The 288,358-nt window shown below is 45.4% G+C and overlaps 4 protein-coding genes across 4 annotated transcripts in view; all 4 read left to right on the plus strand.

The window, feature by feature from the left end:
* LOC149445421 (uncharacterized) overlaps window positions 1-3,062 on the plus strand; it is a 4,427-nt gene extending 1,365 nt beyond the window's left edge. The window contains exons 1-2 of the mRNA XM_089653857.1: window positions 1-203; window positions 301-3,062. The exon at window positions 1-203 is cut by the window's left edge and continues 1,365 nt beyond it. Of these exons, the coding sequence (XP_089509983.1) occupies window positions 1-203; window positions 301-469 (372 nt within the window). The 3' untranslated portion in view covers window positions 470-3,062. The remainder of the gene's footprint in view (window positions 204-300) is intronic.
* A 23,583-nt stretch (window positions 3,063-26,645) lies between these two features.
* On the plus strand, window positions 26,646-28,333 carry LOC149445422 (uncharacterized). Its single transcript, XM_089653844.1, has one exon. It carries the CDS (start codon window positions 26,755-26,757, stop codon window positions 28,123-28,125), a length of 1,371 nt encoding a protein of 456 aa, XP_089509970.1. The 5' UTR covers window positions 26,646-26,754; the 3' UTR covers window positions 28,126-28,333.
* A 26,298-nt stretch (window positions 28,334-54,631) lies between these two features.
* Window positions 54,632-55,994, plus strand: LOC149445423 (uncharacterized). The gene is made up of 2 exons (XM_089653850.1): window positions 54,632-55,078; window positions 55,571-55,994. Exons 1-2 carry the CDS (start codon window positions 54,914-54,916, stop codon window positions 55,856-55,858), a joined length of 453 nt encoding a protein of 150 aa, XP_089509976.1. The 5' UTR covers window positions 54,632-54,913; the 3' UTR covers window positions 55,859-55,994.
* Window positions 55,995-71,605: 15,611 nt separating this feature from the next.
* On the plus strand, window positions 71,606-233,727 carry LOC149445424 (uncharacterized). Its single transcript, XM_089653855.1, has 5 exons — window positions 71,606-73,916; window positions 130,875-131,473; window positions 155,286-155,293; window positions 192,770-193,357; window positions 232,759-233,727. The coding sequence occupies exons 1-5, from the start codon at window positions 71,632-71,634 to the stop codon at window positions 233,254-233,256; spliced, it is 3,978 nt and encodes a 1,325-aa protein (XP_089509981.1). The 5' UTR covers window positions 71,606-71,631; the 3' UTR covers window positions 233,257-233,727.
* Window positions 233,728-288,358: the final 54,631 nt, after the last annotated feature.

The raw sequence follows: 288,358 nt of genomic DNA on the forward strand, positions 1-288,358 counted from the left end.
CAAAGATCTCACGTGGGGGAGAAGCCATATTCCTGCCCTGAGTGTGGGAAATGTTTTTTAGCTAAGACCAGTCTTTCCATTCATCAGAGATTTCACACGGAGGAGAAGCCACTTTCCTGTCCTGACTGTGGGAAATGTTTTTCACTGAAGTCCAGTCTTTCCAACCATCAGAGATCTCACACGGGGAAGAAGTCTCACACAGGGTAGATGTATTCTTGTCCTGAGTGCGGGAAATGTTTTTCATGGAAGTTCAATCTTTACACACATCAGAAATGTCACACACTCAGAGATCTCACACAGAAATTCCTGTTCTGAGTGCGGAAAATGTTTTTCAGTGAAGTCTAGCCTTCACACACATCAGAGATCTCACACAGGGGAGAAGCTTTATTCCTGTTCTAAGTGCGGAAAGTGTTTTTCATGGAAGTCACATCTTCACACACATCAGAGATCTCACACAGGGGAAAAGTGATATTTCTGTCTGGAGTGCAGGAAATGTTTTTCACAGAATTCCCACCTTTTATAGACATTAGAGATCTCACACGGGGGAGAAGCTGTATTCCTGTCCTGAGTGCGGGAAATGTTTTTCATGGAAGTCGCATCTTTCCAAACATCAGAGATCTCACATGGGGAAGCAGCCACTTTCCTGTACTGAGTGAGGGAAATGTTCCTCACTGAAGTCCTGTCTTCCTGTACATCAGGGGTCCCACACAACCCTGGAGGTGTATTAGTGCCTTGAGTGCGGGAAATGTCTTATAGATGAATGTTGCTGGACATCCCAGCTCTCATGTGGGGAAGAAGCACACCCTGATATACACCTCAGATATACTCCATGGCTGATCTTCATCATGGAAGGAACAGTTCATAAGGAGATGAGAGGCCCCCAAAGACATGGATGAAGTGCAGTAAATGTTGGGGTGCAGAGTGGTCAGTAGATCCTGGAAATGAAGGACACAACTTCAGCCCTTCTTGGGTGTCGGAGTTGCGTTTCCTGATAATGATATAGCGGGTTACAGAGCTAGAAGCCGGGAGAGCCCAGATCTCGTTATCGGGGAACTTTACACAGACAACAAGAACTTCTGAAGTTGATGTCCTTCATTTCAAGGCTCTACAGAACAGTGGTGACCCCGAAGCGTCTCTCTGTCTTCAGTCCATCCTTCTCCCATCCCCCAACAGGAGGGAAGGAGAACTCCGCCCCAAACTAGGGGGGAACTTTCCTCTCATTATTTCCCTTGGCTTCTGTGTGGGTTTGGGTGGTTGGAGGAGTGCGGCACGAGAGGGAACACCGCTTGTTGTTCTATGTCTACATATGGGGTCTGGGTAGAGGGGATCCACCGGAAAATATTTCTACTCTTTGATTTTGTGCAAATCGTTTCTGTTTTCACTTTGAAGGGCGATATTATGTGTGGTTTGTAAAAGGGATTGGCCCAATAGATACCGCCCCACTTAGAGAATAGATGAACTAATATGACCAGCATTCATTCAGCCATGTCACATGTTGGTCTTTTCATACAGTGATTTCCTATGATCATTGGCTCCATCTAGTGGCCATAATGTGGTATTGAACTGTTTTTCCTGATTGAGGTATTTTGGAAGTAGTACATCATTATGGCCACTAGAGGGAGCTGATGATTATAGGAAGTCACTGAGTTTATTAAAATACGGCCAGAATTTGTCACGGCTGGACACATGCTTGCCACACTCCCCCAACATATTTTTCACATAGACCCCTTAGTTTACTGTGTCAGGGGTGGTTTCATACAAATACCTGAGATCACACTCATACATTTTCAAGTACAGTAGACATTGAAGACATAAATTACATAAAACCACAGAATTAAACCATCCATTGATTTTAACCAAAAATACCTCAATTGGTTATTAGATGACGCTAAGTATCCTAGCAATTAGCACCATCTAGTGTCCAAATTGTCAGGGAACACCCGAACAATTGATTTAGTCAGATAAATCAATCAAATCACAGTGTCTCCAATACAAAAAAATTATTTATAAAAATAATTTAACTGACTTAATTATTCTGAAAAATTCTTTAAGAACTCAAAGATCTGTGTAGGTATAGACTGCAGAGTATGAAAATCAATATTTATTTACATAAGTCACTTACAAACACCATAAATAATAGTCAGATTGTGATTTAAACTGACACTAAGATGTTTCTGTAAAAGCTCTAAAATAGAATGAATTAAATTCAATAATCAGTTTCTTCCTGTAAACATCATAACCAATGAAAACGGACAATAGTCTGTCTCCTGCAGAAGGAATAAACTATGCAGAATAGTCCACCAGTATGGCCTAAGAACAGGAACATTTTTATAAATGACTTAACTTGAAGTGATGTTATCATGGGGAGAGTTATTAGGTTACACAAAGGAATGTGGCAATTGACTTACTAGTCTAAACAAGCAAAATCAACAGAAAATATATAATTACCCTCCAAGTATCAGGTCATCTTTTAGAGAACTGATGATCAGACTCAAAGATGGCTGCTGATTAATGGGTGGATTTGAGCTTCTACAAAATGGCGTCTCTTCTTCAGTTGATGAGTGTCTTTAGATGATCTGAGTGTGAGATGATGTCTACCTTCCAGATGGCTGTGTAGATGGTCCTCCCTCTGTGAGTGTTCCTGCCGGTTTTATCTAGTTATGACTTATACTCTCATCAAATCTGAATAAACCTGGCCCAGAAGGCGGAACCTTCTCTGTGATTGGGGAATCTGATTATCTAACCCATGTTTACTCAAGCATTACCTCCCATGGCCACTGGGTGTCACCCTTGGATAAGAATTGTCTGGTCTGAGTTTATCTGGGGACAGAAGTAACTAATCTGTGATCGGGAAAAATGAATATTTCACTATAACAAATTGTCCCTTGTGAAATCTATAGAATGCCTTGGAGAGTAGATATTATTCCTCATTTACAATGATTACGTTTTGGTGTAACAGTGATTAAATGGAGAATTGTAACTATCAGGAGGTTGGATTACATAAAGTGATTAGAATAATAGTTGTACACACAGAGGAGAGATAATAAAAAGAATAATTTGTATACTGATCTACTGATTGATTATGACTTTGGTAGCATGCATACAATATTCCTAACAATACCGATAAACTCCAACATACTAAATATATATCATGGGATTACAAATCAACAAACATACTATAATATACTTCCTACATTCTTATGAGACAATCTGGTATTTTATCCCCATCACGTCTTTTCGTATAATCTGAAATATATGGAAACAGGGAGGTTCCTTTTTGTACCTTTTCACCAAAGCTAAATGAGTCTCAGCAGTGTTACTGGAGTCACCTTGTTACATAGTTACAGAGTTCATCTGGATGGAAAAAAGACACCAATCCATCCAGTCCAACCAACAGAAAAAACAAAACACACAAATAGAACATTACATGAGGAAATGCACATCTTACTGTAAAGGTCTCAGTAATCTATAAACAGAAGAATCCAGAAAAGAACTCTCACAGATCTGCAGCTTTGTAGAGTTAGCATTCATAATACACGGCTCAAAAAATGAAAGGGAGACTTAATCCGAGTCTAGCATCAAGCCAATTAAACTCCTGGGATATGGATCTGGTCAGGTAAGTCGCAGAGGGGGCTGTTCATCAGTTTCAGCTGCTTTGGTGTTAATGAAATTAACAACAGGTGCTCTAGATGGGCAACAATGAGACAACCTTCAAAACAGGAATTTACAGGTGGAGGCCACTGACATTTTTTTCCCTACTCATCTTTTCTGACTGTGCTTCACTAGTTTTGCATTTGGCTAGGGTCAGTGTCACTACTGGTAGCATGAGGTCATACCTGGACCCTACAGAGGTTGCACAGGCCTTCCAACTCCTCCAGGATGGCACATCAATACGTGCCATTGCCAGAAGGTTTGCTGTGTCTCCCAGCACAATCTCAAGAGCATGGAGGAGATTCCAGGAGACGAGAGCACGGAGGAGATTCCAGGAGACGAGAGCACAGAGGAGATTCCAGGAGACGAGAGCACGGAGGAGATTCTAGGAGAAGAGAGCACAGAGGAGATTCCAGGAGACAGGCAGTTACTCTAAGAGAGCTGGACATGGCCAAAGAAGTTTCTTAACCCACCAGCAGAACTGTATCTGCTCCTTTGTGCAAGGAGGAACAGGATGAGCACTGCCAGAGCCTGACAAAACGACCTCCAGCAGGCCACTGGTGTGTATGTCTCTGATCAAACAATCAGAAACAGACTTTATGATAGTGGCCTGAGGGCCTGACATCCTCTAGTGGGCCCTGTGCTCACTGCCTGGCACCATAGAGCTCCATTGGAATTTGCCATTGAACATTAGAATTGGCAGGTCCACCACTGGCACCCTGTGCTTTTCACAGATGAGAGCAGGTTCCCCCTGAGCACATGTGACAGACATGAAAGGTTCTGGAGAACATTCTGCTGCCTGTAACATCATTTAGCATGACCGATTTGGTGGTGGGTCAGTGATGGTCTGAGGAGGCATATCCATGGAGGGATGCACAGACCTCTACAGGCTAGACAATGGCACCCTGACTGCCATTAAGTAACGGGATGAAATCATTGGACCCATTGTCAGACCCTACACTGGTGCAGTGAGTCCTGGGTTCCTCCTGGTGCATGACAATGCCCAGCCTCATGTGGCAAAAGTGTACAGGAAGTTTCTGGAGGATGAAGGAATTAATACCACTGAATGGCCCCCATGCTGGCCTGACCTAAATCCAATAGAACACCTCTGGGATGTGATGTTTCAGTCCATCCGATGCCACCCTGTTGCACCTCAGACTGTCCAGGAGCACTGTGATGCCCTGGTCCAGATCTGGGAGAAAATCCCCCAGGACACCATCTTCCATCTCATTAGGAGCATGGCCCAACATTGTCAGGCATGCATACAAGCACTTGGGGGCCATACAAACTACTGAGGACCATTCTGAGTTGCTGCAATTACATTTCGGTAAAATGGATTCGCCTGCTGTATCATTTTTTTCTTGATTTTTGGGGTGTTTTTGTTTTTAGTCCTCTGTAGGTCAATAATTTTCATTTCCATCAAATGATGGGGCATCCTTACATTCCTAACACATTATCCAGTCCATATCAGTATAGAGATCCAGCAGCAGATTTGTCCCCATTGAGATATGATGAGTTATCAAAGTCTTCCTTTAATTTTTTGTAGCAGTGCATAACATAAATTTAAGAGTTGGGTAGCTGAGATGTGATCAGTAGAAATATGTAATTGTAGATCTAGATTAATTCCATGTTATTTCAGATCAGTATTCAGTAATCAGTCAGACACATATGTTCTCAATTAGCATCTGAAAGGACAGAGCATCTTCTAGGCTGGAGGTGACACCTAGATGTCAATAAAATATTGTCACCTATGTAGCCAGAGTTTGCCACTTTCTTGAACCTAGAAGAAGAATCCTAGTCATTTTGGCTACAAGAGTCAGCAGGAGACCGTGAGAAGGCTCTGAAGTGTTTGTCAGCTTTGATTTATATCCACAAATCAAAGGAATTTATTTTATCTCTCATAAAAGCTAAAATATTTGTTGCAGAGGGATGAAAATACTTCTTTCTGTTTGGATACACTGTAGGCTACATCTGCATGTAAAACTGTATTTGTAGCCCCTGTGGAATCCCAGTGTCAGGGCTCCCAGGTATGACCAGAGGTGTGTGACTGAAGCAGGGAAACGCAGACTTCAGAAATGTGATAAACAATATAATTTATTAACACTAACCATACAAACATAAACGCAGGGCAATACTAAACATAATACAGTGCAAACAAACCAAACCAACCACCCACAGATAACAGTATATACAAGCAAGCGTCGTCAGGCAGGCCGGGTCAATATCAATTGGGCAGGTAGGTACGGGGGGAGCAAGCAGAGAATGGTCGGGGTCACAGGCCAGGTTCAGCAGGTAGCAAGCAGCGAGGTACAGAGGGTCAGACAGAGGGGTGGTCAGGGTCACAAGCCAGGATCAGAGCAGGAGAAGTCAGCAGCAGTTCAGATCAGGGTCAGCGAAGGAACAGAAACAGGATGCAGGACAGATACAGGGCCCAGGACAAACACAACACCAAGGCAGAGTCTGCAAGTCTGGCCATCCCTTAAATACCCCAGTATCATCAGTTCCAGGTGTTAGCTGGCTGAAAGGTTGAGTCTCTGATTGCTGGGAGCACCCGCTGGCCAGCCCTGGTACTGCAGATCAAAAAGGCAGGTGAGTCCCACCATTGCTGGCCAGTCCATTCCTAACACCCAGAGAAACACAAAACGGTTCTATGGTGCCTAATTGAGACCGCTGAACAGCGATTGGTACTGTTCTGTTCAGACTAACACACTGGTGTTGGAAATTCTATCCCTGACCAAGTGATCCAAACCATTCCTGGCCCATTCAGCTCTGGGCACTTCAGAACCCAGAACATCCTGTGGTACAGGAACACCCCCCAGGGTTGATTGGCCAAGGGCTAATGTGCAGCCCACATCCATATTTTAATAAATTGAGGACCCTGAGAAATGGACGGGGTGATTCGTACGGAGCCGGTTCCATGTGACTGGTGAATCATGGACTTTCTCTGACTTGCTCCAGTCACAGGATAAATCTTGGTAAAAGTTCTATTTCTGTTTTTATTCCCTTTTATTTTATTGTGAATAGCCAATTGTGTGCATTTTTGTATTTTCTGCAACTTTTTTTTTCTTTGTACATATTTAATGCATTACCCACTTTCGGGATATTACATCATAAAATGAATAAGTGACTTCTGTGTACTAAGCTCGGGCTCATATCTCCGGAGAGATTGTTGTATTGTAGAGTCTATGTGCTCGGTCTAAGTTCATTGCCAATCTGTATGCAATTGCACTGTGTGTTGGCAGATTGTCTGCAGATTGTAACATAGCAGATCTGCCAGACGGAGAGCTCTGTGTGTGTGTAGTGGACCAGCAGACGAGTCTGTGGACAAACTGTTGGTTGGTGGGAAGCTATCGTTTGTTGTGTGTCTGGTGTGGGGGGTGTGTGGACAGTGGAAGAGTCACGGGCTGACCATGCCTTGGTTAGCTAGTCATTGTGGGTGTGTGCTTTATCTGTGACACAGTGTATAATCCATGATGTGGGACTTCTCTTGTCCTCATTACATTGGAGGACAGAAACTCTTCCATTGTGATAGAATAAATATAAATCAGCACACGTATATATATAAAATCCTCAGAAATCCCTTAAAGTCATATCAATATCCTTCCCCTGAAGTACTAATAAAACATATATTCATTGACTTAAACCCAAAAACCCACAGATCCTTGTTGACAAAGTCCGGAAGAGACGAAACGCGTCCAGGGCACGTGACGTTCCCAGAAGTGCTGCGGCAGCCATTTTGGATTCTGGAATCCCCTGTGTGTTGGAGGTCTGGAGAGTAACGGTGCACTTCAGGTATCCCCCTGAGCTACAAAGTGATAGTGCTGGATAGGAGTAGCAAGGGGGAATTATCTGGTGATCGGGAGACCCTCTACACACGGAAAGGGGATCGTATACTGGGCATGAGGAATTTGATGCTGTCTTGCTGATCTTATCGTTTTTATATGTAAGTGGCTACAATACATTTTATATATGATTATAATTCACATACTGATTCCTGGTCTGTTTGTGAGGTCCTGAGGAACAAGAGGATACCAATCTAAGGACACTCTGTACATATGTGGTTGATTACAAGCTGGAATCTGTTTGTTTTAGGGTAATTATGCACTTTATATATAGTTTGCAGTGATATTTATTAATTTTCTTTTCACATGAGTGCTGTGACACTGGAGTGTTTTTTTGCATGATACACGTGTGGCACTTTAGTTCTGGGATTTAAAAGGTAATATACTATGTTGAGATTTTGTTTTTTGAGGTATTTGAAGAGCACCTGTAATTGATTTGCATCTTCTTCTGTGGAGTAGGAAGCGTCTTCCTATCAAGAAATTGATCTTTGTTTGGACACATTATTTGGACTCTTTGCATATTGGAACTTTATTTTATTTTTGTTCTTTTATATATATTTTATATTTTTTATTTTTGGGTAATCTCTTTGGGTCTTGATTTTTTCACTATAATTGTGGGTTTTTGGGTTTAAGTCAATGAATATATGTTTCTTCCATTGTGATGTTTATTCCCAAGCTCTCCCAGAATCCCTCAGCTTGGAATAATGGTCCCTGTGTCTGCAGAAACGTAGAGAATACTTCCATATACCGCGTCTCTTCATCTTGTTCATCCTTCTTGTTGGCAGAACAATGACATCTCAGCTAGACTAGAGGATGTGGGGACCACCACGGGATTATTTGGTGTTTGTAATCACCCCCCTTGTTCCTGCACTGAGGGGTCCCGGCTTCCATTCCTTCTCTATACACAGAACAAAATACTTCAGTTGGGGAGAAGTTTGTCCCTTGTGGGACTTGAGACCTGAAAATGACCCTTGTCTATTATTTGGTTTAAAAACTCCCATGGTTCAACCCGGGGAAACGATGAAAATATGATCTTCCTCATAGAAATTCTAAGAAAATGCAACATTTTCCATTTTAGGTCAAAAATCATTTTAAATTGTTTCCCATCACACAGAAGGAATGTACATGCTTTGTCACTGAGTGGATTGCTAGACAAATGTTTTTATCAATAGACCCCTAAATGTCAGGAGATATACTGTATTCTATTATATTGTATTATATTATGTTATGTTAAATTATATAAAGACGGGAACAGATTCAAACATGATAGTTCAATCAAAATATGAAATCTAAATATACATATAAAGTGCTTAAAAGGTGAAAATCTAATAAAGTGCTTGAATGGTGAAGAATCACTACGATGTGATCGGAATATATAAATTCTATTTGAAAAACACGGTGATCCACCTTAACTCAATGTTCCTCCACCTCAAAAATCGTATGGATGGCCGCTCTCCTCCTACCATGGACCTATGAATGAATACAGGTCAACCAAGCCTGGTAATTCCGATGCTCTAGATGTCAGCAGATGACAGGCACCACCTTCCATAATAATGTAAAACGGAATTCTTCTCAGATGATAGAAGCAGTAACATAGCGATTTGCATTTCAAAACTCCCGCTCTGTAAAAAGCTGGCAATTATGTCACTAGGCTCCGCCGCCACGCGTTACACCACCAACCACGTGGCTTCGTCAGGGAAAAGCCCATATATGCATCTAGGTAACCATGACTACTATTCCTGCTTCATTCTGTAGAGCCTGCAACATCCCACAGCTACATTCCAGCACATAAACTCCCCCTTCTGTCTTGTATGTAATACAATCTCTCATTAAATCACCTTTATTTGTACTTGTTGCTTTAAAATTAGTTCTTTTCTGATTAATCCCTTAGTTCTTGTACATCCATAGCATTTTTTGCATGGGAAAAATCCTTTACCCGTGAAGAAAGAAAACTCACTTTTCTTAGGGGGATTCACCACATTTTTAACTATATTTATCAAAATATTTACCAACCCAACCAAAGTTTGTATATAGGAGAGCCCCAAGGTTGTGTGACCGCATAGCTAAAAATGTGTTGAATCCCCCTAAGAAAAGTGAGTTTTCTTTCTTCACAGGTAAAGGAATATTTTGTTTTTTAATTGTATTGCTTTTTACCTGTTTACTGACTAGATTGGATATATGTCAGGTATTCTATTTCTCGGGGGTTAGGAAAATTTCTTATACATGTCTGTTACAGACCCCATGGTGCTGGGAAGCGTCTATGTGATCTTCCTAATTGGAAGACTCCCCCCACTGCTATGCTTTGGTGGAGACTCTTCCATTCCTTGACCTTGTGTCTGGGTTATTTGGTGTTTTACTGTTTTATGCTGCATATTGTTGTTTTACCACTTGAACTGACGATAGCCATTTTCTGGGTGTCTTTTGTCTCTCCCCTATTTCTTCCTTATTTTTTTATTGTTTTTTATTGAGGGTCATCTTGAGAATTTTTATTTGGTCCTGGATTCTTGATCTCCCCTATGGGGGGATGTGTGGGTCTCCCCATCGCTGTCTTGCATTTTTCTATGTCCACCTTAAGACCTAATAGTGGCGTTGTTCCCTTACTCTCCCATAATGTGCAGGTTCGGGATTCCCCTCTAAGCGTTTCAAGGTTTTTTCTCGTTATAAGTTCCTCGGAGCTGATATACAGTAGGTGCTCTGCAGGAACCCCATTTTGTCTCCTCTTTCACACCACGGTGTATTCATAGAGATTTCCCTGTGTGCTTTTTTGCTAATGCATCTGGGAAAAAACAAGGGGTAGCGCTCTGTTTGGCCCAGCGGTTATCATTTACTGAATCTAAAGTGATACGAGACAAGGAAGGGCGATATCTATTGGTTAAAGGCCACTTGGGGGGAGACTTAGTGACTTTCCTGATTTACTACGCCCCTAATGTGAATCAATTAGACTTTTTTCGATCCCTGTTTCAATCTTTAGCTCCGCAACTGGAAGGCGATGTCATTTTAGTGGGGGATTTGAATTTGGCTTTAGATCAAAGGCTTGATAAATCGCATGCGACCAAACTTGTGTCCCCCCAAAACAAAGTCACAAATTTGCTCAACTTTTATATCGCTATAATTTGGTGGATGCATGGAGAGAGGCCAATCCTACTTCTAGAGACTACTCTCATTTCTCTAGAGCTCACAACCGGTATTCACGTATAGACCACATCTTTCTCCCTATGGAGTTGCTGCCTAAGTTGTGTTCGGCTAAAATTGTATGGACACCCTGGTCAGATCATGACCCGGTGATGCTAACAATCTCCAATTTAACTGCCAATCTGGCCAAGTCACACTGGCAATTGAATGAGTCCCTTCTTAGCAATGAGTCAACTCACCTTGAAGTGGTGGAGCATTTGAACTCTTACTTTCCCATTAGTACAGCGGAAGACACGACCCCGGCTATTAACTGGGCAGCTCATAAAGCTTCTATATCAGAGGTTTTTTTATCCAACAAGTCTCTAGACTAAAGTGATCTCATGAAGAGTTGATTTCTGCCAAAACTAAGGAATACGAGGCTTTACTGGCCCAACATAAAATTTCTCCAACCCCGGACTTGTTACTTAAGGTAGAACAGGCTCGTTTGGAGCTTAATCTTTGTCTCACCACAAAACTGGAAAATGATGGAGGAATCATAACTTCTTCACATGGCGAGACAAACCGGATTCTAAACTTTCCCCTAAACATACTTACTCGGCGCTTCCTAAGCTTAGGCTTCCTGGAGGTCACATCTCACAGGATCCTCAGAAATCCTTCAGGAATTTAATACGTTTTATTCTACCTTATATAGTCCACCCCAGTTTGTTGAGCCTTCCATGCTTCAAGATTTTTTAGGACTCTTGCATCTCTCTTCCCTTGTGGACGCCCTGTCAGGAATGGACTTGCCAATAATGGTGGGACTCACCTGCCTTGTGGGCTGCAGTACCAGGGCTGGCCAGCGGGTGCTCTCAGCAATCAGAGACTTACCCCTGCAGTCAGCCAAACACCTGAAGCTGATTGCAGGGGTTGTATTTAAGGAATGACCAGACTCACAGTCAAGGCCTTGGTGTGTGCTTCTATGGGCCCCTGTATCTTGTATCCTGTATTCCTGTTCCTGTTTCTGTCTGACTTCTTGCCGACCCTGCCTGATCCTGACCTCTGCTGACTTCTGCTTGATCCCTGGCTTGTAACCCTGACCATTCTCTGCCTGACCCTCTGCACCACGCTGCCCGTGAGTTACTGAACCCAGCTTGTGACCCCGACCACTCTCCCGCCTGTTCCTGGTACTCCATTTTGCCCATTTGCTACTGACCCGGCCTGCCTGACGACTCTTGCATTGTATGTATTGTTATGTGTGGGTGGTTTGGTTTGGTTTGTTTGCACTGTGTTTATGTTTAGTTTTGCACTGCGTTTTGTATTGTTAGTCTTAATAAATTATATTGTTTATACCATATCTGAAGCCTGCGTTTCCCTGTCTCAGTCCACACACCTCTGGTCATACCTAGAATCCTGACACGCCCACAGGGAACTTATGGAACGACCTATAACTAGTGAGGAACTTGGTAAAGTTATTAAAATGCTAACATCACATAAGTCCCCGGGCCCCGACGGTTTACCAAATGTTTACTATAAAACCTTCTCTGACCATCTTCTCCCCCATATGGCTCTTTACTTCAGTTCCTTGAGAGAAGACGGGTGATTCCTTTAGATGAAAATAAAGCAGATATTAGTGTTATTCCTAAACCTAATAAAGATGCGACTGATATCCTTAATTATCGGCCTATTTTGCTAATAAATTGCGACCTGAAAATATTGACAAAACTTTTGGCCCTGCATCTTAATTCCTTTTTGGCGAAGTATGTTCACAAAGACCAATCAGGTCTGATTGCCAAACGTTAGATCAGATTTGAAGGTCCGTAGCTTTGATTTCTGCTGTTCGCTCTAATTGGGATGCCCCTCTTTCTTGGGAATTGCTGATTCTTTCTTTGGACCTCCATAAAGCTTTTGATAGCTTAACTTGAGAATATTTGTTTACTGTTTTGCGAGCTTTTGGATTTTGTGCTGCGTTTCTTGTGCTTTTGAAGTCATTATATAACACCCCCTCAGGTCAAGTGTCCATTAGAAGTTACAGATCCCCTGTGTTCCAAATTTGATGTGGCACTAGACAGGGTTGCCCACTCTCCCCACTGCTTTTTGCTTTGGCAATAGAACCCTTAGCTATGGCGATCCGCTCTCATGCCGGAATCCACAGGGTCCTCTGTGGTCATCAGAAACATAAATGCTCTTTATTTGCTGATGATGTTCTCATGTATGTTACATCCCCTCTGGCCACTTTACCTAATCTATTATCTCTCTTGAGTCACTTCTCTGAACTTTCTGGGCTGACTCTAAATTCTCATGAAACGATAGCCCTTAATGTTTTGTTACCTTCTTCAATGGAGCAACGGCTTCAAACTCTATATGACTTTCAGCAACTCCTTCCCCTATTTGGGGGTTAATTTGACGGCCTCAATTGAGACCCTATTATACCAAGCGAACTATCCCCCTTTTTTCAAATGACTTCGGGAAGATCTTCATCGTTGGGCTGCTTACTCTATATCTTGGTTTGGCAGGATCAACTCTATTAAAATGACCTTTTTAACTCGAATATTATTCTTCTTTTGGACCTTACCGGTACCAATTCTGAGACGCGAGCTGCGGCTCCTACAGGCAGAGGTGCTTCGTTTTGTGTGGAACGATAGAAGATATTATACATAAATTTTCAGATATAATCAAATTGCCACTTTTATCTACTTGAAAATTGTTTTACTAGATGGAGCGCCCATTCTTACCAGTTTTGAACTTTCCTGTCAGCATACGAATCTCTCTAGAGGCCGTATTTCTGTGGTGTACATCCTTCTTGCTGATCCAAACTGTAACTCCCCTATATGGATCAATGGGAACGGGACCTGAATGTTAGTTATGATCTATCTGATTGGCAAGACATAGCCCTGGAATTATCTAAAGTTTCCATCATTACTACCTGAATTGAAGCTAACTATAAAACTATTGCGATGGTACCGGGCCCCAACTCAGACAGCGAGGAGGCATCCTTCTGCCTCACCAATGTGCTTTCAGTGTTGCAGCCAGATGGGTTCTATTCCACGTTTGGTGGCAATGTCTGATAGTTACTAGATTTTGGATCTGCATGTTTAACCTTATCTATAGGGTGATGGGGGTTAATGTTGGTAGGGCCCCGGAATCCGCCCTCTTCCATAAATTTCCACTTACAGTACCAAAAAAGACCCTTAACCACTTGCTGACCGCAGATAGCCGAATGACGGATTTACTTCAGTCGGCCAGTTCTGGGAGGGCATCATATGATTCACTCGCCCCCGGAGCACGCACTCTGCGATCTCCATGATTGCTTTGTTCTATGGACACAGCTGATCACATGATGTGGTAAAAGGCCAATCACAGCGGCCTTTTAGCACGTGATCAGCCATGTCCAATGACACAGCAGATCACCGGGAAATGCAGTTGTTAGTTATTGGCTGCACTTTCCTCACACTGTCACAGCATGAGGAAAGTACTGCTGATAACCAGCAATTGTCAGAGGAGGGATCAGCACCGATCATCAGGGCACTGATGATCAGTGACCTGATGATCAGTGCCAAGCAGTGCCAGTCACCTGTGCCCTGCAGTTCCGCCCACAAGTGCCCAGAAGTGCTAGCCACCTGTGCCCATCAGTGCCCACCATTGATGCCCAGCAGTGCCACCCATCAGTGCTCAGCAGTGCCATCAGTCAGTGCCACCCATCAGTGTCACCTCTCAGTGCCTATGAGTGCTTCCTATCAGTGCCCAACATTGTTGCATATCAGTGCATCATCATCAGTGCCGCCTATAAGTTCTGCCTATCTGTGCCACCTCATCAGTGCCCATCAGTGCTGTTCATCAGTGCTGCCTATCATTGCTGCACATCAGTGCTGCCTATCAGTGCTGCCTATCAGTGCAGTGTCATCAGCACACATCAGTGAAGGAGAAAAATTAACTGTTTGCAAAATTTTATAATAGAAACAAAAAAAACCCTTTTTTTTCAAAATGTGTGCTTTTTTTGTTTATAGCTCAAAAAATAAAACCCCCAGCGGTGAGTAAATAACATCAAAAGAAAACTCTATTTGTGTGAAAAAAATGGTAGAAGTTTCATATGGGTACAGTGTTGCATGACCGCGCAATTGTCATTCAAAGTGCGACAGTGCTGAAAGCTGAAAATTGGCCTGGTCAGGAAGGGGATAGAACTGCCCGGTAGGCGAGGGGTTAAGTGTCTTACTTCTATGCTGTTAGCAGCGAGAATCACTATTGCTGAATATTAGAAGAGATCAATTATTCCGCTTCAATATGTTCACAACAAATGAGATTGGATCCTGATTAACGACAGACTCACCTGTGTTTTACATCATAATACCAACATGTGTGATAAAACGTGGGATCCGTGGACTCCATACATCTCCGTGCCCTAGTACTTCCTGATTTGGCTCTCTTCTCCTCTCCTCTCTTCTCCTCTCCTCTCCCCTCCCCTCCCCTCCCCTCTCCTCTCCTCCTCCTCCCCTCTCCTCTCCTCCTCCTCCTCCCCTCTCCTCTCCTCTCCTCTCCTCTCTTCTCCTCTCCTCTCCCCTCCCCTCCCCTCCCCTCTCCTCTCCTCCTCCTCCCCTCTCCTCTCCTCCTCCTCCTCCCCTCTCCTCTCCTCTCCTCTCCTCCTCTCTCTTCTCTTCTCCTCTCCTCCTCTCCCCTCCCCTCTCCTCCTCTCCTCCTCTCCTCCTCTCCCCTCCCCTCTCCTCCCCCCTTCCTCTCTCCTCATCCCCTCCCCTCTCCTCTCATTACTGTTACCCTCCTTTCTTCCTTTCTGCTGTCTTTTATTTTCCCATGTTCTGGTGCTAGTGTAGTTCCATGTTGTATGTGTTGTGCACTATGTGTGGTGTGTATGATGAATGCTCTGTGTGATCCATATGTCTCCTATTATTGCTTCCCCTGTACAAGGTGGACTTAATGCTGGGAATGTTCTATGTGACGTCTCCAGTCATTATTGCACACATTTCCTGCTTCCCTGCGGGATGTCTGTTGTTTATTCATCCGCCTGTTTGTTGGGGATATTTCATACCTTATTTTATAACATGACACTTGTCTATTACATTTTCTGTAACTTGAAAAAACTTCAATAAAAATATTGGAAAATAAATAGTTGGTTGCATAAGAGCTAGATTTATTTTTTCTCAGATTTTTTTTTTAGTTATTTTTGATCTTTCATGGAAACCACAGGAATGGATATTTTATTGTTTCTTGGGGCTGCAGTTCCTCTGAGATCCACAAGGTGGTGATCTCACTTCTATCCAGAAAGGAAGTTATTGTAGAACACAGACAGGAAGTGATGTCAGGCAGAGACAGGAAGTGATGTGAGGCAGAGACAGGAAGTCATCTGGAATAAAGACAAGAAGTTCCATACCATATGAAGTGGTGAGGAGACGGTGGAAGTGGCAGCAGAGGAGGTAATAAGCTGTTATGTTCTATTTACACCCAGTAACCCCCCGTCAGGTCCGTCCTCTTCCTCCATAGTCACGCCCATCCTCTTCCTCCATAGTCACGTCCGACCTCTTCCTCCATAGTCACGTCCGACCTCTTCCTCCATAGTCACGTCCGTCCTCTTCCTCCATAGTCACGTCCGTCCTCTTCCTCCATAGTCACGTCCGTCCTCTTCCTCCATAGTCACGTCCATCCTCTTCCTCCATAGTCATGTCCGTCCTCTTCCTCCATAGTCATGTCCGTCCTCTTCCTCCATAGTCACTGTGACGTCTTTTATCTCCAGCAGATGATGATACACACATATAGAGTGTGGGAACCCAGATGAACCCCTTCAGGGGCACAACATTCCCCCACTTCCGGGGCCGGAACATTCTCCTCATTGTGGAGATAAATTCTAGTAATATGGTCCTCTAAACAAACAGCACTGACAATAAATAGACAAGACAAGGACCATCCTGACCATACATGGCCTACAAAGGGCAATGATGACACTACACAGGCAGCCAATGGGCAATCATTATTATTATACAGGATTTATATATCGGCAACAGTTTGCTCAGCGCTGTACAAAATGAAGGCAGACATTACAGTTACAATACAATTTGGTACAAGAGGAAGCAGAGGGCCCTGATCCTGAGAGCTTACAATCAAGGAGGAAGGGTTGAGTGATACAAAAGGTAATAGCTGTGGGGGGAGGGGCTGATGGAGGAAATAAATGGCAGTGTCAGGGAATGGGAAGATCGCCGCAGCGATCGAATCTGCACATGCGTAGAATCCTGACAAAACGTACAGGCAGGCAGGCACTAGGACCCAGGCGTGCCTGTCACAAATGACGGGCTAGGCAAGCATTAGGACCCAGGAGCACCTGTCAGGAGTCGGGTGGACTATTTAAACCCGGCTCTTGCAATGCTCAAGTGCCGTATGGTCTTATCTGTGTTCCTGAGTTCCTGTGAGTAGATTGTTTGTTGCCGGACCTGCCTGACCCTGATTTGCTGTCCGTCTCCTGCTCTGATCCCTGGCTTTGTCTGACCATTCTCCTGCTTAACCCTGTACGTTCTGACCTCCTGCTAACAAACCCGGCTTGTGACCTGTTTATCCCTCTGCCTGCTGATTTTGTACTACGCCGCCACCACTGTTACCGACCCGGCTTGCCTGACGCTGCTCCTGTTACCTCCTCACATCAGACTCTCACCTGCTATACACCTCCAACGGTGCTTCTACCACAGCTGGGTGAACCCAGGGGCCGCGACCTGGTCTCGGCCTGCTCCAAGTCCATCCCCACCATCAGGGGCCCTGGTGAACAAGCAGGTCGGAGCTTAGATTCCGCGCCTTGGGGGAATCCAGTCTGTGGAGTGCTAGAGGCTACCGCAGTGGGGTCCCTGACAGAACCATACGGCCATGTCAGAGTCTGGAGGAGGACCTTCACCCTGGGAAGAGATGTGCCAACATCTGGCGGCACTCACACAGGCAGTGAAGACCCTGGAAGAAGGATACAAGCACCTGGAGGGACAGGTCCAGAGCCTGGCCGCACCAACACCCACAACTCCAGGCCCAGTGGGTGCGCCTCCGACCATGGGTGCAGCGGGGTCTGCAGTTGGAGCAGCATTTACCATCCCCCCGCCAGAGCCAAGAGTGCCGACCCCTGAGCGGTTCAGTGGGGACCGAGGGAAGTTCAGGGCCTTCCAAAATTCCTGCCAGCTGTACTTTGACCTGCAACCCCGGACCTTCTCTTCTGAATCGGTGAAGGTAGGATTTGTCATATCCTTGCTGCAGGGGGAGCCCCAGGGATGGGCTCATCGCCTGATGGAGGCCCACCACCCACATTTAAATACTGTCACCACATTCTTTAAGGCGATGGCACAACTGTACGATGACCCGCATCGAGCCGCCTCGGCCGAAGCAGCTCTCTATTCATTACAACAGGGACGCCGGGCAGCAGAGGACTATGCCGCTGAGTTCAGGCAATGGAGTGGAGACACACAGTGGAATGATGCAGCTTTACGCCACCAGTTCCGGTTGGGACTGTCAGAACCATTGAAGGACGAGTTAGCGAGAACAGAAATTCCAGACTCCTTGGAAGGTTTAATCGATCGGGCCATACAGATCGATCGCCGGCTGCGGGAAAGGAGACAGGAGAGGTCCAGCCAGGGGCAGAGAACTTCATGGATGATGCCTAGAGTACCAGTCATGCCAAGGGTCAGTGTCGGCAGTCGGAGCTCCGAACCGTCCGAGGGGGCCGAGCCTATGCAACTCGGCCTGATGCGGCCTACTCTTTCTACTGAGGAACGACAGAGGCGTCGAGCCAATAACCTGTGTCTTTACTGCGGAGCAGCGGGTCATATGGTGCGTTCCTGTCCGAAGAAAGACTGTAAGTTCTCTTCTATTCCTTGTAATATATCTACTGTATGTGAAGGCAACCCCACTCACTTGGCTGTACCTGTGTCTTTTCAGCTTCCCGGAGGAAGCACACAGGTGATGGCTATCATTGATTCTGGGGCCTGTAGTTGCTTTGTCGATCTCGGTTTCGCTACCCAGCACCAAATACCGTTGCTCGCCAAAAAACACAGGGTGAATATTTTTCTGGCGGATGGGTCTCGGATAAAATCGGGGACGGTAGACCGGGAAACCCCTCCTATACATACCACAGTGGCGGGTTATCACCAGGAGTTTCTCCGCTTGGACGCCATCGCGTCCCCCCTATTTCCAGTTATTCTGGGGCTCCCTTGGCTACGAGCTCACGACCCCCAAATTGACTGGAAGACCGGGTCAATCCAGTTCCACTCACGATACTGTCAGGAACATTGTCTACCTAGGGCATCACTAGATACCCCGGCCTTATTAACTGTAAGCTCCGAGGCCAAGTTAACTCAGATGGTACCTGCAGCTTACCACAAATTCCTAGACGTGTTTAGTCCACGGGGGGCAGAGGTTCTTCCCCCACATCGGGCCTATGATTGCCCCATCGATCTGCTCCCGGGCTCCGAGATTCCTTTTGGCCGCATTTTTCCCTTATCTGAGCGGGAACTAGGGGCTTTAAGAGAATATATTGATGAGAGCCTCCGGAAGGGATTTATCCGCCCTTCCACATCCCCGGCCGGGGCAGGGATTTTCTTTGTTGAAAAGAAGGACGGATCCCTAAGACCGTGTGTTGATTACAGAGACCTCAATAAGATTACTGTCAAAAACCGCTACCCCCTTCCTTTGGTCCCAGAATTATTTCAGAGATTAAGGACGGCATCCATCTTCTCCAAGTTGGACCTCAAGGGTGCCTATAACTTGGTTCGGATACGTGAGGGAGACGAGTGGAAAACAGCGTTTCGCACTCGGTTCGGACATTTTGAATGTCTTGTCATGCCTTTTGGGCTATGTAATGCACCGGCCACCTTCCAGCACTTTGTCAATGACATTTTCAGGGACTTTCTGGATATCTTTGTCATTGTCTATTTGGACGATATCCTGATATTTTCCTCTTTCCTGGAAGCACATCGGGGACATGTTAAGAGTGTGCTGGAACGTCTCCGTCAGCATGGCCTTTATGCGAAAGCCGAGAAATGCTGCTTTGAACAGGAAAGCATTTCATTTCTTGGTTTAATAATCTCCACTACGGGGATCGCTATGGACCCACAAAAAATCTCAGCTATCCTGGAATGGCCTGCCCCCACGGATAAGAAGGGAGTTCAGAGATTTATTGGATTCGCCAATTTTTATAGAAAGTTCATAAAGAACTTCTCAGGCCTGGTAGCGCCCATTACCCAGCTCACCAAGGTAGGAGTTTGTTTCCAATGGACTCCAGCTGCAAAGGTAGCTTTTGACGCATTGAAAAAACTATTTACAACGGCTCCCATTCTGAGCCACCCTGACGCATCCCTACCCTACATACTAGAGGTAGACGCATCAGAAGTGGCTGTTGGAGCAGTATTGTCACAGAGGGTAGGGGCCAAGGAGCTAATGCATCCAGTGGCTTTTTTCTCCAGGAAGCTATCCCCTTCTGAAAGGAACTACGATATTGGGGATAGGGAGTTACTAGCCATTAAGACAGCTCTGGAGGAATGGCGTTATCTGCTAGAGGGGGCCCTACACCCCATTCTGGTCTATACTGACCACAAAAACCTGGAGTATTTAAAAACAGCCAAACGCCTCCGTCCACGCCAGGCCAGATGGGCACTGTTTTTCGCGAGATTTAGTCTTCACATAACGTATCGTCCTGGGTCAAAGAACACTAAGCCTGATGCCCTTTCTCGGATGTTCGAGGATCCTAGGGAGACGCCCCAGCCAGACACCATACTGCCGGCAGGTAGCTTTCTATTGCTACAGTCAGAACTGCTGTCTAAATTGCAGGCGGCCTCCAACCGGGTTCCTGACCTGCCCGGGGTCTCCCTGCTGAACAAGGAGGGTCTCTTTTGGAGAGGGGAACAGGTCGTGGTACCCAAGGAGGTCCAATCCCTGGTGTTGGGGTTTTGTCATGACCATCCCCTAGCAGGACACTTCGGGATACATAAGACGTTAGAGCTGACACGACGCACATTTTGGTGGCCAAACATGGCCAAGGACTGTGAAGCATATGTGAAATCTTGCCCCGTCTGTAACCGAAACAAACCCACCAGAGACAAGGCCTGGGGCCTATTGAAACCACTGCCAATATCTGACCGACCCTGGAGTATGATCTCATTAGATTTTATTGTTGACTTGCCACCCTCACGAGATCACACTGTGATCTTTGTGGTTGTGGACCGCCTGTCTAAAATGGCCCATTTTCTGCCACTAGCCAAGACACCATCAGCTTCCGAAACAGCCCAAGTATTTATCAAAGAGATTGTGAGGCTGCACGGAGTGCCAAAAGAGATTGTCTCGGACCGTGGAGTACAGTTTACTTCCAGATTCTGGAAAGCATTATATGAGGGGCTGGCGATTAAGTTATCTTTCTCGTCAGCATATCACCCCCAGACAAACGGGCAGACAGAACGAACTAATCAAACGCTTGAGCAATACCTGAGATGCTATACATCTTTCCTGCAGGATGACTGGCTGACACTTCTACCAATGGCAGAATTTGCATATAACAATGCGAATCATTCTGCCACCAACCAATCCCTGTTTTTCGCTAATTATGGGTTTCACCCTACCTTCCTCCCAGACCTGGTTCCTGAGAACTCAGTCCCAGTGGCCCAGGACACCTTAGAATTCTTCACTGCCAATAACAAGCTACTACAAGAGACAATGGCTAAGGCCCAAGAGGACAGTAAAAGGTTCTGTGACAGGAGGAGAAAGGGAGAATTGGCTATACATCCTGGGGATCGGGTTTGGTTATCAACGGTCAACCTGAAACTGACTTGCCCGTCCAGAAAATTGGCACCCAAGTTTGTGGGGCCCTTCCAGGTAGAACGTAAGGTTAACGAAGTAGCGTTTAAATTGACTCTCCCTGAATCCCTCAAGATACACCCAGTCTTCCATGTATCGTTGTTGAAGCCTGTGGTTGCAGACCCCTTTTTAGACCGCAGGTCTAGACCTCCAGAAGCCATAGACATCAATGGGGAGGAGGAATTTGAGGTGGAAGCAATTTTGGATTGTAGGAGGAGGGGTGGTCAGGTACAATATTTAATTAAGTGGAAAGGCTATGGGCCGGAGGAAAACTCGTGGGAACCTGCCCAGAACGTCCATGCCCCCAGATTGATGCGGGAATTCCTACGTAACCAGCCTCAAAGGAGGAATCGGGTGGGCATCCGGAGGCTGCCCGTAAGGGGGGGGCAATGTCAGGGAATGGGAAGATCGCCGCAGCGATCGAATCTGCACATGCGTAGAATCCTGACAAAACGTACAGGCAGGCAGGCACTAGGACCCAGGCGTGCCTGTCACAAATGACGGGCTAGGCAAGCATTAGGACCCAGGAGTCGGGTGGACTATTTAAACCCGGCTCTTGCAATGCTCAAGTGCCGTATGGTCTTATCTGTGTTCCTGAGTTCCTGTGAGTAGATTGTTTGTTGCCGAACCTGCCTGACCCTGATTTGCTGTCCGTCTCCTGCTCTGATCCCTGGCTTTGTCTGACCATTCTCCTGCTTAACCCTGTACGTTCTGACCTCCTGCTAACAAACCCGGCTTGTGACCTGTTTATCCCTCTGCCTGCTGATTTTGTACTACGCCGCCACCACTGTTACCGACCCGGCTTGCCTGACGCTGCTCCTGTTACCTCCTCACATCAGACTCTCACCTGCTATACACCTCCAACGGTGCTTCTACCACAGCTGGGTGAACCCAGGGGCCGCGACCTGGTCTCGGCCTGCTCCAAGTCCATCCCCACCATCAGGGGCCCTGGTGAACAAGCAGGTCGGAGCTTAGATTCCGCGCCTTGGGGGAATCCAGTCTGTGGAGTGCTAGAGGCTACCGCAGTGGGGTCCCTGACAGGCAGTTTACTAAGTAGAAGCAGGATAGGTTTCTTTAAAGAGGTTTTCAGGGATCGTCTAAAGGTGGATAGATTGGGAGACAGCCGGACAGATTGTGGTAGGGAGTTGCATAGGATTGGAGAAGCTCAGGAGAAGTCCTGGAGGCGAGCATGGGAGGAGGTGACACAGGAACTAGAGAGTAGAAGGTCTTGGGAGGATCGAAGAAAGCGGTTTGGTTGATATTTTGAGACCAGGTTGGTGATGCAGCGGAGGGCAGAGTTGTGGATGGATTTGTAACTTGTTAGTATTTTGGGTATAATTTGTTGGGTGAGTGGAAGGATTGGCAGAGAGGGGTAGCAGACAGTGAATAGTTGGTACACTACACAGGCAGCCAATGGGCAATCATTGCAATATGCAGCTAACCCAATGATGGAGTGCCGGGGTCAGGAGTATGGAGCATAGAGCCCCTTACATTGCTGCTCAGGAGGAAGAAAACATTCCCCAGCCGGCCATGAAGAATATGTTCCATCATTGGTGTCAGAGGGAGGGAAATACTGAGGGGTCTGAGGGAAGTAGAGGAGCTGAGGGGTCTCTCAGGGGGTACTGAGGATGGGAAACATTGGGGCCCCTGAGGGAGTAGTGGAGTTCAAAGGCTTTTAGGGGGTAGAGTAGCTGAAGGAATCTGGGTCTTTGATAGGGTTGGCGGGGAGCAGGGCTCTGAGGAAAGAAAAGTTTGTCAGGCTCAGGGGGACACTGAGGCAGGGAGGGGGGCTCTTGGTCTCTGATTGTCCTCTTACCTGCATTTACTTTCCAGACCTCCTTACAGAACTCCTACCAGGAAAGGAAGACAACCTTCACCTTCTTACCATCTCACTGGTCATATATTATTTTCCAGTATACCAAGTGGAATGAAGAAGGACAATCCTTCACCCCTTGGTGGGCACTTGTTCTTAGAGGTCTGTTGGTGCATTATCGACTAAAAGGTAGTCAGGGGTCAGTGCTGAACATCTTCAGGAGAAACTCCAATACCTCCCATGACACAGGTTCTGGCAGTGCCCGGTGCTGGAATTCAGAGCCCCAGGAACCCACCACCACTCTGTACAATGTCCTGGATATTACAGTATACTTGGGAACCAAACCCCTCCCCCCCTGCTGTCCTCCTTCTACCCACACTGGGCTGTCATTGGAGGGAAGAGACAGAATTATCCTGATTAGCCAGGAAAAGTCATCAAGTTCCCCTTCCTGGACCTCATGATGAGCCGACATTGACCTCACAGCACTGCCTCAGAGCAAACAAGTCATAGGAAGGATCGTATTTATCATTCCTTGTCTGCAGATCTAAAACTCATCAAAACCAGTTCAGAGACCAAATAAACCCAACAGAGAAAAGGGGATTTCTGATCTGGCAGGACAAGAGGGTCCCGGGACCTCAAATATGCATCAAACACTAAACAGTCCAAACTAAATGTCTTCCCATGGGGGGAGTAGTTCTTCACTGTCCAGCAACCCTCCTATTCCCCCCTCACATCCACATCCTATTATTGTGTGACCAATACCATCCAAATCATTCTTACTTTCATTTCCCAAAGTTATCCGTCTACAAGGAGACCTGTATAGATCACATGATGGCACCAATGAGGATGGAGGAGGACCGGAGTCACATGACTGAGAAGATACTAAACCTCACCCTGGAGATCATCTACCTGCTGACCGGAGAGGTGAGGAGGATTCTGGGTGGTCACATGACATCACTCTCATCTCTATTAATAAAACACAGACCTGACTGGAGAGGTGAGGAGGATTCTGGGAAGTCACATGACATCACTCTTATCTCTATTAATAAAACACAGACCTGACCGGAGAGGTGAGGAGGATTCTGGGAGGTCACATGACATCACTCTTATCTCTATTAATAATACACAGACCTGACCGGAGAGGTGAGGAGGATTCTGGGAGTCTAACATTATATTCCTATTGGTTCCTCAATACAGAGATTTCCTCTTCTGAAGTCAGGTGATCATATGACCATCACAGTGCCTCCATGTGACTCCCTAAACCCTGAGAGACACAACATGCAGAAGATTCTAGAAGTCACCAAGAAGATGATGGAGCTGCTGACAGGAGAGGTGAGCGGTGCCGGGAATTCTGGGACATTCTCCAGTAACAGACAAGGGATGTGTCTGGATGGTGACTGTATCATTGTGTGTGTCAGGTTCCTATAAGGTGTCAGGGTGTCACTGTCTATTTCTCCATGGAGGAGTGGGAGTATTTAGAAGGACACAAGGATCTCTACAAGGACGTCATGATGGACAATCAGCCGCCCCTCACATCACCGGGTAAGAGGAGACTTTATTGTAAAGGAGAGAGCAGTACGGAGGATCCACCTAGATCCCCCATCATCTGATAAACACATAGAAACAATGGATTCAGTCAGTGTGTGTGTTTCCTACAGATGGATCCAGTCATGGGAACCCACCAGAGAGATGTCCCCGTCCTCTGTATTCCCGGGATTCCACACAGGAAGGTCACACCATCCCTCACCATCATCAGGTAGATGATGACAATTATTGGTAGTTGTGATTTATACACAGCATGTTTTTTACAATGAATGTTTTATTATATCTTTCAGAGTGGAATCCTCGGGGATGAGAATATTGATGTTAAAGAAGAGTATAAAGAGGAGGATGAGGAGTATGGAGTGATGGAGGAGTTTTCAGAAGGACACAAGGATATGATGGAGCCACCTAATACCAGGAACCCACCAGAGAGATGTCCCCGTCCTCTGTATTCCCGGGATTCCACACAGGAAGGTCACACCATCCCTCACCATTACAAGGTTGGTGGGACTGACCATTTAGAACATGAACTTGTAAAGATGATGTGTGGATTGTTTTATGTGACCTTACATTTTACAGATGATATTTTCTCTCATTTCCTTGATTTAGAGTGGAGATCCAATCGATATAGAATTTGAGGTGAAAGCAGAAGAAGAAGAGGCGTATGTGAGGGATGATCAGCAGTCTATGGAGGAGGATGGAATAACGGGGACATTTATAGAGGAGGACACTCCTACAGAGATCAGCACAGGTGGGTCATGAACACTAAATCCATTCCTCCACCCATACTGCTCACTGATTGGTCCAGAGTAGGGCGGGGACTGGGTGATATCAGCCTGTAATCCCCTGGTCACTTTCCTGAGCTGTGTTCCCCGTCCTGTATTCCTGGATTTCTCTCGGATAATCTTCCTTCTCTGTGCTGCAGACACAATTTATGTATCTAGACTGGATTTATGGAGGTTCTGGGGTTCAGCTGGCAGAAAAATGTTCATTTTCACCATAAGTGTTACTAGACCTAGGCACCTGGGGTGTGTGCTTTGAGTCTTCTTCCCTATTTCTGGGTCTAGTAAGATCTCTGACAGAACAATTCTCCCAGGGTTCCTTGCTCTGTTATCTGCTGGCTGTGCCGGGTGGAGGGATATGTCTGTATAGTCTCAGACCCAAGTCACTGAGTGCAGTCTCAGGAGATGGGAGGCAGCGGTGTGGGATCTCTGCAACTTGTCTACAGTAAACATTTAATCTTCCACTGATTACTGAATACCAATATTATGAGTCCTGACCCTTATACTATATAATTTATATTGTACATTACATACTCCTGACCCCTGCACTATATACTCTATGTTGTACATTACATACTCCTGACCCCTGCACTATATACTTTATGTTGTACATTACATACTCCTGACCCCTGCACTATATACTCTGTTGTACATTACATACTCCTGACCCCTGCACTATATACTCTATGTTGTACATTACATACTCCTGACCCCTGCACTATATACTCTATGTTGTACATTACATCCTCCTGAGCCCTGCACTATATACTCTATGTTGTACATTACATACTCCTGACCCCTGCACTATATACTCTATGTTGTACATTACATACACCTGACCCCTGCACTATATACTCTATGTTGTACATTACATACTCCTGACCCCTGCACTATATACTCTGTTATACATTACATACTCCTGACCCCTGCACTATATACTCTATGTTGTACATGACATACTCCTGACCCCTGCACTATATACTCTATGTTGTACATTACATACTCCTGACCCCTGCACTATATACTCTATGTTGTACATGACATACTCCTGACCCCTGCACTATATACTCTGTTGTACATTACATACTCCTGACCCCTGCACTATATACTCTATGTTGTACATTACATACTCCTGACCCCTGAACTTTATTCTCTATGTTGTATATTACATACTACTGATCCCTGCACTATATACTCTATGCTCCTGTCTAGTAATCCTCTTTGTCTTTGTATTTTAGTCCATGGCCGGGAGATGAGGAAAACCTCCGAGGATTGTCTCACTTTGTCTCCAAACTGGAAAGTAGAAGATGAGGACATCACACAGTATAGTCCAGGAGAAAATCCGGCTCCCTCCAATGTCCATCCGGCACCACCCAGTGTAGATGGACCATCGGATTCCTCGTATCCTGAGGAACCTCAGACTGTGCGGGACCGGGCCGGCCTTCCAAAAGGGAGGAGCTTCTCCTGTACGGAGTGTGGGAAAGGTTTCCATTTTAAATCCCATCTAAATATTCATAAAAGATCTCACACGGGAGAGAAGCCGTATTCCTGTCCTGAGTGCCGGAAATGTTTTGCACTAAAATCAGATCTTGTCAGACATGAAAGGTCTCATACAGGGGAGAAGTCGTATTCCTGTTCAGAGTGTGGAAAATGTTTTTTATTGAAATGTCATCTTTACCAACATCAGACATCTCACACGGGAGAGAAGCCATATTCCTGTCCTGTTTGTGGGAAATGTTTTTCAGTGAAGTACCATCTTTACAGACATCAAAGATCTCACACAGGGGAGAAGCCATATTCCTGTCCTGAGTGTGGAAAATGTTTTTCAGTGAAGTATCATCTTTACAGACATCAAAGATCTCACACGGGGGAGAAGCCATATTCCTGTCCTGTTTGTGGGAAATGTTTTTCAGTGAAGTCCCACCTTTACACACATCAAAGATCTCACACAGGGGAGAAGCCGTATTCCTGTCCTGAGTGTGGGAAATGTTTTTCAGATAATTCCAATCTTTACAGACATCAGAGATCTCACACGGGGGAGAAGCCATATTCCTGTCCTGAGTGTGGAAAATGTTTTTCAGTGAAGTCCCATCTTTCCAAACATCAGAGATCTCACACGGGGGTGAAGCCGTATTCCTGTCCTGAGTGCGGGAAATGTTTTTCAAGTAACTCTAATCTTTACACACATCAGAGATCTCACACAGGGGAGAAGCCATATTCCTGTCCTGAGTGTGGGAAATGTTTTGCACATATGTCCATTCTTCACAAACATCAGAGATCTCACACGGGGGATAAGCTATATTCTTGTACTGAGTGCGGGAAATGTTTTTTAGAGAAGTGTTATCTTTCCAGACATCAGAGATCTCATACAGGGGAGAAGCCATATTCCTGTTCTGAGTGCAGGAAAGGTTTTTTGCAGAAATCAGATCTTTCCAGACATCAGAGATCTCACACGGGGGAGAAGCCGTATTCCTGTCCTGAGTGTGGGAAATGTTTTTCACAGAAGTCCGATCTTTCCAGACATCAGAGATCTCACACGGGGGAGAAGCCGTATTCTTGTCCTGAGTGAGGGAAATGTTCCTTACTGAAGTCCTGTCTTCCTGTACATCTGGGATTATAATGAGGTAGACAGATCAGACTGGGGTCAGTACTTATTGGGGGGTGGAATGGGGAAAGATGGGGGAGGAGGGCTATGGCAGATTGTAAGAAGGTTTCCATGTTACAAACAACCAATGGAATTGGTACCATTTGTATGAAAATAAAAAATACACAAATTCCGTATGGACAAGGTGTCAGTGAATGGACAAGGTGTCGGTGAATGAACAAGGTGTCGGTGAATGAACAAGGTGTCAGTGAATGGACAAGGTGTCAGTGAGTGAAAGTGTTTGTTCCCCAATGCCAGAAGTGTGCCCAGCACAATAGGTGAGTTGGAAGGTTTGGTGCATGAAGAGAACTAGGATTGAATTGGTATTGCTGAATCTTGGCTTCATTCCTCACATGACTGGGCCATTCATATTCCTGGCTAGGTTCTCTTTCGGAGAGACGGGGGAAATAGGAAAGATGGTGGTGTCTGTCTCTATGTGAGAAGTGATCTCAGAGCGAGTGTGAAAGAGGACCTAGTTGATGGAGAGTGTGATGAGGCTGAAGTATTATGGGTGGAACTGCACATGGGGGGCGGTACTACAAAGGTCATCATTGGCGTTTGTTATAGGCCTCCCAGTGTTAATGAGAAGGTAGAGACTCAGCTTCTCCCACAGATGGAAAGGGCTGGGACAGTGATAATAATGGGGGATGGTAACTACCCAGAAAGTGACTGGAGTAATGGTACTGCAGGAACAGTTAAAGGGCAAACATTTTTAAAACTACTACAAGACAATTGTACTGTGCAGTTCATAGAGGCCCCAACTAGGAATGGTGCTCTGCTGGACCTGGTCATCTCCAACCATGCAGAGCTTCTTACGAATGTCCATATAAAAGAACATCTGGGTAGCAGTGACCATAACATGATTTCATTTATTGTTAGCTGTAAACAGCAAGCACATTTGTGAAAAATAAAAACGCTCAATTTTAAGAGAGCTAATTTTCCAAGGCTGAGATCTGCTCTCCAAGACTTCGACTGGGAGGGAATATTGGCATCGATGAACACAACACAGAAATGGGAGTTCTTCAAAAAGACTGTATGTGACCACACTGCAAAATATATTCCCATGGGCAACAAGAATAAAAGGCTAAAAATCAAACCTATGTGGCTTACGGCCAAAGTTACAAAAGCTACTGTCAGGAATGGACTCAGCACTGGTGGTGGGACTCACCTGCCGTGTGTGCTGCAGTACCAGGGCTGACCAGCAGGTGCTCTCAACAGCCAGAAGCTCACTCCTGCAGTCAGCCAACACCTGGGGCTGATTGCAGGAGGTGTATTTAAGGAATGACCAGGCCTGTGATCAGGGCCTTGGTGTATTGTTTCCCATGAGTCCCTGTATCTGGTATCCTGTGTTCCTGTTCTACTGACTATCTGATTTGTTGCCGACCCTGCCTGATCTCTGCTGACTTCTCCTGCTTGATCCCTGGCTTGCCTGACCATCCTTCTGCCTGATCCTCCGGTACCTCGCTGCCCGCACGTTGCTGACCTGGCCTTCCTGACTACGCCTGATGCTACCCAGACGAACCATCCATCCATCCCGCATGGATCTGTCCCTGTTACCAGGTCTGCCAGCCTCTTCACGTCAGGCTTTCCCCCGGTACATACCCTTGGCGGACCCCTCTACCACAGTTGGGTGCACTCAGGGGCCGCGACTTGGTCTCAGTCCTGCGCCAAGTCCATCCCCACCATCAGGGGCTCTGGTGAAAAGGCAGACTGGGGCTTAGACTCCGCGCCCTGGAGAATCCCATTCTGTGGGTACTAGAGATCCCGCCGGGCGGTGCCTGACGGTACCTTACGTCCTGCCTCACCATTCCACCTCTCCAGCCCTGACTACGCCTGTGTTCCTGAAGCCTGCTGCTTCCCTGTGTCAGTCCACACATTTCTGGTCATACCCAGATCCCTAACAGCTACAGATAATAAGAAAAGAGCTTTTATTAAATATGAAAATTAAGGAGCGAGATCATTGTTTACACATTACAAAGAATAGAACAGAAGATGCAAAAAAGAAATAAAGGCAAAAACTGAAAACAACAGAAAGATATCAGGACGACCCCAAAACATTCCTCCAATATATGAATAGTAGAAAGGTCCGGTCCCAGCATGTAGGCCCTTTACAGAACCATCTAGAGGGGGTGACTGGGGACAAAGAGAAGGACAATGTATGAAATCCCTTCTTCAGCTCTGTGTATACAAAGGAGCATGGGGGGGCTCTTGTCCATAATGGGGGGTGGTACTGACACCCCCCAGATGATCCACATTGGCTCACAATTGATATGATCCAGAAATATTTAGACAGAATAAAGGTGAATAAAGCCCCTGGACCGGATGGCAGACACCCACGGGGCCTTAAAGAATTCAGCTCTGTCATCTCACAGCCATTGTTTCTCATTTTTAGGGCCTCTTTAATGACTGGCATAGTACCACTGGATTGGTGTAAGGCCAATGTGGGGCCAATATTTATAAAGGGGACAAAATCTTTCCCAAGTAATTATAGAGCTGTTAGTGTAACTTCTATAGTTGGGAAGATACTGGAGAGTTTAATAAAAGACCACAGAGAGGAGTTCTTGCTGGAAACAAATATTGTAACCGGCAGCATGGAGTCATGAAAGATAGAAGTTGTCAAACAAATCTGATTTCTTTTTATGAGGAGGTAAGCAAAACCTTGGACAGAGGGGTGGCGGTGGTATACTTGGACAGGGGGGTGGCTGTGGACATGGTATACATGGACAGAGGGGTTAATGTGGTATCCTTGGACAGAGGGGTGGCAGTAGACGTGGTATACTTGGACAGATGGGTGGCAGTGGTATACTTAGACAAAGGGGTGGCAGTGGACGTGGTATACTTGGACAGAGGGGTTGCTGTGGACATGGTATACTTGGACAGAGGGTTGGTGGTGGACGTGGTATACTTGGACAGAGGGGTGGCGGTGGACATGGTATACTTGGACAGAGGGGTGGCAGTGGACATGGTATACTTGGACAGAGGGGTGGCAGTGGTATACTTAGACAAAGGGGTGGCAGTGGACGTGGTATACTTGGACAGAGGGGTTGCTGTGGACATGGTATACTTGGACAGAGGGTTGGTGGTGGACGTGGTATACTTGGACAGAGGGGTGGCGGTGGACATGGTATACTTGGACAGAGGGGTGGCAGTGGACATGGTATACTTGGACAGAGGGGTGGCAGTGGTATACTTAGACAAAGGGGTGGCAGTGGACGTGGTATACTTGGACAGAGGGGTTGCTGTGGACATGGTATACTTGGACAGAGGGTTGGTGGTGGACGTGGTATACTTGGACAGAGGGGTGGCGGTGGACATGGTATACTTGGACAGAGGGGTGGCAGTGCATGTGGTATACTTGGACAGAGGGGTGGCGGTGGACGTGGTATACTTGGACAGAGGGGTGGCGGTGGACGTGGTATACTTGGACAGAGGGGTGATGGTGGACGTGGTATACTTGGACAGAGGGGTGACGGTGGACGTGGTATACTTGGACAGAGGGGTGGCGGTGGATGTGGTATACTTGGACAGATGGGTGGTGGTGGACGTGGTATACTTGGACAGAGGGGTGGCAGTGGACGTGGTATACTTGGACAGGGGGGTGGCGGTGGACGTGGTATACTTGGACAGAGGGGTGGCGGTGGACGTGGTATACTTGGACAGAGGGGTGGCGGTGGACGTGGTATACTTGGACACAGTTCCCCACACATGGCTAATGTGTAAGGTAAAGTCTATGGGCTGGAAAATCTGAATGCAAATGTTCAGTGTTTGCATTCAGTGTTATTAGTGGGGTACCCCAAGGTTCAGTGTTATTAGTGGGGTACCCCAAGGTTCAGTGTTATTAGTGGAGTACCCCAAGGTTCAGTGTTATTAGTAGGGTACCCCAAGGTTCAGTGTTATTAGTGGGGTAACCCAGGGTTCAGTGTTATTAGTGGAGTACCCCAAGGTTCAGTGTTATTAGTGGGGTACCCCAAGGTGCAGTGTTATTAGTGGAGTACCCCAAGGTTCAGTGTTATTAGTGGGGTACCCCAGGGTTCAGTGTTATTAGTGGGGCACCCCAAGGCTCAGTGTTATTAGTAGGGTACCCCAAGGTTCAGTGTTATTAGTGGGGTACCCCTAGGTTCAGTGTTATTAGTGGGGTACCCCTAGGTTCAGTGTTATTAGTGGAGTACCCCAAGGTTCAGTGTTATTAGTGGGATACCCCAAGGGTCAGTGTTAGTAGTGGGGTTCCCCAAGGTTCAGTGTTATTAGTGGGGTACCCCAAAGTTCAGTGTTATTAGTGGGGTACCCCAAGGGTCAGTGTTATTAGTGGGGTACCCCAAGGTTCAGTGTGATCAGTGGGGGACCCCAGTGTTCAGTGTTATCAGTGGGGTACCCCAAGGTTCAGTGTTATTAGTGGGGTACCCCAGGGTTCAGTGTTAGTAGAGGGGTACCCCAAGGTTCAGTGTTATTAGTGGAGTACCCCAAGGTTCAGTGTTATTAGTGGGGTACCCCAAGGGTCAGTGTTATTAGTGGGGTACCCCAGGGTTCAGTGTTATTAGTGGGGTACCCCAAGGTTCAGTGTTATTAGTGGGGTACCCCAAGGTTCAGTGTTGGGCCCCTTACTTATTAATATATATATAAACAATATGGGGTGTGAGATTATAAATCCCATTCCAGTCTTTGCAGATGACACCAAGCTGTGCCGGGGAATAACGTCCTTACAGGATGTCTCCAACTTACAAGCCGACCTCAATGCTCTGTGTAATGAGATGTTGTAACCTGAGTCCTCTACATATAGTGGGGACCCCCCATTGTTGGACACCACTTTTGGATGTTCTTATCAGTAATCCATCTCTAATACTGAATTGAGATTCGGATGTCACTAATAATTGGTGGTCTTCTCTTTGGGCGTAGTCTTCCTCCAATATAGGGGTGTTACAGGGTCTTCTATGTGTTTATTATTATTATACAGGATTTATGGCACCAACAGTTTGCGCAGCGCTGTACAATATAAGGGGGCGGTACAATTACAATACATTTCAGTACAGAAGGAATAGGAGGGCCCGGCCCGTGGAGCTTACAATCTGAAGGAAGGGGGAGGTGATACAAAAGGTGATAGCTGCGGGGGATGATCTGGTGGAGGTGATTCAAGTACAGTTCTTAGGTGGAGGTGGGGTAGGTCTTCCTGAATAAGTGAGTTTTCAAAGATCGCCTAAAGGCAGACAGGGTGGGGGCTGACCGGACATGCTGTGGTAGGTAGTTCCAGAGGATGGGAGAGGCTCTGGAGAAGTCCTGGAGGCGAGCATCGGAGGAGGTGATGGGGGAGGTAGAGAGGAAGATATCTTGGGAGGAGCGGAGCGGGCGATATGGACGATATCTGCAGATGAGGTTGGTGATGTAGCTAGGGGCAGTGTTGTGGATGGCTTTGTAAGTTGTGGTTAGTATTTTGAATTTTATATGTTGGGTTAGTGGAAGTCAGTGAAGGGATTGGCAGAGAGGGGCAGCAGTCGCTGATCGGTTGGTAAAGTGTATGAGTCTAGTATGAGTCAAGTTTTGAAGGGCCCAGACTGTGGCTAGTAATGCTTTCTCACAGTCATTGGATGTGATGTGTACAGGTGACAGGGAATTACTGGCATAGGCAATGATTGGTTCAGATTGTCTTGTATTTGATCCAGTACAGCATTGATACTGAGGTTTGTGAATCCAGTTCCCAGATAGAAGGGTTTTCCTCCTTCTGGATAAGCCAGGCACGGGGCTTGGGTGAGTTTCCTTGTCAGCTCATTCATGGCTCGCTCCTGAGCCCCCCCCATGTCCATGGTATATTCTTCTTTAGTAATGTCAATAAAGGTTTCCTGATTTCTGCCTAGTCATCAATAAACGTACGTGAGTAATTCATCACACCCACAAATGATCTCACGTCACTGATGTTGGGAAGTGTTTTACACTTCATCACGGCCTCCACTTTCTTCTTTTGTGGATTTAGGCCTTCAGAGGTCACTTCATGTCCAAGGAAGGTGACTTTGGTACGGCACCATTGGGCTTTCTGTAATGACATTGTAACACCTGCCTCTCTCAGCTGATTTAGCCCGTCTCATGTTTTGGATATGCTTTTCAACAGAAGTACTTTTCAATAAAATATCATCCACATATGTTACATTTCCTCTCTCTGCAGCATCAGGCATGGCCTTATGTAAGAACCAGCAAATTCATGGCCTGAGTTTATGTAACCTAAAGGCATACGGGTCCAGGTATATTGTTCTTTATCCAAGGTGAAGGCCAGTCTGCATTGGTCTCCAGGACTTATCCTGACTGTCCAATAACCTTGGGCACAATCCAGCGCAGTAAAGATCTTGGCTCCCTGCATCTGTACCAAGCATTGGTCAATATATGGGACGGGTCAGCCGGACATATATACACATTTGTTGAGCTGTGTGAAGTCGGCACACAGACATCATTGACCATTTGGTTTAAGGATCCCTAAGACAGGATTATTATAAGAACTGTGCACCGGTCTTATCATACCTCTCTGTAAGGTTCCTTATGATTTCTGACAACGAATCGTAACACGCTAGAGGAAGTCCATATTGCTTGATATAGACGGGAGGTGCATCAGGATCAGTCTGGATCCCGGCTATGTGAATGTCTGTAACACCAGTCATAGGAATCTTTACAAACATATCCTGGAATCCCATAAGGACTTCATTTAGCCGTTGGTGCTCTGGGTCATTAGATCATCCATCAGTGAAGGATATTTACATTTTCATCGTCTTCCTCAATCCTGTCAGTGAGGTCATGATATTCCTTTGTTCATTAAGAGGAGGATTAAATATAAGAGAGGATTCCTCCACCTTACAAGTACCTATCTCAGAATGGAAAGCAGACATTGAGCGAATGGTGAACAATCCTTCAGGAGAAGAATGAAATGTTTGCTCAACTATCTGTTCCTCGGTAAGGAATTGTTCAGGAATAAGGCCAATACTTGTATTATGAACCCCAAAGGTGCAAGAATAGGAATCTAAAGCCAAACCAATTATAGTGTTTTGGGGCAAAGAGATTTCATTTGGGGCTCCATTATTAATAATTATTTGGGTTTTCAATGGCTGGATATTCACCATTGGTGTAGGATTTACCAAAATTCCCAATTGTTGCATCTTATTTGAGAGACATATAAACGCATCAGGATTCTTTTTGTCCTTTTTGTACCTGTATAGGTACATCATGTGGTACTAATATGTTTCCTGCATATGGCACTATCTGGGATGATTTAAGGGCTTCATGTTCATCTATACATTTACATAGATCCCCTTTAATCTGGTCCACAATGTGGAATTTACCAGATCCATGTGTATGGCAAAGTGATGTACTACATCGTTACCAATGTAAATCTGATACCGGGGCTCAGTGATTACCAGGAATAAATGATTGGCCGTTTTACCCCCAACTGAAATGGATAACATGCATTTGGCAATAATATTATGACTTTTGGAGTCATTATCCAGATCATGGATCCAGTTATCCTGAGGGTTGGGATACCTGACTACTTTAGGATTAGACATTTGTTTTAGTAGATCTCTACTAATGTAACTATTTCCCGGCGTAAAGCCAGTTTAGCCTTTTTAGTACTTCCCAGGTCATTGACTTTGAAGGGAAAGAACACATCCTCATTCACCTTTCCAATCCTTGCCAGGAATTGTGTATGATTACTGAACCCAGTAGAGTCAGTATCTTCTCTATGGAGGTGAATAGAACGTCCCCTTCCAGGCAGACATCTCTGACTCTTTCAGGGGACACACATATGGTGTTCTCCTCCTGTCCACATAAGGTGGAGGTAGGTGTTGCCTGTAAGAAGGAAACATCTGGAATTTGGCTTTTCCTGAAATGGACCTCAATAGAGTCCGGTCTTTCCTCCATCACGTGGCAGTTACACGGATTGTGATAGGATTGGGAGTGCTCATAATTAATTGGCACATTGACCTGTGACCATATAACCTCACTGATAAAATCAATGACAGGGTTTCATCTCTGAAGGAGATCTATAGCAATAATTAGGGGTCATAGGGCAAACCAACTAGCAGTGTGGGATGGCAGATTCTTTTATTTCCCACTATGAAATGTAGCCAAGCCGTACCTGATACCTTCATGGCTGTACCGGATACACTCACAGGTTTTGCTGGGAAACTTTTCACCTTTATATTTCCCTGAAGAGAAGTCTTGGATTTGTTGGAAATCTTTCTGAGTTCTAATAGTTGCTTGGCTCCCCGTGTCTAATAAAGCCATGATCTTTGGTAAATGATGATGTCATTCCACTTCAATGGAATACCTTTTGTCAATGTCCTGTAATGGGCAGAGGTACCTTGGGTGAGAAGTGAAGGTGTCTTTATGCTTTGTCTCATCCGCTGACCCCCCCTTCTTCTTCACATGGAAGCTCCTTGGACGGCTTGTCACGTTTTCATTGTGGAGGATTCTGTGGGCTGTAATACAGAAACACAAACATTCTGCCCCCCCCTTACCTTTTGGTATAGGACAGGTTCCATCCTTCTCAGACATACAGGCACTTGGCTTCATTTGTGCTCTCTTGTTTATCGGGACATTACAGGCATTATCATTGTTTGATGCTTTAACCTGTTCATTCCTGCTTCCTACTGAGGACGATTTTCTGCAGGATTGGGATTCCCGAAAAAAGGATTCTTAGTGTTAGCAGTGAAGAAATTGGTTATTTCCCCATTTGTTCTGCTAATACACTGAACTGACCTGCATCTGCTCCAGGCTTCATATAGATTACTTCTACTTTTCCAATGAACTTTTGGGTTTGGAGTTTTGGAATTGGATGTCTGGGATCTGACAGAACTTTCTGTTTCAGAACCAGATTGGACCTTTTTCTGGTTGGACCTGTAATTCCGGTAATAACCTCCCTGATTTCTCCTGTCGCTTAGTAAATTGATGCTTTTTGTCTGAGTTGTCAGTGACGGGGACCTTCTTGAAATCCAGATTGGGTTTAGACTTCTTCTGACTGAGAGGTCTGGAGCTTCAACAACTTCAGCATAACTCCTTTTTGGGGATTCAAACTTTCTGGGATCCTTTTTAATCTGAGCCTCAGCTAGGTTTTCTGTGGGCTTTGTAAATCTCCTGCCCTGAGACTCTTCCCCATGCTGTAATCCAGCGTAGAGGGCGGTCCTCTCTGTCAGTAGCCAATCCAGAGTTTTTCTGGGATTGTAATCTCGGGCCAAAATCATTTCTTTTTTATTTGGGAAAGCATCATAAAACAATTGGACACATTCAGGGCTGTCATAATCAGGATCTTTTCCAGCCAGGCTGTAGGCATTCTTGAGAACTGACAAAAACTCTCGGGGACTTTGATTTGGCCGACATTTTAAAGACAAAATGTCTCTTTTATCAGCAGTAGCTGAGCGGTAGGGACCAAATTCTGCTTTTATTTCTGATACCACTTCAGACCATCTTATTACACCCGTGTCTCTGAGGCAAGTCAAGAAATTCCTGTGCTTTGGCTGAGACACCCATGGGACAAATTCAGTTTTCTGTTTGTCAGAATTCAAACTTCGGGTCATCATCGCCTCCTCGAAGGTTTCTGTGTGATCAATTATAGAAGGGATCCTTTCTTAGTAAAGAGGCCCACAGTTTCTGTTAGGAATGGTATCACTTTGGTGGTATCATACACAGGCCTCTGGGATTTTCTCTCACTTTTGGGGTGTTTATGAAGTGAGATGGGTCTTAATTTAGGAAGATAATGTTCCCTACTGGAAGGCATTTCATCCTCATCTGGGGGGTCACTGTAGTTACTCTCAGATTCTGAAGCCTCTGATTTTAATGGGATTACAATTTTAGGCCTCATAGAATGGTCTGGGTGTGAGCTGCTAAAGGGTTCAATGACATTTGTAGTCTGCCAAGTAGAAGGTGTAACCCTTGTACTGCTGGCTTTTAGCTCCTGTGTCTCTGGTACCAATTGCTGATATGTGCGGTTCTGGACATCTACCTCATGCTGGAGATGGGTATTCGCAATGCTCAGCTTTTCACATTCTCATTTCTAAAGTTGATTTTATCCCTTTACAATCAGACAAATCCTCAGAGATCTGATCTAGATTCTTAACCACCTCCCATCCAGCCGTTGTATATAAACAGCCAGATGGTGGCAGTGTCATGTTTCACATGACTGTCATATGCCTTTAAGTGTTTTCTATATTTTTTCTCTGCTCCTCCCTTTCCTTTGGTTTAGTTAATGTGGTATAGATAGCCCTCCCCCTTTCCCAGGAATACATTGCAGCTCTAGCCTCATGGCATGAAGCAGGAAACATTATGATCTTTTTGACCTATTAAATGTTCATTGTTGTAAGAGTCTCTCAGTTTATGGAATAAACTTCACAAGATCTACAAGATGTCTTATTGATTGAGTCACTGACTGTGGTATCCAGCTGAGGTTGAAGTTATCGCTATCTCATCACAACTGTAAGTTACAGAGATCACACTATCAATGCTTAGATTGGAGAGACAGAACAGGCAATGCAGAGGCGGGTGGCTGTTTATAATCAGCCTCCCCGCCCCCTGCTTGTGCACGCTCCCTGGGAGCATGCAGCAATGCGATCCGGTGCCCGCTGTGTCCTCCAGACACAGTGGAACACCGATCGTCGTACGGGACCTCTGTGTGAGGTCCCAATCATGTGATCACCGATTGGCCAATCAGTGATCACATGCAGAGTAGTAAGCTAGATGTCACTTCTGACATCATTGCTTACTATGTGTGAAATCTGTGAATGATCACAGAGGTCACATGGTACAGGGCCATTCACAACAGCCTTGTACCATGTGACAAGCTGTGACCAATCACAGCTCACGCAGTATTTATCAATGGCTGCAAGAATGCAGCCAGAGTGAAGGAGAAATGATTGCTTTTACAGCCTTTATGGGTGTAAAATAATCAGTGTAAAAAAAAAATCTTCATCATCCCCCACAAGTAGTACAGTGTCACCATGGTGACACTGTACTGCTAGGGTGACAGTAGGTAAAAAAACATAAATAATATTCTAAAAAACATTTTTTTTTAAATTATAATTTTTGGTTATACACTAATTTTGTTTTTTTTTTTTACTAAAAAGATAACGGAATACATTTTGTCAAAGTTTATGATGAAATATCAGAGGTCCTCCTCCTCCTAGACCTCTCCGCGGCCTTTGACACAGTCGACCACCCCCTCCTCCTTAATAAACTACTCTCCCTTGGCATCAGAGACACCGCTCTCTCCTGGTTCTCATCCTATCTATCCCAACGCTCCTTCAGCGTTTCCTACAACGGTGCCACCTCCTCCTCACTCCCCCTCTCTGTTGGGGTCCCCCAGGGCTCTGTCCTTGGACCCCTTCTCTTCTCCATCTACACCTCCTCCCTTGGCAAACTCATACACTCTCATGGCTTCAATTACCACCTCTATGCTGATGATACTCAAATCTACCTCTCCACCCCTCACCTCACCCCCACATTCTCCGCCCGCATCACTCACCTCCTAAACGACATCTCTGACTGGATGTCGCTCCATTTCCTCAAACTCAACCTCTCCAAAACCGAGCTTCTCATCTTCCCCCCAGCCCGCGCCCCCCCCCATCCTTTCCATCACTACCAACAACACCACCATCAATCCCGCCCAACAAGCCAAGGTCCTTGGCGTCATTCTGGACTCAAACCTTTCCTTTCAACCTCATGTCAAATCTCTCACAAACACATGCAGACTCCACCTCCGCAATATCGCCAAGATACGCTCCTTCCTTACCCCAGACACTACTAAACTACTCGTACACTCCCTGATTATCTCACGCCTTGACTACTGCAACTCCCTCCTCACCGGCCTACCCCAGTGCAGGCTCTCCCCGCTTCAGACCATCCTGAACTCAGCGGCCAGACTCATCCACCTCACCAGCCGCTCCACCTCTGCCACCCCCCTCTGCCTCTCCCTCCACTGGCTCCCCATTGCCCAACGCATTAAATTTAAATTACTCACCCTGACCTATAAGGCCATTCACAACACTGCCCCTAACTACCTCACCGACCTGATTCCCAGGTACCACCCTACCCGTACCCTTCGCTCTTCACAAGACCTCCTTCTATCTTGCTCCCTGGTCTCCTCCTCCCACGCACGCCTGCAAGACTTCTCCAGGTCCTCCCCCATCCTCTGGAACTCACTACCCCAATCCATCAGACTGTCACCTTCCCTCCTCACCTTCAGGCGCTCCCTGAAAACCCACCTCTTCAGGGTAACCTACCCCACCCTCACCTAACAGCCGCTGCCCTTCCCTCCTCCTACCACTCCATCCCCCACAGCTGTTTCCTCCTGTGCCTCTACCCCCTCCCTCCTAGATTGTAAGCTCGAAAGAGTAGGGCCCTCTAACCCCTCGTGTGCTGTTTGATGTTACTGTTCTGTTTCATGTATTGTCCCCCCTCTATTGTACAGCGCTGAGCAAACCCTTTGGCGCTATATAAACTCGATAAATAAATAATAATAAATAAATATTATTTATTTGCAAAATTTTATAAGAAAAAATATTTTTTCAAAATTTTTGGACTTTTTAATTAATATAGCAAAAAAAATAAAAATCCCAGTGGTGAATAAATACCATCAAAATAAAGCTTTATCTGTCTGAAAAAAATGCTAAACAATTCATATGGGTACAGTGTTGCATGACCGCGCAATTGTCATTCAAAGTGTAACAGTGCTGAAAGCTGAAAACTGGCCTGGACAGGAAGGGGGGGAAAGTGTCCGGACTGGAAGTGGTTAAAGAAGCGATCAATTCTTTATTTTGCAAATAATGTTTCTTAAAATTGAACATTTTATCTGACAATTGTTCCATCTCAGCAGAAATGTTTGTAGATTGAGTTTCTATCTCATGGAGTTTTCTCTGTAAGTGTTTAACATTCTCAGCCTCTGGCCTGATATCCAATTTTGCTTTATTTAATTGTTCTGCCAATTCAAAAATGACATCAAGAAATTCTGGCCGAGATTTATGCAGCCGTGTTTCTTTTTCTTTCTTTGTTTTATCCTCAGCTATTATATACAGATAGCCAGCAACACGTGAATCATCAGAGCAGATATCATTTGTATACCCTGGAATCCTACTCCACATTTCAGTTACCCAATCATTCATATCCTGCTTAATGTCCAACTTATCTTTCACAAAAGACATCCCCTGAAATGTCACCAATTCTCTGACATCTCTCTGACTCAGAATAGCTTCAGATTCGGCACCAGAATGGCTGCATCTACTAGGAACACTTCTCACATCACACATTTTCTGTATTTGTAACTGACAACAGCGCTTTCAGAACCAAGAAAATGACAATAAAATATCTGTACTTGCACCATTATATTTTTCTAATGTAGGCAAATCTTGGTGGGATCTCCGAAATATGACAGAACTTTATCTGTGAGGAAATAATCCGTATACAATTCATGGAAACAGGCGGGATCTGGAATGAAGGAGATTCCCTACTAATTCTCAAAAAGTAACCGACATCCCAGTTCTGTATTTGTGATAATTGGAGGACAAAATAAAAAGCAATAATGTGCAAAAATATATATTTATTAATAATATAAATCAGTGCAAAATGGGGATGAAATATAATAGGTGATGATAAATAATAAACAATACAAGATAACAGTACAATGATCTAATCCACAATAATGGGGAGAAATACAAGCCAGCAATTACTTCCAAATATTAATGAATTACATCCAACTGTCTGGAAATGTCGTGTAAGAAATCAGTAACTCAGCAACATGTGACAACAGATATACAAATCCCCCCCGTGATCTCTCTACACCCAGATATTCAACGCTCAATGTGTACCTTGCCATGACTTGATCTGGAATCCCATACACAGGCCAATCCAATCCGCTTACAATCTGAGATGAAGATGTAATGTTACATGAAGTAGTCTACCTTGTCATATATATACTGTATACATCCGGATAAACCATTGACTAGAAGACAGAATCAGCTTCAGGGATATGTAAAATAAATCTTCCCCAGAGGAGTGAAATGATAATAATTTATACTGCAGGTAAAATGACGTCACATCCCCTCCTGTGCTCACCAGAACCGTTATCGGACTAAACAATGTATCTGGAGATATAAGGGGAGTACAAGTTATCTGAGGAAAATGAAAGTTCTAGTTCCCAATATGGACTGTATGGTGTCAGTGATGTCAGCTTTCAGTGCGCTCACTTCAGGGGGTGTCTGTGTCCGTCTGTTGTCCCTTGTCTCCTGTCTTGTGAGGTCTCTTTGGTGATGTGGTCTCCTCCGTCTCTTACTTTTATCCCCACATAAACCTAGGCAGGCAAAGCTTATCTTCACCTAAAAGTGACCTCAGACTAGGTGTCATTTCTCTATATAAAGAGTTCAATGACCTGAAGGGGGCAGTATAGGATTGGGAAGGATTTGGGTCTTCTGGAACATGACAAGGTCTGGAAGGAGGAGTAGAAGATTCCATTATTAGCTGAGGGCAGGATAGGCTTCCCTAAAGAGATCGGTTTTCAGAGATCACCTAAAAGTGAGCAGAGTAGGCGATAGTCTGATAAATTGTGGTAGAGAGTTTGAAGATGGGGAAAGCTCTGGAGAAGTCCTGCAGATGAGCATGGGAGGAGAAGAAAAGGGAGCTAGAGAGCAGGAGGTCATATGCGGAGTGGAGAGTACGGTTTGGGTGATATTTAGAGACAAGATCGGTGATGTAATTTGGGGCGGAGTTATAAATGGCTTTATATGTTATTGTTAATGTTTTTAATTTTATCTGTTGGGCAATGGGAAGCCAGTGGAGGGATTGGCAGAGAGGGGTGGAGGACACTGAATTGAGACCAGTGGAGGGATTGGCAGAGAGGGGTGGAGGACACTGAGTGGAGGCCAGTGGAGGTCTTGTCAGAGAGGGGTGGAGGACACTGAGTGGAGGGATTGGCAGAGAGGAGTGGAGAACACTGAGTGGAGGTCAGTGGAAGGATTGTCAGTGAGGGGTGGAGGACACTGCATGGAGGCCAGTGGAGGGATTGGCAGAGAGGGGTGGAGGACACTGATTGGAGGCCAGTGGAGGGATTGGTAGAGAGGGATGGAGAACACTGAGTGGGGGCCGGTGGAGAGATTGGCAGAGAGGGGTGGAGGACACTGAGTAGAGGCTGGTGGAGGGATTGGCAGAGAGGGGTGGAGGACACTGAGTAGAGGCCAGTGGAGGGATTGGCAGAGAGGGATTGGCAGATACAGAACAGTTAGTAAGGTGGATGAGTCTGGCAGCAGCATTCATGATAGACTGAAGAGGGGATAGCCTACGATGAGGTTGGCCAATGAGGAGGGAGTTACAATAGTCAAGGCGAGAGATAACAAGGGAGTGAATAAGTTGCTTAGTGGTTTCCGAGGTTAAGAACAGGCATATCTTGGAGATGTTGCGGAGGTGAAGTCTACAAGATTAGGACAGCGATTGGATTTGGGGGTGAAAGGACAGTTGGTTAGTCTAGGATTACACCTCGTACCCTGGCAGGAGGGGAGGGACTGATGGTTGTATTATTGGTCTTGATGGAGAAGTTAGTAGAGGGGGCACGGGAGCTCAGTTTTGGAAAGATTGAGTTTGAGGAAGTGGAGTGACATCCATGCCGATATGTCACTTAGTAGGTTAGTAATGCGAGAGGAGACTGAAGGGGTGAGGTGAGGAGGAGACTGAGGGGGTGAGGTGAGGAGGAGACTGAAGGGGTGGGGTGAGGAGGAGACTGAAGGGGTGAGGTGAGGAGGAGACTGAGGGGGTGAGGTGAGGAGGAGACTGAAGGGGTGAGGTGAGGAGGAGACTGAAGGGGTGAGGTGAGGAGGAGACTGAAGGGGTGAGGTGAGGAGGAGACTGAGGGGGTGAGGTGAGGAGGAGACTGAAGGGGTGGGGTGAGGAGGAGACTGAAGGGGTGAGGTGAGGAGGAGACTGAAGGGGTGAGGTGAGGAGGAGAAAGATAGATTTGTGTGTCATCAGCATAGAGATGGTACTTAAAGCCATGGGAGTTTATCAATAAACCAGAAACCATGAAATAGAATATACAGAACAAAATGGCTTCCAGCATGTCCATGTAGAGATGATAAGTTCAGCCTTCCTGTTTCATTCTGTGAGCCCAGAACAGTTCTGACAACCTGGTGATCTATGATTGGCTCATATCCCTGTGGGGTGGTAACCTGTAGGCACCTGCTGATCTACAATCGGCTCATATCCCTGTGGGGCGATAACCTGTAGGCACCTGCTGATCTATGATTGGCTCATACTCCTGTGTATCCTGTTCAGATGATGATTACAGAACTCCCAATGTTGTTCATGTAATGGAGTGCACAGTGTGTTCCATCCAAGAAGGGCAGCAAGGTAGAAGCCGGCAATTACAGGCCAGTGAGTCTAACATCGGTGGTAGTCAAGTTAATGGAATCACTCCTGAAAGGAAGGATCATTGATCATCTAGAAACACACAACTTGCTGGATCCAAAGCAGCATGGCTTTACTGGGGGCAGACTCGACTGATTGGACTTTTTTACTATATTACCAATGATTTGGACCAGGGTGGTGCTGTGGACATAGAATATCTTGACTTCAGCACGGCAAGTGATACAGTTCCACATAACTATCTAATACAGAAGTTGGACAAGCTAGGACTTAGCCCTTGGGTGGTTCAGTGGATGTGCAGTTGGCTAAAGGAGAGATACCAGAGTGTGGTTGTAAATGGGGTTCACACGGAACAGAGACCAGTCACTAGTGGTGTACCCCAAGGCTCTGTACTGGGTCCTGTTCTATGTAATCTATATGCAAGTGATAGAACTAAAGGGTTGTTGGGTAAGGGGATGTCTCTTTGCCGATGACACAAAGGTGTGTAATAGGGAGGATATCCCTGGAGGTGTCTGTAACATGGAACAGGATTTAGCATTGCAGGAAGATTGGTAAAAAAGTGGAAATTGCAGTTCAATATTTCAAATCTAAAATAATGCACCCAGGAAAAAAGAATCCCTTGAGAAAGTACAACATTGGAGGTACAGTGTTGTCCAGCACTTCAGAAGAAAAGGATTTTGGGTACTTATTTCAGAAGATTGCAAAATGAACAAACAGCATGGCCAGGCAGTGGGGAAAGCGAATAGAATTCTAGGATGCATCACTAGAGGGGTCACCAGCGGGAGGAAGGTATGACAGAATGCGGCATCCGACCTCAGCCCTTCTCACCAACTCGTGACCGAAGGACCAGCCGATCTGCCACTTGCGTAACAATGCCACTCTCAGTTGCGCCCTGAACAAAGATTTTCCAGCTTGTGGGACTACAATCTATGTGCCAGCAGCCTGAGAGCGATTGTTACTGGTTAATTACGCAATTAACCCTTCACACTGCCACCACCACCTTTTTACAGAGAAGGAGGAAACTCACAAATCTTAGCAGTAACACTATGATATTAGTATAAGTGTCTGTAATACACACTGTCACCTCAGACAGGGATATCAGAGGATTATTACATACAGGAACACTCTTCCAGGGACAGGGAAATTCAGAGGATTATCACATACAGGAGCACTCTTCCAGGGACAGGGATATTCAGAGGATTATTATATACAGGAACACTCTTCCAGGGACAGGGATATTCAGAGGATTATCACATACAGGAGCACTCTTCCATGGTCAGAGATTCTTTAATTTGCATTAAAAGCTTTAGAGACAGTTCAACACTTTTCAGAAAATAGGATTTATTACTAAAAAGGTCAAAATGGTGCAATAAAAATATTTAGAAATAAAGATGTAACAAAGATATAAAGAGAGCAATAAAACAACAGAGAAATAAAAGAAAGGAGTTCAGAAGACAGAATACTTGCAATATCCTTGGTTTTAGCAGAGTCCAATTGTCCGAACAAAAAGATTGCCTTGGCTCTCAAGTCTGTTAGATGTTTTCTGATTGATGTTAAATGAGAGCTGTCTTCTCCAGGCTGTCAGTCTTTTTCTACCATATTAAAGGGGTGTCTCCTGAGAACAAATGACCAATCATCCAGTTTGGGGATGGGTGTTAGGCGGTAACCAAGGTTATGACCAAATCCCTTACAATTTTATACTAAGGTCAATAACCTTCAATAGGTACAGGTAGCATCCTAGCAACTGGCAGATTAATATTTAGAAATATATTCTATACCAGTGGCAGACTGACCATTTGGAAACTCGGGCACTGCCCGAGGGCTCGGGGTGAGTAGGGGGCCCCATGAGATTCCCCTGGTACCTTTTTCATAGGCTTTTTTGAGTTTGGGCAAGGACACAGGGGCCCCATGATCCCCTATTGCCCAGGGGCCCCATGAGTTGTCAGTTCACCCCTGTTCGTAACACAAAGATACCAAACATAGCATACCCTTGTCACCCAGGAGGAAAGAGACTGCTTCTTCTCTCTTGTAGGCACTAACATAGTAATGTAAGGTCTTGTGTGACTCATATTAAAATGATCTATCTGTATATATACTTCATATTAATGTGCCCAGTTCCTGCTGAAGTTTATAAATTGTATGAAAAATGACTCTTGTGGAATGTACGTTTTATGGCACGCTCTGCCCTAATAGCCTAACAGGTCATGACTGACTGAGTTATTGTTTTACAACCGGGCAGAGGGAAGTGGTTTTCCAGCAAACCCCCTGGAACCAGACTAATTAGAGGTGTACAGCCCTGGAGCTGATCTATCTGTGTTTTATTTAGGATAAGAGATCCTGTTGACATCCGTCAACTTGTAGCTATGCATTCCATGGACAAAGGGATGAGGGAGGACAGAAGGGAACATGGCTGAAACCTAACAAGATGGCTGTCATGTACAACATCTATGCCTCTATTGCACACAATCATCACAGAAGGAGGTCCTGATTCCTCTATATAGATCTTTATATTGCTAGAGGGGTCACCGGCAGGAGGAAGAAGGTCCCAATTCCTCTATATAGATCTTTATATCACTAAAGGGGTCACTGGCAGGAGGAAGGAGGTCCTCATTCTATATAGATCTTTATATCACTAGAGGGGTCACCGGCAGGAGGAAGGAGGTCCCGATTCCTCTATATAGATCTTTATATCACTAGAGGGGTCACCGGCATGAGGAAGGAGGTCCTGATTCCTCTATATAGATCTTTATATCACTAGAGGGGTCACCGGCAGGAGGAAGGAGATCATGATTCCTCTAGATAGATCTTTATATCACTAGAGGGGTCACCGGCAGCAGGAAGGAGGTCCCGATTCCTCTATATAGATCTTTATATCACTTGAGGGGTCACCAGCAGGAGGAAGGAGGTCCCGATTACTCTATATAGATCTTTATATCACTTGAGGGGTCACCAGCAGGAGGTGGAAGGTCCTGATTCCTCTATATAGATCTTTATATCACTAGAGGGGTCATGAATCATGCTGAGTCCTCTCTGGGTAGTTATGTCTGAGACTGCAGAAGGACCCATGGCTGTTGAGACATCTGACTTGGTTGGTAATTGGTTTTCCATGTGCTCAAGGATTCTTTTGCAACCTCTGCACCATGTAAGACAAGGCAGAGATTGATTGCAGATGTCCCCTATTGCAGAGGCCTCCCTTTCAGACTCCATCATTGGCTGACTGGTACTGTCATGTACCTGATGGGGGACTGAAATGACGAGATTGGCCTTACTTGTGTCACTAGCCCTGACCCCACTGGAAGAGGAACAGAGGGTGTCTAGGGACCAGGGGGACAAGAGCGCCAGCAGGTGTTGTTTGCAGCTCTTGCAATTGGAGACTTTGGAAGACTGATGAACCTCCAATTGAGGCACAGTAGTGATATGCAGAGCTGGTATGGTAGATCGCCAGGTGTGCACCAGAGCAAGGCAGGAAGCAGGCATGGGAGACAGGAGCAATGTCATAGGAATAGCCGGGGTCATTAATGGGCGGACAGCAAGGTACCAAATCATAAGCAAGCCAAAGTCAGGAGCAGAGCCGAAGTCAGGAACCAGTATCAAGCAGGGGAGTAATCAGAGTCAGGTCAGGAACAAGCCGGGTCAGCAACAAGGAAATCACACACAGGAACGAGCAGGAAACAGGGAACAGCTGAAGACCAGTCAGCACTCAGCACAGGCAAAGGCACCTTTTAAATAGTCCACCTGGAGCCAATCTTCACCGTGCATGATCGTGCATTTCTGTGCACATGCGCACGTCTAATCACCAGCCGTCTCACGGGAATTCCCTTACAGAGGGGTCACCGGCGAGAGGAAGGAGGTCCTGATTCCTCTATATAGATCTTTATATCACTAGAGGGGTCACCGGCAGGAGGAAGGAGGTCCCGATTCCTCTATATAGATCTTTCTATCACTAGAGGGGTCACCGGCAGGAGGAAGGAGGTCCTGATTCCTCTATATAGATCTTTTTATCACTAGAGGGGTCACCGGCAGGAGGAAGGAGGTCCCGATTCCTCTATATAGATCTTTCTATCACTAGAGGGGTCACCGGCAGGAGGAAGGAGGTCCCGATTCCTCTATATAGATCTTTCTATCACTAGAGGGGTCACCAGCAACCTCATTTAGAATACTGTGTCCAGTTCTGGAGACCTCACTTACATAAAGGTATTGATAAGATAGAACGAGTCCAGAGACGGGGAATACAAATAGTGATATCAGGAGAGACTTCAGGAACGTAACATGTCCAGTCTGGAGGAGAGAAGGGAAAGGGGAGACATGACTGAAACCTTTACATACAACAAGGGAGTGAATAAGGTTCAGGAGGGCAGGATTTTCAATATGAAACCAAAATGAAAAACACGAGGACATGACCTCCAACTAACTGGAGGAAAGTTCACAACTAATCTCAGAAAGTACTATTTTACTGAAAGAGTAGTTGATGCTTGGAATAAATTTCCAGTAGAGGTAGTGAGCCAGTGACAAATCACAGAGATCATCACAATAGTACACAATGAATGGTTATGAATGAAAGCCATTCATTGTGTACAACTGTCATATGATCACTGTGATTGGTCATAGCAATCACATGGTACTGGGCTGGCCAGATAAAATGATCTGTCATTTGGTGGACACAGCAGGTGACATATCAAGATATAGCAGAGCCACTAGACTTGGAGGACTTCATATGATGTCCTCCCAGGATGGGAAAGATCCCGCTCAGCTGTCATTCTGCTATAGGCCTAGTGGGAAGCAGTTCATTACAGGGGACACTGTACAGGTTCTATATGTAGTCTGGGGGGTCCCTGTGGAAGTCCATGTGTGGACATTTCTACCTATGATAAATGACAGGCTAAACCCACCTGGAGTCTTTCTCCACACCTGGAGTGTGCTGAGTTCTTGGAGAACGTCTACACAGTGTTTCCAGATTGGCTTTATCACCCCAACGAGCTCGCTCCAGTTCATGGATGTCATCATTATGTTTGGAGGATCTCACCAGTCAGGAGCCTTTCCTGTCATCCTACATGTTCCCTTCTGAGGATTGTTCTATCCTTCCAAACAAATGTATGAAATCATGGATGAGTCCTCCTTCTATGTGATCTAGAAGATCTTCAATCACAATGTCTTTATGGATGAAGTGGATGGCCCAGTTTATATATTATTTATTGCTTTACAGCTTTATTCCCTCCAGGATTCATTCTTTATTTATAGAACCATTCAAGGAAGTGTTCTTACTGTGAGAGATCTCCACCACCATTCCTCTGTGACCATTACATCCTTGTCATTTATGTCTAACATCTTCATTATGAGTGCATTGATATATATTATTATACTTTAGGATGTATTTTTGTATTTTTTTTACCCAAAAAGATCTGTTTTGGAGGTCTCTGTTTTATTATGTATTTTGTTTTTATCTTGTGTTCTGTGTCTTTAAGACTTTTCTATCTGTAGTAAAATATATTATATAAACAGTTGGTTGCATAAGAGTTAGGTTTATTGTTTCTTACTTTTTTTAGTTCTTTTTGATCTTCCCTGGTATCTCTGTAAGGTAGATACAATGCAGGAATGGTTATTAGGGGATGTTTCTCGGGGCTGCAGTTCCTCTGAACTCCACAAGATGGTGATCTTATTTCTCCCCAGACAGGACTTCTCTATGGGATACAGATAGGAAGTGATGTCAGGTACAGACAGGAAGTGATGTCAGGTAGACAGGCCATTCCGAGAGGTGAGTGGGGAGGAAGCAGATCAGAGACATTGGTGGACGTGGCAGCAGAGGAGGTAATAAGATGTTATTTCCTATTTACACCCAGTAACCTCACCGTCACGTCCGTCGTCACGTCCATCCTCTTCCTCCATAGTCACGTCCGTCCTCTTCCTCCATAGTCACGTCCGTCCTCTTCCTCCATAGTCACGTCCGTCCTCTTCCTCCATAGTCACGTCCGTCCTCTTCCTCCATAGTCACGTCCGTCCTCTTCCTCCATAGTCACGTCCGTCCTCTTCCTCCATAGTCACGTCCGTCCTCTTCCTCCATAGTCACGTCCGTCCTCTTCCTCCATAGTCACGTCCGTCCTCTTCCTCCATAGTCACGTCCGTCCTCTTCCTCCATAGTCACGTCCGTCCTCTTCCTCCATAGTCGTGTCCGTCCTCTTCCTCCATAGTCGTGTACGTCCTCTTCCTCCATAGTCGTGTCCGTCCTCTTCCTCCATAGTCGTGTCCGTCCTCTTCCTCCATAGTCACGTCCGTCCTCTTCCTCCATAGTCACTGTCAGGGCTCTGGGGTGTGACCAGAGGTATGTGACTGACGCAGGGAAACGCAGGCTTTAGATAAGTTATAAACAATATAATTTATTAAAGACTAACAATACAAACATAAACGCAGTGCAATACTAAAACATAACACAGTGCAAATGAACCAAACCAAACCACCCACAGATAACAGTACATACAATGCAAGCGTCGTCAGGCAGCCCGGGTCAATAACAATCGGGCAGGTAGGAATAGGGGGTCAGGCAGAGAATGGTCGGGGTCACAAGCCAGGGATGAAACAGGAGAAGTCAGCAGAGGTCCGGAATCAGGCAGGGTCAGCAACGAATCAGTCAGACAGGAACAGGGATGCAGGTAACAAGATACAGGGCCCAGGAAAACCACACACCAAGGCAGAGACTGCAGGTCTGGCCATCCCTTAAATACACCTCCGTAATCAGCTTCAGGTGTTTGGCTGGATGCAAGGTTGAGTCTCTGATTGCCGGGAGCACCCGCTGGCCAGCCCTGGTACTGCAGCCCACAAGGCAGGTGAGTCCCACCATTACTGGCAAGTATATTCCTGACAGTCACTGTGATGTCTTTTATCTCCAGCAGATGATGATACACACATATATAGTGTGGGAACCCAGATGAACCCCTTCAGGGGCAGAACATTCCCCCACTTCCGGGGCCGGAACATTCTCCTCATTGTGGAGATAAATTCTAGTAATATGGTCCTCTAAACAAACAGCACTGACAATAAATAGACAAGACAAGGACCATCCTGACCATACATGGCCTACAAAGGACAATGATGACACTACACAGGCAGCCAATGGGCAATCATTACACTATGTAGCCAACACAATGATGGAGTGCCGGGGTCAGGAGTATGGAGCATAGAGCCCCTTACATTGCTGCTCAGGAGGAGGAAAACATTCCTTTTTAACAGAAAATGTATATAAATCTGAGGCTCTTTTAGGAATATCTGGGGTTTCAAAAAGAAATGGGGCTTTATAGCGACTAAAACATTTAATATGTGTAACATTGTTCTGTTTATCTCCTCCTCCCCTCCCCCGCCTGTCTCCAGCACCGCACCCGGGGACTAGTAGGGAGGGGAGATTCCTTGCAGTGTAATGAGAACCGATTGGCTGCTCCTCAGGAAAGGGGAGTGTCCGGCTTATCTTTTATCCCTTTCACTCCCAGAGCCATTTTTGCATTTTTTGCACATTTAAAAAATCATTTTAGCCTGAAGATGACACAAAACCCCCAAAATATAGGTTTTCTAAAAGTAGAGACTTAAGAGAATAAAATAGCGGCAGTTCTATTTTTTTATGTCACAAAATATTATCACAAAGTCTAGGAAATGCCAAATTTCACTAAAAAATACACTTAAGTTAATTTCAGGGCACAAAAAAGCAATAAATGACCCATTTATGTGTAAAAATATAAAAGCCGAGGTTGCAGCGAGTAAATAGATATCCAACATGTCAAACCTTAAGTTGTGTGTGCTGAAATGGTGACAACCTTTAGTCCCGGTATTATCTATAGGGGACACATTTATAGCCCCTTCTAGGTCATCAGTATAGAGTACGGAGGAGGTCTGCTCCTAGAATTATCCTCTCATTCTGGTGTGACCGGCGATATGTAACGTGTATCACAATCAATGTTATCACGTGTAGGCGCTCCAGCGTGTGCTCTTACGTTTGGGTGTGCATATATGTGGGGGAGGGGGGGCCTCAAAATGTTTTAAGGGGAGGAGTTATGTACTTGGGTGTAACTTTAATTCTTTGCATTTAAAAAAAACATTTTTACTTAAGGGGACAAAGTCCTCTATGTGATGACTTTTGATGACAGGTTCTCTTTATTGAGACATCCAGGGTCTAAAAGACCCCCAATGTCTCCCCTGTACTCCATTGGATGGAATGTAGCGCACATCGCACCGCATTACATTCTTTGCCGGCCTCGATGGTCGGGAAATCTGTCATAACGTCACTTCTGGGTCAGGACAAGAAGGGAGTGAACGTGTCCGCTCTCCTCCATCCCCTCTACCCTCCGACACCCGCTGACCCGGGCCCACAGATGGGCAAGCAGAGCCGGGGAAGCATAGTAGGTACAGGAGAGGATCACACACACGGGGTGGCAGAGGCTGGCACCTGAAAGGAGAGCCCAGCGGCTTGCCCTCAGCAGGGATAAAGATTAAAAACAATACTTGCCCGGCCCCCAGAACTACATGTCCCGGGCGTCGGGCGATGTAAAGTGACCATCCCTGCATGATGAGCCGACATTGACCTCACAGCACTGCCTCAGAGCAAACTAGTCATAGGAAGGATCAGATTTATCATTCCTTGTCTGCAGATCTAATACTCATCAAAACCAGTTCAGAGACCAAACAAACCCAACAGAGAAAAGGGGCCCCGGACCTCAAAATTGTAGTAAACACTAAACAGTCCAAACAAATAGTCTTCCCATGGGGGGAGTAGTTCTTCAATGTCCAGCAACCCTCCTATTCCCCCCTCACATCCACATCCTATTATTGTGTGACCAATACCATCCAAATCATTCTTACTTTCATTTCCCAAAGTTATCCGTCTACAAGGAGACCTGTATAGATCACATGATGGCACCAATGAGGATGGAGGAGGACCGGAGTCACATGACTGAGAAGATACTAAACCTCACCCTGGAGATCATCTACCTGCTGACCGGAGAGGTGAGGAGGATTCTGGGAGGTCACATGACATCACTCTTATCTCTATTAATAAAACACAGACCTGACCAGAGAGGTGAGGAGGATTCTGGGAGGTCACATGACATCACTCTTATCTCTATTAATAAAACACATACCTGACCGGAGAGGTGAGGAGGATTCTGGGAGGTAACATGACATCACTTTTATCTCTATGAATAAAACACAGACCTGACCGGAGAGGTGAGGAGGATTCTGGGAGGTCACATGACATCACTCTTCTCTATTAAAAAAACACAGACCTGACCTTAGAGGTGAGGAGGATTCTGGGAGGTCACATGACATCACTCTTATCTCTATTAATAAAACACAGACCTGACCGGAGAGGTGAGGAGGATTCTGGGAGGTCACATGACATCACTCTTATCTCTATTAATAAAACACAGACCTGACCGGAGAGGTGAGGAGGATTCTGGGAGGTCACATGACATCATTCTCATCTCTATTAATAAAACACAGACCTGACCGGAGAGGTGAGGAGGATTCTGGGAGGTGACATGACATCACTCTTATCTCTATTAATAAAACACAGACCTGACCGGAGAGGTGAGGAGGATTCTGGGAGGTCACATGACATCACTCTTATCTCTATTAATAAAACACAGACCTGACTGGAGAGGTGAGGATTCTGGGAGGTCACATGACATCACTCTTATCTCTATTAATAAAACACAGACCTGACCGGAGAGGTGAGGAGGATTCTGGGAGGTCACATGACGTCACTCTCATCTCTATTAATAAAACACAGACCTGACCGGAGAGGTGAGGAGGATTCTGGGAGGTCACATGACATCACTCTTATCTCTATTAATAAAACACAGACCTGACCGGAGAGGCGAGGAGGATTCTGGGAGGTCACATGACATCATTCTCATCTCTATTAATAAAACACAGACCTGACCGGAGAGGCGAGGAGGATTCTGGGAGGTCACATGACATCACTCTTGTCTATTCTGGTCAATAGACCATTTTATTTTTGCACACATTTAGATGATGTCAGGTGGTTGATATTGTTTTATTTGTCTCCTGATCTGTAGGATTATGTTGTAAAGAAGAAGTCTAGTGGGGAGCCAATCTCAGGAGGATGGAGCAGAACCCAGAGCCTCACCATGGTGCCTCCATCTCATTCTCTGATACCTGAGAGGGAGAAAGAGCAGAAGATTCTGGAACTGACCACCATGATGGTCCATCAGCTGACAGGAGAGGTGAGCGGTGCCGGGAATTCTGGGACATTCTCCAGTAACAGACAAGGGATGTGTCTGGATGGTGACTGTATCATTGTGTGTGTCAGGTTCCTATAAGGTGTCAGGGTGTCACTGTCTATTTCTCCATGGAGGAGTGGGAGTATTTAGAAGGACACAAGGACCTCTACAAGGACGTCATGATGGACAATCAGCAGACTTTGGGTTTTGTGAAGATTGTAAGGAAGGAATTTCCCCGGAATGAGACGATATTGAAGCTCACCCTGGAGATCCTCAGCCTGCTGACTGGAGAGGTGAGTGTAATGAAGGGGTTAAATCTGACTCGGCTGTACACTGGGGGGTATTCAGAGTCACTTGAAGTCTTCTGATGTTCTGTAATCAATAACGACATCCACACAAGTACTATGAATACATAAAGTGTCCGGGCTCTATGAGATTTGGTTATAGCACAAGATGGCGGCATTGGTTATAGAAGAGAACAATCTCAGCCTTCGTCCAATCAGGGAGACCCATGATTACCAGCATGCCACGCCCACTGACCACTAAATCCATGGGTGACATTTCCTGGTGGGTCAGTGAGCCTTACTAGTAAACCATTAGTGACTCTATTATATGACTTCTAGAAGGAGCTATAAATCTGACCCCATTGTCATCATATCATTGGATGGAGATGTCTGTCCTTTGCTGAGTCGGCACATTGTGGCCAATCCCTGGAGAATAAATCTAGAGCTGACCATAGAAGTGAGGGATTATGGGAGAGTGAGATTTATCTTTGTATCACACAGAACTGTACAGGAGTCATGAAGAAATCTACCGACAATGACACCAGAAGGAGATCTCATCGTATGACCACAAGATCCTCGAGAATCCAGAATCCCATCATCATCCCCCCACCTCCATCCCTGATCCCTACAAGACAGAAGACACAGAAGATTCTAGAAGTCACCAAGAAGATGATGGAGCTGCTGACAGGAGAGGTGAGCGGTGCCGGGAATTCTGGGACATTCTCCAGTAACAGACAAGGGATGTGTCTGGATGGTGACTGTATCATTGTGTGTGTCAGGTTCCTATAAGGTGTCAGGGTGTCACTGTCTATTTCTCCATGGAGGAGTGGGAGTATTTAGAAGGACACAAGGATCTCTACAAGGATGTCATGATGGACAATCAGCCGCCCCTCACATCACCGGGTAAGAGGAGACTTTATTGTAAAGGAGAGAGCAGTACAGAGGATCCACCTAGATCCCCCATCATCTGATAAACACATAGAAACAATGGATTCAGTCAGTGTGTGTGTTTCCTACAGATGGATCCAGTCATGGGAACCCACCAGAGAGATGTCCCCGTCCTCTGTATTCCCGGGATTCCACACAGGAAGGTCACACCATCCCTCACTATTACAAGGTTGGTGGGATGGAGAATCTAGAACATGGAGATGATATGTGGAAGTGTATGTGACCTTACATTTTACAGATGATATTCTCTCTCATTTCCTTGATTTAGAGTGGAGATCCAATCGATATAGAATTTGAGGTGAAAGCAGAAGAAGAAGAGGCGTATGTGAGGGATGATCAGCAGTCTATGGAGGAGGATGGAATAACGGGGACATTTATAGAGGAGGACACTCCTACAGAGATCAGCACAGGTGGGTCATGAACACTAAATCCATTCCTCCACCCATACTGCTCACTGATTGGTCCAGAGTAGGGCGGGGACTGGGTGATATCAGCCTGTAATCCCCTGGTCACTTTCCTGAGCTGTGTTCCCCGTCCTGTATTCCTGGATTTCTCTCGGATAATCTTCCTTCTCTGTGCTGCAGACAAAAGAATCCAGGACTTTCCTACAGCAATCCCCCCTTATCCCCCCTTATGTATTATACATGGTGATCATATCCCCCCCTTATGTATTATACATGGAGATCATATCCCCCCTTATGTATTATACATGGAGATCATATCCCCCCTTATGTATTATACATGGAGATCATATCCCCCCTTATGTATTATACATGGAGATCATATCCCTCCCTTATGTATTATACATGGAGATCATATCCCCCCTTATGTATTATACATGGAGATCATATCCCCCTTATGTATTATACATGGAGATCATATCCCCCCTTATGTATTATACATGGAGATCATATTCCCCTTATGTATTATACATGGAGATCATATCCCCCCTTATGTATTATACATGGAGATCATATCCCCCTTATGTATTATACATGGAGATCATATCCCCCTTATGTATTATACATGGAGATCATATCCCCCCTTATGTATTATACATGGAGATCATATCCCCCCTTATGTATTATACATGAAGAGCATATCCCCCTTGGGATTTTTAATATCAGACCCAATATTGTTTATAAATATATTAATAAGTCGGGGTCCCAACACTGAACCTTGGGGTACCCCACTAATCACACTGAACCTTGGGGTATCCCAAGTATACCACATCCACCGCCACCCCTCTGTCCAAGTATACCACATCCACCGCCACCCCTCTGTCCAAGTATACCACGTCCACCGCCACCCCTCTGTCCTAGTATACCACGTCCACCGCCACCCCTCTGTCCAAGTATACCACGTCCACCGCCACCCCTCTGTCCAAGTATACCACGTCCACCGCCACCCCTCTGTGCAAGTATACCACGTCCACCGCCACCCCTCTGTGCAAGTATACCACGTCCACCGCCACCCCTCTGTCCAAGTATACCACGTCCACCGCCACCCCTCTGTCCAAGTTTACCACGTCCACCTCCACCCCTCTGTCCAAGTATACCACGTCCACCGCCACCCCTCTGTCCAAGTATACCACGTCCATTGCCACCCCTCTGTCCAAGTATGCCACATCCACTGCCACCCCTCTGTCCAAGGATTTGCTCACCTCCAATCTAACCTGCTTCATGATGGTTTAATCCCAGCTCACCTCTACATGTTGTCTACAGTAAACATTTAAGCTTCCACTGATTACAGAATACTAATACTGTGAGTCCTGACCCTTATACTATATACCTTGTACATTACATACTCCTGACCCCTGCACTATATACTCTATGTTGTACATTAGATACTCCTGACCCCTGCACTATATACTCTTGTACATTACATACTCCTGACCCCTGCACTATATACTCTATGTTGTACATTACATACTCCTGACCCCTGCACTATATACTCTATGTTGTACATTACATACTCCTGACCCCTGCACTATATACTCTATGTTGTACATTACATACTCCTGACCCCTGCACTATATACTCTATGTTGTACATTACATACTCCTGACCCCTGCACTATATACTCTTGTACATTACATACTCCTGACCCCTGCACTATATACTCTATGTTGTACATTACATACTCCTGACCCCAGCACTATATACTCTATGTTGTACATTACATAGTCCTGACCCCTGCACTATATACCCCATATTGTACATTACATACTCCTGACCCCTGCACTATATACTCTATGTTGTACATTACATCCTCCTGACCCCTGCACTATATATTCTGTGTTGTACATGACAACTCCTGAGCTCTGCACTATATACTCTGTTGTACATTCCATACTCCTGACTCCTGCACTATATATTCTATGTTGTACATTACATACTCCTGCTCTATATACTCTGTTGTACATTCCATACTCCTGACCCCTGCACTATATACTTTATGTTGTACATTACATACTCCTGACCCTCCCCGCACTATACACTCTATATTGTACATTACATACTCCTGACCCCTGCACTATATACTCTATGTTGTACATTACATACTCCTGACCCCTGCACTATATACTCTATGTTGTACATTACATACTCCTGACCCCTGCACTATATACTTTAAAGGCAAATTTGTCTTTTTTAGATTTTGGATCAAATCAAACATTACATAACAGGAAAATTATAAGATTATCAACAATAAAATGGGCAAGAATAAAGCACAATATAGGTAGTAGTATGATTCATGGGGATGGAGAAATACGTATCCAACCAGAGCTACAAAAGAGGTGTCCCCAAAGAGGTGATATTCAACAATAACAAAATCATACCATAAAGCCTAGAAAATATACCCAATCAGAGAGCAAGGGAGATAAGGGGGGAGGGAAGGAGAAGGGAGACATCAGATGGAAAGATATTGAAGGAAGAGAGGAAAGTAAAGGGAGAGAGTCAGGAGACAGGCATGGTGACAAGTGCAGACAAGGGGGGAGGGAAGGAGAAGGGAGACATCAGATGGAAAGATATTGAAGGAAGAGAGGAAAGTAAAGGGAGAGGGTAAGGAGACAGGCATGGTGACAAGTGCAGACAAGGGGGAGGGAAGGAGAAGGGAGACATCAGATGGAAAGATATTGAAGGAAGAGAGGAAAGTAAAGGGAGAGAGTCAGGAGACAGGCATGGTGACAAGTGCAGACAAGGGGGGAGGGAAGGAGAAGGGAGATATCAGATGGAAAGATATTGAAGGAAGAGAGGAAAGTAAAGGGAGAGGGTCAGGAGACAGGCATGGTGACAAGTGCAGACAAGGGGGGAGGGAAGGAGAAGGGAGACATCAGATGGAAAGATATTGAAGGAAGAGAGGAAAGTAAAGGGAGAGAGTCAGGAGACAGGCATGGTGACAAGTGCAGACAAGGGTGGAGGGAAGTAGAAGGGAGACATCAGATGGAAAGATATTGAAGGAAGAGAGGAAAGTAAAGTGAGAGAGTCAGGAGACAGGCATGGTGACAAGGGCAGACAAGGAGGGGAGGGAAGGAGAAGGGAGACATCAGATGGAAATATATTGAAGGAAGAGAGGAAAGTAAAGGGAGAGAGTCAGGAGACAGGCATGGTGACAAGTGCAGACAAGGAGGGGAGGGAAGGAGAAGGGACACATAAGATGGAAATATATTGAATGAAGAGAGGAAAGTAAAGGGAGAGGGTCAGGAGACAGGCATGGTGACAAGTGCAGACAAGGGGGGAGGGAAGGAGAAGGGAGACATCAGATGGAAAGATATTGAAGGAAGAGAGGAAAGTAAAGGGAGAGGGTCAGGAGACAGGCATGGTGACAAGTGCAGACAAGGGGGGAGGGAAGGAGAAGGGAGACATCAGATGGAAAGATATTGAAGGAAGAGAGGAAAGTAAAGGGAGAGAGTCAGGAGACAGGCATGGTGACAAGTGCAGACAAGGTGACCATCCATCGGTATCCCAGCAGGGTGATCCCACTGGTTGTATCCCAGCATGGACTACAGAGACTCACCGAGGAACACACCAGAGGGAGTGGGGCACGACTCCATTAAAGCACAACAGGGGAACACAAGTCTCAGAGTAATAAAGAGGAGGAGAAATGGGGCCAGACTGACCACAACAACTTGTGTTTATCGTATCATTAGCAAATGCCAGCATTTCCTCCATACACATGGTATCATTAAGTACCGAGACGCACAGGGGGAGAGGCGGGGGAGTAGTCGATTTCCAAAAGAGAGGTATCAATTGGCAGGTCACGGATAGAAAGTAACAGCAAATTTTTCTTGTGCACAGCCAGTGAACCCGGTAAGATAGAGAGGAGAGCAATTTCCGGCGAGGGGGTCAAGGACTCGCCATAAATCTTGTCATATAGAGCAAAGACCTGTCACCAGAAGGGGTGTATTAGGTCGCAGTCCCACCAGATATGGAGCTTTGGTACAGCCCCAGCATAGATTGGATGTACAAGGAACTATTCTGTGTAAAGAGACGGGGTCTCTGTACCATCGAGAGAGGAGCTTAACCCCTTCCATACCGGGCACTTTACCCCCTTCCTGCCCAGGCCAGTTTTCAGGTTTCAGCGTTCTCACACTTTGAATGACAATTGCGCGGTCATACAACATTGTACCCAAACTAAAATTTTATCAATTTCTTCACACAACTAGAGCTTTCTTTTGGTGTATTTAATCACTGCTGGGGTTTTTATTTTTTGCTAAATTAACAAAAAAAACAAAACATTTTGAAAAAAACACACGTTTTTCTTTGTTTCTGTTATAAAAGTTTGCAAATAAATAATTGTTCTTCATAAATTTAGGCCAAGATGTATTCTGCTACATGTCTTTGGTGAAAACAACCCAAATTAGGATGTATTATTTAGTTTGTAGGAAAGTTATAGAGTTCACAAACTATGGTATAGATCTGAATATTGATCAATCCTGAAGTACTGACAGCCAATCTCATTTCTTGAGGTCCAAGAATGTCAGAACAGTACAGGTATCCCCCAAATGTCAGGACAGTACAGATATCCCCCAAATGTCAGGACGGTACAGATATCCCCCAAATGTCAGGACGGTACAGATATCCCCCAAATGTCAGAACAGTACAGATATCCCCCAAATGTCAGGACAGTACAGATATCCCCCAAATTTCAGAACGGTACAGATATCCCCCAAATTTCAGGACGGTACAGATATCCCCCAAATGTCAGGATGGGACAGATATCCCCCAAATGTCAGGACGGTACAGATATCCTCTAAATGTCAGCACGGTACAGATATCCCCCAAATGTCAGGACGGTACAGATATCCCCCAAATGTCAGAACGGTACAGATATCCCCCAAATTTCAGAACGGTACAGATATCCCCCAAATGTCAGGATGGTACAGATATCCCCCAAATGTCAGGACGGTACAGATATCCCCCAAATGTCAGAACGGTACAGATATCCCCCAAATGTCAGGACGGTACAGATATCCCCCAAATGTCAGGACGGTACAGATATCCCCCAAATGTCAGGACGGTACAGATATCCCCCAAATGTCAGAATGGTACAGATATCCCCCAAATGTCAGAACGGTACAGATATCCTCCAAATGTCAGAACGGTACAGATATCCCCCAAATGTCAGGACGGTACAGATATCCCTCAAATGTCAGGACGGTACAGATATCCCTCAAATGTCAGGACGGTACAGATATCCCTCAAATGTCAGGACAGTACAAATATCCCCCAAATGTCAGGACAGTAAAGATATCCCCCAAATGACCCCTTTTTGCAGAGTAGACAGTCCGACGTACTTCATAAGAGGCATAGCGAGTTTTTTGAAGTTGTATTTTTTTTGTCATTTTTCAGAAAATTAAAAAAATTAGTTTCACTATTTTTTTTTACATCCTGTCACCAGTGCAGTACAGCCTCATCATATAACTGGCATGGCGGTGATCAGGGACACTGACTGGTGACAGTATGAAAAAAAAAATATATTTTTTTTTTTATTTTTTTTTTTTTAAATTTTCATATTTCACTATGTGAAGTGATCAGTATTTTTTTTTTTTTTTTTTTTTACACAATTTGCTTATAGCAAAGAATTACTTTGCTATAAGCAAGCATTTACCTGAATGACATTGATTTCAGTCAGGTTTTTTTTTTTGTGCTTAGCTGTGATTTGGCCACAGCTAATCACATGACATGTGCATGTGATTAGCTGTGACCATTCACAGCTAGGCACTAGTATACAATGGATGGCATGAATGAAGCCATCCATTGTATACAACTGTCATGTGACCTGCTGTGATTGGTCACAGCAGGTCACATGGTATCGGCAATGGGGTCCGATACTCAGATCTGTCATCAGCTGTGTCTGAGGTACATGGCCGGTGACAGATTGTGCCGCTGCGTGGCTCTGCAGGAGTGCAATCTGCGCCTGTGCGGGATGACGCCATATGGCGTCCACCCGGAACGCTGATGACATTTGCCGGCCGCCATTCGGCCATAGGGCGGGGGGGCAAATGGTTAAAGTTCTTTTCTTGTGAATAACAAGAAATAGAGGTGAAATAGAATGACGTGGACCAGTCAGCCGCCAAGATGTCTTTATCGAGATCTCGCGCCCACGCCTTGGTGTAGGGAGGGAGATCGGAATAAAGAGCATTGTGTAGACCTTTATATAAGGAGGTTAGGGCATGTCTAGGCAGATTAGAGAGGGAGCATAGCCGCTCAAACTCAGTAAGCGGACGATGAATGTCGGAAGAAGAGTGTAGGAGTTTGCAAAATGTGGATAAGAGTAAAGTGGTCAACCAATCCCGAGATCCGCCCCGCAGGAGCGGAAGACCTGATTGAGGGCAGATAAAGTCTCGGGCTACGGGCCATAAGGTGCGTGTGAAGGGACCAATGACAGAAGAGCCCAAGCCCTGAGGGAGAGCAGGGTTGTCAAACAGGGTTGATAAAGGAGAGGGATCAGACGATAAAAGAGCAACAATGTCCCGTTGGTACCACAATCGCAATACAGCCACAGTCAATGGGGACAGGCTGAGAAAACGCCGGTGGTCTCGACTATAACCCCACGGCAAAGCCCGAAGATCGACCGGAGACAAATCTTGTTCAATCATACAAGAGGCTTTAAGGAAGGGCCTGGGAAACCAGTCAAGGATCCGGGCCAGCAGTATGGCTCTGTAGTATAGTTCAAAGTCCGGTAAACCTACTCCGCCTCCGGACTTCGGGTATGAAAGCACCCTATATTTTAATCATGAGAAACCTTGGCGCCAAATAAATCTAATTGAAAGGGAATGTAGGGAGAGGAAGAAACTCTTAGGGACAGTGATTGGTACAGTCTGGAAAACGTATAGTAATTTCAGTAAGGTGTCCATTTTGAGGGTGTTGATGCAGCCGAACCAGGGCAACGCCAAAGCACCCCAGGACGCCAGATCCTTTCGGATATGAGAAAGCAAGGGTAAGTGTGATGGAAGCATAAGAAGGACAGAACACACAAGGCAGATGGCAAACACTTAAAGCTTTAATAAAACAGACATCAGTCACTCAATGTGGAGTAGTGCAGGGAGAGAGAGTCCAAAATACTTGTAATCCAGCCCTGGTGGGCAAAGTTAAAGTCTCCACAGCAGTTTGTAATGCAAGAGGCAGTTCATAAGCAGTTAGATAGCACAAGGGAAGCATACACTCACGCAGGGCTGATGCGGTGGTCTCAGGCAGAGCTGATGTGGTGGTCTCAGGAAAAGCTGACAGCATTTCAGGCAGGGCTGATGTAGCTTCAGGGGTCCCCCTTCCTTCAATGGGGCTCAGGCAGAGCCAGGGGGCCACTATAGTCCAGCCGCAGCTGGACCCCTCAGTAGTTGCACAGCAGAAATAGCACACAGGAGAGACCAGCACTGACCTCTTAAACCCCCTGAGCAGGACGAGAGGTGGAGGGGGGTCATTAGCAGGATGGCAATGGAGGGACTGGCGTAATTGAGTTTAGGGACATTTTGGATGACACTGGAGAGAATGGACAGGAATGGAACTACAGTAATTTAATTTGTAGCTGTAAACAGAAAAGACTGGTTGGACAGGATGGACACTGAAACACAATAATTGAATTTGCAGCTGTAAACAGAAAGGACTGGTTGGACAGGATGGACACAATAATTGAGTTTGCAGCTGTAAACAGTGTAACAATGGGGAAAATACATTAATACAAAAGTAAGGCACTAATTAGTGGGGAAGATATTATAATTAGGCAAACGACTGGTTGGACAGGATGGACACAATGTAGGACATCTGGGCACAACACAATATTTAGATTTGTAGCTGTAAATAAGATAACAATGGGGGAGGATACACTAATTTAATTTGGGACCTTTGTGGAGGGGCGCGAGCCCAAACCTATCTGTTCTAAAGTAAGACGTAAGAAACGCTAATCAACGTGATTGAACGCTTTCTCAGCATCAAGTGAGAGGAGGCAAGCCTTTTAAGCCATGTCGCTTGATATAAGAGATGAGATGGATAGTTTTAGAGGTGTTATCCCTAGCCTCACGACCTGGGACAAAACCAACCTGATCACAATGAACCAAAGTTGGTAAAAAAGGTGAGAGGCAGTTCGCTAAAAGCTTCGCAAAAAGCTTAACATCTAAGTTAAGTAGAGAGATTGGGTGGTAGCTACCGCAGAGAGATGGGTCTTTATCCAGCTTCGGGATAACCGAAATGTTGGCCAACAAAAAGGCTGAAGAAGGCACATTCAGATCGTCGATGGTATTAAAAGCTTGGGCTAAAATCGGGGCCAGTGAGGCGGCAAAAAATTTGTAAAAGCAAGGGGTAAACCTGTCCAAGCCCGGGCACTTACCTGCCTTCAGGGCCTTGATCGCCCCAAGGACTTCCACAGTCGAGAAGGGCTCTTCCAGAGCCACTGCATCCTGAGTATCTAAGACAGGCAGTGCCGTCTCCGTAATGTATTGAGACATAGCCGTAAGAGAAGAAGCAGGAAGAGTATCAGGATGCACTGCGGATAGGTTATAACGCTGAGAATAGTAACGCTTAAACGTGGATGAAATTCCTCGATTATGGTAGTTTAGTATTGTCGGGCGCCTTGATGTGCTGGATTGGACGATGGTATGGCCGGGGGTGGAGTACTCGTGCTAAGTGTTGACCACATTTATTTGTTAGGAAGTAATAAGTGTTGCGTGCTTTGTCTCGTGCAATAAGAAAAGAAGAATCTAACAGTTGAAGTAAATCTCTGCGAGCATTAGTTATGTCCACCACAATCCTCGGGTCTATCGTGCTCTTATGAGAAGATTCCAGGCACACAATGAGTAAGAACAAGCGAGGCATTTCTGCCGTTCAAGACTTTTTTAAACGAGCCATGCTTAGTAAGAACTCTAATAACACATTTAAGAGTCTCCTATTGATTAAGAGATACGGTTGTGTCTGAGGAGTGATCAAGAACAAAATGTTGTATAGTCTGCAAAGCCTCTGCGGTACACAAAGAATCCTTGAGCAGAGTATCATTCAACGCCAAGAAATGTGGCGCAAAGATGATGATCGGTCCTGAATCGTAAGATGTATTGGGTCATGGTCAGACCACAGGAAGTGACCGATGGAGGAAGAAGTCGGACAATCAAGGAGAGACTGCGTCACAAAGAAATAGTCAATACAACTGTATGACATGTGAGCCACAGAATAATAACTATATTCGTGCTCTGAAGGGTGTTGGGTTGACCAAACGTCCACAAGGTGTAGGTCATGCAGGCGCGACTTAATAAGGGATAAGATCGATGAAAGGAGAGAAGATTTACCCATGGAAGAATCCAGGTCTGGAGAAAGCGCTACGGTAAAGTCCCCTCCAACAATGTAACAGGGACCCCCAAAATCGGACAGCTTAGAGAGGACCTTTGCAAGAAATGGAGCTTGATCTTGGTTGGGAGCGTATACATTCGCCACTGTGAAAACAAAATCTTGGAACTTTAATTTGAGGAAGAGGTACCGACCCGCTGGGTCTATTAGTGAGTCCAAGACCTCCGGGCCAAAGGTATGATGAAAAGCAATCGACACCCCTAGAGATCTAGCTAGCGGGTTAGTACTATGATACCATTGAGTATAATAATGATTGCGGAGGACTGAGATACCATCGGAGCAGAAATGAGTTTCCTGAAGGAGCAGTATTTGTGAAAATGATAGAGCATCTGACCCCGCATCTCCGGAGTGTTGAAGCCCCTACAATTAATAGAGGAACATTTAATTTGGAGTCATAGTCATTGGCAGTGGAGCAAATAGGAAAAAGACGCATCACAAACAACGCTGCGCAAAACCTTTCCCGAGCTCTGAGGAAAAGAAAGAAGAAGAAGAAGAGAAAGGATAAAAAGAGAAGGGAAAACAAACAAAAAAGGGGGGGGGAGCAGAAAAAAAATGAAAAGCAGAAGAAAAAAACTAACAGACAGACAAGCTGTCTGAAAACACATACAGTGTGGTACAACACAGTACACTGAAGACCTAGGTGGGGAACGTCAAAGGCGCATGAATCCGATCCCGACCCAGGCCTCCCACAGGCAATTAGTAACTTCAGGGAGGGTCCCCCTCAGACAAGAATGACCCCCCTTATAAAACATATTCAATGAACCCTCAAACAGGCATGAAAAAATAGACACCTTCCTCAATAGATAAACATATACACATAACCAGGTGCAGATGAGGTGAATAGAGGGAGGGCCCAAGGCCCCTGAGACCATGGCTGGAGGCACCCCAGTCCACCACAGCAAACGGCGACGGTGTCACCCGAGAACAATCCTTGAGCCATGGCCCCAGGGCCCGGAAGGCAACAAGCACAAATATAAAAGTCACTGAACCAACAGGAGCAACCAAAAGAGGCAATCAACCCATAAAAAATAGGAAAAAGGGTGCAAACGTCTCAAATTACTTGGACAGTAGATCATCTTTCTGGGAAGAGGACCTGGAATGCTTCTTTTGGACGGACCGCTGCCAGGGAGAGGGAAATGGGTGACCTGGTGTCGGGAGCTGAAAGGACCAGTCCGGGAGGGACACCTGAGGTAGCTCGAGCACACCTAGGAATGTGGGACAGTCTCCAAGAGTGCAGAATTGAGTGGATTTACCATGCTGTGAAGCTTGAAGTTGAAACAGAAATCGCCAATGATAGCGGATATGCCTTTCCTGCAACATCTGAGTGAGAGGACGCAGAGCCCTGCGCATGGCCAGAGTCTGGCGGGAGAAGTCAGGAAGTAGCATCACCGACACTTCATTGAATACAATGGTATCCTGCAAGCTGGCTGCACACATGATGGCGTCTTTGATCTTGAAGTAGTGAACCCTGCACAAGGTGTCATGAACAAAAGATGGATCAGGATTCCTGGTGCCCAGCGTGCGATGTACTCGATCCAGCTCTATAGGAGTGTCTTTAGGTTGCTGTAAGAGTTGATTGAAGATAGCGGTAACCACCGTGTCTAAATCTTTAGATTCGATGGATTCTGGATGCCCCTAATCTGCATCTTGTTACGGCGGTTTCTGTTCTCAATGTCATCTTGTTGGTACATGAGATGTTGTATAGGGACCGTGTGGGAGTTAAGAGTCTCTTTGTGGGTTTGTAAGGCGTTCGTTACGCCATCAGCGGTACTTTCAATCCTTTCCAGACACGTACAAATGTCTTGTTTAAGAGCAGAAATTTCCCGTTTGTACGCTCAATATGTTTCACACATTGCTCAAAATCCGTCTTCGTAGGGAGAGATTTGATGTAAGTGTGTAAGGATCGCATGTGGGACTGCAGATCCCAGCTATCCTCAGAACAAAGAGAAGCCGGAGAAGGGCTGCAGGACCCCTGTGTGTCCTGTGGTCTTAGTGTAGAAGAGGGGTTGTGGGACCCCTGTGTGTCCTGTGGTCTTAGTGTAGAAGAGGGGCTGTGGGACCCCTGTGTGTCCTGTGGTCTTAGTGTAGAAGAGGGGCTGTGGGACCCCTGTGTGTCCTGTGGTCTTGGTGTAGAAGAGGGGCTGTGGGACCCCTGTGTGTCCTGTGGTCTTAGTGTAGAAGAGGGGCTGTGGGACCCCTGTGTGTCCTGTGGTCTTAGTGTAGAAGAGGGGCTGCGGGACCCCTGTGTGTCCTGTGGTCCTAGTGTAGAAGAGGGGCTGCCGGACCCCTGTGTGTCCTGTGGTCTCAATGGTGAAGAGGGGCTGTGGGACCCCTGTGTGTCCTGTGGTCTCAATGGTGAAGAAGAGGGGCTGCGGGACCCCTGTGTGTCCTGTGGTCTCAGTGGTGAAGAGGGGCTGTGGGACTCCCGGGCGACCTGTGTTTGCAATGCAGAAGAGGGGCTGTGGGACCCCTGTGTGTCCTGTGGTCTTAGTGTAGAAGAGGGTCTGTGGGACTCCTGTGTGTCCTATGGTCTCAATGGTGAAGAAGAGGGGCTGCGGGACCCCTGTGTGTCCTGTGGTCTTAGTGTAGAAGAGGGGCTGTGGGACCCCTGTGTGTCCTGTGGTCTTAGTGTAGAAGAGGGGCTGTGGGACCCCTGTGTGTCCTGTGGTCTTAGTGTAGAAGAGGGGATGCGGGACCCCTGTGTGTCCTGTGGTCTTAATGGTGAAGAGGGGCTGTGGGACCCCTGTGTGTCCTGTGGTCTTAGTGTAGAAGAGGGGCTGCGGGACCCCTGTGTGTCCTGTGGTCTCAATGGTGAAGAGGGGCTGTGGGACTCCTGTGTGTCCTGTGGTCTTAGTGTACAAGAGGGGCTGTGGGACCCCTGTGTGTCCTGTGGTCTTAGTGTAGAAGAGGGGCTGTGGGACCCCTGTGTGTCCTGTGGTCTTAGTGTAGAAGAGGGGCTGTGGGACCCCTGTGTGTCCTGTGGTCTCAATGGTGAAGAAGAGGGGCTGCGGGACCCCTGTGTGTCCTGTGGTCTTAGTGTAGAAGAGGGGCTGTGGGACCCCTGTGTGTCCTGTAATCTCATAGCAGAAGAGGGGCTGTGGGACCCCTGTGTGTCCTGTAATCTCATAGCAGAAGAGGGGCTGTGGGACCCCTGTGTGTCCTGTAATCTCATAGCAGAAGAGGGGCTGCGGGAACCCTGTGTGTCTCGTAATCTCCGCATAGGAGAGGGGCTGCAGGACTCCTGCAAGTCCTGTGGTATCAGTACAGGAGAAGGTGGTTTTGCAGGATCCCCAGGGAAAGAGAGATAGAGCCCCGTGGGCTTACCTGCCCATCTTCCGGCAGCCCTGTGTATAAGAGGGATGAGGAGGGGAGAGCCATCAGTGCCATCTTTGAGGCCGGGGTGCCGAAGGCCTCGGCCGTGGATTGGGCCAGGAACAGGATTATTGTGCCACCAGACCGGTCCCCCGTTGCTCCCTGGGGGGTCCAGTGTTGTTTCTTGCACATAAGGATGAATGTGGAGAGCCTGGGAGGAAGATAGGAGCCTGTGAAGGAGGTCCAGGCCAGGAGCTGTGCAGAAATGCTGCATAGCTTGTCATGCGCCAAGCCACGCACCCCGCTCTATATACTTTATGTTGTACATTACATCCTCCTGACCCCTGCACTATATACTCTGTGTTGTACATTACATACTCCTGACCCCTGCACTATATACTCTATGTTGTACATTACATACTCCTGACCCCTGCACTATATACTCTATGTTGTACATTACATAGTCCTGACCCCTGCACTATATACTCCATGTTGTACATTACATCCTCCTGACCCCTGCACTATATACTCTATGTTGTACATTACATACTCCTGACCCCTGCACTATATACTCTGTTGTACATTACATACTCCTGACCCCTGCACTATATACTCTGTTGTACGTTACATACTCCTGACCCCTGCACTATATAATCTTTGATGTACATTACATCCTCCTGACCCCTGCACTATGTACTCTGTTGTACATTTCATACTGCTGACCCATGCACTATATACTCTGTTGTACATTACATACTCCTGACCCTTGCACTATATACTCTGTTGTGCATTACATACTCCTGACCCCTGCACTCTATACTGGCTGTTGTACATTACATACTCCTGACCCCTGCACTATATACTCTATGTTGCACATTACATACTCCTGACCCCTGCACTATATACTCTATGTTGTACATTACATACTCCTGACCCCTGCACTATATACTCTATTGTACATTATATACTCCTGACCCCTGTACTATATACTCTGTTGTATGTTACATACTCCTGACCCCTGCACTATATACTCTATGTTGTACATTACATACTCCTGACCCCTGCACTATATAATCTTTGTTGTACATTACATACTCCTGACCCCTGCACTATATACTCTGTTGTACATTACATACTCCTGACCCCTGCACTATATACTGGCTGTTGTACATTACATACTCCTGACCCCTGCACTATATACTCTATGTTGTACATTACATACTCCTGACCCCTGCACTATATACTCTATGTTGTACATTACATACTCCTGACCCCTGCACTATATACTCTATGTTGTACATTACATACTCCTGACCCCTGCACTATATACTGTATGTTGTACATTACATACTCCTGACCCCTGCACTATATACTCTGTTGTACATTACATACTCCTGACCCCTGCACTATATACTGGCTGTTGTACATTACATACTCCTGACCCCTGCTCTATATACTCTGTTGTACATTACATACTCCTGACCCCTGCACTATATACTCTGTGTTGTACATTACATACTCCTGACCCCTACACTATATACTCTATGTTGTACATTACATACTCCTGACCCCTGCACTATATACTCTATGTTGTACATTACATACTCCTGACCCCTGAACTATATACTCTGTTGTACATTACATACTCCTGACCCCTGCACTATATACTCTATGTTGTACATTACATACTCCTGACCCCTGCACTATATACTCTGTTGTACATTACATACTCCTGACCCCTGCACTATATACTCTGTTGAACATTACATACTCCTGATCCCTGCACTATATACTCTATGTTGTACATTCCATAGTCCTGACTTCTGCTCTCCCCCCTCCCCCACTGCTATATATACACATAATATGGATTCTCTTTTGTTCCCCCCATTTCCTCCCAGCTGGACATTTTATATCGGATGATGTGATTGGAGCACAGACTTTTACATGGTGATAATAATGTGATAACATCCTCCAACTTTGGACCCTTAAACAGAAAGTGATAATGAGGGAGGAGTCAATACCCCAATGATGGTGGTCTTCAGGATCAGTCCAGTCTTCATCTTGGTTGTTCTCCCCCCATCCTCACTCTCTGACCTCTGGTGGGGCTCAGCCCCGCTGTTCTTCATGACTAAATCATGGACTAAATAAGGAAGTGCAGTACTTCTTGTGTTGGGAAGATGGCGATGAGTGATAGAGGGGGTGGGGACCCTCGTCCTATAATCCCCTCATCACTGTCCCTCCTATAAAAGACAGTTCTGGTTGTTTCCTCACTCTCTGACTAAGGTCCATGAATAAAGAAATGACCTGGTAGGAGATCAGAGGAGCCATTTCCTAGTTCCCTTGAGGGTGGAATTGTAAGCTCCTCAGAGACCAAGCTGCCTGATGTGGGCGGAGTCCTGGTTTGGGGGAACCAATCAGCTCCTGTCTAGTAATCCTCTTTGTCTTTGTATTTTAGTCCATGGCCGGGAGATGAGGAAAACCTCCGAGGATTGTCTCACTTTGTCTCCAGACTGGAAAGTAGAAGATGAGGACATCACACAGTATAGTCCAGGAGAAAACCCGACTCCCTCCAATGTCCATCCGGCACCACCCAGTGTAGATGGACCATCGGATTCCTCGTATCCTGAGGAACCTCAGACTGTGCGGGACCAGGCCGGCCTTCCAACAGGGAAGAGATTCTCCTGTACTGAGTGCGGGAAGGGTTTCCAATATAAATCCGGTCTTAATGTGCATAAAAGGTCTTGCACAGGAAAGAAGCCGTATTCCTGTCCTGAGTGCGGGAAATGTTACCATTCTAAATCCAAACTTAATGTGCATAAAAGATCTCACACAGGGGAGAAGTCCTATTCTTGTACTGTGTGCGGGAAATGCTTTTCAGACAAGTCCAATCTTTCTGCCCATCAGAGATTGCATACTGGGAAAAAGACATTTTCCTGTCCCGAGTGCGGGAAATGTTTTTCAGTCAAGTCCAGTCTTTGCATACATCAAAGATCTCACACGGGGGAGAAGCCATATTCATGTCCTGAGTGTGGGAAGGATTTCCAGCGTAAATCAGATCTTAATGTGCATAAAAGATCTCATACGGGGGAGAAGCCATATTCCTGTCCTGAGTGCGGGAAATGTTTTTCACAGATATCCAGTCTGCATAAACATCAGAGATCTCATACAGGGGAGAAGCCGTATTCCTGTCCTGAGTGCGGGAAATGTTTTTCACAGACATCCCATCTTTACAGTCATCAGAGATTTCATACGGGGGAGAAGCCGTATTCCTGTCCTGAGTGCGGGAAATGTTTTTCAAATAAGTCCAGTCTTCATAAACATCAAAGATCTCACACGGGGGAGAAGCCTTATTCCTGTCCTGAGTGCGGGAAATGTTTTGTAGAAAAATCAAAACTTGACACACATCAGAGATCTCACACGGGGGAGAAGCCTTATTCCTGTCCTGAGTGCGGGAAATGTTTTGTAGAAAAATCAAAACTTGACACACATCAGAGATCTCACACGGGGGAGAAGCCGTATTCCTGTCCTGAGTGCGGGAAATGTTTTTCAGATTCGTCCAGTCTTCATAAACATCAGAGATCTCACACGGGGGAAAAGCCTTATTCCTGTCCTGAGTGTGGGAAATGTTTTGTAGAAAAATCAAAACTTGACACACATCAGAGATCTCACACGGGGGAGAAGCCTTATTCCTGTCCTGAGTGCGGGAAACATTTTTCACAGAAGTCCCATCTTTCCAGACATCAGAGATCTCACACGGGGGAGAAGCCATATTCCTGCCCTGAATGCTGGAAATGTTTTTCACTGAAGTCCAATCTTTACACACATCAGAGATCTCACACGGGGGAGAAGCTATTTTTCTGTTCTGAGTGTGGGAAGGGTTTCCGGCATAAATCAGAGCTTAATGTGCATGAAAGATCTCACACAGGAGAGAAGCCGTATTCCTGTCCTGAGTGCGGGAAATGTTTTTCAGTGAATTCCAAACTTCATAGTCATCAGAGATCCCACAAGGGGGAGAAGCCGTATTCCTGTCCTGAGTGCGGGAAATGTTTTTCAGTGAAGTCCAATCTTTACACACATCAAAGATCTCACACGGGGGAAAAGCCACATTCCTGTTCTGAGTGTGGGAAGGGTTTCTGGCATAAATCAGTGCTTAATGTGCATGAAAGATCTCACACGGGGGAGAAGCCGTATTCTTGTCCTGAGTGCGGGAAATGTTTTTCAGTGAAGTCCAGTCTTTGCAGACATCAGAGATCTCACACGGGGGAGAAGTTATTTTTCTGTTCTGAGTGTGGGAAATGTTTTTTAGAGAAGTACAAACTTCATAATCATCAGAGATCTCACACGGGGGAGAAGCCGTATTCCTGTCCTGAGTGCAGGAAATGTTTTTCACAGATATCCAATCTTCACACACATCAGAGATCACACACAGTGGAGAAGCCATATTCCTGTCCTGAGTGTGGGAAATGTTTTGTGCGGCAGTCCCTTCTTCATAAACATGAGAGATCTCACAAGCGGGAGAAGCTCTATTCCTGTCCTGAGTGTGGGCAATGTTTTTCAGTGAAGTCCAGTCTTCACATACATCAGAGATCTCACACAGGGGAGAAGCCATATTCCTGTTCTGAGTGCGGGAAATGTTTTTCACAGAAGGGCAATCTTTACAAACATCAGAGATGTCACACAGGGGAGAAGCCATATTCCTGTTCTGAGTGTGGGAAATGTTTTTCACAGAATTCCAATCTTTACAGACATCAGATGTCTCACACGGATGAGAAGCCACTCTGCTGTCCTGAGTGAGGGACATGTTCCTCTCTGAAGTCCTGTCTTCCTGTACATCAGGGGTCCCACACAACCCTGGAGGTGTATTAGTGCCTTGAGTGCGGGAAATGTCTTCTAGATGAATGTTGCTGGACATCCCAGCTCTCATGTGGGGAAGAAGCACACCCTGATATACACCTCAGATATACTCCATGGCTGATCTTCATCATGGAAGAAACAGTTCAAGGAGATCAGAGGCCCCCAAAGACATGGATGAAGTGTGGGACCGGGTTGACCATTGATGGCAGGAGAAGAAGTTTTCAATGTATTTCCCATCAATGGAAGACATTCCAGCAGCTCAGATGTGATCCTAATAACATTGGTTCCCCCATTCACACAGGAGGAATGGACATGAACTCTCACTGAGGGAATTGCTATACAAACATTCTATGAATAGACCCCCAAATGTCAGGAGACGTTTCTATAAAGACGGGAAGTATGGAGCAGAGAAATGAATAGACCTCCCAGCAATGTTATTACCAGGCTGCAGCTAGGGGGAGCTCTAATGTTACCCCAGCAGAGTGATCCCATCTAGCCCACATTAACCCTCTCACTGCCAGAGCTGTTTCTGCATGATTTTGCACACATGGGAAAATGCAGATTTTGGTCCTGAAGATGAGATAAACCCCCAAACATCTATTCTGTGACATCAGAGGCCCTGGAGAATAAAATGGTGGTGATTGTTAAGGTGTTCCCCGTACACAGATTCCCCTTCATATCCGCCTTTATTTCCTCCTTTCCCCCATTTTCTATGTTGGGATCTTTTCTACAATACTTTGTTATAATAATGGAACACGTTGTGTATTGTATTGTACACCAATAATAATGACTCCGCCCCCACATTCCAGACAAAGGATCTTCTTGACCAATCAGATTTCTTCCTTTGTTATTTCCTGATTCTATGATCACAATCTTGTTAAAAATATAATTACAATAAAAAGTTTATTGAATGAAAAAACAAAATTGTGTTGTGAGTGACAAACGTCTTCATCATAAATTGTTCATAGATGACACATTGAGAGCCTTCCCAGGTCATCAGCCTAGAGTGCAGTGGTCAGGAGTGTGTCCTATACAGCCCTGTGTATAGAGTGCAGTGGTCAGGAGTATGTCATATACAGCCCTGTGTATAGAGTGCAGTGGTCAGGAATATGTCCTATACAGCCCTGTGTATAGAGTGCAGTGGTCAGGAAGATGTCATATACAGCCCTGTGTATAGAGTGCAGTGGTCAGGAGTATGTCCTATACAGCCCTGTGTATAGAGTGCAGTGGTCAGGAGTATGTCATATACAGCCCTGTGTATAGAGTGCAGTGGTCAGGAGTATGTCATATACAGCCCGTTGTATAGAGTGCAGTGGTCAGGAATATGTCCTATACAGCCCTGTGTATAGAGTGCAGTGGTCAGGAACATGTCATATACAGCCCTGTGTATAGAGTGCAGTGGTCAGGAGTATATCATATACATGCCCTGTGTATAGAGTGCAGTGGTCAGGAGTATGTCCTATACAGCCCTGTGTATAGAGTGCAGTGGTCAGGAGTATGTCATATGCAGCCCTGTGTATAGAGTGCAGTGGTCAGGAGTATGTCATATACAGCCTTGTGTATAGAGTGCAGTGGTCAGGAATATGTCCTATACAGCCCTGTGTATAGAGTGCAGTGGTCAGGAGTATGTCCTATACAGCCCTGTGTATAGAGTGCAGTGGTTAGGAGTATGTCCTATACAGCCCTGTGTATAGAGTGCAGTGGTCAGGAGTATGTCCTATACAGCCCTGTGTATAGAGTGCAGTGGTCAGGAGTATATCATATACAGCCCTGTGTACAGAGTGCAGTGATCAGGAGTATGTCATATACAGCCCTGTGTATAGAGTGCAGTGGTCAGGAGTATGTCCTATACAGCCCTGTGTATAGAGTGCAGTCGTCAGGAGTATGTCCTATACAGAACTGTGTATAGAGTGCAGTGGTCAGGAGTATGTCATATACAGCCCTGTGTATAGAGTGCAGTGGTCAGGAGTATGTCATATACAGCCCTGTGTATAGAGTGCAGTGGTCAGGAGTATGTCATATACAGCCCTGTGTATAGAGTGCAGTGGTCAGGAGTATGTCATATACAGCCCTGAGTACAGAGTGCAGTGGTCAGGAGTATGTCATATACCAAGGCCTTCCTCTCTGCCTGGCAGTCAAGGAACTTTAGGTATGCCCCAGGAACTGTCTCCATGATGCATTTCAGGGCTTCCTGCATCTAAGGAGAATCTCTACTGGTTACAGGCTCTCTGGTGCTGGCCCACTCAGGTAGTGGTGTGAAGATAACATTTGATGATACTCCAGTGTCAGTCTCTGTATGCCCATCCTGTGAGGCCATCTCTGAGCCCCTGGGATCTGAGGAGGCGGGAACCCCATCATGGTCAGGTTCCCTCGAGTTCTGGTCTGCTCGGCTATCATGCTCCTGTAGGTGCCAAATCAAATCTTTACGAGTTTTGCAACCGATGTCCATTCCTCATGAGGCACATTCAGCACTCAAATTACTTTTGCTCATTTTCTTGCATTCTGCGTCACCAGGCATAATTGCAAGCAAAGATAGAATAGGAAGCAGAAAAAGGAAGGAGCTGTTGCTATATGTCTTTCTCTCTATATACAGTTGTGTTCAAAATAATAGCAGTGTGGAGTTCTATTAGTGAGGTCATTCATTCTTTGAAAAACAGGTGGCAATTATTGCCCTTATTTAAGGAAGGAAGGCAGCAAATGTTGTACATGCTGGTTACAGTGCATTTCTCTCTGAAATTCTGAGGAAAAAGGGTCGTTCCAGACATTGTTCAGAAGAACAGTGTACCTTTATTAAAAAGTTGATTGGAGAGGGGAAAACATATAAAGAAGTGCAGAAAATGATCGGCTGCTCAGCTAAAATTATCACAAATGCTTTAAAATGGCAACCAAAACCTGAAAGACGTGGAAGAAAGCGAAAAACTACCATTGGAATGGATAGAAGAAGAGCCAAAATGGGGCGGACTCAGCCAACAATCAGCTCCAGGAAGATGAAAGAAGGTGTGACGTTCCCTGTGAGGACTGTTACAATTAGAAGACGCCGATGTGAAGCCAAGCTATCTGCAAGAAGTCCCCGCAAAGTCCCACTGTTGGGAAAAAGACGTGTGCTGAAGAGGTTACAATCTGCCAAAGAGCACATTGACTGGCCTAAAGAGAAATGGGGCAACATTTTGTGGACTGATGAAAGTAAGATTGTTCTTTTTGGGTCTAGTGGCCGGAGACAGTTTGTCAGACGACCCCCAAACCCTGAATTCAAGCCACAGTACACTGTGAAGACTGTGAAGCATGGTGGTGCAAGCATCATGATATGGGGATGTTTCTCATACTACGGTGTTGGGCCTATTTATCGCATACCAGGGATCATGGATCAGTTTGAATACATCAGAATACTTGAAGAGGTCATGCTGCCTTATGCTGAAGAGGAAATGCCCTTGAAATGGGTGTCCCAACAAGACAACGACCCCAAACACACCAGTAAATGGGCAACATCTTGGTTCCAGACCAACAAGATGGACGTTATGGAGTGGCCAGCCCAATCCCCGGATCTTCATCCAATAGAAAACTTGTGGGGTGACATCAAAAATGCAGTTTCTGAGGCAAAACCAAGAAATAGAGAAGAACTGTGGAATGTGGTCCAATCATCCTGGGCTGGAATACCTGATCACAGGGGCCAGAAGTTGGGTGACTCCATGCAACACAGATGTACAGCAGTTCTCAGAAACAGTGCGACTACAACCAAATATTCATGAAGTCATTCAAAGGAAAGCAAAATCTTCAAACATTTCCCAGTTTATATAGTGAATGTTTGAGTTTGTAAAGAAGAATACAAACACGGCCATTTTTTTGAACCGTCTAATATTCACTTTTCTTTAAATTTTTTAGAGGAACAACACAAATTTGATGTATTTTTCTTCATGTTGTGATTTGGAATAGAATGTGTCGTGTTCCCAATGCATTTGTGTGGATGGAAATAAAAGTATTAGAAGGATTTTCAGCTTTATTCACTTTTTTCAACACACTGCTATTATTTTGAACACAACTGTATATGAAACATATGCACCGCTTGTCTCTAAGGACTGTTTCCACAAAGGTTACAATCCTTCAGTGCAGAACTAATTCCTAACACTTCACCGAAGCTCTTAATGCAACTATCCCACATACGCTGCCATCCAATATGTGACGGGCGCGGTGTCAGACCCCTGACCTTCTCACCAAACTCATGACCAAAGGACTAGCCAATCTAAAACCGCGCTGTCATGTGCGTAACAATGTCATGCACAGCTGCACCCTGCACAATGATTTTCCAGCTCACTGGACCACAATCGATGTACCGGAAGCCTGAGCGATTGTTACTGGGTCAGGTTAATTACACAATTAACCCTTCACACTGCCACCACCTCCTTTTTGTACAGAGAAAGAGAAAACTTGGCAATATCAGCAATAACACTAGGATGGTTGAATAATTGTCTGTACACCACTGTCACCGCAGGCAGGTTATACAGAGGGTTAAACACACACAGTAGCGCTCTTCAGAGGCAGGAATACATAGTTTGCATTAAAGAGCTTTAGAAACAGTTCAACACTTTCAGAAAGTAAGATTTATTACTAAAAGGTCAAAAGGGTGCAATAAAAATATTTACAGAAAAAGATGTAGCCAATATATATAAAAATATACAGAGAACAATAACACAGCAAAGAGATAACGGAAAGGAGTTTAGAGGGATAAAGTACTTGCCAAAAGCCTTGGGTTAAGCAGCTTCAAGTTTTCTGAGCAAAAGGGCGTTTTTCCCAAAGTTGGTTCCAATGTTAAAGGGAGAATCTTCAACGCTCACCCACCTCAACTCAGCCTAGCTTAGCTTTTTCTAGCAACTCCACAGGGTGTCTGACTGGAGCAGTAAACCAATCGCCTCATTTGGGGAGGGAGTTGTAGGTGGAGACCTCAGGCTATGACCAAAGCCTGCAAAAATTATATTATGGTTTATAACTTATTCTGGATACATATCCACGAGTAGATTATTACACAGAATCTTTGGCTGAACGGATAGATATGAAATATGAAATATCCACTGGAATGGTTAAGAAGATGTAATTTTCAGCTCTCCTGTATATGCCAGCTAGGGGTTGTAATGTACCTGGAGAATGGTCTTAAATTAAGCTGTCCGAATATGGGCTCCATGTTTAGGTAATTATGTTCTATTTGAAGATATAAACTTATATGAAAAGTGAGTTTTTAAATGTAAGTCTATTTTTACGACTCCTTGGAATGTCTTTTGAACTCAGTGAAGGACTTGGTTTATGGCTTTACGAGCCCAGATTGCAAAGTTAACAGACATCTAGGCCCCAGCTCAGTTGTGGGATTTATAGCCCTGACGCCCTCCCATGGAGTTTGCTGCCTGTGATCTGCATCAAACAGACCACATGTCACTCAACAGAGAGGGAGGGGGGATGAGGAAAGCTGATTTGGGAGTAGAGATGATACAGCTTGGAAGATTGTTAACAAGATGGATGACCGTGTCCATCTCGGTGTGCACAATTGCTACAATGTGAAGTCATTTTACCTGCAGTATAAATTATTTTCGTTTCACTCTTCTGGGGAAGATTTATTTTATCCACCTCCCGCCCGCCATATAGTCCAATGATGGGCGCAAAGTGGTTCTCTCATTCTGGGAGGACATCATATGATGTCCTCCCATTCTCACCACGCATGTGTGGCTCTGGGAGCGTGCAGCACGGCGATCGGCAGTGCGCTGTGTCCCTTGGAAAGAGCTGAAGATGTCGGCTTGGTCATGTGATCAGCTGTGTTCAATCACAGATGATCACATGTAAACAGGGAAATGCCGGTTATCGGCATTTCTCTCCTCACGAGCTGTCACGCTGACAGAGGAGAGCCAGTAATCGTCATTCTACAGAGGGGACATGTACACTGATCATCTGGGCACTGATGATCAGTGTCCCCTGATGATCAGTGTGGCCCCAGAAGTACCACCTGCCAGTGTCCATCAGTGCCAGCTGTCAGTGCTGAACAGTGCCACATTCCAGTGCCCATCAGTGCCACATATTTGCCTACCAGTGCACATCAATGCCACATATCAGTGCCCATTTGAGCTGCCTTTCAGTGTCACCAATCAGTGCCAGTCAGTGCCACCTATCAATCCAATCAGTGCCGCCTATCAATGCCAGTCAGTGCTGCCTATCAGTGTGCATCAGTGCCACCTATCAGTGCCAGTCAGTGCTGCCTATCAGTGCTATATATGAGTGCTGCCTTTCAGTGCCCATCAGTGCCACCTACCTGTGCCTCCTCATCAGTGCCCATCAGTGCAGCCTCATTAGCACACATCAGTGAAGGAGAAAAATCACTTACTTACAAAATTTTATAACAAAAACTAAGAAAAAAAAATTTTTTTTCAAAATGTTCAGTAGTTTTTGGTTTGTTTAAGAAAAAATAAAAAACCCAGAGGTGATTAAATACCACCAAATAAAGCTCTATCTATCAGAAAAAATGATAAAAAATGTCATATGGGTACAGTGTTGCATGACCGCTCAATTGTCAAAGTGTGACAGCGCTGAAAGCTAGAAATTGGCCTGGGCAGGAAGGGGGTAGAAGTGCCCGGTAGGCTGATTCTGGCTTCTAGTCAATGGTTTATCCGGATGTATACAGTATATATATGACAAGGCAGACTACTTCATGTAACATTACATCTTCATCTCAGATTGTAAGCGGATTGGATTGGCCTGTGTATGGGATTCCAGATCAAGTCATGGCAAGGTACACGTTGAGCGTTGAATATCTGGCTGTAGAGAGATCACGGGGGGGGATTTGTATATCTGTTGTCACATGTTGCTGAGTTACTGATTTCTTACACGACATTTCCAGACAGTTGGATCTAATTCATTAATATTTGGCAGTAATTGCCGGCTTGTATTTCTCCCCATTATTGTGGATTAGATCATTGTACTGTTATCTTGTATTGTTTATTATTTATCATCACCTATTAGATTTCATCACCATTTTGTACTGATTTATATTATTAATAAATATATATTTTTGCACATTATTGTGTTTTATTTCATCTTCCAATTATCACAAATACAGAACTGGGATGTCGGTTACTTTGTGAGAATTAGTAGGGAATCTCCTTCATTCCAGATCCCGCCTGTTTCCATGAATTGTATACGGATTATTTCCTCACAGATAAAGTTCTGACAATTTGTACCGTTCTGGTGTTTTTGATCCTCAGAAATGAGATCTGCCGTCATCAGACATGATGGATTTTCAGACATCTATCCCATAGTTTGTAGACTCTATAACTCTCCTACACACTGAATCATAGACACTGATTGGGGTTATTGTACCCAAGAAATGGCGCAGAATACACCTTTGTCTACATTTAGAAGGAAAGACGATTTATTTGTAAAAACAAGAAACAAGAAAAATGGTAACAAGTGGTGTTTAATACCACCAAAATAAATATCTATTTGTGTGAAAAAATTACAAAAATATAATTTGGGTACAATGTTGCATGACGGTGTAATTGTCATTCAAAGTGTGAGAGCGCTGATAGTTACCAGTCAGCCTGGGCAGGAAGGGGGGGGGAAGTGTCCGGTATACAGGAGGTAGAAATATTTATTTTTAAAAAGACCTCCAAGTGTTTGTGAAATCTCCCACCACAAAATGTACTCAGCCAATCACAGGGAAGGACTCCATTTTTATTCTTCTCCTGCCATCAATGGCCAACCCGGTCCCACACTTCATCCATGTCTTTGGGGACCTCTGATCTCCTTATGAACTGTTTCTTCCATGATGAAGATCAGCCATGGAGTATATCTGAGGTGTATATCAGGGTGTGTTTCTTCCCATGAGAGCTGGGATGTCCAGCAACATTCATCTAGAAGACATTTCCCACACTCAAGGCACTAATACACCTCCAGGGTTGTGTGGGATCCATGATGTACAGGAAGACAGGACTTTAGTGAGGAACATTTCCATCACTGATGACAAGAAAGTGGTTTTTCGGGGCATGTCCAAAATGGCGACCGGAGCGGCCACCTAATCCAGAGCTCCGGCGCCCAGGATTGTAATCCGCTGTCATCCGGGCAGCGGGGGCATCGTACGGGGTGCCGGAGGCTGCTGCACAGTCCCCTGCATCTGGAGGAGGGGATCCGGGCTGTATTGCCCATCTCCGTGATCGCGGACATCCACGGCCTAGTGTGGCTGCGGAGCCTTGGCCTCATCTCCGCTGCCATCTGGCGACCGCGGACCCATCCGAGTCACAGGGGGGCTCCCTCACTATCCTCTGCATTTGGGAGAGGGGATCCAGACTGAATTACCCCTCTCCACAACCGTGGAGGTCCGAGGCCTGGTGCGACTGCGGAGCCCCAGCACAGAATCCGCGGCCATCTGGGTGGAGGTGGACCCATCCGGGGCATCGGAGGCACCTGGACCATTCCCTATATCTGGGGGGGGCGGCGGACCTTATTTCCCTCCTCTGAGGCGGTGGAGGCCTGCAGCCTAGTGTGACCTGCTCCATCCAGCCCTGATCCTGTCCCATCGGGATCGCAGTGAGTACAAGCAGTATAGTGGGGGCGGGTGCTGGTTTTCTGATCCCCCCCCAACGTTTGGTGGTCCGTGGCTCCCACTATCTGGTCCACGTGCTCCTCCCCCTGTGAATGTGACCCCTGCTGGGCCCAAAGGCCTCCTGTGGTGGGAATTGGAGCCAGCTCTTGGATCCTTGGTCTCGTTGGGGGGCCTGTTGCAGCCTATGTCCACTCTGCATTTCTGCGGCTTAACCACTTGCCTACCAGACACTTATACCCCCTTATTTACCAGGCCAATTTTCAGCTTTCAGCGCTGCCGCACTTTGATTGACAATTGCGCGGTCATGCAACATTGTACCCATATGAAATTTTGATCATTTTTTTCTCACAAATAAAGCTTTCTTTTGGTGGTATTTAATCACCACTGGGTGCTTTACTTTTTGCGCTATAAATTAAAAAAGTGCAAAAAATTTGAAAAAAAAAAAAAAGTTTCTTTGTTTCTATTATAAAATTTTTCAAACAGGTAATTTTTCTCCTTCACTGATGTGCGTTGATGAGGCAGCACTGATGGGCACTGATAGGCGGCACTGATGGGCACTGATAGGCAGCACTAAAGGGCACTGATAGGCAGTACTTATGAGGTGGCACGGATAGGCGGCACTGATAGGCAGCACTAATGAGGTGTCACGGATAGGCGGCACTAATATGCAGCACTGATAGGCGGCACTGATAGGTGACACTGATGATGGGTACTGATAGATGGCACTGACTGGCATCACTGCTGGGCACTGACTGGCGGCACTGACTGGCACAACCGCTGGGCACTGACTGGTGGCACTGACTGGCAGCACTGCTGGGCTGCACTGGTGGGTGGCACTGGTGGGCAGCACTGGTGGGTGGGCACAGGTGAGTGACACTGGTGGGCACAGGTGGGTGGCACTGGTGGGCACAGGTGGGTGGCACTGCTGGGCACAGGTGTGTGACACTGCAGAGTGGCACAGGTGGGTGCACTGCTGGCACAGGTGGATGCACTGCTGGGCACAGGTGGGTGATCTGCTGGGCACAGGTGGGCGGAGCTAGTGGGCGCACTGCTGGGCACAGGTGGGCGGAACTTGTGGGTGGCACTGCTGGGCACCGATCATCAGGGCACTGATCATCAGTGCCCTGATGATCGGTGCCGATCCCCACTCTGACAACTGCTGGTTCTCGGCAGTACTTTCCTCACGATTTGACAGCGTGAGGAAAGTGCAGCCGAGAACCGGCACTTGCATTTCCCTGTGATCAGCGTGTCATTGGACACCGCTGATCACGTGGTAAAAGGCCGGTATGATTGGCCTTTTACCACATCTCGTGATCAGCTGTGTCCGTAGGACACAGCGATCACGGAGATCGCCGGGTGCGCGCCCCCTGGGGCGCGCAGGAGAGCGCGTTCTGGGGGGATGTCATATGACGTCCACCCAGAACTGGCCGGCCGCAGTGCAGCCATCATTCGGCTATCTGCGGTTGGCAACTAGTTAATAATAATTTTTACAATATATCGATTCTGCTGATGTGCCTGACCGCATCCATGTGACTATCATCGTACCTGCTTAGGGCGTTATAGGTCTCCTGGGGTATCTTCCTTGGACATCTAATTTTCAATTGATCACCCCCAAGGGACTTCCTATATGCCATCCACCAAGAAAAAGAAGGGACAAGCTCAAAAGTCCCTTACGACATACCTACTTAAAACGCACGAGATAAGCAACATGTCTCAAGATAATACAGAAGGAGCATCTCCATCCGGTCCCACGCAGAATACCGTAGTTCATACATTAACTCAGGACACTGAATGTGCACAGCAACCTACAAAGGGGGACTTGGAATCTTGCCTGGAAACTATGTACACTAAGCTAGCTGCTAAATTCCAATCAGAACTCCACAAGAGCACGAATGTTCTATCCCAGGAAATAGCGGCATTGGGCTCCAGAACCAACCGCTTGGAAACCAAACATGATGAACTCAGTCTGGCTCATGGTGAGCTTTCCAGGGATCACGATCATTTACAGACAACCTTTGCACAATTGCAGGCACAGGTTGAGGATCTTGATAATCGTAACCGCAGGAATAATTTGCGAGTCAGAGGAGTCCCGGAGTCTGTGAATGACCTTTCAAAAGCCATGACCAAGCTATTCCAATCACTCCTTCCGGACCATGACACCGGGTCCTTTGCTTGTGACCGCATTCACAGAGCCCTGCGCCCAAAGCCTCCTAACGATAAACCACCTCGTGACATTGTCCTTTGTATGAAGGATTTCCTGATTAAAGAAAACTCAGGGCTGCCCGCAATATCCCAACAATCATTTTTGAAAGCTCCGCTTTGCAAATATTCCCAGATGTCTCTCCGGCTACGTTGGAGAGACGCAGAAAAATGAAGGAAATTACATCCACCCTTTTTTCAGCTCGGATCCGCTATAAATGGGGCTTCCCCTTTAAGTTGATAGTCCCCCACAATGGAAGCACATACACAGCTACCTTTCTCCCTGAGGGCCAGGATATTTTGGCCGAATTGGGCTTGGTTGATCCTCCTTCTCGTCGACGTCCTCCTTCCACTCCTCGGGTATCTCCAATATGGCACACTCCATCTCCAAGAAGAGAACGGAGGAGAGTCAGACAAGAACCAGGATAAACCGTTATTGATGGATTTTGCTCGTTTGTGTCTCATACATCCTTTGGATGTTTTTCTTGGTCACTATTGAGATGTCTCTATATCCTGCATATTATGTTTGCATTTTTGGTACTTATATCTGGATGTGTTAAAGTTTAACTAAGGTCTTCGGACCTATATTACACCTCCCGTATGTTCATGGTCTTAAGACTCTTGGACACGTGACCCCCCCTGCCACCTGGCATGGCCGGAGATGTCACCGCCCGATTGTGGGGTGGCGGCTCTGGTTTCCATGCTTTACAGTGTCAGGGTTTGGGCCTGATTGGCCCTTTGATGTTTGATTTTTCTGTTTTTTCAGGTATGGCAAAAGGCCCACCTGATCCATGTTTTCTAGCTAACCTTTTAATTGTAGAAGTTCTTAAAACCTCACCTCTATTGCTTTCTATCTTTCTTCTTTATAAAGCCTTAGTACATGATATTGGTTTTGTGCTGATTTGTGGATGTCCTGGCGCCCACACCGGGGTCTGGATGTTCCTTAAATTGTCACTACAGATTATTGCTTTGTTGTGGATCTGCTGATTCTAATGTCTAGCCAAATAGTTTTTAGAGATGTCCTGTCAATATGTACTTTTATGCCGATAGCTATTATTTCCGTGTTGCCATGGTTATTCAATGTATTTCGCATAATGTGCAGGGTTTCAATTCACCAAACAAGCGCAAAACAGTCTTTCTTCAATATAAGCGATTGGGGGCTAAAATTATTTTACTACAGGAGACCCACTTTGCATCCGCAAAACACCCGACATATTTTCATAAATCCTATAGGCAGGGATATTACACTTTACATTCCTCTAAAAGCAGAGGTGTAGCCATTTTTGTTGCATAATTCATTCCCTTTTGAGGTTCAACATGTGTACCGTGATCCAGACAGTAGGTTTATCATTCTTAAAGGCGCTCTTTCGGGTCGTGAACTTACGATCGCTAATATCTATGCGCCTAATTCGGCACAAGCTTCCTTTTTTTCTCAATTTTTTAGCATTCTTGATAGGTTCTTGTCCCCCCATCTATTGGTGGGTGGTGATTTTAACCTGGTAGCAAATCCGCTTTTGGACCATAGCTCTCCCTCGCAATCTTCCCAAACTTTCCCAAAATCCCTCACTAAAAAACTGGATGCCCTCCAGTTGGTTGATACCTGGAGGGCACATAATGTGGGAGCCAGGGATTACTCATTTTATTCTCACCCACATGACTCTTATGCTAAATTATATTATAGATTAGATTAGATTATATCTACTGTACCCCCATTTTACTATCTAATTCTAGGAAAGCTTGTATCCACTTGAGTCCCTGGTCAGATCACAATATAATGGCCTTATCTATCACATTTATAGGATTGGCACCTACCCCCTTCTCTTGGAGACTTAATGACTCTATGCTCACTGATATTAACTCTCGCCAAGAGGTGGTTACATCTATTCAAGAATATTTTCAATCTAAATCTACTCCTGATATATCTCCAGCCACACTATGGGTAGCCCATAAGGCGGTCCTACGTGGCTGCCTTATCTCTATGGCATCATCCAGAAATAGAAATCGATGGCAGCAAATTCTGCAACTTACCTGAGAATTAGAAACACATATTGCTAATCCATCTCTTCTTAATAAACGGTTACTATCTCAGAAGCGTTTAGAATTGAATACTCTGCTTTCTCAAAAGACTGAAAAAGCTCTCCGCTGGTCAAAGGCCTTGTTCTTGCTGCATAGCAACTCAGCATCCATTATGTTTGCAAGGAAATTGAATCACTCTCTGCGCCCCTCACATATTTATAAGTTACGCACTAACTCGGGCGCTATTTCATCTCTACCTCAAGAAGTTTTGGGTGTTTTTGAAAAATGTTATTCTAACCTACTAGCTCCTCCAGTCAAATTCTGTTCCACCATCTGACTCATGGCTGGATTCTATACCCCTCCCTGCTCTCACACCTTCTCAGCTTGCCTCTCTTAATGCCCCCTGTACTTTGGAGGAAATAACATGTGCGATTAGCGCGCTAAAAAGTTTTACTGCACCGGGTCCTGATGGATTCTCCGCTAGTTATTATAAACATTTTGCCTCTACGTTGGCTCCCTATTTGATAACATTATTTAATGATGTCTTGCAGGGGGGTAAGTTCCCGGAGGAGATGCTGTTGGCTAATATGTCTTTAACCTCTTGCCGACCGCGCATAGCCGAAAGAGGGCTTCACCGCGGCCGGCCAGTTCTGAGTGGACGTCATATGACGTCCTCCCAGAACGCGCTCTCCTGCACGCCCCAGGGGGCACGCACCCGGCGATCTCCGTGATCGCTGTGTCCTGCGGACACAGCTGATCACGTGATGTGGTGAAAGGCCGATCCCACCGGCCTTTTACCATGTGATCAGCGGTGTCCAATGACACGCTGATCACAGGGAAATGCAAGTGCCGGTTCTCGGCTGCACTTTCCTCACGCTGTCAGATCGTGAGGAAAGTACTGCCGAGAACCGGCAGTTGTCAGAGCGGGGATTGGCACCGATCATCAGGGCACTGATGATCAGTGCCCTGATGATCGGTGCCCAGCAGTGACCCCCGCAAGTTCCGATCAGCAGTGCGCCCACTAGCCCCGCCCACCCATTCCCAGCAGTGCCCCCACCTGTGCCCAGCAGTGCCCCCACCTGTGCCCAGCAGTGCACCCACCTGTGCCACTCTGCAGTGCCACCTACCTGTGCCCAGAAGTGCCACCTACATGTGCCCAGCAGTGCCACCCACCTGTGCCCACCCACCTGTGCCCACCAGTGCCACCCACCTGTGCCCACCAGTGCCACCCACCTGTGCCCACCCACCAGTGCTGTCCACCAGTGCCACCCACCAGTGCAGCCCAGCAGTGCTGCCAGTCAGTGCCACCAGTCAGTGCCCAGGGGTTGTGCCAGTCAGTGCCGCCAGTCAGTGCCCAGAAGTGATGCCAGTCAGTGCCGTCTATCAGTACCCATCATCAGTGCCGCCTATCAGTGCTGCATATCAGTGCCGCCTATCCGTGACCCCTAATTAGTGCTGTCTATCAGTGCCGCCTATCCGTGCCACCTCATTAGTACTGCCTATCAGTGCCCTTTAGTGCTGCCTATCAGTGCCCATCAGTGCCGCCTATCAGTGCCCATCAGTGCTGCCTCATCAACGCAAATCAGTGAAGGAGAAAAAATACCTGTTTGAAAAATTTTATAAAAGAAACAAATAAACTTTTTTTTTTTTTCAAATTTTTTGCACTTTTTTTAATTTATAGCGCTAAAAGTAAAGTGCCCAGTGGCGATTAAATACCACCAAAAGAAAGCTTTATTTGTGAGAAAAAAATGATCAAAATTTCATATGGGTACAATGTTGCATGACCGCGCAATTGTCAATCAAATTGCGGCAGCGCTGAAAGCTGAAAATTGGCCTGGTAAGGAAGGGGGTATAAGTGCCTGGTAGGCAAGTGGTTAATACCCAAACCACAGAAAGACCACAGTTTACCACAAAACTATAGACCAATCTCAGTAATGAATAACGATCTGAAAATATTTAGCCGTATTTTGGCAGACAGGTTGGCCCCTATTATCTCCTCTTTGGTCTCTCCGGACCAATCGGGTTTTATTCCAGACAGATTCATTACGCCTCACCCTAAATGTTATTCAAGATGCCAATTTGCATTCTAAAGAGGTTCTGCTGATGAGTCTAGACATAAACAAGGCCTTTGACAGTGTGCTTTGGCCCTATTTATTTTCCTTGTTACAGAAGATGGGCTTCAATGACGGGTTTTTGGCTGGTATACACGCCCTATACGACTCTCCTAAAATGAGAATTAGGCTTCCTGGCTGTAATTCTGATTTTTTTACATTGGGTAGAGGCACCCATCAGGGTTGTCCTTTTTCACCCCTTTTATTTGCGCTGGTGTTGGAACCTTTGGCTACCCATATTTCTGGCTACCCTTTATTAGTTTCACAATTCAAAATAAGCCAATACGTTAAATTCATTGCCTAATCTATGTGCCGTATTGAATGATTTTGCTATAGCGTCAGGTCTCACTGTCAATTTTACTAAATCGGTGATTATGCCTGTTAATGTTCCTGATTCCCTGAGTGCCTCTCTCCGTAGCTCTTTTCTATTTCGTTGGGTCACGGATCGGATTTCCTATTTGGGTATTAATCTCACTCCCATATGTTTGCTGCTAATTATCCACCATGTGTATCACGTCTCTCTACTCTATTAAAGATTTGGCATGGTTACCATATCTCCTTTCTGGGTAGAGTCACGGCAGTTAAAATGAATATTTTGCCTAAACTACTTTATCTTTTTAGAGCACTTCCAGTTTCGGTCTCGAAAACGTTTTTGGATCACTTTCAGCGGTCTATGAATAATTGTATCTGGGGTAATAAACGTCTACGTTTAACTTCGTCTGTTTTGTACCGCTCACAACGGACGGGAGGTCTGGGTCTTCCCAATTTTTGGCTATATTATATCTCATCTCATTTTGCACAACTATCACAGTGGGCAACTATTAACTCTCAGATCCCTTGGATCAAGTTTGAATCTCAATCTATACGGCCATTTTACTTACCGGGTATATTGTGGTCTAAAATCTCCCCTCGATCATTTACTTTTCATAACTCCATAGTGACCCATTCACTGACACTTTGGTCCAAATACAAATTTAAATTGAATCTGGTCTCTTCTATTCCCCCAGGTGTTTCATTTTTTGGTAATCCTGCTTTTGTTGCAGCTTTTTCTTCCCCTCAAGCGTTTCGTTGGTGGTATGATCGATCTTTTATTAGATTATCTGATTTTCAAAGAGGAGGATCTTCTATTACTTTTGATATGCTGCATGTGTTTTTGATGTTCCTCTTCGTGAATACCATCGTTACCAACAGATTAGACATTTGTTTAATTCACATTTTGGCCTCATACCCTCTTCTCCGATTTCATTTATTGAACGTATCAGCCGTGTCTCTCCTAGGGGAAGGGGTCTTATTTCTGATCTTTATCGCCAATCTTTGATCTGTTTTTCTCATACACCCCCTTTTTATAGACGAAGATGGGAGGAGGATAGTGGTATCACTTTTTCGGATGAGGATTGGGATTCCATGGTGGATAACATATGTAAGTGTTCTAGATCTCTTTCTGTCCCTGAAACAACCCTCAAGGTTTTAACCAGATGGTATTATACCCCATCAAGACTACATGTATTGTTCCCTCAGGTGTCCCCTTTATGTTTTGGGGCTTTGGTCTCACAGGTACTTTGGTTCATATATTCTGGGACTGCCCGACCATATCTTTGATTTGGTGTAAGATATCTGAGGTGGCTACCTCACTGGCGGGTGTCCTGGTACGATTGTCTATTCAGACCTGTATATTGGGGGCTCATATCCCGGGGGTCTCTGATGCCACTATGAGACTGATACATACTATTTGTATTGCCACTTTATGGGCTAATGCCTTACATTGGAGGTCCAATGCCGTGCCCTTGGCCTCTGTTTTACAGGGTTGATGCTGTGATGCTCATGGAACGTATTCATTATACCTTACTAGATGGGATGCACCTATTTGATAAAAAATGGGAGTCATGGAGAGATTGTAGACATTTATTGCATGATTAACAACATTCCCAGTGAAGGTTGACTGGCATATACTGGTGACAGATGTATCATTCAACCTACTTTATCGTCTACATATTTCATGTACTTGCAATCTATTCTTTTCTATTTCTTCTCTTTCTTATGTTAATATACTTTTCTGTATTGTATTTTTCAAAAGTGCCTTGTTTTTGCTGTAAGTATCATTTGAAAATGTACTGTTTTACAGTCTACTTTTGCAAAATAAAACCATTTGTAAACAAAAAAAATAAATAAATTTAGGCCAACATGTATTCTGCTCCATGTTTTTGGTGAAAAAATCCCAATAAGTGTATATTGATTGCTTTGTGTGATAGTTATAGCGTCTACAAACTATGGGATAGATAATGGAATTTACGCCATTTTTTTGCTATACAGCGCTGCGCTAGTTTAACGGACAATTGCGCGGTCATGCAATACGGTACATAATGAAATTTATGTATTTTTCACACAAATAGAGCTTTCTTTTGCTGATATTTGATCACCTGTGCGCTTTTTATTTTTGGCGCTATAAACAAAAAAATTTTGAGAAAAAAATGTTTTTTGGAAAAAACAATATTTTCTTGTTTCTCTCATAAAAATTATATATAAAAAAACTAAAATTGCTTCATAAATTTAGGCCAAAATGTATTCTGCTCCATGTTTTTGGTTAAAAATAATCCCAGTAAGTGTATATTGATTGGTTTGTGTGATAGTTATATCATCTACAAACTATGGGAGAGATAATGGAATTTACAGCTTTTACTTTCTGACTGCCCATCACATTTCTTGAGGTGCTACAATACCAGGACAGTACAAACACCCCCAAATGACCCCTTTTTGGAAAGTAGACACCCTAAGCTATCTGCTGAGAGGCATATTGAGTCCATGGCAGATTTTTTTATTTCTACAAGTTTCTGGAAAATGACAAAAACATTTTTTACACAAAGTTGTCATTTAAATGATTTATTTCTCGCACAAGCCATGGGTATATGTGGAATTACACCCCAAAATACATTCTGCTACTTCTACTGAGAATGGGGTTCCACATGTGTGAGACTTTTTGGGAGCCTAGCCACATACAGGATCCTGAAATCCAATGACCACTTTGAAAGCCTGAAGGTGCGTAACTTCCTCATTATACTTCCTCACTACCTATCACAGTTTCGGAGGCCCTGAAATGCCAGGATAGCCCCAAACCCCCCCAAATGACCCCTTTTTGGAAAGTAGACACCCTAAGGAATTTAAAAAGAGGCATGGTGAGTATTTTGCAGATCTAATTTTTTCTCACAAGGTTTTGAAATATAAAAAAAGAAAAGAAAAAATATTTTGCTTTTTTCTTAAATTTTCAAAAACTTGTGGCAACAAATGAGATCTAACAGTAATGGTGTGAACTGTCTTGGAAATTCGCTTTAACGAATTTCTCCTTACCGTGAGTACTCGCAGTTGGATGCGCAGAAATCCCCCATAAAGCTGTGTGAATCTCGCTTACCACGACTGCAGCCAAACTACACGATTCCTGCCCATCCAAATACTTTGGTCCTGTTGATTTGTAGGTGATGGAGCTCCGTTACCCTAGAATGATCACACGACACTCTAAGGCTGGTTGCAATCCACATAAGGGCCGGCTTTAGGCTCAGCTCTCTGTTTTTATTAAAAATACACACATGCCCCCCACATGAATAAAGTCAAACCCCTCCCACCGAACAATGCAATGGGGATTGCCTATACAGAAGATGTACATTCCAATTGGAGCATAGCCTTTGCTATTATCTATCACTGGTCCTCCCCCATGAACCTTCTGAGGTCAGCAGACTTCCTCCCCTTCCCCCCTATGAGCCATCTGAGGTCATATTTCCTGTCCTACTAGCTTCTATTGGTATGTAAAATTCTCTGCACAAGCACTCCCTAAAAATATCAGTCTGTACCTGGATGGGCCCGATACGATCTTTATTAAAACACATCCATCCAAGATACAGTTTCAAGTTGGTAATGGGTTGTAAGATATGCATAAGCCTACACGTGGAGTTCACACCGCTTGCGCATTGCGTTATGAAGCCCACGTGGTACCATGCTGCTGATATGTGGATACAGGCCCACGGTCTACTGACAGCAGCATTCGCATGGAATGCCGTGGTGGTATACACGCCGGTCTATAAGCGCAGATCTGCCATCTCATCCATTACCAAGCCGAGTACTGTAATACATACATTGTACATGCGCATGGCCCAATTGCAGCCTTCAGAGCTTTAATTAAGCCACACGAGAGACATATGAATAACACGAATACATGACACATTTAAAGTTCGACCAACAATACAAAATTTCCATGACATTCCCTCCTGTTTTATCATATTCTCCTCGTGTCCCTTCTTGATCTTCTTCAGCTTGATGGGTGTAGTCTCAAACTTCAAAGAGTTCCTGTAGTTGTCCCTGAGAATAAAGCTCCACGGGGTACCTGAAACAACAAGACCCGACGCAGACTCGACGCAAACAGGCTTGATTGAAGCGATGATCCTCAAGAGCGTTGGAACCTTCACTACAGGAAGGCTCTTGCAAAAACCACAAACAGACTTGTGGTATGAATAAAGCTTGTGATCCCACGGTGGTCTGGGGAGATCCAGCAACAGATTCTCAAATTGCCCCTGCAGACGGGGCCACACAAGGCTGGTCTCGACCCAGACAGTTTTCCAAATCGCAGACACAAACCATGATGAGGCTTGAAGCTTGCTTGAAGGTCTTGGAGAATGTGGTCTTCAGAGAGATAAATTAGAGGGAAGCCAGGACGTAATCTGTAGAGAAGGTGGATGGTTGGTGAGGTCTTCCTCCGATCAGTGGTTGGAGTGGGATCCCAGGAGCGGGCATGGAGATGTGGTCGTCTGCCCGAGCTTGGTTTACACGGTCGATGAGGCAACAGGAACATCTCACCGCGGCATATAAAAGGCAGATGAAAAAGAGAAGCATCAGGATATACACTCCCACTTCCTTCAACCAAGATCCGATGGAGAACAGGAAATCTCCCAATCCTCCCAAACCCTTGAACGGATTCCAACCCTCACTAGCTATAGCTCTAGCTTTTCCCTGTAGTTCACTAACTTTGTCCATATGGGCCTGGACCTTGTCATCGGTGTCTTCTATCCAAGTACAACAATCCTCTCCGATGAACTCACAGAACCCCCCTTTGGCGGCTAAAAGATAATCGAGGGCCATCTTCTCCTGAAGCACTAAAATTCCCATCTGCCGTTGTTCTTGGGCAATTTCTCTGACAGCCTCTACGGTCTCGTTAAACATACTATCCACGATGACAGAAAAATTGTTCAGGCGCTTCATAAGTTCTATTCCCCATCCTGTCCATGAGGGGAACCAAGCCCATGCCTGGTCGCCCTCAGAGAACAGCTCTCTGCGAACTCTCCCTGCCATCCTTACCTTCTTGTGGACCATCAACTCTTCATGATCCATCACTACATAGGATGCGGGGACTAGCTTTATGAGGGCACACGAACCTTTCGCGTTCTGGGGAAATGTTCTATAGGCTGCCGAACCACACAGAAAATAGTATGGACCTGTCAGAGCAGAACAGGAGGAGTTCCTCGTTCGGCCTCTGGTACTGAGCAACAGTTGCACAGACTGGGGGATTGCTCCCTCAGTCTGCACATCACATCCGTCCTTCCAACACACGTGGTCTGGTCGGTCAGTGTGGTTACTCAGAAAGGAAGTCTGGTTAGTCAGATTGACAGTTATACCTCCCTCGCAGGTGGTAGTCCCAACAAACTTGTTACCTGTGCCAAAGCTGATGTTAAAGCACACCTGAGGGCTGCCTAGCTGCCCAGTTACCCATAATGGACTGACGAGGGCCCTACAGGAGCTAGAGCTAATATTGGTGCTGAAACTGATGTTACCTGCTAAAAATGTGTCATTAAGTTCTACCGACAAATGTCTACGTGGGGGCTGACCAGGGGTCCCTTGCTTTTTCATGCCGACGCGGATGTCATATAGGGCATGAACAGCGGCCATTGCGGACATGTGATGACTGGGTGGGGGCTTAGAGCATACCCAACAGTTGGTTTTGTTGGCGGTTCTGGCTAAACGCAGGTGCATTTTAAATAAAAGGTTGGGGTATCTGCCGTCTTTTCCTCCGTTCACACACATGTATGACATACAAACAAAAAGAAAAAGGAAAATGACACCCCTCATTCTCTGGTGTAGCTGAGAAGCTTCTTGCAGTGGCTTGCGTGCACCCAGTTGTCTCGTCCCTCGAGCTTGAGTGAGGTAGGTGTCGTCAGCTGGACTTGGTATGGTCCGGTGAACCGTGGCTCGAGTCCGGTTCTTTGATGTTTCTTTAGGACGACCCAATCACCTGGCTCAATAGAAAGAACACCGGTTATTGTATTTGGATCGGGGAGCGATTCGCGAACCCGATGGTGTATCTTCTGCAGCTCCCGTTGCAGAGATTGCACATAACCTGTAAGCTGTGAATGCAAAGACGACAACTGTTGAGGAAAGTACAACCCTGTTTTGGGAGGTCCCCCAAACAACACCTCGTAGGGTGACAGCCCATGTGGTTGCCGAGGGGCATTCCGGATGGAATAGGGGGCAATGGGGAGACACTCAGGCCAAGGTTTTTGGGTATCGGAAGACGTTCAACCTTACCGTTACTCTCGGGGTGATATGGGGTGTGTCGCCGCTGACTCCAGTTCCACCAAAGAGATGCAGTCGTGTCCTTTGGAAGAGAGATTAGTAGTGGACAAAGAAGACATGTTAGCAGAAGAGGTGTTAGTATTGTTAGTCGTGTTGCAAAATTCAGCACTGTCATTGCTGTCCTCCCCCCCCTTCTCATCTTCCGACACAGGAAGAAGAGAAGCTGGGTTAAGAATAGTGCATCGTTTGATAGTGAGGTTAGTAGGGGTTAGGAGGGTTTTCCCCTGAGAGGGGTACCTTGCCTTGGATGTCCTGTTTTCGCAGGACCGTTCTTGCTGCACTGGTGTCGGTGAGGCAAGGGAGGGGATATTTTAATTCCTCTAGAAAAAGATGGATCTGGGCCGACACCGATTTGTCAACTTCCTATGAGAATTCATAGGAGTTACTTACCATGGTGGTCATAGGGGCGGAGGACTCATCAGGAATGAACTGCCACCGACCTTTAGGTAATTGGGGACAGCTCCTCCTCATGTGCCCCGTTTGGTGGCACTGGAAGCACCTGGGTGGGGGCCTATTCTTCCTGTGACCCAGATCCCTTGGTTTTTCGTGTGGGGTCTGGGACATAAGAACTTTGGCCTTGTCTTGTTTTCTTCTATCCATTTCCCTCTCTATTGCCGCAAGAGTGGAAAGGATAGCAGGGATAGACATCTCATTATATTCGGGTCGGGCCAGAACCAGCCTTTCCCGAATTTTAGTATCGATGCCTTCCAAAAATTTGGCCCGCAACAGAATGTGCGTCGCGGTCACCTTTACCCCTTCAGTTGGAGCATCAGGTCCAACTTCCAGATCCGCATCCAGTGCCGTCTGCTTGAGACGGCGCCAGAAGCAGGCGCTTTCCTCATTAGGACCCTGGGTGAGCTTCATCATGTCCGTAGTAGAGGTAGCACCATACATTTCTGGAAGCTTTGCCTTTAGCTGTGTACAGAACTCTTTGCCCCCTGAAGTCATCTCCTCATGCGTGGTTATAGAGCACCCTGCAATCACTGTACTGGCCACTTCCATGCCCACCTTTGCCCGTAGGATCTGTGCACAATCTGACCCGCTCATACCATAGCTGAACTGGTTTTGTCCAAACATTCGAGCAAATCCTCTCGGATTGACTCGATAGTCCGGGAGCTCAGCCAGAATAGTGCGGATCTCTGCCGGGGTGAAGGGGACATGCCAAACTACCCGTTCCCCTAAAGTCCGTTCCCCCCGTGCATTGGGAGGACCTTCAAATTGCTGCACCCTGACTGGATAGGCCTCGGTCCGGGAAGAGTGCAAGGGCTGACCCAGCATCATCGGTGGGCTTAGATTAACCACCTCGCTTACTGCACCTTCAGGTTTGAGGTCCCTCAGATCAGGGTATAGCTGGAGGGCAGGGGTCTGATCAGTGGTTCGTAGCGCTTTGATGCAATCCGCCCTGTTTTTTAACCGGGTGTCTATTCCCCTTGATTCACAGATAGTCTGCAAATCGGTTGTTGAGAAGGCTTCATAGTTGGAAACAGAAGGAGCTGGGGTGAAGCAGGGAGAAGGGAGAGGTAGAGGTAGAGGCTGAGGCATAGATACAGAAGACACGGAAGGTACATCAAGAGTGACGTCACTAACAGAAGAGACAGGTGCAGTTATACTTATCTCAGCCACTGTTGGTTGTTGGGGGACCCCAGCAGACCCTGATCCTGCCTGCCTTAGTAGAGTCAGCCCTGAAAGAGCTTCCTCCACCTCTGACACCGGATCCTCCTGTTTTATTCCCTCTGGAGGCCAGGTATACATCACCTGGTTCTTCCGGACAGACACCAGTTTATGTATGCCCTGCTTCCCTAATCGGATTGACCTGTGAAGCCATAGCTGTGCGATCTCTAGTTCTGACGCCTGCATCCGTGGTTCAAATTCAGAGATGAATTTTTCCCACCTCCATGCGTCAAATGTACCTTCCCGGGGAATTTCCCATCTGGTACCCTTCGACCATTTATTCCACCTTTTGAGGGGTTCTGTAGACTTCCCCCCCAAACTCACCTTCATCAGTTGTGCAGCTGTCCTTACCCTGAAGAGGGCTGGTTCCCCCTCTCTCTTCATGGACTGACTACTGCCCATCGTGACTAGTCACTGGTATATATCCCGCGTCCGGGTACCTGTTTACCCCCTGGAGCACTCGGTGGGATCCTACCGAGAGGCCTGATTCCACCACTTTCCCAGCACAGCGTAATTTATGTGATACTTATCGATCACCCGAAGCGCATCAAGTGGCGGTCAGACTGAGAGCACACCTCCCACTCCCACAGCGCAATTTGTGTGATCCTGACCACCCGAAGTGTTTGTGGTAACCAGGCTAAGCGTTACTTCCCTGGACCGCCCACTCGCACAGCGTAATTTATGTGGTTCTCATCACCCACTGTGTTTGGCAGGCCACACCGCACAATGATGAAAGTGGCTTTTCTCTCCCTGCACACAGTAGCTAACACAAGTCAAAACAAAAAGAGGGGTTCTTGGATGTTACTTAGGGGTCACTGGTTGGGCAGAAACCTGCTAACTGACCTTTAGGAAATTTGTGTAAAGAAAAAAACTTTCCTAATACACACAGAAAAAAACCCTTTTCAACCTGAAAAACTGTTAAAAAGGACAAAGTGGATCCTTATGAAAAACACGGGACGTTTCACAGTAAAACAATTACACAGAGGTAAACCGAAAAACTGCGCCAAAAGTAACCTTGTTGCTGACGCAAAAATCACTCCTATCAGCACCGCTAAACGATCCACGTTACACACGCAATCTTCACTGCAACCACCTAGAACCGTTTACACAAGAAGTCTGCTGGACACGAAACACGTGACACAGCAGCTTAAAACAAACCCGCTTTACAATAAGGAACTACTTTTAACAGGAAAAACACAAGAAAAACATAATCACTATACAAGAAATCTATGTGCAAAAACCCAGACTACACCGCGCTCACTAAATGTGGAACACGTGAAGGGAAAACTCGCTTAACACACTTTAAATTGGCTGGCAATACGCAAATTTAAAGCTAAAAGCAAACAACTTAGACTGTAAAAATTTGGATTAAAAACACAAAATGGGTCAAATGCATATAGAAAGCTGCATACACATTGCATAGAGATTACTGCACATATGGTAGTCAACAAAATGGCCACCAACAGGGAAAGCACATGGTCATTAACAAAATGGCCACCAAACAAAAGGAGTCCATGTGGTTAGTCAAGAAAATGACCCCCCACAGAGGAGCACATGGTAGATACTAGAATGACCCCCCACAGAGGAGCACACGGCAGACTCTAGCCTCAAAATTGCCTCTAACCTCTTACATAAAACAGACTTTTGGACAGAACATACACTGGACAATTACACAACAATATGAAGTACACATATAACACAATTTGGGCACGATCACAGAACAGACATAAAACACCAACATATCACACTAACATGCACATGTAACAGAAAGGACCCCCTGCTGCATGCTTGCTGGGAGCAGTAGTACCACAAAACACTGCACAGACTACATACACACAGAGATCTTACAACAGTTAACAATTAACCTAAACCTTTCAGCACTGTAATAATGACCTCACGTGGAGGGGGGTAGAGCAATTACCACAGTACCTACAACCCGCAAATACTTACCTAACACTATGCAACAACTTTTACCCGCTAAAACATATACCCGTTTAATTTTTTGTTGGAAGATTTTTAAACTTGACCAAATCCAGCCAACCAAACCCACCCCTCTGCTGCTCTCCGCAGAGACAAATCCTCGTCTTTCACCCACAAATCAAGAGTTTAGGACAAAAAAAAACTAGGTCCTTGCTAAGCGGTAATTCTTGTTAGCTAACAGAGAGCGAAATCAGCCACACGAACACGCAAAAAGCGATCCTCTTAATGGCAGAGAGACCTGAAATGTGCCGGCATACTTTTTGCTAGTTCATGATGGCTATTCCCCCCTCGTACTGGGTTAGCTATGCAAGAATACGCGTTAGTATCCACCAGGCTCGCCAAACTGTCTTGGAAATTCGCTTTAACGAATTTCTCCTTACCGTGAGTACTCGCAGTTGGATGCGCAGAAATCCCCCATAAAGCTGTGCGAATCTTGCTTACCACGACTGCAGCTAAACTACACGAATTCCTGCCCATCCAACTACTTTTAGCTCTGTTGAGATGTGGGGGTGGAGCTCCGTTACCCTAGAATGATCAAACGACACTCTCAGGATGGTGTTGCAATTCACATAAGGGCTGGTTTCAGACCCAGCTCTCTGTTTTATTAAAAATACACACATGCCCCCCACATGAATAAAGTCAATCCCCTCCCACCGAACAATGCAATGGGGAGTGCCTATACACAGGATGTACATTCCAATTGGAGCATAGCCTTTCCTATTATCTATCACTGGTCCTCCCCCATGAGTCTTCTGAGGTCAGCAGACTTCCTCCCCTTCCCCCCCATGAGCCATCTGAGGTCATATTTCCTGTCCTACTAGCTTCTATTGGTATGTAAATTCTTTGTACAAGCATTCCCTAAAAATATCAGTCTGTACCTGGATGGGCCCGATACGATCTTTATTAAAACACATCCATCCAAGATACAGTTTCAAGTTGGTAATGGGTTGTAAGATATGCATAAGCCTACACGTGGAGTTCGTACCGCTTGGCGCCTTGCGTTATGAAGCCCACGTGGTACTATGCTGCTGATATGTGGATACAGGCCCACGGTCTACTGCCAGCGACATTCGCATCGAATGCCGTGGTGGTATACACGCCGGTCTATAAGCGCAGATCTGCCATCTCATCCATTACCGAGCTGAGTACTGTAACACATACATTGTACATGCGCATGGCCCAATTGCAGCCTTCAGAGCTTTAATTAAGCCACACGAGAGACATATGAATAACACGAATATATGACACATTTAAAGTTCGACCAACAATACAAAATTTCCATGACACTGGTCAGGATTGGCCTTGGTGTAATGTCAGGGATCCGGGTATGACCAGAGGTATGTGAACTGACGCAGGGAAACGCAGGCTTCAGATATAGTATAAACAATATAATTTATTTAAGACTAAACAATACATAAACGCAGTGCAAGACTAAACATAAACACAGTGCAAACAAAGCAAACCAAAACCCCCAACAGATAACAAAAGAACAATACTAAGTGTAGTCGGGCAGGCCAGGTCGGTAGCAAACGGGCAGGCAAGGTACAAAGGAGCAGGCAAAGTGTAGTCAGACGGGCTGGGTCAGGAAAAATCAGGCAGACAAGGTACCAAAGGACCAGACTGGAGGGTGGTCAGGAATAGCAGAGGTCAGGACAGGCGGAGTTCAATCAGAGTCAGGGATCAAGCAGGATCAGACAGGAAGCAGACAGAATGCAGGTACAGGGGCTCTTGGGAAAACATACACCAAGGCGCTGATTGCAAGTCTGGCCATTCCTTATATGCACCTCCTGCAATCAGCCTCGGGTGTTTTGGCGGACTGCAGAAGTGAGCCTCTGGTTGCTAAGAGCACCTGCTGGCCAGTCCTGGTACTGCAAACCACAAGGCAGGTGAGTCCCACCACTATTGGTGAGTCCATTCCTGACAACTACATTCTGTACTCTGGGATGTAAATCACATACTCCTTACCACTACACTCTGGGATGTAAATCACATACTCCTGACCACTACACTCTGTACTCTGGGATGGAAATCACATACTCCTGACCACTACACTCTGTACTCTGGGATGGAAATCACATACTCCTGACCACTACACTCTGTACTCTGGGATGGAAATCACATACTCCTGACTACTGCACTCTGGGATGGAAATCACATACTCCTGACCACTACACTCTGTACTCTGGGATGGAAATCACATACTCCTGACTACTGCACTCTGGAATGGAAATCACATACTGCTGACCACTACACTCTGTACTCTGGGATGGAAATCACATACTCACCACTGCATGTTGTTTTCAGGGCTGTATGAAGTAGTCTCCTGACCCCTGCACTCTGGGCCATTATTCATGGTGAACCAGAAACTGGATGACCTGTAAAGGCTTGTAAAGTTGTCAGGGATCGCGGGTCCTCTCCCGGCGCACGCACACTTGCGACAGCTCACGCCTGGACACAGGCACTAGATCCCGGCGGGCCGCGACTGACAGGACACTGGGCATGCACAGTAGGAGCCGCGGGCGCGCCTCGGGCGGCCAATGACAGCCCGGGGGCGTGTCCTGGCCGGCCAATGACAGTGCAGGGCGCACTATTTAAAGATGCCCTGCACTTTCACAGATTGCCGCAAGGTCTATCTGTGATCCTGACGTTCCTGTACCTGATTAGTGACCCTGATTGCCCTGGCTACGCTGCCTTCTCCTGTGATTTGACCCAGATTGCCCTGGCTACGCTGCCTTCTCCTGTGATTTGACCCTGATTGCCCTGGCTACGCTGCCTTCTCCTGTGATTTGACCCTGATTGCCCTGGCTACGCTGCCTTCTCCTGTGATTTGACCCCGATTGCCCTGGCTACGTTGCCTTCTCCTGTGATTTGACCCGGATTGCCCTGACTACTCTGCCTTCTCCTTTCCTGACCCCCGGCTTGTTTGACCATTCTGCGGACTGACTTATCTTGCTGACCCTGCAAGTGACCTGACTATTCTTCGCCTGCTGATTCGGTACCTCGCTTACCCCACGGGACCACGGCTCATGGCCATCCTGCTAGGTCCTGCCATCCTTCTCACATCTGGCTCTCCCGGTACCTGCATACATCCCCGGAGGCTCCCTCTGCCACTGGTGGGCCTGCTCGGAGGTCGTGACCTGGCCCTGGTCTGTTACAAGTCCATCCCCACCATCAGGGGCCTTGGTGAAAGCACAGACTGGGCTTAGACTACACACTCTGGGTAGGACTGTCAAGTGGGCAGCCTGAGGCACCACCTGGCGGATCATAACAAAAGTGTCTCCTGTGAGAAATGTTTGGGCCCCAGAGATCCCCATCGTTGCCCCGACACACACAATTCTTTTCACTCAATAAATTCTTTATTATAGTTTTACTTCTAATAAGATTGTAATCATAGAATCAGGAAATAACAAAGGAAGGAATCTGATTGGTCAGGAAGATCCCTTGTCTGGAATGCGAGGGCGGAGTCATTATTATTGGTGTACAATACAATACACAACGTGTTCCATTATTATAACAAAGTATTGTAGAAAAGATCCCAACATGTGACATGGCTGAATGATTGCTGGTCATATTAGTTCATCTATTCTCTAAGTGGGGCGGTATCTATTGGGCCAATCCCTTTTACAAACCACACATAATATCGCCCTTCAAAGTGAAAACAGAAACGATTTGTACAAAATCAAAGAGTAGAAATATTTTCCGGTGGATCCCCTCTACCCAGACCCCATATGTAGACATAGAACAACAAGCTGTGTTCCCTCTCGTGCCGCACTCCTCCAACCACCCAAACCCACACAGAAGCAAAGGGAAATAATGAGAGGAAAGTTCCCCCCTAGTTTGGGGCGGAGTTCTCCTTCCCTCCTGTTGGGGGATGGGAGAAGGATGGACTGAAGACAGAGAGACGCTTTGGGGTCACCACTGTTCTGTAGAGCCTTGAAATGAAGGACATCAACTTCAGAAGTTCTTGTTGTCTGTGTAAAGTTCCCCGATAACGAGATCTGGGCTCTCCCGGCTTCTAGCTCTGTAACCCGCTATATCATTATCAGGAAACGCAACTCCGACACCCAAGAAGGGCTGAAGTTGTGTCCTTCATTTCCAGGATCTACTGACCACTCTGCACCCCAACATTTACTGCACTTCATCCATGTCTTTGGGGGCCTCTCATCTCCTTATCAACTGTTTCTTCCATGATGAAGATCAGCCATGGAGTATATCTGAGGTGTATATCAGGGTGTGCTTCTTCCCCACATGAGAGCTGGGATGTCCAGCAACATTCATCTAGAAGACATTTCCCGCACTCAAGGCACTAATATACCTCCAGGGTTGTGTGGGACCCCTCATGTACAGGAAGACAGGACTTCAGTGAGGAACAATCACCTCACTCAGGACAGGAATATGGCTTCTCCGCCATGTGAGATCTCTGATGTTTCGAAAGACCGTACTTCTGTGAAAAACATTGGCCGCACTCAGGACAGGAATATGGCTTCTCCCCCGTATGAAATCTCTGATGTCTGAAAAGACTGCACTTCCGTGAAAAACATTTCCCGCAATCAGGACAGGAATACGGCTTCTCCCCCGTATGAGATCTCTGATGTTTGTAAAGACTGGATTTTACTGAAAAACATTTCCCGCACTCAGGACAGGAATACGGCTTCTCCCCTGTGTGAGATCTCTGATGTGTGTAAAGATGGGACTTGTCTAAAAAACTTTTCCCACACTCAGGACAGGAATATTTCTTCTCCCCTGTGTGAAATTTCAGATGTCTGTAAAGACTGGAATTCTGTGAAAAACATTTTCCACACTCAGGACAAGAATACTTCTTCTCCCCCTTGTGAAATCTCAGATGTCTGTAAAGATTGGTCGTCTGTGAAAAACATTTCCCACACTCAGGACAGGAATACGGCTTCTCCCCCGTGTGAAATCTCAGATGTCTGTAAAGATTGGACGTCTGTGAAAAACATTTCCCGCACTCAGGACAGGAATACGGCTTCTCTCCTATGTGAGATCTTTTATGCACATTAAGTTTGGATTTAGAACAGAAACCCTTCCCGCACTCAGGACAGGAATACGGCTTCTCCCCCGTGTGAGATCTCTGATGTGTGTTAAGATTTGACTTATCTGAAAAACATTTCCCGCACTCAGAACAAGAATGTGACTTCTCCCCCGTGTGAGATCTTTTATGCCTATTAAGGTGGGATTTAAAATGGAATCCCTTCCCGCACTCAGTACAGGGAAACCTCTTCCCTGTTGGAAGGCCGGCCTTGTCCCGCACAGTCTGAGGTTCCTCAGGATACGAGGAATCCAATGGTCCATCTACACTGGGTGGTGCCGGATGGACATTGGAGGGAGCCGGGTTTTCTCCTGGACTATACTGTGTGATGTCCTCATCTTCTACTTTCCAGTCTGGAGACAAAGTGAGACAATCCTCGGAGGTTTTCCTCATCTCCCGGCCATGGACTAAAATACAAAGACAAAGAGGATTACTAGACAGGAGCTGATTGGTTCCCCCAAACCAGGACTCCACCCACATCAGGCAGCTTGGTCTCTGAGGAGCTTACAATTCCACCCTCAAGGGAACTAGGACATGGCTCTTCTGATCTCCTACCAGGTCATTTCTTTATTCCTGAACCTTAGTCAGAGAGTGAGGAAACAACCAGAACTGTCTTTTATAGGAGGGACAGTGATGAGGGGATTATAGGACGAGGGTCCCCACCCCCTCTATCATTCATCGCCATCTTCCCAACACAAGAAGTACTGCACTTCCTTATTTAGTCCATGATTTAGTCATGAAGAACAGCGGGGCTGAGCCCCACCAGAGGTCAGAGAGTGAGGATGGGGGGAGAACAACCAAGATAAAGACTGGACTGATCCTGAAGACCACCATCATTGGGGTATTGACTCCTCCCTCATTATCACTTTCTGTTTAAGGGTCCAAAGTTGGAGGATGTTATCACATTATTATCACCATGTAAAAGTCTGTGCTCCAATCACATCATCCGATATAAAATGTCCAGCTGGTAGGAAATGGGTGTAACAAAAGAGAATCCATATTATGTGTATATATAGCTGTCAGGGAATTCCATGATCCCCGTAGCGATGGTCCCGGCGCAGGCGCAGTATGCCACCCTGTGCAGGGACACTGGCACTAGGTCCAGGCCGGACGCTGCGTTCGAGTTCGCGGATGCACAGTAGAAGCCGCGGCCACCCGCTGGGCACCAATGGCAGCGCAGGGCGGGATATTTAAATGGGCCTGAGCTGTCATTCAGTGCCTTCTGGTCTCCTTGTATCCTGTGAACCTGTGCCCTGTAAGTTATTGACCTGGATTGTACCTGACCTTGCTATAGACTCCGTGCTCTGGGAACGCCTATTCAGTGGAGTGCTAGTGGTACCGTCGGGCGGTCCCTTACAATAGCAGTGGGGGAGGGTGGAGAGCAGAAGTCAGGACTATGGAATGTACAACATAGAATATATAGTGCAGGGGTCAGGAGTATGTAATGTACAACATAGGGTATATAGTGCGGGGGTCAGGAGTATGTAATGTGCAACATAGAGTATATAGTGCAAGGGTCAGGAGTATGTAATGTACAACATAGAGTATATAGTGCAGGGCTCAGGAGTATGTAATGTACAACAGAGTATATAGTGCAGGGGTCAGGAGTATGTAATGTACAACATAGAGTATATAGTGCAGGGGTCAGGAGTATGTAATGTACAATATAGAGTATATAGTGCAGGGGTAAGGAGGATGTAATGTACAACAGAGTATATAGTGCAGGGGTCAGGTGTATGTAATGTACAACATAGAGTATATAGTGCAGGGGTCAGGAGTAAGTAATGTACAACATAGAGTATATAGTGCAGAGGTCAGGAGGATGTAATGTACAACATAGAGTATATAGTGCAGGGGTCAGGAGTATGTAATGTACAACATAGAGTATATAGTGCAGGGGTCAGGAGTATGTAATGTACAACATAGAGTATATAGTGCAGGGGTCAGGAGTATGTAATGTACAACATATAGTATATAGTGCAGGGGTCAGGAGTATGTAATGTACAACATAGAGTATATAGTGCAGAAGTCAGGACTATGGAATGTACAACACAGAGTATATAGTGCATGGGTCAGGAGTATCTAATGTACAACATAGATTATATAGTGCAGGGGTCAGGAGAATGTAATGTACAACATGGAGTATATAGTGCAGGGGTCAGGAGTATGTAATGTACAACATAGAGTATATAGTGCAGGGGTCAGGAGTATGTCATGTACAACATAGAGTCTATAGTGCAGGGGTCAGGAGTATGTCATGTACAACATAGAGTATATAGTGCAGGGGGCAGGGGTATGTCATGTACAATATAGAGTATATAGTGCAGGGGTCAGGAGTATGCAAAGTACAACATATAGTATATAGTGCAGAAGTCAGGACTATGGAATGTACAAAACAGAGTATATAGTGGAGGGGTCAGGAGTATCTAATGTACAACATAGATTATATAGTGCAGGGGTCAGGAGTATGTAATGTACAACATAGAGTATATAGTGCAAGGGTCAGGAGTATGTAATGTAAAATATAGAGTATATAGTGCAGTGGTCAGGAGTATGTAATGTACAACATGGAGTATATAGTGCAGGGGTCAGGAGTATGTAATGTACAACATAAAGTATTTATTGCAGGGGTCAGGTGTATGTTATGTACAACATAGAGTATATAGTGCAGGGGTCAGGAGTATGTCATCTACAACATAGAGTATATAGTGCAGGGGTTAGGAGTATGGAATGTACAACAAAGTATATAGTGCAGGGGTCAGGAGTATGGAATGTACAACAGAGTATATAGTGCAGGGGTCAGGAGTATGGAATGTACAACAGAGTATATAGTGCAGGGGTCAGGAGAATGTAATGTAAAACATAGAGTATATAGTGCAGGGGTCAGGAGTATGTAAAGTACAATATAGAGTATATAGTGCAGGGGTCAGGAGTATGTCATGTACAGCATAGAAAATAGAGTGCAGGGGTGAGGAGGATGTCATCTACAACATAGAGTATATAGTGCAGGAGTCAGGAGTATGTAAAGTACAACATAGAATATATAGTGTAGGGGTCAGGAGTATGCAATGTACAACATAGAGTATATAGTGCAGGGGTCAGGAGTATGTAAAGTACAACATAGAGTATATAGTGCAGGGGTCAGGAGGATGTAATGTACAACATAGAGTATATAGTGCAGGGGTCAGGAGTATGTAATGTACAACATAGAGTATATAGTGCAGGGGTCAGGGGTATGTAATGTAAAACACAGTGTATATAGTACAGAGGTCAGGAGTTTTTAATATATAGTGCAGGGGTCAGGAGTATGTAATGTCAAACATACAGTAAATAGTGCATAGCGTCAGGAGAATGTAATGTACAACAGAGTATAAAGTGCAGGCGTCAGGAGTATGTAATGTACAACCTAAAGTATATAGTGCAGGGGTCAGGAGTATGTAATATACAACATAGAGTATATAGTGCATGGGTCAGGAGTATGTAATGTACAACATGGAGTATATTGTGAAGGGGTCAGGAGTATGTGATGTACAACAGAGTATATAGTGCAGGGGTCAGGAGAATGGAATGTACAACATAGAGTATATAGTGCAGGGGTCAGGAGTATGTAATGTACAACAGAGTATATAGTGCAGGGGTCAGGAGTATGTAATGTACAACATAGAGAATATAGTGCAGGGGTTAGGAGGATGTAATGTACAACAGAGTATATAGTGCAGGGGTCAGGAGGATGTAATGTACAACAGAGTATATAGTGCAGGGGTCAGGAGGATGTAATGTACAAGTTATATAGTATAAGGGTCAGGACTCTCAGTATTAGTATTCTGTAATCAGTGGAAGCTTAAATGTTTACTGTAGAAAACATCTAGAGGTGAGCTGGGATTAAACCATCATGAAACAGGTTAGATTGGATGTGACGGTGTAAGTGGTATACTTGGACAGAGGGGTGGCAGTGGACGTGGTATACTTGGACAGAGGGGTGGCGGTGGATGTGGTATACTTGGACAGAGGGGTGGAGGTGGACGTGGTATACTTGGACAGAGGGGTGATGGTGGACGTGGTATACTTGGACAGAGGGGTGGCAGTGGACGTGGTTAACTTGGACAGAGGGGTGGCAGTGGACATGATAAACTTGGACAGAGGGGTGGCAGTGGACGTGGTATACTTGGACAGGGGGGTGGCGGTGGACGTGGTATATTTAGACAGAGGGGTGGCGGTGGACGTGGTATACTTGGACAGAGGGGTGGCGGTGGACGTGGTATACTTGGACAGAGGGGTGGCGGTGGACGTGGTATACTTGGACAGAGGGGTGGCGGTGGACGTGGTATACTTGGACAGAGGGGTGGCGGTGGATGTGGTATACTTGGACAAAGGGGTGATGTGGACGTGGTATACTTGGACAGAGGGGGGGCGATGGATGTGGTATACTTGGACAGAGGGGTGTTGGTGGACGTGGTATACTTGGACAGAGGGGTGGCGGTGGACGTGGTATACTTGGACAGAGGGGTGGCGGTGGACGTGGTATACTTGGACAGAGGGGTGGCGGTGGACGTGGTATACTTGGACAGAGGGGTGGCGGTGGACATGGTATACTTGGACAGAGGGGTGGCGGTGGACGTGGTATACTTGGACAGAGGGGTGGCGGTGGACGTGGTATACTTGGACAGAGGGGTGGCGGTGGACATGGTATACTTGGACAGAGGGGTGGCGGTGGACGTGGTATACTTGGACACAGTTCCCTACACATGGCTAATGTGTAAGGTAAAGTCTATGGGCTGGAAAAATCTGGATGTAAATGGATAGAAAACTGGCTAAAAGATCGTATTCAGAGAGTAGTGGGTAATGATTCATACTCTGAATGGTCTAGGGGTGTCAGTAGTGTACCCCAAGGTTCAGTGTTATTAGTGGGGTACCCCAAGGTTCAGTGTTATTAGTGGGGTACCCCAAGATTCAGTGTTATTAGTGGGGTACCGCAAAGGTTCAGAGTTATTAGTGGGGTACCCCAAGGATCAGTGTGATTAGCGGTGTACCCCAAGGTTCAGTGTTATTAGAGGGGTACCCTAAGGTTCAGTGATATTAGTGGTGTACCCCAAGGTTCAGTGTTATTAGTGGGGTACCCCAATGTTCAGTGTTATTAGTGGGGTACCCCAAGGTTCAGTGTTATTAGTGGTGTACCCCAAGGTTCAGCGTTATTGTGGGGTACCCCAGGGGTCAGTGTTGTTAGTGGGGTACCCCGAGGTTCAGTGTTATTAGTGGTGTACCCCGAGGTTCAGTGTGATTAGTGGGGTACCCCAAGGTTCAGTGTGATTAGTGGGGTACCCCAAGATTCAGTGTTATTAGTGGGGTACCCCAGGGTTCAGAATCATCAGTGGTGTACCCCAAGGTTCAGTGTTATTGGTGTGGTATAGAGGTTCAGTGTTATTAGTGGGGTACCCCAAGGCTCAGTGTGATTAGTGGGGTACACCAATGCTCTGTGTTATTAGTGGGGAACCCCAAGGTTCAGTGTTATTAGTGGGGTACCCCAAGGTTCAGTGTTATTAGTGGTGTACCCCAAGGTTCAGTGTTATTAGTGGTGAACCCCAAGGCTTAGTGTGATTAGTGGTGTACCCCAAGGTTCATTGTTATTAGTGGTGTACCCCAAGGTTCAGTGTTATTAGTGGGGTACCCCAAGGCTCAGTGTTATTAGTGGGGTACCCCAAGGTTAAGTGTTATTAGTGGGGTACCCCAGGGTTCAGTGTTATTAGTGGTGTACCCCAAGGGTCAGTGTTATTAGTGGGGTACCCCAAGGTTCAGTGTTATTAGTGGGGTACCCCAAGGTCCAGTGTTATTAGTGGGGTATCCCAAGGTTCAGTGTTATTAGTGGGGTACCCCAAGGTTCAGTGTCATCAGTGGTGTACCCCAAGGTTCAGTGTTATTAGTGGTGTACCCCAAGGGTCAGTGTTATTAGTGGGGTACCCCAAGGTTCAGTGTTATTAGTGGGGTACCCCAAGGTCCAGTGTTATTAGTGGGGTATCCCAAGGTTCAGTGTTATTAGTGGGGTACCCCAAGGTTCAGTGTCATCAGTGGTGTACCCCAAGGTTCAGTGTTATTAGTGGGGTACCCCAAGGTTCAGTGTTATTAGTGGGGTACCCTAAGGTTCAGTGTTATTATCCGGTTCCTGCCCGATCTATGGCCAGATGGTGGCCGGGTGAGCACCTCGTCCCTCCGGGTGAAAGCCATATGGCGTCCATCCAGGTATGCGCAGTTTGCATGCCCGCAGAACCGTGCAGAGGCGCGATCTGTCACCGGCCATGTACCTCGGACACGGCCAATGACAGATCTGTGTACCGGCCCCATTGTCTGTACCATGTGACCTGCTGTGACCAATCACTGTAGGTCACATGACAGTTGTATACAATGGATGGCTTCATTTTCTTCCCAAAAAAAGAACACACATTTTTAAATAAAGATATGTTTTTCTTTGTTTCTGTTATAAAAGTTTTCAAATAAATAATTGTTCTTCATAAATTTAGGCCGAGATGTATTCTGCTACATGTCTTTGGTGAAAATAACCCAAATTAGGATTTCTGAACTCTATAACTTCCCTACAGACTAAATCATAAACTATGGGAGATATCTGAAAATTGATCAATCCTGAAGTACTGACAGCCAATCTTATTTCTTGAGGTCCAAGAATGTCAGAATAGTACAGATATCCCCCAAATGTCAGAACGCTACAGATATCCCCCAAATGTCAGAACGGTACACATATCCCCCAAATGTCAGGACAGTACAGATATCCCCCAAATGTCAGGACGGCACAGATATCCCCCAAATGTCAGGACAGTACAGATATCCCCCAAATGACAGGACAGTACAGATATCCCCCAAATGTCAGGACGGCACAGATATCCCCCAAATGTCAGAACGGTACAGATATCCCCCAAATGTCAGGACAGGACAGATATCCCCCAAATGTCAGCACAGTACAGATATCCCCCAAATGTCAGGACAGTACAGATATCCCCCAAATGTCAGGACAGTACAGACATCCCCCAAATGTCAGGACAGTACAGACATCCCCCAAATGTCAGGACAGTACAGACATCCCCCAAATGTCAGGACGGTACAGATATCCCCCCAAATGTCAGAACGGTACAGATATCCCCCAAATGTCAGGACAGGACAGATATCCCCCAAATATAAGGACGGTACAGATATCCCTCAAATGTCAGAACGGTATAGATATCCCCCAAATGTCAGGACGGTACAGATATCCCCCAAATGTCAGGACAGTACAGATATCCCCCAAATGTCAGGACGGCACAGATATCCCCCAAATGTCAGAACGGTACAGATATCCCCCAAATGTCAGGACAGATATCCCCCAAATGTCAGCACAGTACAGATATCCCCCAAATGTCAGGACGGTACAGATATCCCCCAAATGTCAGGACAGTACAGACATCCCCCAAATGTCAGGACAGTACAGACATCCCCCAAATGTCAGGACAGTACAGATATCCCCCAAATGTCAGGACAGTACAGATATCCCCCAAATGTCAGGACAGTACAGATATCCCCCAAATGTCAGGACGGTACAGATATCCCCCAAATATCAGGACAGTATAGATATCCCCCAAATGTCAGGACAGTAAAGATATCCCCCAAATGTCAGGACAGTACAGATATCCCCCAAATGTCAGAACAGTACAGATATCCCCCAAATGTCAGGACAGTACAGATATCCCTCAAATATCAGGACAGTACAGATATCCCCCAAATGTCAGGACGGTACAGATATCCCCCAAATGTCAGGACGGTACAGATATCCCCCAAATGTCAGGACAGTACAGATATCCCCCAAATGTCAGAACAGTACAGATATCCCCCAAATGTCAGGACAGTACAGATATCCCCCAAATATCAGGACAGTACAGATATCCCCCAAATGTCAGGACGGTACAGATATCCCCCAAATGTCAGGACGGTACAGATATCCCCCAAATGTCAGGAAGTACAGATATCCCCCAAATGTCAGGACGGTACAGATATCCCCCAAATGTCAGGAAAGTACAGATACCCCTAAATTTTAGTTTGGGTACAATGTTGCATTACCGTGCAATTGTCATTCAAAGTGTGAGAGCGCTGAAACCTGAAAATTGGCCTGGGCACGAAGGGGGTAGAAGTGCCCGGTATGGAGGGGTTAGTGGGGTACCACAAGGTTCAGTGTTATTAGTGGGGTACCCCAAGATTCATTGTTGGGACCCCAACTTATTAATATATTTATAAACAATATCGGGTCTGATATTAAAGATCACAAGGGGGGATATGATCTCCATGTATAATACATAAGGGGGGGATATGATCTCCATGTATAATACATAAGGGGGGATATGATCTCCATGTATAATACATAAGGGGGGGATATGATCTCCATGTATAATACATAAGGGGGATATGATCTCCATGTATAATACATAAGGGGGGATATGATCACCATGTATAATACATAAGGGGGGGATATGATCTCCATGTATAATACATAAGGGGGGATATGATCTCCATGTATAATACATAAGGGGGGGATATGATCTCCATGTATAATACATAAGGGGGATATGATCTCCATGTATAATACATAAGAGGGATATGATCTCCATGTATAATACATAAGGGGGGGATATGATCACCATGTATAATACATAAGGGGGATATGATCTCCATGTATAATACATAAGGGGGGATATGATCTCCATGTATAATACATAAGGGGGGGATATGATCTCCATGTATAATACATAAGGGGGGATATGATCTCCATGTATAATACATAAGGGGGATATGATCTCCATGTATAATACATAAGGGGGGGATATGATCTCCATGTATAATACATAAGGGGGGGATATGATCTCCATGTATAATACATAAGGGGGGATATGATCTCCATGTATAATACATAAGGGGGGATATGATCTCCATGTATAATACATAAGGGGGATATGATCTCCATGTATAATACATAAGGGGGATATGATCTCCATGTATAATATATAAGGGGGGATATGATCTCCATGTATAATACATAAGGGGGGGTATGATCTCCATGTATAATACATAAGGGGGGATATGATCTCCATGTATAATACATAAGGGGGGATATGATCTCCATGTATAATACATAAGGGGGGATATGATCTCCATGTATAATACATAAGGGGGGGATATGATCTCCATGTATAATACATAAGGGGGATATGATCTCCATGTATAATACATAAGGGGGGATATGATCACCATGTATAATACATAAGGGGGGGATATGATCTCCATGTATAATACATAAGGGGGGATATGATCTCCATGTATAATACATAAGGGGGATATGATCTCCATGTATAATACATAAGGGGGGGATATGATCTCCATGTATAATACATAAGGGGGGGATATGATCTCCATGTATAATACATAAGGGGGGATATGATCTCCATGTATAATACATAAGGGGGGATATGATCTCCATGTATAATACATAAGGGGGATATGATCTCCATGTATAATACATAAGAGGGGATATGATCTCCATGTATAATACATAAGGGGGGATATGATCTCCATGTATAATACATAAGGGGGGGATATGATCTCCATGTATAATACATAGGGGGGGATATGATCTCCATGTATAATACATAAGGGGGGGATATGAACTCCATGTATAATACATAAGGGGGGATATGATCTCCATGTATAATACATAAGGGGGGATATGATCTCCATGTATAATACATAAGGGGGGATATGATCTCCATGTATAATACATAAGGGGGATATGATCTCCATGTATAATACATAAGGGGGGATATGATCTCCATATATAATACATAAGGGGGATATGATCTCCATGTAAAATACATAAGGGGGATATGATCTCCATGTATAATACATAAGGGGGGATATGATATCCATGTATTATACATAAGGGGGGGATATGATCTCCATGTATTATACATAAGGGGGGGATATGATCTCCATGTATAATACATAAGGGGGGGATATGATCTCCATGTATAATACATAAGGGGGGATATGATCACCGTGTATAATACATAAGGGGGGGTATGATCTCCATGTATAATACATAAGGGGGGATATGATCTCCATGTATAATACATAAGGGGGATATGATCTCCATGTATAATACATAAGGGGGGATATGATCACCATGTATAATACATAAGGGGGGATATGATCTCCATGTATAATACATAAGGGGGGATATGATCACCATGTATAATACATAAGGGGGATATGATCTCCATGTATAATACATAAGGGGGATATGATCTCCATGTATAATACATAAGGGGGGATATGATCACCATGTATAATACATAAGGGGGATATGATCTCCATGTATAATACATAAGGGGGATATGATCTCCATGTATAATACATAAGGGGGGATATGATCTCCATGTATAATACATAAGGGGGATATGATCACCATGTATAATACATAAGGGGGGGATATGATCACCATGTATAATACATAAGGGGGATATGATCTCCATGTATAATACATAAGGGGGGATATGATCACCATGTATAATACATAAGGGGGATATGATCTCCATGTATAATACATAAGGGGGATATGATCACCATGTATAATACATAAGGGGGATATGATCACCATGTATAATACATAAGGGGGGGATATGATCACCATGTATAATACATAAGGGGGGGATATGAGCTCCATGTATAATACATAAGGGGGATATGATCTCCATGTATAATACATAAGGGGGGATATGATCACCATGTATAATACATAAGGGGGGGATATGATCTCCATGTATAATACATAAGGGGGATATGATCTCCATGTATAATACATAAGGGGGGATATGATCTCCATGTATAATACATAAGGGGGATATGATCTCCATGTATAATACATAAGGGGGGGATATGATCTCCATGTATAATACATAAGGGGGGATATGATCACCATGTATAATACATAAGGGGGGGATATGATCTCCATGTATAATACATAAGGGGGGATATGATCTCCATGTATAATACATAAGGGGGGTTGCTGTAGGAAAGTCCTGGATTCTTTCTTGGATACACAGAATGTAACTGGATATAACATTTATAGGGAAAGTTGATCCAGGGAATATCCGATTGCCTCTCGGGGGGTCAGGAAGAAATTTTTTCCCCTGCAGGAGCAGATTGGATCGGGCTTTGCTGGGTTTTTGCCTTCTGGTGGATCAGCTGTGGGTGTAGGATTATAACTTTTATTTTTAATGGTTCAACTAGATGGACTGTCTTGTATCAGCCAGACTAACTATGTAACTATGTAGGTCCCACACCGCTGCCTCCCATCTCCTGAGACTGCACTCAGTGACTTGGGTCTGAGACACTACAGACATATCCCTCCACCCGGCACAGCCAGCAGATAACAGAGAAGGTCCCCTGGAAGAGTCAGGCACAAGGCAGGAGACCCCAGTCACATGTCCTGGGTGCCTACATTATGCAATGCTTAGAGTAAAAATCAACATTTTGCTGCCAGCTGAACCCCAGAACCTCCATAAATCCAGTCTAGATACATAAATTGTGTCTGCAGCACAGAGAAGGAAGATTATCCAAGAGAAATCCAGGAATACAGGACGGGGAACACAGCTCAGGAAAGTGACCAGGGGATTACAGGCTGATATCACCCAGTCCCCGCCCTACTCTGGACCAATCAGTGAGCAGTATGGGTGGAGGAATTGATTTAGTGTTCATGACCCACCTGTGCTGATCTCTGTAGGAGTGTCCTCCTCTATAAATGTCCCCGTTATTCCATCCTCCTCCATAGACTGCTGATCATCCCTCACATACGCCTCTTCTTCTTCTGCTTTCACCTCAAATTCTATATCGATTGGATCTCCACTCTAAATCAAGGAAATATATTATCTTTAAAAAAAACTCACATAAAAATATCCACACATCATCTCTACAAGTCCATGTTCTAGATTCTCCCTCCCACCAACCTTGTAATAGTGAGGGATGGTGTGACCTTCCTGTGTGGAATCCCGGGAATACAGAGGACGGGGACATCTCTCTGGTGGGTTCCTGGTATTAGGTGGCTCCATCACATCCCTGTGTCCTTCTGAAAACTCCTCCATCACTCCATACTCCTCATCCTCCTCTTTAACATCAATATTATCATCCCCGAGGATTCCACTCTGAAAGATATAATAAAACATTCATTGTAACAAACATGCTGTGTATAAATCACAACTACCAATAATTGTCATCATCTACCTGATGATGGTGAGGGATGGTGTGACCTTCCTGTGTGGAATCCCGGGAATACAGAGGATGGGGACATCTCTCTGGTGGGTTCCCATGACTGGATCCATCTGTAGGAAACACACACACTGACTGAATCCATTGTTTCTATGTGTTTATCAGATGATGGGGGATCTAGGTGGATCCTCCGTACTGCTCTCTCCTTTACAATAAAGTCTCCTCTTACCCGGTGATGTGAGGGGCGGCTGATTGTCCATCATGACGTCCTTGTAGAGATCCTTGTGTCCTTCTAAATACTCCCACTCCTCCATGGAGAAATAGACAGTGACACCCTGACACCTTATAGGAACCTGACACACACAATGATACAGTCACCATCCAGACACATCCCTTGTCTGTTACTGGAGAATGTCCCAGAATTCCCAGCATTGCTCACCTCTCCTGTCAGCAGCTTCATCATCTTCTTGGTGACTTCTAGAATCTTCTGCATGTTGTGTCTCTCAGGGTTTAGGGAGTCACATGGAGGCACTGTGATGGTCATATGATCACCTGACTTCAGAAGAGGAAATCTCTGTATTGAGGAACCAATAGAATATCATGATAGAATCCCAGAATCCTCCTCACCTCTCCGGTCAGGTCTGTGTTTTATTAATAGAGATGAGAGTGATGTCATGTGACCTCCCAGAATCCTCCTCACCTCTCCGGTCAGGTCTGTGTTTTATTAATAGAGATGAGAGTGATTTCATGTGACCTCCCAGAATCCTCCTCACCTCTCCGGTCAGGTCTGTGTTTTATTAATAGAGATGAGAGTGATGTCATGTGACCTCCCAGAATCCTCCTCACCTCTCCGGTCAGCAGGTAGATGATCTCCAGGGTGAGGTTTAGTATCTTCTCAGTTATGTGACTCCGGTCCTCCTCCATCCTCATTGGTGCCATCATGTGATCTATACAGGTCTCCTTGTAGACGGATAACTTTGGGAAATGAAAGTAAGAATGATTTGGATGGTATTGGTCACACAATAATAGGATGTGGATGTGAGGGGGGAATAGGAGGGTTGCTGGACATTGAAGAACTACTCCCCCCATGGGAAGACATTTAATCTGAACTGTTTAGTATTTTTTACATTTTGGAGGTCCCGGGACAATCTTGTCCTGCCAGATCAGGAATTCCCTTTTCTCTGTTGGGTTTCTTTGGTCTCTGAACTGGTTTTTATGAGTTTTAGATCTGCAGACAAGGAATGATAAATCTGATCCTTCCTATGACTTGTTTGCTCTGAGGCAGTGCTGTGAGGTCAATGTCGGCTCATCATGATGTCCAGGAAGGGGAACTTGATGACTTTCGCCTGGAGTTGCTGACTTTAATAGCCAGAACTCTGACTGCAAGACTTCAATCTCTGGCAGCCTGCTGACTGACAGGAGTGATGTCACTGTCACTCTCTGCAATAAGAGAAGGGATTGGATTGGATAGCAGGAGGATGCTACTGGTGTAGTAGAGAGAGGAGTCTGCTCTCTTCCAACCAATGGCAGCCCATCGTGGGTAGGAGGAGAACAACATAAGGGAGTGGTTAGTTCTCTTCATTGCTAAGTATACTGTAATATCCAGGACATTGTACAGAGTGGTGGTGGGTTCCTGGGGCTCTGAATTCCAGCACCGGCACTGCCAGAGCCTGTGTCATGGGAGGTATTGGAGTGTCTCCCGCAGATGTTCAGCACTGACCCTCAACTACCTTTTAGTCAATAATGCACCAACAGACCTCCTCTAAGAACAAGTGACCACCAAGGGGTGAAGGACCAACCTCCTTCATTCCACTTGGTATACTGGAAAATTATATTTGACCGATGAAATGGTAAGAAGGTGAAGGTTGCCTTCTTTTCCTGGCTGGAGTTCTGTAAGGAGGTCTGCAAAGTAAATGCAGGTGGGAGAGTAATCAGAGACTAAGAGCCCCCCTCCCTACCTCAGAGTCCCCCTGAGCTCTACAACCTTCTCTTCCCTCAGAGCCCTGCTCCCCGCCAACCCTATCCAACCAGATTCCTTCAGCTACTCTACCCCCTCAAAGCTCTTGAACTCCACTACCCCTTAGGGGACAGAAAGTCTCTCATCCTCAGTAACCCCTGAGAGACCCCTCAGCTCCTCTACTTCCCTCAGACCCCTCAGTATTTCCCTCCCTCTGACACCAATGATGGAACATATTCTTCATGGCCGGCTGGGGAATGTTTTCTTCCTCCTGAGCAGCAATGTAAGGGGCTCTATGCTCCATACTCCTGACCCCGGCACTCCATCATTGTGTTGGCTGCATAGTGTAATGATTGCCCATTGGCTGCCTGTGTAGTGTCATCATTGCCCTTTGTAGGCCATGTATGGTCAGGATGGTCCTTGTCTTGTCTATTTATTGTCAGTGCTGTTTGTTTAGAGGACCATATTACTAGAATTTATCTCCACAATGAGGAGAATGTTCCGGCCCCGGAAGTGGGGGAATGTTCTGCCCCTGAAGGGGTTCATCTGGGTTCCCACACTATATATGTGTGTATCATCATCTGCTGGAGATAAAAGACATCACAGTGACTATGGAGGAAGAGGACGGACATGACTATGGAGGAAGAGGATGGATGTGACTATGGAGGAAGAGGACAGACGTGACTATGGAGGAAGAGGACGGACATGACTATGGAAGAAGAGGACGGATGTGACTATGGAGGAAGAGGACGGAAATGACTATGGAGGAAGAGGACGGACGTGACTATGGAGGAAGAGGTCGGACGTGACTATGGAGGAAGAGGTCGGACGTGACTATGGAGGAAGAGGACGGACATGACCATGGAGGAAGAGGACGGACGTGACTATGGAGGAAGAGGATGGACATGACTATGGAGGAGAAGGAAGGACGTGACTATGGAGGAAGAGGACGGACATGACTATGGAGGAAGAGTACGGACGTGACTATGGAGGAAGAGGATGGACGTGACTATGGAGGAAGAGGATGGACGTGACTATGGAGGAAGAGGACGGACGTGACTATGGAGGAAGAGGACGGACGTGACTATGGAGGAAGAGGACGGACATGACTATGGGGGAAGAGGACGGACGTGACTATGGAGGAAGAGGACGGACATGACGGAGGGTTACTGGGTGTAAATAGGACATAACATCTTATTACCTCCTCTGCTGCCATGTCCACCAACGTCTCCTCTCTACTTCCTGTCTGTACCTGACATCACTTCCTGTTCATATTCCATAGAGAAGTCTTGTCTGGGTAGTAGATATGAGATCACCATCTTGTGGAGTTCAAAGGAACTGCAGCCCTGAGAAATGTCCCCTAATAACCATTCCTGCAATGTATCTACCTTACAGAGATACCAGGAAAGTGCCAAAAAGAACTAAAAAGAGTATGAAACAATAAACCTAACTCTTATGCAACCAACTGTTTAAAAAAGATATTTTACTACAAATAGAAAAGTCTTAAAGACACAGAACACAAGATAAAAACAAAAGGTATACATAATAAAACAGAGACCTCCAAAACAGATAATTTTGGGTAAAAAAATACAAAAATAATCCTACAGTATAAAGATATATCTCAATCCACTGATAATGAAGATGTTAGACATAAATGACAAGGATGTAATGGTCACAGAGGAATGGTGGTGGAGATCTCTCACAGTAAGAACACTTCCTTGAATGGTTCTATAAATAAAGAATGAATCCTGGAGGGAATAAAGCTGTAAAGCAATAAATAATATATAAACTGGGCCATCCACTTCATCCATAAAGACATTGTGATTGAAGATCTTCTAGATCACATAGAAGGAGGACTCATCCATGATTTCATACATTTGTTTGGAAGGATAGAACAATCCTCAGAAGGGAACATGTAGGATGACAGGAAAGGCTCCTGACTGGTGAGATCCTCCAAACATAATGATGACATCCATGAACTGGAGCGAGCTCGTTGGGGTGATAAAGCCAATCTGGAAACACTGTGTAGACGTTCTCCAAGAACTCAGCACACTCCAGGTGTGGAGAAAGTCTCCAGGTGGGTTTAGCCTGTCATTTATCATAGGTAGACATGTCCACACATGGACTTCCACAGGGACCCATGAGACTACATATAGAACTTGGAGGTACCTGTAACATGGAACAGGGGTTGGTGTTGCTGGAAGACTGGTCAGAGCAGTGGAAATTGCAGTTCAATGTTTCTGAATCGTGGGTTGGGGATGGGTAGCGGGTACAAAGCTCCCTGGGATGGGCACACTTTCAGGGACAGATACCAGTCCAGTGATGTGGTGTCACACAGTGTAGTGTTTATTGGTGCTGATTACAGGTGCTGTGCAATGTTCCACAAAGTAATGGCAAAAACCTCAAAACCAAAATCCTAGCCATGTCCCGGCACTAACTACACAAACACGATTCCTGACTATCAGGGTACTGGGGCAGTGACCATTTTTTATTCTGTTGAATTGTTGGGATAGAGACACACTGGACACCTTAGCTGCCATTGTGCTTACATGCTGCTTGTCCAATGCGCTCCGGTACCTTTAACCACCTCCTGTCCAGCCGTTGTATATAAACGGCTGGACAGTGGCAGTGCAGGGGTGGGTGGCCATTTATAAACATCCTCCCCACCCCCTGATCATGCTCACTCCCTGGGAGCACACAGCACCACAATCCAGTGCCCGCTGTATCCTCCGGACACAGTGGAACACCAATCGTCGTACGGGACCTCTGTGTGAGGTCCTGATCATGTGATCACTTACCATTACCAAGTCTTTCCCTTTTGTAAGGTCAGCCAGTAGAGCTGTTAAAGTTGCACAATTTTGGATAGACCTTCTATAGTACCCCACAATACCAAGGAAGGTTCTGACCTGCTTTTTGTTTGCAGGACATGCCATTCTTGGATGGCTTTTATTTTGTTTTATGACGTCTTGTCCAATAGTGTAGCCCAAATATACGGCATTTGCCATAAAACCTTCCTTGAAGAGAGAATCCAAGACTGCCTGGACAAGGGGCAAGTGAGAGTCCCATTCAGTGCTATGTATCACTATGTCATCCAGATAGACTGCTCCATACTGTTGATGAGGTCCTAGGGTCCTGTCCATAGCCCTCTGAAGTGTTTCAGTGGCATTTTGTAAACCAAAAGGCATTTCTTTATATTATATGAACCCTCAGGGGGTCAACAAATGCAATCTTTTCACTGGCACTTTCAGTCAGGAGGATTTTCCAGTATGCTTTCTGAAGGGAAATGTATGTCTTTTAGCTCTTTCATTTTGTTTTCCCCTCCACTCCATTTTATATTTTGTACTACCATGTTGATTAATTGTTTTGTATTATACCCAGAATGAGTTAATGTAAATATGCTGTCTGTTATGTGTTACAGAAATGTACTCACAATATTCTTCTATTTCTTATCTTAGCTTAGCCTTGGTAGAGGAGATAGTATCCAACTATTTCTTTGTACTAACAGCACCTGTTTCTGTTATGATATAATTAAAAGTCAAATACTTCTGTCCCATGGGAAAATAATTGTTGGATACTTGTAACTGATTTCAAAGTCTGAGAAAGTCATGCTCATAGCCTTGACAAGTATCTAGCGAGATTCTATTGTATGTAGTAGATAAGTGTTTTAAAACAATGCAGAAACTTTCCTTATTCCTGGGAAAGTGAAACTCCACTTCTCATCACTTTTCAGAATTGACATCAACGTTTGTCTTTTTGTTTTCAGCCAATCAATTACTGACAACTCAGCTTTTTGATACTCTGTGCCCCCCACCTTTCTTTTTTCTGTTATATTAATTTTCTTCCCGCTAATAAACTTGAGAGATTGATTTCACCTATCACTGTGTGTATGTCTGTTGTTTCTGAGATGAAGTCAATCTTCCCGACGCGTCAGTACCTTCAACAGCCTGATAAAGACAGATAGCCAGGGGCTATCGACAACCTTTCACTTTCGTCAAGTCCATAGTGGTCAGGAAACGGGCCTTCCCAAGCCTGTCCCTGAGTTCATCTACCCTGAGGATAGGGTACGTGTTAAATTTTGTCACTGAATTAAGCTTTCTGAAGTCATTACAAAACCTCAAAGTACCATCTTGTTTTGGGACTAAAATGATAGGACTAGACCAGTCACTATTAGACCCCTCAATGATGTCTAGCTCCAGCATCCTCTTGACTTTGTCACTGATGTACTTTCTCCTAGCTTCAGGAATCGGTATGGTTTGAGTTTGTCACGGTCCCCAGGTTCAGTAATAATATCATCCTAAAACACTGAAGTCATACCAGGTAACTCTGAAAATGTGTCTCTGCTCCTTATCAGGAACTCTCTAGCTCCCTGCTTTTGGGAATGAGACAGTCTGTCTGGAATTGTGACTTCAGGGACTAGAGGGGACTCAGTACTCCCAGGAGTTCCAGGGGCAGACCCCACAGTCAGTGCCACCCTATCCTTCCAGGGGCATAACAGGTGTACATGGTATATCTGCTCAGGATTTCTTTTATCCGATTCATATACTTTGTAATTCCCCAACTCTTTTAACCACTTCAAAGGACCCTTTTACTTAGCCAGGAACTTGCTTTCGACAGTGGGAACCAACACCAGGACCCGGTCACCAGATGAGAAAACCCCATTGTGAAGAACCGTCCCTTTGTGATAACATTTTCCCTTTCCATTCCTGGTTTATCCCCTTGTTAAGTGGCCTTCTCATTCTACATTTTTTTTAAACTGTATATATTTAGCAGCTGTTATGTAGACAGGCATTCTGCAGTTTGCTTGTGTAATGGGGACTTGTAGCCTTTCACTTATCCAAATTTCATACTGTGCTGATTACTGCTGTATTGTACTGTAGAGTTTTGGGTGTGGGTGGGGAACCAGGAGCCAGACTGTCTGGTGGGTGTGGAGGGGGCAGGGCTCTGCCAGCATGTACTGTATAAGTTGAATTGTATTCAATAAAGCATTCATTCATTCATTCGCCCTACACGAAGTTCCGACTCATGGTTTGGGATATCGGGGAAGGATCGTCTTTGAGCTTTAATACCTGCCTTGGCAGAGTGATGGAAGACTTGACGGGAAAGGGGACCATTGGCCGAGACTACGCCACGGGCGCCGCATCGCTCCACAAGAGGAAGCCCAGGCAGAACGGTTCCGCCACAATTAGTTGGCAGCAGTGGGATCTTTCCTCATTGCAGAGAAAGTCCAAACCACCAACCGGGACCCCATCCTTTTCACTGAGACATCCGTGCTTGTCCAGATGGATGTACGGGACCTCTGGAAGCAAGCTCTCCAAAGCCTGCTTGTTGCTCGGGGAGGTATTTCTGGCTCCAAGACCAGAGAGGAACTATTGGCTGAGATTATGGCCCTGGACCAAGCAGATGCACACCCCACTTCACCTGATGTGTACTCCGCTACGCTTGAAGCAAACACCGCTCTGCCAAAAGCGAACTCCGCTTCATGAGAGGAGTTGGAGGAACAGAGCAGCTGATCGGCCCCTGAAATGCCAGGCCAACTTAGCACTGTACGGAGACCCCTATACCATTCAGATTTACAAGAGGTGGAGTGGAGTTTGGCTCTGTTTGGCAGCGCTCCCACCCCCGAACAGATTTCCAAGGCCCTAGATGGAAGGTTGGTGGAAGCTGTAAAACTGCATCTCTGGAGACTGACAAGCACTAGGCTTGCTCACCCTGATAGTCAGGAATCATGTTTGTGTAGTTAGTGCCGGGACACGGCTAGGATTTTGGTTTTGAGGTTTTTGCTGTTACTTTGTGGAACATTGTACAGCACCTGTAATCAGCACCAATAAACACTGCACTGTGTGACACTACATCACTGGACTGGTATCTGTCCCTGAAAGTGTGCCCATCCCAGGGAGCTTTGTACCCGCTACCCATCCCCAGCCCACGATTCAGAAACATTGAATTGCAATTTCCACTGCTCTGACCAGTCTTCCAGCAACACCAACTCCTGTTCCATGTTACAGGTACCTCCAAGTTCTATATGTAGTCTCGGGGTCCCTGTGGAAGTCCATGTGTGGACATTTCTACCTATGATAAATGACAGGCTAAACCCACCTGGAGACTTTCTCCACACCTGGAGTGTGCTGAGTTCTTGGAGAACGTCTACACAGTGTTTCCAGATTGGCTTTATCACCCCAACGAGCTCGCTCCAGTTCATGGATGTCATCATTATGTTTGGAGGATCTCACCAGTCAGGAGCCTTTCCTGTCATCCTACATGTTCCCTTCTGAGGATTGTTCTATCCTTCCAAACAAATGTATGAAATCATGGATGAGTCCTCCTTCTATGTGATCTAGAAGATCTTCAATCACAATGTCTTTATGGATGAAGTGGATGGCCCAGTTTATATATTATTTATTGCTTTACAGCTTTATTCCCTCCAGGATTCATTCTTTATTTATAGAACCATTCAAGGAAGTGTTCTTACTGTGAGAGATCTCCACCACCATTCCTCTGTGACCATTACATCCTTGTCATTTATGTCTAACATCTTCATTATGAGTGGATTGATAGATATTTATATATTTTTATAGTTTAGGGTGTATTTTTGCTTTTTTTTACCCAAAAAGATCTGTTTTGGAGGTTTCTGTTTTATTATGTATACCTTTGTTTTTATCTTGTTTTTTGTGTCTTTAAGACTTTTCTATCTGTAGTAAAACATCCTTTTTAAACAGTTGATTGCACAAGAGTTAGGTTTATTTTTTCTTACTTTTTTTTAGTTCTTTTTGAACTTTCCTGGTATCTCTGTATGGTAGATACAATCCTGGAATGGGTATTAGGGGACATTTCTCGAGGTTGCAGTTCCTCTGAACTCCACAAGATGGTGATCGCATTTCTCCCCAGACAGGACTTCTCTATGGAATACAGACAGGAAGTGATGTCAGGTACAGACAGGAAGTGATGTCAGGTACAGACAGGACTTTCATAGAGGTGAGTTGGGAGGAAGCAGAGAGGAGACATTGGTGGACGTGGCAGCAGAGGAGGTAATAAGATGTTATTTCCACCCAGTAACCCCCATCATGTCTGTCCTCTTCCTCCGTAGTCATGTCCATCCTCTTCCTCCATAGTCACGTCCGTCCTCTTCCTCCATAGTCATGTCTGTCCTCTTCCTCCATAGTCACGTCCATCCTCTTCCTCCATAGTCACGTCCGTCCTCTTCCTCCATAGTCATGTCTGTCCTCTTCCTCCATAGTCACGTCCATCCCTCTTCCTCCATAGTCACGTCCGTCCTCTTCCTCCATAGTCATGTCTGTCCTCTTCCTCCATAGTCACATCCGTCCTCTTCCTCCATAGTCATACCCGTCCTCTTCCTCCATAGTCACGTCCATCCTCTTCCTCCATAGTCATGTCCGTCCTCTTCCTCCATAGTCACTGTCACATCTTTTATCTCCAGCAGATGATGATACACACATATATAGTGTGGGAACCCAGATGAACCCCTTCAGGGGCAGAACATTCCCCCACTTCCGGGGCCGGAACATTCTCCTCATTGTGGAGATAAATTCTAGTAATATGGTCCTCTAAACAAACAGCACTGACAATAAATAGACAAGACAAGGACCATCCTGACCATACATGGCCTACAAAGGACAATGATGACACTACACAGGCAGCCAATGGGCAATCATTACACTATGCAGCCAACACAATGATGGAGTGCCGGGGTCAGGAGTATGGAGCATAGAGCCCCTTACATTGCTGCTCAGGAGGAAGGAAACATTCCCCAGCCGGCCATGAAGAATATGTTCCATCATTGGTGTCAGAGGGAGGGAAATACTGAGAGTTCTGAGGGAAGTAGAGGAGCTGAGGGGTCTCTCAGGGGTTACTGAGGATGAGGAACTTTAGGTCCCTTACGGGGGTAGTGCAGTTCAAGGGCTTTGAGGGGGTAGAGTAGCTGAAGGAATCTGGGTGGATAGGGTTGGCAGTGCTCTGAGGAAAAAGGTTGTCGGACTCAGGGGGACTCTAAGGTAGGGAGGGGGGCTCTTAGTCTCTGATTACTCTCCCACATGCATTTACTTTCCAGACCTTACTGAACTCCTACCAGGAAAGGAAGGCAACCTTAACCTTACCATGTCACCGGTCATATATTATTTTCCAGTATACCAAGTGGAATTAAAGAGGGCAATGCTTCACCCCTTGGTGGGTACTTGTTCTTAGAGGGGGTCTGTTGGTGCATTATTGACTAAAAGGTAGTCAGGGGTCAGTGCTATACATCTTCAGGAGACACTCCAATACCTTCCTATGACACAGGCTCTGGCAGTGCCCGGTGCTGGAATTCAGAGCCCCAGGAACCCACCACCACTCTGTACAATGTCCTGGATATTACAGTATACTTGGCAATGAAGAGAACTAACCCCTCCCTTATGTTATTCTCCTCCTACCCACGATGGGCTGTCATTGGAGGGAAGAGAGCAGACTCCTCCCACAGAGCTCTCTAATACACCAGTAGCATCCTCCTGCTATCCAATCCAATCCCTTCTCTTATTGCAGAGAGTGACAGTGACATCACTCCTGTCAGTCAGCAGGCTGCCAGAGATTGGAGCCTTGCAGAGTTCTGGCTATTAAAGTCAGCAACTCCGGCCAAAAGTCCGCAAGTTCCCCTTCCTGGACATCATGATGAGCCGACATTGACCTCACAGCACTGCCTCAGAGCAAACAAGTCATAGGAAGGATCAGATTTATCATTCCTTGTCTGCAGATCTAAAACTCATGAAAACCAGTTCAGAGACCAAACAAACCCAAAAGAGAAAAGGGGATTTCTGATCTGGCAGGACAAGAGGGTCTCAGGACCTCTAAGATATAGCAAATACTAAACAGTTCAGATTAAATGTCTTCCCATGGGGGGAGTAGTTCTTCAATGTCCATCAACCCTCCTATTCCCCCCTCACATCCACATCCTATTATTGTGTGACCAATACCATCCAAATCATTCTTACTTTCATTTCCCAAAGTTATCCGTCTACAAGGAGACCTGTATAGATCACATGATGGCACCAATGAGGATGGAGGAGGACCGGAGTCACATGACTGAGAAGATACTAAACCTCACCCTGGAGATCATCTACCTGCTGACCGGAGAGGTGAGGAGGATTCTGGGAGGTCACATGACATCACTCTTATCTCTATTAATAAAACAGACCTGACCGGAGAGGTGAGGAGGATTCTGGGAGGTCACATGACATCACTCTCATCTCTATTAATAAAACACAGACCTGACCGGTGAGGTGAGGAGGATTCTGGGAGGTCACATGACATCACTCTCATCTCTATTAATAAATCACAGATCTGACAGGAGAGGTGAGGAGGATTCTGGGAATCTAACATGATATTCCCATTGGTTCCTCAGAGATTTCCTCTTCTGAAGTCAGGTGATCATATGACCATCACAGTGCCTCCATGTGACTCCCTAAACCCTGAGAGACACAACATGCAGAAGATTCTAGAAGTCACCAGAGAGATCACTGAGCTGCTGACAGGAGAGGTGAGCGGTGCCGGGAATTCTGGGACATTCTACAGTAACAGACAAGGGATGTGTCTGGATGGTGACTGTATCATTGTGTGTGTCAGGTTCCTATAAGGTGTCAGGGTGTCACTGTCTATTTCTCCATGGAGGAGTGGGAGTATTTAGAAGGACACAAGGATCTCTACAAGGACGTCATGATGGACAATCAGCCGCCCCTCACATCACCGGGTAAGAGGAGACTTTATTGTAAAGGAGAGAGCAGTACGGAGGATCCACCTAGATCCCCCATCATCTGATAAACACATAGAAACAATGGATTCAGTCAGTGTGTGTGTTTCCTACAGATGGATCCAGTCATGGGAACCCACCAGAGAGATGTCCCCGTCCTCTGTATTCCCGGGATTCCACACAGGAAGGTCACACCATCCCTCACCATCATCAGGTAGATGATGACAATTATTGGTAGTTGTGATTTATACACAGCATGTTTGTTACAATGAATGTTTTATTATATCTTTCAGAGTGGAATCCTCGGGGATGATAATATTGATGTTAAAGAAGAGTATAAAGAGGAGGATGAGGAGTATGGAGTGATGGAGGAGTTTTCAGAAGGACACAAGGAAATGATGGAGCCACCTAATACCAGGAACCCCCCAGAGAGATGTCCCCGTCCTCTGTATTCCCGGGATTCCATACAGGAAGGTCACACCATCCCTCACTATTACAAGGTTGGTGGGATGGAGAATCTAGAACATGAACTGTGGAGATGATGTGGGGATGTTTATGTGACCTTATATCTTACAGATGATATTTTCTCTCATTTCCTTGATTTAGAGTGGAGATCCAATCGATATAGAATTTGAGGTGAAAGCAGAAGAAGAAGAGGCGTATGTGAGGGATGATCAGCAGTCTATGGAGGAGGATGGAATAACGGGGACATTTATAGAGGAGGACACTCCTACAGAGATCAGCACAGGTGGGTCATGAACACTAAATCCATTCCTCCACCCATACTGCTCACTGATTGGTCCAGAGTAGGGTGGGGACTGGGTGATATCAGCCTGTAATCCCCTGGTCACTTTCCTGAGCTGTGTTCCCCGTCCTGTATTCCTGGATTTCTCTCGGATAATCTTCCTTCTCTGTGCTGCAGACACAATTTATGTCTCTTGACTGGATTTATGGAGGTTCTGGGGTTCAGCTGGCAGAAAAATGTTCATTTCACCATAAGTGTTACTAGACCTAGGCACCTGGGGTATGTGCTTTTGATCTTATTCCTCATGGTGGTGACATAGCAATTCTACCAGTATTTGTCACCTGTGCCGGGTGGAGGGATATGTCTGTAGTGTCTCAGACCCAAGTCACTGAGTGCAGTCTCAGGAGATGGGAGGCAGCGGTGTGGGATCCCTGCAACTTGTCTACAGTAAACATTTAAATTTCCACTGATTACTAAATACCAATATTATGAGTCCTGACCCTTACACTGTTTAATTTATATTGTACATTACATCCTCCTGACCCCTGCACTATATACGCTGTTATACATTACATACTCCTGACCCCTGCGCTATATACTCTATGTTGTACATTACATACTCCTGACCCCTGCACTATATACTCTATGTTGTACATTACATACTCCTGACCCCTGCACTATATACTCTATGTTGTACATTACATACTCCTGACCCCTGCACTATATACTCTGTTGTACATTACATACTCCTGACCCCTGCACTATATACTCTATGTTGTACATTACATACTCCTGACCCCTGCACTATATATTCTATGTTGTACATTACATAGTCCTGACTTCTGCTCTCCCCCTCCCCCCACTGCTATATATACACATAATATGGATTCTCTTTTGTTCCCCCCATTTCCTCCCAGCTGGACATTTTATATCGGATGATGTGATTGGAGCACAGACTTTTACATGGTGATAATAATGTGATAACATCCTCCAACTTTGGACCCTTAAACAGAAAGTGATAATGAGGGAGGAGTCAATACCCCAATGATGGTGGTCTTCAGGATCAGTCCAGTCTTCATCTTGGTTGTTCTACCCCCATCCTCACTCTCTGACCTCTGGTGGGGCTCAGCCCCGCTGTTCTTCATGACTAAATCATGGACTAAATAAGGAAGTGCAGTACTTCTTGTGTTGGGAAGATGGCGATGAGTGATAGAGGGGGTGGGGACCCTCGTCCTATAATCCCCTCATCACTGTCCCTCCTATAAAAGACAGTTCTGGTTGTTTCCTCACTCTCTGACTAAGGTCCATGAATAAAGAAATGACCTGGTAGGAGATCAGAGGAGCCATTTCCTAGTTCCCTTGAGGGTGGAATTGTAAGCGCCTCAGAGACCAAGCTGCCTGATGTGGGCGGAGTCCTGGTTTGGGGAACCAATCAGCTCCTGTCTAGTAATCCTCTTTGTCTTTGTATTTTAGTCCATGGCCGGGAGATGAGGAAAATCTCCGAGGATTGTCTCACTTTGTCTCCAGACTGGAAAGTAGAAGATGAGGACATCACACAGTATAGTCCAGGAGAAAACCCGGCTCCCTCCAATGTCCATCCGGCACCACCCAGTGTAGATGGACCATCGGATTCCTTGTATCCTGAGGAACCTCAGACTGTCCGGGACCGGGCCGGCCTTCCAACAGGGAAGAACTTCTCCTGTACTGAGTGCGGGAAGAGGTTCCGTTCTAAATCCTATCTTAATGTGCATAAAAGATCTCACACGGGAGAGAAGCCACATTCCTGTCCTGAGTGCGGGAAATGTTTTTCAGTGATGTCCAATCTTTACAGACATCAGAGATCTCATACGGGGGAAAAGCCATATTCCTGTCCTGAGTGCGGGAAATCTTTTTCTAATAAGTCAAATCTTTACACACATCGAAGGTGTCACACGGGTGAGAAGCCGTATTCCTGTCCTGAGTGTGGGAAATGTTTTTTAGACAAAGCTAGTCTTCACGCACATCAGAGATCTCACACGGGGGAGAAGCCATTTTCCTGCCCTGACTGCGGGAAATGTTTTTCAGAGAAGTACAGTCTTTACACACATCAGAGATCTCACACGGGGGAGAAGCCATATTCTTGTCCTGAGTGCGGGAAATGTTTTTCACAGAATTCCAGTCTGCACAAACATAAGAGATCTCACACAGGGGAGAAGCCATATTCCTGTCCTGAGTGCGGGAAATGTTTTTCAGAGCATTCCAGTTTGTACAAACATCAGAGAACTCACACAGGGGACAAGCCGTATTCCTGTCCTGAGTGTGGGAAATGTTTTTCAAAGTCATCAAATCTTTACACACATCAGAGATCTCACACTGGGGAGAAGCTGTATTCCTGTTCTGAGTGCGGGAAATGTTTTATAGAGAAATCAAAACTTGTCAGACATCAAAGATCTCACACGGGGGAGAAGCCGTTTTTCTGTCCTGAGTGTGGGAAATGTTTTTCAGAGAAGTCCAGTCTGCACAAACATCAGAGATCTCACACGGGTGAGAAGCCACTTTCCTGTCCTGAGTGAGGGAAATGTTCCTCACTGAAGTCCTGTCTTCCTGTACATCGGGTCCCACACAACCCTGGAGGTGTATTAGTGCCTTGAGTGCGGAAAATGTCTTCTAGATGAATGTTGCTGGACATCCCAGCTCTCATGTGGGGAAGAAGCACACCCTGATATACACCTCAGATATACTCCATGGCTGATCTTCATCATGGAAGAAACAGTTCATAAGGAGATCAGAGGCCCCCAAAGACATGGATGAAGTGTGGGACCGGGTTGACCATTGATGGCAGGAGAAGAATAAAAATGGAGTCCTGCCCTGTGATTGGCTGAGGACATTTTGTGGTGGGAGATTTCACAAACACTTGGAGGTCTATGGAGAACAATGTTGAACGGATGTGACCGGCATTCTCCAGCAGGGAGGAGTTTTGGCCGTATTTTATTTCTTATGATCATTGGCTCCATCTAGTGGCCATAATATCATATTGGGCTAGTTTTACTGAAATCTCTGTGTTACTTGAGGTCACACTCCCGCACTCTGAGGTCACACTCCCGCACTCTGAGGTCACACTCCCGCACCCTGTGGTCACACTCCCGCACCCTGAGGTCACACTCCCGCACCCTGAGGTCACACTCCCGCACCCTGAGGTCACACTCCCGCACTCTGAGGTCACACTCCCGCACTCTGAGGTCACACTCCCTCACTCTGAGGTCACACTCCCTCACTCTGAGGTCACACTCCCTCACTCTGAGGTCACACTCCCTCACTCTGAGATCACACTCCCACACCCTGAGGTCACACTCCCACACCCTGAGGTCACACTCCCTCACTCTGAGGTCACACTCCCACACCCTGAGGTCACACTCCCTCACTCTGAGGTCACACTCCCTCACTCTGAGGTCACACTCCCGCACCCTGAGGCCATACTCCCGCACTCTGAGGTCGTACTCCCGCTCTCTGAGGTCACACTCTCGCATTCTGAGGTCACACTCCCGCACTCTGAGACCCATAAAACTTTATTTTGGTGGTATTTATTCACCTCTGGAATTTTTTTTTTTTTTTGCTATAGAAATGAAAATGTCCAAAAACTTTGTAAAAAAAGTGTTTCTCTTATAAAATATTGCAAATAAATAATCTTTCTTCATAAATTTTGGCCAAAATATATTCAGATATCTTTTTAGTAAAAAAAAAACCCAAATTAGTTTATAACTAAAAATTATAATTTTTCAAAAAAAATTTACATTTTTATTTTTTTATATTATTATTTATGTTTTTTTACACCCATAAAGGCTGTAAAAACAATTATTTCTCCTTCTCTCCGGCTGCTTTCCTGCAGCCATTAAGAAATACTGTGAGAGCTGTGATTGGTCACAGCTTGTCACATGGTACAAGTCTGTTGGGAATAGCCCTGTACCATGTGACCTCGGTGATCATTCACAGATTTCACTAGTAGTAAGCAATGATATCAGGAAGTGACATTCTCCTTACTACTGTTCATGTGATCACTTGTCTTCAGTTCACTGGTCTTCCCAGTGAATGGCTGTGCAGGGAGGGGAGATGTCAAGACAAGTCTGATGATTGGAGGAGAGCAGACTGAGCTCCCAGCACAGCTACAGAACTGACCACGCTGAGCTCTCATGCCTACTGTGGTCAGTTTTTAATAGGAAATCAGAGGGACTGGCAGGATCACCGGGGATCTCACACAAAGGAAGCAATGCAGAGAGAAGAGGAGACGTCTTCATACCAGGACATGGGACAGCCGGCACAGATCAGGAATAGGACGTGTTGGAGGAACATATTCTTTGAAGGAGAAGTTCAGGCAAAGCTCTTTTGTCTGTACTTCTCCTGTGGATCAGAGGAGTGCAGTTCATTCTGATCTCCTGTGACCCGTTTTCAGGTGAAGCCCGCTGTCAGCTGACGTCACTCAGCCGGTCCAGGCTGGTGAAAGATTCCGACATCAGAGTCTGGACCAGCCGCACCCTCCCCCTCCACAGCCCAGTGAGTGTGGGGGGGGGGGGCAGGGCAGAGAGCGGTGACTGACAGTCACCACTCTCTGCTCAGAACGGCTGTGAGAACTCCTGGTCAGCAATCACGTGATCGCTGAGTTCTCACACTTGGACCCAGCGGGGGATGGGTGCAGCATCCACCTAGGGGCAAGGATGATTGAAAGTCAATAAATAAATGCCATACTTTTCTGGCCTTTAGATGGCGCTAAGTATCATAGAAATTACAACCATCTTATTGCCAAATGTGGTATTCTCCATTTTATATCCATGGAAACCATTCACCCCGCCCAGCACAGAGCCTACTCCCTCTACTCCCCCCATCCCATTCACACAGAGGGAATGACAGGCACATTCACCGGGTGTATTGCTGTGCAATTGTTTTATGAACAGACTCCTAGATGATTACAGCTACTTATATAGGGCCATCAATTTACATATTACCCATCAGTCCCCGCCCCCGAGGAGCCTACAGTCTAAGGTCCCTAACATTCAACATACACATACTAGGGCCAATATAGACAGGAGCCAAATCACCTTCCAGCATGTCTTTACCCATGCAAGTACCCAGAGGAAACCCACGCAGGCACAGGGAGAACACGCAAACTCCAGGCAGGTATGGCAGTGGTTGGGATTTAAACCAACAACGCCAGTTCTTCTAGGAGGAAGTGCTAACCATTTATATGTTTCTATAAAGGTGGGAAGTATGTAGCAGTGAATAGACCTCCCAGCTATGTTATTACCAGGCTGCAGCTAGGGGGCGCTCTAATGTGTACAGTGTGACCCCAGCAGAGTGATCCCATCTAGCCCACCTTAACCCTCTCACTGCCAGAGCTGTTTCCTCATTATTTTGCACACATGGGAAAATGCAGATTTTAGGCCTGAAGATGAGATAAACCCCCAAACATCTATTATTAGAGGCCCTGGAGAATAAAGTTTTGGTAATTTTCGGGGAATTCCGGATCATCATATACTAAGCAGGATTTGGATCCCGGTGGAGAACTTTCACCCCAAGAAAAAATGAGGGTGAGGTCAGCAGAGGAGCCCATAGTAAAGGAGGAAACTCTGAAATGTTTTCTTCAGAAGGTCGGTGTTTACTGGACAAGTGAATGTAAAATACACCATCAACGCGTTTCATGGCTTCAAAGTGTCACTTCATCAGGACAGGTGTAAGAAGACGATATAAAAATAGGGAATGAAGTAACAGTCCAGTATATGGTATTATAAAGACCCGAGTCACATACAATTCATGGACAGGACTGAGATTTATAGCATTCAGGATTTGTATGATGTTAGACAAGGTGAAGAGATATATGGAGAGGATGATCAATACATGGAGAAATCAATCTATTCTATCATAGAAGGGAATCAATAGATCAATCAATGACATCAACCAATCAATAAGATCCATTTCATGGGATAGATTTATCATTCTGTGCACTGGTTATGTTGGAGGATCAAACCGTGATCACTGGATATTGGAAACATTCCTATTGATCTGATGATTGCTGGCATGGATTCCTGATTGATTATTGCTGGGAATAAAGTCCAATAAACACGCAGATTTGATGGGATTATTGATAGAAAAATCTCTTCATATTCCATGGAATAAATATGTGTAGAATAGTTTGGATTTGATGGAATAAATCTCTATAAAAAGACTTTGTGGGGTTTGTTGGATCTTTTCTATTCCTCTCTAGGTCTGGATTTCAGGAAGAAGAAACAATTCCTCCAATTTCTAGTGGATGGTGAGGAGGGGAGAGATTTGGGGGAGTTTTGTACATACAGGAGGTAATAGAGAGAATCCGGCTAGTAATTGATGAGAGGAGATTTCACTGGAGAGTTCCATTGGTGAGAATTCAGGGCTGGGGGCACTGCTGGGGCCTGAAGGGTTCTGATTGGACCACCAGTATATGTGTCATATTAATCTGGGGGTGTGCACTGCTGGGGCCTGAAGGGTTCTGATTGGACCACCAGTACACGTGTTGTATTAATCTGGGGGTGTGCACTGCTGGGGCCTGGAGGGTTCTGATTGGACCACCAGCACACGTGTCGTATTAATCTGGGGGTGTGCACTGCTGGGGCCTGGAGGGTTCTGATTGGACCACCAGTACGTGTCATATTAATCTGGGGGTGTGCACTGCTGGGGCCTGGAGGGTTCTGATTGGACCACCAGCACACGTGTCGTATTAATCTGGGGGTGTGCACTGCTGGGGCCTGGAGGGTTCTGATTGGACCACCAGTACGTGTCGTATTAATCTAGGGGTGTGCACTGCTGGGGCCTGGAGGGTTCTCATTGGACCACCAGTACGTGTTGTATTAATCTGGGGGTGTGCACTGCTGGGGCCTGGAGGGTTCTCATTGGACCACCAGTACATGTGTCATATTAATCTGGTGGTGTGTGTTTTATCATTGGAATGATTCTGGAAAGATGACCTCCAGATGTACACATGGGGGGTGTCCCGGGGGGGTTACAATGTAGAGGGTGGAGAGAGAATACTGTACAGTGTGTAATAATATATTTGGAAAGCTGCCCCTATATAGGATGGTGTGAAATCTAGTTGCAGAGCGCCCCCTACATACAATGGTGTCATAGGGAGGCCTCTTTTCCTGGTCCTGTTCTGGTGACAACCCAAATCTCAGGATTTTATATCACTTTCGGTAATAATTGTAAACAGGACAAATAGAGAGGCTGAATCTCCCTAAAGGAGGCCGAGGCAGCAATAGAAACCAACAGGAGGTCTCATCCCTCTCCACTCTCCAGAAAATCAATGCCTTTAGTTCTTCTGTAAAACAACCCAGTGAAGGGATGGGGGGGGAATATGTTTGTCTTTTCCAGAAGGTTGGATGCAGAATACTTTCATGTCCAGCATACTAAATGGGTCCAATACTGGGATCATCTGAGAAATGTGTTCTGTATTCCTGGGAGGGAGGCACCTATGGGTTGGTGTTTGTAGAAAATGAACACAGTGAGGACAATGGCAAGTGCTGAATGGCAGAGGTGACTGCATGGAGTCTGTAGTACCAGAAACTTACTCAAATGTATTCCCCTCCCATCCTCTCCATGGTCCTTCCCCACCCCATCTTTTCTATGCTCCTTTCCCTCCCCAAACTCTCTAAGCTCAATTGCCTACAATTTCTCTAAGTTCCCTTCACTCTCCATCCTCTCTAGGCTTCTTCCCTTCTCATCCTCTCTAGGCTCCTTCCCCTCCCCATCCTCTCTAGGCTCCTTCCCTTCTCATCCTCTCTAGGCTCCTTCCCCTCCCCATCCTCTCTAGGCTCCTTCCCTTCTCATCCTCTCTGGGCTCCTTCCACTCATTGTCCTCTCTAGGCTCCTTCCCTTCCACATCCTTTCTATGCTCCTTTCCCATTCTCTATACTTTTTTTCCCTTCCCTATCCACCCTAGTCTCCCTCTCTCCCATTTTCCTTAGGTTTCTGCCCCCCACCCATCCTCTCTAGGCTCCTTCTCCCCCCCATTCTCTCTAGGCTCCATCCCCTCCCCCTCCTTTCTAGGCTCCGTTCCCTCTCTAGGCTCCTTCTCCTCCTCGTCATCTCTAGGCTCCATCCCCTCCTCATCATCTCTAGGCTCCTTCTCATCCTTTCTAGGCTTCTTCACCTCCCCATGCTCTCTAGGCTTCTTCACCTTCCCATTTTTTCCAGGTTCCTCCTGCTCCTCATCCTCTCTTGGCTCCTTCTGCTTCCCATCCAAGTGCTGTTTTCTAATGCATTGTCTTCCGGCTGCATAGTGGAAGTGTAGAGTTATGCCGTGTAGTCATCTGTGGATGATTAGGTCTGCAAAGAGGTCTAGTGTGTCCGGTGTGCTGTGGGCTGAAGAAGCTCACGTGACTCAGTGGATGAAACACATTGACATCACAACATCATGACGCCCGTGTCCCCGGCATCCAGGCCTCTCCACATGGCCTCACCACCTGGCCGCATTGCTCTGGACACACTAGACCTCTTTGCAGACCTCCTCATCCACAGATGATTACACGGCGTGCCTCTACACTTCCACTATGCAGCGGGAGGACAATGCATTAGCAAACGGCACTTGGATGGGTGAGCGGACTCTGTTTTTTGGACTAAGGCACTAATACACTGCGGGAGTCCCCATTCATGGAAATTGCTTGGCTGAGCTCCACCTGTCTGATGTCCTTGTTCCTATCGCTGGCACACAGGGCTCTATCAGTCTCATATTTCTGCTCACCCACTGCCTACTGCACTATCTATCCTGTCATTATAACCCGCCATCCATATACTGGCAACACTGCTATTACCACAATTATCCGTGGATGACTACGTGGATTACCCCCTATGGGATCTATATGGGTCTGCCATGTATGTATATGACCTCACTGAGGATTGAGGGACTCTCCTGTGCTGAAAGTGAATGGTGACCGCTGCCTCCTTTGACTCTACAAGTGCCCCGTTCCGTCATCTCTTTACATCCATCTACTGGCTGTCTTTGTGCCAAGTGTGAGATAGCAGCGTGTGGCTTTATCTGATATCTCAGTGACTATCATCTACATATGAGGATACCTGAGGATTGCCCTCCATGACACCACAAGGGTCTATTATACATGTATGTGACCCCCATGAGGACTGATCGGGTCTGCCTCTACTATCAAGGAGCTTGATTCTGCCCGTCCCTTCATCACCTTCCATTGACTACAATGTCCACATTATCTATCCATTCTATTCTATTTCATGTTGTGTCAGTAATAAAAGTCCCGGAGGGTTGGGAACCCTGCAAGGGGGGCAGAGATATGTAACTGCCTAGTCCAGCCTTTCTCAGCCAGGGTTCCTCCAAAGGGTTCTAGGGCTTCCTTGTCACTTCATTGGGCTGTATATGGAAGTGTCACCGACCAGCCGTTTCTGGATACACAGCTTTGTCATCATTGCACACACACAGGATTTTGTTTTTGTTCAATACATTTTTTATTATAATTTCACTTTCAACAAGATTGCAGAAAAAAAACATTCAGGAAATAGTAAAGGCAGAAATCTGATTGGTCAGGAAGATCCCTTGTCTGGAATGTGGGAGCGGAGTCATTATTATTGGTGTACAATACAATACACAACGTGTTCCATTATTATAACAAAGTATTGTAGAAAAGATCCCAACATAGAAAATGGGGGAAAGGAGGAAATAAAGGCGGATATGAAGGGGAATCTGTGTACGGGGAACACCTTAACAATCACCACGTTAGAAAATATATTTTTTGGGGAGGGGTTTAGCTAACCTTCAGGCCCCAGATCTGCATTTTCCCATTTGTGCAAAAACAGCCCTGGCAGTGAAAGGGTTAATGGGAGCCAGTATGAGTATTTGTGGACATGGAGTGAATTGTGGGGCCCCCTTTGTGAGAATAGCTGCCACATGTGTGGGACTGTGTTTGTAGGAGCGTGGTGCAGGTTTCTGATGTGTGGGTTTTTGTGGTGTGGTGCAGGTCTCTGTGGTGTGGTGCAGGTCTCTGTGGTGTAGTGTAGGTCTCTGTGGTGTAGTGCGGGTTTCTGTGGTGTGGTGCGGGTCTCTGTGGTGTAGTGCAGGTCTCTGTGGTGTGGTGTGGGTCTCGGTGGTGTGGTGTAGTACAAGTTTCTGTGGTGCGGTGCGGGTCTCTGTGGTGTGGTGTGGGTTTCTGTGGTGTGGGTCTTTGTGGTGCGGTGCAGGTCTCTGTGGTGCGGTGCGGGTCTCTGTGGTGCAGTGTGGGTTTCTGTGGTGCGGTGCGGGTCTCTGTGGTGCGGTGCGGGTCTCTGTGATGTGGTGCGGGTCTCTGTGGTGTAGTATGGGTTTTTGTGGTGTGGTGCGGGTCTCTATTGTGTGGTGCGGGTTTCTGTGGTGTAGTGCGGGTTTCTGTGGTGTAGTGTGGGTTTCTGTGGTGTAGTGTGGGTTTCTGTGGTGTAGTGTGGGTCTCTGTGGTGTAGTGTGGGTTTCTGTGGTGTAGTGTGGGTTTCTATGGTGCGGTGCAGGTTTCTGTGGTGTAGTTTGGGGTCTCTGTGGTGTGGTGCAGGTCTCTGTGGTGTGGTGCAGGTCTCTGTGGTGTAGTGTGGGTTTCTGTGGTGTAGTGTGGGTTCCTGTGGTGTGGTGTGGGTCTTTGTGGTGTAGTGTGGGTTTCTATGGTGCGGTGCAGGTTTCTGTGGTGTAGTTCGGGTCTCTGTGGTGTGGTGCAGGTCTCTGTGGTGTGGTGCCGGTCTCTGTGGTGTAGTGTGGGTTTCTGTGGTGTAGTGCAGGTTTCTGTGGTGTGGGTCTCTGTGGTGTAGTGCGGGTTCCTGTGGTGTGGGTCTCTGTGGTGTAGTGTGGGTTTCTATGGTGCGGTGCAGGTTTCTGTGGTGTAGTTCTGGTCTCTGTGGTGTGGTGCAGGTCTCTGTGGTGTGGTGTAGTGCGGGTTTCTGTGGTGTAGTGCGGGTTTCTGTGGTGTGGGTTTCTGTGGTGTAGTGCGGGTTTCTGTAGTGTGGGTTTCTGTGGTGTGGGTCTCTGTGGTGTCGTGCGGGTTTCTGTGGTGTAGTGCGGGTTTCTGTGGTGTAGTGCGGGTTTCTGTGGTGTGGGTCTCTGTGGTGTAGTGTGGGTTTCTATGGTGCGGTGCAGGTTTCTGTGGTGTAGTTCGGGTCTCTGTGGTGTGGTGCGGGTCTCTGTGGTGTGGTGCAGTGGGCTCCAACCTTTCCTCCTTTCCAACTGCTTGCAGGCAAGCCCCATCCCACTAGGCCTCCTTCCTCCAGCCTCACATCTTCCACCTGACTGCTCACACTCCACTCCCCACTCCTACTACTCAGCAGGATCTTACACTATTGAGGGAGTCCCAGCCCCTTGTCAAGCCTTCTGTTGGGGATTGGCTGAAATGCCTGAAGAGTGCAGCCTGGCTGGCTCCTCAGATCCACCCACTTCCTCCAAGGCCCTCTTCTAAAAGGTTCAAAACAGGGATATTCCAGAGGGGCTGCCTGCAGAGTCTCTCAGCCCTGACCACAATCTGACCCCTCTGGCTATCACACCATTAGGGTGTAGCTCCCCCTGGCTGTACTAGGAGGGCGCTACAATGTATAATGTTGTGTCTCAGAAGTCTCACTTCACTATAATTGTTGTATGTCTATATGAGCTAGAAGGAATCACTCTCCTGTGGTCGACTCTAAACATTAGAGCTCCCCCTAGCTGCAGCCTGGTAATGACATTGCTGGGAGGTCTGTTCAGTTACCTGCTCCATACTTCCCGTCTTTATAATATAATACAATACAATACAATATGATACAATAGAATACAATATAATATAATATGATACAATATAATATAATACAATATGATATAATACAATATATCTCCTGACATTTCGGGGTCTATTGATAAAACCTTTGTCTAGCAGTGCGCTCAGTGACAAAGCATGTACATTCCTTCTGTATAAATGGGGAACAATTTAAAATGATTTTTGACCTAAAATGTAAAATGTTGCCTTTTGTTAGAATTTCTATGAGGAAGATCATATTTTCATCGTTTCCCCGGGTTGAACCATGGGAGTTATTATACCAAATAATAGACAAGGGTCATTTTCAGGTCTCAAGTCCCACAAGGGACAAACTTCTCCCCAACTGAAGTATTTCGTTCTGTGTATAGAGAAGGAATGGAAGCCGGGACCCCTCAGTGCAGGAACAAGGGGGGGGGGGGGGTGATTACAAACACCAAATAATCCCGTGGTGGTCCCCACATCCTCTAGTCTAGCTGAGATGTCATTGTTCTGCCAACGAGAAGGATGAACAAGATGAAGAGACGCGGTATATGGAAGTATTCTCTACGTTTCTGCAGACACAGGGGCCATTATTCCAAGCTGAGGGATTCTGGGAGAGCTCGGGAATAAACGTCACAATGGAAGAGTTTCTGTCCTCCAATGTAATGAGGACAAGAGAAGTCCCACATCATGGACTATAGTAGGAATGACAACTCTACAAAGCTGCACACCCTCCTCCATGTCTATGGATCCATCTAGGGATCTTCTCATGATTCTCATATTTATAGATTACTGGCTGACATGGCTGAATGAATGCTGGTTATATTAGTTCATCTATTCTCTAAGTGGGGCGGTATCTATTGGGCCAATCCCTTTTACAAACCACACATAATATTGCCCTTCAAAGTGAAAACAGAAACGATTTGCACAAAATCAAAGAGTAGAAATATTTTCCGGTGGATCCCCTCTACCCAGACCCCATATGTAGACATAGAACAACAAGCTGTGTTCCCTCTCGTGCCGCACTCCTCCAACCACCCAAACCCACACAGAAGCCAAGGGAAATAATGAGGAAAGTTCCCCCCTAGTTTGGGGCAGAGTTCTCCTTCCGTCCTGTTGGGGGATGGGAGAAGGATGGACTGAAGACAGAGAGAGGCTTCGGGGTCACCACTGTTCTGTAGAGCCTTGAAATGAAGGACATCAACTTCAGAAGTTCTTGTTGTCTGTGTAAAGTTCCCCGATAACGAGATCTGGGCTCTCCCGGCTTCTAGCTCTGTAACCCGCTATATCATTATCAGGAAACGCAACTCCGACACCCAAGAAGGGCTGAAGTTGTGTCCTTCATTTCCAGGATCTACTGACCACTCTGCACCCCGACATTTACTGCACTTCATCCATGTCTTTGGGGGCCTCTCATCTCCTTATCAACTGTTTCTTCCATGATGAAGATCAGCCATGGAGTATATCTGAGGTGTATATCAGGGTGTGCTTCTTCCCCACATGAGAGCTGGGATGTCCAGCAACATTCATCTAGAAGACATTTCCCGCACTCAAGGCACTAATACACCTCCAGGGTTGTGTGGGACCCCTGATGTACAGGAAGACAGGACTTCAGTGAGGAACATTTCCCTCACTCAGGACAGGAAAGTGGCTGCTTCCCCGTGTGAGATCTCTGATGTTTGGAAAGATGCGACTTCCATGAAAAACATTTCCCGCACTTAGGACATGAATACAGCTTCTCCCCCGTGTGAGATCTCTAATGCCTATAAAGGTGGGAATTCTGTGAAAAACATTTCCTGCACTCCAGACAGAAATATCGCTTTTCCCCTGTGTGAGATCTCTGTGTGTGAAGATGTGACTTCCATGAAAAACATTTTCCGCACTTAGGACAGGAATACAGCTTCTCCCCCGTGTGAGATCTCTGATGTGTGTGAAGGCTAGACTTCACTGAAAAACATTTTCCGCACTCAGAACAGGAATTTCTGTGTGAGATCTCTGAGTGTGTGACATTTCTGATGTGTGTAAAGATTGAACTTCCATGAAAAACATTTCCCAAACTGAGGACAAGAATACATCATCTACCCTGTGTGAGACTTCTTCCCCGTGTGAGATCTCTGATGGTTGGAAAGACTGGACTTCAGTGAAAAACATTTCCCACAGTCAGGACAGGAAAGTGGCTTCTCCTCCGTGTGAGATCTCTGATGAATGGAAAGACTGGTCTTAGCTAAAAAACATTTCCCACACTCAGGGCAGGAATATGGCTTCTCCCCCATGTGAGATCTTTGATGTCTGGAAAAATTGTACTTCTGTGAAAAACATTTCCCGCACTCAGAACAGGAATACGGCTTCTCCCCTGTGTGAGATCTCTGATGTTTGGAAAAATTGGATTTTGTTAAAAAACATTTCCCGCACTCAGGACAGGAATATGGCTTCTCCCCTGTATGAGATCTCTGATGTGTGTGAAGACTGACCTTGTCTGAAAAACATTTCCCACAATCTAGACAGGAATAAGGCTTCTCCCCTGTGTGAGATCTCTGATGTGTGTGAAGATGGGACTTGACTGAAAAACATTTCCCACACTCTAGACAGGAATAAGGCTTCTCCCCTGTGTGAGATCTCTGATGTGTGTGAAGACTGGACTTGTCTGAAAAACATTTCCCACACTCAGGACAGGAATATGGCTTTTTCCCTGTGTGAGATCTCTGATGTGTGTGAAGATGGGACTTGCCTGAAAAACATTTCCCACACTCTAGACAGGAATATGGCTTCTCCCCTGTGTGAGATCTCTGATGTGTGTGAAGATGGGACTTGCCTGAAAAACATTTCCCACAGTCTAGACAGGAATACGGCTTCTCCCCTGTGTGAGATCTCTGATGTGTGTGAAGACTGGACTTGACTGAAAAACATTTCCCACACTCTAGACAGGAATACGGCTTCTCCCCTGTGTGAGATCTCTGATGTATGTAAAGATGTGACTTCTGTGTAAAACATTTCCCGCACTCAGGACAGGAATACGGCTTCTCCCCCGTGTGAGATCTCTGATGTATGTAAAGATGTGACTTCCGTGTAAAACATTTCCCGCACTCAGGACAGGGATATGGAATCTCCCCTGTGTGAGATCTCTGATGTCTGGAAAGATGATACTTATCTGAAAAACATTTCCCACACTCAAAACAGAAATACGGCTTCTCCCCCGTGTGAGATCTTTGATGTCTGGAAAGATAATACTTATCTGAAAAACATTTCCCACACTCAAAACAGGAATACGGCTTCTCCCCCGTGTGAGATCTTTGATGTTTGAAAAGACTGGACTTCACTGAAAAACATTTCCCACACTTAGTACAGGAATACGGCTTCTCCCCCGTGTGAGATGTCTGATGTGTGTGAAGACAATACTTGTCTGAAAAACATTTCCCACACTCAGGACAGGAATACAGCTTCTCCCCTGTGTGAGATCTCTGATGTGTGTAAAGATGGGACGTCTGGGAAAAACATTTCCCGCACTCAGGACAGGAATACGGCTTCTCCCCCGTGTGAGATCTCTGATGTGTGGAAAGATTGGACTTCTGTGAAAAACATTTCCCGCACTCAGGACAGGAATACGGCTTCTCCCCTGTGTGATATCTTTTATGCACATTAAGATGGTATGTAGAACTTAACCTCTTCCCGCACTCAGTACAGGAATATGACTTCTCCCCTGTGTGAGATCTTTTATGCCTATCAAGATTGGATTTATAACGAAAACCCTTCCCACACTCAGTACAGGAATATGACTTCTCCCCAGTGTGAAATCTCTGATGTGTGTGAAGATAGGACAGTCGTGAAAAACATTTCCCGCACTCAGGACAGGAATACGGCTTCTCCCCTGTGTGACATCTTTTATGCACATTAAGTCTGGATTGATAACAAAAACCCTTCCCGCACTCAGTACAGGAGAAGCTCTTCCCTGTTGGAAGGCCGGCCCGGTCCCGCACAGTCTGAGATTCCTCAGGATACGAGGAATCCGATGGTCCATCTACACTGGGTGGTGCCGGATGGACATTGGAGGGAGCCGGGTTTTCTCCTGGACTATACTGTGTGATGTCCTCATCTTCTACTTTCCAGTCTGGAGACAAAGTGAGACAATCCTCGGAGGTTTTCCTCATCTCCCGGCCATGGACTAAAATACAAAGAGGATTACTAGACAGGAGCTGATTGGTTCCCCCAAACCAGGACTCCGCCCACATCAGGCAGCTTGGTCTCTGAGGAGCTTACAATTCCACCCTCAAGGGAACTAGGAAATGGCTCCTCTGATCTCCTACCAGGTCATTTCTTTATTCATGGACCTTAGTCAGAGAGTGAGGAAACAACCAGAACTGTCTTTTATAGGAGGGACAGTGATGAGGGGATTATAGGACGAGGGTCCCCACCCCCTCTATCACTCATCGCCATCTTCCCAACACAAGAAGTACTGCACTTCCTTATTTAGTCCATGATTTAGTCATGAAGAACAGCGGGGCTGAGCCCCACCAGAGGTCAGAGAGTGAGGATGGGGGGAGAACAACCAAGATGAAGACTGGACTGATCCTGAAGACCACCATCATTGGGGTATTGGCTCCTCCCTCATTATCACTTTCTGTTTAAGGGTCCAAAGTTGGAGGATGTTATCACATTATTATCACCATGTAAAAGTCTGTGCTCCAATCACATCATCCGATATAAAATGTCCAGCTGGGAGGAAAGAGGTGTAACAAAAGAGAATACATATTATGTGTATATATAGCAGTGGGGGGAGGGGGGAGAGCAGAAGTCAGGACTATGGAATGTACAACATAGAGTATATAGTGCAGGGGTCAGGAGTAGGTAATGTACAACATAGAGTATATAGTGCAGGGGTCAGGAGTATGTAATGTACAACATAGAGTATATAGTGCAGGGGTCAGGAGGATGTAATGTACAAGTTATATAGTATAAGGGTCAGGACTCTCAGTATTAGTATTCTGTAATCAGTGGAAGCTTAAATGTTTACTGTAGACAACATGTAGAGGTGAGCTGGGATTAAACCATCATGAAACAGGTTAGATTGGAGGTGAGAAAATCCTTGGACAGAGGGGTGGTGGTGCACATGATATACAAGGACAGAGAGGTGATTATGGACGTGGCATACTTGGACAGAAGGGTGATTGTGGACATGGCATACTTGGACAGAGGAGTGGCGGGGGGACATGGTATACTTGGACAAAGGAGTGGCGGGGGATGTGGTATACTTGGACAGAGGGGTGGCGGGAGGATGTGGTATACTTGGACAGAGGAGTCGCGGGGGGATGTGGTATACTTGGACAGAGAAATCTGAATGTAAATGGATTGAAAACTGGCTAAAAGATCGTATTCAGAGAGTAGTGGTTAATTATTCATACTCTGAATGGTCTGGGGGTGTCAGTGGAGCACCCCAAGGTTCAGTGTTATTAGTGGGGTACACCAAGGTTCAGTGTGATTAATGGGGTACCCCAAGGTTCAGTGTTATTAGTGGGGTACCCCAAGGTTCAGTGTTATTAGTGGGGTACCCCAAGGTTCAGTGTGATTAATGGGGTACCCCAAGGTTCAGTGTTATTAGTGGGGTACCCCAAGGTTCAGTATTATTAGTGGGGTAACCCAAGGTTCAGTGTTATTAGTGGGGTACCCCAGGGATCAGTGTTAGTGGGGTACCCCAAGGTTCAGTGTTATTAGTGGGGTACCCCAAGGGTCAGTGTTATTAGTGGGGTACCCCAGGGATCAGTGTTAGTGGGGTACCCCAAGGTTCAGTGTTATTAGTGGGGTACCCCAAGGGTCAGGGTTATTAGTGGGGTACCCCAAGGTTCAGTATTATTAGTGGTGTACCCCAGGGTTCAGTGTTATTAGTGGGGTACCCCAAGGGTCAGGGTTATTAGTGGGGTACCCCAAGGTTCAGTATTATTAGTGGTGTACCCCAAGGTTCAGTGTGATTAGTGGGGTACCCCAGGGTTCAGTGTTATTAGTGGGGTACCCCAAGGTTCAGTGTTATTAGTGGTGTACCCCAGGGTTCAGTGTTATTAGTGGGGTACCCCAAGGTTCAGTGTTATTAGTGGGGTACCCCAAGGTTCAGTGTGATTAGTGGGGTACCCCAGGGTTCAGTGTTATTAGTGGGGTACCCCAAGGTTCAGTGTTATTAGTGGTGTACCCCAAGGTTCAGTGTTATTAGTGGGGTACCCCAGGGTTCAGTGTTGGGCCCCTTACTTATTAATATATATATAAACAATATGGGGTGTGAGATTATAAATCCCATTCCAGTCTTTGCAGATGACACCAAGCTGTGCCGGGGAATAACGTCCTTACAGGATGTCTCCAACTTACAAGCCGACCTCAATGCTCTGTGTAATTGGGGGGCTATGGGGCCAATGAGGGCTAATGGTGATAAATGTAAGGTCCTGCACTTGGGGGGGCTAAGAATATGCATCATACATACTAGGGGGATACAACTGGGGGGGACAATGGTGGAGAAGGATCTGGAGGTGTCAATGGTGAAGGATCTGGGGGGGGTCAATGGTGAAGGATCTGGGGGGGACTCAATGGTGGAGAAGGATTTGGGGGGGTCAAAGAACATTGGGGAACTGGAGAAAGTACAAAGAAAGGCAACCAAACTGATACGAGGTATGGAGGAGATCAGCTATGAGGAAAGATTAGAGGAACTGAATGTATTCTCTACTGAGAAGAGGAGATTAAGGGGGGATATGATCTCCATGTATAATACATAGGGGGGGATATGATCTCCATGTATAATACATAAGGGGGGATATGATCTCCATGTATAATACATAAGGGGGGATATGATCTCCATGTATAATACATAAGGAGGGGATATGATCTCCATGTATAATACATAAGGGGGGGATATGATCTCCATGTATAATACATAAGGAGGGGATATGATCTCCATGTATAATACATAGGGGGGGATATGATCTCCATGTATAATACATAAGGGGGGGATATGATCTCCATGTATAATACATAAGGGGGGATATGATCTCCATGTATAATACATAAGGGGGGATATGATCTCCATGTATAATACATAAGGGGGGATATGATCTCCATGTATAATACATAAGGGGGATATGATCTCCATGTATAATACATAAGGGGGGGTATGATCTCCATGTATAATACATAAGGGGGGATATGATCTCCACGTATAATACATAAGGTGGGATATGATCTCCACGTATAATACATAAGGGGGGGATATGATCTCCATGTATAATACATAAGGGGGGATATGATCTCCATGTATAATACATAAGGGGGGATATGATCTCCATGTATAATACATAAGGGGGGATATGATCTCCATGTATAATACATAAGGGGGGATATGATCTCCATGTATAATACATAAGGGGGATATGATCTCCATGTATAATACATAAGGGGGATATGATCTCCATGTATAATACATAAGGGGGGGTATGATCTCCATGTATAATACATAAGGGGGGATATGATCTCCATGTATAATACATAAGGGGGGATATGATCTCCATGTATAATACATAAGGGGGGATATGATCTCCATGTATAATACATAAGGGGGGGATATGATCTCCATGTATAATACATAAGGGGGGATATGATCTCCATGTATAATACATAAGGGGGGATATGATCTCCATGTATAATACATAAGGGGGGATATGATCTCCATGTATAATACATAAGGGGGGATATGATCTCAATGTATTATACATAAGGGGGGATATGATCTCCATGTATAATACATAAGGGGGATATGATCTCCATGTATAATACATAAGGGGGGATATGATCTCCATGTATAATACATAAGGGGGGATATGATCTCCATGTATAATACATAAGGGGGGATATGATCTCCATGTATAATACATAAGGGGGGATATGATCTCCATGTATAATACATAAGGGGGGATATGATCTCAATGTATTATACATAAGGGGGGATATGATCTCCATGTATAATACATAAGGGGGATATGATCTCCATGTATAATACATAAGGTGGGATATGATCTCCACGTATAATACATAAGGGGGGGATATGATCTCCATGTATAATACATAAGGGGGGATATGATCTCCATGTATAATACATAAGGGGGGGGATATGATCTCCATGTATAATACATAAGGGGGGATATGATCTCAATGTATTGTACATAAGGGGGATATGATCTCCATGTATAATACATAAGGGGGGATATGATCTCCATGTATAATACATAAGGGGGGATATGATCACCATGTATTATACATAAGGGGGATATGATCTCCATGTATAATACATAAGGGGGGATATGATCTCCATGTATAATACATAAGGGGGGATATGATCTCCATGTATAATACATAAGGGGGGATATGATCTCCATGTATAATACATAAGGGGGGATATGATCTCCATGTGTAATACATAAGGGGGGATATGATCTCAATGTATTGTACATAAGGGGGATATGATCTCCATGTATAATACATAAGGGGGGATATGATCTCCATGTATAATACATAAGGGGGGATATGATCTCCATGTATAATACATAAGGGGGGATATGATCTCCATGTATAATACATAAGGGGGGATATGATCTCCATGTATAATACATAAGGGGGGATATGATCTCCATGTATAATACATAAGGGGGGATATGATCTCCATGTATAATACATAAGGGGGGATATGATCTCCATGTATAATACATAAGGGGGGATATGATCTCCATGTATAATACATAAGGGGGGGGATATGATCTCCATGTATAATACATAAGGGGGGATATGATCTCAATGTATTGTACATAAGGGGGATATGATCTCCATGTATAATACATAAGGGGGGATATGATCTCCATGTATAATACGTAAGGGGGGATATGATCTCCATGTATAATATGTAAGGGGGGATATGATCTCCATGTATAATACGTAAGGGGGATATGATCTCCATATATAATACATAAGGGGGGGATATGATCTCCATGTATAATACATAAGGGGGGATATGATCTCCATGTATAATACATAAGGGGGATATGATCTCCATGTATAATACATAAGGGGGGATATGATCTCCAGGTATAATACATAAGGGGGGATATGATCTCCATGTATAATACATAAGGGGTGATATGATCTCCATGTATAATACATAAGGGGGGATAAGATCTCCATATATAATACATAAGGGGGGATATGTTCTCCATGTATAATACATAAGGGGGGATATGATCACCATGTATACTACATAAGGGGGGATATGATCTCCATGTATAATACATAAGGGGGATATGATCTCCCTGTATAATACATAAGGGGGATATGATCTCCATGTATCATACATAAGGGGGGGATACGCTCTCCATGTATAATACATAAGGGGGGGGGATATGATCTCCATGTATAATACATAAGGGGGGATATGATCTCCATGTATAATACATAAGAGGGGATATGATCTCCATGTAAAATACATAAGGGGGATATGCTCTCCATGTATAATACATAAGGGGGGGTATGATCTCCATGTATAATACATAAGGGGGGATATGATCTCCATGTATAATACATAAGGGGGGGATATGATCTCCATGTATAATACATAAGGGGGGATATGATCTCCATATATAATACATAAGGGGGGGATATGATCTCCATGTATAATACATAAGGGGGGATATGATCTCCATGTATAATACATAAGGGGGATATGATCTCCATGTATAATACATAAGGGGGATATGATCTCCATGTATAATACATAAGGGGGGGATATGATCTCCATGTATAATACATAAGGGGGGGATATGATCTCCATGTATAATACATAAGGGGGGATTTGATCTCCATGTACAATACATAAGGGGGGATATGATCACCATGTATAATACATAAGGGGGGGATATGATCTCCATGTATAATACATAAGGGGGATATGATCTCCATGTATAATACATAAGGGGGGATATGATCTCCATGTATAATACATAAGGGGGGATATGATCTCCATGTATAATACATAAGGGGGGATATGATCTCCATGTATAATACATAAGGGGGGATATGATCTCCATGTATAATACATAAGGGGGATATGATCTCCATGTATAATACATAAGGGGGATATGATCTCCATGTATAATACATAAGGGGGGGTATGATCTCCATGTATAATACATAAGGGGGGATATGATCTCCATGTATAATACATAAGGGGGGATATGATCTCCATGTATAATACATAAGGGGGGATATGATCTCCATGTATAATACATAAGGGGGGGATATGATCTCCATGTATAATACATAAGGGGGGATATGATCTCCATGTATAATACATAAGGGGGGATATGATCTCCATGTATAATACATAAGGGGGGATATGATCTCCATGTATAATACATAAGGGGGGATATGATCTCAATGTATTATACATAAGGGGGGATATGATCTCCATGTATAATACATAAGGGGGATATGATCTCCATGTATAATACATAAGGGGGGATATGATCTCCATGTATAATACATAAGGGGGGATATGATCTCCATGTATAATACATAAGGGGGGATATGATCTCCATGTATAATACATAAGGGGGGATATGATCTCCATGTATAATACATAAGGGGGGATATGATCTCAATGTATTATACATAAGGGGGGATATGATCTCCATGTATAATACATAAGGGGGATATGATCTCCATGTATAATACATAAGGTGGGATATGATCTCCACGTATAATACATAAGGGGGGGATATGATCTCCATGTATAATACATAAGGGGGGATATGATCTCCATGTATAATACATAAGGGGGGGGATATGATCTCCATGTATAATACATAAGGGGGGATATGATCTCAATGTATTGTACATAAGGGGGATATGATCTCCATGTATAATACATAAGGGGGGATATGATCTCCATGTATAATACATAAGGGGGGATATGATCACCATGTATTATACATAAGGGGGATATGATCTCCATGTATAATACATAAGGGGGGATATGATCTCCATGTATAATACATAAGGGGGGATATGATCTCCATGTATAATACATAAGGGGGGATATGATCTCCATGTATAATACATAAGGGGGGATATGATCTCCATGTGTAATACATAAGGGGGGATATGATCTCAATGTATTGTACATAAGGGGGATATGATCTCCATGTATAATACATAAGGGGGGATATGATCTCCATGTATAATACATAAGGGGGGATATGATCTCCATGTATAATACATAAGGGGGGATATGATCTCCATGTATAATACATAAGGGGGGATATGATCTCCATGTATAATACATAAGGGGGGATATGATCTCCATGTATAATACATAAGGGGGGATATGATCTCCATGTATAATACATAAGGGGGGGGGATATGATCTCCATGTATAATACATAAGGGGGGATATGATCTCAATGTATTGTACATAAGGGGGATATGATCTCCATGTATAATACATAAGGGGGGATATGATCTCCATGTATAATACGTAAGGGGGGATATGATCTCCATGTATAATATGTAAGGGGGGATATGATCTCCATGTATAATACGTAAGGGGGATATGATCTCCATATATAATACATAAGGGGGGGATATGATCTCCATGTATAATACATAAGGGGGGATATGATCTCCATGTATAATACATAAGGGGGATATGATCTCCATGTATAATACATAAGGGGGGATATGATCTCCAGGTATAATACATAAGGGGGGATATGATCTCCATGTATAATACATAAGGGGTGATATGATCTCCATGTATAATACATAAGGGGGGATAAGATCTCCATATATAATACATAAGGGGGGATATGTTCTCCATGTATAATACATAAGGGGGGATATGATCACCATGTATACTACATAAGGGGGGATATGATCTCCATGTATAATACATAAGGGGGATATGATCTCCCTGTATAATACATAAGGGGGATATGATCTCCATGTATCATACATAAGGGGGGGATACGCTCTCCATGTATAATACATAAGGGGGGGGGATATGATCTCCATGTATAATACATAAGGGGGGATATGATCTCCATGTATAATACATAAGAGGGGATATGATCTCCATGTAAAATACATAAGGGGGATATGCTCTCCATGTATAATACATAAGGGGGGGTATGATCTCCATGTATAATACATAAGGGGGGATATGATCTCCATGTATAATACATAAGGGGGGGATATGATCTCCATGTATAATACATAAGGGGGGATATGATCTCCATATATAATACATAAGGGGGGGATATGATCTCCATGTATAATACATAAGGGGGGATATGATCTCCATGTATAATACATAAGGGGGATATGATCTCCATGTATAATACATAAGGGGGATATGATCTCCATGTATAATACATAAGGGGGGGATATGATCTCCATGTATAATACATAAGGGGGGGATATGATCTCCATGTATAATACATAAGGGGGGATTTGATCTCCATGTACAATACATAAGGGGGGATATGATCACCATGTATAATACATAAGGGGGGGATATGATCTCCATGTATAATACATAAGGGGGATATGATCTCCATGTATAATACATAAGGGGGGGATATGATCTCCATGTATAATACATAAGGGGGGATATGATCTCCATGTATAATACATAAGGGGGATATGATCTCCATGTATAATACATAAGGGGGGGTATGATCACCATGTATAATACATAAGGGGGGATATGATCTACATGTATAATACATAAGGGGGGGATATGATCTCCATGTATAATACATAAGGGGGATATGATCTCCATGTATAATACATAAGGGGGGGATATGATCTCCATGTATAATACATAAGGGGGGATATGATCTCCATGTATAATACATAAGGGGGGGATACGCTCTCCATGTATAATACATAAGGGGGATATGATCTCCATGTATAATACATAAGGGGGGGTTGCTGTAGGAAAGTCCTGGATTCTTTCTTGGATACACAGAATATAACTGGATATAACATTTATAGGGAAAGTTGATCCAGGGAATATCTGATTGCCTCTCGGGGGGTCAGGAAGGATTTTTTTGCCTTCTGGTGGATCAGCTGTGGGTGTCGGATTATAACTTTTATTTTTATTGGTACAACTAGATGGAATGTCTTTTTTCAGCCAGACTAACTATGTAACTATGTAGGTCCCACACCGCTGCCTCCCATCTCCTGAGACTGCACTCAGTGACTTGGGTCTGAGACACTACAGACATATCCCTCCACCCGGCACAGCCAGCAGACAACAGAGAAGGTCCCCTGGAGGAGTCAGGCACAAGGCAGGAGATCCCAGTCACATGTCCTGGGTGCCTACATTATGCAATGCTTATAGTAAAAATCAACATTTTGCTGCCAGCTGAACCCCAGAATCTCCATAAATCCAGTCTAGATACATAAATTGTGTCTGCAGCACAGAGAAGGAAGATTATCCGAGAGAAATCCAGGAATACAGGACGGGGAACACAGCTCAGGAAAGTGACCAGGGGATTACAGGCTGATATCACCCAGTCCCCGCCCTACTCTGGACCAATCAGTGAGCAGTATGGGTGGAGGAATGGATTTAGTGTTCATGACCCACCTGTGCTGATCTCTGTAGGAGTGTCCTCCTCTATAAATGTCCCCGTTATTCCATCCTCCTCCATAGACTGCTGATCATCCCTCACATACGCCTCTTCTTCTTCTGCTTTCACCTCAAATTCTATATCGATTGGATCTCCACTCTAAATCAAGGAAATGAGAGAAAATATCATCTGTAAAATATAAGGTCACATAAAAATCCACACATCATCTTTACAAGTCAATGTTCTAGATTCTCCATCCCACCAACCTTGCAATAGTGAGGGATGGTGTGACCTTCCTGTGTGGAATCCCGGGAATACAGAGGACGGGGACATCTCTCTGGTGGGTTCCCATGACTGGATCCATCTGTAGGAAACACACACACTGACTGAATCCATTGTTTCTATGTGTTTATCAGATGATGGGGGATCTAGGTGGATCCTCCGTACTGCTCTCTCCTTTACAATAAAGTCTCCTCTTACCCGGTGATGTGAGGGGCGGCTGATTGTCCATCATGACGTCCTTGTAGAGATCCTTGTGTCCTTCTAAATACTCCCACTCCTCCATGGAGAAATAGACAGTGACACCCTGACACCTTATAGGAACCTGACACACACAATGATACAGTCACCATCCAGACACATCCCTTGTCTGTTACTGGAGAATGTCCCAGAATTCCCGGCACCGCTCACCTCTCCTGTCAGCAGCTCCATCATCTTCTTGGTGACTTCTAGAATCTTCTGTGTCTTCTGTCTTGTAGGGATCAGGGATGGAGGTGGGGGGATGGTGATGGGATTCTGGATTCTCGAGGATCTTGTGGTCATACGATGAGATCTCCTTCTTGTGTCATTGTCGGTAGATTTCTTCATGACTCCTGTACAGTTCTGTGTGATACAAAGAGGTCTTACCTGTCCATAATGGACAACAAGAGGAAGTACTTGGTATAGCAGAGTCCAATGTTTGGTGAAAGAATTGGTGCAAAGCTGAAGGTTTTGGTTCTGTTAGTCATGATGCCATCAGGTGGTCTGACATTGAGCTGTACAATAGAGATGGTCTGCATCCCTCACACAAGGGCGCTCAGCTCCTTACTATGGAATTTAGGAGGTTTTTGGACATGCATTTAAACTGAGAATTGGGGGCAGAGATGTCATTGTTGAGGATCATTTCTGTCCCCAGCAGGCTGAAACAAATGTGAGGTTGGTGTTGCTCAGGACGGGGCTGATGGGGTCACTTCAGTTACAGTTTCTGCTGGTAAACATAAAGCAGTAGATGGCAGTGCTTGTCTGGTCATTGCACTAATGATCCGAGTTTAGGCAACAAGCTTTGTGAGCTGACAGCTCTTATGTCTAGGGACCACTTGGACCTTGTTGTAATTACAGAGACGTGGTTCAAGGATTCAGATGACTGGGAACTATACCAGGCTATACACTATACAGGAAAGACAGAGAAGGGGGAGGGGAGGTGGAGTTGTCATATATGTCAGAAATAGCATAAGGAGAACATTAATTCAAACAACAAATGAAATACTGGAAACCCTCTGGGTCTGCCTTCCAACCAGAGAGGGATCTTCCCTTAGAATTGGTGTCATATACAGACCCCCAGGACAGGCTGAAGATTAGGAGGACTTCTTGATTGATGAGATAACTCAAATGGCAATGAAGGGGGAGGTTTTCATTAAGAGTGACGTCACCACGCCTGACATTAACTGGAATTATCAAACTGTTATTACAAGCAGGAGCAGGGATGTCATGGAAGCACTGAATGGGGCTTCTCTAAAACAGTAAAAAGTCCAACCCAAGGTGATCATATTCTAGACCTAATACTGACAAATGGGGATCAACTGTCTAATATTGAGGTAGAAGAAAACTTGGGTTCTAGTGATCACCAATGTCTTTGGTTTGATATTAAATTAAGAACTGAAAAATCAAAAACAAAAGATTTAGATTCCAAAAAGACAAATTTTGGTGAAATGGGCGAATTTCTAAAAAAATGAGTTGAAAGGTTGGAGTAAAAGGACCGGAGTAAGTAATCAGTGGGCACTGTTAGAGTCTACCATCCTGGAGGCAACTAGATTATATGTCAGGCAAGTTAGTAAGAATAAACAGAAGAAAAAACTGATAAAAAAATAGACAAAAGGAGGCCAAACACATTATCAGCGCTGCCAAAGCACAGAAAGAGGAGGAAATTGCTAAATCTATGAAGAAAGGAGATAAAACCTTTTTTAGGTACATTAGTGATAGAAAAAATATGATGGGATCACTAAAATGAAATCTGGGCACCACACCTATGTTGGGGGAGACCTGGATGTAGCAAACCACTTAAACAATGACTTTTGTCTTCTCAGAAATAAATTATACTAACAATAATAAGTTGGGAAATCATATTGGTTCCAGTATTGATGGATCATTTTTAGGATTTCCAGAGACAGAGGTAGCAGAGGAATTGGCTCAGTTAAAGATTAATAAATCAATGGGCCCTGATGGATCATCCCAGAGATCTCAGAGAACTTCGAGGTCTAGTTGTTGGACCAGTAATGGATCTTTTTAATCAATCTCTTCTAACAGGAGAAGTCCCCCCTGACTGACAGACAGCTAATATTGTACTGATCCACAAGAAGGGCAGCAAGGTAGAAGCCGGCAATTACAGGCCAGTGAGTCTAACATCGGTGGTAGTCAAGTTACTGGAATCACTCCTGAAAGGAAGGATCATTGATCATCTAGAAACACACAACTTGCTGGATCCAAAGCAGCATGGCTTTACTGGGGGCAGACCATGGCTCATCTGATTGGGATTTTTTTTACTATATTACCAATGATTTGGACCAGGGTGGTGCTGTGGACATAGAATATCTTGATTCCAGCAAGGCATGTGATACAGTTCCACATAATGATCTAATACAGAAGTTGGACAAGCTAGGACTTAGCCCTTGGGGGGTTCAGTGGATGTGCAGCTGGCTAAATGATAGATACCAGAGTGTGGTTGTAAATGGGGTTCACTCAGAACAGAGAGCAGTCACTAGTGGTGTACCCCAAGGTTCTGTACTGGGACCTGTTCTATGTAATCTATATGTAAGTGATAGAACTAAAGGGTTGTTGGGTAAGGGGATGTCTCTTTGCTGATGACACAAAGGTGTGTAATAGGGAGGATATCCCTGGAGGTGTCTGTAACATGGAACAGGATTTGGCATTGCTAGAAGATTGGTCAAAAAAGTGGAAATTTCAGTTCAATGTTTCTAAATGTAACATAATGCACCCAGGGAAAAATAATCCCTTAGGAGTGAACAACATGGGGGTACAGTGCTGGCCAACATTACAGAGGAAAAGGACTTGGGTACTTATTTCAGATGATTGCAAAATGAGCAAACAGTGGGGAAAGCAAATAGAATTCTAGAATGCATAACTAGAGGGGTCCATAAAGGAGGAAGGAGGTCCCAATTCCTCTATATAGATCTTTATATTACTAGAGGGGTCACCAGCGGGAGGAAGGAGGTCCTGATTCCTCTATATAGATCTTTATATCACTAGAGGGGTCACCGGCGGGAGGAAGGAGGTCCCGATTCCTCTATATAGATCTTTATATTACTAGAGGGGTCACCGGCGGGAGGAAGGAGGTCCTGATTCCTCTATATAGATCTTTATATCACTAGAGGGGTCACCGGCAGGAGAAAGGAGGTCCTGATTCCTCTATATAGATCCTATCACTAGAGGGGTCACCGGCAGGAGGAAGGAGGTCCTGATTCCTCTATATAGATCCTATCACTAGAGGGGACACCGGCGAGAGGAAGGAGGTCCTGATTCCTCTATATAGATATATATATCACTAGAGGGGTCACCAGCAGGAGGAAGGAGGTCCTGATTCCTCTATATAGATCTTTATATCACTAGAGGGGTCACCGGCAGGAGGTCCTGATTCCTCTATATAGATCTATATATCACTAGAGTGGTCACCGGCAGGAGGAAGGAGGTCCTGATTCCTCTATATAGATCTATATATCACTAGAGGGGTCACCGGCAGGAGGAAGGAGGTCCCGATTCCTCTATATAGATCTTTATATCACTAGAGGGGTCACCGGCAGGAGGTCCTGATTCCTCTATATAGATCTATATATCACTAGAGTGGTCACCGGCAGGAGGAAGGAGGTCCTGATTCCTCTATATAGATCTATATATCACTAGAGGGGTCACCGGCGGGAGGAAGGAGGTCCTGATTCCCCTATATAGATCTTTATATCACTAGAGAGGTCACCAGCGGGAGGAAGGAGGTCCTGATTCCTCTATATAGATCTTTATATCAATAGAGGGGTCACCGGCGGGAGGAAGGAGGTCCTGATTCCTCTCTATAGATCTTTATATCACTAGAGGGGTCACCGGCAGGAGGAAGGAGGTCCCGATTCCCCTATATAGATCTTTATATCACTAGAGGGGTCTCCGGCAGGAGGAAGGAGGTCCCGATTCCTCTATATAGATCTTTATATCACTAGAGGGGTCACCAGTGGGAGGAAGGAGGTCCTGATTCCCCTATATACAGTAGATCTTTAGTTGGACCTCATGTAGAATACTGTGTCCAGTTCTGGAGACCTCACTTACATGAAGATATTGATAAGATAGAACGAGTCCAGAGACGGGGAACAAAAATGGTGAAAGGTCTGGGGGGGGGATAGAACATATCAGGAGAGACTTCAGGAACTTAACATGTCCAGTCTGGAGGAGAGAAGGGAAAGGGGAGACATGACTGAAACTGTTAAATACAACAAGGGAGTGAAGAAGGTTCAGGAGGGCAGGATTTTCAACATGAAACCAAAATGAAGAACACGAGGACATGACCTCCAACTAACTGGAGGAAAGTTCACAACTAATCTCAGAAAGTATTATTTTACTGACAGAGTAGTTGATGCTTGGAGTGAACTTCCAGCAGAGGTAGTGAGCCAGTCAACAGCAAATAGCATCAAACATGCTTGGGACAAACATAGATCTATACTCAGACAAAAAACAAAATAAAAAACAAGTCCAAAACATATATATAGATCAAATGTGCTTTAATATCAACCTGAAATCCAACCAGCTCTCCTCTGCAAGTACTTTACTGGCTCCTCCTCCCATTCCCCATCAGAAATCCATGTCCCTGAGGAAGTCACATGATTCATTATGTAATGAAGAAAGTGTGATGACATCATTTCCGGTCAGACGGTGGCCACCATCTTGGTACACCTGTCCCTGTGTATGTTATTACCAATGCTTGTATGGGTCTGCCGGCCCGATTTTGAGTATTCTCTACCCGGTTTTATACATTAAACATGAAGTATTACACTATGAGATGTCCTCTGATGTTTTTTTGAACACGGATTTCTGATGAGGAATTGGAGGCGCCAGTAAAGTACTTACAGAGGAGAGCTGGTTGGATTTTGAGTTGATATTAAAGCACATTTTAGATATATTCCGAGATGAAAATGGGAGGGGAGCGTGCACGCTCGCTGGTGGAGGATTCTTCCAAGTCACATGTGGAATATCTGCTGATATGAAGATTATTCTGCATTACAGATCTTGATTTTTCCTGCATTTACAGACATTTATTCACAGACTGTCACTGTGTTGAGGGCTCAGCCGGGTGTTTAATGGAATATTATTATCTTTATATTTTGTGTGATTTGTTATATATATTATTATTTATGCCTTGATATATATTACTCAGACGATCTATTTGCACATTTGTTGAAGTTGCACTCATTGGTTTGCTCACATTTGGTGTGGCCTAGCAGGACATCCATTGTTTTTGGATCTTTTCCTTCCCTTGTGTTTGGTGATTCTCTAGGTATGCACTTCTATCACCTTAGTTAGGGGCTCTGTCAGGTGTTTACTTTATGGTTAGCTTTAGTGAGTAGCTCAGCACTATTTATCTCTCCATTTATTTTGTAGTGTTGTGGGAACCCAGTTTGGTGTTTGCAGACACTCTTAGTTCATCATATTAGGTTTGGCAGCACAAGAGGATTTTTTCTTTATTTAACCCCTTCATTACACTCACCTCTCCAGTCAGCAGACTGAGGATCTCCAGGGTGAGCTTCAATATCACCTCATTCTGGGGAAATTCCTTCCTTACAATCTTCCTGAAAGTCTGCTGATCGTCCATCATGACGTCCTTGTAGAGATCCTTGTGTCCTTCTAAATACTCCCACTCCTCCATGGAGAAATAGACAGTGACACCCTGACACCTTATAGGAACCTGACACACACAATGATACAGTCACCATCCAGACACATCCCTTGTCTGTTACTGGAGAATGTCCCAGAATTCCCGGCACCGCTCACCTCTCCTGTCAGCAGCTCCATCATCTTCTTGGTGACTTCTAGAATCTTCTGCATGTTGTGTCTCTCAGGGTTTAGGGAGTCACATGGAGGCACTGTGATGGTCATATGATCACCTGACTTCAGAAGAGGAAATCTCTGTATTGAGGAACCAATAGGAATATCATGTTAGACTCCCAGAATCCTCCTCACCTCTCCGGTCAGGTCTGTGTTTTATTAATAGAGATGAGAGTGATGTCATGTGACCTCCCAGAATCCTCCTCACCTCTCCGGTCAGGGCTGTTTTATTAATAGATATAAGAGTAATGTCATGTGACCTCCCAGAATCCTCCTCACCTCTCCGGTCAGGTCTGTGTGATGTCATGTGACCTCCCAGAATCCTCCTCACCTCTCCGGTCAGGTCTGTGTTTTATTAATAGAGATAAGAGTGATATCATGTGACCTCCCAGAATCCTCCTCACCTCTCCGGTCAGGTCTGTGTTTTATTAATAGATATAAGAGTAATGTCATGTGACCTCCCAGAATCCTCCTCACCTCCCCGGTCAGGTCTGTGTTTTATTAATAGAGATGAGAGTGATGTCATGTGACCTCCCAGAATCCTCCTCACCTCTCCGGTCAGGTCTGTGTTTTATTAATAGAGATAAGAGTGATGTCACGTGACCTCCCAGAATCCTCCTCACCTCTCCGGTCAGGTCTGTGTTTTATTAATAGAGATAAGAGTGATGTCACGTGACCTCCCAGAATCCTCCTCACCTCTCCGGTCAGCAGGTAGATGATCTCCAGGGTGAGGTTTAGTATCTTCTCAGTCATGTGACTCCGGTCCTCCTCCATCCTCATTGGTGCCATCATGTGATCTATACAGGTCTCCTTGTAGACGGATAACTTTGGGAAATGAAAGTAAGAATGATTTGGATGGTATTGGTCACACAATAATAGGATGTGGATGTGAGGGGGGAATAGGAGGGTTGATGGACATTGAAGAACTACTCCCCCCATGGGAAGACATTTAATCTGAACTGTTTAGTATTTGCTACATCTTGGAGGTCCCGGGACCCTCTTGACCTGTCAGATCAGAAATCCCCTTTTCTCTGTTGGGTTTGTTTGGTCTCTGAACTGGTTTTGATGAGTTTTAGATCTGCAGACAAGGAATGATAAATACGACCCTTCCTATGACTTGTTTGCTCTGAGGCAGTGCTGTGAGGTCAATGTCGGGTCATCATGATGTCCAGGAAGGGGAACTTGCGGACTTTTGGCCGGAGTTGCTGACTTTAATAGCCAGAACTCTGACTGCAAGGCTCCAATCTCTAGCAGCCTGCTGACTGACAGGAGTGATGTCACTGTCACTCTCTGCAATAAGAGAAGAGATTGGATTGGATACCAAGAGGATGCTACTGGTGTAATAGAGAGCTCTGGGGGAGGAGTCTGTTCTCTTCCCTCCAATGACAGCCCATCGTGGGTAGGAAGAGAACAACATAAGGGAAGGGTTAGTTCTCTTCATTGCCAAGTATACTGTGATATCCAGGACATTGTACAGGGTGGTGGTGGGTTCCTGGGGCTCTGAATTCCAGCACCGGGTACTGCCAGAGCCTGTGTCATGGGAGGTATTGGAGTGTCTCCTGAAGATGTTCAGCACTGACCCCTGACTACCTTTTAGTCGATAATACACCAACAGACCTCCTCTAAGAATAAGTGCCCACCAAGGGGTGAAAGACCGACCTCCTTCATTCCACTTGGTATACTGGAAAATAATGAGATGGTAAGAAGGTGAAGGTTGTCTTCCTTTCCTGATAGGAGTTCTGTAAGGAGGTCTGGAAAGTAAATACAGCAATGTAAGGGGCTCTATGCTCCATACTCCTGACCCCGGCACTCCATCATTGTGTTGGCTGCATAGTGTAATGATTGCCCATTGGCTGCCTGTGTAGTGTCATCATTGCCCTTTGTAGGCCATGTATGGTCAGGATGGTCCTTGTCTTGTCTATTTATTGTCAGTGCTGTTTGTTTAGAGGACCATATTACTAGAATTTATCTCCACAATGAGGAGAATGTTCCGGCCCCGGAAGTGGGGGAATGTTCTGCCCCTGAAGGGGTTCATCTGGGTTCCCACACTATATATATGTGTATCATCATCTGCTGGAGATAAAAGATGTCACAGTGACTATGGAGGAAGAGGACGGACATGACTATGGAGGAAGAGGACGGACATGACTATGGAGGAAGAGGACGGACATGACTATGGAGGAAGAGGATGGACGTGACTATGGAGGAAGAGGACGGGTATGACTATGGAGGAAGAGGACGGATGTGACTATGGAGGAAGAGGACAGACATGACTATGGAGGAAGAGGACGGACGTGACTATGGAGGAAGAGGATGGACGTGACTATGGAGGAAGAGGACAGACATGACTATGGAGGAAGAGGACGGACGTGACTATGGAGGAAGAGGATGGACGTGACTATGGAGGAAGAGGATGGACGTGACTATGGAGGAAGAGGACAGACATGACTATGGAGGAAGAGGACGGATGTGACTATGGAGGAAGAGGATGGACATGACTACGGAGAAAGAGGACAGACATGATGGGGGTTACTGGGTGGAAATAACATCTTATTACCTCCTCTGCTGCCACGTCCACCAATGTCTCCTCTCTGCTTCCTCCCAACTCACCTCTATGAAAGTCCTGTCTGTACCTGACATCACTTCCTGTCTGTACCTGACATCACTTCCTGTCTGTATTCCATAGAGAAGTCCTGTCTGGGGAGAAATGCGATCACCATCTTGTGGAGTTCAGAGGAACTGCAACCTCGAGAAATGTCCCCTAATACCCATTCCAGGATTGTATCTACCATACAGAGATACCAGGAAAGTTCAAAAAGAACTAAAAAAAAGTAAGAAAAAATAAACCTAACTCTTGTGCAATCAACTGTTTAAAAAGGATGTTTTACTACAGATAGAAAAGTCTTAAAGACACAAAACACAAGCTAAAAACAAAAGTATACATAATAAAACAGAAACCTCCAAAACAGATCTTTTTGGGTAAAAAAAAGCAAAAATACACCCTAAACTATAAAAATATATAAATATCTATCAATCCACTGATAATGAAGATGTTAGACATAAATGACAAGGATGTAATGGTCACAGAGGAATGGTGGTGGAGATCTCTCACAGTAAGAACACTTCCTTGAATGGTTCTATAAATAAAGAATGAATCCTGGAGGGAATAAAGCTGTAAAGCAATAAATAATATATAAACTGGGCCATCCACTTCATCCATAAAGACATTGTGATTGAAGATCTTCTAGATCACATAGAAGGAGGACTCATCCATGATTTCATACATTTGTTTGGAAGGATAGAACAATCCTCAGAAGGGAACATGTAGGATGACAGGAAAGGCTCCTGACTGGTGAGATCCTCCAAACATAATGATGACATCCATGAACTGGAGCGAGCTCGTTGGGGTGATAAAGCCAATCTGGAAACACTGTGTAGACGTTCTCCAAGAACTCAGCACACTCCAGGTGTGGAGAAAGTCTCCAGGTGGGTTTAGCCTGTCATTTATCATAGATACAAACACACTGTAACCGGGATGGATCACTCTGCCATTTGCTCTCTTTTTTAGTCTGCTGGCATAGCTGTGTCCAAATTCGATAGATCTGTACCTATGATCCGCTGTGCTTTATTTCTCCTCCCGAGACCGACACTTCCTATCCTCCACCCTACAGCCATCATACTACACTGCAGTGTGGATGGGAAGAATACTCTCCATGGTGCAATGATAGAAATGGACCAGAATTCCTGGACACCAAAACACCAATCATATGAATGTGGAACTCTTTGGAGTAATCCTCTTTGGTGCAATGCCTTTTTTTTTTACACAAGTTTTCTTTTTTACACAAAATTGACACTTAAATGGTATATTTCTCACACAAGCCATGGGTAAATGTGGAATTACACCCCAAAATACATTCTGCTTCTGCCACATGTGTGAGACTTTTTGGGAGCCTAGCCACATACAGAGCCTGAAATCCAATGACCACTTTGAAAGCCTGACAGTGTGTAGCTTCCTCATTTCACTTCCTCACTACCTATCACAGTTTCGGAGGCCCTGAAATACCAGGATAGCACCCCCCCAAATCACAGGTCTGATATACAGATCTGACCCCATATCTGGCACGCTTGCTGGTGAGAAATTGTTTGAATGCAAGGTGGCCAGAAAAATTAATGAAGGACTCATCAAAGCAGATGTTTTGCTGGGGAGTATAGATATCTGCACATTTTTGGTTAAGGGGATTTAAAAGGGGATGAATTTTGTTGAGCCGGTCAAATTCAGAGTCACCCCAAGGATGACAGAGTGTATTGTCATTGAAATGCATAAATTGCATTATATACTAATATCTATGCCTGGCCATGACAGCAGAGAACATGGCATATCATGAATTGGATTTGTGGACCAATACAACTGTAAATCATTTTTTTTAGTAATGCCCATGTTGAGGGTTAGGCGCAAAAAAACCTTAAATTCAGAAGCCGTAATGGTTTCCATGCAAATGGTCTGGCAAGGTTTGAATTTGGGTTGGTGGCGATAAATTGTTGTGCATGTAAATTGCTTTGATACAGATCCTCCGTGAAAAACAGCTCCAAAAAATCAAGGGGAGGAGTTAGATTTGCTGTTTCCACCTGAATTTCGGGTTGGGAAGTGAATGGGGGAAGTACGGGTGCTGCAGAATTTGTGGGCTGCCAATCGGGATTTGCAAGCACATCTGGAAGGATACTAGGGGCTCTACGGGCCTGTGTGCGAATTCTTGGTGGTTGCTGGACAATACTTGTACTCACCACCTCACCAGCTTGTACTGCACTTATGGAACTCACCACGTCACCAAGTCATACTGCAGTGCTGGTATGTGAAAGACCAGGATGTACTAGGCAGCTGGTGATTGCCATTTCACCAAAAGGTAGTGCTGCACTAGTACTGGCATTCTGCTGCATATGAGAGTCATCATGTGATTGTAACACCTCATCACCCTGGGAATGGGGTCGGGTACACCTGACCTTAGCAGGAACCTCTTCTCCATCGTCTGAGCGATCTGTCAGGGTAGCACTGCTGTCTACAGGTTCGTATTCTGATTGTGTCAGTGAGTCTTCCCCTTCGCTCTCACCTGACATGCTCAGAATCCCGTAAGTCTCTTCACTAGAGTACCTTCCGTTTGACATTTTGGCTACTAAATTTTTAGGTACCTAGTGCGACTCAAAAAGAGAGCACCTGGCTGTCAGGGACTGCTTGAACTGCTACAAAAAAATTGGCTTCCAAGTGCTAACAGAGATCAGGCCTGATTCTGCCAACACTGCGGTTTTGTGTGCAATGTATCAAGTGACAGTGACCTACTGACACTGCACTTGCTGGGGGAGAAGTGGGGGTAAGTGTAGGGGCTAAACGCAGGTGCTGGCAGGTGCCGGGGCTGATCCCACTAATGCTGCATTTTTGGGGACTCTATACTATTGAGAATGCTGGTATAGTGCTGATCTGATCAAAGATATTGATCCGTTTAGACACTATACTAGCAATGGAGGTTTATTGTGTTTGAGCGTCTTCCTGGCAATCAAGGGGTTAAATGTGATGACTGAAATAAAAAACATATGGTGCCTTATCCCAGAGATAATAACAGCTTTAATGTGCTTCCATAATGCACTCACATGTATTATATAACATTGCGCTTTAGATGTGTCAATATCCGCAATTTGCAGTAAAGGACAAAGCAGAGGGTGTGTGTTCACACACCTTCAGTACTCGCCGTATGTTAGGTGAGATGGTTGGTGACGTCACTGCCCCTCACCAACGTGTTGCGCTACACAACATCCCCCGGACGAAGATACAAAATCCCTGTAGCGCAACGCATTGGGGAGGGGCAGTGACGTCACCGTGCATCTCATCTACCATACGGCGAGCACTGAATTTGTGTGGACACACACCCTCTGCTTTGTCCTTTACTGCAAATTGCAGATATTGACACATCTAAAGCGCAATGTTATATAATACATGTGAGTGCATTATGGAAGCACATTAAAGCGGTTTTTATCTCTGGGATAAGGCACCATATGTTGTTTTTTCCTCTTTTACACGAGACATACGAGGAACACAAAGGCAGTGGATTAAGAAACGGATCAAAGGAGGGAGTATCCCTCACAGGCTCACAGCATTACTGCAAAGAACCAATCCGTATATTGAAGGAGAGTATATCTGCTTTTGCTGGAATATCATTTGCACAGTGTCACTTGGGACAGTATTGTTGATGATTTCACATTATATAGTATTTAGTTTTTATATTTATTCCACCATGAATCTTTCTGTGGTTTATTTATGGAACATTTGCACATCTATATGAATATTGCACATTCAGTGATTTGGTATTATGATATCACCATTTTAATTTATTTTATTGAATTTTATTATTTAATCACATAAGTCACCATATATTATATCTTTATTCTTTTATAAACACTTTTATTGGTATTAGAGCGCGGTAATTACATAAATATTTAATTGATATTAAATGCACATCTTCTGAGAGTGGGCAAACTAACCAGCAACCTAATACACATATTTGTCAGTATACCTCAGTGGCTCACAAGTTAATTAGTATTTTTAAATGTGATGACTGATGTAGTGACGGACAATCTGACACCATCTGGGAGGGACACTAACTGATGCTAATGCTATCTGAAGTCGCTGGTGACACTAATACAGTGATCAGCAAACAACCTGTACACTGTACTAATGACACTGGTGACTGGGCAGCGAAGGGGTTAACTGGGGGGGATCAAGGGGTTAAATGAGTCCTAAATGTGATTTTACTGTGTGTGTGTAATGCATGGATCTTTCTTCTCTCTCTGGGATGGAATGTGCCCAGAGAGAGAAGATTGTTTCATTTCCTGTACCTGTGTAATGTAAACACAGGTACAGGAAGATCTCTGATAGGGCAGGGATCGATCATCAGATCCGAACATCACTGGCCTGAACATGATGATTGATCGGTCAGGAACTGAATCACAGCAACGGCAGGTTGGTGCATGCATGCGGTCACCACAGGAGCACGAACCACATAAATATATATATATGTACACATGATTTTGTGCAGGGACTCCGCCCTGTGGCAGTATTTCTGCTATAGGGGGGACTTAAAGCAGTTAAGGAAAGCTTGGCGCTGTATTTCTATTTATTGACATTTTTACACATTTACATATATGAGTATGTTTAGGTGTGGGCAGCGTTTAGTTGAATTCACTGTTAAGTTGGTTTATTGATTATTGATCACCTTTTTTAGCTGCTTGTGGGAATACTTTGTATTATTTGTGCTCCTCTTCACTAGTGTACCTTTCCAGTTCCTGTGTTTATAAATATGGACACAGAATGATCTCTGATTCTGTACAGGTGATCAGCAGGTCCAGGTGATCAGCAGGTCCAGGTGATCAGCAGGTCCAGACCAGAAATCATTGGCCTGGACCTGATAATCGGCTTGTGCTGTACTGAATGACAGCACAGTCAGGGCGGTGGGCTCACACGTGTACATGTACTGTATGTGATCTGGAACAGAGGGGCTGCCCTGCCGCAGTATAAGTGTGGTGGTCGGTCCTGAACTGGGTAAAATCAGATTGTTTGCTGATGATCTTTTACTTACTTTGGTCCAACCCAACACCTCCCTGCCAGTCCTATTCTCTGTACTCCATACATTTCCCTTTCCTCTGTAAAACAGAATTACAGTTTCCTTGGCCCACCTCCTACCTGGATTATTTGGGCATTCATCTCCCTCGCTCGTACAACACACTCCATGAGGCCAACTACATCCCCACTTTCAAATACTTGAGAGTCCTACTTCTGTCCTGGACTCATCTTCACCTCTCCTGGATAGGGAGGATCAGTGATGGAAAATTGGCAATTTTACCAAAACTCCTTTACTTGTTCTGTACTCTTCCCCATCCCCACCCCCACCGATCCCCATCTCCTCCTATACTCTGAAATCTTTTTAAAATCAGGTCTTGTGATTCAACTGAGCAAACAAAGGGCCACGAATCTCAAGACATGCTATGTATATACATTAAACTATAAAAAATACAGTGAGCGCTCCAATGGTCAGCAGCTGAACAATCAAGGAAAACACATAAAAGTCCCAAAAATATATATATAAAGAAAATGCAGCGCTGTGTAATGTTACTATATTGCGGGCAGATATAAATAATAAATGAAACCAAAGCAAAATGAAAAATTGAATAAATAAATCAATAAATAAATAATTAAATCACAGTCCAGTAATGGTGCTCGCTGATTCCCAGTGCAAAAGTTAGAAATGCGCACTAACCAGAAACATATTAATAATACGCATGTGTATATGATATCATGGAGATTCCCCTCTCTTTTCTGGCCTGGTATTGGGCAGGAGCTGAAGATAGTAGAGATGAAGCGCCCTCGTGTGGCGAAATGGAGGTCCAGCAGGTCACAGAAATCCTTATGGAATCCTTCACACACTTCTGTAAGGATTTCTGTGACCTGCTGGACCTCCATTTCACCACACGAGGGCGCTTCATCTCTACTATCTTCAGCTCCTGCCCAATACCAGACCAGAAAAGAGAGGGGAATCTCCATGATATCATATACACATGCGTATTATTAATACGTTTCTGGTTAGTGTGCATTTCTAACTTTTGCACTGGGAATCAGCGAGCACCATTACTGGACTGTGATTTATTTATTCATTTTTTCATTTTGCTTTGGTTTCATTATTTATATCTGCCCGCAATATAGTAACATCACACAGCGCTGCTTTATCTTTATATATATGTTTATACATTAGAAACAAGGAGGTTTGGGTGTTCCAAATGTTACTAAATATTTCTTGGTGCCCAGATTACCCCACTAACCCCCCTTTACACCACAATACATGGCTCCTTATGGGCTGACTTAGAAGCATTGCTCTGTTCTCAAACTTCTCACCATTCACTCCCATGGCGTCCTCCTAAATCCAGACCTACGTCTATCAGCCTCTTGATGGGTCACACACTCTGCACCTGGGACTCTAATAAATATTCCAGCAACTTCATATCCCCTCACTTGCCTCTCTGTCCTCTTTTGGGCGATCCTAAAAAGGTCCTAAAATGGCTACAAACATTACTAACCTGCCACTTTCCCAGGAACCCTTGGTACATCTTATGGCATTTGAACCCCCAGACCTCACAAGTTCCCAATTTAAAATTGGCTATAAATGTTCTACTAGCGGCAAAACAAAGACTTGGAAACAAGAGCTTGGCCCCCTCGTGGAAGTCCATCTTAGCAAAGATGCCGTCTAAGAAAGATGTCTAATAAGAAATTCTTAGAAACCTGGGCCCCGTGTATACATTACACTCGCCCCTCCATGTCCCCTGACACCTACACACTGCTATAGGCATTGAGGCCCCAGGTTTCTGGTAAGGGGGTCCCCGATGTCCTCCATCTGTTCTTCATCTTACCACCTTGTTCTATTTCCTTCCCTATTCCTTTTCTCTCGGCCCCCTGACCTGGGAGGCCTTGGTTACTGGGTATCTTGCCTCTCCTCTGTGCAGGACCCGACTCTCACACCCAGTCCAAGAGAGTCTCCCGAATTATGGCTAACTCAAGATTTCCCCTCCCCCTCATTTTATTCTCTTCTCCTTCCCTAATTATCCTCTTGTTGCCATTCTTACAATGTGTATGGTTACTGTAAACCCGATCTTGTAACACGCCGCGCTCATTGATCTTTATATCCATCACTTGTATTCTCTTGTATGATTTACGGATGCACGCTGGAATTGTTTTCATGGGTTGGTTACTTCTGAACATTTGTACGAGTTGCACAATGTATCCTACAAAACTTTAATTATAAAAACTTACTGCAAGTGAAAGTTAGTTGGACAAATGTGAGGAGCATTTCCCCCGCCGAGATACATTGTGGCCATCATTTATTTTACACAATGATTTCCTATGATGGTCAGCTCCATCTAGTGGCCTCAATGCAGCATTTTCCTGAAATCCCTCTGTGATATGGGGGTTTGTTAGCTCCTGTGGTAGATGTTTGTAAGTGAGTCCACGTCAGTCAAGACTTGCGGTTTATCGGCACGGCAGCCCACTTTTATTAAGAAGGAAAATGAAAGTCTTTACACCATAAGGTTTCCCACGCAGGGGATTGTCCAGCTTTGTCAATACATCAGATCACTGAAAATGCTAGCTCACCTGGCTACACTTCAGCAGCACCACTGATCTTTACACTGGTCCCCCAGACTAGGACTTCTTCAGGATTACTCAGCCTTGGTTACAGCCCCTCACTACACAGGTCCACTCCTGGCCTCTACATCGGGTTCCCCACCCCCCTCAAGCTTGATCACTCCTCCATTGACTTCTGGACTCCCTCCACCCCCATGGACTCCCTCCAGCCCCATGGACTCACAAGTCACTTCAGGTCCCCCAGACTCTTGGAGCTGTCCTGACTTTCCCAGTCCTTGGGCAAGGAATCCCACCTCACAAGGGATGCAGTCTCCAGCAGGAACCCCCAGCTCTCCTGACAGAGTCCTGTCTCCAAATGGCAGAAGACCTGGCCTATAATGATCTGCCCACCTATGTACTCACACAGGCTGCAGGCATCTAGCAAAGCCTGGACATGGGACTGAAGGTCTTGTCCCCACCAAGAATCTCTGGAACCTTCAAGCTCCAGGTTCCGACCCGGAACTACCAAATCCATTGACAATCTAGAACACAGTTTTCTCTGCTCACAATATACATATTGGAGCTTCTCAAACAGAAGCCAGGAGGACCCGGTGTCATTGTCACAGTGGCAGGACCTCACACTTCCACACCTCCATCAGACCTCCAAGTGTTTGTGAGAGCTTCTGCTAGAACATTGCCTCCATTTTTATTTTTCTATCAATGGCCGACCCAGTTCCACACTTCATCCATGTCTTTGGGGACCTCTGATCTCCTTATGGACTGTTTCTTCCATGATGAAGATCAGAAATGGAGTATATCTGAGGTGTATATCAGGGTGTGCTTCTTCCCCACATGAGAGCTTGGATGTCCAGCAATATTCATCTAGAAGACATTTCCCACACTCAAGGCACTAATACACCTCCAGGGTTGTGTGGGATCCCTGATGTACAGGAAGACAGGACTTCAGTGAGGAACATTTCCCTCACTAAAGACAGGAAAGTGGCTTCTTCCTCATGTGAGATCTCTGATGTTTGTAAAGATGGGACTTGTCTGAAAAACATTTCCCACACTCAGGACAGAAATATGGCTTTTCCCCCGTATGACTTCTCTGATGTACAACAAGTTTTGATTTTTGTGCAAAACATTTCTCGCACTCAGAACAGGAATATGGCTTCTGTCCCTTGTGCAATCTCTGATGATTTAAAAGACTGGACTTAGTTGAAAAACATTTCCCGCACTCAGGGCATGAATACGGCTTTTCCCCCGTGTGACATCTCTGATGTATAACAAGTCCTGTTTTGTATGCAAAATATTTCCCACACTCAGGACAGGAAAGTGGCTTCTCCCCCGTGTGAGATCTCTGATGTCTGTAAAGACTAGACTTGCCTGAAAAACATTTCCCACACTCGGGACAGGAATATGGCTTTTCCCCAGTGTGATGTCTCTGATGTACAACAAATGTTGATTTTTGTGCAAAACATTTCCCACACTCAGAACAGGAATATGGTTTCTTTCCCATGTGAGATCTCTGATGACTATAAAGATTGGACTTAGCTGAAAAACATTTCTCGCATTCAGGACATGAATACGGCTTCTCTCCTGTGTGAGATCTCTGATGTGTGGAAAGATAGGACTTAGCTGAAAAACATTTTTTGCACTTAGGGCAAGAATGTGGCTTCTCACCTGTGTGAAGCCTTTGATGTCTTTTAAAATTAGACTTTTGTGAAAAACATTTCCCGCACTCAGGACAGAAATATGGTTTTTCACCTGTGTGAGATCTTTTATGCACATTAAGACGGAATTCAGAAGGGAACCATTTGCTGCACTCAGTACAGGAGAACCTCTTCCCTGTTGGAAGGCCGGCCTGGTCCTGCACAGTCTGAGGTTCCTCAGGATACGAGGAATCTGATGGTCCATCTACACTGGGTGGTGCCGGATGGACATTGGAGGGAGCCGGGTTTTCTCCTGGACTATACTGTGTGATGTCCTCATCTTCTACTTTCCAGTCTGGAGACAAAGTGAGACAATCCTCGGAGGTTTTCCTCATCTCCCGGCCATGGACTAAAATACAAAGACAAAGAGGATTACTAGACAGGAGCTGATTGGTTCCCCCAAACCAGGACTCCGCCCACATCAGGCAGGATGGGGAGCAAAGCTCAGGAAAGTGACCAGGGGATTACAGGCTGATATCACCCAGTCCCCGCCCTACTCTGGACCAATCAGTGAGCAGTATGGGTGGAGGAATGGATTTAGTGTTCATGACCCACCTGTGCTGATCTCTGTAGGAGTGTCCTCCTCTATAAATGTCCCCGTTATTCCATCCTCCTCCATAGACTGCTGATCATCCCTCACATACGCCTCTTCTTCTGCTTTCACCTCAACTTTTATATCTATCAGATCTTCACCCTAAACCAAGGAAATGAGAGAAAATATCATCTATAAAATATAAGCTCACATAAAAAAATCCAAATATTGTCCCAAGTCCATGCTCTCCGCCCCACCAACCTTGTAATGGTGAGGGATGGTGTGACCTTCCTGTGTGGAATCCCAGGAATACAGAGGATGGGGACATCTCTCTGGTGGGTTCCTGGTATTAGGTGGCTCCATCATATCCTTGTGTCCTTCTGAAAACTCCTCCATCACTCCATACTCCTCATCCTCCTCTTTATACTCTTCTTTAACATCAATATTATCATCCCCGAGGATTCCACTCTGAAAGATATAATAAAACATTCATTGTAACAAACATGCTGTGTATAAATCACAACTACCAATAATTGTCATCATCTACCTGATGATGGGGAGGGATGGTGTGACCTTCCTGTGTGGAATCCCGGGAATACAGAGGACGGGGACATCTCTCTGGTGGGTTCCCATGACTGGATCCATCTGTAGGAAACACACACACTGACTGAATCCATTGTTTCTATGTGTTTATCAGATGATGGGGGATCTAGGTGGATCCTCCGTACTGCTCTCTCCTTTACAATAAAGTCTCCTCTTACCCGGTGATGTGAGGGGCGGCTGATTGTCCATCATGACGTCCTTGTAGAGATCCTTGTGTCCTTCTAAATACTCCCACTCCTCCATGGAGAAATAGACAGTGACACCCTGACACCTTATAGGAACCTGACACACACAATGATACAGTCACCATCCAGACACATCCCTTGTCTGTTACTGGAGAATGTCCCAGAATTCCCGGCACCGCTCACCTCTCCTGTCAGCAGCTCAGTGATCTCTCTGGTGACTTCTAGAATCTTCTTCTTCTTTCTCTCTTCTATCAGGGAGGGAGGTGGAGGCAATGTGATGTCATATGATCTCCAGACTTCACAGGAGGAAAACTCTACATCTGAACACAAATAGTCACATCAAATGATATTCCCAGAATCCTCCTCACCTCTCCATTCAGGTCTCCATTTTATTAAAGCCCCACTTCAGGCTGAGGTATAATTTCCCCCACAGGACCCCCACACTACGCAGGGTATAAGGAATTCTGACACAACGCAGGATCTACAGTTCTGTTTTGCTTATGAGGATGCCAAGCGTTCTCCCACATCCTAAGACCATAGAATAAAAAGAAAGGAGCCAGATGGAGGGACATTGGGAGGAGGAGCTGTGAGGTCAGTGTGATGTCATAGGATTCTCTGACTCTGGATGGAGGGACATTGGGAGGGGGAGCTGTGAGGTCAGTGTGATGTCATAGGATTCTCTGATTCTGGATGGAGGGACATTGGGAGCTGTGAGGTCAGTGTGATGTCATAGGATTCTCTGATTCTGGATGGAGGGACACTGGGAGGGGGAGCTGTGAGGTCAGTGTGATGTCATAGGATTCTCTGACTCTGGATGGAGGGACATTGGGAGGAGGAGCTGTGAGGCCAGTGTGATGTCATAGGATTCTCCATCCCCTGCCACTTATAAAAGTGGTATAATCCTTTGGTATAGACTGATGAGGTGAGAAGGTGACACCTCTCCACAATGAGGAGAAAGTTCCGGCCCCGGAAGTGGGGGAATGTTCTGCCCCTGAAGGGGTTAATCTGGGTTCCCACACTATATATGTGTGTATCATCATCTGCTGGAGATAAAAGACGTCACAGTGACTATGGAGGAAGAGGACGGACATGACTATGGAGGAAGAGGACGGACATGACTATGGAGGAAGAGGACGGACGTGACTATGGAGGAAGAGGACGGACATGACGGGGGGTTACTGGGTGTAAATAGGAAATAACATCTTATTACCTCCTCTGCTGCCACTTCCAGCAACGTCTCCTCTCTGCTTCCTCCCAACTCAGCTCTCACACGCAACTTCCTGTCTGTACCTGACATCACTTCCTGTCTCTACCTGATATCACTTCCTGTCTGTCTTCCATAGAGACTTCCTGTCTGGGTAGAAGTGAGATCCCCACCTTGTGGAGCTCAGAGGAACTGCAGCCCCGAGAAGCATCTGGTAGTGTGGCCCCGGCCTTGTGCTGGGTGTGTATGGACTGTAGATCCTTGTGTAGGGAGGAAATGACTCCTATCTGTGACTGCTGTAACCTGCTGACTGGCATCTCCTGTGAAATCTGACACTGGCACTGGATACACACAAGGCAGTCAGGGATTTCAGCCCCTCCCTTCTCCTCTCAGACTGTAATACAGAGAGAGCCAATCAGAAGAGGTATTAAAGGAGCCAATGACAGGGACTTTCTCAGCAGGAGGTGCAGCTGCAAAGCATTGTGGAATATGCAGTCCTGAACAGAAATGGCCTGATATCTGATATGAGGGATGGAACTACAGAGACCAGCATGCTTAGTGAGAGGAGAGTGAAGGACTCCATCTTGTTTTTCCTGAGGGGAGGCAGTCTGCATGTGGCAGGAGACAGTCTGGACCTGGCAGAGAAGTGCTCAGGGTCAGTTCACAGCATGTTTAGGTATCTGCATCAGTCAGGGAACATCCAACCTGAGAGATGTGGCCTACAGTACAGTGCCTACACCGACAGTGTGAAGGGCTCATCGTGAGGTGACCACAGGAGACGGTCATTTCCAGGACCATGGTTTGGGCCTTAGTCCCAGGATCTGGTGAGAGGGATTTTGCCCCCTGGCAGATGACAGGAACACGGCACACAGAGACATGACACTTCTCCCATACTCACCAGGCACTGGGTTGTGTAGATGGTCCTGCTATACAGACACAGTGTTTGCTTTGCTATACAAATCCTGCCACGGGATTACAATGATACTTTACCATAGGAGTGTAAGTGCACCAATGAAAGTGTCTCGCTGAAGACCCCAACATTCATCCTGTTACCAAGAGACTGAAGTTACTGGTGCCATACGGGCACGCGCATGCGTATTCAGGCCTCTATATTGCATGGTGTGGGAGGGAATAGCTCTACCTTGGAAAGTAGCTATGAAGCATCAGTTGGGCGCAGTGTTTGCCTATTGGGCTTGTGGTGTCGGGGGTTAGAAGGGAGAAGTCTGACACCACAGAGAGTCATCCTTCTGCTCTCCTCCAGACATACCTAGGGTCGGCACAGGGGGTGATGCCAGTTAGAGGGGTGGGAGATTAGTGAACATTCTCTCCTGGATCTCCCCTTCTTTCATTGAACATTTACTCCTGGATTTCCACTTCCCATGGTGAACGTTCACTCCTGGATTTCTCCCTCCTGGAGTGAGCATTCGCTCATGGATCTCCCCTTCCTTTAGTGAATGTTCGCTCCTGGATCTCTCTTCCTTCAGTGAACATTGACTGGTGGATATGAGAGGATGGGGAGACGTCAGAGGTCCATCAGCTTCATCAGATGACAGGAGAGACATTAGAGGTCTATCAGCTTCATCTGAGAACAGGGGAGACATCAAAATGTCCATCAGCTTCATTGTAGAACAAGGGAGACATCAGAGGTCCATCAGCTTTATCAGAGGGCAGGGGAGTCATCAGAGGTCCATCAGCTTCATCAGAGGATAGGCAGACATCAGAGGTCCATCAGCTTCATCAGAGGATAGGCAGACATCAGAGGTCCATCAGCCTCATTGGAGATGGGAGACATCAGAGGTCCATTAGCTTCATCAGAGGATGGGGAGTCATCAGAGGTCTATCAGCTTCATCAGAGGACAGGGGAGACATCAGAGGTCCATCAGCTTCATCGTAAGACAAGGAAGACATCAGAGTTCCATCAGCTTTATTGGAGGACAGGGGAGTCATCAGAGTTCCATCAACTTCATCAGAGGACAAGGGAGACATCAGAGGTCCATCAACTTCATCAGAGGACTGGGGAGACATCAGAGGTCCATCAACTTCATCAGAGGACAAGGGAGACATCAGAGGTCCATCAGCTTTATTGGATGACAGAGGAGTCATCAGAGGCTGTCACAGATCCCACCCACATGCACACGCCCACAGCGACTTGCTAACAGAGGCGTGCATGTCTGGCCATGACTTGGTGTAAAGAGGGAATGAGGGGGACTTATTGTGTCACAGCCCGCACTACCTCTCCTCTCATATTAGGACCCATGCAGTTTATGTTGTCTATATGGAGGAGGTGTAGGGTTAGATTCATCCTAGGCTCTAAGTGTTCCCCCTTGACCAACATCATTTTTAATCCAAGTCTCCCAGATAGTCTGGCCATTGGTTGAGTCCATCCTTGGGCTGAGGCTAATCTATTCCAATTGCAACAATTACAACCTTAAATCCTTCCCTGACATTCACAAAGCTGCTCGCATTCCACCCCATCAGTATTTTATCTACAGATACAACACATTTTTGCCTCCAAAGCCTCTTCTCTGACTCTTGAACAACCTACCCCTTTAGATCATATCTGCATCCAAGGCCCACACCACCGGGACATCATTTCCGCTACGTATACATTGCTGGTAGATGTCGCCCTTTTTCTATTGGTTCTCCCCTTTATATGTGTAAATGGTCCCGTTTCCTTCAATGTGATATTGGGTTGGATCCATGGAGTAGGATTTGGGAGGCCTCTTCTAAATCTTCTGTGTGTGTAATGTGTACAGAAAATCCTTCTAAGACCCCGATGTTTTGGTATCAGACCCCTGAGGTTCTCCATGATAGTAACCTGAATGTTTCTTCTGTTTGCTGGTGTTGTGGGACGGAAACTGACACTCTTTTCCACATTTTTTAAAGCCGGTCCATTGCGCCCTTTTGGAGGCGGTCCTTACCCCATTGTGGTTACTTTTCCTGGCTCCTGTCCCTTTTGAGCCCATTTACTTTCTGTTGGGTCTACCTTTTCGGGTCTCTCTAAATGTGCAAGAAAACTTTCCACCTACATGAGGGCAGCCAGGAGAACCATTCCCATGCATTGGCTGTCTTCTATGTCCCCCATGTTACCGGCACTGATGAAGGTCAGAGCAGAAATGAGAAAGTTGGAGTACCTACCTGCTTTACACCCTGCTACTGTCCCTGCGCTGGAGGCAGTTCAGGACCCACGGGACACCTATGACACCGATCTGTCTGCTCCGATCGTTTGTGATTGATGGCCATGTCACTGTTTTGTATTGACATTGTATGTTCTTATGTACCTCTCATCGATGAGCTGCTTTATCAGCCTTCTCTCCCTCTCTGCTTTTATTTTACATTTACCTTTGTGACTGCTTGTTGTAATGTGTGACATAGAGAGGGAAATGGGTGCTAATAGGCTGCAGGAGATCTGCTGAGACATAGAGAGGGAAATGGGTGCTAATAGGCTGCAGGAGATCTGCTGAGACATAGAGAGGGAAATGGGTGCTAATAGGCTGCAGGAGATCCGCTGAGACATAGAGAGGGAAATGGGTGCTAATAGGCTGCAGGAGATCCGCTGAGACATAGAGAGGGAAATGGGTGCTAATAGGCTGCAGGAGATCCGCTGAGACATAGAGAGGGAAATGGGTGCTAATAGGCTGCAGGAGATCCGCTGAGACATAGAGAGGGAAATGGGTGCTAATAGGCTGCAGGAGATCCGCTGAGACATAGAAAGGGAAATGGGAGCTAATAGGCTGCAGGAGATCCGCTGAGACATAGAGAGGGAAATGGGAGCTAATAGGCTGCAGGAGATCTGCTGAGACAATGAAATGTGTATGAAATGGATGGATGTGCAGACACTCCCAGAAGATGATGTCATTATGAGTGGATTGATATATATTTTTGCATTGTCCCCCCCAGAAGGATCAGGTTTGGCGGGATCGCTCTCATTAGCTATACATTTGTATTTTGTGTTCTGTGTTTGTAAGACTTTTCTATATGTAATAAGAGATGTTTGTTGAACAGTTGGTTACATAAGAGTTACATTTATTTCTTCTTCCTTTATTCAGTAATGTTTCATCTCCCGTAGTATCCCTGTAAGGTACATATTATACAGGAAGGGGGATTATGGGATGGATCTCGGGGCTGCAGTTCCTCTGAACTCCACAAGGTGCTGATCTCACCTATACTCACACAGGAAGTCTCCATGGAATACAGACAGGAAGTGATGTCAGGTGCAGACAGGAAGTGATGTCAGGCACAGACAGGAAGTGATGTCAGGCACAGACAGGAAGTTTCAGATGAGAGGTGAGGCGGGAAGAAGTATAGAGGAGACGGTGGAAGTGGCAGCAGAGGAGGTAATAAGATGTTATTTCCTATTTACAACAAATGTATATAAATCTGAGGCTCTTTTAGGAATGTTTTCGGCTTTAAAAAAATTAAAGGGGCTTTATAGCAACTTAAATGTGTAATTTGTGTAAGATTGCGCTGTTTATCTCCTCTTCCCCTCCCCCGCCTGTCTCCAGCACTGCACCCTGGGACTAGCAGGGAGGGGAGACTCCTTGCGGTGTAATGAGAACCGATTGGCTGCTCCTCAGGAAAGGGGAGTGTCCTGCTTATCCTTTCTCCCTTTCACTCCCAGAGCCCTATTTTGCACATTTAAAAAATCATTTTATCCTGAAGATGACACAAAACCCCCAAAATATAGATTTTCTGAAAGTAGAGACTTTAGAGAATAAAATAGCAGCAGTTCTAATTTTTTATGTCACAAAATATTATCACAAAGTCTAGGAAATGCCAAATTTCATTAAAAAATACACTTAAGCTGATTTCAGGGCACAAAAAGCAATAAATGACCCATTTATGTGTAAAAATATAAAAGCCGAGGTTGCAGCGAGTAAATAGATATCCAACATGTCAAACCTTAAGTTGTGTGTGCTGAAATGGTGACAACCTTTAGTCCCGGTATTATCTATAGGGGACACATTTATAGCCCCTTCTAGGTCATCAGTATAGAGTACGGAGGAGGTCTGCTCCTAGAATTATCCTCTCATTCTGGTGTGACCGGCGATATGTAACGTGTATCACAATCAATGTTATCACGTGTAGGGGCTCCAGCGTGTGCTCTTATGTTTGGGCGTGCATATATGTGGGGGAGGGGAGCCTGAAAATTTTTCAAAGGGAGGAGTTATGTACTTGGGTGTAACTTTAATTCTTTACAATGAAAAAAAAAAACATTTTTACTTAATGGGACAAAGTCCTCTATGAGATGAATTTTGATGACAGGTTCTCTTTATTGAGACATCCAGGTTCTAAAAGACCCCCAATGTCTCCCCTGTACTCCATTGGATGTAATGTAGAGCACATCGCACCGCATTACATTCTTTGCTGGCCTCGATGGTCTGGAAATCTGTCATAATGTCACTTCTGGGTCAGGACAAGAAGGGAGTGAACATGTCCGCTCTCCTCCATCCCCTCTACCCTCCAACACCCACTGACCTGGGCCCACAGATGGGCAAGCAGAGCCGGGGAAGCATAGTAGGTACAGGGGAGGTTCTCACACACGGGGTGGCAGAGGCTGGCACCTGAAAGGAGAGCCCTGCGGCTTGCCCTCAGCAGGGATAAAGATTAAACACAATACTTGCCCGGCCCCCAGAACTACATGTCCTGGGCGTCGGGTGATGTAAAGTGACCATCCCTGCATGATGAGCCGACATTGACCTCACAGCACTGCCTCAGAGCAAACTAGTCATAGGAAGGATCAGATTTATCATTCCTTGTCTGCAGATCTAATACTCATCAAACCAGTTCAGAGACCAAACAAACCCAACAGAGAAAAGGGGCCCCGGACCTCAAAATTGTAGTAAACACTAAACAGTCCAAACAAAATGTCTTCCCATGGGGGGAGTAGTTCTTCAATGTCCAGCAACCCTCCTATTCCCCCCTCACATCCACATCCTATTATTGTGTGACCAATACCATCCAAATCATTCTTACTTTCATTTCCCAAAGTTATTCGTCTACAAGGAGACCTGTATAGATCACATGATGGCACCAATGAGGATGGAGGAGGACCGGAGTCACATGACTGAGAAGATACTAAACCTCACCCTGGAGATCATCTACCTGCTGACCGGAGAGGTGAGGAGGATTCTGGGAGGTCACATGACATCCCTCTTATTTCTATTAATAAAACACAGACCTGACCGGAGAGGTGAGGAGGATTCTGGGAGGTCACATGACATCACTCTGATCTCTATTAATAAACACAGACCTGACCGGAGAGGTGAGGAGGATTCTGGGAGGTCACATGACATCCCTCTTATCTCTATTAATAAAACACAGACCTGACCGGAGAGGTGAGGAGGATTCTGGGAGGTCACATGACATCACTCTGATCTCTATTAATAAAACACATACCTGACCGGAGAGGTGAGGAGGATTGTGGGAGTCTAACATGATATTCCTATTGGTTCCCCAATACAGAGATTTCCTCTTCTGAAGTCAGGTGATCATATGACCATCACAGTGCCTCCATGTGACTCCCTAAACCCTGAGAGACACAACATGCAGAAGATTCTAGAAGTCACCAAGAAGATGATGGAGCTGCTGACAGGAGAGGTGAGCGGTGCCGGGAATTCTGGGATATTATCCAATCACTGATAGTATCATTAGGATCTGTACATTATCTGCATTGTTACCATTGATGTCATTTTTATTATATATTCAGAGTGGAAACCTGAGAGATCCTAAAGTTGAGGTTAAAGAAGAGATAAAAGAGGAGGAGGATGAGGATGGGGGGATGGAGGAGTCAGTGCTTCTAAGAGAATGCAAAGATCTGTACCAGGACACCATGGTGGAGTCATCCAGCTACAGGAACCCACCAGAGAGATGTCCCCGTCCTCTGTATTCCCGGGATTCCACACAGGAAGGTCACACCATCCCTCACTATTACAAGGTTGGTGGGATGGAGCATCTAGAACATGGACTCCTAGAGACAATGTGTGGATTGTTTATGTGACCTTATATTTTACAGATGATATTTTCTCTCATTTCCTTGATTTAGAGTGGAGATCCAATCGATATAGAATTTGAGGTGAAAGCAGAAGAAGAAGAGGCGTATGTGAGGGATGATCAGCAGTCTATGGAGGAGGATGGAATAACGGGGACATTTATAGAGGAGGACACTCCTACAGAGATCAGCACAGGTGGGTCATGAACACTAAATCCATTCCTCCACCCATACTGCTCACTGATTGGTCCAGAGTAGGGCGGGGACTGGGTGATATCAGCCTGTAATCCCCTGGTCACTTTCCTGAGCTGTGTTCCCCGTCCTGTATTCCTGGATTTCTCTCGGATAATCTTCCTTCTCTGTGCTGCAGACACAATTTATGTATCTAGACTGGATTTATGGAGGTTCTGGGGTTCAGCTGGCAGAAAAATGTTGATGTTCACCAAAAGCGTTACTAGACATAAGCACCTGGGGTGTGAGTCTTGGATCTCCTTCCACATGCCGGGTTACTTGCTCAGTTGTCTGCTGGCTGTGCCGGGTGGAGGGATATGTCTGTATAGTCTCAGACCCAAGTCACTGAGTGCAGTCTCAGGAGATGGGAGGCAGCGGTGTGGGATCTCTGCAACTTGTCTACAGTAAACATTTAAGCTTCCACTGATTACTGAATACCAATATTATGAGTCCTGACCCTTACACTGTATAATTTATATTGTACATTACAACTCCTGACCCCTGCACTATATACTCTATGTTGTACATTACATACTCCTGACCCCTGCACTATATACTCTATGTTGTACATTACATACTCCTGACCCCTGCACTATATACTCTATGTTGTACATTACATACTCCTGACCCCTGCACTATATACTCTGTTGTACATTACATCCTCCTGACCCCTGCACTATATACTCTATGTTGTACATTACATACTCCTGACCCCTGCACTATATACTCTATGGTGTACATTACATACTCCTGACCCCTGCACTATATACTCTATGTTGTACATTACATACTCCTGACCCCTGCACTATATACTCCATGTTGTACATTCCATACTCCTGACCCCTGCACTATATACTCTATGTTGTACATTACATACTCCTGACCCCTGCACTATTGTCAAGGTCCTACCTTTTCCCTGAGGTTATGTTACTCCATGTGCTGGTGTCCATCTTGGATTCTGCTGTGCATGATGGGTATCCTTTTTATGTCTTTAGGTCTCTGAGATCCACCCCCCAGAGGGGCGTGGCTGATGACATATAAGCCTGTGGCCCGCACATGCTCTTTGCACTTGTGTCTTGTGTCTTTGTGTTACTATTACTCTGTTCTGACTCTCGTGACTCTCCTGGTATTCTGATTCGGCTTGTGACTTGATTATTCTCTGTATTCTCCTTTGATCTGACCCTCTGTTGCTGAACCCGGCTTGTGACCTGTGATTCTCGTCTGCTGTCCTGTACTGTTTTGTCCTGTTGTTGTTGACCCCAGCTTGTCTGACTACTCTTTTGTTTCTTCCACCAGCTACACGCCATTGGCGGCGGCCATTACCGCAGCTGAGGTGTCTCGAGGGCCGCGACCTGGTTCCTGGCTGCGTCAAGTCCATCCCCACCATCAGGGGCCCTGGTGAAGGGCAGCCTGGGACTTAGACTCCGCGCCCTGGGGGACTTCGGTCTGTGGGTGGTGGTTGTCGTCAGCCAGTGCGTTACATTGTTAGGCCTGCCTGTCCGTTCCTCAGCTCCTGCCCTGATATTACACAAGTGCCATGAACCCTGACGGTGCAGGCACGCCTTCGCTCCCAACGCTAGTCGCCAGACTCGATCAACAGGATCACCTGTTGGATCAGTTCGCTCAGGCGTTGCAAACTCTGCTCGCACGCACTGCACACCTTGCTCCTGGTGCTATTAGGCCGGTAGTCACTCCGGTGGTCTCTCCCGCTGCTTCTCCGCCTATTGCGTCCACCACCTCGGTGGCTGCAGCAGCTGCACCCAGAGGTATGACTGGCTCTGCCCCTCTTCCACAGCACTTTGGGGGTGAGCCGAGTCAGTGTCGTGGGTTCCTCAACCAGGTGGGTATTTATTTTGAATTAATACCCCACGCCTTCCCGTCTGAGAGGTCAAAGGTTGGGTTCCTAATTTCACTACTCTCAGACAAGGCCTTGGCCTGGGCAAATCCATTATGGGAGAGGAACGACCCGGTGATTCAAGATTTTTCCGGTTTTGTCGATGCCTTCCGTAAGGTATTCGATGTACCGGCTCGTTCCGCCTCGGCGGCCAAGCTGCTCATGACCATGCATCAGGGTTCACGGACCGTGGCCGAGTACGCCATAGAGTTTCGTACCCTGGCGGCTGAGGTCGGTTGGAACAATGAGGCTCTGGTGGCTGCGTTTTCCCATGGTCTTTCTGACACACTGAAGGACGAGATTGCAGCTAAGGAACTGCCTGTGGTGTTGGAGGAGCTCATCTCTTTCCTGATCCTGATTGACACCAGGCTCAGGGAGAGGCCTTCACTCAAGGAACGCCTGCGGAGGCCTTCCAATCGACTGGCACCTGCGTTTTCTGTCCCACCCGTTCCTCCCTCTCCTCCCACGCCTCCTGGGGATGGATTGTCTGGTGGTGAGCCCATGCAGCTGGGGTTTGCTCGCCTTTCCGAGGGGGAGCGGGCCGCTCGGCGTCGGAAGGTTTGCTGCCTGTACTGTGGTCTTGGTGGGCACTTTCGGCAGTCCTCTCCGGTCCGTCCGGGAAACGCTCGCACCGGTGTTCCGCAGAGATAAGCCACTGATCACCATTGTCCTCTCTTGGGCGGAGGGCTCAGTGACGGCCCAGGCATTGGTAGATTCTGGGGCCAGCGGGTTGTTTATGGACAGCTCGTTTGCTGCCCAGCACTCCATTCCCCTGCAGGCTCGAGTTACCCCATTGGTTCTCGAGGCGATAGATGGCAGGCCCCTGCAACCACCGCAGGTTACCCACGAGACTGTGCCAGTGGAAGTAGCTATTGGGGCTGTTCACAGGGAGTTGGCCTGTTTCCAGGTGATTTCTTCTCCGCACTATTCAGTGGTTTTGGGGTATCCCTGGCTCCAGATGCACAATCCAACCTTCAATTGGCAAACAGCCGAGATTCTCTCGTGGTCTCCACAGTGTGGGGCCGGGTGCATCCGTGGGCCGGTTAAGGTGTTGTGTGCCTCCTCGGACTCTGCGTTGCCCTCTGATTATGGGGAGTACCAGGACGTGTTTGATAAGGTACGCGCTGGTGCCTTACCTGCTCATCGTCCTTACGACTGCGCCATATCCTTGCAACCCGGTGCCACTCCTCCGCGTGGCAGGGTGTATCCTCTCTCGGTTGCGGAGAATAAGGCCATGGAGGAGTACGTTGCAGATGCGCTTTCCCGGGGGCACATTCGTAAGTCTACTTCCCCAGCAGGAGCGGGCTTTTTCTTTGTAAAGAAGAAGGGTGGTGAATTGAGGCCTTGCATCGATTATAGGGGTCTTAATCGAATCACCACTAAGAATGCCTACCCGATTCCCTTGATTACTGAGTTATTCGACCGCCTTAAGGGGGCAACAGTCTTTACCAAACTTGACCTTAGGGCGGCGTACAACCTCGTACGGATCAAACAGGGGGATGAGTGGAAGACCGCGTTTAACACCAGAACCGGTCACTACGAATACCTGGTGATGCCCTTCGGGTTGTGTAACGCGCCCGCAGTGTTTCAGGAATTCATAAATGATGTCCTTCGTGATTTGTTGCAGCAGTGCGTGGTAGTTTACTTGGATGACATCCTGGTTTACTCTGCCTCCATGGAGTCCCATATCCAGGATGTCAAGCAGGTGCTGCAACGATTACGTGAGAACGAACTTTTTTGTAAACTTGAGAAGTGCGAATTCCATCGATCCCAAGTTGCCTTTTTAGGCTACATCATTTCTGCGGAGGGATTCTCCATGGACCCTCAGAAGGTTTCGGCGGTTCTGCAGTGGCCTCGTCCCAATGGTCTTCGGCCCATTCAGCGTTTTTTGGGTTTTGCCAACTACTATCGGAAGTTCATCCGGAACTTCTCCACGCTGGCAAAGCCTCTCTCAGACCTAACCAAGAAGGGCAGTAATCCTCACGAGTGGCCACCCGAGGCCATCGTAGCGTTCGAGGCTCTGAAATCCGCCTTCGCGTCGGCTCCGATACTGTCTCTTCCCAATCCTGGATTGCCCTTCGTCCTTGAGGTTGATGCATCCGAGACGGGAGTAGGCGCTCTCCTGTCTCAACGTCGGTCGCCCGATGGACCCCTACTTCCCTGTGGGTTCTACTCCAGGAAGCTTTCCTCTGCAGAGTGCAACTACCAGATTGGAGATCGGGAGTTGTTGGCAATCATTCTGGCTCTCAAGGAATGGAGGCACCTGCTCGAGGGCTCCGCGGTTCCGGTCCTCATTCTTACCGATCATAAGAACCTGACGTATCTTTCGGAGGCCAAAAGATTGACACCCCGCCAGGCCAGATGGGCTCTGTTCTTGTCACGCTTCAACTATGTGGTTTCTTATTTGCCTGGTTCCAAGAATGTCAGGGCTGATGCGTTATCACGGCAATACTCTGAGTTGTCCAGGGAAGACTCTGAGCCAATCTCTGTTATTCCTCCAGATCAGATCCTGGCCGCCATTCGCACCAGTCTGACCTCTCCTCTTGGGGAGCAGATTTTGGCGGCTCAATCTGATGCTCCTCCCGGGAAGCCGGAGGGTAGATGTTTTGTACCCGAGGGATTGCGCACCCGCCTGCTGCGTACCTACCATAACGCCAAAACTGCCGGGCATCCGGGGAAGAACCAGCTATGTTGGGTCGTCTCTCGCTTATTCTGGTGGCCAACCCTCCGTGCCGACATTGCCTCTTATGTAGCGGCATGTTCGATCTGTGCCCAGAATAAGTCTCCACGGCATCTCCCTTTGGGTCTTCTGCAACCCATTCCCAATGGGGAGCGTCCTTGGTCACACCTGGGCATGGACTTTATTGTAGACCTCCCGGTGTCTCGGGGTCATACGGTCATCCTCATGATCGTCGATCGGTTTTCCAAGATGTGCCATTGCATTCCACTCAAGAAATTACCAACAGCGCAAGAACTGGCCACGGTCTTTTCCAGGGAGATTTTTCGCCTGCATGGGTTGCCTAAGGTGATTGTCTCGGACCGCGGGAGTCAGTTCGTGTCCAGATTCTGGCGCGCCTTCTGCTCCCAGTTGGGTATTAGTCTCTCCTTTTCCTCAGCCTACCACCCGCAGTCCAATGGGGCTGCGGAGCGTTCCAATTAGAGATGAGCGAAGAATTGAAAAATTTGATTCGGCTGATTCGGCGAATTCCAGTATGAAATTCGATTTGATGCGAATTTATCCGCTACGAAGATGACTTATAAAAAGGGTTTCTAGGCTTCAGAGAGCCTTTAAATTAGTGCAGAACACTGTACCTTTAATTTAAATGCCCTTGGAGATCAGGAAGGAGAAGGAGAAGGATGAGAAGAAGGAGAAGGATGAGAAGAAGGAGAAGGATGAGAAGATGGAGAAGGAGAAGGATGAGAAGAAGGAGAAGGAGAAGGATGAGAAGAAGGAGAAGGATGAGAAGAAGGAGAAGGATGAGAAGAAGGAGAAGGAGAAGGAGAAGGATGAGAAGAAGGAGAAGGATGAGAAGAAGGAGAAGGATGAGAAGAAGGAGAAGGATGAGAAGAAGGATGAGGAGAAGGAGAAGGATGAGGAGAAGGAGAAGGATGAGAAGAAGGAGAAGGATGAGAAGAAGGAGAAGGATGAGAAGAAGGAGAAGGAGAAGGATGAGAAGAAGGAGAAGGATGAGAAGAAGGAGAAGGAGAAGGATGAGAAGAAGGAGAATGATGAGAAGAAGGAGAAGGATGAGGAGAAGGAGAAGGATGAGAAGAAGGAGAAGGATGAGAAGAAGGAGAAGGATGAGGAGAAGGAGAAGGATGAGAAGAAGGAGAAGGATGAGAAGAAGGATGAGAAGAAGGAGAAGGATGAGAAGAAGGAGAAGGATGAGAAGAAGGAGAAGGAGAAGAAGGAGAAGGATGAGAAGAAGGAGAAGGATGAGAAGAAGGAGAAGGAGAAGGATGAGAAGAAGGAGAAGGATGAGAAGAAGGAGAAGGAGAAGGATGAGAAGGAGAAGAAGGAGAAGGATGATAAGAAGGAGAAGGATGAGAAGAAGGAGAAGGAGAAGGATGAGAAGATGGAGAAGGAGAAGGATGAGAAGAAGGAGAAGGATGAGAAGAAGGAGAAGGATGCGAAGATGGAGAAGGAGAAGGATGAGAAGAAGGAGAAGGATGAGAAGAAGGAGAAGGATGAGAAGAAGGAGAAGGATGAGGAGAAGGATGAGAAGAAGGAGAAGGATGAGAAGAAGGAGAAGGATGAGAAGAAGGAGAAGGATAAGAAGAAGGAGAAGCAGAAGGAGAAGGATGAGAAGAAGGAGAAGGAGAAGGATGAGAAGAAGGAGAAGGAGAAGGATGAGAAGAAGGAGAAGGATAAGAAGAAGGAGAAGGATGAGGAGAAGGAGAAGGATGAGGAGATGGAGAAGGATGAGAAGAAGGAGAAGAAGGAGAAGGATGAGAAGAAGGATGAGAAGAAGGAGAAGGATGAGAAGAAGGAGAAGGATGAGAAGAAGGAGAAGGATGAGAAGAAGGAGAAGCAGAAGGAGAAGGATGAGAAGAAGGAAAAGGAGAAGGATGAGAAGATGGAGAAGGAGAAGGATGAGAAGAAGGAGAAGGAGAAGGATGAGAAGAAGGAGAAGGATGAGAAGAAGGAGAAGGATGAGAAGAAGGATGAGAAGAAGGAGAAGGATGAGAAGAAGGAGAAGGATGAGAAGAAGGAGAAGGATGAGAAGAAGGAGAAGGATGAGAAGAAGGACAGTTCTGTGACAGTTTCTATCTATTTCTGACAGTTCTATGACATTCCCTCCATACAGCGGTTGAAACATTGTATCTATTTTTTTCCATAAATGACATTCTGCAGATACACTTAGAGGAGCGCTGCAGATACACTTTTTGCCTACTTCTTCTTCTTCTTCATCCTCATCCTTATAAGAAGAAGAAGAGGATGAGGATGAAGAAGAAGAAGAAGTAGGCAAAAAGTGTATCTGCAGCGCTCCTCTAAGTGTATCTGCAGAATGTCATTTATGGAAAAAAATAGATACAATGTTTCAACCGCTGTATGGAGTGAATGTCCCATAACTGTCATAAATAGTCTATTTCTGACAGTTCTGGGACATTCACTCCATACAGCGGTTTCAACCGCTGTATGGAGGGAATGTCATAGAACTGTCAGAAATAGACTATTTATGACAGTTCTGGGACATTCCTTCCATACAGCGGTTGAAACATTGTATCTATTTGTTTCCATTTAGGATACAGATGTTTCAACCGCTGTACATGTGAAGAAGCTGTCAGAGAACTGTCAGAAATAGAGGAACTCTGCACATACACTTTTTGCCGGCTTGGAATTATTCTTCTTTTCATCCTACTTCTTCTTCTTCTTCTTCATCCTCATCCTCAGAAGAAGAGGATGAAGAAGAAGAAGAAGAAGAAGTAGGATGAAAAGAAGAAGAATTCCAAGCCGGCAAAAAGTGTATGTGCAGAGTTCCTCTATTTCTGACAGTTCTCTGACAGCTTCTTCACATGTACAGCGGTTGAAACATCTGTATCCTAAATGGAAACTAATAGATACAAATTGATACACACTTTTTGCCGGCTTGGAATTATTCTTCTTTTCATCCTACTTCTTCTTCTTCATCCTCATCCTCTTCTTCTGAGGATGAGGATGAAGAAGAAGTAGGATGAAAATAAGTACAGCGGTTGAAACATCTGTATCCTAAATGTAAACTAATAGATACAATGTTTCAACCGCTAAACATGTGTTCCTTCTGTCAGAGAACTGTCAGAAATAGCGGAGCTCACTGCAGGGACACTTTTGCCGGCTGATCGGGAAATGTTCGATTCGCGCACCCGAAGTAGGCAAAATTTCGGATTCGACGCGAATCGAATATTTCCTGAAATTCGACTCGAATTCCGGTTCGCCTGGTTCGATTCGCTCATCTCTAGTTCCAATCAGGCCTTAGAACAATTCCTTCGATGTTATATTTCAGACCATCAGGACGATTGGGCCGATCTCCTGCCTTGGGCAGAGTTTGCCAGGAACTCGGCGGTCAACTCCTCCTCCGGGATGTCGCCCTTCATGGCCAACTATGGGTTCCAACCCGCAGTATTACCTGAGAGGTTCTCACCACAGGACATTCCGGCTGTGGAGAACCATCTTGCTGCCCTGCGTTCTTCATGGGGGCAGATCCAGAGGGCCTTGAGGGACTCAGCTCAGCGCCAAAAGTTCCAGGCTGATCGCAGACGGTTGCCTGCTCCTTCATACCAGGTCGGCGATCGGGTGTGGTTGTCTACTCGCAACCTCAATCTTCGGGTGCCCACATCCAAACTAGCTCCCCGTTTTGTCGGTCCTTTCCGTATTCTCCGCAAAGTGAATCCGGTGGCCTAAGCCCTTGCCCTTCCGTCTGGGATGCGGATCTCCAATATCTTTCATGTTTCCCTGTTGAAACCTCTGATCTGCAATCGCTTCACTACCTCTCTGCCTCGGCCCCGTCCTGTCCGGGTTGACGGTCATGAGGAGTATGAGGTGAGCCGGATCGTGGACTCTCGATTGGTGCACGGTCGATTACAGTTCCTGGTTCATTGGCGCGGTTATGGTCCTGAGGAGCGTTCCTGGGTTCCTTCCGCGGATGTCCATGCTCCTGCCCTCTTCCGCGCTTTTCATACCCGCTTTCCTCAGAAACCTTTTGTTGAGCCGCGGAGGGGGAGGGGCCCTTGAGGAGGAGGTACTGTCAAGGTCCTACCTTTTCCCTGAGGTTATGTTACTCCATGTGCTGGCGTCCATCTTGGATTCTGCTGTGCATGATGGGTATCCTTTTTATGTCTTTAGGTCTCTGAGGTCCACCCCCCAGAGGGGCGTGGCTGATGACATATAAGCCTGTGGCCCGCACATGCTCTTTGCACTTGTGTCTTGTGTCTTTGTGTTACTATTACTCTGTTCTGACTCTCGTGACTCTCCTGGTATCTGATTCGGCTTGTGACTTGACTATTCTCTGTATTCTCCTTTGATCTGACCCTCTGTTGCTGAACCCGGCTTGTGACCTGTGATTCTCGTCTGCTGTCCTGTACTGTTTTGTCCTGTTGTTGTTGACCCCGGCCTGTCTGACTACTCTTTTGTTTCTTCCACCAGCTACACGCCATTGGCGGCGGCCATTATCGGAGCTGAGGTGTCTCGGGGGCCGCGACCTGGTTCCTGGCTGCGTCAAGTCCATCCCCACCATCAGGGGCCCTGGTGAAGGGCAGCCTGGGACTTAGACTCCGCGCCCTGGGGGACTTCGGTCTGTGGGTGGTGGTTGTCGTCAGCCAGTGCGTTACATTGTAAGGCCTGCCTGTCCGTTCCTCAGCTCCTGCCCTGACAACTATATACTCCATGTTGTACATTACATACTCCTGATCCCTGCACTATATACTCCATGTTGTACATTACATACTCCTGATCCCTGCACTATAGACTCTATGTTGTATATTACATCCTCCTGACACCTGCACTATGTACTCTATGTTGTACATTACATCCTCCTGACCCCTGCACTATATACTCTATGTTGTACATTACATACTCCTGACCCCTGCACTATATACTCTATGTTGTACATTACATACTCCTGACCCCTGCACTATATACTCTATGTTGTACATTACATACTCCTGACCCCTGCACTATATACTCTATGTTGTACATTACATATTCCTGACCCCTGCACTATATACTCTATGTTGTACATTACATACTCCTGACCCCTGCACTATATACTCTATGTTGTATATTACATCCTCCTGACCCCTGCACTATATACTCTATGGACCCTTAAACAGAAAGTGATAATGAGGGAGGAGTCAATACCCTAATGATGGTGGTCTTCAGGAACAGTCCAGTCTTCATCTTGGTTGTTCTCCCCCCATCCTCACTCTCTGACCTCTGGTGGGGCTCAGCCCCGCTGTTCTTCATGACTAAATCATGGACTAAATAAGGAAGTGCAGTACTTCTTGTGTTGGGAAGATGGTGATGAGTGATAGAGGGGGTGGGGACCCTCGTCCTATAATCCCCTCATCACTGTCCCTCCTATAAAAGACAGTTCTGGTTGTTTCCTCACTCTCTGACTAAGGTCCATGAATAAAGAAATGACCTGGTAGGAGATCAGAGGAGCCATTTCCTAGTTCCCTTGAGGGTGGAATTGTAAGCTCCTCAGAGACCAAGCTGCCTGATGTGGGCGGAGTCCTGGTTTGGGGGAACCAATCAGCTCCTGTCTAGTAATCCTCTTTGTCTTTGTATTTTAGTCCATGGCCGGGAGATGAGGAAAACCTCCGAGGATTGTCTCACTTTGTCTCCAGACTGGAAAGTAGAAGATGAGGACATCACACAGTATAGTCCAGGAGAAAACCCGGCTCCCTCCAATGTCCATCCGGCACCATCCAGTGTAGATGGACCATCGGATTCCTCGTATCCTGAGGAACCTCAGACTGTGCGGGACAGAGCCTGTTTTCCAACAAGGAAGAGGTTCTCCTGTACTGAGTGTGCGAAGAGGTTTCATTCTACATACCATCTTAATGTGCATAAAAGATCTCACACGGGGGAGGAGCCATATTCCTGTTCTGAGTGTGGGAAATGTTTCAGTTCTAAATCCCATCTTAATGGGCATAAAAGATCTCACATGGAGGAGAAGCCGTATTCCTGTCCTGAGTGTGGGAAATGTTTTTCAGTGAAGTCCAATCTTTACAAACATCAGAGATCTCACACAGGGGAGAAGCCGTATTCTTGTCTAGAGTGCGGGAAATGTTTTTCAGAGAAGTCCAATCTTTACACACATCAGAGATCTCACACAGGGGAAAAGCCATATTCCTGTCCCGAGTGCGGGAAATGTTTTTCAACGAAGACCCATCTGTGCACACATCAGAGATCTCACACGGGGGAGAAGCCGTATTCCTGTTCTGAGTGTGGGAAATGTTTTTCAGTGAAGTCCAGTCTTTACACACATCAGAGATCTCACACAGGGGAGAAGCCATATTCCTGTCCTGAGTGCGGGAAATGTTTTTCAAGTAAATCCAGTCTTTACACACATCAGAGATCTCACACGGGGGAGAAGCCGTATTCCTGTCCCGAGTGCGGGAAATGTTTTTCAATGAAGTCCCATCTATACACACATCAGAGATCTCACACAGGGGAGAAGGCATATTCCTGTCCTGAGTGCGAGAAATGTTTTACAAGGAAGTCTAATCTTTACAAACATCAGAGATCTCACATGGGGCAGAATCCACTTTCCTGTCCTGAGTGAGGGAAATGTTCCTCACTGAAGTCCTGTGTTCCTGTACATCAGGGGTCCCACACAACCCTGGAGGTGTATTAGTGCCTTGGGTGCGGGAAATGTCTTCTAGATGAATGTTGCTGGACATCCCAGCTCTCATGTGGGGAAGAAGCCCCCCCTGATATACACCTCAGATATACTCCATGGCTGATCTTCATCATGGAAGAAACAGTTGATAAGGAGATGAGAGGCCCCCAAAGACATGGATGAAGTGCAGTAAATGTTGGGGTGCAGAGTGGTCAGTAGATCCTGGAAATGAAGGACACAACTTCAGCCCTTCTTGGGTGTCGGAGTTGCGTTTCCTGATAATGATATAGCGGGTTACAGAGCTAGAAGCCGGGAGAGCCCAGATCTCGTTATCGGGGAACTTTACACAGACAACAAGAACTTCTGAAGTTGATGTCCTTCATTTCAAGGCTCTACAGAACAGTGGTGACCCCGAAGCGTCTCTCTGTCTTCAGTCCATCCTTCTCCCATCCCCCAACAGGAGGGAAGGAGAACTCCACCCCAAACTAGGGGGGAACTTTCCTCTCATTATTTCCCTTGGCTTCTGTGTGGGTTTGGGTGGTTGGAGGAGTGCGGCACGAGAGGGAACACAGCTTGTTGTTCTATGTCTACATATGGGGTCTGGGTAGAGGGGATCCACCGGAAAATATTTCTACTCTTTGATTTTGTGCAAATCGTTTCTGTTTTCACTTTGAAGGGCAATATTATGTGTGGCTTGTAAAAGGGATTGGCCCAATACATACCACCCCACTTAGAGAATAGATGAACTAATATGACCAGCATTCATTCAGCCATGTCACATGTTGGGATCTTTTCTACAATACTTTGTTATAATAATGGAACACGTTGTGTATTGTATTGTACACCAATAATAATGACTCCGCCCCCACATTCCAGACAAGGGATCTTCCTGACCAATCAGATTATTTCCTTTGTTATTTCCTGATTCTATGATTACAATCTTGTTAGAAGTAAAACTATAATAAAGAATTTATTGAGTGAAAAGAATTGTGTGTGTTGGGGCCACAATGGGGATCTTTGGGGGCCAAACATTTCTCACAGGAGACACTTTACAAGACTTTACAGGTCATCCAGTTTCTGGTTCACCATGAATAATGGCCCAGAGTGCAGGGGTCAGGAGACTACTTCATACAGCCCTGCAAACAACGTGCAGTGGTCAGGAGTATGTGATTTCCATCCCAGAGTACAGAATGTAGTGGTCAGGAGTATGTGATTTACCTCCCAGAGTACAGAGTGTAGTGGTCAGGAGTATGTGATTTCCATCCCAGAGTACAGAGTGTAGTGGTCAGGAGTATGTGATTTACATCCCAGAGTACAGAATGTAGTGGTCAGGAGTATGTGATTTCCATCCCAGAGTACAGAGTGTAGTGGTCAGGAGTATGTGATTTACATCCCAGAGTACAGAGTGTAGTGGTCAGGAGTATGTGATTTCCATCCCAGAGTACAGAATGTAGTGGTCAGGAGTATGTGATTTCCATCCCAGAGTACAGAGTGTAGTGGTCAGGAGTATGTGATTTACATCCCAGAGTACAGAGTGCAGTGGTCAGGAGTATGTGATTTACATCCCAGAGTACAGAATGTAGTGGTCAGGAGTATGTGATTTCCATCCCAGAGTACAGAGTGTAGTGGTCAGGAGTATGTGATTTACCTCCCATAGTACAGAGTGTAGTGGTCAGGAGTATGTGATTTACATCCCAGAGTACAGAGTGTAGTGGTCAGGAGTATGTGATTTACATCCCAGAGTATAGAGTGCAGTGGTCAGGAGTATGTGATTTCCATCCCAGAGTACAGAGTGTAGTGGTCAGGAGTATGTGATTTACATCGAGGAGTGTAGTGGTCAGGAGTATGTGATTTACATCCCAGAATACAGAGTGTAGTGGTCAGGAGTATGTGATTTACATCCCAGAGTACAGAGTGTAGTGCTCAGGAGTATGTGATTTCCATCCCAGAGTACAGAGTGTAGTGGTCAGGAGTATGTGATTTACATCCCAGAGTACAGAGTGTAGTGGTCAGGAGTATGTGATTTACATCCCAGAGTACAGAGTGTAGTGGTCAGGAGTATGTGATTTCCATCCCAGAGTACAGAGTGTAGTGGTCAGGAGTATGTGATTTCCATCCCAGAGTACAGAGTGTAGTGGTCAGGAGTATGTGATTTACATCCCAGAGTACAGAGTGTAGTGGTCAGGAGTATGTGATATACATCCCAGAGTATAGAGTGCAGTGGTCAGGAGTATGTGATTTACATCCCAGAGTACAGAGTGCAGTGGTCAGGAGTATGTGATTTCCATCCCAGAGTACAGAGTGTAGTGGTCAGGAGTATGTGATTTACATCCCAGAGTACAGAGTGTAGTGGTCAGGAGTATGTGATTTACATCCCAGAATACAGAATGTAGTGGTCAGGAGTATGTGATTTACATCCCAGAATACAGAATGCAGTGGTCAGGAGTATGTGATTTACTTCCCAGAGTACAGTGTGTAGTGGTCAGGAGTATGTGATTTACATCCCAGAGTACAGAGTGTAGTGGTCAGGAGTATATGATATACAGTCCTCATACAGAGTGAAGTAGTTAGATGTAGTATGTCATGTACAGCGCACAGTGGGTAAGATCATTTCTTATACAGCCCAGCATTTAGAAGTGGTCATTGGTCAGGAACATGTCATACACGGCTCAGCAAAAGGAGTGCAGTGGTTTGGAACATGTCATGTACAGCCCATCATACAGAGTGTAGAGGTCAGGTTTATATTTTAGGCCTGTGTACAGAGCGCAGTGGCCATGAATATATCATATACAGCCCTGTCTATACCTGACATCACTTCCCATCTATACCTGACATCACTTCCTGTCTGGGTAGAAGGAAGGTCATCACCTGGTGAAGCTCAGAGGCACTGCAGCTCCAAGAAATGTCTCATAGTTTGAACCTTGTTGTTGTTTCCAAATGTTCTCCAATGATCCTTTCCATGTCTGGCAGGTTCCAGGACTCTTCAGAGTGGCAGTGAGGTGATGACTCCGGAACACTCTCTGGGTTCCATCACCAGGCACTGCAATTATACCCGACTGCTGGGAGCCGTCATCTCCTTTCCTACAGTGAAAGTATAATTGTGACATCAGCAGAGAGATAGTGGGAGGGTGGGATCAGGTAAGTACCACCACTGACCACCAATGCTGGGCTGGGAGTACACTTTATTCTCACTGACACCAATAATGGGGCTTATTTTATCTCACTGACACCAACAATGGGGCTTATTTTATCTCACTGACACCACCAATGGGGCTTATTTTATCTAACTGACACCAACAATGGGGATTATTTTATCTCACTGACACCAATGATGGATGTCAAGGAAATCAGGCCCACGGTGACTGGGTAACTGGAGATCCATGATTGGTGGAGAAGGAATGAGGGTGGGGCTTTCTCTGAATTCTCTAGAGTTCTCATCTGCTGACAATTGATGGACTGATCTGAATTCTGTGTGAAATATATCTGGTTGTTAATGATTGGCTGGAAATCAGGCGGTCACACCCCTAACCGATGACTCCTCATCTGTCGGCAGGTTTCCCCACTGACAGCTGAATGTCCACAAAAGAATTGTCAGCAATTACAAATTGTGGAAAACCCCTCAGAATGTCTCTGAGAAGAAATGATATTTTATCTTCTCTCCAACTCAGACTATATTTGTCTTAGACGTCAGAGGCCCAAAATCCCGAGTCCCTGTCAGGTCTGAGCTCCAGCCGGATACAATCACCTTCTCCACTCACATAGTTTGCTTTTGTAAATGAAGTGAGTACAGAATTGAGGAAAGCGAGGACACCCGGCAACAATGGGATTCTGTCCTATCTCCTGCACCCGGAGCAAATGAACAACATGTACCAGCCTTCCCAGCCCCATCAATGTACACTGTGGAGGCATCTTGTATGTAGACTCTGGATTCAACAAACCAGCAGCCTGGCCATTCAGGAACGTACCATTGTTCAGCTCTGGGGGGGGAACAAACATCTCTCATGGAAAGGAGCTCTGGGGAGTCAACAGACCAATCTTTCATCTATACATATGTTTCCATCTCTCCACATCACTCCATTCTTTTTCTGGACAAAACCATTATAAATATCAGCGACAGATTTACAAATCTAGGATTTTACAATGAGAACACAATGTCACAAGGGATCTATAAAAGATTTTATCCGGACACAAGATCCCATTGTAAGAAAGGAATTCTGAATATGAACAGCGACTGTTATGTGGGATCCCATTATATTCAGTGCGGGGAAATGTATCTTTTATATTTTACTGAAACCTCAGATAATAAATTACATTTATGTCCCAGAAATTAACTTTACTGTATTTTTAACTGAAATTGTACCTTTCATAAATCATTGCACTAATATTGTGTAAAATAATAAAAATCATAAAACATCAGAACTACTAACAATTATCCTCTAGTGTGTCTGCTGTTGTGAAGAAATATATATAATATTTGGGGGTTTTAAGTAATTTTAAGGTATAAATGGCTTTTAAAACATGTAAACAAAAAAAATATAAATGTCTCCAGGACTCCATGGACCCCTTCATTCCACACAGTCTCCAGGAACCGGGAAACCACAGAGAAACCAAGTGTCCCCCGACTTCCTCTCCAGGCTGGGATGTCCCCCTGGTTGGGTGCCCCCTACAGTAGAAGAAGCAGACTGCACCTGCCTACATCTTCTTTATGCTTTGTCTGATCAGGATGGCGGTCATTTCTCCCTGAACACGGAGCCCCCTAAACACGAGGTAAATGTGGTGCAGCATTGAGCCCCGTCCAGCTGTAGTGTAGACTTTGACAGGCTGCAGGCAGCGGGGCTGGACGCTGTACCTGTGCCTACCAGGTGTATTATAATGCCAGCATTGCACCCACAGGGGCTGGATCCCCCCATGTACAAGGGGCCTAAGAGATACCATCAGCTGGTGTCCCATTCCACCAGACCCCTATAACTGGAAGAGGACATGTTTGGGGGGGGATGTGTTGTAGAAGAACCCAGACCACGGTATTGTGTGATGAAATTATAATTCAACTTTATTAATCATATATATGTGACACTTTAACAACAGAAGAAAAGAGATAGATTGTTTACATTTCAAGGATCTATTTATATCATCTATGCTAAGAAACTGATAAACTTATGACACACCCCTCATTAATACCAGCCCCGCCCACTTATGTGACCCTCTAAACATCCAAATCCCTGTAAATTCCCAGAAGACACTTTCATCTTTTATCCACAACAAGCTGATTGGGTACAAAAGAACCCCGAGCCCCTCCTGCTTATTCCCACACAAGTCCATGTCACCATCTACAAGGTGAGAGGACCTGAAGGAGAACAAGACCAGGACCACCAGGACCATCGCCTGACTGAAGCCATGCTCACATTTCTTTCTAATGCTGCTTCTATGGTCTCCTCAGATACAGATTTGGCAGATGTACATTAGTGGAACCCTTTCACTCCGGCCAATGTAAGGTTTCCATCAGCAGCAGCACGGCCTTATAGCTATAGCCCCCGGGGGTTGTCTACATTTGTTAGGCCAACTGTCAGCTTTCTTGTAGAAGTGATTCAGCCGCACTGAAGGTCCTCCCCCCACCATGTATACCGGGCTCAGTTGTATCTCCTGCAAGGCCAAGACAGGCATGGTGGGTGTCAGTGGTGAGAGCAGAAGGAGATCAGCAAACATCTGATCTCCCCTTCAGTGAATGGATGTGGGAGGTGGGAGATTATGTCATTTCTGGGTTCAGCGCTGTCATTCTTCAGTCACTATAGTTTGGGAAGGAACTGATTAGGCATGATCTGTGCTTGACCATCTTTCTTGGGGTACAGAGGTGACATTGGGGGTCTAATAATGTTCTGATGTCTCTTTAAAGAGGACCTGTGACCAGAAATATGTATCACAGGGGCTATGAACTCATCTGATAAAAGCCATGTTAAGTGAAAAGAAGAGTTTAAAAAAAATTAAAGCAACACTATAAAAATAAAATCCCACAAAACAAATCACACGACACATTGTACATATCATTGCACAAGCGAGAGTGAGAACAATCATTCTGAGGCCATCGTTCACGGATAACTATCTGAACTGATAACCTATAAAGGCTCTTAAAGCGTCACCTTTGAACAGTTTTTGGTACTGAAGTTTGTCACCATTTCACAAGTACACACAGTTTGTAAAGTTTGACATGTTTGGTATCTATTTACTTGATGACAACCCCATATTTTATATTTCACCAAACAAATTGGGTCATATATTGTGTTCTTTGTGCACTAACATTATCTTTTTTACAGAAAATATGTATTTGATAAACAGCTGTACTAATATTCTGTGACATGAAAAATGGCAGCTACCCCCATTATATTCTCCAGAGTCTCTGCTTTCAGAAAGTAAAAGAAATTTTTGGGATTTAACTAATCATATGGCCTGAAATGTGAATTTAACTAAAAACAAAAGCAAAATAAACTCTGGCAGTGAAAGAAAATACAGCAACATATAACATTTCAAAATCAAAACTATGATAGCAACTAATGGCTTAAGAAGCAAACCCACCATATTACTCAACCAGGTTCCAACTAAACCCACCCAAAACATTGGATCCCACCTCCTCCCACCCAGGTTCCTGTTGGAACTCCTTTACCTTGTGTAGATATCCCCTTCTGAGATCCTCATGATCTAATATAAATGTACAACACTCTCCATCTGACATCATTTGTAGACTCCACCTTGGTCTGCCAAGAGATAGTCAGCTGCCATGCAGTTCTGTGACACCACCTTAGGTGGTGGAGCCACTTCTGCTGTCAGCTCTGCTATAACATCAATGGTGTCATTGGTTATCTGATCCATGACTCCAGTACATCTTACGTATCTTAGATTCCCCATCCCGTCTATGAAGGGCTCACTGCATAAAGCAGCTCCAGTCCATAGAAAATGTTTCTTATCACTGGAAGGCCAGGGGAGTATTGGGAGAAATTGAGGTTTCCCTTACAGATATGGGGGGAGGGGCAACATAACCTAATGTACATCTATGGGTGCAATTGAAGGGAAGACATTTTAGGGTGCTCCTTCCACACAAGAAGTAAATGTTATCTGGAAGGACTAGGAATCCATTGGACCAATGGGGATTAAACATTCTGCAATTACGTTGAGAAACCATGAAATGTTACTGTCCTGTGATTGGCTCTCCTATTGTTAGTGAAGTAAGTGAGACTCCCCTTGTCGGTGTCATTAATGGAAACAAACCATGTGAAATGTTTCTTCCAAATCCAAAAAGGTGATCCCCTTGGGTAAGTACCCATCCTACTATTCCTGATATGAGGTTGTAGTCCCTGCTACTACAGGAAATATGTGGGCAATCATTTACACCTTTTACAGCAGGACAGTAAATATCAGAACACAATTCAAACAGAAGACCAACAGCAGGAAGTCTGCTGACTGAATGTGTAATGCAATCTGTCATTAGCATTCCCAGAGTTCCCTCTGCAACATAGTTGTATCAGCTGTTGGTCCTGTCTATAGATCTGTTATTTCCCCACCTTCTGTAACAGGGTGACAACCCTGATCATTCTGCAGGAACATTACACAGCAGCGTTGTCACCCTGTACAGGGAAGTCTTAGATAGATTATAAGTAAGACACACAACAAGTAAAGTCCAACTCCAGCTAACGCTTCTACAGCAGTTACAGCAACAGGATTTCTATTAGGTTCAACCCACCATATGAATGGAAGATGACAGTTGTAAGCACCCCCAGCAGTGTTATATGGTGTTTCCCAACCCCCCCACTTTAATTTTTGCCAAATAGCTTGGCCTTCTACATGAAGCAGAAAAAACAGATCTACTAGGAGGGTCAACAGGTAATAAAAATGTTATAAGGGGAGACTTGGAAAAACATAAAACGTTTATGCTAATGACAGATTGCACCATTTATGAAATTATTGATTTTGCCCATTGTTACACTTTAGTGCCAATGTCTTAGCATTTCCAGGAATAATTAGTGCTCTTTGCTAACTTTGCCCCAAAAAGGGACCCGTTCATTCAGAGTCATTAAGGTGAACCCCAATAAGAGGAATTTCAGTCTCCCAGAAGAAGTGGTAGGAATATGACCGCACACTTAGCACTTTGTAAGTTCAGATCTCTTGCAGTTGTACCGTGTGAATAGTTTATGGAGATGAGCAATAGCTGGACAGAAAAAAAAAGATAACAAGAACATCCAATCTTCACCTGATAGAATCCCTTTTGAGAAAACCAGATGAAACATAAGTGGCCAGCTGGGATTAGGTGGTACTGTTGAATACATCCCCTAAAACAGCATTAACTCCGTGTTGGAAGGCCTACACCAGCTTAAGAAGTTACTCTCTAACCAGAGACCTCTATCTGGCTGGTATCTCAGCTACAGACCTGCCTGCAAAGCTGTCATCCATGAGAGGAGATGGAACATGGAAAGGAGGCATTGATCATGGGAGAGGAGGTGGTACATGTAATGGGAGGTGTGGACAAGGTGGGCTTAGCTGGAACCCTCAAGCCTAGCTTATGATGTATCAGTTCTCAAAAGAACCTGGAATGGACTCTCCTAATGAGGTTTCAGAGGCTTGGCAAGAAGCCATTGGACCCCATCCTAGACTCTGGTACTGAGGCAATGTTGGTCATGTATTGGTTGGTCAGATTCTGGCAATGAAGAAAACACATGGGAACATAGCTCAGTTAGTGAATGATGAAAATGAATTACATGTTCAGTCAATGCTCCATAAAAAAGGATAAAGATGAGAATGATGAGGAATACAGTTCAGTCATTGCTGCTTATCTGAAAAAATGTTCACAGGCCTTCTAGATGTGTTTCTGATGGACATAAGCATTAAACCCAATGAATCCGATTAGAGTCCTGTTTGTTCAAAGTTTTTTTTCAAGTAGCATCATGTCTTCCCTAGTTTGTGTGAAGACATTGGGCCTGTGAGCCTAATGGGACTGCTGTGACTTCTTTAATATTTCCCCTTCTTCTGGAGTTTCCTCTCTGCAGCTCAAGCTTGTGAATCCTCTGGTGATAGATTAGCCCGGAATTACCTGTAAAAGCTTTGCCACATTCTGAACATTGATATGGCTTCTCTCCAGTATGAACCCTCTCATGTATGACAAGGTTTCCTCTCCGTTTAAAAGTTTTATCACATTCAGAACACTGATATGACTTCTCTCCAGTGTGGACCCTCTGGTGTGCTATAAGATATGACTTCTGTGTAAAAGCTTTGTGACATTCAAAACATTGATATGACTTCTGTCCAGTGTGGATCCTCTGGTGCCTAATAAGATATGACTTCACTGTAAAAGCTTTGCCACATTCAGAACATTGATATGGTTTTTCTCCAGTGTGAATCCTCTGGTGTGCTATAATATCTGACTTCTGTGTAAAACCTTTGTCACATTCAGAACATTGATATTTCTTCCATCCAGTGTGGACCCCGTGGTGTGCTATAAGATCTGACTTCTGTGTAAAAGCTTTGTCACATTCAGAACATTGATATGGCTTCTCTCCAGTGTGGATCCTCCGGTGTATGATAAGATGTGACTTCTGTGTAAAAGCTTTGCCACATTCAGAACACTGATATGGCTTTTCTCCAGTGTGGACCCTCTGGTGTGCTATAATATCTGACTTCTGTGTAAAAGCTTTGTCACATTCTGAACACTGATATGGCTTCTCTCCAGTGTGGATCCTCTTGTGTGTGATAAGATGTGACTTCCATTTAAAAGCTTTGTCACATTCAGAACATTGATATGACTTCTCTCCCGTGTGGATCCTCTGGTGCCTGATAAGATATGACTTCCATTTAAAAGCTTTGTCACATTCAGAACATTGATATGACTTCTCTCCAGTGTGGATCCTCTGGTGTGATATAAGATCTGACTTCTGTGTAAAAGCTTTGTCACATTCAGAACACTGATATAGCTTCTCTCCAGTGTGCATCCTCTGGTGTCTGATAAGATGTGACTTCCTTGTAAAAGCTTTGTCACATTCAGTACACTGATATGGCTTCTCCCCAGTGTGAACCCTCTGGTGTATGATAAGCTCTTTCTTGGTTAAAAAAGCTTTGTCACATTCAGAACATGGATATGGCTTCTCTACAGTGTGAACCCTCTGGTGTCTGATAAGATGTGACTTCCATGTAAAAGCTTTGTCACATTCAGTACACTGATATGGCTTCTCTCCAGTGTGAACCTTCTGGTGTGCAATATGTTTTGCCTCCATTGTAAAATATTTGTCACGTTTCAAACAAGAAATCGCTTGAAATGACTCCTCTTATGTATACATGGGTTGGACTTTACTGTAAAGCAATTGTCACTTCCAGAACACTGAAATGACTTTTCTCATGTTGTCCTCTGAGGTTGGATCAGTGTTGAAGAGGACCCAAAGCACTTATGACATTTAGAACATGGATATGACTTGTGTCCTGTGTGACTCCTCCAGTGAACTGCAATAAAAACTTTCAGTCAATTAAGACACCCAGATGTTTGGTTTCCCATGTGACCGAGTTGTATTCATGAAGACCAGCATGACCGAAAACGTGGCTCATCAATCCACCTGTACAAAAAAAAATAAAAATCAGAATTCTATATAAAGGGGCTAAAGTTGGTTTTTATTTTTAATGATCATTATTAAATATATCTTATATATCATCACGGGCTGTGTCAGCATTATGGTTGTCCTCAAAGGACCAGTTGTAACTGTAAGACTAGATGTCCAGAGCACCTCACCCCCCCCATTACATCAGATGCCAAGAACCCCACACCCACCCTAACATCACCGTGCACCTCCTTTGGGGGAAGAGCTGGAAAGCAGAAAGTGCAGGGTCTGGAGGAGGACCAGAGGAGGAGTGGAGTCAATTACCAGAGTCTGCTGAATGCTGAGACCAATGGAGACAAGGATGAGGGGATGCTGCAGCTGCACTGAGAGGTGCAGGATTTGTCAGAGGAGTTCTATTCTCCTCTCTGCTGCCGACTCCTGAGACAAGGTGGGGGAGGAGACAAGGGGGTACCTGCAGGAGAGGTGCAAGGGCCACATGAAATAACCTAGAGAGCTGATATAGATGTTTGACACGTATGATATACAGTTGTGACCAAAATTATTCAACCCCCACTGAAATTGAGTGTTTTGGCCAGTTTGACATTGCTTTTGATCATTCAGTCATCTTGCTTACATTTACATTAAAGAGGCACTTGTAGGTCAGACAAATATAACATAACAGTTATAATGAAATAACCACAAATGTCTTTTCTGTGCTCACAGCATTATCAGTTTTATTCAACCCCCAAGTGACATTCAATCTTAGTACTTAGTACAGCATCCTTTTACAGTTATAACAGCTTTTAAACGTGAAGCATAGCTTGACACAAGTGTCTTGCAGCGATCTACGGGTATCTTCGCCCATTCTTCATGGGCAAAGGCCTCCAGTTCAGTCACATTCTTAGGCTTGCGCACTGCAACTGCTTTCTTTAAGTCCCACCAGAGGTTCTCAATCGGATTTAAGTCTGGTGACTGCGATGGCCACTCCAAAATGTTCCAGCCTTTCCTCTGCAACCATGCTCTAGTGGACTTGGAGGTATGCTTGGGATCATTGTCCTGTTGAAAGGTCCAACGTCTCCCAAGCCTCAGGTGTGTGACGGACTGCATCACGTTTCCATCCAATATCTCCTGGTACTGAAGAGAATTCATGGTACCTTGCACACGCTGAAGCTTCCCTGTACCTGCAGAAGCAAAACAGCCCCAAAGCATGATTGACCCTCCACCATGCTTCACAGTAGGCAAGGTGTTCTTTTCATCATAGGCCTTGTTCTTCCTCCTCCAAACATAGCGTTGATCCATGGGCCCAAACAGTTCTAATTTTGTTTCATCAGTCCACAGAACACTATCCCACAACTTTTGTGGTTTGTCCACATGGCTTTTGGCATACTGCAGTCGACTCTTCTTATTCTTTGGAGACAGCAAGGGGGTACGCCTGGGAGTTCTGGCACGGAGGCCTTCATTACGCAGTGTGCGTCTTATTGTCTGGGCTGAAACTTCTGTACCCACATCTGACAAATCTTTTCTCAGTTCCTCAGCAGTCACACGGGGACTTCTCTCCACTCTACGCTTCAGGTAGCGCACAGCAGTCGAAGTCAGCATCTTCTTTCTGCCACGACCAGGTAGCGTTTCAACAGTGCCCTTTGCCTTGAATTTGCGAATGATGCTTCCTAAGGTGTCTCTTGGTATGTTTAACATCTTTGCAATCTTCTTATAGCCATTGCCCTTCCTGTGAAGAGAAATCACCTCTTCTCTTGTCTTCCTGGACCATTCTCTTGCCTTCACCATGTTTGTAACCACACCAGTAAATGTCTAGAAGGAGCTGAGTATCACAGTCATTTTAAAGCTGCCTAATTGGTGCTTATTATGCTTGATTGCTGCTCGGTGACATCCACAGGTGTTTTCAATACCTGATGGAAAGCACCTGTATGAACCTCTGTTCTTCAGAGTGGTAGTCTTTAAGGGGTTGAATAATTGTGGCAATGAAGAAACCACATAAGAACCATTTACTACTGTATTACATAAACAATTGATGTCATTTTAGTTGCATTTGGGTAGTTACAACGTCCTTGTAGGATTTGATTCTGAATACAATTCCAAATGTACACTATAGTCCCTAAACCCCTTTACAGCATTGGGGGTTGAATAATTTTGGTCACAACTGTATATTGAAAGCATATGTACAATGTACATCATTATGTATATATATATATAGTATATACAGTGGGGATGGAAAGTTTCGGCACCCCAGCTAAAAATGTGTATTAATGTGCATAAAGAAGCCAAGGAAAGATGGAAAAATCTCCAAAAGGCATCAAATTACAGATTAGACATTCTTATAATATGTCAACAAAAGTTAGATTTTATTTCCATCATTTACACTTTCAAAATAACAAAAAAAATGTTGTCTGCAAAAGTTTGGGCCCCCTGCAGAGTTAATATCTTGTACTACCCCCTTTGGCAAGTATCACAGCTTGTAAACGCTTTTTGTAGCCAGCCAAGAGTCTTTCAATTCTTGTTTGAGGTATCTTTGCCCATTCTTCCTTACAAAAGTCTTCCAGTTCTTTGAGATTTCTGGGCTGTCTGTCACGCACGGCTCTTTTAAGGTCTATCCATAGATTTTCAATTATGTTGAGGTCAGGAGATTGTGAAGGCCATGGCAAAACCTTCAGTTTACGCCTCTTGATCTAATCCCCCGTGGATTTCGAGGTGTGTTTAGGATCATTATCCATTTGTAGAAGCCATCCTCTCTTTAACTTCAGCTTTTTCACAGATGGCATCAAGTTACCATGTGCTGAAATTTTATTGAATCCATTTTTCCTTCTACTCGTGAGATGTTCCCTGTGCCACTGGCTGCAACACAACCCCAAAGCATGATTGATCCAACCCCATGCTTAACAGTTGGACAGAGGTTTTTCATTAAATTCTGTGCCCCTTCTTCTCCAAACGTACCTTTGCTCATTCCGGCCAAAAAGTTCAATTTTAACCTCATCGGTCCACAGAACTTGTTTCTAAAATGCATCAGGCTTGTCTATATGTTCATTTGCAAAGTTCAAACGATGATTTTTGTGGTGAGGACGTAGAAGAGGTTTTCTTCTGATGACTCTTCCATGAAGACCATATTTGTACAAGTATCTCTTTATAGTGGAATAGTGACCACAACTCCAGTGTCTGCCAGATCTTTCTGGAGGGATCGTGCCGTCAAACGTGGGATTTGAATTGTTTTTCTCACAATCCTGCGAGCTGTTCTGTCTGATATTTTTCTTTGTCTTCCAGATCTTGCTTTAACTTCCACTGTTCCTGATGACTGCCATTTCTTAATTACATTCCGAACAGAGGATATTGACATCTGAAAACGCTTTGCTATCTTCTTATAGCCTTCTCCAGCTTTGTGAGCGTCAACTATTTTCAGTTTCAGTTTTCTAGACAACTGCTTAGAAGAACCCATGGTGCTGATTGTTGGGGCAAGGTCAGATGAGTCTGGGCATTTAAAACCTTTGAGATTGACATCACCTGGTCTTCCCAGACGATGATTGAGAACAATCCATGACACTGGCAGGTCTCAGCTTTGCAAAGGGGGCAGTGCAGGCTATAAATTCTGCAGGGTGCCCAAGCTTTTGCAGACGCCATTTTTTTGTTTTCTGTTATTTTGAAAGTGTAAATGATGGAAATAAAATCTAACTTTTGTTGACATATTATAAGAATGTATAATTTGTAATTTGATGCCTTTTGGAGATTTTTCCATCTTTCCTTGGCTTCTTTATGCACATTAATACCAATTTTTAGCTGGGGTGCCCAAACTTTCAATCCCCAATGTATATATATAAAATATATTTTTTTATTACATTAAATTGTATTTAAGACAGTTTTAGTGCACACAGTATATCCAACATTCAGCCCAGACAATGGAGTCATACATTCTCATGTACAAGCAGTTGTGGCAATGTTACAGATCATACAGAACAATAACTTGCTTTGTCTCTGGTGTCACTTTTACTTTCTATAAACAAATGAAAAGAGAAATAAGAAGCAACGTAGAACAATTCACCTGTACATGGCAAGTAACTCTCTCCAGTATAGACATAGATAGCTGACTCCGTTCAAGTAGGCCTGTGTCTACAGCATCATACACCAAGTATCGGCCTCCAATGTAGTTACCATTTAGTAGGGTACAGTTGGCCGGGTCCATTTTTAGGGGCCTAAAAAAGTTAAACCTATAAAAAGCTATGACAAATGAAGTATGGGGAGTGAGTACCGGAGTATCCAGCCAGTTCTGCCAGAGAGCCATAAGTCTCCTAGGAGAAGTTAGGTTTTCACGTATTAATGTGGAGTTCACCTGCTCAATCCATGCCTGGTGGGAGTATGAGTTGACAACCAGAATGCTTGGATTCGATTTGCAGGTTTGTTCAGAAAGTGCATCTAAGAATCCAAAAATTACAAGCTTAATCTCAGCTAGGGAGAGACTTTGTTCAATTAAAAGAAAAACTTCAAAGACAAGTGAGAAAATGTAAATGAGCAGCTGAGAGAAGAGCTAAAAAACACTAAAAAATACCCCACAGATCTATCCTAGAAATTCAGTCTAAAATGTAACAATTACACCAAGAAAACCCTCAACTGAGAGAAGAGATAATGACACCAAAGATACAAATGGAGCTCAACAATCAGGAAAGAGAATCAAAGAGGATGATTTATACAAAGTACCCATCAAGGAACAACAGACCGGTGAGACCAATCAGCTTCCCAAATGTAACAAGACAAAGACCAGCAATAGCCAAGACAACTCTACTAATCCTGAGACCACAAATAGTGATGGCCGAACACCCCCCTGTTCAGGTCGCGGTCAAACATCCGAACCTACAGAATGTTCTACAGTGAATGTCGAACACAAAGAACTGAGAGGTGTCTTACCGCATCTGAGTATGAAGATCCCGCTCAGTTACTAAAATCCGGCATGAGTTATATGATGAAGTCACGCGGTATTTTAGTAGTGAGACATACAAGACTGGTATGGATTTTGAGAGGAACCCTCCATGCCAATTATTTTTTTAAAAATGGCATGGGGGTCCCCTAAAAATCCATATCAGACCCTTATCCTAGCATGCAGCCCGGCAGGTCAGGAAATGTCCTCAACATGGGGGGGTGCCTTAGGCCAGGAGCCCCCCAAAGCACCTTGTCCACATATTGATGGGGACAAGGGCCTCTTTCCCACATCCATAGCTTGTGGTTGTGGGGGTCTGTAGCCTGGGGGGCTTATTGGAATCTGGAAGCCCCCTTTAACAAGGGGGCCCCAAGATCCTGGCCCCCCACCTATGAGAATGAGTAGGCGGTATATGGTATTGCTACCCATTCACAAAAAAATGTGTAGTGTAAAAAGTGATAGGAGTCAGTCTTTGACAAGTCCTTTATTAAAAATAAACATTTTAAAAAATGTCCCCCAAAGTAGATGCAACATCAATCACGATCCTGCCACCACCACCGCTACCCAAAAAAGGGGAACAAAGCTCTGCTTGTGATGCTGGCTCCTGGCTGTCTGACAGCTGGGGCCGTGAAAACAGCTTTTATATACCCCACCCCCCTGTGACATCACCACACACTGTGATTGGTCAAAGTATTACACTTGACTTGTGGTTAGGTGCATTGCTTTGTCCAATCACAATGCATTGTCAGGGCACAGTGCATTGTGGGGCACGGTGGGCAAACAGCCCACTGAATGCCCGTACCGTTTGTGTTTACCGAACACACGAACGGCCCATGTTCAAATCAAACTTAGGTTCAACTCGAACATGAAGCTCATCCCTACAAACAAACAATCATCAAACCACAAGAACAGCCAACAAACTCCGGATTCTTATTGTTATTAATAGACTCCAATGGGAAATATCTAAACACCAAACGGCTCTTCCCAGGAACAAGAGACAACAAAATTCAAGTCCAACAACTGAACAAGCGACAGGAGTCATCAATGATCCGTATTTCACCAACCCCAAACATATCATCATACACACCGACCCAAACATATCATCATACACACCGACCCAAACGTATCATCATACACACAGACCCAAACGTATCATCATACACACCGACCCAAACATATCATCATACACACCGACCCAAACATATCATCATACACACCGACCCAAACATATCATCATACACACCGACCCAAACATATCATCATACACACCGACCCAAACATATCATCATACACACCGACCCAAACATATCATCATACACACCGACCCAAACGTATCATCATACACACCGACCCAAACATATCATCATACACACCGACCCAAACATATCATACACACCGACCCAAACATATCATCATACACACCGACCCAAACATATCATCATACACACCGACCCAAACATATCATCATACACACCGACCCAAACATATCATCATACACACCGACCCAAACATATCATCATACACACCGACCCAAACATATCATCATACACACCGACCCAAACGTATCATCATACACACCGACCCAAACATATCATCATACACACCGACCCAAACATATCATCATACACACCGACCCAAACGTATCATCATACACACCGACCCAAACATATCATCATACACACCGACCCAAACGTATCATCATACACACCGACCCAAACGTATCATCATACACACCGACCCAAACATATCATCATACACACCGACCCAAACATATCATACACACCGACCCAAACATATCATCATACACACCGACCCAAACATATCATCATACACACCGACCCAAACATATCATCATACACACCGACCCCAACGTATCATCATACACACCGACCCAAACATCCTCCAGGGACAAAAGGAAGCCTCTGAGAATAAACTATTACAACCAACAGAGACCGCACAACAAAAATGTCCTCACTCCAACATCATACTGTCCTCCCTAATTCCAAGGATGGACATAACAAACAGATAAATCCAGGTCAGAGCCTACCATTCACCTGACACAACATCATTCCATCATGACCCAACACCTCTATGACTACAAACACCTCAACTAACAAGGGGGCAGTCAACTAGCAAGAGAACCCAAAAACATTGTACTGAATGGAACTCACAACCCGGGATCTGGCACAAACCATCTCAGATGGACACAATGGGTTTGATTTACTAAAACTGGAGTGTGCAAAATCTGGGGCAGCTGTGCATGGGGGACAAATAAGGTTCTAACTTTAGCTTGTTCAATTAAGTTTTGACCATAAACCTGGAAGCTGATTGGTTCCTATGCAGAGCTGCACCAGACTTTGCACTCTCCAGTGTCTCATTGTCATCATATGCTGTGTCCATAATGACCACCCATCCCCCCTTATTAGCTGGGTTCAATGTTATATCTCCCCTTGCTGCTAATGATGGCAATGCACCTTTCTCCTCAATGGTCCCATTATTAGGATATGACCCCAGAGTTCCTGATTATAGACTGTCATACTTCACCATCTTTATCATCCAAATGAAGAAACATTTCTGCTGCTGCATATGTAGTGGGTGGTGGAAAATTCCATTTTGTCTGTAAACCTCAGACAGACCTACTCAGTGGTGTGACTACAGATGATCCCTCAATATCGCCTCTCCAAGAATAATGTCCCTTCAATCTAATATTCCTGAGACATCTATACAAGTCCTGTGCCAACAACAACTTCTTCATGATACCTTTAGGGCTGAAGCCCAAACCTTTCCCCAGAAGGTCCATCTTACCCGATGTCAGTCCAGCTGAGGAGAAGGTGAGAATTCCGTCTATTTCTGTTGATGATGAATCATCTGTTGGGATGGTTGGATGAGTGGGAGATCCCTTGTTGCAGCGTTGATGTTTCCTACCTCCCCTGTGGCCGGATCTTTGCTGTTTCCTTGATTCTGATGGACAATACGAGGTCGGTGTTGTCCCTCTATAGATCCTAATAAAGTGCCTCCAGCAGAGGAGGGAAGTGATGGGTCAGAGGCTGTAGAAGAAGCTCTAGTGAGCAGTCTAGATGGACAAGGTGAGTCTTGTGTAGGTGGTGCTCCAAGAGTACGCCTGATTAGTAGATGGTTAGATGTTGGACTCCTTCAGCTGCTTGGCTGACAATGCAGACTGTAGTGTAGACTCCACCTGTGTGATCTGTACAGCCAGAGCAGGTTCTTCCTTCTGGAGAAATGAAACTGGGAGAAAAATGGAGCTTTTGTTTAGGACTTGTGTAAACAGACCACTGGACTCCTTCCTGTCCACAAACAGACCACTGGACTTCTCCCTGTCCACAAACAGACCACTGGACTCCTCCCTGTCCACAAACAGACCACTGGACTCCTCCCTGTCCACAAACAGACCACTGGACTCCTCCCTGTCCACAAACAGACCACTGGACTCCTCCCTGTCCACAAACAGACCATTGGACTCCTCCCTGTCCACAAACAGACCACTGGACTCCTCCCTGTCCACAAACTAAGCTGGGGTCAGTTTACCTCCTAGACCCCTCAGAATACGCTGTTTTCTAAGATTCAGCTAAAGTTATCTTTTTACATAGACAAGACAGTTATCTTTTTAGGAACTTGATGTAATTTACAAAAAAAAAACCCTGTTCCCCTCCTCCACAGAGGGCACCCCTCCCCCACTAAAGACACCCTCTCCACTGAAGATACTCCATTCCCCTCTTTTCCTCCTCTTAAGACACCCCTCCCCCTCCTTTCCTGCACTGGGGACACCCTTCCCCCTCCCCTTATGAGGACACTATCTCCCCTAGTGTTGTCACCCCTCCCCCACTCAAGACACTCTTTCCACTGAGATCATCCCCTCCAGTTTAACACATTGCCACCCGGCCTATAGCCAGATGGCGGTCAGGCGAACAGCTCGTGCCTCCAGGTGGATGTCATATGGCAAAAATAAAAAAAATTTAAAAAATTTTAATTTTTTTTTTTGTGCTGTCACCAGTCAGTGTCCCTGATCCCCACCATGCCAGTTATATGATGACGCTGTACTGCACTGGTGACAGGATGTAAAAAAAATAGTGAAAATCATTTTTTTTAATTTCTTCATTTTCCAGAAATTTATGACAAAAAAGTTACAACTTCAAAGAACTCGCCATGCATCTTATGAAATACGTCGGACTGTCTACTTTGCAAAAAGAGGTAATTTGCGGGATATCTGTACCGTCCTGACATTTGGGGGATATCTGTACCGTCCTGACATTTGGGGGATATCTGTACTGTCCTGAAATTTGGGGGATATCTGTACCGTCCTGACATTTGGGGGATATCTGTACTGTCCTGACATTTGGGGGATATCTGTACGGTTCTGACATTTGGGGGGGATATCTGTACTGTCCTGACATTTGGGGGATATCTGTACTGTGCTGACATTTGGGGGATATCTGTACTGTCCTGACATTTGGGGGATATCTGTACTGTCCTGACATTTGGGGGGGATATCTGTACTGTCCTGACATTTGGGGGATATCTGTACTGTGCTGACATTTGGGGGATATCTGTACCGTCCTGACATTTGGGGGATATCTGTACCGTCCTGACATTTGGGGGATATCTGTACTGTCCTGACATTTGTGGGATATCTGTACTGTCCTGACATTTGGGGGATATCTGTACTGTCCTGACATTTGTGGGATAGCTGTACCGTCCCAACATTTGGAAGATATCTGTACCGTCCTGACATTTGGGGGATATCTGTACCATCTGAACATTTGGGGGATATCTGTACTGTCCTGACATTTGTGGGATAGCTGTACCGTCCCAACATTTGGAAGATATCTGTACCGTCCTGACATTTGGGGGATGTCTGTACCGTCCCAACATTTGGGGGATATCTGTACCATCTGAACATTTGGGGGATATCTGTACCGTTCTGACTTTGGGGGATATCTGTACTGTCCTGACATTTGGGGGATATCTGTACTGTTCTGACATTCTTGGACCTCAAGAAAATAGATTGGCTGTCAGTACTTCAGGATTGATCAATATTCAGATATCTCCCATAGTTTGTGAACTCTATAACTTTCCTACAGAATAAATCGTAAATACTAATTTGGGTTATTTTCACCAAAGACATGTATCAGAATACATCTCGGCCTAAATTTATGAAGAACAATTATTTATTTGCAAACTTTTATAACATAAACAAAAAAACATGTTTTTTTTTCAAAATTTTCAGTCTTTTTTTGTTAATTTAGCAAAAATTAAAAACCCCAGCGGTGATTAAATACCACCAAAAGAAAGTTCTAGTTATGTGAAGAAAATGATAATATTTTAGTTTGGGTACAATGTTGTATGACCGCGCAATTGTCATTCAAAGTGTGAGAGCGCTGAAACCTGAAAATTGGCCTGGGCAGGAAGGGGGTAATGTGCCCGGTATGGAAGGGGTTAAGAAGCTCCGGGTAGTTCTGGTTATTAAGGATACGTGTGAATGTGGTAAAACCTTGAGATTGGAAATAATATTTGGCCTTGCTCCAAATTCTTTCAATCAGTGCTAGAGTGGGGAACTGTGCTAGGGCTTTGAACTCGCCTGCTTCCAGGCATTCCACTAAATGATCTGTGGACACAATCCCTAGAAGAAGTGACCTGACCGGGTCTGGGTGTGGATTGTCCTGCCAGGCTGGAAAGTGTTGTAACTGGGCCACAATATAATAAAGAGAAGGATTGGGAACCTCAGGGCCTCCCATATCTTTAGCCTCCTGTAGGGCCAAGTGGGGAGAATTTTTTAAGAGATCTAAGGAAGTATCCAAAACTGTGTTAATGTCCCCCATTACCAATAATGGTGTTTGTGGATGGGTGGCTATAAATTGAAACAGACATCTCACCGTCTCCATATGAAATGGTGGAGGTACATACATATTTGCAAGAACACATAAATGAGAGTCCCAACTGTATAACAGAAATATATAACGACCCAACGGATCTATTTTGGATGAGATAACCATGAAAGGTACTCCTCTGACAACCATGATACTCATGCCCCTAGAGTACTGAGAGTGTGCAGCATGGAACTGAAGGGGGAACTCAGAGCGTTTCAAAAGATGAAGAGCATCCAAAGTCATGTGAGTCTCCTGAAGGCATACAATGGAAGGGTCTTGATGGCTGAGGAATGTGAAGACAGACGTTCTCTTCTTTGGGTCATGCAGGCCACAGACATTCCAAGAAAGGACAATATCCTTTTGATTACTCATAGTTATGAAGGAGGTTATGAAGACTAGGAGTGTGATTCCTCCGGGGTAGTGTTCCGTGTCCCAAGGAAGTGTTTGGTGGGATATCGTCAGCACAATATATACAATTATAGGGAACACCCAGAGACGATGGATCTCCTCTCACACTCCAGTAGGCGATAATTGGTGTAGGATGTTTTCCGGTCCAGAGACAGCATGGCAAGTGAAAAAAAATATAAAAAAATACCAGCTTAGGCCAAAACATGGGCAAACCTGAGTCAACTCAAAAACGCCCTGCAGGGTAGCAGAAGGGGGAAGCAAAGGGACTATATGTGACATTCCAAAGGGTGTAGCCATGAGAGTCATCTGTTACTAAAGCAAAACAGGCAATCTACTCATCCCTGAACTCCGCTTTCATACTAAGGGAGAGACAAGGAGAAATTTGAGTTGGGAACGCCGGGCAATGGATAAGTCATACTGGAGCTGGACATAAGCACCTTTCATTCCTATCCAGCCAGGTAGCTGCTGCTGCAGGGGAGTCATAGAATTGTACGGAGCCATCTATTATGACTCGTAGCTTCTCAGGATAAAGCATGGAGTAAGACATTTGGATCACACGTAGGCGGCATTTAACATCAGTAGATCTGGCTCACTTACGCTGGATTTCAGCTGAGAAATCTGGAAATACAGATATTTTTGCACCTTGTATTTCCATGGCAGGTGGTTGTCTAGCAAGATGGAGGATGACATCTCTATCCTTGTAATGTAAAAGTTTCAGTAGACAAGGTCTGTCAGGGGCCCCCGATGGAGGAGGACGGGGTGGGACCCTATAGGCTCTTTCCACTGAGAAAAAAGGTGTTAGGTCATCTTTGCCGAATGTATTCAGTAACCAAGTCTCAATAAATCCCACAGGATTCTTTCCCTCAGCTTTCTCAGGCAAGCCTACCAGGCGAAGGTTGCTCCTACGTAGGTGATTCTCCAGGTCCTCTGATCTGGCCAGGTGCTCAGATGTTCTCATGGTGTTAGAATGTACATCTTGTTACAATGGAGGGAGTTCATCCTCCAATGTGCTCACCCTGCCTTCAATGGTGGTCGCCCTCTCTCTCATCTTGTGCATATCATGGCGGATAAATAAAATGTCCTCTTTCATGCGTTTATATTCCACAGTAAGCTGTGTGAGCGATGTGCCATGAGTGTGGACTGCTGTTAATATTTCTTTCAGCGATGGTTCTGGGGGTTCAGGAACCTCTGCATGGCTGTCAGAGTGGGGAATAGGAGAGCAGGTACTCACTGTGCCGGAGGGCAGAGAAGGCTTTGCAGAGGCCTGAGGGAGCTGCCACCCCCTCTATCACTCATTGCCATCTTCCCAACACAAGAAGTACTGAGGTCAGAGAGTGAGGAAACAACCAGAACTGTCTTTTATAGGAGGGACAGTGATGAGGGGATTATAGGACGAGGGTCCCCACCCCCTCTATCACTCATCGCCATCTTCCCAACACAAGAAGTACTGCACTTCCTTATTTAGTCCATGATTTAGTCATGAAGAACAGCGGGGCTGAGCCCCACCAGAGGTCAGAGAGTGAGGAAACAACCAGAACTGTCTTTTATAGGAGGGACAGTGATGAGGGAATTATAGGATGAGGGTCCCCACCCCCTCTATCACTCATCGCCATCTTCCCAACACAAGAAGTACTGCACTTCCTTATTTAGTCCATGATTTAGTCATGAAGAACAGCGAGGCTGAGCCCCACCAGAGGTATTGTAGCCCCACCTGGCAAGTATTGTTTTTAATCTTTACCCCTGCTGTGGGCAAGCTGCAGGGCTCTCCTTTCAGGTGCCAGCCTCTGCCACCCCGTGTGTGTGAACCTCCCCTGTACCTACTATGCTTCCCTGACTCTGCTTGCCCATTTGTGGACCCGGTTCAGTGGGTCCCGGAGGGTAGAGGGGACGGAGGAGATGTTCACTCCCTTCTTGTCCTGACCCAGAAGTGATGTTATGACAGATTTCCCGACCACCGAGGATGGCAAAGAATGTAATGCGATGCGATGTGCACTACATTACATCCAATGGAGTACAGGGGAAATATTGGGGGTCTTTTAGACCCTGGATGTCTCAATAAAGAGAACCTCTCATCAAAAGTCATCACATAGATGACTTTGTCCTCTTAAGTAAAATGTTTTTCTTTAATTGTAAAGAATTAAAGTTACACCCAAGTACATAACTCCTCCCCTTGAAAAATTTTAAGACCCCCCACCCCCACATATATGCATGGCAAAAGGTATCCAACATGTCAACTTAAGGTTTGACATGTTGGATATCTATTTACTCGCTGCAACCTCGGCTTTTATATTTTTACAAATAAATGGGTCATTTATTGCTTTTTTGTGCCCTGAAATTAACTTAAGTGTATCCTCCTTCGCACTCACACAATACACTCAATCCTCCACCCACATCGATGGGAACACCCTGGTCCTCATCTTCTCCCACCTCTGTACCCTCAACCAGTTCCCTAACACCCCCTTCCCTCTCTCCGACTACCACCTCCTCATGTTCTCCGTCTCCCCTTCCCCCAACCCCCCCCCAAAAGCGGCAAACCATCACCAGCCGCAACCTGAACCCGGCCCCCCTCCACTTGGCTGCCGACCACCTACACGGCAGCATCTTTCCACTGTCATGTACTGACCTAGCCACCACCACATACAACGACTCACTGTCAGCTGCCCTAGACTCTCTGGCACCCCTTACTACACGCAACATCAAACCTATACCGCTTCAACCATGACAGAACGACCGCACTAAATGCCTCAAACGTCGCAGTCACGCACTGGAGAGACTATGGCGAAAAACCAGGTCCCCTCATTCATTCTCCCTCTACAAATCTGCCTTCCTCACTTACACCTCCTCCCTCCACGCCGCCAAGGAGGCCTACTTCGTAAACCTGATCAACACTCTCTCCTCCTGTCCTCGCTGACTCTTCTCCACCTTCAACTCCCTACTCTCTCCCCCCCTCCTCCACTCAGTACCTCACTCACCGCCAACGAGATTGCCACTCATTTCCACAACAAGATTGACGCAATCCGTAAGGACATAGTCAACTCGCAACCTACCTCCCCACCTAGCCTCCCCCCCATCACCCCCTCTTCTCTCCCCTCCCCTGACCTCGCAACCACACTGCCCCCCACCACACCCAAGGCCCCGCTTACCGTAACCCCCCCAGCACTGCACTCCTACAGCCCTGCTACCACTGAGGAAGTCACCAGGGTCTTCTCAGAAGCCCACCTCACTACCTGCCCCCTGGACCCTATCCCCTCTCAACTCCTCCGGTCACCCCCCTCTTCCCTCATCCGCTCCCTTACCCACATCTTCAATCTCTCCCTCTCTACTGGCACATTCCCCTCCCCCCTAAAGCATGCGCACATCACCCCCATACTCAAAAAGCCCTCCCTGGACCCCACTGACCCAAACAACCTCAGACCCATCTCCCTGCTGCCACTCACCTCCAAGCTCCTTGAGCGCCTAGTCTACTGACAACAACCTCCTTGATCCACTACAGTCTGGCTTCCGTCCCCTACACTCCACCAAAACCGCCCTCCTCAAAATCACTAACGACCTGCTAACCGCCAAAGCCAACTGCTCTGTCCTCCTTCTCCTGGACCTCTCTGCGGCCTTCGACACAGTTGACCACCCCCTCCTCCTTAATAAACTACTCTCCCTTGGCATCAGAGACACTGCTCTCTCCTGGTTTTCCTCTTACCTATCCCGACGCTCCTTCAGCGTTTCCTACAACGGTGCCACCTCCCCCTCCCTCTCTGTTGGGGTCCCCCAGGGCTCTGTCCTTGGACCCCTTCTCTTCTCCATCTACACCTCCTCCCGCGGCAAACACATACACTCTCACGGCTTCAACTATCACCTCTACGCTGATGACATTCAAATTTACCTCTCCACCCCTCTCCTCACCCCCACATTCTCCGCCCGCATCACTCACCTCCTAAACGACATCTCAGACTGGATGTCGCTCCATTTCCTCAAGATTAACCTCTCCAAAACCGAGCTCCTCGTCTTTCCCTCTGCCCACACCCCCCCCCCATCCTATCCATCACCACCACCAACACCACCATCATTCCCGCCCCGCAAGCCAAAGTCCTTGGCGTCATTCTGGACTCAAATCTCTCCTTCCTCCCTTATGTCAAATCACTTACAAACACATGCAGGCTCCACCTCCACAACATCGCCAAGATACGCTCCTTCCTCACCCCAGACACCACTAAACTACTTGTACACTCCCTGATTATCTCACGTCTGGACTACTGCAACTCCCTCCTCACCGGCCTACACCAGTGCAGGCTCTTCCCGCTTCAGACCATCCTGAACTCAGCGGCCAGACTCATCCACCTCACCAGCCGCTCTACCTCTGCCACCCCCCTCTGCCTCTCCCTCCACTGGCTCCACCCCCCTCTGCCAATCCCTCCACTGGCTCCACCCCCCTCTGCCAATCCCTCCACTGGCTCCACCCCCCTCTGCCTCTCCCTCCACTGGCTCCCGATTGCCCAACGCATCAAATTCAAACTACTCACTCTGACCTACAAAGCCATTCATAACACTGCCCCTAACTACCTCACCAACCTGATTCCCAAGTACCACCCTACCCGTACCCTTCACTCTTCACAGGACCTCCTTCTATCCTGCTCCCTGGTCTCCTCCTCCCACGCACGACTGCAAGACTTCTCCAGGTCCTCCCCCTTCCTCTGGAACTCACTACCCCAATCCATCAGACTGTCACCTTCCCTCCTCTCCTTCAGGCGCTCCCTGAAATCCCACCTCTTCATGGAAGCCTACCCCACCCTCACCTAACTGCCACTCTCCTTCATTCCTCCTACCACTCCATCCCCCACAGCCACTTCCTCCTGTACCACTACCCCCTCCCTCCTAGATTGTAAGCTCCTAAGAGTAGGGCCCTCTTACCCCTCGTGTGCCGTTTGTAGTTGCTGTTCTGTTTCATGTATTGTCCCCCCTCTATTGTACAGCGCTGAGTAAACCCTTTGGTGCTATATAAACTCAATGTAATAATAATTTTTTACTGAAATTTGGCATTTCCTAGACTTTGTGATAATATTTTGTGACATAAAAATTAGAACTGCCACTATTTTATTCTCTAAAGTCTCTACTTTCAGAAAATTGATATTTTGGGGGTTTTGTGTCATCTTCAGGATAAAATGATTTTTTAAATGTGCAAAAAATGCCAAAACGTCTCTGGGAGTGAAAGGGAGAAAAATAAGCCGGACACTCCCCTTTCCTGAGGAGCAGCCAATCGGTTCTCATTACACTGCAAGGTCTCTCCCCTCCCTGCTAGTCCCAGGTGCAGTGCTGGAGACAGGCGGGGGAGGGGAGGAGGAGATAAACAGAACAATGTTACACATATTACACATTTAAGTTGCTATAAAGTGCCTTTAGTTTTTTAAAGCCCCCAACATTCCTAAAAGAGCCTCAGATTTATATACATTTGTTGTAAATAGGAAATAACATCTTATTACCTCCTCTGCTGCCACTTCCACCAACGTCTCCTCTGTACTTCTTCCCGCCTCGCCTCTCATCTGGAACTTCCTGTCTGGCCTGACATCACTTCCTGTCTGTAGCTGACATCACTTCCTGTCTGTCTTCCATAGAGACTTCCTGTGTGAGTATAGGTGAGATCCCCACCTTGTGGAGATCAGAGGAACTGCAGCCCCGAGATCCATCCCATAATCCCCCTTCCTGTATAATATGTACCTTACAGGGATACTACGGGAGATGAAACATTACTGAATAAAGGAAGAAGAAATAAATGTAACTCTTATGTAACCAACTGTTCAACAAACATCTCTTATTACATATAGAAAAGTCTTACAAACACAGAACACAAAATACAAATGTATAGCTAATGAGAGCGATCCCGCCAAACCTGATCCTTCTGGGGGGGACAATGCAAAAATATATATCAATCCACTCATAATGACATCATCTTCTGGGAGTGTCTGCACATCCATCCATTTCATACACATTTCACTGTCTCAGCAGATCTCCTGCAGCCTATTAGCTCCCATTTCCCTTTCTATGTCTCGGCAGATCTCCCGCAGCCTATTAGCGCCCATTTCCCTCTCTATGTCTCAGCAGATCTCCTGCAGCCTATTAGCACCCATTTCCCTCTCTATGTCTCAGCAGATCTCCTGCAGCCTATTAGCTCCCATTTCCCTTTCTATGTCTCAGCAGATCTCCCACAGCCTATTAGCACCCATTTCCCTCTCTACGTCTCAGCGGATCTCCCGCAGCCTGTTAGCTCCCATTTCCCTCTCTACGTCTCAGCAGATCTCCCGCAGCCTGTTAGCTCCCATTTCCCTTTCTATGTCTCAGCAGATCTCCTGCAGCCTGTTAGCTCCCATTTCCCTCTCTATGTCTCAGCGGATCTCCCGTAGCCTATTAGCACCCATTTCCCTTTCTATATCTCAGCAGATCCCCTGCAGCCTATTAGCTCCCATTTCCCTATGTCTCAGCAGATCTCCTGCAGCCTATTAGCTCCCATTTCCCTATGTCTCAGCAGATCTCCTGCAGCCTATTAGCTCCCATTTCCCTTTCTATGTCTCAGCGGATCTCCTGCAGCCTATTAGCACCCATTTCCCTCTCTACGTCTCAGCAGATCCCCTGCAGCCTATTGGCACCCATTTCTCTTTCTATGTCCCAGCAGATCTCCCGCAGCCTATTAGCTCCCATTTCCCTCTCTATGTCTCAGCAGATCTCCTGCAGCCTATTAGCTCCCATTTCCGTTTCTATGTCCCAGCAGATCTCCTACAGCCTATTAGCTCCCATTTCCGTTTCTATGTCCCAGCAGATCTCCTGCAGCCTATTAGCTCCCATTTCAGTTTCTATGTCCCAGCAGATCTCCTGCAGCCTATTAGCTCCCATTTCCGTTTTTATGTCTCAGCGGATCTCCTGCAGCCTATTAGCTCCCATTTCCGTTTCTATGTCCCAGCTGATCTCTTGCAGCCTATTAGCTCCCATTTCCGTTTCTATGTCTCAGCAGATCTCCTGCAGCCTATTAGCGCCCATTTCCCTCTCTATGTCTCAGCGGATCTCCTGCAGCCTATTAGCACCCATTTCCCTCTCTATGTCTCAGCAGATCTCCTGCAGCCTATTAGCTCCCATTTCCCTCTCTATGTCTCAGCAGATCTCCTGCAGCCTATTAGCTCCCATTTTCCTCTCTATGTCTCAGTGGATCTCCTGCAGCCTGACTGCTCGGGGGACACATTTTGGCCCCTTTGATTTTGCAGTAAATGTGATTGCATTAGTCCCGGTGATTTTCGTATTTCCATGTAATAAAAGGTGTCACATGATGTCGGGTTCCCCTTTCTCTCCTCCCTGAGTGTGTATTTAGAGGCGGAGCTCCTGCTGGAATGGCGGTCGGAGGCGGAGTCTAGGAGGGAGACTGACAGAACCCGCAGCAGACTTGCAGGAGTGAGCGAGGAGGATCCGGTTCCTTTACCATCGGAGATGAGGAGAGTGTGAAGGATGTTTGTGACTCTGGGAGCTGAAAAGCTGGGAGTCCTATTGGTGTGGTGAGGGGGAAGCACTACTAGGGGGCGCCCTCACCATCCCGTGTACAAGAGGTGGAAGAAGGCGGGGCTACACTACAGCCAACACAGGTTGGAGGGCGGGGCACTTTCACACCTTATCAACTTTTCACTGATTGGTGGATTTTCGGAGTAAAATAAGTGGATTGAAGTAGATGCAAAGTGGAAGCGGTGGACTTGCAGAGAACACTATACTGAGCACACAATATTGTCCGTCTCCATGGATTTGCACAGGATTTGAGATGATTTCCTATAGCAGCAAATCTGATGAGATGAATGAAGTGGGTGTAAAGTGGAAGCAGTGGATGTGCAGAGAATAGGATTTGGAGCCCCGAGCTCTTTATCTCTGAATGTCTCCACATATTTGTAGTGTATTTGTGATGATTTCTGTGCACACACAATAGGACAGCGCTGTGACACATAATGCTCTTCTAGATGACAGGGAATCCTTCCCTTTGTTACAGCAGCAGTCCGCTAGAAGGTTTTTGTAGGTTTGGAGTTGTTACACATAGCGCGGGTTTTATCCATTTATAGTGATGACATCATTGCCCAAATCTGGGGGTCACCAGCCATTTCCACCCTTTACTCCCAGCTGGGGGGCTTTGTATCCATATACCAGATGTTCTACAGGACTAAATCTGCCATCAATGTTACTGCAAAATCAAAGGGGCCAAAACCCCTCCCCCGAGGAGTCATATATTTCTGTCCCCCTTGGTGGGAGTGGAGGTGACCCCTCTATAAGGATCTACAGTCCATACACACCCAGCACAAGGCCGGGGTCACACTACCAGACGCTTCTCGGGGCTGCAGTTCCTCTGAGCTCCACAAGGTGGGGATCTCACTTCTACCCAGACAGGAAGTCTCTATGGAAGACAGGAAGTGATGTCAGGTACAGACAGGAAGTGATGTCAGGTACAGGCAGGAAGTGATGTCAGGTACAGGCAGGAAGTGATGTTAGGTACATACAGGAAGTTCCATGAATGAGGAAGTAAAGAGAAGTCATTCTTGGATCTATCGGCGGAGGAGGTAATACGTAGATGAACCCCTTCAGGGGGAGGAGTTGATGATAATATATTTGCTCCCAAAGCTGGCCTACATGGTTCAGTTTTATCGTTCAGCCAGCGGGATGACCATAAAACTGAAGCGATTCCCCCATCCACACATTGGAGGTGGATGGGGGAATCCTCCACGCTGCACTCTTGTATTCTGACAATGGGGGGACTCCTCCGCTCTCAGAATACACAGATCAGCACTGAAGCTATTGGCTGCAGCCGCTGGGGGAGTGGCTTTTATCCGGCAGTGGCCACACATGGATGGAAATGTGAGCGATCCCTGCTGAACCAGCTGAATTTCCATGGATCTATGGTCACCTTCAGTGACTTCCTCCCCTCCCCCTCATCTCCTTCATGATGGAAGTCATGCTGAGATCATCTCCCATTGGCTCAGCAATATTCTCATTTGTCTCTCAGCTCCTTCTTGCTATTCCTCGTCCTGCCTGTTGTTTCCTTGGATTGATTTTCTGTGTAGTGACCCCGGCTTGGTCTCTTGGATGCGCTCGTCTGTTGCTTGCCCTGACCTTTCTCCTGATTCCTGGATCTCCTCCTCATCTCTCCTCCATATCCTCTTACACAGCTTTTCTCCACACCTGCAGTGACCCTGGGGGGAGGAAACTTGGCACCAGCACACCGCCAAATCCATCCCCACCATTAGGGGCTCTGGAGACAATTGTCTGCTATTTACACTCCGTTCCTCCGCACGTCACCTGATCACATGACAGCTTACTTCCACAGATTCCGCATAGATTTCTGGATGGTAAAGGTCAAAGTTCACTCTTCAGTTTAGGAGAGGTAGGATGCACCCAGGAACAAGCATTTGGTTTGCATGGGAGCCTCATATAGAGGACCCCTCAAATCTCCCCATCCAAATGTCCCTCCATCCAGAGTCTATCTGTCATAGGATTCTCTGACTCTGGATGAAGGGACATTAGGAGGAGGAGCTGTGAGGTCAGTGTGATGTCATAGGACATATAGATTAACCAAAATTATTGGTAGTTGTGATTTATACACAGCATGTTTGTTACAATGAATGTTTTATTATATCTTTCAGAGTGGAATCCTCGGGGATGATAATATTGATGTTAAAGAAGAGTATAAAGAGGAGGATGAGGAGTATGGAGTGATGGAGGAGTTTTCAGAAGGACACAAGGATATGATGGAGCCACCTAATACCAGGAACCCACCAGAGAGATGTCCCCGTCCTCTGTATTCCCGGGATTCCACACAGGAAGGTCACACCATCCCTCACTATTACAAGGTTGGTGGGGTGGAGAGCATGGACCTGGGATAATATATGGATTTTTTATGTGATCTTATATTTTACAGATTAAATTTTTTTCTCATTCTCTTGGTTTAGTGTGAAGATCTGATGAATATAAAAGAAGAAGAGGCGTATGTGAGGGATGATCAGCAGTCTATGGAGGAGGATGGAATAACGGGGACATTTATAGAGGAGGACACTCCTACAGAGATCAGCACAGGTGGGTCATGAACACTAAATCCATTCCTCCACCCATACTGCTCACTGATTGGTCCAGAGTAGGGCGGGGACTGGGTGATATCAGCCTGTAATCCCCTGGTCACTTTCCTGAGCTGTGTTCCCCGTCCTGTATTCCTGGATTTCTCTCGGATAATCTTCCTTCTCTGTGCTGCAGACACAATTTATGTATCTAGACTGGATTTATGGAGGTTCTGGGGTTCAGCTACATATTAATTCATTGACTCTGCTAAACCTAGACACCTGTCAGATCCTGGACGTGAACCCAGGACCTCTACTGTGTCTGGCAGAAACTCTTCTCACTGAGTTACCTGATATAATGGACGGCACTCTGCTTATCCATTGCTGTGTTTTCTGCTGAACCTTGAACTCTTTGCTCCTCCCATGAACTTCCTGATTTAAGCCATGTCTCTGCACTTCCTGTTTGGCAGATTTTTGTGCCTTCTCCATCCAATATCTTGCCCTTGTCTCTCCTGCTACCTTCTGTAGCTTTGCTATTGACCTTTGTCTTGTTTCTGGGCTATGATTCTACTTCATCCCAACCTGCAGCCACTTGTTACTGACCCTTGGCTTGTTTATTGACTACTACTACTGTGACCTGGTACTAACGCAGCAAAACCCATACCCACCATCTGGAGCTCTGGTGATACTGGTTAGTGCTTAGACCCCGCACCTCAGGTGAGCTCGTGTCATCTGTCAGGGTGACCTGCCTGTATACCTATCCTGTTGGTTGGTCTTCTGCTATAACTACTGGTCTCTGAGCCTGACCTCTGACCGGCACAGGAAAATCTGACCCAAACATGGAGGCCGCTATAGCAAATACCGTGGCTCCTTTCAGGCACCAACTTTCAGAAGTGCAAGAGTTCGGTGTTACCTACCAAGAAAAATGTTCTGGAAAGTGTGTTAAAGGGGCAACAGGAGGAAATCCATGCTCTGCAAAGAAGATTGCTGGACTTATGTTCCCGCGATGTTGCTAACACAGGCATGCCTCTGTCAGTCAAGTTCAATGGAGACCGACACCATTACAGAGGTTTCCTTAACCAATGCCACATTTTTTTCCAGATGCAACCTGCTGCATTTAATTCTGAGAAATAGAAAGTATTGTTTGTTGTAAACCTCCTGACTGAGGAAGCCCTAGCTTGGTCCTCTCCCCATATAGGACAAGACTGCATTGAACCAGGACTTTGAGGATCCCAATCACTGTACTACTGCTGAAGCAAAGCTGCATAGTTTACTGCAGGGTAGACGCTCTGTTTCTGAGTACACAGCTGAATTCTGATGATGGATCTCAGATACCACCTGGAACCCAGCAGCACAAAAGAATCAGTTCCGCCAAGGGCTCTCTGAACAGGTAAATGATGAGCTCACCAGAGTAGAGACTCCTAATGATCTTGAAGCTTTCATCCAATTATGCATCTGAATTGATCAGAGACTTACAGAAAGGAGGAAGGAGAGTCTGGGAATGTTTGGAAGTATTGGTGACATACGTTTTCCTACTGATCAGTTCATTCAGAAGGATCTAAAAGTTTCCCCAGATTCTAACACATCCAACCTATGCAGGTAGATGCTATTAAGTAATCCATTTCTACTCAAAAGAAAGAGACGACGTTTGGAGAACTTATGTCTGTATTGTGGGGACTCTGGACATTACGCAGTTAATGGTCACAGCAAAGTTAAAAGAACAATTGCGATTGATAGTATATTATTATTATACAGTATTTATAAAGCGCCAATAGTTGGCTCAGTGCTGTACATTACAAAGGGGGACAGAACATGTGACAGAACAATACCAATACAATGCAAAACATGAGGGGATCTAGGGCCCTGATCCTGGGAGCTTACAATCTAGGAGGGAGGGGATGGTGGCACAGGAGGAGATAGCTGTGGGGGATGGAGTGGTAGGAAGAGTGGAGGAGGTTGGCAAGTTAGCAGGGGGTGGGGTTGGCTTCCCTGAAAAGGTGGGTTTTCAGGGTGCACCTAAAGGAGAGGAGAGTAGGTGATAATCTGATGGGTTGGGGCAGGGAGTTCCAGAGGATGGGTGACACCCTGGAGAAGTCCTGGAGGCGGGCATGGGAGGAGGAGACCAGGGAACTAGAGAGGAGGTCTTGTGAGGAGCGGAGTGTGCGTGTTGGGTGGTACTTGGATATTAGGTCAGTGATGTAGTTCGGGGCAGTATGGTGGACAGCTTTGTACGTCAGTGTTAGGATTTTGAATTTGATCTGTTGCACAATCGGAAGCCAGTGGAGGGATTGGCAGAGGGGGGTGGAGGACACTGAGTGGAGGCCAGTGGAGGGATTGGCAGAGGGGGGTGGCGGAGATGGAGCGGTTGGAAAGGTGAATGAGTCTGGCAGCCGTATTCAGGATGGACTGAAGCGGGGATAGCCAGCGGCGAGGCAGGCCAGTGAGGAGGGAGTTGCAGTAGTCGAGTCGTGATATGATGAGGGAGTGGATGAGCTGTTTAGTGGTTTCTGGGGTTAGGAACGTGCGGATTTTGGCGATGTTGCGGAGGTGGAGTCTGCATGAGTTTGTTAAAGAGTGGACTTGGGGCTGGAAGGATAGGTTGGAGTCCAGAATGACACCAAGTTCTCTGGCCTGCGGGGTGGGTTTGATGGTGGCATTGTTGGATGTGATGGAGAAGTCAATGGGGGATGGGGTCCGGGCTGGGGGGAAGACAAGAAACTCGGTTTTGGAGAGGTTCAGTTTAAGGAAGTGGAGCGACATCCAGTCTGATATGTTGCTCAGTAGGTGTGTGATTCGGGCGGAGACCGAGGGGGTGAGGTGGGGGGGCGGAGACCGAGGGGGTGAGGTGGGGGGTAGAGAGATAGATTTGTGTGTCATCGGCATAGAGGTGGTAGTTGAAGCCGTGAGAGTGTATGAGTTGGCCAAGGGAGGAGGTGTAGATGGAGAAGAGAAGGGGCCCGAGGACGGAGCCTTGAGGGATCCCAACAGAGAGGGGGAGTGAGGGGGAGGTGGTAGCATTATAGGTAACGCTGAAAGAGCGTTGTGACAGGTAGGATGAGAGCCAGGAGAGAGCAGAATCTCTGAGGCTGAGGGAGTGTCGTTTTTTGAGAAGGAGGGGGTGGTCGACTGTGTGGAAGGCCGCAGAGAGGTCAAGGAGTAGGAGCACTGAATAGTGGCCATTAGCTTTGGCGGTTAGCAGGTCGTTGGAGAGTTTGAATAAGGCGGTTTCGGTGGAGTGTAGGGGATGGAAGCCGGACTGTAGGGGATCGAGGAGGTTGTTGTCGTTGAGGTGAGAGCATAGGTGGGTGTAGACTAGGCGCTCGAGGAGTTTAGATGTAAATAGGAGCAGGGAGATGGGTCTAAGGTTGTTCAGGTCATTGGGGTCCAGGGAGGGTTTTTTAAGTATGGGGGTGATGTGTGCATGTTTCAGAGGGGAGGGGAAAGTGCCGGAAGAGAGGGAGAGATTAAAGATGTGGGTGAGGGAGCGTAGGATGGAGGGGGAGGGAGGTCGTAGGAGTTGTGAGGGGATAGGGTCGAGGGGGCAGGTGGTGAGGCGTGCATCAGAGAAGACCTTGGAGACTTGCTCGATGGTAGTAAGGTCGAAGGTGTGGAGTGTTGAGGGGGCTTCCGTGTGAGGAATGTTGGGTGGGGTGGAGGTCAGAGCAGTGGTGGGGCCGTGGGAGAGGGGTGATGAGGGGGTAGCTGTGTGAGAGGGGACGGGTTTGGGGGGAGTGTGAGCTGTGGCGATGTCCTTGCGAATTGTGTCAATCTTGTTTTTTAAGTGATTGGCAATCTCAAGGGCGGTGAGTGAGGTGCTGGGTGGCGGTGGGGGCGGAGAGAGTAGAGAGTTGAAGGTGGAGAAGAGTCAGCGAGGATTGGAGGAGAGGGTCTTGATGAGGGTCTGGAAGTAGGCTTGCTTGGCTGCATGGAGGGAGGAGGTGTAGGTGTGGAAGGCAGATTTAAAACGGGTGAAGGCTTGTTGGATCTGGTTTTGCGCCATAGTCGCTTGAGAGTTTTGGTGTGGTCAGTCTGCCAGGGCTGGAGCGGTCGGGGTCTGATGTTTCGTGTGGTTAAAGGTGCTAGTGAGTCAAGGGCTGTTGACAGCGCGTTGTTATAGGCGGTCATAGCCAGGAAAAGGCAGGACAGGGGGAGGATGCTGTCATGGAGTTGATCAGCTGCAGAGTAGAGGGGGGCAGGGTTCAGGTTGCGGAGGTTACGGCTGGTGGTAGTGTGACATTTGGAGGGGTAGGGGTTAGAGGACGAGGAGATAGAGAAGGTGATAAGGTTGTGGTCAGAGAGGGAAGGGAGTGTTTGAGGTTGTGGGGAGCGCAGCGGTTGGAGAAGACAAGGTCCAGGATACTTCTGTCGGAGTGGGTGGTGGATTGTATACACTGTGCAAGTGCAAAGGAGGAGGTTAAGTGGAGGAGTTGGGATGTGGCCGGGTTGTCAATGTTGACAGGGATGTTGAAATCCCCAAGTATAGTGCCTGAACAAATATACTCCATTACCAGTCTATCTCCCCATTGATTTATGAAGACATAAAAGTTGATTCTATGCAGTCTCATTTTGTTGTCCCTATCATTCTTATCACCGAGGGCCATGAAATTCCATGTTCTGCTATGCTGGACTCTGGGGTCGGGCGGAACTTTATGGACATAGAATTTGCCCACAACAACAATAATCTCCCAAGAAACAATTCTGCCCCATTGATATGGAGACGGTTGATGGTTCACCTTTAGGACCGGTGTTTTCCATGAAACGGTTCCCCTGGTACTCTAATTTGAGGCTGACCATTATGAGACCATCAGCTCTCAGCTGATTACATCGCCTAAATTTCCTGTCATCTTGGGCATTCCTTGATTTTCTACCCATAACCCCACCATCAGTTGGGGAGAACGGACTATACATTTTATGTCCCCTCATTGCAAGGAGCATTGTAGGGAACCATGTTGTACAAGTTTTCTACCAATCAGGGAATCACAAGTTGATGTGGTAACTACCCAGTCATATGACAACCTGCCTCCACAATACTATGAGTTCTGAGATATCCATGATAAAAAGAATGACGATCAATTACCTCCTCATCGCCCATACGATTGTCCCATTGAACTGCTTCCAGGGTCAGAAATACCATTCAGCCGCCTTCTCAATCTGTCAGAACCTGAATTAAAGGTGCTCAGGGAGTGGCTTGATGAGAATTTGAGAAGGGCTTTATCAGACCCTCAACATCTCCTGCAGGGGCAGCCCTGTTCTTTGTTGAGAAAAAGGATTGCACTTTGCGTCCATGCATCGATTTTAGGGACTAGAATAAATCACTATTAAAAACCGTTACTCCCATTAATCATTGAAATTCTGGAAAGACTCCGCTCTGCCAAAGTCTTTACAAAACCTGACTTACGGGGGGCATATAACCTTGTATGCATTCATCAAGGAGACAAATGGAAAGCCACCTTTACAACCAGATATGGGCACTTCGAGTCCCTAGTTATTCCTTTTGGCCTATGCAACGCTCCCGCGACTTTTCAGCACTTTATCAATGATGTGTTTGACATCTGTTGGACCAGTTTGTTATTGTATATCTGATGATATTCTCATCCTTTCCGATAACTTGGAGGACCATCTCAAGCGTGTCTGCACTGTATTCAAAAGATTAAGGAAGAACCGACTTCAAACTGGAGAAATGTGAGTTTGAACAAACCCAGATCCAGGTCTTGGGATTTATTATCTCTTCAGAAGGAGTGAGCATGGATCCCGAGAAGATCAAGGCAGTGGTGGATTGTCCTGTACCTGGAAATTCATAAGAAACATCTTTAAGGTAATCGCACCAATTACAGAGCTGACAAAGAAAGGAGTGCCTTTTGTATGGTCACCGGAGGCACACACTGCTTTTAGTAAGCTAAAGTTTATTTTTGCATTTCTACACCAATATTGGTACATCCTGATCCTGAACTACTCTCTTAATATCTCTCACCTTGACTATTGTAACTCCCTCCTCATTGGCCTACCTAATCGCAGGCTATCCCCCCTCCAGTCTATCCTGAATGCTGCTGCCAGACTCATCCACCTTACTAACCATTCTGTATCAGCCATCCCTCTCTGCCAATCCCTCCACTGGTCTCCATTCAGTGTCCTCCACCCCTCTCTGCCAATCCCTCCACTGGTCTCCATTCAGTGTCCTCCACCCCTCTCTGCCAATCCCTCCACTGGCCTCCATTCAGTGTCCTCCACCCCTCTCTGCCAATCCCTCCACTGGCCTCCATTCAGTGTCCTCCACCCCTCTCTGCCAATCCCTCCAGTGGATTCCCATTGCTCATTGAATAAAAGTCAAAATATTAACAATAACATATAAAGCCATTTATAACTCTGCCCCAAGTTACATCACCAATCTTGTCTCCAAATATCACCCAAACCATCCTCTCCGCTTCTCCCATGACCTCCTGCTCCTCCTGAGGGAGGAGTCAATACCCCAATGATGGTGGTCTTCAGGATTAGTCCAGTCTTCAGGGGCCCTCAGGGGGTGGGGCCCTCGTCCTATAATCCCCTCATCACTGTCCCTCCTATAAAAGACAGTTCTGGTTGTTTCCTCACTCTCTGACTAAGGTCCATGAATAAAGAAATGACCTGGTAGGAGATCAGAGGAGCCATTTCCTAGTTCCCTTGAGGGTGGAATTGTAAGCTCCTCAGAGACCAAGCTGCCTGATGTGGGCGGAGTCCTGGTTTGGGGGAACCCAATCAGCTCCTGTCTAGTAATCCTCTTTGTCTTTGTATTTTAGTCCATGGCCGGGAGATGAGGAAAACCTCAGAGGATTGTATCACTTTGTCTCCAGACTGGAAAGTAGATGATGAGGACATCACACAGTATAGTCCAGGAGAAAACCCGGCTCCCTCCAATGTCCATCCGGCACCACCCAGTGTAGATGGACCATCGGATTCCTCGTATCCTGAGGAACCTCAGACTGTGCGGGACCGGGCCAGCCTTCCAACAGGGAAGAGCTTCTCCTGTACCGAGTGTGGGAAATGTTTCCGTTTTAAATATGATCTCAAAGTGCATAACAGAATTCACACAGGAGAGAAGCCGTATTCCTGTCCTGAGTGTGGGAAATGTTTTTCACAGAAGTCCCATCTTTGCAGACATCAGGGATCTCACACGGGAGAAAAGCCATATTCTTGTCCTGAGTGTGGGAAACGTTTTTCACGTAGGTCCTATCTTCAAATACATCAGAAGTTTCACAGAGGTGAGAAACCACATTCCTGTCCTGAGTGTGGGAAATGTTTTTCACAAAAGTCTAATCTTTACAAACATCAGAGATCTCACAAGATCAATAAGCCATATACCTGCCCTGAGTGTGGAAAATGTTTTTTAAAGATCTCCCATCTTTCCACACATCAGAGATCTCACGCTGGCAAGAAGCTGTATTCCTGTCCTGAGTGCGGGAAATGTTTTGAACAAAAATCAGAACTTGTTACACATCAGAGGAGTCACATGGGGGAGAAGCCATATGTCTGTTCTGAGTGCGGGAAGTGTTTTCGTGTTCACTCCAAACTTAAGGTGCATAAAAGATCGCACACGGGGGAGAAGCCGTATTCCTGTCCTGAGTGTGGGAAATGTTTTTCACAGAAGTCCAATCTTAACATACATCAGAGATCCCACACAGGGGAGAAGCCATTTTCCTGTCCTGAGTGCGGGAAATGTTTTTCAGATAAGTCCAGCCTTAAAAATCATCAGAGACTACACACAGGTGAAATGCCATATTCCTGTCCTAGGTGTGGGAAAGGTTTTGTACGAAAATTGGAACTTGTCACACATCTAATGTATCACACAGGGCAAAAGCCATATTCCTGTTCCAAGTGTGGGAAATGTTTTGTACGAAAAACGGTACTTGTCAAACATCAAAGGTCTCACGTATAAATACTGTATTCCTGTCCTGAGTGCGGGAAATGTTTTTCAGACAAGTCCAGTTTTTACAGACATCAGAGATCTCACATGGGATCTCATAGAGATCTCAAATGTTTTTCAGACAAGTCCCATCTTTACAAACATCAGAGATCTCACACGGGGAGAAGCCACCTTCCTGTCCTGAGTGAGGGAAATGTTCCTCACTGAAGTCCTGTCTTTCTGTACATCAGGGGTCCCACACAACCCTGGAGGTGTATTAGTGCCTTGAGTGCCGGAAATGTCTTCTAGATGAATGTTGCTGGACATCCCAGGAGATCAGAGGTCACCAAAGACATGGATGAAGTGTGGGACCAGGTCAGCCATTGATGGTAGGAGAAGAATAAAAATGGAGTCCTTCCCTGTGATTGGCTGAGTACATTTTGTGGCGGAAGATTTTGTAACCATGTAGGGGTCTAAAAAAAATAAATCGAGGAACAAAAGTGACCAACATTCTGGCTGTATTTATTTTCTATGAACATTGCCTCCATCTAGTGGCCATAATGTCATTTTATATAAATAGCCCCCTTATCTTCCTTGGTCAGACATGGCTTCATACTCATCCCTGAGATCACATTCCGACACTCATGAGTACTGTAGACTATGCAGCACACAAGTCAACCATTGATGTAACATGGAAAATACCACACTTGGCCTTTAGATGGCACTAAGTATAATAGCAATTAGCGCCATCTAGTGGCACATGTGGTATTTTCCATATTAAATCATGGAAAACATTCAAGCAGCAGATCTAATAACATCCATTTCCCCCCATTCACACAGGAGGAATGGACATGCACTTTCACCAGGTGAATGGTTCTACACATTCTATGAATAGACCCCCAAATGTCAGGAGACATTTATATAAAGACGGGAAGTATGGAGCAGAGAAATTAATAGACCTCCCAGCAATGTTATTACAAGGGGGGGACTGACAACTCATGGGGCCCCCGGACAATAGGGGATCATGGGGCCCCTGTGTCCTTGCCCAAACTCAAAAAAGCCTATGAAAAATGTACCAGGGGCATCTCATGAGGCCCTTTACTGACCCCGGGCCCTCGGGAGGTGCCCGAGTTTCCAAATGGTCAGTCCGCCCCTGGTTATTACCAGGCTGCAGCTAGGGGGAGCTCTAATGTCACCCCAGCAGAGTGATCCCATCTAGCCCACATTAACCCTCTCACTGCCAGAGCTGTTTCTGCATGATTTTGCACACATGGGAAAATGCAGATTTTGGTCCTGAAGATGAGATAAACCCCCAAACATCTATTCTGTGACATCAGAGGCCCTGGAGAATAAAATGGTGGTGATTGTTAGGTGTTCCCCGTACACAGATTCCCCTTCATATCTGCCTTTATTTCCTCCTTTCCCCCATGCAATCAGTAAGGTGGGGGAAGGGGGCCAATTATAAGAACTGATCTCCTGTCCATCTCTCCCTGCATCCGCTGAAAGCTCCCCCTCTTCTTCCTACTGCCGGCTTTTAGTGGCTGCAGGTAGAGATGGACCAGGGATCGGTTCTTGTACTTGTACCCCCTCATCCCCAGCACACTGATTGCATGTTCCTGTCCACCATCTGATTTATCCTGTTTTCCAGCCCCCTCTACCCCCATCTGCCTCCTCCCAAACGCTGCCTGGCTTTCCCTCCCATCCCTCCTGCCCCTACCACTGGCTGCTACAAGCACATGGGGATGTTTCAGGATGGAGAGTGGGGGAAGGGGTCATTAAATATTTCATTTACAGGCCTCTTCCTTTTCAGCATGAGCGCACTGGCTGTGTCCATCCATAACTGAGCATAGTACACATTATTTCCCTGGTTTCAGCCTATGATTGAACAGGAGTCTGTAGCTGGCCCCTGTTCATTCTGCAGTACAGCTGAGGATACAGAGAATCAAATTAAGGAATGTTCTCAATCTCTTTCTCCATCTCAGAAGTGAGATATCGGGAGTCTGTTTAGACTCCTAATGGTTCACAAATGCCCCCAAAAAATATATTGTGAAAAAATTGTAAAATTCTAACATTTAAAACAATTGAAAAAAATGTCAAAAAGAATTGGGGCTCATTTAGATTTGCAGTATTTTTTGTTTCCATAATACATTTTTATTTGGTTTTACGAATATAGTTACAACAACATAACAAAAATCGGACAGTGAAAAGCGACAAAATATCACAGTCTAGGTGCTGCGTTAAAGTTTAACAAAGAGAAAAAAGGAAATATTGAATAATTCCTAACAATCCTTCTAGTTCCACGAAATAATCATTTTAGAGTATCCAAGAAAAGGTTAAACATAATATCTGAGGTTCTGGTTCTGAACCAGTCGGACCGGGGAGTCCAAGCTTTGTCAGATTTGGTCATATTTAGGTCTGCTAACGATTTCTCATAGATGAAGTGGGTCTGGACCCGCTCAATGACGTCTTTTAGAGAAGGGGCGGAGTCTTTTTTCCAGTGTCTAGTAATGGTAAGTACTGATGCTAGAAGAATATGTGTCACTAAGGCCCTGATATACTAATGTACATAAACAGCCTCTAGGCGCATTTCCGTGGGCTAACGTCTACTTTTCTTTGGAATCCGTCTACTTTTAGGCGGCAAAGACATTTACTAAAGAAAGAGTCTAACAAATAGACGTGAAAGTGAATTTACTAACCAGTCCAATCCAGGAATCCGTCTAAGAAAGCAGACGTCCTAGAAACACGTCTAACACAACGAACAATCACTGCACAAACGTTCACATTGAAATTTTCTTTCCCAAATATCTGGACTTCACTTTAAACAATATATTCCTTTTAAAACATTTTTTCAGTGGGTAAAAAATAGTTTTTTTAGGGAATTCATGACAGTCAAGAACTAGACGCTTTTCCAACGTCTATGCAAGGATATACAGTGAAGGAAATGTGTATTTGCTCCCCTGCTGATGATGAATGTTCGCCCCTCACAAACAAATGATCGGTCTAACAATGGAATGTTCGGTGTAACACTGAGACACAGAATACAACAACAAATTCAGCAGAAATGCGTCTAACAAATGATGACTGATCTGCATGTTCATGAGGGAAAGAAGGATTTGATCCCCTATCATTCAGCAGGATTTCTGGCTCCCAGGTGTCTTTCATACAGGTAAAAAGCTGAGATTAGAAGCAGTCTCTTAAAGGGAGTGCTGCTAATCTCATTGTGTTACCTGTATAAAAGACACCTGTCCACAGGAGCCATCAAACCATCAGATTCCAAACTCTCCACCATGGCAAAGACCAAAGAGCTGTCCAAGGATGTCAGGGACAAGATGGTAGACCTACACAAGGCTGGACTGGGCTACCAAACTATGGCCAAGCAGCTTGGTGAGAAGGTGACAACAGTTGGTGCAATCATTCACAAATGGGAGAAACACAAAACAAGTGTCAGTCTCCCTAGGTCTGGTGCACCATGCAAGATCTCACCTCGTGGAGTGTCAATGATCATGAGAACAGTGAGGAATCATCCCAGAACTACACGTGAGGATCTTGTCAATGATCTCCAGGCAGCTGGGACCACAGTCACCAAGAAAACAATTGGTAACACACTACGCCGACAAGGACTGAAATCCTGCAGTGCCCGCAAGGTCCCTCTGCTCAAGAAAGCACATGTCCAGCCCGTCTGAAGTCTGCCACTGAACATCTGAATGATGCAGAGGAGGACTGGTGGAAAGTGTTGTGGTCAGATGAGACTAAAATCCAGCTCTTTGGCATCAACTCAACTCACCGTGTTTGGAGGAGGAGGAATGCTGCCTATGACCTCAAGAACACCATCCCAACTGTGAAACATGGTGGTGGAAACATTCTGCTTTGGGGGTGTTTTTCTGCTAAGGGGACAGGACAACTTCACTGCATCAAAGGGACGATGGACGGGGCAATGTACCCTCAAATCTTGGGTGAGAACCTTCTTCCCTCAGCCAGGGCATTGAAAATGGGTGGTGGATGGGTGTTCCAGCATGACAATGACTCAAAACACACGGCCAAGGCAACAAAGGAGCGGCTCAAGAAGAAGCACATTAAGGTCCTGGAGTGGCCTAGCCAGTCTCCAGAACTTAATCCGATTGAAAAGCTTTGTAGGGAGCTTGTTTGAGTTGCCAAACGTCAGTCACCAAACCTTAATGACTTGGAGAGGATCTGCCAAGAGGAGTGGGCCAAAATCCATCCTGAGATGTGTGCGAACATGGGGGCCAACTCCAGGAAACGTCTGACCTCTGTGATTGCCAACAAGGGATTTGCCACCAAGTACTAAGTCATGTTTTGTGAAGGGGATCAAATCCTTATTTCCCTCATCACATGCAGATCAGTCATCATTTGTTAGATGCATTTCTGCTGAATTTTGTGTTGTATTCTGTCTCTCAGTGTTACAATACACCGAACATTCGATTTTTACACCGATCATTCCATTGTGAGGGGCGAACATTCATCATCAGCAGGGGAGCAAATATGCATTTCCTTCACTGTATATGCGCATGTGCAGGACACAATTTAGCTGTCTGCCGCGGGCGCTTTCTTTTTAGCCGCTGTTCAATAGTAAATCTCAGTGTGGAGTCCTCTGACAGACGGCACTCAGTGGCGTCTCCTGTGTGTGGAGTCCTCTGACAGCCGGCACTCGGTGGCGTCTCCTGTGTGTGGAGTCCTCTGACAGCCGTCACTCGGTCACGTCTCCTGTGTGTGGAGTCCTCTGACAGCCGGCACTCGGTCGCGTCTCCTGTGTGTGGAATCCTCTGACAGCCGGCACTCGGTCACGTCTCCTGTGTGTGGAGTCCTCTGACAGCCGGCACTCGGTCACGTCTCCTGTGTGTGGAGTCCTCTGACAGCCGGCACTCGGTGGTGTCTCCTGTGTGTGGAGTCCTCTGACAGCCGGCACTCGGTCGCATCTCCTGTGTGTGGAGGCCTCTGACAGCCGGCACTCGGTCACGTCTCCTGTGTGTGGAATCCTCTGACAGCCGGCACTCGGTCGTGTCTCCTGTGTGTGGAGTCCTCTGACAGCCGGCACTCGGTCGCGTCTCCTGTGTGTGGAATCCTCTGACAGCCGGCACTCGGTCGTGTCTCCTGTGTGTGGAGTCCTCTGACAGTCGGCACTCGGTCACGTCTCCTGTGTGTGGAGTCCTCTGACAGCCGGCACTCGGTCGCGTCTCCTGTGTGTGGAGTCCTCTGACAGCCGGCACTCGGTGGCGTCTCCTGTGTGTGGAGTCCTCTGACAGCCGGCACTCGGTGGCGTCTCCTGTGTGTGGAGTCCTCTGACAGCCGGCACTCGGTCGCGTCTCCTGTGTGTGGAATCCTCTGACAGCCGGCACTCGGTCGTGTCTCCTGTGTGTGGAGTCCTCTGACAGTCGGCACTCGGTCACGTCTCCTGTGTGTGGAGTCCTCTGACAGCCGGCACTCGGTCGCGTCTCCTGTGTGTGGAGTCCTCTGACAGCCGGCACTCGGTGGCGTCTCCTGTGTGTGGAGTCCTCTGACAGCCGGCACTCGGTCACGTCTACTGTGTGTGGAGTCCTCTGACAGCCGGCACTCGGTCACGTCTCCTGTGTGTGGAGTCCTCTGACAGCCGGCACTCGGTCACGTCTCCTGTGTGTGGAGTCCTTTGACAGCCGGCACTCGGTCGCGTCTCCTGTGTGTGGAGTCCTCTGACAGCCGGCACTCGGTGACGTCTCCTGTGTGTGGAGTCCTCTGACAGCCGACACTCGGTGGCGTCTCCTGTGTGTGGAGTCCTCTGACAGCCGTCACTCGGTCACGTCTCCTGTGTGTGGAGTCCTCTGACAGCCGGCACTCGGTCGCGTCTCCTGTGTGTGGAATCCTCTGACAGCCGGCACTCGGTCGCGTCTCCTGTGTGTGGAATCCTCTGACAGCCGGCACTCGGTCACGTCTCCTGTGTGTGGAGTCCTCTGACAGCCGGCACTCGGTCACGTCTCCTGTGTGTGGAGTCCTCTGACAGCCGGCACTCGGTGGTGTCTCCTGTGTGTGGAGTCCTCTGACAGCCGGCACTCGGTCGCATCTCCTGTGTGTGGAGGCCTCTGACAGCCGGCACTCGGTCACGTCTCCTGTGTGTGGAATCCTCTGACAGCCGGCACTCGGTCGTGTCTCCTGTGTGTGGAGTCCTCTGACAGCCGGCACTCGGTCGCGTCTCCTGTGTGTGGAGTCCTCTGACAGCCGGCACTCGGTCACGTCTCCTGTGTGTGGAGTCCTCTGACAGCCGGCACTCGGTCACGTCTCCTGTGTGTGGAGTCCTCTGACAGCCGGCACTCGGTGGCGTCTCCTGTGTGTGGAGTCCTCTGACAGCCGGCACTCGGTCACGTCTCCTGTGTGTGGAGTCCTCTGACAGCCGGCACTCGGTCACGTCTCCTGTGTGTGGAGTCCTCTGACAGCCGGCACTCGGTCGCGTCTCCTGTGTGTGGAGTCCTCTGACAGCCGGCACTCGGTCACGTCTCCTGTGTGTGGAGTCCTCTGACAGCCGGCACTCGGTCACGTCTCCTGTGTGTGGAGTCCTCTCACAGCCGGCACTTGATCGCGTCTCCTGTGTGTGACAACCAGCACTCGGCAGATCTTTATGTAATCTAATTTGATTTCCTTAGTTCTATTGATTCAGTTTTTGTTTCTTATCCTTTATAATTATTTCTGTAATGGAATATCCCACAAACAGCGCTCTCAACCTACTAATATACCAAAATGAATATAACCAGTGTATAAATGAATATAACCAGTGTATAAATGAATATAACCAGTGTATAAATGAATATAACCAGTGCATAAATGAATATAAATGACATATGTAAAATTATATAAGAAAATATATAAATAATAAAATAAAACTGCCACCAAATAAAGTGCCAATATGTGCCAAAAAAATATATATAATTAAATCATACAAAAAAGTCCACTAAGTGAAGTCCAAATATATATATAATCTTTCTTCAATGAAGATATGAAATCTTTCTCTAATAGAAATATTTTCTCCACAATGGTGAATATTTCAGTGCTCAACACCCCATCAAAGTGCCAACTCACCACATTCTGGTGATTAACCAGCATATCCTTCAAATATCAATGGATGTGGAACATTCAGCAGCATAACAATAATCCTCCTTCATCAGAAGATTGATCTCATTACTCTCTGTCATGGTAAGTATAAGACACATGTGAATAGATAGAACACTCACTATAGCATAATACCGATTTAATGTTTATTTTTCAAAATTCCCCCTTTAAAAACACTCACATTCTGCAAGTAAATATACGGCCTTTTTGTATAGAAAACCGTCTGCAGCCTGCAGCACACAATCTCCTGCTCCCAGCACACACAGTGGAGTCTCACCAGCCGTAGTCGGCAACAGATGATGCGGTTGTGGTCATGTGGTCCAGCCATGTGGTAGCGGCATACATGATGATGTCACTGCTCGATCACGCCCTAACACGTTTCGTCACACGACTTCGTCTGAGGGTGTCACCTCATATGGATAATGATATCATCCTAAAGACCCTGCCCCCTCTTTTACATTTAGCGTATAGGGACCAGAAGCCATCATTCATGGTCAGTGCAATAATGGATCATATGTATTCTCTGGAGTTGTCATCATGACTGATGATGATCTGCATTGCTGGACAACATGATTCATGATGGATTTACAATGCTGGAGATTTTAAAGACTTTTTATTTCTTAATAAAAGTGTTACTAAACCCCGGATCCTGGATTTACTATATCCACTCTCCCCGGACCCCGCATTCACTATATCCGCTCTCCCCAGACCCCGCATTCACTGTATCCCCTCTCCCCGGACCCCGCATTCACTGTATCCGCTCTCCCCGGACCCCGCATTCACTGTATCCGCTCTCCCCGGACCCCGCATTCACTGTATCCCCTCTCCCCGGACCCCGCATTCACTGTATCCGCTCTCCCCGGACCCCGCATTCACTCTATCCGCTCTCCCCGGACCCCGCATTCACTGTATCCCCTCTCCCCGGACCCCGCATTCACTGTATCCGCTCTCCCCGGACCCCGCATTCACTATATCCGCTCTCCCCGGACCCCGCATTCACTATATTCGCTCTCCCCAGACCCCACATTAACTATATCCGCTCTCCCCAGACCCCGCATTCACTGTATCCGCTCTCCCTGGACCCCGCATTCACTATATCCGGTCTCCCCGGACCCCGCTGTCAGGAAAGGACTCACCGTTGGGTGTCCTGGGGCTCGCCTGCTGTGTGTGCTGCAGCACCAGTTCTCACCAGCAGGTGCTTTTCAGCAGCCAGGATCACACTCCTGCAAACAAGCCATCACCTGAGGCTGATCGCAGGAGGTGTATTTAGGCAGTACCAGGCCTGCAATCAGTGCCTTGGTGTTTTCCCATGAGCCCTTGTTGTCTTGAACCTGTATCCTGTCTTCTACCTGCTTGACTCTCCTGCTCAATTCTGACCACGACTGAACTCTGCCTGCACCGACCCGGCTCTCCTTTTTGACTGTCCATTTGCCTGCCCCTCTGTGCCATATCTGCCCGATTGTTCCTGACCCGGCCTGTCTGACCACTCTACCTCTCCAGCGCTTACTATGCCTGTGTTCCTGAACATATTGATATTAGTTGAAGGTTTGTTTTTTGTTTACTGTGCATTTTTGTATATTTGTGCAGCTCTTAATAAATTATATTATTATTACATCATTCCTAAAGCCTGCTGTTCCCTGTGTCAGTCCACACATCTCTGGTCATACCTGGATTCCTGACACCCACATTCACTGTATCCGCTCTCCCCGGACCCTGCATTCACTGTATCCGCCCTCCCTGGACCCTGCATTCACTATATCCGCTCTCCCCGGACCCCGCATTCACTGTATCCCATCTCCTCGGACCCTGCATTCACTATATCCGCTCTCCCAGGACCCCTCATTCACTGTATCCGTTCTCCCCAGACCCCGCATTCACTATATCCGCTCTACACGGACCCCGCATTCACTATATACGCTCTCCCTGTACGCTGCATTCACTATATCCGCTCTCCCCAGACCCCTCATTCACTGTATCCATTCTCCCAGGACCCCTCATTCACTATATCCGCTCTCCCCGGACCCCGCATTCACTATATCCGCTCTCCCCGGACCCTGCATTCACTATATCCGCTCTCCCAGGACCCCTCATTCACTGTATCCGTTCTCCCCAGACCCCGCATTCACTATATCCGCTCTACACGGACCCCGCATTCACTATATCCGCTCTCCACGGACACTGCATTCACTATATACGCTCTCCCTGTACGCTGCATTCACTATATACGCTCTCCCTAGACCCCTCATTCACTATATCTGCTCTCCCCGGACCCCATATTCAACGTATCCACTCTCCCCGGACCCCGCATTCACTGTATCCGCTCTCCCTGGACCCCGCATTCACTGTATCCCCTCTCCCCGGACCCCGCATTCACTGTATCCGCTCTCCCCGGACCCCCCATTCACTGTATCCGCTCTCCCCGGACCCCGCATTCACTATATCCGCTCTCCCCGGACCCCGCATTCATTATATCTGCTCTCCCCAGACCCCGCATTCACTATATCCGCTCTCCCCGGACCCCGCAAATCACTATATCCGGTCTCCCCGGACCTCGCATTCACTATATCCGCTCTCCCCGGACCCCGCATTCACTATATCCGCTCTCCCCGGACCCCGCATTCGCTATATCCGCTCTCCCCGGACCCCGCATTCACTATATCTGCTCTCCCCGGACCCCGCATTTATTATATCCGCTCTCCCCAGACCCCGCATTCACTATATCCGCTCTCCCCGGACCCCGCATTCACTATATCCGCTCTCCCCGGACCCCGCATTCACTATATCCGCTCTCCCCGGACCCCGCATTCACTATATCCTCTCTCCCCGGACCCGCATTCACTATATCCGCTCTCCCCGGACCCCGCATTCACTGTATCCGCTCTCCCCAGACCCCGCATTCACTATATCCGCTCTCCCCAGACCCCGCATTCACTATATCCGCTCTCCCCGGACCCCACATTCACTATATCCTCTCTCCCCGGACCCCGCATTCACTATATCCGCTCTCCCCGGACCCCGCATTCACTATATCTGGTCTCCCCGGACCCTGCATTCACTATATCCGCTCTGCCTGGACCCCGCATTCACTATATCCGCTCTCCCCAGACCCCGCATTCACTATATCCGCTCTCCCCGGACCCTTCATTCACTATATCCTCTCTCCCCGGACCCTGCATTCACTATATCTGGTCTCCCATGACCCTGCATTCATTATATCTGGTCTCCCCGGACCCTGCATTCACTATATCCGGTCTCCCCGGACCCTGCATTCACTATATCTGGTCTCCCGCAGTCCACAGAACATGGAAATACAATTATTTTAGTAAATTTAAGCATGTACATGTACTGTACTGAGTTGTAAAGTGTCCCTTGTAAAGTGTCTCCTGTGAGAAATGTTTGGGCCCCAAAGATCCCCATCGTGGCCCCGACACACACAATTCTTTTCACTCAATAAATTCTTTATTATGGTTTTACTTCTAACAAGATTGTAATCATAGAATCAGGAAATAACAAAGGAAGGAATCCGATTGGTCAGGAAGATCCCTTGTCTGGAATGTGGGGGCGGAGTCATTATTATTGGTGTACAATACAATACACAACGTGTTCCATTATTATAACAAAGTATTGTAGAAAAGATCACAACATGTGACATGGCTGAATGAATGCTGGTCATATTAGTTCATCTATTCTCTAGGTGGGGTGGTATCTATTGGGCCAATCCCTTTTACAAACCACACATAATATCGCCCTTCAAAGTGAAAACAGATTTCTCGGATCCCTTTCCTGTTGGGCGAGGGACGAGGCAGGGTTGCCCCGTGTCCCCGGCGCTCTTTGTCCTGGCGCTTGAGCCACTGGCTTTAGCGCTCCGGACTGATTGCAATATATCGGGGGTTCCATATGTGGGACAGGAGTTTAAGCTGAGCCTCTTTGCGGACGATGCCCTCTTGACCCTTACTAATCCTCTGACGACGCTTCCTAATTTGCAACGGGTTCTTGAGCGCTTCTCCTTGATTTCGGGTCTATGTATCAATTTGGATAAAACCGTCGCTCTCAATATTACTTTGGCTTCAGATTTGGTTTCGCGCCTAAAATCCCACTTCCCTTACCGGTGGGCTTCCTCTTCTCTGGAATACTTGGGCATTCGCTTGACCCCCACCTATGACTCCCTTTTTGCTGCAAATTATTATCCTTTGCTTAGCTCCTTATCTTCTCTTATGCATTCCTGGCAATTTCCGCACCAGTCTTGAATAGGACGGGTCCATTCAGTGAAAATGACCATCTTGCCGAAATTGTTATATTATTTTCGCACCCTCCCAGTGCGGGTTCCCCCTCACTTTCTTCGGTTGCTTCAGGCGAAGTTTATGCGTTTTATCTGGGCCAATAAGCTTCCCAGAGTCTCTAGAAACACGCTCTTTGCTCATAGACTCCAGGGTGGTCTTGGGGTACCCAATGTAACTAAGTATTATCAGGCGAGCCAGATTGCCCGCTGTCTATGTTGCACGCTTCCTCCAATGTTCCTCTCTGGGTCCTGCTGGAACTACCTAATTGTGCCCCTATCGCACTATCGACACTCCTATGGCTTCCCCCTGCCCTGCGCCCTATGGCGCTGAGTCCGATGTTGCTCCATGGCCTACGAGTCTGGGACTCGGTACGTTACTCCAGTGGCCTGATGTCACCCTTTTTGCCCTTGCTTCCAATCGTTAATAACCCTCTTTTCCCGCCGGGTCTAGATCACCCGAGGGCATTTTCTTGGTGGGTGGCTCATGGTTTCTCACAGGTGCGACACTTTTTGATTTTTCGGTCCTTTCCCACCTGGAATGTCCTCCGGGAGTCTTGGGATGTTTCCCCAGCGGAATTTTTACGGTACCTTCAATTGCAGCACTGGCTACTCTCGCTGAGGGCCACTTCTGCTTTCCCATATCAGCAATCTGCCTTTGAACGGCTTTGCCAGCAGCGTCCGGGCGCCCCGGGCCTTATCTCCCTTCTTTACGCAGCTTTGAACAGATGCTCATCGCACACTTCTCTTTCATATGTAGTTCAGTGGGAACGCGACCTGGGAGTGGCTGTGGATCCGGAGGACTGGCATAAAGCCTGGTCACTCATAGCTAAATGTTCATTTAATACGACCACGCTGGAAGCAGCCTATAAGGTATTGTTTCGTTGGTATTGGGTGCCGGCTCGTTTGGCCCAGGCTAACCCTGCCTGTAGTGATCGATGTTTTCGGGGTTGTGGCCATCGTGGCGATGTACTGCATATCTGGTGGTCATGCCCGAGTTTGGTTCGTTTTTGGTCTCGTGTGTTTGGCCTCCTTTTCACTTTGTTTCATCTCTCCATACGCCGGGATGCTCGGTATGCTTTGCTTCATTGTCCCATACCAGGCCTCTTGGCTCGTCAGCAGCGGTTGGCTTCCTATTTGTTTTTATCGGCCACTAGGACAATTGCTCAGACCTGGAAGAGTCCGTTTGTACTTTTCCAGGGGGTGCGGGATCGTATGACTACTATGATGCTCAATGAACAGATGTCGAGTATATGCAACGACTCTCAACATAAATTTTTGAAAATATGGGAGCCGTGGTTGCAATATGCCTTTCCCACGCTCCCCCCGGCCAGTGTAGGGAGGTGATGGAGTTTTGTATTGGTGCTCATGGACCCTTGCTCTTTGGTGTGTGTTTTTGTTTTTTTTTTTTCTCTTTCTTCTCTGCTCTTTTTCTCTCCTTTTCTGTTTGTTTTGATGTGACAGTGGACAGCTGTCTTTAGTTGCGATAGTCAGAGTCTTATTGATGTTATTGTAACCTATGTGCCATTGATAGCCCCTGCGTGGGCATACGTTTTGCCTTATTAGAATTAGAGCGTTGTCTGCTCTATTATGCATTTTCTATCGGTGCAATTGATAGCCCCTGCGTGGGTGTGTTTTGTTGCCTCTGTTTTATACTGTTTAAAATTAATAAAAACCATTGAAATACAAAGTGAAAACAGAAACGATTTGCACAAAATCAAAGAGTAGAAATATTTTCCGGTGGATCCCCTCTACCCAGACCCCATATGTAGACATAGAACAACAAGCTGTGTTCCCTCTCGTGCCGCACTCCTCCAACCACCCAAACCCACACAGAAGCCAAGGGAAATAATGAGAGGAAAGTTCCCCCCTAGTTTGGGGCGGAGTTCTCCTTCCCTCCTGTTGGGGGATGGGAGAAGGATGGACTGAAGACAGAGAGACGCTTCGGGGTCACCACTGTTCTGTAGAGCCTTGAAATGAAGGACATCAACTTCAGAAGTTCTTGTTGTCTGTGTAAAGTTCCCCGATAACGAGATCTGGGCTCTCCCAGCTTCTAGCTCTGTAACCCGCTATATCATTATCAGGAAACGCAACTCTGACACCCAAGAAGGGCTGAAGTTGTGTCCTTCATTTCCAGGATCTACTGACCACTCTGCACCCCGACATTTACTGCACTTCATCCATGTCTTTGGGGGCCTCTCATCTCATCAACTGTTTCTTCCATGATGAAGATCAGCCATGGAGTATATCTGAGGTGTATATCAGGGTGTGCTTCTTCCCCACATGAGAGCTGGGATGTCCAGCAACATTCATCTAGAAGACATTTCCTGCACTCAAGGCACTAATACACCTCCAGGGTTGTGTGGGACCCCTGATGTACAGGAAGACAGGACTTCAGAGAGGAACATTTCCCTCACTCAGGACAGGAATACGGCTTCTCTTCCGTGTGGCATCTCTGATGTGCAATAAGATGGCATTTCTGTGAAAAACATTTCCCACACTCAGGACAGGAACATGGCTTCTCCCCCGTGTGAGATCTCTGATGTCTGTAAAGATCGGACTTCACTAAAAAACATTTCTCGCACTCAGGACAGGAATACGGCTTCTCCCCTGTGTGAGATTTCTGATGTCTGTAAAGATCGGACTTAACTGAAAAACATTTCCCACCCTCAGGACAGGAAACCGGCTTCGCCCCGTGTGAGATCTCTGATGTCTGGAAAGATGCAACTTTCGTGAAAAACATTTCCCGCACTCAGGATAGGAATATGACTTCTCCACCGTGTGAGATCTCTGATGTGTGTAAGGACTGGACTGTGGTGGTTTATGTAAGGATTTATTCTACTTATAAAGGGCGTGTCCCTTTCCCTTAGATGAAATATTACAGTGCCTCCAGCTGTTAAAATACGGCAAATATTTAATGAACCAATAATTTGGACACCTTGATAATTTGATCACCACTTATTATTATACCTTGAATTCTTTTAGCCAGTATGATTTCATACCATACACACAAAATTTGCCTTATAATAGATAAATATATAAATTTATTTATGTACAAAAATGATATATATATTAACACAAAACGCAAAAGACTGGTGATGAATGGATATTGATACACACGATCAAAGATATACTATACCAATATCATACACAATACAGTATTTCTAAATAATGATAAACAATATAACAATTTTTCTAGATGATAATGATTATTAAAAATTAAATTTAGTAATAACGAATAATTTAGAGTATTTCAGAGGTTATTTTCTCACATCACGTGGCCATAGGAATGGGAGAAGATATTCCCTGATAAATTATACTCTAATTACTAATATTTAATAATTTATGAAATATGAAAAATTTGTAATATGACACCAACACTATCTAACAGTAATACAGGATCTCTCTATATATATAAACACCCAATACAGTTGTTGTCACTCTAAGGTAATTCTTATCACTCTAAACAACAGAGGAAATATACAATACAAAATTAGATGGACAGTCTCACCACACCCAGAATTTGGACTATGACACTTTCCCAGTGGATTCAGCTGGCACTGGAACGCCTTCAGATTGATGGCCACAGGGACAAGTGATAGATATGTAGTATAGTAGAGATTCAGAGGTTTAGAAGTTTAGTAGAAAGTTTAAAAAGTTTGAAAGGATGAAAGAGTGGTTATTCAGCAGATATGGATTTCAGCCTCTTCAGATATCCTCAGTTTCCTCAGTCAGTTTTCAGTCAGGTTCTTCAGTGAGTTTTTTTTTCAGGTTTTTCCTTAATCATTTTTCTTCTTAAATGAGGTGCATGGCTTTTTATACCATCTAAACTATTGTTCTAAGAGACCCTCCCAACAGGCTTTTGATTGGCCGGTCGAGAAGTGTATGTACCTAAGCTATCTCTCACCTGTCCGCCAGATGGCAGTCATGTACCATAGAACAATTTGAGTATTGATGATGACTCATACCTCGGGTGGAATTCAAGGTGATTTCAGGTATTAAATATACGTCTTATCCAGATATATATTTGATTATACCTATAATGTTCTGGATAGGACTATTAAAGATATATGTATATTCAGTTATTAATTTCCCTGAGATACAAACTTGTGTGAAAGCATTTGTTTTCTGATACAACATACAACTGATGCTAATTCACAATATATCTTACTTTCCCTCATCTCAATACTCAAGTTAGTGATATACAATTCCCATTGCTGAATGTATTTTTGTTTCAGAAAGAGTAGGAATAATGTATCTTTCCTGTTAATGTCTTTGTGGGTAAAAATATAAGTTCTAATCTTTGACTTTTAGTCTTAAGACTGACACAGGAAACGGTTATTTGCGTCCATTGTAACAAACCAGATGGTAAACAACCAGTTGTCCTGGTCGTTTGAAAAGACTGTTAGTTCATCATTTCTCTCCAAGGTTTGTTTATTCTTCTCAGACTTTAATCTAGTCTCATATATTGTTCACTTGTTGTGTGGTGACTCAGTGTTTGAAGGTCCAAGGTAGTGTTTGATTTTATAATTAACTTTCTTGCAGGTGAAATTTCCTAATTTTCCACAGACGATGGCAATTGTTTAGAAAACATACTTTTGCCAGGTTTTAGAGTAATCAACATCAGATCCCACCATTATCTTCCTCAGGGACTTTGTTTGATCACCTGTAGGCATTTCAATAGTATATTGTGTCTGGAACAAGTCTTCCACTTGAAATTTCCAAGAATTGTCGGACTTAGGCCACCTGTGGATAGTCAAACAGTCTATTGTCTCTGGAAAAAGTTCCCTTCACCCATTATCTGCATGTCTTCACTGGAGGGTCCTTTGAATTTTCAACCAAGAAAAGTTAACCCTTAACAGATGGCTAGGCTGGTTTGCTGTCAGAATGAAGTTATATTTTGATAAATAATTTCAAAAGGCACTACAGGACTTCTGTGAAAATTTTTTCCCACACTCAGAACAGGAATATGGCTTCTCACCTGTATGAGATCTCAGATGTTGGTAAAGACCGGACTTCCTTGAAATAATTTCCTTCACTCAAGACAGGAATATGGTATCTCCCCCGTGAGATCTTTGATGTGTGTAAAGACTGGACTTCACTGAAAAACATTTTCCACACTCAGAACAGGAATATGGTTTCTCCCCTGTGTGAGATCTCTGATGTTTGTAAAGATTGGACTTCTGTGAAAAACTTTTCCCGCACTCAGGACAGGAATGCGGCTTCTCACCTGTGTGAGACCTTTCATGTTTGACAAGGTCTGATTTTTGTGCAAAACATTTCCCACACTCAGGACAGGAATACGGCTTCTCCCCTGTGTGAGTACTTTTATGCACATTAAGATTTGATTTATAGGGGAAACATTTCCCGCACTCAGGACAGGAATATGGCTTCTCCCCCATGTGAAATCTTTCATGTCTGTAAAGATGAAACTTCACTGAAAAACATTTCCCACACTCTGGACAGGAATATGGCTTCTCCCCAGTGTGAGATCTTTTATGCTCATTAAGACGGGATCTATAATGGAAACCCTTCCCACACTGAGTACAGGAGAACTTCTTCTCTGTAGGAAGGCCAGCCAGGTCCCGCACAGTCTGAGGTTCCTCAGGATACGAGGAATCCGATGGTCCATCTACACTGGGTGGTGCCGGATGGACATTGGAGGGAGCCGGGTTTTCTCCTGGACTATACTGTGTGATGTCCTCATCTTCTACTTTCCAGTCTGGAGACAAAGTGAGACAATCCTCTGAGGTTTTCCTCATCTCCCGGCCATGGACTAAAAAACAAAGACAGAGAATTACTAGACAGGAGCTGATTGGTTCCCCCAAACCAAGACTCCACCCACATTAGGCAGCTTGGTCTCTGAGGAGCTTACAATTCCACCCTCAAGGGAACTAGGAAATGGCTCCTCTGATCTCCTACCAGGTCATTTCTTTATTCATGGTCCTTAGTCAGAGAGTGAGGAAACAACCAGAACTGTCATTTATAGGAGGGACAGTGATGAGGGGATTATAGGACGAGGGTCCCCACCCCCTCTATCACTCATCGCCATCTTCCCAACACAAGAAGTACTGCACTTCCTTATTTAGTCCATGATTTAGTCATGAAGAACAGCGGGGCTGAGCCCCACCAGAGGTCAGAGAGTGAGGATGGGGGGAGAACAACCAAGATGAAGACTGGACTGATCCTGAAGACCACCATCATTGGGGTATTGACTCCTCCCTCATTATCACTTTCTGTTTAAGGGTCCAAAGTTGGAGGATGTTATCACATTATTATCACCATGTAAAAGTCTGTGCTCCAATCACATCATCCGATATAAAATGTCCAGCTGGGAGGAAATGGGTGCAAAAGAAGGATTATATAATTTACAACTTATTATATATTATACAAATGTTAGGACTATACAATTAATGATGTAATGTACAAAAGAGTTTATAGTGCAGGGGTCAGGAGTATGTAATGTACAGTTGCAAGAAAAAATATGTGAACCCCTTGGGATTACGTGGAGTTTTGCATGAATTGGGCATAAAATGTGCTCTGAACGTCATCTAAGTCACAACAATAGAAGAACACAGTCTGCTGAACATAATACTAGACAAACATTAGATGTTGCCATGGTTTAATTGCACATAACATGTAAACATTCACAGTGCAGGGAGGAAAAAGTATGTGAGGCCCTAGCTTAATGACTTTTCCCAGAGCTAATTGGAGCCAGGAGTGAGCCAACCTTGACTCCAATCAGTGTGATGATATTGGATGTGTTGCTGACAGCTGTCCTGCCCTTAAAAAACACACACCTATTTTGGGTTTACTGGTTTCAAGAAGCACTGTCTGATGTGAACCATGCCTCGCAGAAAAGAGCTCTCAGAAGACCTACGATCAAGAATTGTTGACTTGCATGAAGCTGGAAAGAGTTACAAAAGTATCTCCAAAAGCCTTGATGTTCATGTGTCCACGGTAAGACAGACTGTCTACAAATGGAGAAAGTTTAGCACTGTTGCTACTCTCCCTAGGCGTGGTCGTCCTGTAAAAATGACTGCAAGAGCACAGCGCAGAATGCTGCATGAGGTAAAGAGGAATCCCAGAGTGTCAGCTAAAGACCTACAGAAATCTCTGGCACATGCTAACATTTTTGTTGACACATCTACAATAAGGAAAACATGAAACAAGAATGGAGTACATGGGAGGACACCACGGAGGAAGCCATTGCTGTCCAAAAAGAATATTGCAGCACGTTTGAAGTTTGCAAAAGAGCACCTGGATGTTCCACAGCACTACTGGCAGAATATACTGTGGACAGATGAAACCAAGATTGAGTTGTTTGGGAAGAACACACAACACTATGTGTGGAGAAAAAAAGGCACACCAACATCAAAACCTCATCCCCACTGTGAAACATGGCGGAGGGAGCATCATGGTTTGGGGCTGCTTTGCTGCCTCAGGGCCTGGACGGATTGTTGTCATTGATGGGAAAATGAATTCCAGAGTTTATCAAGACATTTTGCAGGAAAACGTACGACCATCTGTCCGCCAACTGAAGCTCCGCAGAGGATGGGTGATGCAACAGGACAATGACCCAAAGCATACAAGTAATTCAACAAAATAATGGCTGCAACAGCACAGAATACGCCTTCTGGAGTGGCCCAGTCAGAGTCCTGACCTCAACCCCATTGAAATGCTGTGGCATGATCTTAAGAGAGCGATTCACACCAGACATCCCAAGAATATTGCTACACTGAAACAGTTTTGTGAAGAGGAGTGGTCCAAAATGACTCCAGATCGTTGTGCAGGTCTGATCTGCAACTACAGGAAACTTTTGGTTGAGGTTATTGCTGCCAAAGGAGGGCCAACCAGTTATTAAGTCCAAAGGCTCACATACTTTTTCCTCCCTGCACTGTGAATGTTTACATGTTATGTGCAATTAAACCATGGCAACATCTAATGTTTGTGTAGTATTATGTTCAGCAGACTGTGTTCTATTGTGACTTAGATGACGTTCAGAGCACATTTTATGCCCAATTCATGCAAAACTCCACGTAGTCCCAAGGGGTTCACATACTTTTTCTTGCAACTGTACAACAGAGTATATAGGTCAGGAGGATGTAATGTACAACATAGAGTACATAGTGCAGGGGCCAGGAGTATGTAATGTACAACACAGAGTATATAGTGCAGGGGTCAGGAGTATGTAATGTACAACACAGAGTATATAGTGCAGGGGTCAGGAGTATGTAATGTACAACAGAGTATATAGTGCAGGGGTCAGGAGTATGTAATGTACAAGTTATATAGTATAAGGGTCAGGACTCACAGAATTAGTATTCTGTAATCAGTGGAAGCTTAAATGCTTACTGTAAAGGGGTGGTGTTGAACGTGGTATACTTGGACAGGGGGTGGCTATGGAAGTGGTATACTTGGACAGAGGGGCGACGGTGGACGTGGTATACTTGGACAGGGGGTTGGCTGTGGAAGTGGTATACTTGGACAGGGGGGTGGCTGTGGACATGGTATACTTGGACAGGGGGGTGGCGGTGGATGTGGTATACTTGGACAGAGGGGTAGCGGTGGATGTGGTATATGTGGACAGAGGGGTGGCGGTGAACGTGGTATACTTGGATAGAGGGGTGGCTGTGGACGTGGTATACATTAGCACAATGTATACAGTCCTCCACTCTGATGGGAATACATTAGACCTTGTTTTCTCTCTTCTTTGCACTCCCTACAACCTCACAAACACCCCCTTTCCTCTCTCTGATCACAAAATCATCACCTTCACAGTCTCCTCGTCTTCAAACACCTATCCCTCCAAGCAGCCAACAATTACCCGCAGAAACCTTCACAACTTGAACCCGGCTCCTTTCCACTCTGCAACTGACCAACTCTAAGACAGAATCTCTCCCCTGTCCTGCCCTGACCTGGCCACTGCTGTCTACAACAGTTCACTATCACCCACACTGGACTCACTTGCTCCTCTAACAACACGAAGCATCAGGCCCCGACCATTACATCCGTGGCAGACTGACCACACCAGACATCTTAAATGACATAGTTGTGCGCTGGAGTGATTGTGGCGTAAAACCAAATGCCACCAGGCGTTCATCAGATATAAATCTGCTTTCTTCACATACAATTCCTCTCTTCATGCTGCCAAACAAGCCTACTTTGTCACTCTCATCAATAGCTTGTCATCCAGTCCTCATCATCTCTCCTCCACTTTTAACTCTCTACTTTCTCCACCTCCACCCAGTACCTCACTCACTGCTCACGAGATTGCAAATCACTTCAAAAACAAGATTGACGCAATTCGTAGGGGCATCTCCACTGCACAGACATCCATCCCACTTAGCATACCTTATACTAAACCTCCCTCAACACTTTTCTCTTTTGACCTCGCTACTACCGAAGAGGTCACTAAGGTTTTCTCAGAAGCCCGTCTCACCACCTGCCCCCTAGATCCTGTCCCCTCACAACTACTATGGTCACCCTCTTCCATCCTATGCTCCCTCACTCACATCTTCAACCTATCCCTCTCTAACGGTGCCTTCCCCACCCCTCTAAAGCATGCGCACATCACTCCCATACGTAAAAAGCCCTCCCTGAACTCCACCAACCGGAACAACTTAAGACCCATCTCCCTGCTGCCATTTACCTCTAAACTCCTAGAACACTTAGTCTATAATCCCCTGAGCTCCTCCCACCTCACCGAAAACAACCTTCTTGACCCTTTAGTCTGGCTTTCACTCTCTACACTCCACTGAAACTGCCCTACTAAACCTCACTAATGATCTACTAACTGCTAAAACCAATGGCCACTACTCCTTACTCATCCCAACCAATGGTCACTACTCCGTACTCATCCCAACCAATGGCCACTACTCCGTACTCATCCCAACCAATGGCCACTACTCCGTACTCATCCCAACCAATGGCCACTACTCCGTACTCATCCCAACCAATGGCCACTACTCCGTACTCATCCCAACCAATGGCCACTACTCCATACTCATCCCAACCAATGGCCACTACGCCATACTCATCCCAACCAATGGCCACTACGCCGTACTCATCCCAACCAATGGCCACTATGCCGTACTCATCCCAACTAATGGTCATTACTCTGTACTCTTACTGCTTGACCTCTCTGTGGCTTTTGATAGAGTTGACCATCTCCTCCTCCTCAAAAAACCCCACTCTCTTGGCCTCAGAGACTCTGCTCTCTCCTGGTTCTCCTCCTACCTATCGCAGCACTCCTTCAGCATTACATATAATGCTACCTCCTCCTCTTCACTCCCTCTTTCTGTAGGGGTCCCTCGAAGGTTCTGTCCTTGGACCCCTTCTCTATTCCATCTACACCTCCTCCCTTGGTCACTTGATAAACTCCCATGGCTTTAAGTACCATCTCTATGCTGATGACACACAAATCTATCTTTCTACCCCTCACCTCACCCCTTCAGTCTCCTCTCACATTTCTAACCTACTAAGCAACATATCGGCATGGATGTCACTTCACTTCCTCAAGCTCAATCTTTCCAAAACTGAGCTCTTAGTATACCCCCCAGCACGTGCCCCCTCCCCTGACTTCTCCATCAAGATCAATAACACAATCATCAGTCCCTCCCTCATGTCAGGGTACTAGGTGTATTCCTAGACTCCCATCTGTCCTTTCACCCCCAAATCCAATGGCTGTTCTAATATTGTAGACTTCACCTCCACAACATCTCCAAGATAGGCCCGTTCCTAACCTCGAAAACCACCAAGCAACTTATTCACTCCCTTGTTATATCTCGCCTTGACTATTGTAACTCCCTCCTCGTTGGCCGACCTCATCGCAGGCTATCCCCTCTTCAGTCTATCATGAATGCTGCTGCCAGACTCATCCATCTTACTAACCATTCTATATCTGCCACCCCTCTCTGCCAATCCCTCCACTGGCCTCCATTCAGTGTCCTCCACCCCTCTCTGCCAATCCCTCTACTGGCCTCCATTTAGTATCCTCCACCCCTCTCTGCCAATCCCTCCACTGGCCTCCACCCCTCTCTGCCAATCCCTCCACTGGCCTTCATTCAGTATCCTCCACCCCTCTCTGCCAATCCCTCCACTGGCCTCCACCCTCTCTGCCAATCCCTCCATTGGCCTCCATTCACTATCCTCCACCCCTCTCTGCCAATCCCTCCATTGGCCTCCATTCACTATCCTCCACCCCTCTCTGCCAATCCCTCCACTGGCTTCCCGTTGCCCAACAGATAAAATTCAAAACACTAACAATAACGTATAAAGCCATTTATAACTCCGCCCCAAATTTCATCACTGATCTTGTCTCTAAATATCACCCAAACCTTACTCTCCACTCCTTGCAAGACCTCCTGCTCTCTAACTCGTTGTTTCCTCCTCCCATGCTTGTCTCCAGGAATTCTCCAGAGCTTCCCCTCATCCTCTTTCTTCAGGGAAGCCTAGCATGCCCTCAGCTAATACTGGAATCTTCTGCTCTTCCAACCAGTACACCCCCCACAGTTACTACCTTTTGTACCACTAGCCACTCCCTCCTAGATTATAAGCTCCAAGGAGCAGGGCCCTCCTTTTCCTCTTGTATTGAACTGTATTGTTGCTGTACTGTTGTCAGGGCTGGAGTGGGGGAATGGACAGGCAGGCCTTATGGTAAGGTCACGCACCGACTGACGACAGCAACCACCCACAGGCCGGAGTGCCTCAGGGCATGGAGTCTAAGCCCCAGGCTGCCTTTCACCAGTGCCCCTGATGGTGGGGATGGACTTGACGCAGCCTGAGACCAGGTAGCAACCCCCGAGTAACCTCAGCTGTGGTAACGGCTGCCGCCAATGGCGTATAGCTGGTGGGAGCCAGATGGGAAGACATATAGCGTGGTCGGACAGGCCGGGTCAATAACAGCGGGACAGACAGTACAAGACAGTAGGCAAGAACTCAGGTCACGGGTCGGTTTCCAGTAGAGCAACGAGAGCTGAACAAGAGCTTGCGGCAATGAAACATACAGGACACGAATGCAAAGAGCAGCTGCAGACAGCAGGCTTAAATGAGATCAGCCACACCCTCCTGGAGGAGGAGCCACAGAGGCCTGAAAGCATAAAGGCTCCCACCTTGCTTTGCAGAAACCTAAGATGGATGCCAGCACATGGAGCAGCAAGCTCTGAGGAAAGGTAGGACCTTGACAATTGTCTCCCGTTATATTATAAAGCACTGAGCAAACTGTTGGCACTATATAAATCTTGAATAATAATATTACTTGGAGGGGTGGCAGTGGACGTGGTATACTTGGACAAAGGGGTGGTGGTGGACGTGGTATACTTGGACAGAGGGGTGGCAGTGGATGTGGTATACTTGGACAGAGGGGTGGCAGTGGATGTGGTATACTTGGACAGAGGGGTGACAGTGGATATGGTATGCTTGGACAGAGGGGTGGTGGTGGACATGGTATACTTGGACAGAGGGGTGGCGGTGGACGTGGTATACTTAGACAGAGGGGTGGCAATGGACAAGGTATACTTGGACAGAGGGGTGGCAACGGACAAGGTATACTTGGACAGAGGGGTGGCGGTGGACGTGGTATACTTGGACAGAGGGGTGGCTGTGGGCGTGGTATACTTGGACAGAGGGGTGGTGGTGGATGTGATATACTTGGACAGAGGGGTGGTGGTGGACGTGGTATACTTGGACAGAGGGGTGGCGGTGGACGTGGTATACTTGGACAGAGGGGTGGCAATGGACAAGGTATACTTGGACAGAGGGGTGGTGGTGGACGTGGTATACTTGGACAGAGGGGTGGCGGTGGACGTGGTATACTTGGACAGAGGGGTGGTGGTGGACGTGGTATACTTGGACAGAGGGGTGGCGGTGGACGTGGTATACTTGGACACAGTTCCCCACACACGGCTAATGTGTAAGGTAAAGTATATAGGCTGGAAAATCTGAATGTAAATGGATAGAAAACTGGCTAAAAGATCATATTCAGAGAGTAGTGGTAACTAATTCATACTCTTTATGGTCTGGGGGTGTCAGTGGTGTACCCCAAGGATCAGTGTTATTAGTGGGGTACCCCAGGGTTCAGTGTTATTAGTGGGGTACCCCAAGGTTCAGTGTTGTTAGTGGGGTATGTAGCAAGTGAGCATAAAGAGATGGACGCGGTCATCCATCTTGCTAAAGATCCTCCATCTTGTATCATTTCTATTCCCAATCAGCTTCCCTCCAATTTCCCCCCTCCCTCAGGAATGTGGTCTGTATGATACCAGAGATCACAGGCACAGTGGGACAGCTCATGGTTATAAATCCCAACCTAGCTTGTGCCCGGATGTCTGTTAGCTTCTCAATCTGAGATATTGTAAAACCATAAACCAGTCCTTCACTGAGCTTCAAAGACATTCCAGCTAGCTATAAAACACACTTACATTTAAAAATCCCCTTTTCCATATAATTTTATATCTGGAGATATGAAAGACTTACATGAAAACCAGGAATATATTCAGATCGGTCACTTTAATACAAGGCGCCTGATACCTTACACCCACCTAGCTGAACTCTACAGGAGAGCAGAAAATTATATCTCCTTAACCGTCCCAAGCAGGTATGTCATATTTAATATCTAGACGTTCAGCAGATCATTCTGTATATTAATCTACTAGTGGCTAGGCTGCTACATGCACCGAGGGTAAGTTATGAATCATGATATAAACTGCGAGGGATTTTGGTTCTAGCTTGGGTCTCCGCCTGCAACACCCTCCCCAAATGAGGCGATTGGTTCTCTGCTTCAAGGAGACACCCTGCTGAGTTCCTGGAAAAGACTTTTATGCTTGGAGCAGAAAGTTAAGTTGAGTAGGTCGTGTTGAAGTTGAAGAATCCTCCCTTTTAACATCAGAAATAACTTTGGGAGATAAGGCACCCTTTTGGCTCAGGACCCTTGAATCTGCATAACCCAGGACTTTTGACAAGTACTCTACCTCTCTAAACTTCTGTTATCTCTTTGCTGTGTTATTGTGCTCTGTATTTATATATTTTTTCTACATCTTTTTCTGTAAATATTTTTATTGCACCCTTTTGATGTTTTAGTAATAAATCTTACTTTCTGAAAGTGTTGAACTGTTTCTAAAGCTCTTTAATGCAAACTAAGAATCCCTGTCTCTGAAGAGCGCTACTGTGTGTTTTTAAACCTCTATATATCTCTGCCTGCAGTGACAGTGGTATACAACATTATTCAACATCATAGTGTTATTGCTGATATTGGCGAGTTTTCTCCTTCTCTGTACAAAAAGGAGGTGGTGGCAGTGTGAAGGGTTAATTGCGCAATTAACCTGACCCAGTAACAATCACTCTCAGGCTGCAGGTACACAGATTGTGGTCCATTAGCTGGAAAACCTTTGTGCAGGGTGCAGCTGGGAGTGGCACTGTTACATCGCGGTTTTAGATTGGCTAGTCCTTCGGTCACGAGTTTGGTGAGAAGGGCTGAGGATCTGACATCACAATCATCACAGGATACCCCAAGGTTCAATGTTATTAGTGGGGGATGCCGAGGTTCAATGTTATTAGAGGGGTACCCCAAGGTTCAGTGTGATTAGTGGGGTACACCAAGGTTCAGTGTGATTAGTGGGGTACCCCAAGGTTCAGTGTGATTAGTGGGGTACCCAAAGGTTCACTGTTATCAGTGAGGTACCCCAAGGTTCAGTGTTATCAGTGGGGTACACCAAGGTTCAGTGTTATCAGTGGGGTACCCCAAGGTTCAGTGTTATTAGTGGGGTACCCCAAGGTTCAGTCTTATTAGTGGTGTACCCCAAGGTTCAGTGTTATTAGTGGGGTACCCCAAGGTTCAGTGATATCAGTGGGGTACTTCAAGGTTCAGTGTTATTAGTGGGATACCCCAAATCTTGTTTCTAACCTCTGAAACCACTAAGCAACTTATTCACTCCCTTGTTATATCTCGCCTTGACTATTGTAACTCCCTCCTCATTGTCCGACCTCATCGCAGGCTATCCCCTCTTCAGTTTATCATGAATGCTGCTGCCAGACTCATCCACCTTACTAACCATTCTGTATCTGCCACCCCTCTATGCCAATCCCTCCACTGGCCTCCACTCAGTGTCCTCCACCCCTCTCTGCCAATCCCTCCACTGGTCTCCATTCAGTGTCCTCCACCCCTCTCTGCCAATCTCTCCACTGGCCTCCACTCAGTGTCCTCCACCCCTCTCTGCCAATCCCTCCACTGGACTCCACTCAGTGTCCTCCACCCCTCCCTGCCAATCCCTCCACTGGCCTCCACTCAGTGTCCTCCACCCCTCTATGCCAATCCCTCCACTGGCTTCCATTCAGTGCCCTCCCCCCCTCTCTGCCAATCCCTCCACTGGCCTCCACTCAGTGTCCTCCACCCCTCTCTGCCAATCCCTCCACTGGCCTCTACTCAGTGTCCTCCACCCCTCTCTGCCAATCCCTCCACTGGCCTCCACTCAGTGTCCTCCACCCCTCTCTGCCAATCTCTCCACTGGCCTCCATTCAGTGTCCTCCACCCCTCTCTGCCAATCCCTCCACTGGCCTCCACTCAGTGTCCTCCACCCCTGTCACCGTTCACCCAAATGCCACGCCCACAGCGACTAGCTAACCGAGGCACGCACGTGCGGACATGACTTGGGGTAAGAGGGAAGAAGGAGGACTTAACTTATAATATATCTACGTATATAAGACCAGCCGTGATACACTTTCACAACACGCACTACCTCTTGGCCACCACCAGAAGGGAGACTCCACTCCAATCCAGCTAGCCGATCACACACTGGCAGATACAAATCCTATATACAATCTGGTGCACTGATTAGAGTTGAGGAGCAGCCCAGCAATCACACACCCTTTTAGGATCCCTCCAGCTATCCTACAGCTAGGACCCCGGTGTGAATCACTCTTCCACTGTCCACACACCCCCACACCAGACACACCACAAACGGTAGCTTGCCACCACACAACAGTTTATCCGCAGAACGGTCTGTTGGGACACCACACACACACACAGATCTCCGTATTGCAGATCTGTTACCTTTACAATCTGCACGCAATCTGCCAACATGCAGTGCAATTGCATATAGATTGGCAATGAGCTTGACCGTGCATATAAAGGCACTAAAATACAATACAATCTAATCTCTCCAATCAAATCTCTCCGGAGATATGAGCCCGAGCTTAAATACACAGAAGTCACTTATTAATTTTAAGATTTAATATCCTGAAAGTGGGGAGTGCATAAAATATGTACAAAGTATACAAAGTTACAGAAAATACAAAAAATACAAGAAGACACACAAATGACTATTCACTATAAAATAAAAGGGAATAAATAACAGAAATAAAACTTTTACCGAGATCTATCCTGCTACTGGAGCAAGTCAGAGAAAGTCAGCAATCTGTTAGTCAAATAGAACTGGCTCCATACGAATCACCCTGTCTATATCTCTGGGTCCTCAATTTATGGGAATATGGACGTAGGCTGGACATTAGTTCTTGGCCAATTGACTCTGGGGGGTGTTCCTGTACCCGCCCACAGGATGTTCTGGGTGCTGACCTGCCCAAAGTCAACTGGACCAGGAACGGCTTGAATCACCAAATCAGGTATTGAATTTCCAACACCAGCGCATCAGTCCGATTGCGACAGTACCAATCACTGTTCCGCTATCGCACGCCACATAACCATTTCCTGCATTTTTCTGGGGTTCTACATAGGTCACAAATATAGTTTTATATGCTTATGTAGCCTACAGAGTTCCCCATCAGAAGGAAGTATTTTCATCTCTCTGCAACTGCAATTTTAGCTTTTACATACTCCTTTGATCTCCTGATATACTTCAAAGCTCTGGTCTTCCGCTGTCATGAAGCCAACCCGTCTCCAGCCGTTTCCTTCCATGTTTCCCCAGAAGGTGACAAATCTTATTAGCACCCAGGTGCCACTTCTAGCCTGAGGAAGCTCTGTCTCTTTTCAGATGCTAATGGCTGACCATCTGCCTCTGAGTACCAATGGCTGAATATTTCTTTAATGACAAGAAATTAACTACATTTACAATTACATATTGCTACAGGTCACATCTTATCTACTCAATTCTGTACATTTATGTCACAACCCCTCTCTGACAATCCCTCCACTGGCCTCCATTCAGTGTCCTCCACCCCTCTCTGCCAATCCTTCCACTGGCCTCCATTCAGTGTCCTCCACCCCTCTCTGACAATCCCTCCACTGGCCCCCATTCAGTGTCCTCCACCCCTCTCTGACAATCCCTCCACTGGCCCCCATTCAGTGTCCTCCACCCCTCTCTGACAATCCCTCCACTGGCCTCCATTCAGTGTCCTCCACCCCTCTCTGCCAATCCTTCCACTGGCTTCCCATCCAACGGATCCAATGGATAAAATTCAAAACACTAACAATAACGTATAAAGCCATTTATAACTCCGCCCCAAATTACATCACCGATCTTGTCTCTAAATATCACTCAAACCATACTCTCCGCTCCTCAAAAGACCTCCTACACTATAGCTCCTTTGTCTCCTCTTAACATGCTCATCTCCAGTACTTCCCCCATCCTCTGGAACTCTCTACCCCAATTTTTCAGACTATCACCTACTCTGCTCACTTTTAGTCGATCTCTGAAAACTAATCTCTTCAGGGAAGCCTATCCTGCCCTCAGCTAATACTGGAATCTTCAACTCTTCCAACCAATCCATCCCCCACAGTTACTACCTTTTGTACCACTAGCCCCTCCTTCCTAGATTGTAAGCTCCCAGGATCAGGGCCCTCCTAACCCTCTTGTATTGAACTGTATTGTTGCTGTATTGTCTCCCGTTATATTGTAAAGCGCTGAGCAAACTGTTGGCGCCATAAATCCTGTATAATAATAAGGCTCAGTGTTATTAGTGGGGTACCCCAAGGTTCAGTGTCATCAGTGGTGTACCCCGAGATTCAGTGTGATTAGTGGGGTTCCCCAAGGTTCAGTGTCCTCAGTGGTGTACCCCGAGATTCAGTGTTATTAGTGGGGTACCCCAAGGTTCAGTGTATTAGTGGGGTACCCCAAGGTTCTGTGTGATTAATTGGGTACCCCAGGGTTCAGTATTATTAGTGGGATACCCCAAGGTTCAGTGTTATTAGTGGGGTACCCCAAGGTTCAGTGTTGGGACCCTTATTTTTAATATATATATATATAAACAATATGGGGTGTGAGATTATAAATCCCATTTCAGTCTTTGCAGATGACACCAAGCTGTGCCGGGGAATAACGTCCTTACAGGATGTCTCCAACTTACAAGCCGACCTCAATGCTCTGTGTAATTGGGCTATTATGGGGCCAATGAGGTTTAATGTTGATAAATGTAAGGCTCTGCACTTGGGGGCTAAGAATATGCATCATACATACTAGGGGGGGACAACTGGGGGGGTCAAAGGTGGAGAAGGATCTGAGGGGGTCAATTGTGGAGAAGGATCTGGAGGAGTCAATGGTGGAGAAGGATCTGTGGGGGACAATGGTGGAGAAGGATCTGTGGCGGACAATGGTGGAGAAGGATCTGTGGGGGACAATGGTGGAGAAAGGTCAGGGGGACAATGGTGGAGAAAGATCAGGGGAGGTCAATGGTGGAAAAGGATCTGAGGGACATTGGTGGAGAAGGATCTGGAGGGCAATTGTGGAGAAGGATCTGGGGGGGTCAATGGTGAAGGATCTGGGGGGCCAATGGTGGAGAAGGATCTGTAGGGGTCAATGGTGGAGAAAGATCAGGGGGACAATGGTGAAGAAAGATCAGAGGGGTCAATGGTGAAGAAAGATCAGAGGGGTCAATGGTGGAGAAAGATCAGGGGGTCAATGGTGGAGAAGGATCTGGAGGGCAACTGTGGAAAAAGATCTGGAGGGGTAGAGGTCAGTGGTGAAGATGGATCTGAAGGGGGTCAATGGTGGAGAAGTATCTAGGGGGGTCAATGGTGGACAAGGATCTGGGGTTCTTGTAGATCACAAGCTTAATAATGGCATGCAATGCAAAGCTGCGGGTTCTAAAGCGAGCAAAATCCTCTCTTGTATAAGGAGAGTTATAGACTCCAGAGAGAGATATCACCCCCCCTCCCCCGGGTACAAATCATTAGTAATACCTCATCTGGAATATGCAGTTCAGTTTAGGACACCAATTCACAAAAAGAACATTGGGGAACTGGAGAAAGTACAGAGAAGGGCAACCAAACTGATACGAGGCATGGAGGAGATCAGCTATGAGGAAAGATTAGAGGAACTGAATGTATTCTCTACTGAGAGGAAGAGATTAAGGGTAGATATGATCTCCATGTATAATACATAAGGGGGATATGATCTCCATGTATAATACATAAGGGGGGATATGATCTCCATGTATAATACATAAGGGGGGATATGATCTCCATGTATAATACATAAGGGGGGATATGATCTCCATGTATAATACATAAGGGGGGGGATATGATCTCCATGTATAATACATAAGGGGGGATATGATCTCCATGTATAATACATTAGGGGGGATATGATCTCCATGTATAATACATAAGGGGGGATATGATCTCCATGTATAATACATAAGGGGGGATATGATCTCCATGTATAATACATAAGGGGGGATATGATCTCCATGTATAATATATAAGGGGGGATATGATCTCCATGTATAATACATAAGGGGGGATATGATCTCCATGTATAATACATAAGGGGGGATATGATCTCCATGTATAATACATAAGGGGGATATGATCTCCATGTATAATACATAAGGGGGGATATGATCTCCATGTATAATACATAAGGGGGGATATGATCTCCATGTATAATACATAAGAGGGGATATGATCTCCATGTATAATACATAAGGGGGATATGATCTCCATGTATAATACATGAGGGGGGGATATGATCCCCATGTATAATACATAAGGGGGGATATGATCTCCATGTATAATACATAAGGGGGGATATGATCTCCATGTATAATACATAAGGGGGGATATGATCTCCATGTATAATACATAAGGGGGATATAATCACCATGTATAATACATAAGGGGGGGGATATGATCTCCATGTATAATACATAAGGGGGGATATGATCTCCATGTATAATACATAAGGGGGGATATGATCTCCATGTATAATACATAAGGGGGGATATGATCTCCATGTATAATACATAAGGGGGGATATGATCTCCATGTATAATACATAAGGGGGATAAGATCTCCATGTATAATACATAAGGGGGGGGTATGATCTCCATGTATAATACATAAGGGGGATATGATCTCCATGTATAATACATAAGGGGGGGATATGATCTCCATGTATAATACATAAGGGGGGGATATGATCTCCATGTATAATAAATAAGGGGGGATATGATCTCCATGTATAATACATAAGGGGGGGATATGATCTTCATGTATAATACATAAGGGGGATATGATCTCCATGTATAATACATAAGGGGGGATATGATCTCCATGTATAATACATAAGGGGGATATGATCTCCATGTATAATACATAAGGGGGATATGATCTCTATGTATAATACATAAGGGGGGATATGATCTCCATGTATAATACATAAGGGGGGGATATGATCTCCATGTATAATACATAAGGGGGGATATGATCTCCATGTATAATACATAAGGGGGGATATGATCTCCATGTATAATACATAAGGGGGGATATGATCTCCATGTATAATACATAAGGGGGGATATGATCTCCATGTATAATATATAAGGGGGGATATGATCTCCATGTATAATACATAAGGGGGATATGATCTCCATGTATAATACATAAGGGGGGATATGATCTCCATGTATAATACATAAGGGGGATATGATCTCCATGTATAATACATAAGGGGGATATGATCTCCATGTATAATACATAAGGGGGGATATGATCTCCATGTATAATACATAAGAGGGGATATGATCTCCATGTATAATACATAAGGGGGATATGATCTCCATGTATAATACATGAGGGGGGGATATGATCCCCATGTATAATACATAAGGGGGGATATGATCTCCATGTATAATACATAAGGGGGGATATGATCTCCATGTATAATACATAAGGGGGGATATGATCTCCATGTATAATACATAAGGGGGATATGATCACCATGTATAATACATAAGGGGGGGGATATGATCTCCATGTATAATACATAAGGGGGGGGATATCATCTCCATGTATAATACATAAGGGGGATATCATCTCCATGTATAATACATAAGGGGGGGATATGATCACCATGTATAATACATAAGGGGGGGGTATGATCTCCATGTATAATACATAAGGGGGGATATGATCTCCATGTATAATACATAAGGGGGGATATGATCTCCATGTATAATACATAAGGGGGATAAGATCTCCATGTATAATACATAAGGGGGGGTATGATCTCCATGTATAATACATAAGGGGGATATGATCTCCATGTATAATACATAAGGGGGGGATATGATCTTCATGTATAATACATAAGGGGGATATGATCTCCATGTATAATACATAAGGGGGGATATGATCTCCATGTATAATACATAAGGGGGATATGATCTCCATGTATAATACATAAGGGGGATATGATCTCTATGTATAATACATAAGGGGGGATATGATCTCCATGTATAATACATAAGGGGGGATATGATCTCCATGTATAATACATAAGGGGGGATATGATCACCATGTATAATACATAAGGGAGGATATGATCACCATGTATAATACATAAGGGGGGATATGATCTCCATGTATAATACATAAGGGGGGATATGATCTCCATGTATAATACATAAGGGGGATATGATCACCATGTATAATACATAAGGGGGGGGATATGATCTCCATGTATAATACATAAGGGGGGGGATATCATCTCCATGTATAATACATAAGGGGGATATCATCTCCATGTATAATACATAAGGGGGGGATATGATCACCATGTATAATACATAAGGGGGGGGTATGATCTCCATGTATAATACATAAGGGGGGATATGATCTCCATGTATAATACATAAGGGGGGATATGATCTCCATGTATAATACATAAGGGGGATAAGATCTCCATGTATAATACATAAGGGGGGGTATGATCTCCATGTATAATACATAAGGGGGATATGATCTCCATGTATAATACATAAGGGGGGGATATGATCTCCATGTATATTACATAAGGGGGGATATGATCTCCATGTATAATACATAAGGGTAGATATGATCTCCATGTATAATACATAAGGGGGGATACGATCTCCATGTATAATACATAAGGGGGATATGATCTCCATGTATAATACATAAGGGGGGATATGATCTCCATGTATAATACATAAGGGGGGATATGATCTCCATGTATAATACATAAGGGGGGATATGATCACCATGTATAATACATAAGGGAGGATATGATCACCATGTATAATACATAAGGGGGGATATGATCTCCATGTATAATACATAAGAGGGGGTATGATCTCCATGTATAATACATAAGGGGGATATGATCTCCATGTATCATATATAAGGGGGGGATATGATCACAATGTATAATACATAAGGGGGGGATATGATCTCCATGTATAATACATAAGGGAGGATATGATCTCCATGTATAATACATAAGGGGGGATATGATCTCCATGTATAATACATAAGGGGGGATATGATCTCCATGTATAATACATAAGGGGGGGGATATGATCTCCATGTATAATACATAAGGGGGGATATGATCTCCATGTATAATACATAAGGGGGGATATGATCTCCATGTATAATACATAAGGGGGGATATGATCTCCATGTATCATATATAAGGGGGGGATATGATCACAATGTATAATACATAAGGGGGGATATGATCACCATGTATAATACATAAGGAGGGATATGATCTCCATATATAATACATAAGGGGGATATGATCTCCATGTATAATACATAAGGGGGGATATGATCACCATGTATAATACATAAGGAGGGATATGATCTCCATATATAATACATAAGGGGGATATGATCTCCATGTATAATACATAAGGGGGGATATGATCTCCATGTATAATACATAAGGGGGGATATGATCACCATGTATAATACATAAGGGGGGATATGATCTCCATGTATAATACATAAGGGGGGATATGATCTCCATGTATAATACATAAGGGGGGATATGATCTCCATGTATAATACATAAGGGGGATATGATCTCCATGTATAATACATAAGGGGGATATGATCTCCATGTATCATATATAAGGGGGGGATATGATCACAATGTATAATACATAAGGGGGGGATATGATCTCCATGTATAATACATAAGGGAGGATATGATCTCCATGTATAATACATAAGGGAGGATATGATCTCCATGTATAATACATAAGGGGGGATATGATCTCCATGTATCATATATAAGGGGGGGATCTGATCACAATGTATAATACATAAGGGGGGATATGATCTCCATGTATAATACATAAGGGGGGATATGATCACCATGTATAATACATAAGGAGGGATATGATCTCCATATATAATACATAAGGGGGATATGATCACCATGTATAATACATAAGGGGGGATATGATCTCCATGTATAATACATAAGGGAGGATATGATCACCATGTATAATACATAAGGGGGGGTATGATCTCCATGTATAATACATAAGGGGGGATATGATCTCCATGTATAATACATAAGGGGGATATGATCTCCATGTATAATACATAAGGGGGATATGATCTCCATGTATCATATATAAGGGGGGATATGATCTCCATGTATCATATATAAGGGGGGGGGGATATGATCACAATGTATAATACATAAGGGGGATATGATCTCCATGTATAATACATAAGGGGGATATGATCTCCATGTATAATACATAAGGGGGGATATGATCTCCATGTATAATACATAAGGGGGGATATGATCACCATGTATAATACATAAGGAGGATATGATCTCCATGTATAATACATAAGGAGGATATGATCTCCATGTATAATACATAAGGGGGGGATATGATCTCCATGTATAATACATAAGGGGGGGGATATGATCACCATGTATAATACATAAGGGGGGATATGAACTCCACGTATAATACATAAGGGGGGATATGATCTCCATGTATAATACATAAGGGGGGGGGTATGATCTCCATATATAATACATAAGGGGGGATATGATCTCCATGTATAATACATAAGGGGGGGGGTATGATCCCCATATATAATACATAAGGGGGGATATGATCACCATGTATAATACATAAGGGGGGGTATGATCTCCATATATAATACATAAGGGGGGATATTATCTCCATGTATAATACATAAGGGGGGGATATGATATCCATGTATAATACATAAGGGGGGATATGATCTCCATGTATAATACATAAGGGGGGATATGATCTCCATATATAATACATAAGGGGGATATGATCTCCATGTATAATACATAAGGGGGGATATGATCTCCACGTATAATACATAAGGGGGGATATGATCTCCATGTATAATACATAAGGGGGGATATGATTTCCATGTATAATACATAAGGGGGGATATGATCTCCACGTATAATACATAAGGGGGGGATATGATCTCCATGTATAATACATAAGGGGGGGGGATATGATCTCCATGTATAATACATAAGGGGGATATGATCTCCATGTATAATACATAAGGGGGGATATGATCTCCATGTATAACACATAAGGGGGTGATATGATCTCCATGTATAATACATAAGGGGGGATATGATCCCCATGTATAATACATAAGGGGGGATATGCTCTCCATGTATAATACATAAGGGGGGATATGATCTCCATGTATAATACATAAGGGGGGATATGATCTCCATGTATAATACATAAGGGGGGATATGATCTCCATTTATAATACATAAGGGGGGGATATGATCTCCATGTATAATACATAAGGGGGGGATATGATCTCCATGTATAATACATAAGGAGGATATGATCTCCATGTATAATACATAAGGGGGGGGATATGATCTCCATGTATAATACATAAGGAGGATATGATCTCCATGTATAATACATAAGGGGGGATATGATCACCATGTATAATACATAAGGGGGGATATGATCTCCATGTATAATACATAAGGGGGGATATGATCTCCATGTATAATACATAAGGGGGGATATGATCTCCATGTATAATACATAAGGGGGGATATGATCTCCATGTATAATACATAAGGGGGGGATATGATCTCCATGTATAATACATAAGGGGGGATATGATCACCATGTATAATACATAAGGGGGGGGATATGATCTCCATGTATAATACATAAGGGGGGATATGATCTCCATGTATAATACATAAGGGGGATATGATCTCCATGTATAATACATAAGGGGGGATATGATCTCCATGTATAATACATAAGGGGGGATATGATCTCCATGTATAATACATAAGGGGGATATGATCTCCATGTATAATACATAAGGGGGATATGATCTCCATGTATCATATATAAGGGGGGATATGATCTCCATGTATCATATATAAGGGGGGGGGGATATGATCACAATGTATAATACATAAGGGGGATATGATCTCCATGTATAATACATAAGGGGGATATGATCTCCATGTATAATACATAAGGGGGGATATGATCTCCATGTATATTACATAAGGGGGATATGATCTCCATGTATAATACATAAGGGGGGATATGATCACCATGTATAATACATAAGGGGGGATATGATCTCCATGTATAATACATAAGGGGGGATATGATCTCCATGTATAATACATAAGGGGGGATATGATCTCCATGTATAATACATAAGGGGGATATGATCTCCATGTATAATACATAAGGGGGATAGGATCTCCATGTATAATACATAAGGGGGGGATATGATCTCCATGTATAATACATAAGGGGGATATGATCTCCATGTATAATACATAAGGGGGGATATGATCTCCATGTATAATACATAAGGGGGGATATGATCACCATGTATAATACATAAGGAGGGGATATGATCTCCATGTATAATACATAAGGGGGGATATGATCTCCATGTATAATACATAAGGGGGGGGATATGATCTCCATGTATAATACATAAGGGGGGATATGATCTCCATGTATAATACATAAGGGGGGCTATGTTCTCCATGTATAATACATAAGGGGGGCTATGATCTCCACATATAATACATAAGGGGGGATATGATCTCCATGTATAATACATAAGGGGGGATATGATCTCCATGAATAATACATAAGGGGGGATATGATCTCCATGTATAATACATAAGGGGGGGATATGATCTCCATGAATAATACATAAGGGGGGATATGATCTCCATGTATAATACATAAGGGGGATATGATCTCCATGTATAATACATAAGGGGGGGATATGATCTCCATGTATAATACATAAGGGGGGATATGATCTCCATGTATAATACATAAGGGGGGATATGATCTCCATGTAGAATACATAAGGGGGATATGATCTCCATGTATAATATATAAGGGGGGATATGATCACCATGTATAATACATAAGGGGGGATATGATCTCCATGTATAATACATAAGGGGGGGATATGATCTCCATGTATAATACATAAGGGGGGATATGATCACCATGTATAATACATAAGGGGGGATATGATCACCATGTATAATACATAAGGAGGATATGATCTCCATGTATAATACATAAGGAGGATATGATCTCCATGTATAATACATAAGGGGGGGATATGATCTCCATGTATAATACATAAGGGGGGGGATATGATCACCATGTATAATACATAAGGGGGGATATGAACTCCACGTATAATACATAAGGGGGGATATGATCTCCATGTATAATACATAAGGGGGGGGGGTATGATCTCCATATATAATACATAAGGGGGGATATGATCTCCATGTATAATACATAAGGGGGGGGGGGGTATGATCCCCATATATAATACATAAGGGGGGATATGATCACCATGTATAATACATAAGGGGGGGTATGATCTCCATATATAATACATAAGGGGGGATATTATCTCCATGTATAATACATAAGGGGGGGATATGATATCCATGTATAATACATAAGGGGGGATATGATCTCCATGTATAATACATAAGGGGGGATATGATCTCCATATATAATACATAAGGGGGATATGATCTCCATGTATAATACATAAGGGGGGATATGATCTCCACGTATAATACATAAGGGGGGATATGATCTCCATGTATAATACATAAGGGGGGATATGATTTCCATGTATAATACATAAGGGGGGATATGATCTCCACGTATAATACATAAGGGGGGGATATGATCTCCATGTATAATACATAAGGGGGGGGGATATGATCTCCATGTATAATACATAAGGGGGATATGATCTCCATGTATAATACATAAGGGGGGATATGATCTCCATGTATAACACATAAGGGGGTGATATGATCTCCATGTATAATACATAAGGGGGGATATGATCCCCATGTATAATACATAAGGGGGGATATGCTCTCCATGTATAATACATAAGGGGGGATATGATCTCCATGTATAATACATAAGGGGGGATATGATCTCCATGTATAATACATAAGGGGGGATATGATCTCCATTTATAATACATAAGGGGGGGATATGATCTCCATGTATAATACATAAGGGGGGGATATGATCTCCATGTATAATACATAAGGAGGATATGATCTCCATGTATAATACATAAGGGGGGGGATATGATCTCCATGTATAATACATAAGGAGGATATGATCTCCATGTATAATACATAAGGGGGGATATGATCACCATGTATAATACATAAGGGGGGATATGATCTCCATGTATAATACATAAGGGGGGATATGATCTCCATGTATAATACATAAGGGGGGATATGATCTCCATGTATAATACATAAGGGGGGGATATGATCTCCATGTATAATACATAAGGGGGGATATGATCACCATGTATAATACATAAGGGGGGGGATATGATCTCCATGTATAATACATAAGGGGGGATATGATCTCCATGTATAATACATAAGGGGGGATATGATCTCCATGTATAATACATAAGGGGGGATATGATCTCCATGTATAATACATAAGGGGGGATATGATCTCCATGTATAATACATAAGGGGGGGATATGATCTCCATGTATAATACATAAGGGGGGATTGCTGTAGGAAAGTCCTGGATTCTTTCTTGGATACACAGAATATAACTGGATAACATTTATAGGGATGGTTGATCCAGGGAATATCCGATTGCCTCTCGGGGGATCAGGAAGGAATTTTTTCCCCTGCAGGAGCAGATCGGATCGTGCTTTGCTGGGTTTTTGCCTTCTGGTGGATCAGCTGTGGGTGTCGGATTATATCTTTTATTTTTATTGGTACAACTAGATGGAATGTCTTTTTTCAGCCAGACTAACTATGTAACTATGTAGGTCCCACACCGCTGCCTCCCATCTCCTGAGACTGCACTCAGTGACTTGGGTCTGAGACACTACAGACATATCCCTCCACCCGGCACAGCCAGCAGATAACAGAGAAGGTCCCCTGGAGGAGTCAGGCACAAGGCAGGAGACCCCAGTCACATGTCCTGGGTGCCTACATTATGCAATGCTTAGAGTAAAAATGAACATTTTTCTGCCAGCTGAACCCCAGAACCTCCATAAATCCAGTCTAGATACATAAATTGTGTCTGCAGCACAGAGAAGGAAGATTATCCGAGAGAAATCCAGGAATACAGGACGGGGAACACAGCTCAGGAAAGTGACCAGGGGATTACAGGCTGATATCACCCAGTCCCCGCCCTACTCTGGACCAATCAGTGAGCAGTATGGGTGGAGGAATGGATTTAGTGTTCATGACCCACCTGTGCTGATCTCTGTAGGAGTGTCCTCCTCTATAAATGTCCCCGTTATTCCATCCTCCTCCATAGACTGCTGATCATCCCTCACATACGCCTCTTCTTCTTCTGCTTTCACCTCAAATTCTATATCGATTGGATCTCCACTCTAAATCAAGGAAATGAGAGAAAATATCATCTGTAAAATATAAACTCACATAAAATATCCACACATCATCTTTATAAGTTCATGTTCTAGATTCTCCATCCCACCAACCTTGTAATAGTGAGGGATGGTGTGACCTTCCTGTGTGGAATCCCGGGAATACAGAGGACGGGGACATCTCTCTGGTGGGTTCCTGTAGCTGGATGACTCCACCATGGTGTCCTGGTACAGATCTTTTTGTTCTTTTAGAAGCTCTGACTCCTCCATCCCCCCATCCTCATCCTCCTCCTCTTTTATCTCTTCTTTAACCTCAACTTTAGGATCTCTCAGGTTTCCACTCTGAATATATAATAAAAATGACATCAATGGTAACAATGCAGATAATGTACAGATCCTAATGATACTATCAGTGATTGTTCCTCATCTACCTGATGATGGTGAGGGATGGTGTGACCTTCCTGTGTGGAATCCCGGGAATACAGAGGACGGGGACATCTCTCTGGTGGGTTCCCATGACTGGATCCATCTGTAGGAAACACACACACTGACTGAATCCATTGTTTCTATGTGTTTATCAGATGATGGGGGATCTAGGTGGATCCTCCGTACTGCTCTCTCCTTTACAATAAAGTCTCCTCTTACCCGGTGATGTGAGGGGCGGCTGATTGTCCATCATGACGTCCTTGTAGAGATCCTTGTGTCCTTCTAAATACTCCCACTCCTCCATGGAGAAATAGACAGTGACACCCTGACACCTTATAGGAACCTGACACACACAATGATACAGTCACCATCCAGACACATCCCTTGTCTGTTACTGGAGAATGTCCCAGAATTCCCGGCACCGCTCACCTCTCCTGCCAGCAGCTCCATCATCTTCTTGGTGACTTCTAGAATCTTCTGCATGTTGTGTCTCTCAGGGTTTAGGGAGTCACATGGAGGCACTGTGATGGTCATATGATCACCTGACTTCTGAAGAGGAAATCTCTGTATTGAGAAACCAATAGGAATATCATGTTAGAATCCCAGAATCCTCCTCACCTCTCCGGTCAGGTCTGTGTTTTATTAATAGAGATAAGAGTGATGTCATGTGACCTCCCAGAATCCTCCTCACCTCTCTGGTCAGGTCTGTGTTTTATTAATAGAGATGAGAGTGATGTCATGTGACCTCCCAGAATCCTCCTCACCTCTCCGGTCAGCAGGTAGATGATCTCCAGGGTGAGGTTTAGTATCCTCTCAGTCATGTGACTCCGGTCCTCCTCCATCCTCATTGGTGGGGTCATGTGGTTTTCTCTGTAGATGGATAGCGGTGAATTATCTGGACTGTATTGGTTGTATAATATTAGGGGGGGGATATAAGGGGGTAATAGACGGGCTGCTCTCAGTGGGAGATGGAACATGTAGATCAGGTTACTTAGTGTTTGTTGTGTTTCCTGCAGGTCTGTAATATCAGGAAATTCCTTGTTTTCTTGTCCTTTGACTGGAGACAGATATGTGTATATGAAGCTCCAACAGGCTAAATACAGAGTCAGAAGCTGCAGACATCACAGGGGGTCCCTATACCCGGTGGGGGGTCTGAGAGCAGCCATGATGTCAGTACATTGGAGCTGGTGATAGTGAGAGGTATTGAGGAGCCAAATGTACCCGGTTCAGTCTAGTTTGTAAATAGAGCGGCCTGGGATACATGGTAATAGGGAACTTCCACAACAAAAACAAGACTGTGTGGGGTCCTCCTTACAAATACATAGCAGACCTTTATCCTGGATGGGAGTCTGGTATAGATATAAATGGGGGAAGCCCACACAATAAAGAAGGCTGGGGGTCCTCCCCAGATCACGCACCCCTCCCCTAAACCAAGCCAGGACATGTGCCCTCAATATGGGGAGCGTATCTTGCACCTCTTCCCCACAACCCTGACCCAGGGAGGTCTCCTGGTGGGGGACATATTGGAATCTGGAATCCCCCCATCAAATAAGAGGGCCCTCAGCTACCTCCCCCACATGAATGTGTAAGGGTGCGTATACCCCGGGGTGATCATTCAGAAAGAAATAATGTAAATAGTAAATAAAGACGTCACCCACATCACATGACTCGTCCTTTATTAATAAACAAAGATTCCCCCAAAGTAATCCCTCGTCACTCATCCAACAATGCAGATCTACATCATTAATAATGAACGATGCCCAATGAGAAAACACATGATCCATTTCCAGCAACTACTCACAATGAATGACAACTCACAGTGACTATGGAGGAAGAGGACGGACGTGACTATGGAGGATGAGGACGGACATGACTATGGAGGAAGAGGACAGACTTGATTATAGAGGACGAGAACGGACATGACTATGGAGGACAAGGACGGACATGACTATGAAGGAAGAGGACGGACATGACTATGGAGGAAGAGGACGGACATGACTATGGAGGAAGAGGACGGACATGACTATGGAGGAAGAGGACGGACATGACTATGGAGGAAGAGGACAGACTTGATTATGGAGGACGAGAACCGACAGGACTTTGGAGGACGGACAGGACTATGGAGGACGGACATGACTATGGAGAAAGAAGACGGACATGACGGGGGTTAGTGGGTGTAAATAGAAAATCACATCTTATTACCTCATCTGCTTCCACTTCCACCAATGTCTCCTCTCTGCTTCATACCACATGGAACTTCCTGTCTGTACTGATATTGCTTCCTGTCAATTATTAACATCACTTCCTGTCTGTACCTGACATCACTTCCTGTCTGTACCTGACATCACTTCCTGTCTGTACTAATATTGCTTCCTGTCAATTCTTAACATCACTTCCTGTCTGTACCTGACATCACTTCCTGTCTTCCATAGAGTCTTCCTGTTTGTGTATAAGTGAGAACATCACCTTGTGGAGCTCAGAGGAACTGCAGCCCAGAGAAATGTCTCCCTGAACATGGTCTTGTTCTATGAGATCAGCTTTTTGAATGTTTTCTTGTAACATTTGCCCATTAATTATCCTTTGTGGGGAAGTTACAGACCTGGGTTATCCAATCTAATCCTTATGATGGCAATCAGCCTATAAAATCCTCCATAACTCAGCAGCAATGTCCCGAGGATTACATCTTTCTTAAGAATAACAAATAACTATTCATATTATTGTCTCTGCCTGGGGCCATAGTTGGACCTGGAGGTGACTTGTCACATGAAGGATTCTCATCAGCTGCACTCTGTAATTAGCTCCCTCTTAATATTTCATTCTGTTGATGATGAAATACCTCCATACACATGATCTCCTCCTGAAAAACAAAACTCCCAAAATATGTGTCACCCATATGGGCTCGCTCACATAGAGTAGGGTTGGGGCCACTCTATCCTTGTGAACGAGCCCATTGGGGTGAAACAGAATAAAATATGAAGAATGGGCTGATTACGGAGTGAGACTCTTCATCTTCTTGTAGACGGTATAGTCACAGATGAGAACACAGGAGGCCAAGTCCATATCTCATGCTTCCTAATTTATAGAGATAAGTATGGGGGCTCTAACCCTGTCCAATCACCTCTGGGGGGTGTTCCCTCCTCAGTCCTGGGGTTGGTTCTGTCTTCTGAAGGTGCCATGGGCTACATGGACTCACCGTTTCTGGTGTCTGGGTTGGTGATGTGATTTCCAACACCATTGTTTCAGTCTGATCACAACATATTCATTCACAGCATGGCTGTCATGAGCAGACCCCATAGAACCATGTTGGGGGCCCCTCTGGGATTCTGTACTCCTGACACATACCATTTTATATAAGAAGGACAATCCTTTTCAGCCAGTGGGGAGCCCAATGTGCACAAATCTCTTCTCCCCACTGGGGTCGTAGTCAGCACATGAAAATATTTCCTTTGAGGCTCAGTGAGGTGACAGATCAATCATCCGTATCTATGTCTACAGGGATGTCAGATCATTATTGCCATCTAGGTGTTCATTCCTCCAATCTTCACACCCCAGAGCCGACTATTCAGATTTTTATATTGTGACCATTTGTCTTCTACTGACCACTAAATGAAGAGAACACTGTATCTGTAATACTGAACATTGAATTCCAGGAATATCTGTCATATCATGCCACCTTTACAGGGTATGTTACATCCCAACCATTGCTGGTGTCCTCCATGTCTATGGTCACCTTACAGAGAGTATCTGAGATATGTTCCAGAAGGTCCTGCCAACATTTTATACCAGATCCTTATCTGAGCATGCAGGCCAGGCCAGGAAAGGGGTGGTTTGTAATTCCTCCCTCTTAGACCATACCAGGTGGCATGCCCTCATCATGGGGGGGGAACTTGCCAGGGGGGACAAGGTCAAGGGTCTCTTCCTATTACATATATATTTATTTACAAAAAAAATTAAATTGTAAAGAAAAAAATGTATAAAAAAAAGTCCTATGCTGTACATCAATGTCAATCATGAAGTCCAATGCCCTCCAAAAGAAAAATTCTGATCTAATATGAAGATCAGGAGCAATTTCTCAACTGGGACTCCTTGTATAACAGTATTCCTTGTATGACGTGACAAAAACTGCAATTCAATTTTACTGCAAAATCAAAGGGGCTAAAATCCCTCCCCTGAGCAGTCATATATTTCTGTCCCCCTTGGTGGGAGTGGAGGTGACCCCTCTATAAGGATCTACAGTCCATACACACCCAGCACAAGGCCGGGGTCACACTACCAGACGCTTCTCGGGGCTGCAGTTCCTCTGAGCTCCACAAGGTGAGGATCTCACTTCTACCCAGACAGGAAGTCTCTATTGAAGACAGGAAGTGATGTCAGGTACAGGCAGGAAGTAGAGAGGAGATGTTGGTGGAAGTGGCAGCAGAAGAGGTAATAAGATGTTGTTCTCATTTATACCCAGTAACCCCCCATCATGTCCGTCCTCTCCCTCCATAGTCATGTATGTCCTCTTCCACCATAGTCATGTCTGTCCTCTTCCTCCATAGTCATGTCTGCCCTCTTCCACCATAGTCTAGTCCATCCTCTCCCTCCATATTCATGTCCGTCCTCTTCCTCCATAGTCATGTCTGTCCTCTTCCACCATAGTCATGTCTGTCCTCTTCCTCCATAGTCATGTCTGTCCTCTTCCACCATAGTCTAGTCCGTCCTCTTCCTCCATAGTCATGTCTATCCTCTTCCTCCATAGTCACTGTGAAATCTTTTATCTCCAGCAGATGATGATACACACATATATAGTGTGGGAACCCAGATTAACCCCTTCAGGGGGAGGAGTTGATGATAATATATTTGCTCCCAAAGCTGGCCTACATGGTTCAGTTTTATCGTTCAGCCAGCGGGATGACCATAAACCTGAAGTGATTCCCCCATCCACACATTGGATTGGCACCAGCACGCCGCCAAATCCATCCCCACCATTAGGGGCTCTGGAGACAATTGTCTGCTATTTACACTCCGTTCCTCCGCACGTCACCTGATCACATGACAGCTTACTTCCACAGATTCCGGACAGATTTCTGGATGGTAAAGGTCAAAGGTCACTCTTCAGTTTAGGAGAGGTAGGACGCACCCAGGAACAAGGATTTGGTTTATACAGGAGCCTCATATAGAGGACCCCTCAAATCTCCCCATCCAAATGTCCATCCTACCAGAGTCTATATGTCCTATGACATCACACTGACCTCACAGCTCCTCCCCCAATGTCCCTCCATCCAGAGTCAGAGAATCCTATGACATCACACTGACCTCACAGCTCCTCCCCCCAATGTCCCTCCATTTGGCTCCTTTCTTTTTATTCTATGGTATTAGGATGTGGGGCCCCTTGGTATCCTCATAAGCAAAACAGAACTGTTGGTCCTGCGTTGTGTTCTGACGTCAGAATTCCTTATACCCTGCGTAGTGTGGGGGTCCTGTGGGGGGAAATTACACCTCAGCCTGAAGTGGGGCTTTAATAAAATGGAGACCTGAATGGAGAGGTGAGGAGGATTCTGGGAATATCATTTGATGTGACTCTTTGTGTTCAGATGTAGAGTTTTCCTCCTGTGAAGTCTGGAGATCATATGACATCACATTGCCTCCACCTCCCTCCCTGATAGAAGAGAGAAAGAAGAAGAAGATTCTAGAAGTCACCAGAGAGATCACTGAGCTGCTGACAGGAGAGGTGAGCGGTGCCGGGAATTCTGGGACATTCTCCAGTAACAGACAAGGGATGTGTCTGGATGGTGACTGTATCATTGTGTGTGTCAGGTTCCTATAAGGTGTCAGGGTGTCACTGTCTATTTCTCCATGGAGGAGTGGGAGTATTTAGAAGGACACAAGGATCTCTACAAGGACGTCATGATGGACAATCAGCCGCCCCTCACATCACCGGGTAAGAGGAGACTTTATTGTAAAGGAGAGAGCAGTACGGAGGATCCACCTAGATCCCCCATCATCTGATAAACACATAGAAACAATGGATTCAGTCAGTGTGTGTGTTTCCTACAGATGGATCCAGTCATGGGAACCCACCAGAGAGATGTCCCCGTCCTCTGTATTCCCGGGATTCCACACAGGAAGGTCACACCATCCCTCACCATCATCAGGTAGATGAGGAACAATCACTGATAGTATCATTAGGATCTGTACATTATCTGCATTGTTACCATTGATGTCATTTTTATTATATATTCAGAGTGGAAACCTGAGAGATCCTAAAGTTGAGGTTAAAGAAGAGATAAAAGAGGAGGAGGATGAGGATGGGGGGATGGAGGAGTCAGAGCTTCTAAAAGAACAAAAAGATCTGTACCAGGACACCATGGTGGAGTCATCCAGCTACAGGAACCCACCAGAGAGATGTCCCCGTCCTCTGTATTCCCGGGATTCCACACAGGAAGGTCACACCATCCCTCACCAACATCAGGTAGATGATGACAATTATTGGTAGTTAAATTACATAAATAGTGCAGCGCTCAAAAACTAACCTATATAAATAACTGTGCTCACATGCAATGGTGACACACATATAGTGAAATAACCTAAATAACAAGTGCCACTTAATGATGATCTAAGGTGTCCACATAATCATATAAGTATATGAAAAACGCATATATATACACAACGTGTAAGAGCGCATAAATATCAAACGCATAAATATGAAAAACACATATATAAAAAACCTTAACTAAAAGATAAATTTTTTAAAATAATTTATAAAGTGCTCCAAGTGTGGTGATATAACCACATTCAATCAAATTTATCCTCAAAAAATCAAAACAAAAAAATTGTCCATAAAAAATAGTGGCAAACACATGCAAAAAGTGAAAAAGGTGCCAAAAAAATGCTAGAAATTGTGCAAAACAAATGTGTCCTTGTTCCACAGCAGTGCAATTCTTCCCCTCCTACGGCTAAATTGCCTCCTCACCTCCTTACATCGACCCCTAAGGGCCACACAGCATTCAGGATCTCTCTGGATCCTTATCTCCTGGAGATCAGCACTTCTCCTGCCGTCCTGGATCACTTTGAGGGTATTTCCATTACCCCCACTCAGAAGCTTCTATAGGATAATTACTCACCATCCAGTGAGCAAGAAAGAAAGAGATCCTCTAAGTGCAGTATTTTTAGAGCCAAACGACACTTTAATGACAGTGTTTAGACAGACATATAGCCACTCACATGTTTTTTCATTCCTCTTGACTCGACATGTGGGTGTACTGCATGTAATTAGAAGGACTTCCTGGGTATACCAAGATGGCGGTTGGCACCGGAAGTGCGTCACCGCGTACCGGAAGTTTGGCGTGCTAGCGTGCCTACGCGTTACGTCACTATTACTCGTGACTTCCTCTGGGCTTTGCCCTAAGCACGTCTACCCTCCCTTAAGTAGCGGACCTCCTCTGATAGCTAATTGTCGGTCCACCCCCTTCTTCATTTACACGGAGCGGCCATTTTCTTGGAGCGCATCTCCACTCCAGGAGTGAGGACACCTCTTCTAACCCTGGGGATAGATATGAACGCCATGCATTCCATCCATCCCTAAGATTATCCACCAGACCCTAATTTTTACGGTTTATTTTATTAGATACAATTAAAAATACAACATTTATTATAAGGATCTTAAAATCATGACATAATGGACCTATACTACATCCCAGGATAACTATAAGACCCCAATTAGATACTCATATATATTTCATACAATAATATCTATACTAAAATATACCACTCTTTATTACTAAAATCTATAGAATTATAAATACCTTTAATAGGAACTAAATAGCAGAGAAAATAGATTATTTTAAAATATATTTAGAATTATTTTAGAATCATTTTAAAACTTGTTTATTCATTATTTATAAATAAATGGAATACCACATCAATGGAGTCCCTATTTATTCCATTACCTGCAATTCACCCACACATTTACAAAATATCTGCACATAAATTATTTATTTATTCTCCATAGCCATAAATCTTCATTAAATAATTAATTAAAAATCATTTAAAATTCCCTGATAAAACAGTTCAAATCGAACTCATTTAAAAATCACTGATAAAACAGTTCAAATCGAACTCGACATTTAACCCCTTAGGGACCTGCGTTTGCATATAGTAGATCCACCTAGACTCAGTCTGACTCAGAGATATCACTTTGTTGCTACCCCTCCAGTGTTTCTTAAACTTTTCCACACCCCAGAATTTCATTTTACTGGGGTCTTTATTGTGGTACATGGCAAAATGTCTAGAGACATTGTGTTTTGGGAACCCTTTTCTAATGTTTTGGACATGTTCCCTCAGTCTCTTCCATAATGGCCTTTTAGTTCGGCCTATGTACTGGAGTCCACATTCACACTCTATACAGTACACTACCCCTTCGGACCTACATGTAATAAAATCTTTAATGTCATATTTCTGACCAGTGGAGGTGGCAATAAAATCCTTACGTCTTCTGTTTAATCGTTCCGTAGCTACACAAGCGAAACAATTCTTACACGGAAAAAAACCTTTTTCGTTCAGGAAAGTAATATGATTCTTTATTGGGGGATCTAAAACATTCTTAACCACCTTTGATCTTATTGTGGGAGCTTTTCTATAAATAAATCTCGGAGTTTCCGGTAATGACCCCCCTAGTACAGGGTCCAACTTCAAAATACCCCAATGTTTCCTATAAATATTCTCTACCTTTTTAAAATGTGTATTAAAATCCAATACAACCGCAATTTGGAAATCTGCTTTTTCATCTTTACTATTATCCCTTAAAAACTGCTCTCTATTAATATTACCCACTTGGTCTATTTCTGATAATATCCTATCTTCAGGGTACCCTTTTTGTATAAACCTTGACCCCAGCATTTCTGCTTGTTTCAAATAATCATTCTTAGAGGTGCAGTTCCGTCTCAGTCTCACAAACTGCCCCTTAGGGATATTATACAGCCAAGATGGGTAATGGCAGCTCCCCATAGGGATATATCCATTGCGATCGACCATTTTAAAATGCGTTTTGGTTTCCATTTTACCATTTACAATCTTAATGTTAAGATCTAAAAAATTTATCTCTTCCTTGCTCCACTCCCATGTAAATTTAATATTTTTATCGTTTGTGTTAAGATTCGTTAAAAAACCTTGTAAGGTGGTTAATTCTCCTTCCCACACAATAATCACATCGTCGATGTATCTTTTATATATATTTAACTCTTTGGGATACTCTTGATATACCATTTTGCTTTCCCAATGTGCCATAAATAGGTTTGCTACACTTGGCGCAAACCTGGCCCCCATCGCAACACCTCTTATTTGTTTGAAATAATTTTTGTCATGCCAGAAATAGTTGTGATGTAAACAAAACTCCAGACACTCTAATATATATTTGCTTTGTGTCCAGGGTAGATTGCTATATGTCCTAAGGCCCCAACTCACTGCTTCCATTGCATCATCATGTCCAATGATCGTATACAGTGAGGAGACATCTGCACTCGCCATATATAACTCACATCCTCCTCTTACTTCTTCCAATGTTTGGATAAGCTGTTTCGTGTCTCTCAAAAAAGACTGAGTACGTTTAACCACCGGTTGCAGGAATTCATCTATATATTGTCCCATTCTTGCTAAAACTGACTGTATGCCATTTATTATAGGCCTTCCAGGTGGATTTACAGCATCTTTATGGATTTTCGGAACTGTATATATGACTGGTATTCTGCATGTATCTGGCGTGAGAAACCTTGCTTCTTTTTTATTCAAAATATTTTTCTCCACACCTTTTTTCACCAATCTCTCCAGCTCTTTTTTATATTGTACCGTGGGGTCTTTTTTTAGGACCTCATAAGTATGGATATCGCTTAATTGTTTGGCTAATTCGCCTGAGTAGTATTCTTTGGACAAAACTACGATACCTCCCCCTTTGTCCGCTGGTCTGATTACTATGTCATCTCTCTTACTAAGTTTTTTGATACCTATTTCCATACCTATATCCTTATTAATTTTAGGGATAGTTAGTCTTTCTAGGTCAAGATTGACCATTTTTTTAAAAACATCTATTTGGCTATTGTTCGATATTTGAGGGTTAAAAAGTGATTTGTTTCTAAAATTAGTATGGGTGAACCTGGTACTAGGGGCACTGTTAATAATACTCCTTGCCCCCGGTAATCCTAAAAAATACTTCTTAATGTTCAGTTTCCTGATGAATTTCTGAGTATCTATGTAGATTTTGAACTTATTGGCAGGTGTGGGGCAGATGTTTTTAAAAAAATGGTCAATCTTGACCTAGAAAGACTAACTATCCCTAAAACTAATAAGGATATAGGTATGGAAATAGGTATCAAAAAACTTAGTAAGAGAGATGACATAATAATCAGACCAGCGGACAAAGGGGGAGGTATCGTAGTTTTGTCCAAAGAATACTACTCAGGCGAATTAGCCAAACAATTAAGCGATATCCATACTTATGAGGTCCTAAAAAAAGACCCCACGGTACAATATAAAAAAGAGCTGGAGAGATTGGTGAAAAAAGGTGTGGAGAAAAATATTTTGAATAAAAAAGAAGCAAGGTTTCTCACGCCAGATACATGCAGAATACCAGTCATATATACAGTTCCGAAAATCCATAAAGATGCTGTAAATCCACCTGGAAGGCCTATAATAAATGGCATACAGTCAGTTTTAGCAAGAATGGGACAATATATAGATGAATTCCTGCAACCGGTGGTTAAACGTACTCAGTCTTTTTTGAGAGACACGAAACAGCTTATCCAAACATTGGAAGAAGTAAGAGGAGGATGTGAGTTATATATGGCGAGTGCAGATGTCTCCTCACTGTATACGATCATTGGACATGATGATGCAATGGAAGCAGTGAGTTGGGGCCTTAGGACATATAGCAATCTACCCTGGACACAAAGCAAATATATATTAGAGTGTCTGGAGTTTTGTTTACATCACAACTATCTCTGGCATGACAAAAATTATTTCAAACAAATAAGAGGTGTTGCGATGGGGGCCAGGTTTGCGCCAAGTGTAGCAAACCTATTTATGGCACATTGGGAAAGCAAAATGGTATATCAAGAGTATCCCAAAGAGTTAAATATATATAAAAGATACATCGACGATGTGATTATTGTGTGGGAAGGAGAATTAACCACCTTACAAGGTTTTTTAACGAATCTTAACACAAACGATAAAAATATTAAATTTACATGGGAGTGGAGCAAGGAAGAGATAAATTTTTTAGATCTTAACATTAAGATTGTAAATGGTAAAATGGAAACCAAAACGCATTTTAAAATGGTCGATCGCAATGGATATATCCCTATGGGGAGCTGCCATTACCCATCTTGGCTGTATAATATCCCTAAGGGGCAGTTTGTGAGACTGAGACGGAACTGCACCTCTAAGAATGATTATTTGAAACAAGCAGAAATGCTGGGGTCAAGGTTTATACAAAAAGGGTACCCTGAAGATAGGATATTATCAGAAATAGACCAAGTGGGTAATATTAATAGAGAGCAGTTTTTAAGGGATAATAGTAAAGATGAAAAAGCAGATTTCCAAATTGCGGTTGTATTGGATTTTAATACACATTTTAAAAAGGTAGAGAATATTTATAGGAAACATTGGGGTATTTTGAAGTTGGACCCTGTACTAGGGGGGTCATTACCGGAAACTCCGAGATTTATTTATAGAAAAGCTCCCACAATAAGATCAAAGGTGGTTAAGAATGTTTTAGATCCCCCAATAAAGAATCATATTACTTTCCTGAACGAAAAAGGTTTTTTTCCGTGTAAGAATTGTTTCGCTTGTGTAGCTACGGAACGATTAAACAGAAGACGTAAGGATTTTATTGCCACCTCCACTGGTCAGAAATATGACATTAAAGATTTTATTACATGTAGGTCCGAAGGGGTAGTGTACTGTATAGAGTGTGAATGTGGACTCCAGTACATAGGCCGAACTAAAAGGCCATTATGGAAGAGACTGAGGGAACATGTCCAAAACATTAGAAAAGGGTTCCCAAAACACAATGTCTCTAGACATTTTGCCATGTACCACAATAAAGACCCCAGTAAAATGAAATTCTGGGGTGTGGAAAAGTTTAAGAAACACTGGAGGGGTAGCAACAAAGTGATATCTCTGAGTCAGACTGAGTCTAGGTGGATCTACTATATGCAAACGCAGGTCCCTAAGGGGTTAAATGTCGAGTTTGATTTGAACTGTTTTATCAGTGATTTTTAAATGAGTTCGATTTGAACTGTTTTATCAGGGAATTTTAAATGATTTTTAATTAATTATTTAATGAAGATTTATGGCTATGGAGAATAAATAAATAATTTATGTGCAGATATTTTGTAAATGTGTGGGTGAATTGCAGGTAATGGAATAAATAGGGACTCCATTGATGTGGTATTCCATTTATTTATAAATAATGAATAAACAAGTTTTAAAATGATTCTAAAATAATTCTAAATATATTTTAAAATAATCTATTTTCTCTGCTATTTAGTTCCTATTAAAGGTATTTATAATTCTATAGATTTTAGTAATAAAGAGTGGTATATTTTAGTATAGATATTATTGTATGAAATATATATGAGTATCTAATTGGGGTCTTATAGTTATCCTGGGATGTAGTATAGGTCCATTATGTCATGATTTTAAGATCCCTATAATAAATGTTGTATTTTTAATTGTATCTAATAAAATAAACCGTAAAAATTAGGGTCTGGTGGATAATCTTAGGGATGGATGGAATGCATGGCGTTCATATCTATCCCCAGGGTTAGAAGAGGTGTCCTCACTCCTGGAGTGGAGATGCGCTCCAAGAAAATGGCCGCTCCGTGTAAATGAAGAAGGGGGTGGACCGACAATTAGCTATCAGAGGAGGTCCGCTACTTAAGGGAGGGTAGACGTGCTTAGGGCAAAGCCCAGAGGAAGTCACGAGTAATAGTGACGTAACGCGTAGGCACGCTAGCACGCCAAACTTCCGGTACGCGGTGACGCACTTCCGGTGCCAACCGCCATCTTGGTATACCCAGGAAGTCCTTCTAATTACATGCAGTACACCCACATGTCGAGTCAAGAGGAATGAAAAAACATGTGAGTGGCTATATGTCTGTCTAAACACTGTCATTAAAGTGTCGTTTGGCTCTAAAAATACTGCACTTAGAGGATCTCTTTCTTTCTTGCTCACTGGATGGTGAGTAATTATCCTATAGAAGCTTCTGAGTGGGGGTAATGGAAATACCCTCAAAGTGATCCAGGACGGCAGGAGAAGTGCTGATCTCCAGGAGATAAGGATCCAGAGAGATCCTGAATGCTGTGTGGCCCTTAGGGGTCGATGTAAGGAGGTGAGGAGGCAATTTAGCCGTAGGAGGGGAAGAATTGCACTGCTGTGGAACAAGGACACATTTGTTTTGCACAATTTCTAGCATTTTTTTGGCACCTTTTTCACTTTTTGCATGTGTTTGCCACTATTTTTTATGGACAATTTTTTTGTTTTGATTTTTTGAGGATAAATTTGATTGAATGTGGTTATATCACCACACTTGGAGCACTTTATAAATTATTTTAAAAAATTTATCTTTTAGTTAAGGTTTTTTATATATGTGTTTTTCATATTTATGCGTTTGATATTTATGCGCTCTTACACGTTGTGTATATATATGCGTTTTTCATATACTTATATGATTATGTGGACACCTTAGATCATCATTAAGTGGCACTTGTTATTTAGGTTATTTCACTATATGTGTGTCACCATTGCATGTGAGCACAGTTATTTATATAGGTTAGTTTTTGAGCGCTGCACTATTTATGTAATTTTGGTATTCTCACTGTTTGGGTAACAGATTAAGTGTTGGCAGCTTACAGTAGGGCTATTTCCCTTTTGCGCAGGAGGATTTTTTGTTTATATTCCAATTATTGGTAGTTGTGATTTATACACAGCATGTTTGTTACAATGAATGTTTTATTATATCTTTCAGAGTGGAATCCTCGGGGATGATAATATTGATGTTAAAGAAGAGTATAAAGAGGAGGATGAGGAGTATGGAGTGATGGAGGAGTTTTCAGAAGGACACAAGGATATGATGGAGCCACCTAATACCAGGAACCCACCAGAGAGATGTCCCCGTCCTCTGTATTCCCGGGATTCC

This window comes from Staurois parvus, unplaced genomic scaffold (assembly GCF_062004578.1).
Source record: "Staurois parvus isolate SC_StPar_1 unplaced genomic scaffold, SC_StPar_1.0 ptg000721l, whole genome shotgun sequence".
NCBI classification, from domain to species: Eukaryota; Metazoa; Chordata; class Amphibia; order Anura; family Ranidae; genus Staurois; species Staurois parvus.

What these genes read in the sequence shown, in the direction of transcription:
- LOC149445422 (XM_089653844.1), top strand. Translation starts at nt 26,755, where the DNA reads ATGCTCCTGTCTAGTAATCCTCTTTGTCTTTGTATTTTAGTCCATGGC.
- LOC149445423 (XM_089653850.1), top strand. Translation starts at nt 54,914, where the DNA reads ATGGAGGAGTGGGAGTATTTAGAAGGACACAAGGACCTCTACAAGGAC. An exon ending in TCAGCCTGCTGACTGGAGAG is followed by an intron (nt 55,079 to 55,570) that starts GTGAGTGTAATG and finishes TGTATCACACAG; the next exon opens with AACTGTACAGGAGTCATGAA.
- LOC149445424 (XM_089653855.1), top strand. Translation starts at nt 71,632, where the DNA reads ATGAGGAAAACCTCCGAGGATTGTCTCACTTTGTCTCCAGACTGGAAA. An exon ending in AATCTTTACAGACATCAGAT is followed by an intron (nt 73,917 to 130,874) that starts GTCTCACACGGA and finishes CACACATCGAAG; the next exon opens with GTGTCACACGGGTGAGAAGC. An exon ending in GATCTCACACAGGGGAGAAG is followed by an intron (nt 193,358 to 232,758) that starts GCATATTCCTGT and finishes GCTGGCAAGAAG; the next exon opens with CTGTATTCCTGTCCTGAGTG.